The sequence below is a fragment of the Bactrocera dorsalis genome, chromosome 4, assembly GCF_023373825.1.
Source record: "Bactrocera dorsalis isolate Fly_Bdor chromosome 4, ASM2337382v1, whole genome shotgun sequence".
Lineage (NCBI taxonomy): Eukaryota > Metazoa > Arthropoda > Insecta > Diptera > Tephritidae > Bactrocera > Bactrocera dorsalis.
The window spans coordinates 5,355,631-5,592,572 of NC_064306.1; the positions used below are offsets into that span (position 1 = coordinate 5,355,631).

Genomic DNA, 236,942 nt, shown 5'->3' on the forward strand with positions numbered 1-236,942 from the left:
TCGGAGACTAAATTTAAAGAGACTTTTTGAGGAATGACAGCTAACAATCGACAATCCGTCTCACTAAAAACCTTGAACTCTAATCCCTAACTGTATGCTTTATAAGAAGGAGTATACTTTCTTTGGCAATCGTTTCTTGGACCGCGGGTTATTTCAAATTGTTGGGGAATGTTCGCTCTATACATTTCGACTACTTTCTTCATTAGATCAACTCCATTAACAAATGACGAAAAGTATAAAGAATTCAACCTACCGAAATATAGGCAATTAGTGCTGCTACTTTTCAGATTCTTAATACTTATCTATCTGTAAAAAACTTGGAGGATGGAGTAATGCGTCCAAGTTCACGCAAGTAAGGAAAGTTCTCTGAGCGCCGTTCACTTGGGAGATCAGAAAGGATTCTTTTACATTTGACTCAATGAGCTCACGACTTCCGGTCTTAGACCAAGTATCCTCTGTTCCGTTTGCAGGCAGCTAAAGTGGTAAGGCGAATCATCCCCCCCAAGGTTGTGCGCTAGATTTGAGACCCGCCACGTAAGAAATGCCCCTAATGAAAAGGAAACAGAAGCCTCGGATGAGAGACCCACCTTTTCATGACGACCATTGCAAACGTATTAAAAAATACAATTTAAGGGCATGCACCTGGAACATCCTATTCCTTAATTGGGAAAGTGAGGCTGCCTAGCTAGCTGATGTCCTCGTAAGAGTAAAGGTAAAGTAAACCTAACTGTCGTACAAGAAGTCCGATGTACGGGACATGGACTGAGACGAGTGCCATATACTACAGTGGTCATATAAAGGAGCGTAAATTCGGTGTGTGTGGCATTCACCATGGTGGATGAACATCTAGCCACAGTCCGGATCAAAGCAAAGTCCACAAAAAAAATACCAAAAATGTCTTCTATGAGCGCTTGGAGCGCACCTATGAAAACTGCCCCGGCCACGATGCAAAAATCGTGCTTGGTGACTTTAACGCCAGGGTGGGAAAAGAAGGTATCTAACATCCATGCCAAAGTTCATTACCAACTTTTGAAGTGTGTAGTTTATGGAAATATTTTAGCCGATTTAGAGGCTTGAATGTCCTATGCTTCAATCAAGAAGTGTTTTCTTTCTAACGTTTACAGGAATTTGTTCCGTCTTGAAACTGTATCCTTTGATGGAATGACAACTCGGGCTAGAAGCACTCAAAAATCAACCTTGTGTGGGAGAACTTTGCTCACAAGTCATAATTACCGGAAAGCATACAGAAATTTTTCAAAATCGTTAACACAAATTAACAAATTCACCATACAACTTGCTGCGACGCCCTAAAAGCAACAACAACTGCCTCAATTACAAGAATATGAGGAATTATGCTCCTCACATTGACACGCAAATTATTTTGATCTTCATGCCTTCAAGCACAAATACAATTTGTAACAATTTTCCAAACGGATAATATTGTAGCAAACATTTTAATAATCGTTCAAACACACACATATACACGCATACATACATACATATACAGTTATAGGCATACAAATAGATGTAAGCACTTGAGTGGCAGAGTAAAATGAAACCGCAAAACGAAGTTGCGCCAAACAGTCAAGCAAACATATATTAGTGACAAAAAGGCACAGAGAGAGATCGCAAGCGAATAACAGGCAACGACAACAACAACAAGAACTAAACAAATCAAGCAACAATGCGCCAGAGTTTGTTTGAAAAGCAACCAAAGTCGGTAGATGTGGAAGCATACGCACAGGCGCAAACTCCTTTACAAACACACACAAACCCACACAGCCAAGCACATGCGGCCACCGCAAATTGGTGGTGTCTATACAATTTTTACGCAATATGGCGAGCCCTTCAGCCGGAAGTCAAGTGCGGTGCTCACTAATGATGACATAATAGCTTGGCATTTGACGTGCCTGTTTGTTTTTGTTATTATTGTGTGGGTTGTGATTTTGTTGCTGTATGTGGGCATTGTAATTGTTATTGCTTTTTTGTTACACGCCATGTCGTTGCGCGCACTGATGAGACCAACCGCTGTGCTTGGTTGATTTCGCTTGATTTTAAAAGTAGAAAAGTTTAAAAATCATTAAAATCAAGTGCCGCAGGTTAGAAAGAAGAAAAACGAAAATTATATTCGTATTATTTACTGTTTGCGGCAGTTGGCAAATTGTTCACCATCTTTTTTTTTTGTTTGCGTCATTTATAGTGTGCTTTTGTACATACGTTTTATATAGAGTAGAGGCGTGACGGAATTAAAAAAAATTTAAGGTAGCCGAAGTTTGAGGAATAACGGAGTGATTTAAGGTGCGGAGCTCGCAGAAAGAGCCTATACTAACTCTATTATGCCTTCAAGTAGATTTTTTGATCCGAAAATAGTTTGGTATTCACGTGGATTTTTTTGTTGGAGATGTGGACTTTAATATTATCTTATTTCGGTACATTTAGTCGAGCTCTTTTTTATATTCTGAACAAAGTATATTAAGGTTGACATCAAGTTTGTACTTAAATACCAATCCTTGATGATTCATTTTCCTCGGGAGTGTCCAGAAACTCGCCATCAAGCCAAGCTTTTGCTTCAGCTGTGTTTTTCCCTTCAAAAATCAATAATTCTTCTTCTTCTTTACTGGCGTAGACACCGCTTACACGATTATAGCTGAGTCAACAATAGCGTGCCAGTCGTTTCTTCTCTTCGCTACGTGGCGCCAATTGGATATTCCAAGTCCTTCTCCACTTGGTCCTTCCAACGGAGTGGAGGTCTTCCTCTTCCTCTGCTTCTCGCGGCGGGCACTGCGTCGAATACTTTCAGAGCTGGAGTGTTTTCATCCATCCGTACAACATGACCTAGCCAGCGTAGCCGTAAATCTTTCGCAGAACTTTTCTCTCGAAAACTCGCAACGTCGACTCATCGGTTGTTGTCATCGTCCAAGCCAAGCCATATAGCAGGACGGGTATTATGAGCGACTTATAGAGTTTGGCTTTTGTTCGTCGAGAGAGGACTTTATTTTTCAAAGCAATAATTATGGCTAGCAAAAAGTCATATGGATTTAGTTGGGGTAGCGCCTTCTATGTGTCAGGCCGCGGTCTGTTCAATTGACCTGTCATGTGATTAACCAAACGAGCTCTGTCTATTTGTACGCGAACTAGTCCGTCAGGACTTTGTCTTTTAAGATCAGCCAATTTTTTAAAGAGATTCGTTTAACGAAAATATATCTCAATTAAGTGATGTCTTCACGCGCTATATGGTTTACGATACCGTCCTTATGACCCTTAGTGTGGTCGCTTTTGTTTACTTTAGCGGAGTTGTAACCTAGGGGTAATTGTCTGCGCTAATTGTAAGCAAAGGTTTCCGACTTCGCTAAAGGTAAACAAAAGGGTTATTGAACTCTACCATAAAGTGTTGTTGGCTTTTCTAAAGTTAAAAAAGAGGTTCATTGACCCCTACCAAAAGACATTAAGCTGTACCAAATTTCATTGACCTCGGGGTTGTTATCTTTGCTAAATGTAAACATAAGATTGTTGACTTGGCAAATATCGGTCTATTGTCGGCCAAAACGCGTCTAACAACAACTATTTGACGGTTCAAAATGATAAACCATACATTTTTTTTTTGAGTTATATTTACGTATCAACGTTCTCAAGCAAATATGTATACGAAAATCCTTTCTACATTGTTAATATAATATGATAAATTAGCAGGATTATCTTTATCATTAACAACTAATCGCTTTGTTGAAAAAATTCGTATGTGAAACTTAAACAAGCCGCGGATAATTAGAGAGCTTACCAAAAGTCAAGAGTATCGCAAGCAATAGAGGTGAGTAGTGAGTGTCAAAGAGTATGACAACACAGTCACTAAACACACCCAAGACGACAATATGTTAAACACACGCCCTCTTTTGTAGGCAGTGGGTTGAAGGCGCTTGAATGCAGACGCAAACACAAATGCGTGATTATAAACAGCATGGAAATGGCAATGAAGCTGTAAGGCGTTATGTATTTAAAACAACAACAATTGCTATCGATAGCTCATGAATCACAAGCAGAAGCATAACTATTAAGGGTTTAATTTGCACATGCTTGTTATACCCTGAACAGAGATTATTAAGTTTGATGAGCTGAGTTGATTTAGACATGTATGTATGTCTGTATATACGCAAACTATTCTATCATTTTTCGAGATATGGGTTTGAAATTTTGTATACGTTCTTTTCACCCCAAGAATCTCATTTGTCGAAACCGCCGATATCGAACCATTATGGGATATAGCTGTCATACAAACTGAACGCTTAAAACTCCACCTTTCTACGACAATCGGGTATAAGTAACCTGGACCTGGATTTTTATCCAGTCAACGACTGTCAATTCGGCACCATTTCGGGAATGTTCTCTACCGCTGCAACAACAACATCAAGTTCTTGTATGATAACTTTTTTATTTGTAAAGGGTATTGAAACTCGGCGCAACCGAAGTTAACGTTTTTTCTTGTTTTTTGTTGTTATTTTAACAAATACACATTGTACTTTTGTTGTTGTCTTTTTGTTAGTTTATTCCTTTGAACAAGAAGGACTGCCGAAAATCATGAATGAAATCCGTGTGCGCATACATGGAAACCCATTATTACTCGTGTCCTTGTTATTGCTTTTATTTCATATACTTATGCTAATGAAAGAGCACTTGTTGTAACAAATCTCTGCTTTTGTATATTTTACGCTTAATTTAATGCGAATTGATGTACAAATTGATGAAAAGTCACCACCGCAAAGTGAAGTTACCACTGTATTTTTTTTATGCCTTTCCTAGCGTTTACTGTTGTTGTAGAACGCCGGAGGTAATGTAAAAAATACGGCGTTGTGGTTTGGCACACTAAAAATATTTGGCAAATATATTTAATGAGAGGACACTTGCCGCCGCAAGCACATTTATCACTTGCCACTTGTCGCCATCGTACAAATAACTGATATATGCTCATGCACCCTTATGCTACCATGCATTTTTGGCTTTATTAATCAGCTTTATTGTTTGTTTAAGCGCAATTACTGTGCTTTCACACTACAATGCAGTGGGTGTGTTGCAGTGAAAAAAAATTATCAAATGACAACCACTTATTTGTAAACAAAAATGCTGTGTCACTCAGCTGAGCTGAGTTGCAGTTGTTTGTGGTATGTGTGTGAAAGTAGATCACGCCACTAGATAGCGGTAATACTTTGATTACAGCTGTTTGACATTTGTGTTTGCTTTTTTTGTGAATATCGCTTTAATTGCATAACAAGTGCACTCTTAAATTGGCAGATAAGACATTTGAAAGGCAGCAAGGCACAAGAGCATGTGAATCACATGAATATGGGAAAATGTAAGTTTTTTATGTGAAGAAAATGTGCATACATAAGAATAAAATGTATTCAAAAATATATATACTCTTCTGTAGTAGGTTCACTGCACTATTTTAATTACTGTCACTTGTGTATACAATATAACTGGAACTTCACATACATATGTACATATGTATGATGATGTGTACATCTGACATATTTCTTTTTAATTTGCATACAAATTGCAATAAAGTTTTCCGGCCGCTTCTTTATGTTTAATTACTGAAGTGAGCAATGCAACTATGCACTTAAATTTTATTTTATACAGTAATTATAACAAACCGCTCAAGCGATTTTCCTTGTAAATTGCAATTAAGGCTATAAACACATTTCTTGCGTGTTCAAGGCGACTCGCCTGGTGAGCTACACTCCCGATTTTATTTTATTGCTATGAATATTGTTAAGGTAAGAAATGATGTTAATTTCGGTTGCACCAGAGCTATAATTAGCTTAGCAAAATAGTTTTTATAGTTTAAAAGGGTATGAAAAGCTCTTTTTCGTGGTAATATCTTCTAAAATAAAAATGTTTTCCATATAAGAACTTTGCTTTCTTCGATCAGTTTGTATGGTAGCTATGGCTATAGTGGGCCAATATTGGTTTCGACAAATTACCAACTTCTAGGAGAAAAAAGGATGTGTGCAAAATTTCAGTTCGATACCTCAAAAACTATGGTACTTGTTCGCGTATATACTATACACAGACAGACAGACATTTCATAGAGTCTCTCACATTTCCTTCTGTGTTTTACAAACTTCATGGCAAACTTAATATATCCTAGTTCAGAGTAAACAAACTTTCGATTGCAAGCTACCGTTTTACAATATCGAAATAATTATCGAATGACAGATATTTAATGCTCCAAACGAGTAACAAACAATAACAGCGATCTCCAATTATGTTAATGTTATTTAAATTTATTTTTATTTGTATCATCATCTAGATGCCAGAACGCTGCTGGGTAGCGTGCAAACGTTAAAATGTGCAACATATACGCAAGAAAAAAATCTGTTTAAATTCATGCAAAGAAATGTCCTTGTACAACTTTTTCACTTGCTTCAGAAAGCAAGTGCTTGCTAGACGCTTGCCACGCTAAAAATTGTGTGGACAATTATGGCAAAGTTTATGAGCAGCGACGTATGCGTATTTATGCATGCAGAAATGTAAGTCGCTGTGTATTTGAATAAATATCTCATTATAAATTCATATTTTGCAATTATTTTTTTATACGCTGCCGCTACAACTGCCATTTTGTTCACTTATTCGCACACTTCGCTGTTTACATATTTTCTGCAGCTTTTTTTCGATTGTAGGTGAGTGCAAGATTGCTTTCTTTCCACAGGTTTTTATAGCGAGCAAAATTTTTGCATACATTTACGCGCATATTTATATGAATTGGTGTGCGCTAAGTGTGCATACCTTTTCCTTGTATTTTTTATGTTTTTTGCCAATTTAAAAAGCGCAGCAGCAACTGACTAACGAGCAACAACATTCACTTATTTCCTACTTACTGCCGTAAAGGTGGTGCACATTTGTACATATTTACATACATCTTTGTACTTATGTATGTATGCATGTGTATTGTTTATGGTAATGAATCTGGGGGGGATAATTTTGATTGCTGTTTTTGCATGTGGCAACAACTTTGCTGTACCCATTTCTTGAGTGAACTTTTCAAGCTAAAATTGTTGAATTTCTTTGCCATTTATTTATTCATTTTAATTATGCATGCACATGAAAAGATTATCAACTTGTAAACTTATACATATGTATGTACATACATATATGTATGCTGATTATATAATATACATACATACATACATATGTCTTTGCTTTATGAGAGAGTTGATGAAGATTTTGATTGTAGCTGAGGCGCAAACTAATTGACATTATTAGTAAGAAGTTAATGCACTCAGGCTTGATGTTCCCACGACAGACGGGTCTAAAAATTTTTATGTGACCCTGAACCGTCTACAACAAGTATTTATATTTTTGAGACTTTCGGGTTTGTATAAACAGAAAAAAACATGTATAGACATAACCAAAGACAGGTAATTAAATTTTTACCCGATATTTTAGTACAAAAAATACAAAAATATAAATATATTATTTTTTGTAATAATAAACTAAAGCCATAACTAATTTCAAAAATAATTTGAAATTATTTTTCGATATTTCTATATTTTTATAAGCATTTTGATAATAATTATGTCTACTAACTTTTCTGCTTGAGTGTATTACCAGCAAACAGCTGTTCAACCAATGTATTGAACATACCCCGCGCACACAAATGGGCGCTTTTACTACATTAAGCAGACGGATCACCTTAGTAACAAACAAATAGCCGAACAGTCACCTAAATAAGGATATAAATATGGAAAGCAAGGACAATCGATCGAAAGAGTGAGTGTAGTGCAATTACAACTTAGCGCCTATGAAGTCATCAATTCATCAATAAGTTTTCTTAAATTGCAGCAAACGCGGCAACATGAAAAAATATCGGAAGAAACCGCCAACACAACAGAATAATAACACCTCGTCCAGCTCACAGGTGGAAATAGTGCGTGGTGTAGTTGATGTGGCGGACTCCAGTGACGAACGTTTTGTTTCACGACGTGGTTGGGCTACTTCACGTCCACCGGCACAAACCCGTCGCTATTCGCTGGATGATGAAGATAATGATATGAATGAGGCAGAGTCGGCACAAATGCATGCCGGTGATTTCGGTTTAATGTCACAATTGCCCACATCTGTGGGTGGACACTTCCAGTTCTCATCTGAGAAAAACTGGGATACAGCGGAGGGCGAACAACTTTTGGACAGCACTGAGGCTAGTCAGTATTTCACGCTAAATTTGAAATTATTAAATGTTGGTTTGCAAACGATACCATTTTATAAGCGCATGGATTATGCTGCATCAATGTTTACACGCGAACAACTGCAAACGATGGAGAAAGCTGCAGAAGTGGCAGAGAAAAATTATCAAAATGTATTGCATGAACACAAGACGAATCCACGCATAAAAATTAATAGCGGTAGCCGAAAAAGTGGCTCCGGACGTTCACAGAGTAGTGCTAAACAGGCTAATGCCCCACCAAGTGAAACTAATGCTCCGGATGAATTAGATGAGTTGCTGAATTTAGCGACAGCTGCTGTTACAAAAGTAGACATAAGTGGTGGCAGTGGCGCTGGCGCAGAGAATGAAGCGGCGAATATACCGAAAGAAAATGAAAATGTGGCAGCAAACAAAGATGACATACAGGAATGGTTAGACAATGTATTGGAGGAGTAGTTGAAAATAAATACATATGTAGAACTTTTTTTTGCTAAATGTATAACAGAATTCATTCAAATACATACGCTGTTCTTATCAATGGTTATTTTAGTTAAGATTTATAATATACTTACAATAATCACAAATTCAGCATCCGATTATCTATTTTAATTAAAATTAATTGCACGCACTTCCGGCGGGTGTGTAAAACGACACAAATTAGGAACTCGCTTACACTTATCACTTATACACCTATACACATAAACATACTTGTTTTCTTTTTACGAATTTTAGTTTTTTCATCTTTCAACTACAAAAAATGTTAATTCAGATTATTAAACGATTAATTTTGATTTTTTAATCTAAGAAATAGTTTAGCCTTTAAAGTAAATCACAGTTAACTAACGTCAAAATTACCGCCACTACCGCCATTAGCGCTTTAGTTGCCATATCAGTTGCTGCGCAAATCCTCTAATTTTGCTTTGCAGCCTGTTTTTTATAAATTTTTTATTTTTGGTTTTATAAATTTAAATTTTAAATTATCTGTTTTTGCATTAAATGTTTTGTAATCCAAAAATTGCTTGTGCTACACACTAAAACAAATACTGATTATTGAAGCATTTAGATTATAGTCAAAATTTCAGTCTATGTGGCAACGCGACATAACTGTCATTGTTTCGCAGAACGTGTCTTTGTTTTACTTTTTACTTTTCTCGTGCGTTTTTGCATTGACACTAGTTGTGAAATTTTATTTATTACTAATTCAAAGCCGAATTTTACATTATTTAGGAATTGGATATTTGTGAGAAACTATCAGAATCAATATGTCGGCGTTCACGTGCATAAATTGCTGTGTAAAATTTGCCTCGGCGGATATACAGCGAGATCATTACAAAACAGATTGGCATCGGTTTAATCTAAAACGTCGTGTTGCTGAACTTCCAGCAGTTACTGCCGAACAATTCCAAGAACGTGTGCTGCGTATGCGACAAGAAAAAGCTACCGAGGAGGAGGAGAGTCAAATGAGCTTCTACTGCAATGCTTGTCGCAAACAATTTGGCAATCAGAAAGCCCACGATAACCACCTAAACAGCAAAAAACACAAAGAAAATCTATTGCGTTTCGAAAAAGAACATAAAGGCGAAAACACAGAGATAACGAAAAAGAGTGTAGTGCCACAGAAACCACATCCAGCGTTAGTTGCAGCCGCACAAGGCAAAGGAAGATTTGCACTACAGAAACAACAACAGAAAGAAGACGAAGAGGATGAGTATGAAGATATGGATGATGATGAGGATGACGGAGACTATGAGATTGTGGAAGAGGAGGAGGTATTAACTTGAATAATATAATACTTACATACGTTTATTTATTATTTACTATTACTACTTATATATAGACTGGACAAATTGATTCAGATGAATGGGAGAAACTGCCTGAAAATCCACTAAGCGAAAAGGACTGTCTCTTCTGCACACATGTCAGCGAGGATATGGTTGAGAATTTAAAACACATGTCGGTTGCGCACTCATTCTTCATTCCCGACGCAGAATTCTGCACCGATTTAGAGGGACTGCTATACTATTTGGGCGAAAAAGTCGCAAATTACTTTATATGCCTCTGGTGCAATGATCGCGGTAAAACATTCTATACGTTGGATGCGGTACGCAAACACATGTTAGACAAAGGACACTGCCAAATGTTGCACGAGGGTGTAGCATTAGCCGAATATGCCGATTACTACGATTACAGCTCCAGTTATCCAGATCACGTAAGTATACATAAAATTCAAATTATGTATATAAAAATTAATATGCAACATAACACAACAGCAAGAAGGCATGGATGTCGATGAGGAAGTGGTGCCCGATCTGCTTGATGGCGATGAATATCAATTGGTTTTACCTTCTGGCGCTGTCATTGGACATCGTTCACTGCTGCGCTACTACAAACAGCGACTGCGTCCAAGTCGCGAGCTTGTGCCGAAAAAATCGGATCGTCGCCTGCATAAAGTGCTCAGCGAATATCGCGCTTTAGGCTGGAGTAACATGCAACAGCAAGCGGCTGCGCGTAAGGCGCGCGACATACACGTCATGAAGCGCGTACAAGCAAAATGGCAAATGAAACTTGGCTGCAGGGCGAACAAATTCCAAAAGCATTACCGCGCGCAAGTCATGTTCTAAACTTAATGGAAATCAACTTAAAACCAGCTGGTTATGCTTTCAAGTGTTTGTGTGTTAAAACTGTAGTTTGCAGATGAAGTTATTTAGCATAACACAATTCGATTTTCTTTGTTGGAGCTGACAGTTAAGCGCCAATGCTCCGAAGCCATTTGTATATATACTCTTATATGTGGGCAGCATTGTCTTTTACAATAACGTGAAATGTAACTAAACTTAGTAAATAAATTGCGTTGCTGCGTTTGTCGTAAATCTATTTTGAATTGTATTTTCTTTTGCTACGCCTGAAAAGTTTTTGTTAGTTTACCGTTAATGAACGGTATCCACTGCTTCGTAGTGGAAAATAAAACTGCAAAGGAGATTAATATCTTTTTGACTTATCATATATCATATTTGTATATTTCTTATGAAATATATGTATGTATATATCTATATGTGTAATATAGGCATTGTAATTAAATAATTAGTATTTATGTATGTGAAGATTTTTGCGCACGTAAATGTAGGTTGTTTTTTTTTTGTATATATTTTTTTATATTCCTTAAACTTTGCTTGCTGCTGCTATTGTTATGCCACGCGGGCATTTTTCCTAGACGGTCTTAATAAACTAATAATTTATTTATTAATAAATTGCGAGAAAAATAATATTTATATGCATATGCAAGTATGTATGTAAGTGACTACACTAAAATACAAAGTAAGGTAGTGTCGAGTGGCTGAGCAAAAAATATGAAACAACAACAAAATGGTAAAGTAGGACGTACGTGGTTGCATTTACAATTTTACAGCGCAAAAACAAAATAATAATAATAAGAAATACAAATAGTCTAAATAGAATTATAACTATATATTATTTAGTTAATCTGTTTTTTTTTTTGACAACAAATTAAGTTTGACGTTACGAAAAATCGTATACGTGCTGTATTACGTTATATAACCATCGAAGGCAGGCAGGCAACAAAATAACTGTATTATTATAGTTTTAAATTACAACTAGTTAAAGGTAGAGAAATTGGAACGCATTGAACGAAATCAAATTTGTTCCACAATCTGTAAAGAAATTTTTGCTGCCGGCAGTTGTTAGCACAATTCTATACGTGCACCAAAGAACATTTTTTATTTGTATATGTATGTATGTAGAGAAAATTTTAATGGGATACTTTAAAGTATGTTCCAACTTGATTTCTGATTTTGCGCAAAGTTTGTATATGTCAAAATTTGTAAACTCGTTAGATACAACAGTATATGTGTGTTAGATTCCTAATAAATGGCTGTGGACTGTAAAACAACAGTTTCAACGCACTTTTTGTGTGGATTGCATGTATAAACCGTTAAAAATGTGTATGCTATATAGTGGTAATGTTTCAAATACAAAGTTTTTCAAAGTAGCGTGAACCTTTTTTGTGGAACGCATGTGGATCGTAACACAAACTACGCGCAGTTATATTGTAAGCTTTGAAACGCTATTCAAAAATTAATTTTGAAGTTGCAAACTCTTTGAATTCCGTTCAAAAGTAAGTGGAACATAATTTAAATTTCCCTAATTTACGTATATTTGTAGGTTTTTGGCAATGTTCGGGAATTTCAGAAATGCTTGCAAATATCTAATAAAGACCGCATTTTTTTGTGAGTTTTGTATTTAATCCATACCGTATTTTGTTTTACTGTCCACAACTTCCAATTATGTATGCTTTCTAAATTTGCAATGGTAACTACCTTGATTTAACATAAGAAGAGAAAATGCATACCTTTTTCATAGAAATTTTACCAAAACTGCTGGACCATTTGTGCTTCACTCGAAATAACTGTATGCTCACTAATGTTTCTAAGCAATTAACTGTTATAAAATTCGCTGTGCAAAATATGTGTACGCCAATTGTTGTAGGTAAAAATCAAATAGTCTGCAAAACTTGCAAGAGCTTGGGATTTTGTGTGGAACATATGTGGATGCCAATTTTTGTGAGTTTAAAATAGAGATTTGTGCTCATACAATTATTAATACCACGAAACTTCATTTATGTTTAGTGGAACGTATGTGGATTGTATATAAATTTCAATTTTTCGAATATTTTTGCATTTATCCATTTCGATTTGAAATGAAACACCAGTAACCACCAACATTGGCGCAACGAACTGCCTAGTCCACACTTTGTATATGGAACTTGGTCAATTGTTTGCATTTGCGTTCCAGGTAAATGCGTTGTGTGCCCGGTATGATGCTTGTGCAAAATTCGCTATTGTTTAACGCGCTTTTAAAACTAAATACAAATATATTTATAATATTCATATGCTCGTACACATAGTATGTATGCCTATGTACATACATATACATAGTATGTTTGTATGTATCATCATTATCAACTAACTAATGAATTACTACAGGACTCTGCTGAACACAAACGCCTACCATAGGCGACGAGGCATCAGCACCGCTGGCGCCGGAGCCGCTAGTGCCACTAACACCACCACCACTGCTGCCGCCGTCACCGCCAACATTACCGCCGACATTGCTCAAGCCACCACCGGCACTGCCTGACATGCTGGCACTCATAAGGCTGCTGCCGCCCATCAGTCCACCGCTACTACCGCCACCAACACCTATCAAACTGCTGTTGCTGCCGCTGAAGCCACCACCCACGCTGCCGCCACGTCGCTGATGTTGCGTATGTTGTTGCTGTTGCTGCTGCAGGTGGTGGTGCTGTAGCGACATGTCGCCGACGGACATCATATGCTGCACCGGCATTGAGCTGTACATATGAGCTGACGCTTGCGACTGTTGATGCTGCTGTTGTTGCTGTTGTGCTTGTTGCTGCTGCTGCTGCTGTTGAAACAACAGCGATGTGTAGGAGAGCGGTCCGGAGGCGTTGCCAGCCGCGCTAGCTGTTATGACGCTCGAATCGGTCATCATAAGATGGGAGGCAGCCGACGACAGCGGATGTTGCACCAAATCGGCGGGCAGTGAGGTGGGCGCATAGCTGTTGTGTTGCGTGGGCGCTTGTTGTAGCTGTTGTGCGGTAGCGAGGTGTTGCTGTTGTGTTTGTTGGGCGGCATGTGGCGGCTTCTGTGGCGGTGCGATAAAATTGTGATGCGCCGAACGCATGCGAGCACTACTACTGCCGCTGACGCCGCCACCACCACCACCACCACTGTTACTGCTATTCGAGGACGAAGAGGCAGAGGCGGAATTGGACATGGTGCTGATGAAGCGCGTCGGCGGTGGCATCTGCGGTGGATCACAGTCCATGGCATGCGGATAGCTGTTACTGTTGTTGTTATTGTTGTTGCTCGGATTGCAATTACTATTGCTGCTGCTGCTGCCAATGCTATTGTGACTCGATGCCGAGGGCGATAATAGCGCCTGTAGGCCCTGTTGCGCTGCCAGCAGCGCTGCGGCTTGTGTTTGCTGTTGCTGCTGTTGATTCTTATACATCGACTTGGGCATGGAGTACGCAGTGGCGTGTGCAGCATTGCCGCGCAACCCGCTGCGCGCGTGCATCAAACTGTTGGGATGATGCAGACCCGTTAAACTGCTGCTGCCGCTCAAACTGCCGAGGCTGTTCGGTTGCTGCGATTGGCTGCCACTGTTGTTGCTGTTGCTGTGCGCGGACGAATTGGACGCGGCCAAGTTCGAGGATGAGGAGTGCGAGCCGAGATGCAGCAGCATGCCTGTAAAAGAGAGGGAGAGAGAGCGGGACATTTAAAATAGCGGAAAATATGTGCAATCAAGAGAGAAATTTATTGAAGTAAAGGTGACGAGAAATGAGGTTATGTTAACAAGCGTTAAGTAACAGCAAAGAAGTGAATTGGAAGTAATAAAATGTGTATATTTTATAAAAAAAGAATATTGTGAAAATAAATTTTATAACTACTTAAAAATAATTCAATTAAAAAAGTAAAAGTAATTATTAAAACTAATATTATAAAAAATATTTATAAAAATATTATATAAAATTTCTAATAAAAATAATTGTAAAATTAGGATATTTCCCATAAAGAATATGATTCTGTAACTTAAAACTAAAATAATTATATAAAAAAAAAATAAAACTAATTATGTATGTATATAAGAAAAGTAATCATAAAAAAAACAATTTTTCTATATAAATAATTTCTTTTTTCTTTAAAAAATATGTAATTAACTTTTTTAAAGTAATTAAAAATAAAAAGAAAATGAAAATATATTTTTTGAAAATTTGTTTAATTTACTGTTATCAATAGATAATGAACACCTTACATACTCAAATTCCTTCAATGGCTGCATGTGAATGAGAAAAAGCAATTTTATCGTTAAAAATAAATGAATAAAATGCGCACAAAAATTGCGAAATAAACTAACAACAGTTTTTGGTTGATTATATCATAATATTTTTATTAAAGATTTTGCAATTTTTTTTTGTTAATAATTTTTTTTCAACTTATAATGCTTATTCTCGATTTCCACTCCTAGCTGTTGCAAATATTCACTTTGCAATTGCTTTAATTATTATTATTATTTTATGTATACATACTTAAGTTTTTCATTATTATTTATTTTTATTATTTGCATTGTTACTTTTATTAATAATATTATTTTTTTATGAGTTCTTAATGCTGTTGCTGCTGGTTTTTTCCGTTTTATATTGAATTACTTGTTGTTATTGTTGGTAATAAGTATTTGGTATTTTATAATTATGAACTTAAACTCGTCAAGTTTTTTGCATAATTTTTTCTTTATAAATATATGCATTTGTGTGTGTGTGTTTGCTTAAATTACGCTCGCTCGTCCTTTTCTTTACTATAACTATTTGCATTTGCTTTACCGTTATTTTTATTTGTGTTTTCAAAAAAGATACAAACGAATGCTCGTATTTGCTTTTGTGTTCCTTGTTGTTGTTGCTATTCACTTCTGCGGCAGATATTAACTTTATTTATGTTTGTAGTATGTTTGTTTTTAGATCTCGATATTTTTTAAATTTTAATAATTGCGACAAAAAAAACATCGTGAAAAAAAAAAATAAAAATTAAAGTTGCTTTGAAAAAAAAAACAAAAAATAAATAAAAAAATGAAATTTGTTTTAAAAATATATTCTTATTAAAAATATTAATAATGACAAAAAATACTAAAATACACTATTAACAAATTTTAAACTGTCTTAAAAAAATATTAAAATGCGGTAAAAAATCTATTTTATTAAAAATATTACTAATGAAAAAAAATTAAATAAAATTCATAACAAAATAAAATTAAATATTTTTTTGATTAAAAAATTTCTAAAAAATATTAATAATGATAAAAAAAATTAAATAAAATGCCTAACAAAATACAATTAAATATTTTTTTGAATAAAATAATTATAAAAAAACATTAAAATTAATTAAAAACAAAATAACAAAAATTATTCAATTATTCAACATATTTGATTATAGAAAAATTTCTCAAAAATATTAAAATTAATAACAAAATAACAAAATTATTCACATTCGTAAAGCATACAAATTTAAGAGTTTTTAAATCAAATAAGAATATTAGAAATAAATTTTTTCTTAAAATAATATTTAATTCGCGGGAAAAAAAATAAATTTGTATAAAAAATGAAAAAAAATATAATGAAAGAACAAAATATAAATAAATAATTTAAATTTGTCTTAAAAAGTTTTTATTTCTCGTAAATAAATATTCTAATAAATAATAATAATAATATACATTTGACAAAAATTTGTATAAAAAAATTATTAAGTTTCTTTTTGAGTAATATAATTACAAAAAATTTATTTTTTCCTAAACTGATACTTAATTCGTTGGACAAATTAAAAAAAGGTAAGCTTATAATAAAATCTTCAGAATTATTTTTTTAATATACATAAATAAAAAATTAGTAAGCGTATAGCAGACAAAATATTAATATTATATATTTAATATAAAAAACATCTTTTATAATACAAAAAAAAGCATAAAAATAGAAAAAATTTCTTTTTTGATATTAAAAAAAATATTTAAGTAGTACTTCATTATAAGAATTTTTGAAATCTTAATTTAAAAATATTGGTTACTTTTAAAAAGAATCACAAATATTTTACGATTGTATAAACATTTTTAAAAATAAAAAACCAAACAGAAAGTCACAAATAATTTTAAGAACCTATAAACATATTTGATTATAGAAAAATTTCTCAAAAATATAAATTTTTGAATATTTTCAAAATTCTTATTTTGAAAGCAAAAAATATTTTAGAAGTAAATAATTAAAATATACAATATATACTTATATAAATTTGACAACAATATGTATAAAAAATGAAAAAAAATATAATAAAAATTTAAAACATTAAATAAAAAAATTTTAAAAAATATTTTAGAATTAAATTTAAAAAATATAGATAATAAATTTGACAACAATTTGTATAAAAAAATTAAAAGAGACATTAAAAAATTAAAAATAAAAGAGAAAATGTGTGTAAATAAAATTCTGTAAGGAAATTTTGTTTCTTTTAGATTTTTAATCAATATTTTTTTTAGAATTTTTACTTCAACTGTCTTAACTGCCTGTGCATTTGCACACATTTATTTGTTAATTATTGTATTAAATTTTGACTGCCCCATTTGCCACTTAAATTTTTGTAGTTATACATACATACATATGTATGTATGTATGCATATGTATGTATGTGTAAAGCAAATATATTATTTCTTTACTTTTTATGTTTTATTTACTTGCTCTCGTAAACGCGTAAATGCTATATATTTTATTTAATTTTAATATTTTGTTATTACAATTTTATTTTATTTAAATTTTTTGGTATTATAATTTTTTTTTAATTTTTATTACATTTTTGTTTAATTATTATTATTTTTTTTATTACATTTTTGTTTAATTATTATTATATTTTTTTTTAATTATTATATATATATTTTTTTTAATTATTACAATTTTTTCAATTTTTATTACATTTTTGTTAATTATATTTTTTTAATTATTATTACAATTTTTTCAATTTTTATTACATTTTTGTTAATTATATTTTTTTAATTATTATTATTATATTTTTTTCAATTATTATATATTTTTTTAGTTTTTATTCAAATTTTTTTAGCTTCATTCTAATTTTTATTTTTTTTTTTGTTTGCTTTTAAGTATGTAGGTATTCAGTTTTTAACATACTCATCGCCTAAAACTATGTTACTGTAAACTTTTTACATGTGCTGCTGCATGCTTACATTATATTAGTTATGTGGTATGTATGTATGTATGTAGTAGAGCTAGTTTGTTTTAAATGTATGCATTTGGTTTAGTTTTTAGTTTAATTTTATGCTTACTAAAATTAATTGCTATGATTTGTATTTTCTCAATTAATTATAAATAAATTTAAATTACTTTTTTTGCACATATTTATTATGTTTACTTTATATTAAGTTTAGTTGGTATACTATATATATATTTTTCTGCTTTGCTTTTCGCCTTTTGCTGCTAGACTTAAGTATGTACTGTTAATTTTTATAAATTTTGTAGTTCAACGCGGGCATTCGCTTCGTTTGCGGGTTATTTTTTACAGTGTAGCGCTGAAGTAACATTTTCGTTTGCAGTTCAATTTTATTCTTTTTTTATAATTTCAGTTTAATATTATTTTTACTTATTATTTTACAGTTGTGTTTTTATTTTCACTGAATTACCTGTTTAGTAGACATATTTTTTAATCAATTTTTTTATAAATTATTTTTTAATAATTTTTTTTTATAAATATTTTTTTTTTTTAATTTTTTGAATTATTTTTTTTTTGAAATAATTTTTTTTATGAATTATTTTTTTTTTATAAATTGTTTTTTTTTTTTTTAATAATTTCAGCGGCTTTTGCATGAATTAATTTTGTAGTGGTTTTTTTATACTTATTACTTGTTGTTGGTGTTATGGAAAATGCTGCAACTTTGTCATATTTATGTCTGTATGTATTTTAACTAACTTATTTGTTGTTGCTTAACTTGTTTGTGGGTTTCTGTACTCTTTTATGTTTCATTTTCTTTTTACTCATAACTACTATGTATGTATTGTATATGCATGTCTATATGTTATATGTAGCCTAAAAGTGTGTTTAGTGAGTAAATTGTAAATTCTATGGTGGAAAATTCACCTATAAATGCAATTCATTTCGTTATGCCTAATTCATTTCATTACTGTTTCATAAATCAATTGTTTTTATATTCACTCATACATGTCTATTTGCTTGTTTTTGCATTGTAAGTTTTTTATTTTCTTTTAGTTTTCTATTTTCTGTTTTCTTTTTCAAAAATATCAACTTATGCACTTTTTACAGGTTAACGCGTAGAATTTAATTTACATTACTATTGCTGAAAGTACATACATAACGTTTTTGCTTATTGGAAATTTAATTGGAAGTTGGTGGAAAAAAAAAAAAAAATTTCAAAAATTAAAAAAAAAAAAATAAAAAATTAAAAAAAAATTTCAAAATTAAAAAAAAAAAATTAAAAAATTAAAAAAAAATGTCAAAAATTTATATAATAAATTTAAAAAATTTTAAATACAAAAATATTTCAAGTAATTTTAAAAATTAAACCAAGATACATACAGTCTAAAGCCTCAACATTTTGTGTGTTTTTTTTACTCGTTCACAGTTTGTAAACTATTTGCTCAATATTGCAATTTTTGATAGAAAGCCTAAAAGTAGACTAAAATTCCATTTTTTTTTTACAAAAGATCATTGTACGAAAAAGGTAGAATTTAAAAAAAAATATGCGGTTTTGAAGCCGAAAAATCAAAATTTATATCCTAAATTAGCCTAAAAGTAGACTAGAATTAGAGAAAGTCCTTTTTCGACAGGTTTTCAAAATTTATATAACAAATTTAGCCTCAAAGTAGACCTAAATTTCGAAAACGCTTTTTTGGGACAAGTTTTCACTACACGATAAGGCAGAATTTTGTAAAAAAAAAAATTGAAAATGTAAAAATTAAAATTATATTATTGTTGTAAAATTGTCCAACTTAATATTTTAAATACTAAAATTTTTTATTAATTTTATTTCTAATATTTTCGAGCCTACTTTCAGGCTTTCTTTTTTTCCAGTGCTGGGAAAATTCGAGTAGTCTAGCTTTAGAAGCAAAACGAATTAATAAATTTTATTTCAATTTTTAAATTAAATAATTTTTTATTTTTAAAATAAATAAAAATTAAAAAAAAAATTAAAGTAAAAATAAAAAAAATAAAAATAAAAATAATTAATTATATATTAATAATTATTATTTATTTTGATTTTTAAATAAAAAATGTGTAAAAAAATTAAAAATTTTTTTTGTTTTATTTAAAGAAATTATTTTTATTTTCATTTAAAAATCAGTTTACCTAAATTAAATTAATTTATCTACAGAGCTGCAATGTTGGGCAATAAGTGATACATTTTAAATTAAAAAAAAAAATATTATAATAATTATAAAAACAAAATATTTTTAATATGCATTTAAATAGGTAAAGTTAACAGAAAAAATTATATATTTTAACTTACTAAAAACAACGAAAAACATACATATGTACAATTGAAATATAAAAAAATAATTAATATTTATTTGTAAATAATTTAAGTAAAAATTAATATATTAATAAAAATATATACATAAATATATGTATGTATGTATAAAAATATATAAAAAAAAAATAATAAGAAAAAATAATTATTCTCTTTTAACTTTTTGTCAATAGTTTTAGCATTATAATCTTCAAAAATATTAATATTAATCAAAAAAATATTTTTTTCTTTTTTCTAAACAATTGAGCAAATGTCTGAAAATTTCTATGAACTAAATTTATTTATAAAAAAGGAGATCTAGAAAAAAAAAATTACTTATAACTTAAAAAATAGAAAAATAATAGAAATTTTTTTTATTAATATAAATCAAATTATGGTTTTGTTATCAAATTTGCTTATTATTTACTAAAATAATAAAATATTAATTACTAAAATTCATAATAATATATGTAAGTTATATAATATTAATTAAAAAAGTTAAATAATTTTTTTTTTAAATAATTAAAATACTTTGGCAAATAATTATTTTGTAAAATTATTATTTAAAAAATAAAATATGTTCTCTATTATTATTAATATATGAAAACTAATATTTTGAAAAATTAATCAATGAAGAAATATTGTACATAAAAAAAATTACTGAAAAAATTTTTTTCAAAAAATTTATTTAAATATTTTTTTCCTAAAACAAAATTACTTTTACTTAAATGAAACAATATTTACTTTTAAAAAACATATATTTTTTAGAATTTTAACAAAATGCTGCCACAAATTGCCCACACACCGCAGCTTATAATTATTTTGGCTATTTCGTAGTTTTGTATGTGTGTGTACTTAAAATATTTTTGTTACTTTTTAATTTGTATTCTTTGTTTGCTTTTGCTTTGCTTTTAGTACGGAGAACGGAAATGACGGATTTTAAGGTAATTTGTGTTGATTTTGCTTTGTTTAAATTTTATTTAAATAATTTTAGCTTAATTTTTGTTTCCTTATTTTAATTTAATGTTTGAAGGTACTACTCTGTAACCGGTTTTGGAGGAGTATATTTGGAAGTACTGGTTTGTTTTGGTTTGCTTGGTTGGTTGGTTTTTGGTTCTTCATATGGTTCATATATGTTTGTTTGTATGTATGTATGTATGTATGTTTGTGGCTGCTGTGGCTTTTAAGAAGTTGTGAGATTGTTCATATGGGTCTGTGTGTGTTTGTAAATGTGGTTTTACTTTAAAAACAATAAAGAAAAATATGTAATAGTTTTCTGTGGAACGAAGGAAAAATATTTATCAAGATACTTGTAAATACTTTCTTATTATTTATAATATTTCTTAAGCGCAGTTAAAAGCGTCGAAATTTTTGCGGTTGATCAACTTTACGGCCTAAAAGTATGCAGCGCTATTCGTTTTCTCTTTCAGAAACCGTTATAACACTTACTAAAATATATCCTACGAAGTTGTTAAAGCAGGAATAAAATTAAATTTGAACTGAACGCCTAGAAGTATGCAAATATTCGTTTTTTTTTATTCGATTGAGACTTTAAAAAGGATTAACTTCTTCGCCTAGAAGTAGGCAATATTCGTTTTTTTATGCCACTGATTTATACATTAAAAAAGGGGTTTCAACCTAGAAGTATGCAATGTTCTGTTTTTGTATACGACTGATTTAGATTTTAAATTTTTTTAACCTTTTCGCCCAAAAGTATGCAATCGTTTTTTTTTTTTGTTAACCGACAAATTTAGACTTTAAAAAGGCGCAAATTCCGCTTAGAAGTATGGTATAATAAAATTTTTATTATTACCACATTTCAATACACTTTCGAATCTCTGAATAATTTGTACAGCCTAAAAGCACGCAAAAATAGTAGTTTCCAAATGCGCTCATGAATTTAGACAAGGTTTTGTGTTCCAACATTACTTGTATTGCATAGTATTGCGTAAACGTCTAAAAGTATGCAATACAAGTGTATTTAGACGAAAAATAACAACAAAAAGTCGCAATGGAATGCTTAAAAATGCATTGTTCTATTACATATGTAGCTTGTATGACACATAAGCAGCAGTGTGAACAACTGCTAAATACATCCAAAACCACTAAAGCATACCTTTAGGATGTTATAAAAAATTGCATACTTTCAGGCTGACATAGTTAAAATGAAAACATTGCTTTTTATATGCAACAAAATTTCAAAACATACACCGTTGCGTTCCGCCGTTCGCAAGCTACCTCGTACGCCTTTAACTGCGCTACATATTTTTTAGCTGCACGATTAATTGGTTAAACATTGCCATAGAGTGCCTAAAATTGATTTTTTTTACTTTGTTTTTAGCTTGACGAAATTCGTGTTTCTCATGTATTTCAAAGTTTGTGTTAGTAAATTTTATTTTAGCCGAAAGTTTAGTTTTTTTTTTGCATTAGTTTGTCACGACATTGGTTTTTTTTTATTGTTTGCCCACAAAATTATGCAGTATTAATATCAAATATAATACTTCTAAAGTTGCTATGAGTTTTCAAACGCGCCAAAATATTTTTCTTGTTTTTCAGTTTTCAATTTCTGTTTTATAGCCAAAAGCAACTGAGTTTAGTGAGTGAGTTTTGAGTTTTCTTATGCATAGCTGCTTCTGTCATACAAAGTCGATAGTTGCGTAAATTTAGTTTTACAGATTTGTTTTTGTATTATTTCGCAACTTTTCCAAACATATACATATGCCGAAATGTTAAATTTTCATTTTAATTAATTTTAATATTTTTTTGTGTTTTCTATTGCGTTTTTTTTTTCTTGCCAAACATGTATATTCTTATTTATTTATTTTTAGTTTCTTTACCAAAGTACTAAATTATTTTTAAACTCTAATTCTAAATTTTTTTGCTTGAAGTTCTGTCTGCCCTTTTCTTTAGTTTCGTTTCTACCAAATAGTAACTTTTGTCTGTGTTCGTAATAAACGCTATATTTTACATGTGCTGCTTTGCCGTTTTATTACGCATTTATTTCTTTTTGTTTAGCTTCAACTATTTCTAACCTTACAAATTTTTAATTTAATTTCGATTACGACAATGTTGTACCCAACTAATCTCTAAACTTTAACGCTGGTCTATTAGTTTGCATTATTTAGGTATCTGCATTTTTTACACTGTGGCAACGCTGCATTTTGGTTTCTATTTTCGCCACAGTATTTGTAAATACAAATTGTGTTCAAATGAAGAAAGCTCTCATACAATTGTTGTTGTTGTTTTTTCAATAAATTTCAGCTTTTTTTTATTTGTTGGCAGTCAAACGAGCAAATTTTTATTTTCGTATGAAATATTTCGTAGTATGTAGTAGTATATGTATAAATAGTAGTAGGTAGGTTGTTAATTTTTTTCATTATTAGTACGAAGTGATAACTTAAGTACTTAGATGCATGATTTTAATAATGATCACTAAAGTTAACGCTGTTGAAATAATATGGTAGCTCAAAAAAGCTCCAAAGCTCTTTACAGCGGTAAAGCTTACAAGTCCGCTAGTAATTAAAGTAAAGCATTGTCATCAAAAGTTTAATTTTTCACTAGTGACCGTGAGCTTTTCAAAGCTTTTTGCAAACAAACAGAGAACTACTCAAGAAATAAGCCGGAGCTGAAAGCTTAAACTATAAAGCAATTTTGAAACTTGCTAAAAAGCACAAAAAGGTTTATAAGCAGCAATTTTTCTCCAAACTCGATACAAAAATTCGGATTTCACTAAAAAACTTAATTGAATCAAAAAATGTCAACTAAACATTATTCGAAAGCTCTTAGGAAGTGAACAGTTTAGGGTGCAAAAGTGAAATTTTAATAAAGTAAAGAATGCCAACTAAAAATTACTTGTTAGTGACTAGCTTTTGAGTGATTGCACTTAGCTTTTTGAAAGCTTAGTGAAAGTGTTCGATGCCGCTCCATAAGTGTGTTCAAAAAACACAAAGCTTAAGCTCAAAAACTTCAAAATAGCTTTTAAATATAGTTTTGAGCTATTTTTTATATAAGCTTAACTTAAACTTCAATCGTAGTTTTTATAGTTAGTGAGCTTTTTGAAAGCTTACTGAAAGTGTTTGATGCCGCTCTATAAGTGTGGTCAAAAAACACAAAGCTTAAGCTTATAAACTTTAAAAAAGCTCGTAAATATAGTTTTGAGCTCTTTTTCATGTAAGCTTAAACTTGCGAAAGCTTAATTTAATCATATGAAAGCACAAATAACTGAATGTATAGGAAGTTGTCGAAGGTGCAGAGCTTTTTGAGGTTTCAAAACTTGAATATATGTAGATCAAGTGCTTGTTTAAAAGAGTATATTTTAGTATCTAATTCCAAAATTACATTTAAATTCAATAAAAGCTCGTAAAAAAATATATGCCAATAGAGGTCATAAAATTTCAACTTTTTTTGCTCAGGAACACTTTAATTAAAGTGTGAACTATTTTAGAATTTTTTCAATTTTATAAATAAAAATTAAAAACTTTCAGGAAACTATACATATATAAATTCGATAAAAGTTTTTAAAAATATGAGAATATTGAAGCCATTAAAAAATAAAATAGTTTCCGTGAGCAGACTGAAATCTTTAACCCTGATTTGAATTTGAGCTTTTGGCGACTGTAGTAAAACTGTACGAAAGCTTTTGATAAAAGCACCAAAGCTTTAAAGAAATTAATTTTAATTCTACGCCACTTTCTTACAAAAATATGTTGAAAACTAAACCAAAGTTTACAAAAACCGCCAAAGCTTTTAGGCTTCTAACATAATTTTTTAGGCTTCTAACATAATTTTGATAAAAGCACAAAAGCTGTAAAGAATTAATTTTAATTATACGCCACTTTCTTACAAAAATATGTTGAAAACTAAATCAAAGTTTACAAAAACCTCTAAAGCTTTTAGGCTTCTAACATAATTAATGCGAATTCTAACACAGAATTGATTTACAAATGTTATTACAATTTTTTTTTTTTATTTATAGAATGCTAAGCCCATAAGTTTATAAAAAGCTTAAAAGCTTTTAGGAAATTGATATGAATTCTAACATAGAAGTGATTTACAAATGTTATTACGGCAATTTTTTTTGTATTTATTGAATGCTAAGCCCAAAGCTTATAAAAAGCTCAAAAGCTTTTAGGAAATTATTATGAATTCTAACATAGAAGTGATTTACAAATGTGATTACGACAAATTCATTTATAGAAAGTTAAGTCCAAAGTTTACAAAAAGCTTAAAAGCTTTTAAAAAATTAATGTGAAGCGATTTACAAATGTGATTACGGCACTTTCTTCCAAACATATGTTGCAAGCTAAGTCAAAAGTTTACAAAAAGCTTTCTAAAATTTAAATAAGCATTTCTCAAATTTTTTGCTGCACTAAATTTGCTATTTTGAGTTACCATATTATTTTCGACAGTGTAAGCGCCTCAAAATATGCAATATAAAAAGATACAATATAATAAACAAAGAAATTGTTAACGGTTTATTTATGTAGTGTGTTGTTTGATAATTTTGCATATTTTTTTTAACTTTTTCTTTATATGCGTGTACTTTTGTAGAGATCGCTTGGTGTAATATAGGTATGGTTGTATGGATGCAAGTAGTTTTGTTTTGGTTGGCTGTTTGGGTGTTTGCTTGTGTATAAAACTACATTTTTTAGTAAATTTTCTTCTTCAACTCCTTCCCTCGCTTCTTATCAACCAGATTGCGGCTTAATGCTTACATTTGCTTTTTCATCAATTTAAATTTAAGTACTTTTTCACTTAATTAATTTCACTTTCGCATAAATATTATTAAATATATATTTATTTATATATATATATATATGTGTATATATATATTATATGTATGTAAATGTAAGTATGTATGTATAAGTTAATCGTATGTTTTTTTGTTTTTGTTTTTGTATGCAATGAAGTGCTTGTTGCGATGTTATCTACAAAATACCACCAATGCTTGTTATGCACTTGCGTTATGTTGATGATGACAATAATGGTTGGTGACTGATGACGCACCGTTGCGGTTAGATTTAGCACAACAACAATGTTCTTTCTAACGACCGACTAACTGGAATTGTTCGGCTTAACAGCCTCGTCGCTAACTTAATGCCCACTTGACATTGTTTCCCGATTTATCAGCAGACATCTCGTTTGTACACAGCTTCAAGTTGTTGCTGCCGCTGTTGTTGTTGTTCTTGTCGTGTGCTACCATTTGTGTGTGTGTGCTCTCAATCGCAGTGTAACTGTGTGTTTCCTGCATGCAGGCGCTTAAACGTAGTGCTGTGTCTGTCCGGTACCGCCGCCAACGCCACCGCCTCCACCGCCATATGCACCTGACATGGCTGCTGTTGTTGAACCTGAGGAAGCCGTTGAAGATGAAGATGATGCTAAGCTGCCTTGCTCCCGAGGCAATGCCGGTCATCGCCGATCGTCTGCGTAAGCGTCAGTTTCCGTGTGAGTGAGTTAGTAGATGAGAGTTAGTGGATTTCATTTATTTATTCACATAAAATTCATTTGATATTTTTTTTTTATTTATATAAACATTATAAAAATATTTAGGGTTCAGTGTTGCATTTTAAGGTTAGGGTAAAAGAGAAAAATAACGCAAAGTTAGTAAATCATAACTGTAGTTTATTTTTGAAATTTGTTTTCATTACTTTTCATGCAAATGCGTAGTAACTGAAAAACTTTTAATTAAAAAAAAATATTCTAAAAACAAAATTGAAATTTTATGCGAATAGTTAGGACAAAATTTTACTATGACTAGTCTGAAAGCATTATTTCGTGCCCCAAAGTTGTATTTTTAACAAGAAAAGTGGAAAGTTCTAAATTTTTGTGCAAACGAATTTTTTTTAATATTAAAAACTTGTACTATAACTGTCCCAAAAATTTTTTAGTGTCCCAAAAAAATTTTTTGCACAAGTAATAGTAATTCCAGCTTACAAAACACTCTAATTCAAAAAATACGAAGCGATTTTTTAGTTACAAATAATCTAGGCTTGTACTAGGGATGTCCCATAAAATTGGTGTGTCCCAAAATTTAATTTCAACATACAAAAAAACAACAGATTTACAAATACGAAGTCAGTTTTCAAATCGAAATTATCCAAAGCTCTACTAGGGATATCCCAAAAAAAAAAATATTTCAGTGCCCCAAATAAAATTTCAACTTCCAAAAAAAACTCAAGTTTAAAATTGCGAAAAGATTTTTCAGTTACAAATAGTCTAGAGTTTTACTAGGAATGTCCAAAAAAATGTTAAATGTCTCAAATTTTCTTTAGAAATACGCAATTTTATAAAAAGTTGTATTAGGGATGTCCCGATTTTTGAGTTACACATAATATAGAATTACACTAGGGATGTTCCAAAAATTTTTTAGTGTCCCAAAAAAATGTTTGTGTTCCAAAGTAATATTTTATTATAAGAAAAAAAGTGAAATTTAAAGAGAAAATCAGCTGTGCGGCTTATGAAACTCAAAGTGACAAAACTGTGTGTCCCAACACTTTTTCGGTCTACCAAATTTTAATTTCAAGTTACAAAATATTATAAATTTAAAAATATGAAGTCATTTTTCAGACACAAGTAATATTAATTTGTATTAGAGATAACCTAAAAAATTTTAAGAGTCCCAAATAAAATTGTAGCTTACAAAACACTCTAATTTAAAAATGCGGAACGATTTTCCAGTTACAGATAATCTAGAGTTCTACTAGAGATGTCCCAAAAAATTTGAGGGTCTGAAATTAAATTTCAACTTACAAAACACTCTAATTTACGAAATACGAAACGATTTTTCAGTTACAAATAATCTAGATTTGTACTAGGGATGTCCCAAAATAGTTGGTGTGTCCCAAAATTCAACATACAAAATACAACAGATTTACAAATACGAAGTCAGTTTTCAAATCGAAATTATCCAAAGCTCTACTAGGGATATCCCAAAAAAAATATTTCAGTGCTCCAAATTAAATTTCAACTTCCAAAAAAACTCAAATTTAAAATTACGAAACGATTTTTCAGTTACAAATAGTCTAGAGTTCTACTAGGGATGTCCCACAAATTTTAAATGTCTCCAATTTTCTTTAAAAATACGCAAATTATAAAAAGTAGTTTTAGGGATGTCCCAGAAAATTTTAAGAGCCCCAAATTAGATTCCACTTACAAAAAATTTAAAAATTTAAAAATACGAAGCGATTTTTGAGTTACAAATAATATAGAATTACACTAAGGATGTCCAAATAAATTTTAAGTGTCCCAAATTAAATTTCAACTTCCACAAAACTCAAATTTAAAATTACGAAGCGATTTTTGAGTTACAAATAATATAGAATTACACTAGGGATGTCCCAAAAAGTTTTAAGTGTCCCAAATTAAATTTAAACTTCCAAAAAAACTCAAATTTAAATTTACGAAATGAATTTTCAGTTACAAATAGTCCAGAGTTCTACTAGGGATGTCCCAAAAAATTTTAGACGTCCAAAATTAAATTCTAACTTACAAAAAAACTCAAATCTGAAAATACGAAACGAGTTTACAGTTACAAGTAATCTAGCGTTGTATTAGGGCTGTCCCAAAAAAGGTGTGGTGTGTTCCAAAATTTAATTTCAACATACAAAAAGCAACAGATTTTCAAATACAAAACAAATTTCCAGTCGCAAATAATCCACGGTTGGGTTAAGGCTGTCCCAAAACGTTTAGGTATGTCAAAATTCACTTATGTATATGTGCAAAAAAACAAAAATTTTGATTTTTTTTACAAAAAAAATTAACACGCAACATAAATACAATATTACAACAAACAACTAAAACTACATTTAGTGGTTATAGTTTAAAACTAGAACCCCCGCAGCAACGAAAACATGCCAGTGCTGCTGCTTTTTAGCATTGAAAAAAGTTGTATGAGCTCATTTTGTATGCCACTGTGCCCGGAGCCACAGTTTTTTTATTTGTACTTTCGTAAGGTTTACAAAAATTATTATTTTAACTCATAGTTGAATGAATCTTGTAAATATGGTAATAAATTAAACATATGCTCGTTTGTAAATAAGTAAATTATAATAAATAAGTGCATGTCATTAATAATAAATTACAGCTTTAAGTACAAGTACGTATGTATTGTATGTATGAAAAAATGTATAAATAAATATATAGTACGTATGTAAATGAAAAACATACACAACTATTGCAGTTTTGCGCTGGCGACACACGCGTGCGTTAGAGCGGGGAATAATACTTTTCTTAAAAATGTACTGTTACTGTTACTGGCCGTTTAAACCGCTATATTGTTAACAAATTATATGTACACATGTACATTCGTGTGCAAAACTGCATTTCGCTATACGCAAACTTGTGTGCCAAGTGCCTAACTTTAGAAAACTATGGCTAAGAACACAAAATATTTATTTTTTTATTTTTTGTAGCACTTTTTGCTATTTAAATACTTAAAAATAAATGTTCAATAAATAAAATCTACATTTGCAGTTAAATGTATAATCGAAAAACATAAATGATGAACAAAAAAAAAAACATCAACGCAAATCGTCTTCTTCTTTCCACCTTTTTAAACAGTTAAAGGAGTGCTTGTTTATGTATGTATGTATGTTTGTGTGCCTTCATTAGTTTTGTGCGTGTGTAAGTGTTTGCTTATACTTTATGAATATTTGAAGCGTTTAATGGACTCACCATGCGCTTGTGGCTCTGGATGTTGCAACGCAGCGCCCGACACCAACTGTTGCTGCTGGCTCTGTTGTTGCTGTTGCTGTTGTTGTTGATTACCCACTACCATCGCTACAGACGATGATGTTGAACTCACCGACGGTGATGATATTGCTATGCTCGCTGCCGTATTCGTACCCTCATCGGTTGTACGTTTAAAGAAATTATGTTGCAAGGCATAGTACGGTGTTACACGTGTCTTCGGATCGAAATCCAACATTCGCAATATTAAGTCTTTGAATTTCAGATAATCCGCCACCGAATGACCGGGCTCATCGAGACGTCGGCCACCCGGTCCGCCCGTTTCGACGCCAAGTATATCGTGTAGCTTACGTGAACCTGGCGGTTTATATTTACGTCCATTTTGACTCTTCTTCAACATATACGAACCGTCCGCGACTTTATCGAAGAATTTACGCGTCTTATGCGCTTGATCGAGTAAATATTTCGGCGGCATGCCGAGCACCTCGACGATTTTGTTCATTTGATCGCCTTCATTGCAGCCGGAAAAGAGCGGCTCACCGGTATGCATCTCCACTAGTATGCAGCCGAGTGACCACATGTCAATCGCCAAATCGTAGGGTATACCGAGTAGCACTTCCGGCGAACGATAGAAACGTGATTGAATATATTGGTATATCTGTGGAGGGTTAAGTAATAAGAAAGTTAGGTTATGTTCAACAAAAAACTTCAGTAAAAAATAAGTGGATTTGGGTAGTATTGTTTTAGACAAAGATCTATGCAAAATTTCTTAAAGATATGTTGTAAAATGATAAAGTTTTCCTTGCAAGGACTTGATTTTGAACGATCAGTTTGTAAGGCAGCTATATGCTATAGTGTACCGATATCGGCGGTTCCAACAAATGAGATTTTTGGAAAGGAAATAACTTTCGCAAAATTTCAGTTCGACATCTTAAAAACTGACGGACTAGTTCGCGTATATACATACGGACAAGGATACCGGACTATAACGGGATGCCTATGGGTTATAGCTACCCATAGATGTATGAATCACCCAATTTATTACTTAAGAACGAACAACTCTGTCCACAATATAAAAACTTGATCCACAGATGTCGCCTTTTACTTTGGCATCGTTTTCTTTAATGCACGTTTACGTCAATTTAAAGTTTGAATATTGGATACAGCGATGGTAGCGCCATCTATCGGTCAAACATTCCAAAATTAACAATTGATTAAAAATGAAAAAATAATTTAAAAAACATTTTCCAGTGGACCATATTGTAAATCTAAACCATTCTCGAATCTCCTAGAACATACACACAAAATTTCATCAAAATCGGTCCATCCGTTTAGGAGCAGTTCAAATGCAAACACACGGTCAGAAGATTTATATATATAAAGATTTTATGGGATCGCCGCCTTTTACTTCCAACTGTTAGCAACTTCGCTGCAAACTTAACATCAATTTCTCTTTTATAATTATTTACCACTTTTCACTCACACAAATCACTTATTTGCATTGATACTCACTCTTTGTCCCAGCTGACATGAACTGCCAAAGTCTACAATCTTAATTGCTGAACGCTTTGGATTGCAAAGCAATATATTCTCGGGCTTTAGATCACAGTGGATTATATTCAGTTCTGGTGTACTCAAAAAGAGCAGTGCAGTGCAAAGCTGTTGGGCAAATTTACGTGTTAGATTCAGTGAAACACCGCGGAAATTCGTATTCCGTAGTAGATCGTATAAATTGTAGGAGAGCAATTCGAACACTAAACATAAATGATTGCGCCACATAAAATGCCGTTTCAATTTAACTGTAATGGAAAACAAACAAATATAGGTTAAATGAAAATCGAACAGAAAATTATAATATTCCACAAACAACGCACCAATATAGTATTTGTTTTCGGCATCTGCACGATTCATCATCTCCAATAATTTCACTTCGATTTGTGCCTGATTTAGGAACGGTTTCTTATTTTTAATAATTTTTATCGCTACGTGACACTGTTCTTCGTGATCGTAAGCCTTGACCACTTGTCCAAAACTGCCTTTACCTATTTGGTTGAGGAAAATTAGAAAATATATTAGTAAACGTCACATTTGGTAATAGAAAAAAATGGATGACGCACCAATGAGCGAATCAATTTCGTAGCGATCCAAGAATTTTTCACCATTTTTTATTATATAATCGTGATTATCATCATCGTAACCGTCGTTATATAATTTTCGCTCCTTCTTATTAGAGGAGTCATCCTCGCCTTGGGTCTGTTGAGCGCGTCGCTTCTTTTTCGCATAGTAAACCTGCAAATACGCAGAAATAAGGTTAGTTGTTATAGTTCGCATATAATATAAATATAAATTAACATATTTTCTATTGGTAGAATGTTAAAAAAATTAGGAAAAGTGCTGCGCGTATCATATAAACCCTTACAACTTTATTTTGACAATTATCAAATCCCATAGCAAAATAAAAACTAAAATTTACTACGAAAAATTTGAAAAGAAAACCTACGACAAAACAGAAATGTCAAATTTGAGTTTGAAAATGTATGCCTGAAGGCTGTTGGAAATTAAAACAAAAATTTTTATGCTTTAAATAATTTTTTTAAACAATTTTTTAACCCCAATGTAAATTTTGTTTAGATAACTATGCACGAATAAAAAAATAAAGCTTTAATCAAAAGCTCACACAATAATTTTGATATTTAAGACAAATTAATCCTCATCATGTCACTGAGATTAAAGCTTTCGCGCCAGCTTTCATATTTTTCAAACCAAAAACAATTTTAACTTCAGCAAAGTTTTTTTCTATTTTTTTTACGTTTTTTAGAATCGAAAGTTTCCCAAGAAGTCGAGCTTTCATATTTTCCTAATATAAAATCATTTTTAAGTTCATCAAAGCTCTTTTAAATGAGCTTTAACGTTTTTTAGAAACAAAAGTTTCCTAATAGCTTTGACATTTATGATAATAAGTTTGTCATGCAAACTCAGAAGTCGAGCTTTCATCATCTTTTCTAACACAAAATCATTTTTAAGTTCATCAAAGCGCTTTTGTTTGATTTGAAACGATTTTTATAATCTTTAACGTAATGGAAACAGATATTTTTTTAAGTTTCTTCACTTACGGGCAGAAATTATTTCTATTTAGAAAATAGCGCTTTAAGCTTTTTCGAAAAGGCTAGATAAAAGCTTTCTTAAATTCGTGTGACAGTGTGTCCAAATTTAAACTTTCAGTTTCGAATATAGTACTGTGGTATAATGGAGCATAGAGCTTTCACACAAGCTTTTGCCTAAACTTTTTAAAATAAAATTCAAAGTTTCGCTACGAATAGTACCTTGAAACAATATTTAAACCTAAAAATTAAAGAAACCAAGCTTTCATTAAAGCCCGAAAAAACTTTCATAAAATCCTAAAAAGCTTTTGCATTTTTTAACCCTTAACTTTTATTGCCAAAATAAAAACATAAGGAAAACATTGTTACAAATCAAATGAACTAAATTGAACTTTCATAATATTAATGAGCTTTCGCAAAATCACAGAGTTTACATAAAAAAATTTAATACACATACATAGTTCTCTCTCTTAAACTTATAGTTTTAATATGGACGGACAATAGTTTCAAAATTTGAGGCAATTATGACAGTATTAAAAAAATCAAGCTTTCATTGAAACCTAAAAAAGTTTTAATATATTTTAGTTTAACTTTTATTAGCTTTCGTAAAATCAAGAGCTTTTAACAAATATTTGAGATATGTACGTCTCTCATTTTATTCTAAGTGGAGTAAGGACTTTCATAAAATTACTGAGTTTTAGTAAAACCATTGAGCTTTCAAAATATTTTTGAGAAATGTAAGTCTCTCTTTCTATTCTAAGTGAAAGTTAGGTAAGAACTTTCAAAATATTACTGAGCTTTCATAAAACCATTGAGCTTTCAAACAATATTTGAGAATATCTTATAAGCTCGCAGACGTCAAGCGAACACTTAAGGCTACACCTTCATAGAATTAGTTATTTACTAAACACCGCCTAAAAGTATGCAACAGTTACATAACTACTATTAATTTTAAGACTATTGTCGTTGATATGAAAGAAAATGAGATGAATCTCGCTATTAAAATGTGTTTCGGCTATGAAAAGATCATAATTTCACTTTTATAGTGACGCCTAAAGGTATGTTACATTTCAAGAGAATACACCATATTTCAATACTAAAGGTGAATGTATAAAAAAAGAAAGTGGAGGCGTTGGGGTTAATTTTCTGCTTGGCACTGTAAAAAGAGCGCTTACAAGTATGCAACAACTTGTAAGTTTAGCAACGCAAAATTTACTATATTTTTAAGCGCCTAAATGTATGCAATATATGCGAAAAAATAGCATTTGTTTTGGCAATTTATAGGATAGAATTGTCTACGGCTGTTGAGTTCGATAGTTTTATATGTAATAGGTTTTATTTGCACGCCAAAAAGTATGCAATGCTTTGTCGAGCATAAATAGCAATACAAAAATTAAGTTCCATTGGAAAGAAAAAAACTCGCGTTGAAAACATTTTGAATGAAAAAGCAGAGTCTCTAAATAGCAAATTAAAAGAAAGTTAGGAGGAAGGAGGCATAACAAGCAACGAAATAAGAGTAGTGGCAACAAAGAGCAAAAATAATAGAAAATGAGATTGGTGAACACAGAAAGGGCAACTAGGAAAAGAGAAATGTAAACAGTAAACCGGTAAAGCGACAAAGCGACAGGCCGTCAGTCAAAGCTAGCCAAGCACAGGCAGGCAGACAGAAAGTAATTTTCACAGTTAAGGGGCGAACAAAGGCAGGGAAGAAGAGCATATAGCAAAAGTTAATGCAGGCATGGTAGGGGCGCGCGCTTCATACGGGGATAGCAACAGTGATAACCCTAAGCGAACTCACATACAATCATGCTTTGAGCAATATACCTGCACAGTTGAAACGGAATGAAACAGCGAATTGGAAGAATGGCAAAGCGGAAAAGTTGTTGCTAACGCCACAAACATTAGCAGGGAAAGTCAAAACGTCGATAATGGTCAGAAAATGCGCGCGCCTGTTCGTATGTGTGATTGTCGCAGTTTACACATACACACACACACACACACAGAAAACCAAGTAACTGTACGTGTGGCTGTGTAAGCGCACGGATACGCAAGCGCGCGCAGTGTATGTATACTGCGCGTGTATATGTAAGGACATGAGGCGACTATGTCGCTATACATATGATGAATGAACGAGAAGGATATGAGAAGCATGATGCTGCAACATTTTGGAGAGATTTGCAGACATTATAAAATCAACAGCCGAAGTCAAGGCGCTGAGCGACAACGCAGGCAGCGAGACCGAAAGAGCGAGAGCGCGTGCATTTGCTTGCAGCTGAGAGCGCGCGAACTGTTTGGTGTGCGCCTAAAATGCTGCACGGCAAGCCAATATGCACATATGTGTGAAAGTATGTATGTGCGCGGCAGGCAGCAAACCAGCAAGCCAGCCAGCTGCGGCCGCAATACAAACAAGCCGAAACAATGTAGGGAAATTGTAGAAAAATATAGAGAAATAGAAATGAAACGCTTAAAAATGGGTGTATGCCGACGCGTAGAAGCTAGCAGCGCAGTGACTGTTGACGCGCTGCAACGCGCCAGCCGACCAGACAGCACCACTAAATGTGCGCCGCAAAGAGGGTCTATGGCGACAGACATTCAAGCTGGTTGTCGGCTGCCGTGTGCCGCGGTGTGAAGTCGGCTATGGTGGTGTGGTGGTGGTGGTGGTGGTGCTGACAGCCAGCAGCAGCAGCCACTGAAATTGGAGATGTTTGCTGTGCTGTGCACAGTGCAGCGTCGTCCTTCGGCGGTATAGAATTTCCGTAGCGGCACAACAAAAATAAGAGTACAATAAAAAACAAAAAAAAAAAAATGATGGAGGAAACTATTGAAGCAGATGTTGGAGGCTATGTTGAGACGGGTAAAATCAATTGACGTTTGAAATGGCAAACCGAAATAGCCTGTTTTTGGCCAACACTGAGGCGGTGTGTAAATCGGTTAGAGTGAGAAATCGAAAGGGTATGTTAGACTAACGGGATGTAATTACTGGGGATGCATATACAACAGTTGGTATTGCCTGAATACATTTGTACGTATGTATGTATGTATGTATGCGGTATTAACAGATATTTCATATGATTTAAAAGAACAATGAAATTTAAAACAAAAAAATTTAAATACAAAAAAACCATAATTAAGTAAAAACAAAAATTTTTTGTTTAACGTAAAAACTAAATAGGAAATATGAAATAAATTTTTATTAAAATTACAAAAAAAAAATCTAAAAGTACAAAAAAAAATTTAAAATAAAAATATAAATAATTTTTTTTTTAAATTAATATAAAAATATGTTTATAAGTAAAAAAAAAATTTAGCTGCGCATGAAAGAATTATTATTTTTTATTGTTACCAATAAAATAAAACTAATTCAAGCATGTTTGAACATTTTTTAGCTGTTTTAAAAAATTCTATGTTTTCGATGTTTTTGAAATAAAGCACAAATTCAAAGAAAACTGATATTTTAGATCTAAAGGATTAAATGCGACAACTAATAACCTTCGAGACACAGCGATTTTATAGTTTCATAAATTCTATGTTTTTAGATGTATGTCTGTAGATGAAAAATAGGTTGTATAGAGAGAATATGAACTGAAATTTGTTGAAAACTACAAGCTAGTGTTGTTATGTGCTATTAATGTTTATTTACGTATGGTATGAAAATGGAAATTTTTATATTGACGCAATTTATTACAAAAATATGAACTGAAGTGAGCTTATTTAAAGTACAAAGCCCTTTAAAATCACATTTAAATTATTCTATGTTTTCGATGTTTATGAAAATCAAAAGGATACATTTGTTCAAAGCTTCCAACTAGCGTATTACATGTTTTCTATGTTATTTTACAAATTCTACTTTTTTACGCTTCAATTTATTATTAAAATATGTAAAAAATGTTAAAAGTAAGTATATTTATATAAGTGTTTTTATTTACCGTTCAAGCATTTAAAAAGGCACTACTAAAATATTCTATGTTTTCGATGTTTTTGAAATAAAAATATATATTACAAAAAATGTCTATGTTTTTGCAATAATCAATGAATCACACGCAAATATTTATACGGAAACATTTTTTCGTTGGCATACACATTGGTACTGCTACAAAATCAATGCCAGGGCACATGTTAAATGATTTAAAATCAATTTGAGCATCAGATATTTTACTCGATGTCGATGTCGTCAATTCTTATTTGCAACTATTATTGTTGGCTATTTTTACAAACGCAAGCACACACACACATGCACACAAACAAGCACACGTGCGCCGAAAGTAACAAAAACTGGCAAGAAAGATACTTTGCCGACAGTGAGTGTGCGGCGAGGCGGAGGGCTGAGAATGTAGCAGCGCACAGATTCAAGCGCCGAGGAGATCCACAAGAGCTAAGTGCACAAATATACTTGTGTGATGGATGTACATATGTACATACATATGTATGTATGTCTAAACGGCTGACCGCAGTAGTTTAGAATTTCACAGACTCGGCCCGCGCGTTATGTAAAGTCTTCCCTCAACCGCCAGCAACTAACAGGCAACTCAATGACTTTGACTGCGTATGTGTTTGAATGCGCGTGTTTGTGTGTATTTGCGCACGCTGACGCAGGTGGCAACAAAGTTGCAGATGCGAAATTTCGCCGCTATTGTTATTCGTATTGCTGTTTGAGGCAGCTGATGATGAAAAGTCATCACTGACGAGTGCTTGGGTCAAGGGCGGCGGCATACAACTACTAATGGTTTAGGGGTTGTCATTGCTGAAGCGGCTAACTATGTATAAAATATCTACAAATATTGGTATCATTTTTGTTGTAACTGTCAACGGCAGCAACAATTACGGCAATGATAAAAGTTGAAGGAGATGCAACCGCACATAATGCGAAAATAAAAAGAGCAACACAAGAATTGTATGGCCATGTTGTTATACCAAAATGTGTTAATGCTTTTGTTATACAAGTTGTATAACGGTAAAAATAAGTGTAAATTTTAAAATTAAAAGTATGTAAAAGCTTAATAGTATTTTTATGTGCTATTCTGTACAAATGATGAACAGATTAATGTCAGGAAAAAACATAGAAAACGTAGAATACTGAAAATAGTGAAAAGGCTTATAATTCAATGAAAATAATGTAATTAGTGACTTATAGATATGATATTAGCGCCCAAATAAAAACATCGAAAACATAGAATGGACAAAAATGTATAAAATTATGAGTTTCTAAATAAAAAATTGAATGCCTCGTTACGAATGCCTATGCATCGATAAAAAAAATCGAAAACATAGCATGAATTAAAATGTTGTCAAATACGAGTTTCAGTATTAAGAAGCAAAACAAAAATGTAACGATTGTTCGAGGATGCCGACATATCGAAAACATAGAATTTACAAAATCATTTCTAAATATTAGTTTTGGTTTTGAAAAGCAAAAATATTGTAACCGCAGTTTAAGGATGCCGTTTAAACTATTAAAACAACGAAACATAGAATAACTATCTTTCACATATTTTGGAATTCAAAACTAATTTGTGAACGGTTCAAAAAATAGACGCAAATTCTGTATTAGAAAAATGTTTAACATAGCTGACCATATTTTAACACGAGTTACGAAACTATATCACGCTCCATTACTGTTATTATTAATTGCCACAAAAATATCTTGGTACTTACCTCATTTATATGCTTGTAGGTCTTAATTAAATCCACACTTAATTTTCGCAACGGCGCCGTAGCTGGATCACGAAAATGTGATGGAATTCGTGCCTGCATGGCACGCACCTCAGACGATGACGTCGGACTAGATCGCTATAAGAAACAAACGAAGAAATTGATATAATAAAATTTAAAACAATGTGGCAAAGTATTGCATGTAAGCCTCAGAGTAATGATGGCTATCAAAACCAAAATAAAAGAAGTCATGAAAGTAATAATAAATAAGCAATTAGTAAATTGCAAAATAAGAGAAAATTGAAACAATTAAATTGTTAGTTTGAGACTTCGAAAAGCAAAATCGCGTTAAAGAAATTATTTTTGCAAAAAAAAAATTATAAATTTTTAAACATAATTTCATAAATATGATTTTCTTTTTGAGTTTATGTTCACTTACATGATGCATGACATCTCGATGTGTTGCAGGAAGCTCTTCTTCGTCCACAAATCGTCCGTAGAGCGGCGCATGACGTTGACGTCCTGACTCGCCACTTACTGCCGCGCTGGATACATAAACTGCGGATACTGCAAAAGAAAAGAAAATATTTTACATTTTTATTCAAGCAATTTATGAAATATTTTTATAAAGTTTTTCTAGTTGTTTGTAGATGGTAATATATAATTAAACACTGAAATAATATTAGACTTAGTTATTACATTATTTATGGGTAAAAAAGTAATTATTTAAGATTCTAATTATCTGTAAAAATGTCATCCAAATACAAGACTACTTAATTATACAGTATAAAAGCACTTTGATAGTCGCCAATAATATAAAAATAGGATTTATTATTTATGATCGATACATAATCGATTATTTCATTACAGCGTGTTCACACTGCGGTCAATACATTTTTTATAGTTACACATAATTTATTTATAATAACCAATAAATATTTAGTGATATGAGGAGATATAACATTTTAGATTTTTGAGATTCAAGTTTGAAAATTTTTAATAAATATTTAAATATCAAGCCTTTGCTGAGATTATAAAACAAAGTTTCAACAGCTCAAGAAGATGTGAATGACGCAGAGCGTGCCGGACATCCGAGCACGATACGAAGACATTAATGAAGTGAAGAAAATAGTGTCGTGGAATCACCATTAGAGAAAGTAATGCAATCAGAGAAGTTTATTTGAAGCTATAACTCTCCATATAACAGACCTAACCTGATAATATTTCCAGCTTTAAACCAAAAAGCCAAAAGTGCATTGCACCGAAAATATGCAAAATTATTTTTAATGTGTACAAAAATAAGCATTATAATATCGAGCGCACGGAAATAATGATTGTCAAACTGGGGCAAACCGTTATACACAAATATGTATGTATGTACATATATAGGCGCAGGTGCTGCCTACGCCGCAAATAGCGAGACGTCAGATAATTGTGAGCATCACCTAAATACCGGGCGCTGCCAAAAAGCAAAATAGTCGCGTGAGCTCTGACACATACATAAACAAAAGTGCATTTGTGTGTGCATAAATTACAGCGGAAAAAAACTAAACACTTAATAAAGAGGTGATTATAATATACATATGGCAGTGTGTGTAATTTACGGCCGGGGGCGACCTACTAAAGTATTAGCAACATAAAAATATAATTAAGAAAGCGAAAAGAAAAAAAATTAAATATAATAAAAAATAAATAAAATATAAGATATAAAAAAAAAATAAGAAATCTAATAACAAAATTAAAAAATACATATAAACTAAAATAATATATAATTTTTATAATATTTAATAAAAGAAATAAATGAAAAAAAATCAAAAATTAAAAAAATAATAATAATAAAATTAAAAATTATAAAAATAAAAAACTCAAAAAATAATTAAAAAAAATATAAAATTTTTTATATTATTGACTTTATTATGATATCAAAAATTGACCAATAAATAAATTATAGTGCATGTGTATAGGTTGTTTGCCATTAAATAACAAAAATAACCGCAGATCAACTAGCATAATCACACATGATGATGATTTGTACAAATGTATATACATACATATAATCGCACAAGCCGTGCACGAGTCAGCTAGATTATTTAATCTGTAAGAATATTACACAATTTTCACTGAAAATTCGAATATACTTTTGGCACCAACAAACAAACGCACGGCCAAAAAAGGTACCCGCGAGCTTCATATATACATACATATATATTTATATAAAGAGAAGCATTTCTTTGCGCTTAGTTATGCTGTTATCGCATACACATAACTTTCACATATGCACACGGAGACACACACACACATGCATGACGCGTAATTTGCAGCTGAGCATTTATGGCTGCTTTTGCTTTGCTGTGACGGCCACCCACTCAGCTGCGCTGCGAATTGTCAACCGTCAAATTAACCGACTCACTGCTTGTTTGCTTGCGCCGTGCATCCGGGTGGGCGGGTCAGTTAGCGGATTTTGCTTTTATCTAGTTTCTTTCGTCTCACTTTTGGCGCATTTTTAATAGACATTTCGCAATTTTTTGTTGCAAATTTGGCAAAATAATGCGTTGCAGCTGCGCTTATGGCGACTGTGTGGGTAATTGTGTTAAATTTATGTAGCATTTTATATGATTTGTAGCGAAGTTTGCTACCTATAGTGACTTTTTGTGGTTTTTCTGAGAAGCCGTGCATACATACATATACAATATTGCTAAATTGACATGTAAATTTAAATAAATTGAAATTCGTTAGATGACAGAGGAAATGGGTGATTAAGAGATTAGAAATATTTGAATATAAATTTTTTTCATTTTTCCTTAATGCACAACGTACAACTGCAACGATGGCACTTAATGCCATTCTTCATATATTAATCGTGGTCAAAGGCGGCAAATGCATTGCTGCGAAGGTTGCTTCATACGCCGGGAAACTGAACACATAAGGGTACCAAAGAGGTACCCTCCGAAATCTTGCCTCACTACGACTGCATCCCTATTCATCACTCCGACGCGGAAGCTAGTCCTAGCGGCGAAGCTTCACCGCGCACATATCTCAGCGAAATATGTGGATGAAGCAGAGTTGTTGGAGCAGAGGCGTAGCGAGCTTTTTCACGAATGATTCCAAGCTCACAGCGCATGTTGAAGGGGTAGCCTTCTGTCGGGAGCTCTCAATCAACTCTTTTTTCAGACTGCCAAATCAATATAGCGCCTTTCAAGCAGAAGTAGCAGACATTAAGTTAGCAGAAAATGTACTTCTAGGAAATGTAGCTTCTTTTTGTGAGATACTCAGACATCAAAGCTGCTGTATACTGTCTGTGAGCTCCAAGCTAGTCAAGTAGTACATGACCTCACTAGCTGAAGCATCAAGCTACTGTTAATTTAAATGTGGATGGGTGCCTTGCAATAGCAGAAAAACCGACATAAGACGTCCACTGAAATGCAAGCTCTCAGCGTCGCAATGTTAGGTGTCCTAACTGGATGGACAGTCCATTGGAACTCACGCGGTGAGGCTAAAGATTTTGGTGGACGCAACTTGTCAATGCTGCTATGAGGAAGATGAGTCTTAACACTTTCATCTTCACCGACAAGCTGTCGCTAAACTAAGTTGAAGCATTTTGGTTGTCTTATACTTTACGAACCCGGCGAATAAGCCACCTCAATACATTTTTGGCAAGCTCTAGGCGTTTTGATTCATATCTAAGAGTGGGCAGTCTGGGCATCACAACGGAAAAGCGATCTAGTAGTTCAAGTGGATTTTTCATGGCTTCAGCGATATCGGTCTATTAACCTTTTCAAACACGAGTTAATTGATCAATTAACAGGACTTTCTTTGCTTGATGAAAGCGCTAATTGAGTTCGATTTACCAAACAAAATAAAGATCTTCTTATTCTGTATTAATTCTTAATCGAATTCAAATCTGATTGAAACTATGTCCATACTGTAAATTTGCCTGTGATAACTGTGCGGGTTGTTGTCCAGGCCTTAATGTTGGTTGTGTGCATGGATAAAATCGCAATCAGCTGATGAATTTTAATCATAAGAAAAAATACAGGATGAAGAACACAAGCAAATATGTCAGCTGATCGTTGCCCGAACCTTTCGTTAATCGTGTAGCCGGCTGTGCGAAAGGCAAAAACTGAATTCTGGATTATAATCTTAATTAATTCGGCTGTGCAAAAAGTCTATAATCTAATTAAAATTGTATCAAAAAATTTTAATATAAAAATTTATACTGTATTGGAATTTTTGTAACAAAATAATAGTGAAAATTCTTAATTTAATTTTTCTTTTGGTGGAAATGGAATACAGATTGAAAAATTGTTGAAAATATTATAAAAAAATATTTCTATAAAATAATTTATGAAAAATTTAAGAAAAAGTTATGAAAAATATTTGATAAAAAAATTCCATAAAAAATTATATGAAATTTGTAAAAAAAAAAAAAAAATTATGCGAAATTTGTAAAAAAAAAAAAATTATGAAAAATTTAAGAAAAAGTTATGAAAAATATTTGATAAAAATTTAAAAAAATTAAATAAAAATAATCCAATTAAAAAAACTTAATAATACATTTTTGGAAAAACTTTTGTAAAACTTGTGAAAAAAATCAAAAATTTGTGAAAAAGTTATAAAAAAATTCAATAAATAATTATGTAAAATTTGTGAAAAATATTTGATAAAAATATAAATAAAAAACAGAGTTCAATTAAAAAAAAATCAATAAAAAATATGAATAATATTTCAAAAAAAATTCAATTAGTTAAAAAAAAGATATAAAACAAATTTAAAAATTAAAAATTGAAACCAGAGAAAGAAAATATGAAATTGTATTTAAAAAATAAATAAAAGCAAGAAGAAGTAATTAATACATCACAAAAAAATAAAAATTATAAAATTAGACACAAAAAATATTTCAAATGCAAAAATAGAAGATTATGTTAGGTATTAGATATATAATAATTATTTAATGGTTCAAAATTTTAGTAAAAATAAAATAACTGAAAAAAATATTTAAAATTAAATGTGAAATAAGTGCAATAATTAAAAAAAAAAATAATAATAATACAAATATTTAATAATTCAGGTAATTAAAAATAATAATAATAAGCATTATGCATACAAAGAAAGCAGTGAAAGTGAAAATAGTGGAGCATAAAATGAAATTTCGCTGGGTGAAGAAAAATATGAAGCTAACATTGCTGCAATAAACCTACAATTCCTCAACAGTTGTTGGCCATTTGTAACAAAACCATTGCTGACATTTGAATTGTTGTGGTTGTTGCTACCGCGATTATTAAAAACGCGGTGATTGTAGTTGGTGCTAGAGCTGCTGTTGGCTGCGGTGGTGCCATCCAGCATTTCCCAATCGTTATTAAGTCTTGTGGTGTTGGCCAGCGATGGCCAATAACCCAAAGCGGCGGCGGACATGCTAGCGGTGGCGTAAGACGGGCAGATAGACGGAATTTTTTAACTTATTTTTTGTAGAAAACGCGTGAATCGACGGATTTAATAAGGTGGCTAACTTTTTTGTTATTTTTGTATTTTTTTTTTAACAATGTTCGCCTGGATTTCTTTTTAACTTTTTGCGCGAAAACAAATTATTTTTTAAGTCAGCAGCTTTAAAGCATATAATGTGCAGAGTAAGGTGGCACGTTTTGTTTTTGTATTTATTTATTTATTTTAAATGTTTTCTACTTTGTTTATCGCTTTCACTTTTTATAAATATTTACTTCATTTATTTTTTATTATTATTTTTTTTTCAATAAAAACTATGTCAAGTACATTTGTATGAGCGTGTGTATTATTAAAAATAAAATTAAAAAATATTTCTTTTCGTCTAAAAAAAACTAGAGTGGACTTTTTTAAATTTCTTCTGCCTTGGCACTAAGAAACAAACTCAGCGAGCCCCCGACAAGCTACAAAATATTTATTCTTTCGCACTTTTGTCTACCGCGCCGCACAAATTTCCACTGAGCACTGCAATTTTTCACAAGACTCGACAACTTTCAGCGCTGTTCGTCCGTCCGTCTGTTTTCGTTTTCAAAAATAGCAAAATACTTTCTGTACGTATGTGTGTATTTGCTCTTTTTGCATTTCGTTAAAAGAGAAACAAAAATATGTTTGTATGTATTTATATATGTAAATGTGAAAATAAATTTAAAGTGAAGCGAATTGAAAAGAAAATAAGAAATTTAAGAAATACATTTTGTGATGAGTATAAATTAGGAATAAACAAAATATAAAACTAAAAGAAGAAAATATATAATATAAAAAATTAAAAAAATATATAAAAAAATTAAATTAAAAAAAAATTAATTAAAAATAAAATTAGACCTTTTAAAATTAGAAATAAAATAAAAATAATAATAAAAAAAGACTTCCAAATACAAAAAAGGTCATAAAATATATTGAAAAAAAAAAGATTAAAATAAAATGCATATAATAAATATACATAAAAACTTATGTACAAAAAAAATAAAATTAAAAAAAAAAATAAAAATAAAATTAAAAAAAAAAATAAAAATAAAATTAAAAAAATATAAATTTATTTATTAAAAAAAAAATAAAAATAAAATTAAAAAAATATAAATTTATTTATTAAAAAAAAAATAAAAAAAAAATTTTAAAAAAATTAAAAACAATCCAGGGTGATCCAAAAAAAAATATAACTAAAAAAATAAAACTAAAAAAAATAAAAATAAAATTAAAAAAAAATAAAAATAAAATTAAAAAAAAAAATAAAATTTTAAAAAATGACTTGCAAAAAAAGTGTGTAAAATTTAAAAATTCAGTAAAATTACAAATACAAAAATATATATAACGGGTGATCCAAGTAGAGGTACTTTTTTCAATAGCCTTTTGTGATAGATCTCGCCGGTGATGGCGGTGAGCACCGTGAATGGCGACCGCTATCGCGCCATGATAACCGACTATGCGATGCATAGAATTGAAGCTCGTGATCTCAGCGACATTTGGTCTCAACAAGACTTCACCACTTCCCACACATCGCATCAATCAATGGATTTATTGAGAGAACATTTCGGAGAGCAGATAATTTCACGTTTTGGGCCGGTCGATTGGCCACCAAGATCGTGTGATATCACACCGTTAGACTTTTTCTGTGGGAATATGTAAAGTCTAAAGTTTATGCGTACAAACCCGCTTCGCCTGTTACAAGTCGCAATGCTCGAAAGATTCAGAGCAAATTGGACTCAACGGATGGACCACCTGAGACGTAGCCTTGGTCAATATTCGAAAGAGATAATCTTCAAAAAAATAAATGACAAAGTATGTTCTTTCGCATGATAATAAACATTCCTCATTAAATTTGAAGTTTGTGTTTTTTCTTTAAAAAGTAGGGAACCTCGAAATGGATCACACTTGAGTTAGAAAACAAAACCAAAGCGTTATACCAACATTTTTTAGAGCGAAAAACATGTAAACAAAGAAAGAACAGGGTTGCATCACAAGTTCTGTCCGTTGGCTTGGTATCTGGTATAGTTTGCTCGATTCGCTTGAGAGTGAGGCTTGGCGAAACGAAGACAGCTATTAAAAACTTGAGAAACTCTTCAACAAGTCTTACAGGGTAATCTGCATGAAAAAGCCACATAAAAACATACACTGGAAATTTTTAAAATCTTTCAAAAATCCACCACTTTTAAAAAGGCAAGGCATATGTACATATACATATGTATATGTATGTAAGAAAGCAATTGATAAAAGTAAAAACAATATTTGTCAATACATAAATCACAGCAAATGCTAAATTCGCTACAAAGAAATGCTGATCGTGAGCATAAATTAGCGCGATCACTTGTTATCCCTGACTTTTTTCGCATGCTTTCAATGCTTTATTGCTCTTGTTGTTACCGCTGCTGTGTACAGCGCATGTGCGATGTGTGACGAACAACAACGAGTCGATTTGACTGTGAAATTGCAAGTGTGTATTTTTAAAACAGCCAAAATATTCGGCGTCACAAACTTTTCCAATGTTTTTTTCTTGTTTTTTTTTTGTTTTTTTTTTGTTTTTTTTTTGTTTCATTGGAATTCTTGTTTGTGTGTTTGTAGCTCTTGATCTTTGCATGGAATGTGTCGTTATGCATGAGAAATATTTTATACTTAATCGGTGGTTTTGAAGGCACTTTGACAGCGCTAGCGATAAATATACATTTTTTGGTAGAGTACCAGTTTTTAAGTTGCTATAATTCACTCTTTTATATAGTTATTTATATCGTGTGGTTGTTAGGCGTTATGTGTATGTGTGTTTAATATTCAATGACACATGATTCATTAAATATTAATCATAGAAATAAAATTTAACATTTGAAAGCGAGTGAGAATAAATCAAAATATTGCAATTAATTACATGAAGCCTAGAGTGTCAATTTTTTAGTGTTATGCAACTAATTACCCTAAGCACAAAGCATCAAATTTTCGGTCATATTATAATTGAGCGAAATAAAGAAGTCTTGCACTGCAAAATGCAAATTGTTTCGCTTTTTCAGAAATTATAATTTTTGAAATTTTTTAATAAAGATTTCCAGGCTTAAAAAATAGTAATAATACATAATAATAAAATTACATTTTTAATGCATTAATTGCAACCCTGCTGAAATAAACAAAAAATTTTCAATAAAATTAAATTTTATAAAAAATTTTAAGGATTTCAAACTTAAATTTTTTGAATGCAATTATATTAAAAAATCAAATGTCGGTTAGCAGTAGATGAAAAAATACAGTTAAAGACCTCACCTTGCAGATCTGATCATTTCGTTTTGCATATCGCGTTACAAAAAGATCACTTTTCAAATTTTAGCACCGACAAATATGACCTTTCTGGCATTTATAATATATACCGGAATTTAGTACATCCATTTTTCAATACAAATATACGCAAACTTGTATTATTTTTGTAACCCGATTTAAGTTTGTTAAAAATATAAAATAATAAGCGCACACTTAACACTGCACATAATGCTGCGTTCACACAAAGCAATTCATTTGGGAACCAAAAACAAACATCACCACATTTCCAGCCAAAATTTCCCGTTTTAGACGACATTTTTTGGGGTTTCGAATTTTTTTTGTTTAAAAAATCGGTACACTAATTGTTTTTTTTTAGCGAGAAAGACAAAAGCACAAAGCACACACAAATAACAGTTTTTTCAACACTCACACCAATTAACAACTCTGCGTTTTAGAAAATCACAACCGTTAGCGAAAAGAATTTAAATAAAATTAGTAAAATTTTTAGAGTTCTTATGCTCGGTAGCCTTTTATTAATGCATACAAGTCAATTTAGGGTTTTCTTTTCATACAAAACATACAATAAATGAATAAATTACTTCAAAAACAAAAAACAAATTAATAACAAATAAATGAAATTTAGCAAAGCAAATTTGTTTAATTACGTCTGGGTGGAAAATTCGGCAACGGCAGCGCATGTGGCGGTACTGGCAAGTAACGGCGTACGTTATTACGCGGCCGTGGATTGTCGAAATTCGGCATTGGTAGAGCGTCTGGTGGCACTGACAAATATCTGCGAGGTGCGATATCTATAGGAGCGCTGCGCGTGTAACGCGGCAGTAAAGGCGAGGTTTTAGGCACAAAATCTCGATCACTGGTTAATTGAAAAGCCGAACTGCGCAGAGTTAGCGAATTTAGTTGTTCTGTAGCTGTATTTAAGGCGGTGTGATCAGCTGTTGTAGCAGTATCTGCGCTGCATGCCTCAACTGTGGTTGGATCTGCGCTATTATCGGTGTCTTCTGCGGGCGATTGATTGTCGTCGCCTTCAATGGTGGGGGTGGCGGTTTCATTTACCGCGCTCAAGGCAGTTGTCAAAGTGCTCACGCGCATCTCGTGATTTTCACTCAAATTCACTCTTATAGTGGTATTTCTTGCACTCAGCGAGTATGCTGGATCGTTTGGTGAGATTCTAATCGAACCCCGATTGAAATAGGGGTAGCGAAATTGTAGATCCGACATTTTTTAGTTGTGGAAACGCGTGTTGATATTTATAGGTTAACTTATATTGTTTGAAAATATTTATAAGTACTCTTAAAAAACTCTTAAAATAATAACCGCACACGCGTATGAACTGCGAAGGACTGGGAAGAATATGTCACAAGTGACACTTACTTATTTCATGCAGTGCAGGTCGGGTCGTAAGCCTTCATAAATGATCTATATCGCATATATCGCGCAAATCTAGCGCGTATACCTGCAGTTAGTTGCACAGCATAAGTACCCTTTATTAACAACGTTCTACGCGATCTTTTGTTCGGCTTTGTTTTCCTTTCACTTTCCTTCTGAGAAATACACATCCCGGTTTGCGTAAGCCGCGCGCGAAAATGTCACTTGCAATCAAGTGACCTTCGCGAAATTGAGCGATTCCTTTCACAGTAGACACATGGGATTATGGGATATTTTAAATTTTTTGGAATTTGGAGTGAAAGTAAGAGTGAAGATCGCATATAGCATATAGTTCAACATACATATATGTATTAATAAACTACATATATACACACACATATGTATATGCATATAAATTGATGCAAGCGGCACAAAGGTTCAATAATTTGTCGCATGTCTCATTTGTTCCACGAAGTAAATGGAAAAGCAAGAAAAAAGAGGTGTTGTTTTCTCTCAGAGTTTACGGACATTGACATTGATACATACAGACATATTTGTGAATATTACATATGCATATATATTTTCTATATCTTTATATGAGTTCCCTACCATATGCGAATTTTCCTTTTGTTCTCTTTTGTTAATTAAGACAATAGTAGAAAAAATTTCCTATTTTACCCCATTTAAAGGGTCCATTTCGAGATTTCTTACTTTTTAAAAGAAAAAAACACAGAAACTTCAATTTAAAGGGGATTGTTTTTTATCATTCGAAATAACATTCTCTGGCATTTATTTTTTAGGACTATTTATTTCAAATATTGGCCGCGGCTACGTCTCAGATGATCTATCCGTTGAGTCTATTTTTCGATGACTCGTTCAAGCATTTCGTTTGATAATTGGCGAATGACGTGCGTGATGTTTTGCTCCAAGATCTGAATCGAAGCAGGATTTTCCACATAAAGTCGCGATTACGCGGCTACATTCTCGCCGGAATTATTTTTAAAAAAATATAGACCGATAATTCCACCGGCCCACAAATCACACCCAACCGTTAATTTCTAGATGAAATAGCAGCTCTTGAATCTCTTCAGGTTGCCGTCTTGTTACTTGTGTCACCTAACCTAACTCCCTCAACCAAAAGAGTTTATATAGCTTTAATTGCAGAGTAACGGCATATTTGTAACGTCAAAGTATATCTAATCATTTTGTGGATTATGCGAAAAATTTTAATAAAAGTCCATAAAGCAATAGATTGCTGATTTTTATAATTTAAAATGCCTTAGTGACATCAGCTGACTCAAAACAAAAGAACAACAGAGAAGAATGCATAATTATGAGCGCAAGCAATAAAATGCGAGCAAAAAGACATTTACACACACACTTTGGCACCGCTGAGTTTAACGAGCGACATTCATTGAGAACGCATGTGCAAATCGTAAAAAATGCGGCATAACAGCGCTTGCCGGCGGGCGGCAATTTTTATTGACAATTACGAAAGTGAAATAGTGGGAGAGGATCGCAGAGTCAAACGAGCAGTTGGTTTAACGATTTAGGGCAAGAAAAAATGTAATGTTCGGGTTTTGGATGTTTGAAAGTTAATTTTGAAGATGTTTGGCGTTGAAATTATTGAAAAAATATTGAAAAAAAAAAGAATATAAAAAAAAAAAATTAAAAATAAAAAAAAATAAAAAAAATAATAAAATATAAAAATAATAAAACATAATAATTATAAAATATAAAAATAATAAAAATATAAAAAAAAAAAAAAAAATAAAAAATATAAAAAATATAAAATTAAAAAAATATTAAAAAATGTTGAAATAAGAAAATTAAATAAAATTATTTGTAAATAAAAACAATAATTTTGAACGGTTGTAATTTCTTTTTATTTTGTTTGTTTTTAATTTTTTAATTTTTAATTTAATTTTTTTTTATTTTTCTTACATAAATAATTCATACTTTTTCTATTTTTAAAATTTTTTATAATTTTTCTTTTTTTAATATTTATTTTTTTTTTTTTTTAATTTTTTTTAATTTTTATAATTTAATTTTGTAATAATTAAGTATATATTTTTCTTTAAATTTGTTAAATTTTTATTTTTTTTTTCCATTTTGTTAATTTTTCACATGAAATTTCATTAAAATTTTTGATTGTCGCTATTTTTTGTTATTTGCATAGAAATATGTATGTAATCTAATTTTTCATGCAATAGTCTTCACACGGATATTAATCTACGCGTTTTTGCACTAACTGTCTCTGACTCTCTGATGTTTCTTTTACCTGCGCTCATTGCGAGTATTCTCGGCAAAACGCTGGGTTTGATAGCCGGATTTACATATACACCCCTTTAAGCAAACAATAATGCAATAATATGTAGAAAATTCAAACAGAACATTAGCGACTTGGCAGCATCATGGTTATTGTATTTACAAAGGCAGCCAAACGGATAGCGAAAACATAAATCTAAATGGTATCAATATTGTAACCTGACTATATACATATTCACATTTGCATTTAGATATATGTACATAAATGTACATACGAATGTAAATTTTCTAACCAAAAAAAAAAAAACAAAAACAGATTAGCAAAGGTGTAAAGGTATAAACAGAGCGAGACCAGGCGAGGCAAGTTGGCCTAAATGCCCATTGATATTATGTTAATTGCTATGCAAAGTCAAATGCAAGGCAATATTTTTAAATTTTTCATTTTTTATTTTTAATATCTTTAAACCCACTGTATGTGAATTTTGTAAGTAAAAAAAATATTTCAAGTATAACAAAAATAACAACGGAAAATGGAGTTGGTAGCACGAAATAAAAGCAAAATGTTGTTTAATTGCAGCATAGCAACTTAATTAAATTTAATTATATGTTAGCAACATAGTCATACACGTTATTGAGGAATTAGAGCGCAGTGGTGTGGCTTGAAAGCATGTTTAAAGTGAAAAGCATAAAAATGTAGCATAGCCACAGGGGTCAGCGTCGGTAAAATGCAGTTAACTTCGCTGAAGCTGGCTTAAGAAACTTGAAATTTTTAGAGTAGTTGGAAAATAATTTTTTGGAATGAAAAAAAAAAATTTAAAAAAAAAGAAATAAAAAAATAATAAAAAAAAACCAAAAATTAATTTAAAAAAGAAACAAAAACTAAATAAAAAAAAATATAAATTAAATAAAAAGATAAAAATTAAATAAAAAGATAAAAACAAAGAAAAAAATTAATTAAACTAAACATACATGTATTAAATTAAATTATTTAAAAAATATATTAAAAAAATACTAAAAAAAAATAAATAAAAATCAAAAACAATACAAAAAAAATTTGTAAAATTTTAGATAAAAATTCAATTGAAAAAAATATATTTTTGATTCCGAATAAAAATAAAAAACATTATTTTACGACCCATCCTAATATTCAATGGCATGGCCGCACTTGTGCGCCAAAAGCGCGCAACCATCTATCAATACAGCTAAAAATACGAAATATGTACATACGTGTGTAAAATAAGAACAACGGGGTAAATAGAAACCAGAGACTTTTCTTAAGTGTAGTGCAGAACTGTCAAAACGTCAAGTGTCAAGTAAATGTTTGGTGACAATATGGCGACGCGTTGCAATGCTTGCTGAATAAGAAGCAAAAAATAGCTGTACAATTCATTTATTTCTCATCGTGGTAAAACAAAAGTCAATCACGAGTTGTAGTGGAGGCGTGGGATAGAAAGAGTGGCAAAGGGCGGGGGAAGGTCGAATTAAAGAATGGCATATGTATGTATGTATGTAAATACAACATGCTGCATAATTAAATGAGAAAATATTTTTGTACAAAAAAATTAAAGGAATTCGCAAATTAAAAAAATATTGAAAACAAACTTAACTAATAAATAATTAAATATAAAAAACAATTAAAATAAAATAATCTAAAATAATAAACAAAATTAAAAACGAAATAATTGAAAAATAATATATTAAATAAAAAATTCGAATAATCTAAAAAAAAATAAATATAAATAAAAAATATATTTTTAACTACTTAATATGTAAAAATTATTTTAAAACTCTTTATAATAAAAGTTTAACATGTGAAAATTAGTTTTAGAAATACATTTTACTATAACAAAAATTTCTAAAAAAATTTAATAATTAAAAAAGTATAAAAAATTAATTGTATAATTTTAATAATTAAAAAATATGCAGCTATAAAATAGGTAAAAACAATACCATAATTAATAAAATTAAATTAAATAAAAAAAAAATATTATTTCAAATTATTTAAAAAATACCTTTAAAAGTCATACATAATGTACAAATTTCAAAAAAAAAAATTAAAAAAAAACAAAAAAAAAATTAAAAAAAAACAAAAAAAATAAAATTTAAAAAAAAAACAAAAAAAAATAAAATTAAAAAAAAAACAAAAAAATGAATATAAAAACTAAAATAAAATAAAAACCAAGAAAAACTTAATATAAAAAAATGTAATTGCAATAATTAAAACCCATGACGCATAAAAATAAACATTTAAAAAAATAATAATTTGTATGTAATATTTAATTATTTAAAAAAATATGCTCAAAAATTATATATAAATTTAAAAAAATAAACAATTTAAAAATAAAAATCAAAAATTAAAACAAAAAAAATCACAATAATTAAAAAACAAAGTTTATAATTGTAATAATTAAATGCCGCATAAAGAAAAAATTTAAAAAATTTTTAAAATTAAAATTTTTATACAAAAATCATAAAAATTCATTAAAAAAAATAATGTGACAATAATAAACTATTTGAATATAAACAACGTCAAAAATATATTTAAAAAAAATTTAGTATGCTGTAAAAATTATATAAACGGATATTAAAAAGTTTTTACGTAAAAAATGTATTTAAAAGCGTCTCAAGATAAAAACTGCGTTGCCTTTAATTAAAATTAGAAAGTGCGAAAATCGAATAGCTTACGTCAAAAGCCATGTTTTACGCTTTTCGAAACAGAAAAATATTCCCACACTTCGGCACTTTCTATTTTCGGCAACATTTTATTATTTTTCCCCCTAATTTGAGGCTTTTAATTTTTTCCACTTGAGTTCAATAAACCGGCGAATGAATGAATGTGCGCTTTTGCTTTACTTTTATTTTAATGTTTATTCTTTTACTCTTTAGCTATCTGCTTGCCTAATTTTAAACAGCTGTGGCGCGTAAAGCGTTCAACGACAGCCCACCAACCAACCAACAGCCAGGCAGGCAGCGAGCCGTTCCTTACGCAGTCGAAGAACCCTGCCTGCTGCCATGAGCATGCCTTACCATACCCAGCCCAAGCGTTCACTTTCTTTTTTTGTTTTTATTTTTCAGCAGTGATTCTTAATTTTAGTATTGGGGAGCGTGGCGTGTTGCACATTGAACCCTTCGTCGGTCGATCACTCGCCTTGCTGTTACGTGTACGGCGGCTAGGAGCTGGCGTGCGCACTTCCTGCCACCTCTACGTCCATGCGTGTGTGTGTTTCCTCCTTGCACGCTTTCGCCGTTTACTTAAAATTGTTGCATTATCGTTTATTCAACCGTTGCTTTGACATTTTCTGCTTTTGTTTTGCGCATTTCCAACGAAAATAAAATGCTTGCTTATTTTCGTATTTTCATATGACTCGTTCTTATTTTTACTTAAAACAAGACATTCCGTATGCTCTGACGGACTGTGAGTTGTCGTGCTTAATTTGATACCGTTACTTGCTGCTTGCTGATTTTTCCAATTTTTTTTATTTTATTGTTAATTTTTTTTCGACAGCGCTAAACTTAAAATGTTTGTTCATTCCTATCAACGCCACGAATCTGCTGCTAGGAGTAGCCTTTGTTTTCTCACTTCCCCCCACATTTAGCAATGCATACGTGCGAGCATTTTTTGGCTAGCTTTCAGCTGAAAATAGACGAAAAGCTACCAAGCACTTAAGCTTTCATTGAATCTCTGACATGTTTTTCTTCTATTTTTACACTCTGTTTGACCATCTGTCCAATCGCCTTGACTGTTGGCGTCAAGCAACATTGCATGTATGTTTTTACTGATTTTCGATATTGAAAATATAACCCTGATTCTTAAGCGCTTGTCAACGCTCTGTGACTCCCGCTAATCATAGTTAAACCAAAAAAGATGGGGTTTTTTTCTTCTTATGCCACTATGGTATTGTTATAACCGTTATACACACACACGTATCTCCACACCAAGGTCATCAAATAGCTTTAAAGTCATTCGGTAGCGCTGAAAGTCCACAAAGACATATCTGGTGTTTTTGCTTAGTCTTAAGTGAGTCAATTGACAAATTTTGCTGAGGTGTGGGCGTGAGTTGGATACTATGTCTAATGAGCTAATTAATTGGCGTGCGATTTTTTATACGAAAATTCTATTTTTATAAAAAAAAATCAGCAGCATGACGACACGCTATCTTTTAATAGCGCGCAAGTTTGCGAAAATTCGAAAATTGGTAATACTAACTAATGACTCAACGTTGTCGTCATGGATGAGAATTTGTAAGCATTTCAGCTAACCTATTTCTGGGTTAGCAACAAAGCTTGACTCATGGCCAAGCGATCGAACTACACTATACTCGTATAGAGATGGTCCTTGGAAATCCGTAGTGCCCCTCCATATTATGCCTTTTCTGTCGAGTAAAAATAATGGTATCATTGAGTATATTCCCCGATATGTTTTAGTGAACATCCCCAGCGATTTTGACATCCTGTTCGAAGATGTACCTAAATAATATCATCCATGTATGAGCATTGTGGTGCGAAACTCGGATAGATTTTAGCAGTTAGGATCTAGTTTAAAGTAGTTCCTGATCCACTGAGACTTACATAAACAAGTTTAGTTATTGATATACAAATCAATTCAATTAAATTTAGTTGCTGTCTAAATCAGCTGGTTGTGAATCATGGTGGTAAATCAGAATCGCACAAGGAGATTTCTAGTTGATTAGCTTCAAATCTCCTGGATGGAGATTAGCAAATATCATTTCTGTATGGCGAAATCTTGCTAAATCGAATATATTAGTAAGATAGTCTACTTAACAGCCTAAAAAATAAAATGTCGGCCGGAACATGGTTTTTTATGTCCTAAAAACCTTCCATAGTATCAAGTTTAAAAACATAAACTTTTTAGTTATATTCTTCATATAAGTTGGTGTAAAATTCCGACGAGCGTCGATAGTTTGAAGCTTCGAAATCCTTATGAAAGTTGTTTGCTTCCGTCTTGGTCGTCTCATTTGAGTGAAATTTCAGTTTTCAATATCGTATCACAAGCAGTATCTCTCGGTCAAACTAAAGGCACTGCAGTCCACATTATATTCCTTAGTTCTACTATTTTCATATGGGGCATGTAGATGTGGTGAGTTTATCTGTTTCCTCATATACTGACCGTTTTTCGAAGTGGATCGTAGCATACTGCTAAGTAGAAAGAGTTTTGTTATACGATGGTTGGCTGGAAAGGGAGGTGATCATCATAGTTATTTGGTAACTTCATTTATGCGGGTAAATCCTTAAAAATAGTTTTATAGATCCATAATCGTGCACTACGGACAAACAGTATCGGTACGCTAACTCTGTTGCGAATAAATTTTGGAATTTTTGAGACCCTTGGTTTCATCAGGAGCTTATACATATGTAGATATATACGTATTCGAGGGCGTGGACACGCAGCACAGTCATTCAACATATGTTCTCTCGGGGACCATATTTTTTTCGAAATTCGAAACACTGACCGACGGTAAAAAGCGTTTATACGCAATGACCTAAAAAAAGGAACACCTGTGGATTTCCATGCAACTATTACTGTCATTAAAAGCTGATCTGTTTGAGAAAAAAAAACCACAATTATATACACGTTTCAGGTGGTCGGAGCACGATATATTATATGTATATATTTACTTACTTATATGGAAGGACACACACACAGCATAAATGTATTTATGGGAAGCTTGTGGGCGCCGCCATAACTGAAGCATTATGAATCACCCCCAAAAAAAAAACATTTAACAAAAATCAAATTAGTACAAAAAAGCCAAGGTTTTGCCCGATGCGAGATAATTAGCTGAGGTGAATGTATTTGGAAAAAGGTCAAAACGGCTTGTTGGGAAACTCAGAAGTTGAATGCAAAAACAGTAGTTAAAACTCGAAAGCAAAACTAATAAGCAAAACAAAAAAACAAAAACTTCTTTTTTTTTAATTAAAGGAAAACATCAACCACTTTTGGTGTGTACTTTTGTGCGACGCAGAAAATGATTTTTAAAATTTCACAGGTAGGTAAATCAAATAACAACAACCAGCTTCATTGTCAGCAGGGTTCGGTGCCGTAGGTGGCCACACCACCAAAAGCTATAAAAGAAAACTGTATGTACAGCCTTTTTGTGAGTCAGAGTCGAAAAAAGCCAAGCTGTACGAGGGGGAAACCCCACAAACGTGCGGTTATATTTACAGACACTGTTAGTTGTTGTTGGAAACAATAAAAAAGAGACACAAATTGAACTGCTTATGACGAGTGAAGTAGAAAATTTGTTTCGCACGCTACGGCTGTAATATTGTCTATACAGATGTGTTTATATATATGTACATACATAAATATGTATTAAGTGAGAATGACGTGAGACCAAAAAACTTCAGAGTTTTTAGAGTTCTTTTTTATGGATATTAAGAGTCAAAGTTTCAATGCAAAACAAATACAAAGCTTTAACTAGTAAATTTTACATAGCGCTAACAATCTAACAGTCGTGAGCTTTAATCCCGACGGCAGAAATATCGAGAATTTCTGATCCCCGAAATGCTTTGGAGAAGATTTCTTCTAATTCGAGGGTGTTTGAGACTTCTTAAGCAGAGGTCCTATGTCGATTATCTGAATTCAAAGCTTTATAAACAACACTCAAACTCTTATAGTTGTTTACAGGGTGTTTCAACTTGTCGAAAATTTGGAAGCCGACAATAAATATATTTTCAAAATAACGCATAATACAGAAGCAAGGAAGGAAGGATACAATACAAGATAGTGAAACTGAAATCAGTTGCTTGGCTGAAGAAACTAATTTTTTATATTTTTACCTATAACTTTTCAATTCTATTTAAGTAAAGAGTGCTGCCAGATTTTCAAATACATTTATATAAACCGGTGCTTATATTTCTTACTTGAATAAACCACTGTTTCTGTATTTATATAACTTTTCATTTATATGTATTTAAGGCAACAGTGTTGCCATATTTTTAAATAAATATTTATACAAAAATTAGACTGGAATGTTTAACATTAGCTTAAATTCAGCTTGAATAAACTATTGTTTCTTTATTTATAACTTTTCATTTATATTTAAGCAAACAGTGTTGCCAGATTTTTAAATAAATATTTAAAAAAGTTGATATAGACTAGAATGTTTAATATTAGCTTGAGTAACCTACTGTATCCTTATATATAAATTTTCATTTATATTTAAGCAAACAGTGTTGCCATATTTTTAAATAAATATTTATACAAAAATTAGACTGGAATATTTAATATTAGCTTAAATTCAGCTTTTATAACTTTTCATTTGTATTTAGGGCAACAGCGTTGCCATATTTTTAAATAAATATTTAAAAAAATTGATATAAACTTGAATTTTTAATATTAGCCTAAATTTATCTTGAATACACTACTGTTCCCTTATTTATAACTTTTCAATTATATTTAAGCAAAACAGTGTTGCCAGATTTTTAAATAAATATTTAAAAAATATATTATATAGACTTGAATCTTTAAATTGGCTTAAACTTTAAAATTCTAAATATGTATATAATTTTACTCACATTTCTGCTTGGTTTTATCCATTGCGGCACCGCTGGTATCCTCTATTCTGTACATAGATGTAAATTTCTTTATAACAGCTGCTTAACGAAGAAATTCTATAAATTCACACGGACACACATAAAACAATGCGCACGCAGGGAGTGATAGCGAGAGACAGAGAGTTGTAGCGAGAAAGTGGGATATTTGGGGTGTAATGTGTTTCGACAACTACAAAAATACTAACGTTGACACTTTGTTGTAGAGAAAAAATTATATATATTTTTACTTTTCACTTTAACGAGCTACAACGCACACTGTTGATTAGCAAGCTAACACTTTATACTGACCTTTTACCCAAATATATTTTATTTTTATTTTATTTTGAATACAAATATTTTTAGTATATAGAAATTTTAAGATTTCTGGCTTGCACGACGCTTAAATCTTATTTTAAATAAATTTCCACTGTTGTTTTATTTTGTTATTTTTTAACGGCGTATTCTCTCTATTGAGTTTTGCACACATTTTTCGTTGTTTCACAAGCACACCACCGCGCTGTGGTGCGAAAACGATGTTTGCTTGCGCTGCCGTAAAGTACTTGGACGCGCTTTGACATTCAAAAATAACGGTGACATTTTTACACGCTGCTCGCTCTCTTATTAATTTTTATTTATTTTGCAATTCTATTTATTTGAAATGTTAACATCCAAACATCGAATATTTTAGACTTATATTTTTACATTTATGTAGACACACTTCTTTTATTGCTGCTTAGAAAAATAGATTTTCAAACACTTCCCAAAACACGCCTTTGAACACTTTAGTTTGCATTACTTTTTATTATTTGTATTTTTTACTTGCTTTCTTTTTAACTTTACTTAAGTTATTGATTTATTTTTTAGTACTTTTTGTCAATTTTTTTTTTAAATATTTTCGAGATTTTTACTTGACGTTGTAATTTGTTACAACTAGTGGAGATTTTGTAGAGTATGACAACAACAATGCATGAAATTTGGATACTCAAGCGCCCAGAGCCATTTAAACTTGAAACTGGCTGAAAAGAGAAAACGGAAATTCAAAAATTAGTACAAAACATAATTTTTGTTATATAACTGTACTTATTTAAATAATAAATTAGACAAAAATGAAGAAAAATAAAATATTATTACATTATTTATTATTGTTATTTAAATAAATATATTATTTTTATTATATATTCATAATAATAATATTGACAAAACCAAAATTTTTTTTTAATATTGCATAAATCTATCTGAAATGATGCTCGAATCTTTAGCAAAAGCTTGGTTCCGCAATTAAACCCACTGTCTGCTGCGTATAACAGCATACGTTTAGGCGAAGGTACCTTTCATTAACCTAGCAGCATTTTATACTTCTCAAACACTTTATAAAAAGCGTCGACATGAACCGTTAGATCATAAATACAAGAAAAACAACGCTATACGCCATTCTCCCAACGATTTGGTTCTAAGTAACCGGCACAGGTTTAGATGTATTATGTTCCATGTATTGAAGCCCACTGTAGTTATAATCTCTCAAGATGTGTCAGTCTTTACTGCGTACCCGAAAGCAGCTGGGATTCATACTTACAGTCTTACTAGCAATATTTCTAGGTATAATAGTTAGAGGTATTTTTATAGAAGTCGATTCTGGGTATTTATAATGGATCAATACCATCATACCCTTACACAACTTCGTTTTGGATACTGTAGCAGGTTACATTCCTATTTATCCATAAAAGACCTCGTCATATCAAACATTTGTTTAAAATGCAACGAGTCCAAACATGACTTTAATCTCTTTGCATGCCCAGCTAACACTACACATCTGACACCCCGTTCCTTATGATCCCAACCCGTCGAACCAGCACGTTTCCAGGGCCTACCGATGGATGACCTCAAAGGCAACTTATCGGAGCCTTAGCACCCTAACGGGGACAAGATAACCGTTACATAAACAATATATCAGTCGTTTCTGCGTAACTCGAAGCAGCCGGCTGAGGTCTTAGTCTTCCCAGCAACATGTTGCAATACGACATATAGGAATCATTGGTACAAAAACTGTTGAAACCAACTGATTTTATAAAAGAACAAGAGCTATCATACGTTTCTACATAACCGGAATAAGCTTGAATTTATAACCGATCAAAAGCTCACGGTTTTCTAAGCAATATTTTGCAACACGTCATCAAGTCTCTCAACGCAGCAACATTCCGCAAATTTAAACTCTTTAAAGCAAGACTAATATAATATTTGAAGATAACTATTGCCTTATCAGAGAGTTTGTGAGTTTTGAAATGTTCTAACCAACCGAAGATGCACTGAAACTTTTCAAGATGCTGCATGCACCTTCGAGCTGTCAAAAGACGGCATTTTCGCTCCGTTGAGGCCTTATTTAAACTCTACACTGATATTTGTTTTTTAGAGATGCAACTTTTTTCGCTGTATTTTCAATTTATGAAATACACACCTTCCTCGACTTTCATTATTTAGAACTAAAGACGCTGTCGTCTCCAGTTCCGCGTTCCCAACCAGCTGCATAAACATTTACGGAGCAACAACTAGCTTCAAAGTAGATTTCCGGTTGATATCAAGCAAACTATTGGAACAAAAGCAAGCCGTGACGTTATTTGCTGACAAAATTGTTGCCACACAGATTTATTGCACGTATAGACAAACAAATACATGTAATTTAGAAACCAGACTAACGCGCTCCATCAGATTGTGGTATAAGCAAAGGAGAGCATGAGATTACTGAAACTGATAGAAGCAACAGAGATGCGATAAGAAAACAAATAGGAGAAAGTTATAAGCAAAGTACACGCAATCGCAGAACACCTACAAGCATGTAGCACAGGCAGCGCAACACCATTAAGATTGCAGTTTCGCAAGCGGCGCGAGTTTATTGCCTGCTTTATCTCATGTAAGCCCCCACACATGTGAAGCGCTGATGCCAGACGGCAGCTAAAATACATAAATCAAATCAAATTATGGTTAGCGTGTAAGCAAAGCGAACAGCTGCAACGCGCACGCGCGACAATCAACTTACCACCAACGAACGTATGCGCGAGCAAACGAACAACTGTCGTGCTATAAAAATAAAACATATGTACATCCATATGTAGTTATGCGCGCATGTTTGGCGTATGAACGCCAAAAGTGATCTTCACTTGGCGGCCTACGCCATCGCGCACACGCGCAACCAAGCATCGCCAACAAAAAAATAAATGTCTATACAAATAAGAACAAATGCGTACGTGAGTCAAACGCCTAATGGTTTCAACAACATGCGCGGCAACAGCAACAGCAGCAGCAGCAAGTCTTGCGCTTATGATGTGTCTCCACCACTTTCGGTGTTATTATTGTTATGACAAGTTTTTTTTATTATTGTCGCTGCTGCTGTTGTTGTTGGTGTTGCTTTTAATAAACTGTTGGCGCAATCAGAGAGTTGAGAGATATTCAGTTGTTTGCTGGAAATGCTCGATTTGTTTAGATTACCTATACGGAGAGGGAGGCGCGTAAAGGGAGCAGGTTTTTATTTTTATAATTTTTTTTTTTTAATTTTCAGTCATGTTGTTGTTGTTAGTGTTATGCTAAAGCAACAGGAAAGAGGTTAATGATCGCTGAAGACGTTCGTCAAGTTCGTATATGAGACGCAACAAATGCGAGTTGTCAGCTCATCGGTAGTTTTAAATGCGAATATGGAAATGAAAACAGAAACAAGAGTCATAAGAAGAAACGTATAAAAATACACAGAAAAATATTAGACTGCAAGACGTGCAATAAAAGATCAATAAAATCGAAGCATATAAAAAAATACAATACCGTTCTTAACAATGGGGGTACTCGAGAATATCTTTATACATATATAAAAATCTTCTGACCGTGTGTTTGCATTTGAACTGCTCCTAAACGGATGGACCGATTTTGATGAAATTTTGTGTGTATGTTCAAGGATATTCGAGAATGGTTTAGATTTACAATTTGGTCCACTGGAAAATGTTTTTTAAATTATTTTTTCATTTTTAATCAATTGGTTATTTTGGAATGTTTGATCGATAGATGGCGCTACCATCGCAGTATCCAATATTCAAACCTTAAATTGGCGTAAACGTGCATTAAACAAAACGATGCCAAAGCAGAAGGCGACATCTGATGATCAAGTTTTTATATTGAGGACAGAATTCGTTCTTAAGTAATAAATTGGGTGATTCAATACATCTATGGGTAGCTATAACATTTTTTTCATACCTGCTAACTATTGGAAGGGGTATCTTGACAGGCAATTTAAAATTGCAAAAGGTCTGGCATAACAAATTTGAGATATACAGAAATTGGATCTCGATAAAATGAAAGCTCGCCATCAACAAACTGATTGGACCTTATCAGGCTGACCAGATATTCACCATGCGCCAAATGTTGGAAAATACCCATGGAAAGACGATCGATACACACCACCTCTTCGTCGATTTCAAAGCTGCTTTTGACAGCAGGAAACAGCTCCGTCACGATCGGGATACCAATCGTTCGATACCAAAACGAGGTTTCAGACAAGTCGACTCTCTTTAGTGCGACTTCTTCAATCTACTGCTTTAGAAAATAGTTCGACCTGCAGCACTGAATAGAGAAGGTACATACAACATCTTGGGTGTACAGCTGCTGGCGTACGCGGATTAGATCCATATAATTGACCATAATAACCGCGGCGTTAGTTATGCTTTCTCCAAATTGAATAAGGAAGAGAAGGAAATGGGTTTGGATAAGATGATATATCTCCTGTCATCAAACAAACAGTCGTAGCACTCCCGACTTGTTTCCCACGTCATTGTTGACAGTCATAACAGCGAAGTCGTAGATAATTTAATCTAACTGGTTCTGCTGCCCCTGTCTACTTGGCTTTTCGACTAATACTTTACATGTTTCTGGCTTTTCACAGCACAAATTTTATTGTTTTAATTTTTTCCACCAGATCATCACTTGAAAAAATTAAAAATTTTCTGAAAGTAAATTTATCTATTTTTATTTAATTTCTCAAGCAGTCCGACCCAGCGTTTCGCACCGTTCGTTGCAGTGCGTTCGGTTCATTCGCCATACACTTTTTCATTGCTTCGCGTGCTTTTCATGCCATACCATTCTGTGCTGCGTGCTGTCGTTTGCCTTTACTTTGGTTATTTATATTGGCTTTAGCTACACAATACGACCTGTACTTTTCGGTTCGTTTCTAATGCCGTTTCGTGGAATAATTCCCTACTTGCCGTTTTTTACTTGTTTTATTTTTAGGTGCTTATCTTTGTTGTTGCCGCGCAGCCTTTTTATTTTTATCTAGCGAATATTTGCGTTTCAATTTTAGGGTTTGGAATAAAAGGCAATATAAAGCATTTGGGTGACGCAAAGGCTTGCGGATTTCGAAATTCAGAAAAAATCGAAAAACCGAACTCTGCTAATATATTGCTCGAGATTTCAATGTGAAACTCGATAGTTGCTAAGCGCCGATGACTTTTAACAAGCTTTTATGCGTTAATCAGCTTTCAAATTCGAGCTAAAGATAAAGTCAACAGTTTTTAAGAATACCATCATGGAATTCTCAAAATGTATACAACGCAGAAGATTGGTCGTTTACAGAATCCGTTGGGACGGCCATCTTTGACATGGAAGCTATCCTTAGCTAAACCGAAATTCAACAGTTTGTAAGAAAACCAAATAAAAATTAGACGTTGACAGCATCCGTTGAGACGGAGGAGGCGGAGAAAGCGGACTCCGCCGCAAGGTTTGATCTAGCGAATCTTAGTAGCTGTTTTTTGAAGCTGGATATTTGACTAAATACAAGTACAGCTTATTCGCTGTTGCCAAATCTTCCGCAGAACCTTTCTCTCGAAAACTCGTAAAGCTAACTCATCACATGTTGCCATCGTCCATGTCATTTTGAACGCGAAATGAATTACCACAGATAGTACGAAACAGGACGCATTATACCTAAGAGCCAACACGTTTTAGGGGAAAACCTGACTTCAGCTTTGCAAAAAATACTAAATAAAACAACGGATATTAACAAAATATACAGCATTCAATTACAAGGAAGTGGCAAACAACGTGCAGGAAACGTGTATATAACACCGCTGACTAACTGTGGAACCACAACGATGACAAAAGTACTGAAGATGCGGCGCAATAAGTTTAATGCAGTAACGTCGAAGGAAAGAAAAGGCCAAAACAAAACAGACTACATACTTATACCAACACAAGCCGGCAATATGGCGGTACAAACAAGCACATAAGAGTACGAGCAACAACAGAAATCGTGGCTGGTAGGCTCAAATGCACATAAACCAGTTTTTTGGCCGGCTGGCTTGCTGACAAACAGCAGACTCTGACAGGCGAACAAACTGGTTGCTGCCCGGCCGGCTGGCTGGATTAAGCGCCTGAATCGTTAGCTGCAGCACAACAGCAACAACAAGAACCACTGTGATATCGGTTGATTTTGTGGCAGCATAGCGTGTTATGGTGTGGCAAGATACGGTATGCTTGCAAATAATCGGCCGATACCATACAATGGCAACAGCGCCATTTCCTACCTCATTTATTTGTTTGTCCGGCATTGCCACTTCATTATCGGTTTGGCCACTGCACAACACAAACAACATTTGTTTGCACTGTTTTTAGTATTTACCGTCAGGCAGTGTACCGCGTTGCCGGTACGGGCCGGGCTGGGCCGTTTCATCCAGGCGTCCGGTACACGCTCAAATGTACGGTCTGCTGGTGTTTTCTTTTCATATTTGTGTGTATTATTGCTTGAAAAGGCGGTTGGTGTCGACGAAGCCACTGAATGAAGTTCAGCATTTTTATTATGAAGTCGGTTTGGGGAAATAACATTTGTTTTTTTTTTCATTGGGAACTTTTTCGGCTATTGCTTTGCTGACCACCTTGTCACCTTTCTGATCAAACGCATAAGAAAGTCATATGAATTACAGCATGCAGCTGTTTCTTAACGTCGTACATAAGGCTGTGTACACACGCTGCATGATATTCAATTAATTTATTTTATTTCATTTCAACATTCCTGCTCCCATACATACATATTTATATGTATATTTGATCCACTTTTTCGCTTAATCATCCGCACTGCCGGCACAGCAATTGAAATAACCAATAAACTTGCAGCTGCTTGCTTGGCAACGCATGCATTGCAACGGCGCTGAGTGTAAGCTTACAGAAACTTAACTTTGAGCGCAACCAAATCAACTCTGGCTTTGCGTGTTTGTTACTATTTATTGTTAATATTGTTGTACCATTTGTCTGGTTGTTGACTTCCTTTGCCGTCTCGTCACGCTTTGTTTTGATCTCCCCTTTACATTTGCCACCATTTTATTACGGCTGTCTCCCTTCGAATTGCAGCCGGTGTTGCGCCTGCGTCCATGTCTGCGGTTTCTTTGCCTCATCCTGCCTATGACAGTTTAATTTGAAGACGCTGTGACTGTGCGACTGAACCCCAGATATTTATATACATCTACATACTACAGTAATAGTTGTTGTGGAAACCACTGTCGACGACTTGGTTGTTCAGGTGCATTCGTAGCAGTATCCTATACCGCTGCTTCTGGCTATTTTTAGAATATTTTGTATGCTTATGCAGCTCTTCAATTGCTTGCCTGCCGCAAAGCAGCAACGCTTTTGTTTTTGTTTTTGCCTTTAGCGCGTACAGTTGCACATTTCTACCATGTGTTTGCAGTTGGCAGTAAAACGCTTGCGCAGCTCGTCGTGCGACGCTGGCAGACAATCAATATGTATGTATATGTGCGGGGCGCAATTCGAGGGTGACAACGCTGAGTATGAACTCAGCATCTGCACTTCATTATTAAAAAGCTATAAATCAATGTGTGCCGTGAAACAACTGCAGCCGGCAGTTATATCAATAACATCAAAGAGAGTTCAATGCACTTTTGTATTACCATAAAAAGTAAATGGTGTCTTCGAAGAGCTTGAAGAAATGAGCAAGACTGAGGTTGAAATAGTGTTTCGCGTGGAAGTCCTAGCGTTCCCTTCGTTTTTCGAAACGCCTTATCTATGGTTTACGATAACTTCACCCGAAAATTTTGTAGTGTGTTTGATGACATTAACAGAGAATCTTCTGCTATGCGCTTTTCCCTAAAAGCTAAACTCTTTATTTGAACTTGTACTGTCAACAATTGAATCGTCTGAAATACGAAAATCGGACAGTTTTAGAGAGAGAGGAATCTTGTTGCAACAGTACAACGTCAGATCGCACACATTGATAGTGACTCGCCAGAGCTTTGGAAGATTAGTTTGGAGGTTCTTTTGATCACTGTTATTGTAGGGTCCTGGCATCATGGGATTCTTCTTCTTCTTTACTGGCGTAGACACCGCTTACACGATTATAGCCGAGTCAACAACAGCGCGCCAGTCGTTTCTTCTCTTCGCTACATGGCGCCAATTGGATATTCCAAGCGAAGCCAGGTCCTTCTCCACTTGGTCCTTCCAACGGAGTGGAGGTCTTCCTCTTCCTCTGCTTCCCGCGGCGGGTACTGCGTCGAATACTTTCAGAGCTGGAGTGTTTTCATCCATCCGGACAACATGACCTAGCCAGCGTAGCCGCTGTCTTTTAATTCGCTGAACTATGTCAATGTCGTCGTATATCTCGTACAGCTCATCGTTCCATCGAATGCTATATTCGCCGTGGCCAATGCGCAAAGGACCATAAATTCTTCGCAGAACGTTTCTCTCGAAAACTCGTAACGTCGACTCATCGGTTGTTGTCATCGTCCAAGCCTCTGCACCATATAGCAGGACGGGAATTATGAGCGACTTATAGAGTTTGGCTTTTGTTCGTCAAGAGAGGACTTTACTTTTCAATTGCCTGCTCAGTCCGAAGTAGCACCTGTTGACAAGAGTAATCCTGCGTTGGATTTCCAGGCTGACATTGTTGGTGTTGTTGGCATCATGGGATTACTACTACTTAGATTGATAGTTACTCGAAAGCTTAGTTTGGAGGTTCTTATGTTCACACTATACAGTCGGCTACTGGCACCAAATGATTACTACTCGTACCCGTCTGTGGCTAATGGTTTTAGGTGTAAAATTCGCTAGAGACGCTTGTGAAAATCTACTGTTCGTTATTTAAGTAGTTTCGGATAGTCACGGTCATTTGAATACTGCTGTCAGTCTGTTCTCTTGAGGCCTTGGAAACTCAATGATTTTCAAAATATTAAAAAAAAAAATATTGTACGCACATTATTTAGTTGAGAAAACTTATAAGCACAGCTTGAGAGCACCGAGTTCAGCAATGTTTAATTACAGCGCCAAGTTAAGGTCGTCATGTCGTCATAACAGAAACGTTATGAAAATAGCTGCTTAAATAAGTATATATAAAATTATTGCGCATAAAAGTGTTGATAAACATGAAAAGGCTTTTTACTTTTTAATGTGTTAGTAAGAAATATTTTTTGGCAGGCAAGAAGAAATTGCCCGGCAGGAAAAAACTAGTCGGACATACATACATACATATGTATGTATGAGCACAATCGCGCTTTTGCCGGCCAATGCTATTTCCAAGTGAGCCGCTACCTACGTTACATACAAGAAATCTATATAGAATCGCCACCAAACATCGCCACCGAGCGCACACCAAATGCCTCCACCCACAAACCAACTTGACGTATGAGTTTTTAGCGCACAGCAACAGCGCGTTAAAACGTTTTATAAAACTATGCGGCAACAGTGCTGCACATGTCGAAGACATAGACAATACGTCGGTCGGCTGATTGAGCCAACCTACAGACAGATAGACACAGAAGCCGACACACAAACGGTTAGTCAGACGGCAAGTTGGCGTGACGAACGCATTGGCGTCTAGCGCCGTGTACGGTCAAACGACTGGAAGCGGCAAACGAACACTTTATAGATATGTATGTATGTGAACATGTAGTCAACGTGCGTGTGTGAGTCGGATGTACGGTGTGCTGTTTGTACGTTTATATTGGCGCATGCATAAAAGCCGACTATGTATGTATATACTCTAGTCGGCCCCGGCCACTCGTTCGTCATCATAGCGCAGTTGCTTGGCGCTGTCGTCGTCGTCATGTGTGACCTAAATTTTATTAACTTTGCTGCTCTTGCTGCCACCGCCGCCAACATTCGCTACCCACACACACACACACACATTAAGATTGCTTGCTATTCGGCGGACTTTTTCTTTCCATTTCAATTATTTGCTGTCGCTCTTTGTATTGTTACTTTTGCTCGCTGGCATTTGCCTGAATTCTTGTGATTTTATTTATGCATATATATTTTTTTTTGTTTTTTTGTTTTTCTTTTTGCTGTTGATTTAGTTTAATTTTATTTTCTTGATTATATTATCGCGGCGTTAGTGAAATGAAAATGAATTATGTAGCGCATATGCGGCGACTTATTAGACGCAAATGTGAAATGCTATCTAAGCAAATATCGAGATGTCTGTGAGCGAAAAGAAATTGTCGGAATATGTGCACAGCAGCTTTATAATGCCAAGCGCAAAGTAAGCGCACCAGACAGTTGCTAGCTTAAGATCTAGCGGTATACTTTGTTTTTGTTTTATTTATTGCGAAAAATAATCGCATAAATCAAAGCTCAGCGTTCATTGGGGAGAGTTCGTGCGAAGGTACAAAGTCGAGATATTGCATAATTCGAACTCTAGAATTGTTTGTTACTGATGAAAATGGCGATTTGATTTTGCTATAAAAAATGCACGATTATTTTACTCTCAAACTCCAATACACCCTATGCTTGTTAACTTCTTTCAATAAATAAAATTACTTGGCATTTTCAGACTACATATGAGACATTCATACCCGTTCACACGGTGCACGAATTGCTTATCCCCCTCACTTTCTTATCTTTTCCATTCCTTTTTACCCTTTTATTAAGTTCTGTCCAAATTATTGCAATGATATGAAACTGAAAACGCTTATCATCGCGTTGGCGTTATGACGTCAGAAAACGTCGCATTTCACATGCGCTTATCTTTATTGCGCGCTTTTTGGCAATTTTTTTAATAAATGCGGTTCCACGTTTTCGAATTTAGCAGATAGGAATTTTGATAGAAGTTTGTGCTTTCAGCATTTGACAAGTGACCTTTTCACCTTGACGCGGGCGGTGCAAAAATTTTGCGAACTGAAGTTTTTAGTTTCTCTCACATTTGGTGATTTGATGACGCTTTGAAATAGGAACGAGAGCGACAGTATCTATCGTATTGCTGGTATTTAAAGTTTTCAGATCCATAAAATCTATGTTTAAGTTAACTGCAAAAAGCTCTCTGCAGCGGTTCCAAACCATACATCGCGCATCGGCGATATTTGAAGACGACTTAAGCTTCATCTGACATATTGACAGCGACCGATTTTTTGGGAAATTTTTGTATACATACATATGTTTTCAAACGACAATTTTCCAAAGAAAATTTCGAAATTGGTTTTTGAACAACAGGTTGTAATGTTATTGCTTTTATCTATCAAAATAGCTGTTGTAATTAAAGTCTGAAGTGGGCTCAAGTGCATGGCGCCAGCAACCATTAAGGTGAATTTGAATGTAAATAAATAAAAACAGTTACGGTTGAACCTGTCAGGCACAAGTTTGCAATCGACACAAGGAATGAAGTGATATTTCTTATCACAATGACGGAAACTGCTTATTTAATAAAAACTCAAAATCATAAAATACATACATACATATGTATGTACAAATATTGTTGCTTAGAGGCGCACACACGACAGTAGGTCAATTGTATTTGACGGCAATATTAATTGCAGGTAAATAAATTAAAGAGCGTACAACGAAACGTCAGAACACTAAAGTTAACACACTCATTAACGCTGCGCGTGCGAGCGTATCAAGCGACAATTGCATAGAATGAGTTACTAAAAAATTTAGAAATAAAAATTCCACAATGACTTGACAGAAAAAACACATTTGCATGCATTGAAGAAAAAAACAAAAAAAAAAAATTGACATAAAAAAAGAGCGAAAAGACGAAGGCGCTTGGTTATTCAACCTTGATGGCGCAGTTCGTTAGCCACCAAGGCCACACCGTGCCCGCACCAAACGATTATGTACGATTTTGCATCTAACTGCAAATGGAGCAGAATGTCTACGCGGCCGCGTCTGGCTTTTGATTAATTTAAGACCCTAAACAAGTATAAAAGAAAAGTAATATGGACAAAGTATAACAACAAATGCGCGATAAAAACAAAAAAACAAAGTATGTGGTAGCATTTCAATATGGAAAAAATACAAAATACGACGTTACGTTGTAAACAACCACAAAAACAATATCAGTAACCAAAACAATAACAAAACCTGCAAAAACAAAGAGCGAATTGAAGAAGCGTCGTCGGTACTCATAATAATAAATAACAACTGTAATAAACAAATGAAAAAATCTAATAACAACAATAAAAGGAAAACAACAACGACATAGGCCATAAAAATAATCGAGAATCGGCAATGAAGGTGAAGAGACTCGAGCTCAAATGACGAATAATAAACGACGCCGTCAGAAAGCACACCACAACAGAGACAGAAAATGCATTAGAACGTTAACTCATAGCCGGAAAATACAATAAAAGGCGTACTCAGAAGAAAGTACAAAAATGCGCATATGCAGCTAACTGTGTTAGTGGCGGTTCACACACGAAGAGTGTTGTTGCTGCAACACGTAGTTTGTTGGCAAAGGGGCGACGAGGTAAGACGAAGAACAGAAAGTATAGATTTCAATGAAGAAAATGAAAACAGATTTAATTTTTTTGTAAAAGAAAATGTGGCTTATTTGAATTTTTTACATAAATTTTAAGATTAAGAGAAATAGTTAAGCAAACGTTGCAGGTCTTTTTATTATTTTTTTCCATAGGACTTCTGCAAATCGAGATAACTTTAAAAACTCAACCACGCTTCCCTTCAACTTTGCAATCTTTGATTATTTTTTCTTTCCTTTTTGTTTTATCCGATACGAGTTGTGGTGCGAGAATTTGCCGCTAATGACCAAGAAAATTTTCCGTATATGAACTCAGATACAAAAGGTGAACAAAAAACAGAAAAACAATAATTCAATCGCAACAGCGCGGTAAGAGTAATATACTTATGTAGAATGAAAACAAATATTAAAATATGAATAAGAAATTAGTAGAAACGGGCTTTGTCTATCGGGCCATAATGTACAGATTTATGTATGTATGTGGGTATTCTGGTTACTGAATGTTTATTGCTGAAAAGCATTTTAAAACAAATTAGTAGAAATTTTCCCATTGAATTTCCAAGAACCCATTATTACAACGAGCTAGCTCGTGTGTGAACTATTGATTGGATACATTCGAAAAGTTGAATGTATGAACACCCACTTAAATTAGCAAACATTAGTCAAACCGATAATTGCCAAAATCGATAGTTTTGGCGCTTTTCTGCTCAATTGCCCATTTATTTATATGAAAATATGCAAAATTTCAAAATGATATTACGGGCAGTAATAATACAATTTATAAATGTGTTAGTATTATGTCAAAATCATAATACGGGAAATAATAAAACTTATGCAAGATTCGGACAATGATGCGTATGCAAAACAAATTGTCTCACACTGAAAGATAAACCTGGATGTCTGCAGATACATAAATAAAACAAATATAAGGACAAATTTTAAAGCGATGAAGTGGCGGCTCTGGCCCAAGTGTGGAAACAGCACATACAATAAAAAAAAATTAAATAAAGCAAGGTAAATAAAGTGACGGCAAAATACAAAGCTGCTCATCAAGCCGCGGCAACAGTGAGCAAAGGTAGACAACAAAGAAAACAGCGCTGTCAGTGGCGCAGATGACGATCAGCGGCGAATGGCGGTAAAAACAATGCAAACTAATAAAATTAACGGCAACAAACGGGATATATGTATGTACATATGTGATATGTGAATATTATATCAATAGGTGTATAGGGGGGAAAAATAGAAAGCGCATGGGCATGTAAACGTGTGGGCTTCGGCGTTTGGTAAAGAATGTATAATTCTAGACGCGGTGTGCACTCTGTAAATATAGAGAGAGAAACAGAAAAGTTGCGAGTGTGTTTAACAACAAACTGCAAAGGAATTTACGATTGAAATTTGACGCATAAAATTGTAAAAACAAAAACAGAAAAAATAATAATAAAAAATAATAATTTAAGAAATGCACACTTAAGGAATGTCCAGGCATTTTTTATTACGCATTTCTTAATAACTGCTATCGCATGCAGTGCGCGAGCTTTAAACGTGATGACCTTTTTCGCTGCTGACTCATTACTTTTGTACTGAAATTTCTGTGGAAAAACAAAAAGGCTGACAAAAGGCAAAAGGCTGATATAAAAAGAAAAGAAAACAACAAACAATTTGCAATGACAGCGGCAAAGTGGCAGTTACAAGGCAATCAACGATTGGATGCAGTAAATGGCACGCTTTGATTTATTACACAGAAAAAATTTAAATATTGTATACTTACATATATTACGCGCGTGCAAAATGAGAAAGGCGAAAACAAGACGAAACAAAAACAAAAACAAAATAAACAACACAAAAACAACGAACAAATGTGCAAAACAGGCAGTAATTAATTGCAATGTGCGCATTTCACGACACAGTCGTACAACAACCGCAACAACAACGCCAACTAAATGCAATGCTCCAATTGTGCTGACAAGTTATGCACAGAATTATGCACACACGCGCACGCATACAGTCATACGGGCCAGCCGAGAGAGCCAGCGGTGAAGTGAAACGGAAGTACGGCACAACGATCGCAGCATGACGCGCGAGAAAGCGAAAAATTCCAGCCAATCAACGGGCACGACGCCGGAAGTTACAAGTGGCGAGCGCAACAGTGTGAACTATACAAGGAGAAGGATGTTGACACAAGCAGAGCGCCAACAATAAAACCAACACAATTGCACAGGCGGTTGACAAGCGTGAGGACAACAACAAATATTACAAAAACAAAAATAAAAACATAAAAAATAATTTGCGCAATAAAATTGAACAGAATAAGTGCAGAGATTATGAGCAGCACGCGTCTAAAATGAATACATGTAAAAGAGAGCGCAAGGAGAACAAGAGCGCGAAAATTTAATTTCCAGAGGCATTGACATCACAGTAAAAAAAAAAGCTTGCAAGAATACAGGAAAAATTCGTAAATGTCATTGCAAATAATAAAATTAAAAAAAATATATAAATTTCGCAAACATTGCACTATGCAAACACGCCGAACTTAAACAGAACAAAACCTGCCGCTATTAGCGTGTATTTTGAAATATGAGTATAACCGGGTACAAAGCAGCGCCAAAAATCAAGAAACCTTAGACAGCTGGAATGCTGATCGACGGCGGGCGAAGTTCAACGGAAATGCGTCAAGTGCTTTTACACATGCATTCATTTAATCACAGGGTGGCAGTGGCATCGAAAGAGAGACAGAGAGCACACAGTAAACAGTAATTACATATGGTATATAACTAAGTGACGATTCACACAAGTACACTTTTGTGGCCGCAATTTGTAGCTTGTAGGTTTGCGAGCCACGAGGCTGAAGAGTAACAAGCGGATTTTGCTAGGGCCACACATATTCGTGAAAGTGTACTGCTACTTAATTTAGCTTCAAAGCTTCTGTTTGCACGCGTTTTCAAAAGTTTGTTTACAATATTTTCGGAGATTTGCATTCGGTCATCTATTTTTTGTGCGTAATGTGTAAGTTTTGAAATATTTTTGAAAATGTTGAATATATTTGAATATATGTTGAATATATTTGAATATAAAGCCCGACTTAAATGACGCGATAAAATGGCATGTTCACAATCGAAAGCGATGATGCCGATAATGAACAACAAAAAAGCCGAGTATGAATTCAGACTTAGCGTGTATCTAATAAGAAAATACAAATTTACAAGTGCGCGCAAAAGTGCATTCGCAGTGCGGTTTTCCGCGAAAACTATTGCGCCTTTGCAATTATTTATTTACATGACTATGTACATACAACCAAGCGCCACATGACAATGCAGTTATTAATAGAAATTTCGCATTTTATTTACCGGATACGTGACGTCAACGGGAGTTAGTGAAAGCATCAGGCAAATAGAGCATCTGCCTTGGCAAGCCTTAATATTCTATAGTTTAAATGGAATGCATTTTTGTGATGCTCTTCTCCTTCTTTAGCATTACAGCTGTTTTTATAATGCTTAGCATTACTTTTATTAGTATACATAAATACATAAGTAAAAACTGACGAAAGTAGAAAGTGAGTACACTTCTGCGAATTTAATCGCTTGACTAACATTTTATTTAATGCGAAAAACGATTACTCAGTTTGACACCTCTGATTTAGTGTGAATTCGTTTCAAGTGGCAATTTTCATTCGAAAATGGCAATATTTTATAGAACAAGCAATAAACCCTCTAATGTGCAATAACTGCCTCACGATCAAGCAAAGCGCCTAAATCATTTCGAGTGTCTGTAAATGTTTGGATCATGAAACAAGCAAATAAATTATCGGCGGCATCAAATAGACATCATTTTCCTAGCAACCTGTTACATATTAAAAGTAATGTATAGGTGGCAACACCGCATGGTTACAAAACAATTAAATATTAGAAATTATGTTTAGCATTTTTCATAGGACTCTCCAATAAGCTTAACATTTTATATAGTAAACAAGAAAATCGTTAAATATTCAATAGTAAAACGAACAGACGCCGACGGTGGAAGCTGAGGAAGATCCTCACTGCGTTGGAAAGGTACCAAACTGAAAACTCGGCTCTAACCGCGTACACCAATTACCACGACAGCCGGTTCTACGCACCGGAATTGACCCGCATTTGATCCGACCAAGGGCTGTGATACTGATATCATCGACCTCAACACCCGCGACCCAAATGGGTCTGGCAGTGAACGGGGGCAAGAGGAAATATCTCCTGTCATCAAACAAACAGTCGTCGCACTTACGACTTGGCTCTCACGTCACTGTTGACAGTCATAACTTTGAAGTTGTAGATAATTTCGTCTATTTAGAAACCAGCATTAACACCACCAACAATGTCAGCCGGGAAATCCAACGTAGGATTACTCTTGCCAACAGGAGCTACGTCAGACTGAGTAGGCAATTGAAAAGTAAAGTCCTCTCTCGACGAACAAAAGCCAAACTCTATAAGTCGCTCATAATTCCCGTCCTGCTGTATGGTGCAGAGGCTTGGACGATGACAACAACCGATGAGTCCACGTTACGAGTTTTCAAGAGAAAGGTTCTGCGAAAGATTTATGGTCCTTTGCGCATTGGCCACGGCGAATATCGCATTTGATGGAACGATGAGCTGTACAAGGTATACGACGACATTGACATAGTTCAGCGAATTAAAAAACAGCGGCTACGCTGACTAGGTCATGTTTTCGGGATGGATTAAGACACTCCAGCTCTGAAAGTATTCGACGAAGTACCCGCCAAGGGAAGTAGGGGAAGAGGAAGACCTCCACTCGGTTGGATGGACCTGGCTTCGATTGGAATGTCCAATTGGCGCCACGTAGCGAAGAGAAGAAACGACGCCAGTAAAGAAGAAGAAGAAGGGCTGTGTTTTCGGCGATCTAACCCCGTTCGGATCGGCGAGTTTTAATTTAATGAATAACCGCCTACACCGCTTACCAATAAAAAAGTAGAAGTATTTATTCTGGCACAGGGTGGTACAATATTCGCACACTTTGTCAAACCTGTTTGTAAATGCAAATATTGTACGGAAAACTCAAAAATTTTCCACGTACTACAGCGCACCCATTGGGATCCATCTACTAATAATAAGCGCTCAATAAAAATGGCACCGTTAACTGCTTTGAAGACCTTGTACTTGAAATAAAACGGTATTGAGTACCACTTTTAACGGCAATAGGCCGTTATGGCCAATGTTAGCAGACCGCAAAGTGGATCGCTGTCAACAAGAGCAACGTGCAGTCGTTATAATTTTTATTAAGCGATAAAAGGTGAACTATTAAAACGTATAACTACAATCACCGCTGTGACAAACGGCTTCAGCTTCACAACTGGCGTAATTTGTTGGTAACCATGCGATTGCATACAAAATTAGCCGCATTAGAAAAATGACGAGAGCGGACCGTTAAAAGCACAAGGAATTCAATGAATGTATAGTGCTGCCACATATTCGTCTATTTGTTGACTGTCTTTGGTAAGAGTGACTCGGCGGGAAAATGGTGAAAGAAGTTAACAGCGCAGAAGACAGTGAACAACGCTGCGACGCTGTTAGCCGTTCATTTCATTGTTAAATAACTTGGCACGTTTTGGAGATTTAAACGTTTGAAGGAATGCAGACATACATACATCATACATATCTACGTAGACACAATTGGCGACCGAGCAACGGTATTAATGAATGAATGTTGAAAAAAATGGAGAAGAATGTTGATTGCTTGCGGCTCACACAATGGTGATAAATTGACTGGTGGGATGGCGGGAGAAAGTCAACGCGTAGAAAGCGGTAAACAAGCTGATGAAGTGGATGAAAATATAAGATAGGGAATAAAAAAGTAAAAAAAAACATGAAATTTAGAAAAATTAGGGCAAACTATAAAAGGTGCTCTTGTTTGGGAGTAGATATTTAATTAACAGATCATGTGGAAATAATGGAGAAAACGTTGGAACTACGCAGTACGGATGGTCTCGTAGCTTATGCTGTTGTTGAAGCCGTTATCTCAAACAGCCTATTTTGGTGGCAAAGCGCTAGTCTACTAACGGGAGGGCCAGAAAACGCGCTGTTTCAAGGTGATCGGACCATGGGGAAGGGTGTGTTAAGTGAGTTGGATTTCTGGCGCAAACAAAAAGGTAATCATGTGCTGATATGTAGAGATCGATTCTGCGTAAATGGAAGTTTAACTTGCTACAGTATCTAGAACGAAATTGCGTGAGTGTTACTCCAGATTAGCGAGACAACTCAAGCTCTTCTTATGCTATTGGTGGTGGGAAATTAAGCACCAAGGACATCATTCAATGGCAGGGTGTCATAAATGTTAATAATTCCACTGTGAATGGCGTTAAGTATACATCTAAAGTTTGACGAGTCCGTTGTCTGATCGGTAAGGTGTTCAACATCGTCAACGCAGTATAAGAATGTTTTTTTGATGCTCCTAAAAAGCGGCTTCGTCCCGAGCAGCATCGTTGATGTAGTAGTTTACCTTCGAACATAAGTCATTTATTATATGTATTTCCCGACGTGAATATTGTTAAACAATAAGCGTATGAGCTGAGGGAAATTCCCTCTGGTAGTTAGGGAACTTTCGATATGCAGATATTGAGAAGTAGCGATGAAAGGACATCCCTCTGCGAAAGTGGAACGCTTTCTTTAATTCTTCTTAAATTTAAATTTTGATAATACGGATGAACTGGAAGACGCGTCAATTATTCGATGTATTTTAGTAGCGTTGTATGATTAACTGTGTTAAAAGTTTTTGATAGATTTAACGCTAAAGGATCGTATTCTCACAGGATGACACCGCGAGGTATTTGAACAGTTATAACACTTAACGGAAACCATGTTGGTGATCTGCCTGGTTAAGTTGGTAAGTGAAAGTTAAGGGTAACCTGTAGCTCGCGTAGTTTTATCGATTTAATGACACTAGGAGATACGAATGATCTTGTATTCGAAGCGCTTTCGGGAAACGAATAATCGCCGATTGTTATTCCTTCTAAGTTCTAACTATCTGACCTGTGGGGAAATTTTAATAAGTCATATACTATATTCCGCGTGATCCCTTTCCAAATTGCGCAAAAAAAATAATAAAAAAAAAAAAAAAAAAAACAAATATATATGTATAATACTACATTATACAAAAAGTCCGAAACCGAACGTCAAGTACAACGACCCACCAAAAGTGAATGCTTTTGCAAAAAAAAACAAAATAAAAAAAAGCAAAAAAATAAGAAGTTAAAAATAACTCAAAAGCGTAAAGATCGCAAATTAGCAACGCAAAAACGCGGCGAAAGCGTACAACAAAATGCGCGTGTGGTGAATATTAACACACACACAAAGTAAAATAAAAACAAAGCAAACAACTATTGCAAATCTCGAAATTAAGCAAAGTATAAGCCATAAAATATATGAATTTCGCATATAAAGCCAAAATGCTGATAAAATCTCAGCGAAGATCAAAGTTAGCGCACTGAATAGCACAAGCAAGCGATCAACTGTTTTTAACAACGAAATTGCGCCGATGCGCTGTTGTCAAATCCACATTATTTCATAAAGTTTTGGTTTTAACGAGCATAAAGTGATATTCCGCCGCCGATATTTTCGCACGCCATTGACATTAACGGAAGTGTGCGCACAAGAAGAGCAAAACTGCGCTCAAGTAACGCATCCGCTCGGCGCTTGCAATAGATTCGTTGTGAACGAATGTAATGCAAATGTATAGAAAAATAAATAATAATAATAATAATAACATAAATAATTACTGATAAAAAGCGGTATTGTGTCTTTTGTTGTTGTCACTATAGAAATCACTTTTTCAATTCTAAAGTAGAGTATAATGCAGTTAGGCGCAAAATTTTTTATTGACTTGATTATTTCCGCTTATTTGTTTTTTGCTTTCTATTTGACAAGTTCGACACTACGTTGTTTCGGCAGGTTTGGAACCAAGGAAAATACTGTAGCTTATTGCATGCGAGATATATTCATTATATTTGGATCAAGTGAGCTCCGAACAGGGACTTACGGTTATCTAATATCTGTTTGTGTGGTCAGGTTCAGATAAGTTGTGATCGAGGTCATCCGAAGGTAAACCCAGGAAACGTGATGTTTCGACTGGGTCGAACAATAGGGAGGGGGGATGTTAGAATTCTAGGGTCAGCTGAACATGCAAAATGTAGTTAGAGTCATGCGTGGACTCGCTGCATGCTGGGCATGCATTTGTACGCTACGGTATTTACTGAGATGTGGGGAACTTAAGTAGGAATTTAGCCTGTTCTTCTTCTTCTTAATTGGCGTAGACACCGCTTACGTGATTATAGCCGAAGTTTTCATTGGGTGTTTTTTTTACGTGGCGGGTCTCTAACTTAGCGCACAACCCTATGTAGGGGATGTTTGGCCTTCTCACTTTAGTTCGCCTTAAAACGGATGTTCTTAGGCTACCCAGAGGATACTTGGCCAAAGACCGGAAGTCGTGAGCTGCTTGAGCCATATGTAAAAGAATCGTTTCTGGACACTCCCAAGTGAATGGCGATCAAAGAACTTTCCTCACTTGCGTGAACTTCTACACATGACACCCTCCTCCTTTAGCCTGTTACAGTATCCAGAACGAAGGGCAAAAATCACTCAGTATTTTGTTGGGTAACACAACGTCTGCGATGGTCTGCTCCTTCAACGTCCACTGTTCTCCTCTGAAGCCCAAATGCTAAGCGCGGGAATTATGTAGATTGGTTGACGGGTTATCGGTAGAGCTCTCAACAATAATTTTGATATAGCTTTCTATTAGTATATTCGAAATTTTTACTATCTGCTATCTTCGGTCTTTACTTTTCATTGGTAGTGTTTTTTACGTGGCGGGTTCCAAACGCAGCACTCAACCCTGTGGAGGGTATTTTTCGCCTTCTCATTTTAACTCGCCTTCAAAGGGATGTTTTCTGGCTACCCAGAGTATACATGGCATAGGACCGGAAGTTTGCGAGCTGCTTCATTATATGTAAAAGAATCGTTTCTGGCCACTCCCAAGTGAAGTTGGCCACGGCGAATATCGCATTCGATGGAACGATGAGCTGTATAAGATATACGACGCCATTGACATAGTCCAGCTCTGAAAGTATTCGACGCAATCCCCGGGCCGGGGGAAGCAGAGGAAGAGGAAGACATCCACTCCGTTGGAAAGACAAGGTGGAATCTCCAGTTGGCACAACTTGGCGAAAGAAGAAACGACTTGCGCGCTGTTGTTAACTCGGCTATAATCGCAAACGCGGTGTCTACGCCAGTACAAAGGAAGACTATCTTCGGTTAACATAAAGTCTGAAGCCGGATCAAATTAAACAAAACTTCGATGTTTCTTTCCACCTGTCTGCTTTAAAAGTAAGCAAGGCATCTGCTTGATTATCCTGCGTATTATTTGATAAGTAATATACCCATTTTTTTATGTTTTGTGCAGCACGCTGTATGTCACCGAGAAACTTCAACGCCAACAATCAGGCAGCAGCTTACTTCTAAATTCACGCCAAACTCCATAGTTAAAGTAAAAATACAAATGCAACACTGCGTAAAACAATCACACAAATAATACCAATTCACACACACATACGCGCAAGGCAGTAAGTAAAAAACGCAGACAGCAACCACCATTATAATTAGCAGACGATTGCGGCAGCACAAAAAATACTAATAAGAAGCAGCAGCGCGGTAGAAACAACAAAGGCCAACCAAGTGAACAGCAAATAAAACTAACAATAATAACGCCGCCACCAGCACCGCGCTATGCGTTTGTGCGACACAGCAACAACGCCAAAACTCGAATTCAGCTCTACCGCTTTATATTGTTATTTTTTCGATGTTTTCATACAACTACGCATACAGCAAGTAGGCAGCGCGTCACTGAATTTTTTCCCTCTTCACATAAAATTTTCCTATTTGCTTTTGTTGGCATTGCTGTTGCTACAGCTCCCACTGTCGTTGCTGTTTAATTTTTTTTGTTTCTGTCTCTACTGTTATTGTGCTTTAATACTGCTCATGGCCATTCGCTCTTTGTACTCCCATTTATGCTCTTTCATACTCATATCTTATGACGTCGGCAATGCGAGAATGCGCAGCAAAAGCAGCGGCGGTGGCGGAGGCGTCAGTATTTCTTCTGCTCTGCTCAACGCGTCTGCACAATTTTTCTCCAAATTTCCTTTTTAATCACTTCTATTTCATCCCACTTTTCGTCTACTTTTTATGCTAATAGCTTATATTACCCTTCTTTCTTATTGCTACACTTTTCGTTTCTCTTTTATGCAATGCTTCTTCATCGTTTTTATGATGTTTGCTGGTTCTTGCTTCTACTTTTCCTACCTTTCTGTCTGCTTTACATGGCTCAGGTTGAGACAGCGACGGCGACGTCGACAGCAGCAGCGTTCTGCTACAGTCACAGTCGCTACACCCAGAAAAACTAATTTCTGGCGAGTTTAGCAATATTTTGCAATATCCTATTTCTAATTTTCACTATTAACTGTATTTTAGAATCTGTAGTTGAACACAATACAATATTTATTAGATTATTTAGCGCACCTTTTGTTTTCCCGGCCACAGGGCATTTGTTTCGTTGTTGCCGACTCGCTGTTGGCTGGGTATTGGCCCGCGTCACTGGCGTCGTTCATTCATCGGTACAGCGATTTTGTATCGTTCAAAGCTGGCGTTGAAATATCCATATCCAATTGGCGCTTGGCGCTCAAAAACTTAGTGGCCACAAACACTGTTTTTGAAATATTTCAAATTTATCTTATATGAAAATTACACCGTCGTCGTCAAATTCAAAAAGTACTGAGTTACACAAATATAGAATGATCAAAATGTATGATCAAAACGGAAAAACAGTTCGTCCGCCAGTCCAATTTTATATAGGCGGCGGCGACAATGACGACAAAGACGACGCACCAACGGCTACCGCACACACACACGCGCACAAACACAGACACTGGGCGCGGGCGGTGCTTTGCGGGACGACGACGACGAACACCGCACTTGCAAATGGCCACACAAAATATTTTTTCTTTTCACCAACAATATCTGCAAAATTACACGCGCGTCTCACTCACATACAATAACCATACTTGCGTTGGTTTATTCCGCATTTTTTTAAATAATTTTCAACACATAAAACCACAATTCTTTTTTAGCTTGGGCTAGTGAAAATTTTTTGTATTGAAATTCACACACAACACACACAAAAGAAAGAAGATTCTCCTTTGCTTGCTGCTGCCTTTTTCTTCTTCCACACAGCTCTGCTTCTTCCTTTGCTACTTCTACCAAAGAACGACGACGACAATGGTTAAAAAGCAACGCGGCGAACGAGTGAGCGAACGAAACCATAGATAAATTGATCAGAATCTCTTTTCTTGCTCTCTCGCTTGTCAGCTGGCAGGGCACCCTGATCTGTTTTTTGAGTTGGCAACAAAACACAATCAGGGTGGCGCCAATCAGCAGTTAGTCAAAAAGGCGGGATGCCAGAAGAGCAGCGCTATAATTACTTGACGAAATTAATGTGAAATGAAATTTCATTGAACTGTGCGAACATATTTTGGCAAAATAAATGTTTATGTAAATTAATTAACGATTTTGCATTTTAGCATTTATATATGTATGCATTTTCAAAGTGTTTAATTTAGTGTTTTGTATAATTTATTATATACCCAATCTAATATTTTCAGCAGTGGCATCATTGGCAAATGTTATAAAAAATGCGAGTTTTGACAGCTCTCTCTCGAACCAAAGAGTCTCGTATCAAGTTATCTATGAACGAAACGAACTGATTCCGCTTTTGCTGTTTGGCAATAGGACAATGGATAAGAAAATCCAAATGGCAGAGTTGCTTATAGGGTGTACATTGTTTGGTTGAATAGCAGCTTATTGCACATATCTGGCAAGCGTGCTTAATATATACAAAATTTATGCTCTTTTTTAAATTAAATTTTTAGAAAATAAAATTCTTTTAAAGCGCTTTCGTCAAAGTCCTCTCATTGCTAATAATTTCATTTAGAAAATGTGTTTCAAAAATGAACCAACAGCAACCCTATAAGAATACGTTCCAATTTGAACACGAGCTAATATGCATTCGGCTATACTATATGTTACTGCTTAGAAGTACAAATGAGAAAAAGAGATGTCGGTATATACAAGGAATTGCAGAATGATGTCGCGATTAAAGGGTGTTTCACTTGAAACTTTGCTACTATACATATCATAGAGAAGGTTCATGGCGTTGCCAGTTTTGATATTTCATCCTTCGAAAGGGTACTATTTTGGATGAGCGTGTTTCACCACCGTAAATTATTAGCGTGTTTCCCCATAGTTTACATCAGGGGGACGAAAATTACAGAATTAAACATTTTGAGTGTTAAATGATAAGGACTATGCTTATTTCAATTATTCGTATATTTGCAATTCGCAAACGAATAATTTATAGATGTCTTCTATATATTTTATATCAAAGCCCACAAGCATGTACTTCCAAATTGAACTATTTCATCATGAATTCCTTGAAATCTTTTGAAATGTATAATATAGTCATGTTTATGTTGATATCTAAATATTTAATTAATGTAGATTTGATAAGATAAATATAGATAACGTAAACGTTCTGTGGGATAACCAGGGCTTTGCAGGAGAAACGAAGGTAAATTTGTATTAATTTTTTTATAACAAAGTTTGTAAAATTTTTTATAATAAAATTTAAAAAGTAATGCTTTATGTAAAACATTTGTCGAAAAAGTAGATATAGTTGGTAATAACATTTAATATGTAAATGAAAGTTGGCAATGCGACCGACCATAGCCCCTCTTTGACAAACACTATCATGCAATTCTATCAAAAACACAAAACAAAGTGGATTGCATATTAATATATCCATCTTTAAGCACTGTTATAAAAGCAAAAAATAGATAAAATTACTTTTAAACGGGTATACACGATTTGAAATAGTTTCAAATCAACACCAACATTATCAGAAGTTATTGTTGTAAAGGAATAAAGAACTTATAAAGTCGTTCGTCTATTGGTAAGAACAAATTACCGGCTATCAAAGTATACAAAATAACGAAAAACTTCTATAAAGTCAACTGGGGGCCTGAAGATTAAAGTCTACCATAGTTATTTGCTACTAGAGGCGAACAAAAAACCCAATAGCGATAATAAAAAAACGTATAGAAGCATTGTAGAGGGTTTTCTTAACAGACATGACGCCCTTCGATGATTTCGCATATCTGATCAATCATGTATTGTTGGGCGATGAACCGGTAAGTGCTTTCAAATTTGCATATAAAAATTCACATTAAAACAATCGAGTTTTAAAATTTTAATTTGTGGGTATTTACTTCAATAGACGATCGAGGATTTCATACTGCTGGTGGGCACGCTGGTGGCATTTATAGCGTTTATACTCTGGTGTTGTTTTCCCATACAACCGAAGGTAAGTGTTCTAATGAAATTTTTCAAGATGTTGTGCTTTGAAGTGAGTAGCAAACTGAAAAAGGTTCATGATCCAGAACGTGTAAATTTCAGAAGCGTAAGCTGGTATTTTTGTTTTGGCTTGACTGCTAATGTGGTAAAAGAGTTTTATTAAATATTCCCAAATATTTTACCTGCTTTCGAGCTATAATTATGTTTTTGCTAATTTTCTTTTGTAGGATGGTACTAATCATCGACAATTCTCTTGCAAATCCCTACAAAACTCACTTGAGTCTGCACAGGTGCATAGCAGTTACAGCAAATTGGCGTATAATGAATACACAATGAAAAGTGGCGGACATGTCTATCATTGTTGTACTTAATTAGGTAGCAGCGATGCGTTCTACGTGCGTGCGTTATAATTGAAGAATTAAAAAAAGTAATACATTTCAATTTATGCGAAGCGAAAAATTATAAAAAAAGACGCGCTAAAGTATTTAGCATAGTAAAACAAAATGAATTTCATGGAAAGAGTGAGCCAACTACCCAAAATGCAGGTAATAAAAAGTAAAATCGAATAAGCAAGAATCAAGTGCTAAAGGACTTCTATAAAAGCATATTTATTATATAGATATTTTTAATTAATTAAAAAAAAGTAAAACAGTCAAAGTCAAATATATTGCCTATATACATTTAAATTTATTTATTTATTTAGTAATAGTTGTAGCGTGAAATAATAAGAATAATATGTTAAGTTCAAATTTAGATGAAAACAAGGCTGCGCCTCGCTAAAGCGACGTTCGTAATGTAAAATGAACATTAAATGACAAAGCATATATAATTTAATTTTTGTACATGCAATTTCACTGCAATTGGAAACGCGTGTAAATAAAATAATTTCATTGTAATAAATGCATTGATTAAAGAATGACACACACAAACATACATACATTACATATATACTACATTTAATACATACATATATACACGATACCAAATAAAACAAATAACGTTGAAAAAAACAATATGTTTAAGAGTAAGTAATTATTTGCTGAGGGTGCTTTTCCGATCTTTTCTTGTTAAATATATTATTCTTATTATTTGTTTATATATTAACTTTTTAAGCGATAACAAAAAAAAATGAATTTAGTTACAAATTTTATGATCTTAATAATCAAACCCAATGTGTCATAACCTCAATATTTTTAAATTTTCGAAGCAATTGGTATTAGTTCCACTGTCTAATGTTTTAAGCCAAAATAACAAATTTTTAAATAAATGACAAATTCAACTATTATTTTGTACGTTTATTTTATGAATAATAAACGAACACAATGTGGCATAACCTCACAATTTTTAAAGTTTCTAGAAAATTTGAATTTTTTACACTGTAAATAAATGCACCTTACTGCTTGTTTAGTTTATTTTTTGTTTGTATTGACTTGCCTTTTAAATTATTGCCTTTTTGTTAATACATTTTTATTAAAATATTTTTAGGTTAAGAATTGGCATAGATAATTTTTTGAAAGAAAATTTTAATTCAATTAAAGTTATATAAAGGAATATTGCGAGTTTTAGTTAATTTTTTGATTTTTATAAAGTCTAAAATAGTGATCTTGGCCATTGAAGAGCATATATTTTTGTTTAAGCGCATTTTAAATTTTATTTAATTTTTTTAATTAATTAATAAAATATTTAATTTAATTAATAAAATATTTATATTATAAAAACATAAAAGTTCTTTCGAGTCATTTTGTAAGACCCACAAACTAGTATTTAATCATTACATAATTCAAAATAAACATAAATATATAAACAAATACATAATTGTATATATTTTTTCCTAGTGCTAAAAACATTTACTCCATAAATTAAAAAAAAAAACAAATCTTTACAATAATTATACCTGCTAAAGAAAGAAAAAACGCCAACTAAGAATAAAAGTACGAATTAAAAGAAAATAAAGAGATTTTTTACTTTAGTGGAAATAGTGAAAGACTACTATATTAAAAATACATATGTATATATTAGTATTTTATTTTATTTTACTCATTTTTTATTATTACTTTGCACTTATTTTTAGTTCAAACAAAATTATATAACAAATACTTTTTATTTTTACTTTATTTTTAGTTAAAAAAAAAATGTTTTCAAAATATTTTACAAATACTTTATTTGCATATAAACTTTTTATTCTTAATTATTATTCTTATTATTAAATTTTCTATATTTTTTGTTGTCTAAAATAATAAAAGTCTTTGTGTAATTGTTTAAAAATTATTTATTTTCTGTTTCTATTACATCACTTGCTTACATGCTAATTCGTTGTTTGTATGTTTTACATTTTTAGTATGAATGTTTGTCGTCTCTTGTGTGTGCAGTTGGTGAAAGCAGTTTCAAGATTTATATACATAGGTTGTTGCGGCGAAAGTTATTGTTTGTTAGCGCTTAGGCAAATTCAAATCCGGATTCAAATTTAGAAAAATTACGAGGTAAGATGAAGTTAAATAATTTTGGTCGTCTAAAAAACTCAATTAAATATGAAAAAGTTACTGAGCATACTTAGCACTATATATCGCCTAAGCTGATACGTCTGTCGTATTATTTTATATTATTCAAAATCCTGCAGTTAAAATTTTAATTACATGCACAATATCTTCAACTTTATACTCAATAGTATTACAAACATCTAATAATAATAAATAAGCTAATATATATTATTACTCAGTTGAGTATATATTCATTAAGTACAAGTTTACATAGCCTTTCTATTGCGAAACGGTTTTATATAGTGTCCGTACGCACAATTTTCCAGCCGCCTATTTCTACTTCTGGCACTAATTAATTGGCTATAGCACAATTTTCGGCTAATTTGTAATACAAAAAAAATATCTACATACATATTATACAATAATATGAACTAAAATCGGTGTAAGCAAATGCTTTATATACTAAATTTACAACTTAAAAATTACATAACCTAAAAATTCAACAGCTAAAATTTGGCTTCGCATTGTGTAATTAAATAGATTTGGTGTTTTTATACATCGTACTTATAGTACTAAACAGTCTTAATTAGCTCACGTAAAAAAATGTTGTTTTTTTTACAAAAATATAAAAGAAAATACTAGAAATAGGTTCACAACACACTACTCCATCCATTTTTACAATTTTCGATTTTGCTCACTAGCATTGTTTTGGGAAGAACACATTCATCTCAATCAAAATTTGCAGGACAATGAATACTAAGTAGACGCCGATCAAGGCTATGCCTGCGCGTTTCGTCAGCCGATAACCGCTAAAACTCAATACGAGGAAGAGCGATAAGGTGCAGAGTAGCAGAATGATAATGTTGAATTCAATACCTTGCGCGGCAATCTGAATCATAGCGCTGCCATCTGTTTTGCCATAATTCATGCAATTTTTAATAAACCATGGCACACCCAGCGAGAGTAGGATGGCAAGTGAGTTGGCGCCCAGCGAATTGGAGACGCCAATGCCGTTTTCACCTAAAAAAGAGAGAGAGAGAGCAAGAGTGATATAGTAAATATAATATTATTTGTTTGATTGGAAAAGTGAGTGATAAGTTGTAAAGTAAATAAAAGAAGAGAGAGAGAGAGAGAGTGTGTTAAACTAGTCAACAGTGAGTTTTTTGAGTTTTTAAAAAGTCTAAAAATAGAGTGGGAAGACATAAGCTGAAAGAGAACAAAAAAGCAGTGAGAGAGTGAGTGTTACTTTTTAAAAAAAGTGAATATAGTACGAAAAGCGTTAGTTGCCATATGTTCGCTAATGTGACGTCAGAAAATTATATGTGTATAAAAAATTTAACACGTAAGACAGAGACAGAGAGATGCTCTATTTACCATTGCGCAATGAAATACAGCTGGAAACCGCCTCGGGCATAGTTGAACCGGCCGCCAAGAAGGTGAGTCCCATAATTATTTCAGGTACATTTACCGCAACACCTGTAATAGGACAAAACAAAATTATATATTTATGTTTTTTTATGTATTTTTTTTTAATTATACTATATTATATAAAAAATGTTTAAGCTTGTATTAATTTCTAGTCGGAATTGTGTTTTTTGTCGATTTTTCTTCGTGATCATATGCTCAGTGTACATCACATCAGACAATTTTTATAAGCCAGCAAGATCGCGTGATCGCTCAGCGTATGATATTTTTCAAGTCACATCAATAAAAATTAACTTAGTATAGACGCAAACCTCCTTACAGTAAATTGATTAAGCAAAGACGCAAACGTTTGACATTTAGAACTAGCTCGGACACAAACTTCCGCCTAGAGAGTTTAGCTCAGATGCAAACTTTTCACAGTTAATGGGTAATTGTACTCAATATCATCATATAATGATCATTCCAAATACATTGTGTGATCTAGTTTGTAAATCCCAGAGTTTGCTAATTATAAAACAATCAAACGGCTGATTAATGTTTAATTAGGAAATGTAAATTTTTTATTTGATGGATTTGTTGTCAGTTAGATTGACTTTGAGATAAATAAATTCCGCACTTGAGCAACCCTTATTAACTATAAGTTTAATTAACATAAAATTACGAAAGTCACTGCGAAAAATTATCTCTTGATTAATTTATACGCAATTTTAATTAATTACTTTGCACAGCCGCATTAATTTGATTTACATTATTATCATACATATAATAAAAATGGGTATAAAATAATTTTTACTCACCAAATGCGGTCAACATCCACACAATCATATAAGCATTGAGACCAATCGCAATGATGCACATCACAAATGACAGTGGATAGAGGCGACGATGATGGGCGGGATTGGGTATAACAAATGTGAGTGTAAATTTAATGGGAAATATGAAAGCCCACCAGAATTTTCTAAATGCCGTCTCACCATGTGGCAGTGAGAAGAGTTTTTGCGGCTGCGGTTGCGGTGGCACGTCATCGCTTTCGTCGCTAGTATCTGCAGAAAAAAAATTAGTTAAAATTTTATGCATTCTAATTTTATTAATTCTAAAAATGATTAAAAATATCATAACTTTTTCATGAAAATATTGATTTCGATATTTTATATATTTTTATAATTTTTTTTATGAACTTACAACTTTTTGAATGCGTCAAATTCACTGTCGATGAGGTATTATCGGGTAAATTTATCACAAATAGCCCATCACCGCCCAGATGATCCTTTTTAAGCGGCAGTCGCGCCTTAGCGCTATTCTCTGGTGGCTCGGTAAAATCTGTAGAAGAAGAAAATTAAATATTAAAAATAAAAAAATATTGTTAAATAATAGTTAAAATATAATAAAAAAAATATACAAATACTGGAGAAATAACTAAAATTATTAAAAATAATAATAATTAAATATTTGAAAAAAAATTGCAAAAATTAAAAAAAAAAATTAATTAAAAAAAAATTAAATTAAAAAAAAAAAATATTTAAAAAAAGTATTAAACAATAAATAATATTTTAAATAAGTAAATGGTTATGAAAAATATAGAGTATTAATAATGGCATAAAATATAAATAAAATTTATCAAATATTTGCAAAAAAAGTTATTATAAATAAATACATGAAAATATATAAAAATTACTACTTTTAACAAAAATATAATAATAAATACAAATATAAATATTAAAGTACTAATAATTGCATAAAATATAATTTAATATGTATTTATTTAACTAGTAGAGTCCACAATTATCGATTAATTATCGTCATTAGATTTTAAATTTTTTAATGCATAATATTATTTTGAAAATCAGTTTTCATTAAAATATTTTTCTCATTTTTAATATATTTTTCTTCTGTTCAACCCATATATTCCAATTTTTTTTTTCAAAATATTTTTTTTTTAATATTTTTTTTTTCAAAATATTTTTTTTTTTTCAAAATATTTTTTTTTAAAAATATTTTTTTTTCAAAATATTTTTCTGAATTTTTTTCCATTTTATTCAAATTGTTATTATTTTTTTTTTTTAATTATTATATCCTTCAAAAAAAAACGTTTTTTTTTTTAATTTTTTTAATTTTTTTTTGTGTTTTAAATTTTTCTTATTTTATTTTATTTTCTTTATTCCAGTTTTTTGTTCTCATGTTTACTCACCATATCGCTTCGATATGCAGCAATTCATCTTATCCTCTACGAAAACACGTATGGCTGGCATAAATTTGTTGTTGTTAAACGTGAGCAAATAATAGAAAATGAGGAAACCCATCATGATGCATGACTCGGTGAAGCTGACATAGCCGCCCCAGGCAAGTATAATGAGTACAATTGTATTAAAACTATATATGACACAATCACGCGCTATAGGCCACCAATCCAGCTGGACGGGCTGTGGAAGAGATTAAATTAAATATAACTGGTTGCGTATACGCCACGTTTGCTACTACTGTCTTACCTTTTTTACGACCAACGCCCCCAACGCCGCCACGCCCAATGTATTGAACATCAGCGAACCGATAATGGTGCCCAAACCCATATCCGAATCCGTTATAAGCGTACTTATCGTATTCGTAAAGAATTCGGGCATTGAGGTGGCGGTGGCCATAAAAGTCGCCGCAGCGACATCTTTGGATAAATTCAAATCTTCACATATACATTCGACGGTGGGCAGGAAATAGTCGTTGCAAATAATAGCGAGCAATATGAAGAAATAGACGGCGGCAAAGACATGCAACACGACCCAGCCTTGACGTAATTGCTCCACTGTGCGGTGAAAAAGAGAGGTGAGGAGTGTTAAGTGTGGTAAGTGATTTTTGAATGTTTTTTTATTAAAATTTATTATCATAAAATTAATTTTGTTGCGAAAAGTTTATCAAAAAGGCTATATTTTTTTTTAAATAAAAATTTCATTCCTATATATAAATTTTTATCAAAAACTAAAAACTTTATAAATTTTTTTTACATAAAACTTTTACGTTTTAAGTATTTTTCTATAATTCCTACTTCCCATTATTCTATAAGTATTTTCGTTAAAAAACAACGCTAACAAAACAGCTCAACAAATCGTAAATATTTTATAATCGGTCAATTTTCGGTCTCCTATAATCTCAGAAATCGCCTCCTTCAGTTTGCTACCACCTTCTAATTAGCGGGTTTTTCCCTACTTTTTAATTGGATGCCACTGAGTTAGGCACTTACAATGTTGATAATAAAATAATTAAAAATAATTTTACTGCAAATTTACTGATGTCGGCCGATTAAAAAAAACTGACGAACCCTGCGGCGTACTTATAATTTCAATACGTCTTAATATCGATAAGCGTAGTGAAAATGTTATAAAAACAATAATTATTTGTATTAAAGTTTTTAATGAGATAAGCTATTTATTATACATAGCTCACACGTTGATATTGAAATACATAATACTGAGCTACACGAAAGAATCTGCTGGGCTTTTTTCACCGAAGCATTTAACATTAACTTTCTTCAACTCAAAGCTTTTAAAAGCTGATAATTTAGAATATTTTTGTTTGTTATTGAATTTTGCATTGTGTAATCCGGCTTTCATGCTTTGTAAGCTGATGTAAAACACGAGCTTTTCAAGATTTTTCTAAAAATTTCAACTTAATTACAATTTACTGAATTTTTTTCAAAAGTTTTTAAACTGCTGCACAGCAAATACATTCAGTATGTGCTGTCGATTTCAAAAGCTCAAATCAAAACTTTTAAAAGTTTAAGGTTTTGAGCTTTTCAAACTTCTAGACATCTACTTTAAAACTTTTACTGAACTTTGCACTGAGTTTTTTTTAAATTTGCTCCATAAGCATGCATTCTTTATTGCATATTAGGAAAGTTTGGAGCTTTCACGTTCACTAAGCAGATGCGGAACTAGAGCTTTTTCAACGTTTTTCTAAAAATTAAGCTTTAATTATGAATTGTTGAAAAGCTTTAAAGCTTCTAGAGCGCAAATATGTATATTCATATCGTGCTTCTCTGAATTGAAAAGTTCATAACTTTCTTTTAACCTCATTCTGAATAAGAAAAATTGAGCTTTGAAGCTTCAAAAGCTAAACTGGCTAAGTGTTTTCGTTAAGAGTTTTCAAAAATATCGAAATATTATTTAAATAAAAAGCTCTTGCGAGCTTTTTTTTTTATAAAAAAACAGCAGCTACTTTTTAAATAACTATCCGTTTATATTTGAAATTTATATCAATGGAGCTTCCAGCGCTTTAAACTAAGCTTTGCATATGATAGAGATTTTTCAAACTTAATTACAAATTATTGAAAAGTTCAGTGTGCATTTCAGAATTCTAAAGTTCAACATTTATTTTGATCTAAAGCTGACTTATAAAAATTGAGCTTTTAAGCTTTGAAGGCTTAACTAGTTATGGTTTTACGTTTATACGCTTTTAAAAATATCCATATATTATTTCAGCAAAATTTTAACTGTTTTTTATTTAAAAGTAGCAAAAAGCTTTTGAGCTTTTTTTTATACAATTCTGTGAATTATTTACAACTTTCTACGCTTTTAACAGCTAGTAAAAAAATAGTAGCTAACTTTTAAATAATTTTGTATTTATATTGCCGCACTAGCAATTTAGATTAACTGAGCTTTCAGAGCTTTTAAGCTGTTTGCCGATATTTTTTCTACTCATAAGCTTTACGCAAAGCTTTAAAGCTGTTTGCCGATACTTTTTCTACTTGTAAGCTTTACGCAAAGCTTTAAAACTGTTTGCCGGTATTTTTTCTACTTGTAAGCTTTACACAAAGCTTTAAAGCTGTTTGCCGATATTTTTGTAATTGCAAGCTTTATGAATGTACGCTCTCCGCACACATTTTTAGACTTGTTTTCTTTAGACTTTTATTATATTGTTGTTTTTGTCATCATTTATATACATACATACCCGTGAAAAATTCAGGAAACTCATCTAACGGTGTACCGGTAGTATCCTCTTCGCATAGCTGTGTATCACGTGCCAATGGCTGATGTAGTACATATTCAATATATTCTAAAGTTTGCTCCAGAAACGTTTCATTATATTCTGAAAGAGATGGGTATGAAATATGTTTAAAAAATATTTGAAAAAAATTAGAAAAAATCTAGATTTTTGTATAAAAATTTTGTATGTTAGTTTTTTCAAATTTTTTAAATTTATTTTTTTTTTTGGCGTATTGGCTTTATTTATTTATTATTTTATTTTTTTATTTTTATTATTTTTGTGTGAAAAAAATTCAATTTTTTAATTATTTTTTTGTGTGAAAAAATGTAAATTTTTTAATATTTTTTATGGGCGTATCAGTATTTTTATTTTTTGTTTTTGTTTTATAAATTTTATTGATATGTTGTACTAAACTTTTAGTACTTTGTCTTTAAAAAATATTTTTGCTTAAGTTTTTTTTTAATATTTTACTAATTTTTTACATGCCTTTCAGCTTTATTTATTTTCTTTTATAATTTATTAATATTGTAAATATATTATTTTAATGTTTTAGTGTTCTGCCTTTAAATATTTTTTTTGCTCCAGAAAATTTAATTTTTTTTATCAAGTTTTTCTGTGTTATATCTTACAGCTTTACTTTTTTTTTCTTTAAATTTTTGTTTTATTTAATTTGTATTACTTTTTTATTTAAAATTTTTCCATTTTTAATTTATAAGTACAAAAAAATATTTATCTACTTGTCTCCATTACTTTAGTCATAATTTTCTAGTTCGCTAAGTTCGCTAAATCTCATAAATTTTATATAGCCGTAACTATAATACTATAATTTATTTCTATGCGCTGTCAGCTAGTTTTATTAAACATTCAGAAGAAATATAATTTCGCGGAAAATTCACACACTAACACCTGTTAAACGCGAAAAGTGAGTTTGAGTGAGAGTAGAGCGTGATCATACGTATGCTTAAATAATCTGACACACTATTCACGTGTTATAAGAAGAAATGTATTTATTCTAATATCTCAATTGGCTCATTAACTTTCAGTACATATGGCAATATGCAAATCTTTACGAGCTTAATTATCGCCATTAACATGGTACACACTATAGAAGTTGTAAAAAAAAATTGCTTATCTATTCCACAAAAAAATCTCTTACGTGCAGGTGTAATTAATATTCGGCAGAGCAAAATTTTAGTAGTTTTATTTTCAAGCATGCTAATTTTAGGACACAGATTGGGTAAATAAATTTCAATTTAGTGGAAAAATGCAGCAAGTGCTGTATATACAGGCAACTTGTGTTACTACTCCAAAGCATGAACTACAGCTGACTATTTTTATTGCTTGGAAATGCAAAATATTTAAGGGATGCTTTAAAAGCAACAATTTTCTGGTAAAAATTTGTTATAGATTCAAGTAAGGTGTTATATGACCTTATAAAAAAACTGACTCGAAACCGGATAGTCCCTTAGGCTAAGTTCTCGAAATTTGAAGACGATTTTTTATGCTCGATTTTGATATGCTCGAAGGAATAATATTTTTGATAATAATTAAAATTTTTTAATCGCTTAATCGATCGTTTTTGTGATTTTTGGATTTGAAATGATTTTAAGTAGAATAAACTTAAGTCTTAGATCCGTTTTCTCTATGTCTGCTTAGCAGCCATCTTTCGGTTAAGTTCTGGTTAACTTACCCAAGACTAACAATTTTGGTATTTTTTTTTACCGGAACTTAACTGACAGATTGTTGCTAAGCAGACATTGAGAAAACGGTATTTAAAAAAGTATCTTAATACAACAGCACAAATGTCAAACTACTCAATCACTTTGAGTTAAGTTGTGAGTTATTCAACATAATAAGTTTTTAGTGCAAAATTGAGCAACTTGTAACAAATAAAACGGATTTGTGTTCATTATCCAAACCCGAAAATACAACTAACGGTAAATCACTGAGTGTGAAAACATGGCACTCAATAAATGATTGAGTGGATTTGATTTTTTATCATAAATAACGGTTTTATGGTTTATAAAAATTATTTGTGAATAAATAAAACGGTTTTGTGTTCATTATCCAAAACCGAAAATACAACTAACGGTAAATGACTGAGTGAAAAAACATTGCACTCAATAAATGATTGAGTAGATTTGATTTTTTAGCATAAATAACAATTTTATGGTTTATAAAAATTATTTGTGAATGAATAAAACGTATTTGTGTTCATAACCCGAAACCTAAAATACAACTAACGGTAAATGACTGAGTTAAAAAACATTGCACTCAATAAATGATTGAGTAGATTTGATTTTTTAGCATAAATAACAATTTTAAGGTTATTTTTGAAGGTGTCAGGATTTGAAAAGTTATAAGTGGCAACGCTTGAACACAGGAAAATAATACTACAAATATAAAAACAACAAAAACAAAAGCTACAGTTCAAATATCTACGTAATACGGAACACAAATTGCTCATTGAACAACGAGTGCCTACAACAATAATTCTAACAAATAAAAGTTACTAGCGACGACAACAAAAAGTGTCAATAAATTATTATTATTATTAATGCGCGCATATATTTATTATTTACTTATCAGCGTGATTACTATACATTACATTGAACAACAAGTGCTAAATTACAGCAACAAAAACAAAAAATAATCATTAACTAACAGCAATGCTAGTTAGTATTGTTTATTTACACTGTGAAGCTTGATGAGCGCTGTGCGGCAATGACTGATGAGTGTACCGCATGTAACTATAAAGTGCTGTGGGTGAGTGCAGAGTGACAGGAGCAACAAGAGTAACGGTTTTTGAGCGAAATGATTTATGAACACGCTGCTGGTAGTGTTGCTGAGCGCCTGCTGTTTAGCAGAGTGTGCGCATTGCCTGTCATAAATAAGGTATGGGTGTCGCTTAAAACAGCTGTTTGGCGTGAGTGGGGTCGCACTAACTGTGCTGTTGACGCGTAACTGTATACAACGTGCAAATGACTGTATGTAGCGCAGTTGTTTGTAGCTGTATTTAATAATTCATGATAATTTTATAATAAAGTCTCTTCGCTCAATGCCATTTATGCGCCTTACACATACATAGTTAGTATATATATTTGTTTATCAATATGTATGTATTATTAAAAATAAAATTATTATTCTAATATCATTATTAATTTGCCTTTTGGCGTGCGTTCTTGCCAACACCTTAAGTGTTGTTGACAAAAAACGAAAAAATACTGCAAAATAATAATTTAAATAGCTCTTAGCAGCTCAGTCACGCCGATTTGATAGACCGTTAATAGCAATGATAACAAATAGAAAACACCAGCGATTTAATTTTAGTTTTAAAATTGAATAATAGGCGCACGTATTACATAATAGATTGTGGTTAGTTTAAATAGCACAGAAGTAGTACAGTAATGTGTATAATTTTGGCGGTAAATAATGAAGCAAGGTTGCAAAATTTAACGTTTTGACAAAAATTTAATTATATGAAAATGAAAAATAAATAAAATTAATAATAAATTAAATAAAAATTAAAAAATTAAATAAAAATTAAAAAAAAAATTAAATTATATGAAAATGAAAAATAAATAAAATTTAAAAATTATATAAAAATTAAAAAAAAAAATTAAATAAAAATTAAAAAAAAAAATTATTTATTAAAAAAAATTTAAATAAAAAAACACATAAAATCTTAAATCTGAAACATAAAAATGTTAAAAAACCAGTGAGAAAAATATATCAGTTGTCGACCATTCATTATTAATACATTTTTTCCGCATTACTATACAACATAGTTATGAAGCCGCAAAACAATCATTCTTATTCATTGCTGAGCATATTTTTTGCTATGTGATTCATCATGTTTTTGCTTAACCAACTGTAGTCAATATAAATCACCAAACCAATTTAAGCATTCTTATCAGTAAATGAACGAAAAAAGAAAAATTAATTTACGAATAAGCAAATATGTATATAAATATATCTAACATTTGGACGCATGCATGTAATTGATGAACAGATTCGTACACGCGCCACTCAAACGCAATTCAAATCAGCAGCAAATATAACTTTTAATTTATTTATTGTTTTTTTTTTGAAAGCGCGTGCACCTGTCTTTAGCTAATTTGTCCAAGCGCGTATTTCATTGCTGCCAAAAGTAATGCATTTTCGCAATTAATCATGCAAGCGCCGTTATCAGTCAACAATAATTTATTCTGTACTTATTTATCACAATTCTGTTTTTCAATTTATTATCTGTCAATAATTTTGGTTTTATTTGTTATTGCCTGCTTTAGTAATCCTTCTCAAAAGTTATGCTAACTTGTTTAGAGAAACTAGAGATTTATTGCGCTTATATAAATCTAGTTATGAGTACTTTGCAGTGTTTTCGCTCATTTTAAGACCCTGTCATTGTTTGTGCTTGAAAATCACATCAAGTGATGGATTTGCTGCATGTGAACAGCGGCACAAGTTCATTATAAATCTTTGATACTTAACTCAATTTATAATTATGTCATAAGTGTTATCGATATCTTGCATTTTTGAAATATCGAGCATTAATATTTGTGTTTAATTTTTAATTACTTGTAGTCATAAGTTTTATATTTACAATGATTGTCTGCTGATAAGCAAATCAGTTTAGACAGGAAATTTCTAGTATGGCAATCAAGAATTTCCGCTCAACAATTTTTCAAAAACATGTTAATTATTGTAAGATTATTTTATGAAAGATAAGTCGGTTTGGCGGTTTACTTATAAAATTAATTTTTTTAATTTATTTAATTAATTAATTTTATTAATTTTGAAATTATTTATTTTTTTAATCTTATGTACATATGTATATACAATTTTTTTTATTAAAATTAATTTTTTTTAAATACAATTTATTTAATTAATTAATTTTATTAATTTTGAAATTATATGTTTTTTAGATTTTATGTATAATTTTTTTTTTAATAAAATTAATTTTTTTTAATATAATTTATTTATTTTTTATTTATTAATAATTTTTGACAAATTTAAATTAATTTTTTTTAAATATAATTTATTTATTTTTTATTTATTAATAATTTTTGACAAATTTAAATTTAGTATTTTTGTAAATTTAAGTTTAACTTATATTTTGCAAGTTAAAACTTTAAGTTTTAGTTTTTGCAAATTTATTATATAATATATTAAATTTTTTGCAAATTTAATTTTAACTTTTTACAAATTTCAATTTATTTTTTTTAGAATCTCACATATTTGCATAAAAATTCAAACTTTGGTTTGTTTTCAATTTTATGTAAATTTTTTTAATTAAATTTTTTTTATAAATTTATGAATAATTTTTGGCAAATTTAAATTAAATTTTTTTTGCAAATTTAAGTTTAAATTTTACAAGTTTTAATTTTATTTTTTTTATTTGGAAATATTTACATATGTATGTGTAAATTAAAATTTTTTTAATTAGTTAATTTTTTTAATTTAAATTAAATTTTCTTTTCTAATTTTTGTATAATTTGTTTCAAATTAAATTTAGTTTTTATTAAATTAAAATTTCATTTTTTTAATTTAAATTTAATTTTATTTTCTAATTATATAATTTTTTTCAAATTAAAATTAATTTTGTTTTAAATTAAAATTTAATTTTTTCAATTTGTTATTTTTTTAATTTAAATTTAATTTTCTTTTCTAATTTATATATAATTTTTTTCAAATTAAAGTTAATTTTGTTTTAAATTAAAATTTAATTTTTTTAATTTAAATTAAATTTTCTTTTCTAATTTTTGTATAATTTGTTTCAAATTAAATTTAGTTTTGTTATTTTATTTTATTTTTTTTTTTTGGAAATACATATAAATTAAAATTTTTTTAATTAGTTATTTTTTTTAATTTAAATTTAATTTTATTTTCTAATTATATAATTTTTTTCAAATTAAAATTAATTTTGTTTAAATTATAATAAAATATAATTTTTTTTCGAAAATTTATATTTAATTTTTAAATTACATTTTTTTATCTCATAATCTCGCTTGTTTCTATAAACTTTCTAAGGCAATTCTCATAGCTGACAGGGCGTATGCGTAATTTTTTGCTGTCACAACTCAGCTGATTGGCATTCGCTGCTAGTGTTTAGTCACAAATCTTTTTGTAAGCACTTTTTCCGCAATTTAACTAATTCAATATAAAACAACACATTTAAAATTATAGAATTCTTTACTTTTAAAATTTATACAATTTTCTAAACTATCCACAAAACTCTTCCCCAATAGCCTTAACAGTCATAACATAAAATTTCCTACACGCATAAATGTTTAAGAATAAGGCTCATTAAACTTTGCTACCAGCTGGCATTTGACAATTAGCCCGTCAATAAATTAAGTTCAATAATTAAAGCAAACTTTGCTGCATAACGTCAAATTGGCCGCTTTCATTGGTAAAGTATGCATTATTGATAGGTAAAATAATCGATTGTGCGAATTGCAATGTGTCAATGACAACTGCTAAAGTTTTTGTATTGTATTTGTTTAGAAAATTGTTGTAATTATAGTGAAATTCAATTGAATTTGCGCCTCTAGAAGTATTTTAGACCCGTGGTAATTGCACGTGAATATTTCATTAGCAGTCTGTTAAGGGTTGTCATACATTGTGTATTTGCTTTTAGTCAACTAGCAGATGAATAAGCAAATCATTTGAAATCATGTGAAAGTGTTTAATGCGCTTATTAGCAATAAAAATTTTTCTCGTTATGTTTACGCAACAAAAAATTGTTTGTATAAAATTGGTATTAATAATTGATAGACTTTGTTTGGGTCACTATATGAACCCACAATTAGTTGCTAGCTAAGTGCTCAGCATATCCGTTTTAAGCTTTTTGCGATGCAATGCTTTGATTTTTTTCATATCATTAACTAAAAGTATGAACACCTTATAAGTGGAAATGCGTTGCATGAACCCAAAAAAAATCGATTTTCGATAATATTGTTAGTTTGAAACATTTGGTGTTTCGCATTTTTAATTTATTTTAAGAATTATGGCTAGAACAGGGTTTATTAAGTTTGTAAGTAAGGTTGAACCACTATAGCATATAGCTTCTATACACATTCTCCGATAGAACTCAAGTCCTTGTATGAGAAAGTCTTTTATATCACAGGATATCTTTACAAAATTTGGAATGGAATATTATCCAAGGCAATAATGGTGATCAGATCGGTTCACTATAGCATATAAGTAGCTGCCGTATAAACTGACTGATCAAAATCAAGATACAGATATTTTTTAAACCCTTTTATGCCTTTTTTAGGTATTATAGCTGCGGTGTAGCCGAAGAAAAAATTTTTCTTGTCTATCACATTTATTTATTCATTATTATTTTGTCAATAAATTTCGTCAGCTGCTAACAAATATTGGGAGTCATCGTCTGCTATGCTAAAAATCAGTATTAGAACACTATCTTTATTAATAATTGCAATCAAACAGTAAATATGTATGTATTTTCACAAGTCTGATTTCTCAATTATCAAGTTATAAATACTTAAGCAGTGCGTCTAATTTAAACTGTAGCCGTAAACAAACTTTTATTTGTTTTTCCATTTCCTAATTATCAGCGCATAAGTACGTTTTCAGCTAAACTAATATGAGCTGACGTCTATTTTTGTAAATAGCTGTCATCTGTCAAAAATAGTTGCTAGACGTCAACGCTTTCTTTGCATACTTCTGATGCCTACCCGTTTCTGCTGTGTACCGTTCTTTATTTGCGGTTTTTTTGCACATACTTTTTTCCTCGGCTTACTATTTTCTTGTTTGCCAAATTTATGACCCAAGTGCTCAATGTTTATTTAATTCGTTTATGTTTGTAAACGAAACCCTTTTTGACTGCGAATATTTAGATAAGTACCGCTACTTTGTAGCAGATTGAGCGAAAGTGTCAGACAGTCAGTCAGTAGGGCAATTAATTAGTCAGAGCGCTGCAAATACTGATTTCGTTTATCAGAAATATCAGCAGTGAGCACAACTATCAGTCAAGCAGCCAAATAGCTCTCTTACTCATTGAGTTAATTCTAAAGCTATTAACTCATTCGTGTGTATTTCCGCCAAACCAATAAAAGTGCCGCTGTAAATGCTTAGGAACACGGAAAATGGCATATAAATAGAGATAAAAAAGCGAATAGGCAAATACAGCGTTGCTATAACTGCAATATTACAACAAAAACAACGTACACAATAAAAACCACAACACATGGAAATTATCACAAAATTTATCGTGACTCCAACTTTATTAATTATGCATTCATATTTGCTAATATGTGCATGTGTATGTAAATTTGTGTTTTTGTGTGCTCTGTTTGTTTGCTTTTTAATTTTCTTATCACACATTTGACATGTTCTAAGCGTGATTTTTAGCGGTATATTAACCTTGTGTTCTATTGTTAGTTGCTTTTATTTTCCTTCTCGTTATGATTATTGATGCCAATGTGACTTTTTGCTATTTAAAAGTTCATAAAGGAAAAGAAAAAGAGTTGCAGAAATCAGATTTTAGTCTGCATTGCATAAATGTCTTTAAAATGCAATGAAGTTTTTATGCATATGAAAATTCTAGCTTAGTAAAAGCTCAGAGCTTCATACAAAGCTCAAAAATTACTAAAGCTTTCATAGTTATTGAAATTCTAGCTTAACGAAAGCTCTATTTGGTTGCAAAAAAAAAAATTACATTGATTACAAACAAGCTTAATCCAGAAATGCATATAAATCCTTACAGCTTTCATGCATATGGTTATAGCTTAGTGAAAGCTTCGTAGCTTTCTTTATTGCGAAAAAAAAAAAAACTTTTTAATACGTATTATAAACAAACCTGTTTCAAAAATGCGTTGAACTTACTAAAATTTGCATGGATACGAGTATTCTAACTCAGTGAAAGCTTGGGAGCTTTCTTTTATTGTGAAAAAGATTAATCAGTACATTTGTACATGCATACGTATGTTCAAAAATGCATTAAACCCTCGGACGCCTTCATGTTTACGAGAGTCTAGCTAGGCTAAAGCCTCTGAGCTTTCTTTTTTTGCGAAAACAAGTTAACCAGTTTTAAATAGGCACAAATATGTTACAATAATGCATTAAACCCAATGAAAGCTTTCAAGCAGATGAAAGCTTTCGCTTAGTGAAAGCCTCAGAGCTTAATTTTTTTCAAAACTGCGAAAAAAACTTAATCAGTATTAAGTAGGTACAAATATGCTACAAATGATGAAAGCTTTCGCTTAGTGAAAGCCTCAGAGCTTAATTTTTTTCAAAGCGGGATGTGAAATAACATAATCGGTGAGATTTATTACCAAAAAAAAACCATCAAAAATTGTTGGTGTGCGTAAATTTATCGGGTCAAAAAAGTTTTTTGCTACCAAATTAAACATATAAATAATAATAAAATTGTTTTTTTATCATAAAATTTGTATTTTGTAACTTAAATATTTAAATTCATCTAAAAATAGATGAATATACAACTTCTACGTCTAAATTGTTTATTAAAAAAATCTTTTTTAAAAAGATATTAAGTCGACGCTCTTAGTCTTATCAAAATTAGATTTGTCAAAATAAAAAACTAATTTTCTGAAGATAATTTTGTCATATTTGTACATTAAAAATGATAAAAATTATTATATAACACTTTGGAAATTTTTGAAATGTGATTTTCGTGCACTTTTATTCATCTCGCTTTAATTATGAGTTTGCATTTACAACGAAAATTATGAAAAAACCTTCGCTACTCACTCGTCAAACCGGTCGTGTACAATACATACATACATATTTATGTTACTGAGTTAAGCCCTTTTCTTGATGGTGCAGCAGCAGAGCTTAGATATTGCACATAAATAGCTACTGAGTGCAACGAGTGAGAGAGTGAGTGGTTATATGAGGTGTCACAGTGATGTGTGGGAAAATAGCAATCGATTAAAAATAGTTGTGAGTTTAACTATGCAGTACAATTTATGGAAGCTTAAAGGTGGTTTTAAAGAAGAAATTATTCAATTTGAATAAAAAATAATGAAAATAATAAGGTTGAAGTTAAAAAAAAATTAATTTATTTTTTTTTTTAATTTTAACTTTAATTTTAAAATAAGAATTTCAATATTAAGTTTAAGATTTAAATTTTAATAGTTAGTTATGATAATAATTTTAAGATGAGGAAATACATATAACAACACTATCAACAGGTACTTCGGCTGAGTATTAAAATTATTTTAATTTTTTTTATGTTATTATGTCATTATTTTATTTTTTAAGGTTAAAAACTGTGTTACTTTTTGTAGTAAATAAGATAAACAACTTTTTTGTTGAGTTTAAAATTTGCGTGCAGACACCTTATAATACTTTAACGTACATGCGAACTAGTAGTAAATCAAACGAATCCTATAGAATAACGTAAAATTAAAGCTTTGATGTAAACAAACAAATCAATAAGAAAATTGTTACAAATGAATGAAATTTTGATTGATTCTGTGCTAATTTTGTTTTGAGAATATTATTTGTAGTAAAAATTTGATTAATTCTGTGTTAATTTTATTTAGAGAATATGAATTGTAGGGGATAAAAAATTAAAATGTACAATTTTTTGCACTTATATACTTTAAGCATCACAGTTATTGCAAATATCAATACTGCTACTTTTTCGCACCCGCCTGCAACCAGTTTGCATATCGCTCCAGTAGTTCCTCACGCCAGCAAAAAGCATTTAGTTGATTGACCCAGCAAAAGTGAACAAAATTCGTAAAGAATTGCCCTTCCTTGCTTGGCAACAACAACACAAGCGATTTGTTTACATGCGCTAGCAATGAGTAGCCAAACAATTCAACAAGCGCGCTGGCTGATGCGTTGACTTTGAAATTTTTTACATTCTTGTCATAGTGCCAAAGCCACTAACTACAACTGATTTGCACAAACAATGGATTTCTTCAGTTATTAACGCCTGACTAATATAATTATTTATTTACAATACATGTCAATATAGTTTTTTCATCACAGAAGTACAGCCAAAATGGCTGTTGGCCGCTATTGAGGCCAAGCTTACTAAATACAATTCCCATTTGTGGGCACAGAATATGTTTGTTTGTTTGTTTGTATACATGGCGGTGGCCTAAGCTGCTGCCATAATTCTCATGCGCATATAAATAACATTTAATTGTTTAAATGTGTGCGTGTTAATGTTTTTGTTTACAATTTCAAGAAATATTCAAATGATATTTGCAAAATTCACAGCTTGGACATTAAAAAAAAATGCAACAATAATAACTATTGAATTGTCTGCAGCCATACATATAAATACTTATATTCTTACAACTTAAAGTAATTTTCAATGTAATCATTACACTTTGGTTTATTTTTATTTTTAATTACCCTTTGTTTGCGCGCTGCGCCCTAACTTTTACCAGCGCGCTTCACCCACTATATGTATGTGCGGTAGACGCTTGTCAATTATTTTTAAGCGTTTAATAAACAATTGGTTTTATTTAAATATTTTTTTAAAGCGCAATTAAACGTGTTTTACACGCATGGCATTCGAAAAGTGTGCTGCGAAAAAAGAGAAATTATGTATTACTCATTTTCTTGCACAGCAGACAGGCTTTTACCTGCGCTGCTTTGCTTATTTGTTGTTATTTTTGATTTTTGCTGTCTGCAGGGCTTAATTGCTGCTTCTCGAAGCATGGCATAAGTGTGGCACACATTTCTTAAGTGGCCAAAACGAGTTTTCACAACACAATTTAATGTTTGGATTATTAAAGGCAATTTTTTTGGTTTTTGTTTTGATTATTAAAGCATTTTTTGCTTTTCTTCTCAATTTCATTTTCTTTTATTCTATTATTTTTTATTTTTTGTTTTATTTTTGCTTTTATTTTTATTTTTGTTTTTATTTTTATTTTTTATTATTAATTTTGCTGTGCTTTCTTCGTGTGCCTGTGTGCTGCCTGCGAAAATTACCCACAATTCTTGCGCTCATTTAAATAATTATTTTCTGACAGTTATGCTTATTTATTTTATTATAATTTTCGCGCGGATTTTTGCGCTAAGAATTAAGCGCAGCATTTGCAAATTTAGATTACAAGCTTATTGCACAAATTGCTACAGCGAATTCGTAAAAATATTGTGTACGGTGGGTTTGAAATATCGATAATTTTTGCAGGAGGAAAATATTCGTTTCAAAAGAAAGCTTGCTTGCCATGAATAATTTAGAGAAATTTGCAAATTTTTAAATGAAAAATTGTTGTAAATGTGGTAATATATGTTTGTATGGTATTTTAGAGTGCTTCAAAAAAAATTTGGTCAGTTAGATTAGCGAGTTTATTATTTTATTTTATATATCGATAATTTTTGTAGGAGTAAAATATTCGTTTAAGCGTTAAAGTATTCTTATCGGAAATAACTTTTAAACTTATAAATAATAAAATATTGAAATTGCGTTATTATTATATGTACATATTTGTAATATCATTTTTTTAACGCATTCCGCTTAAAAATTTATATTTGTTTTAACCAAAATATTCACCAAAACACCATGTTTGCTCTCCAATCTATGATTTTCTGTACAGGAAGACTAGTTACAGCAATTTAAAAATTACAAAATTTTCAAAAAAATCTGCAAATTTTCAAAATGTTTGCAAATTTAAAAAATAATACAAAATTTCTTCTACAATTCTAATTTCAAAAGTTTTACAAATTTCAAAATTTTATATAATTAACAAAATTTTTCTAAATTTCAAACATTTTGACATGACATTATACAAAATTTCTTCAAATTTCAAATTAAATAAAAGCTTTCAAAATCTCCAAACCTTAAAAAATGTCTCCAAGTTTTGAAATTTCTCCAAACTTCATAAATTCTGATAAAAACAAAAAAATCACAAAATGTCTCCAAATTTCAAAAAATTACAAAATTTCTCCAAATTTCAAAATTTAATAATTTCTGATATAAACAAAGAAAACTTAAAATGCCTCCAAATTTAAAATTTCTAATAATTTCAAAAGTCTTCATAAATTCTGATAAAAACAAAAAGTTCTCAAAATTTCTCCAAATTTCAAAATTTAATAATTTCTGATATAAACAAAGAAAACTTAAAATGCCTCCAAATTTAAAATTTCTAATAATTTACGAAAAGTCTCCAAATTTCAAAAAGTTCAAAATTTTTTCAAATTTTAAAATGTTATAATTTTCGACAATAAAATGATTTATAGATGACGACAGAGCGCCACATTTGACATTCAAACACTTAAAAGTTTTAAAAAATCAATATTATGCTATAGATATTCTGTTGAAAATGTAAATGAGTGCCGCATGATGGATGTACAAAGTTATGCGAACTAACATGTAATTTTTTATATCATAAATGATACTATTGTTTTAATGTCGCAGGTTTAAATTTTAATCAAAGTTTTTTTAACGATTTACATTTTTTCATTACAATAACGCTCTTTTAAAAAATGTATAGATCTACATATGTATGTATGTACATACATACATATATACATATGTATAGTATTTCACAATTATTGCCTCTTGAATAAAATAAATTTTAATAACACTAAATTGCAACAAAATATCCTTTAATTAATGTTATTGGAATTGTTAAACTAAAATAAAAATATATCGATAATACTTTTGTTTACATTTATTGCAGCCATTTACATGCAGACACCATATAACACCGTATCATACACGACGTGCGTGCGAACTCGTGGTAAATGAAAACAATAACATCGAATAACGTAAATTTAAAGCGTTGGTGTAAACAAACAAGGAAATAATAAGCTGTTTAAAAATAAGTGAATTTTGTTTAATTTTGAGCTAATGTTGTGTTGTGAATATGATTTAAGTGTTAAAAAAAGCTAAGAATACTCGTAGTGTAATAAAATCAGTGAAAATTTGTGAAAATTGTGCAATAAAATCATAGTGAAAATTTATGAAACACGTGTGCGAAAGTAGCTTGGCTTAAATATTCTACGGTAACTGCGGTATTTCAGTGCGCAAACGACTTACATACATACTTTGTGGACCTATTGAATGAAATTGAAATGCTAAAATAGTAAAAGAGCGGTTAATTCGTATTGGGGCAGCCTAATTTAGAGCGCATATTATTTTGTGCAACATAACCTTAATGCAGTTAACTAGCAGTTGGGTTAGCGCACTTTATACACATTATTGTTACATTTGTGATAATAAACTAGGATTGTGGGCAGTGCTTAAAGTTTGCTCGAAACTTTTTACAAAAAGACTGAGGTTTACTTTTTTTGCTGATTATGTGAGTATTGCTTTTAAATCTTCTTTTTTATATGCTTTTTTATACATAAATATTTTATTTGTTTAATTTTTTTTATTTATTTCACATTTTTTTTATACATAAATATTTTATTTGTTTAATTTTTTTTATTTATTTCACATTTTTTTATTTTTTTTATTAAAATTATATAAATTTTAGCATATTTTTATCTATAGTAGTTTTTGTTTTTCTATTGTACTTTAAAATCTTGCCTATTTTTCAAGCAAATTTTTATTTTTTTGAATGCATATTTTTGTCATTTCATACAAATATTCACCACACCATTTTCCAATTACTTATTCATTTATTTATTACTATTTTTTACCTTTCGCCATTTGTAATAGAAAGAGCGACTTCAATTATATCATAATATTAAATTACTGCCAAGTAATTTGAGTAGCTTTAATTAGTTCACTTTTTTCGCAAGACTTTTGCACAATTTTTTCACTCTGCGGTAACGTATTTTGTGGCTTTATTGATAAAGAAAAAAAAATTATTTAAAAATACATTTTAATTGTATTTATTGCGTTTTTGTCACTTTTTTCGCATTTATTGTTTACACACTTTGCGGTTAACCGTGGCGTATACTTCTTCTATTCACTGCTCTGGCGGTGTCAATAACGCGCGGCGCAACACAAAAGCCACCTTTGTCAATTTACACCGGCTAATGAGCGACTATCGTATACTTTAGGCGGTATTTGTAGTGCGCGTAGTTGTTGGCGGTTAAGCGTTTCACAAGCCAATAAGAGTGTTGTCTAGTTTTATCGACGTTTATAAGCAGTAAATGTTGCGGCGCTGCCAATACCAACATACATACTGTGTATGCGAGGGCATTGGAGCGCCAATATAGTGGGTAAAACAGAGAAATAATAAATAAATTTCATATGAGCAGCATAACAGAGAACCGGTACCATGGCAACAGCTATGTAATTATGCGGTAGCGCAACAACAACAATACTGTAGCGCAAAAAAAAAAATTGTAGTGACTTTGTAAAACGTTGTAAGGAAATGCCCCTTAGCCGCTGTTGCATGCGCGCTCATACAAACGCGCTCTCAGCACGCCACGTGCTCTCCACTCTTTGTATACTGAGAAGTCCAAACTTGTTGCTCAGCTTAGTGGCGTTTTTTTGGTATTTTCCAAGTTTCGCTTTATTTTCTGGCTAAAAAGACAGACCTTTTAAATGCTACCGCCACACCGCCGCGTTGCGTCGCGTCCTCTACTATGGTGTGAACTTGCCTACCAGCTGTGCAATTAAGCAGCGTCGCACGGTTTTCATGCTTAAACGCTTTGATTTACTTATTGTGATCGATCTTAGTGTCATTAGCGCGCATTTAATAGCGGCTTAATTTCGTTTTTTATTAGTTTTGTTTTTGTAAGAAATATAAATAATATACAACAGCTTTGTAAACTTTAAATTGTTTACTTTGCGCTTTTTATTTCAATTTTTTTTTAACTTAAATTTTTTTTTTATTTTTTGTCTGTATTTCTCTGTATAACTAGCGCTCAGTTTTGAGATTAGGCGTTATTTCTAGTTGTTGGATTTCCCGCTCAAGTTAAGCTGCTTAAATTTGCGCTACATTCGGCACTCGCGGTTAACCACAAAAATTACTTTTGAGTGCCAAAACAAGCAAAGAGGCGTCACTCTGAAATAGGTTTATCGTTGTTTTAGCTGAGCTTTAGGGCCCACTAAATTAGCTCAACTTTCTCAGAAAACCCATTAAACATCATTTATCTTACTCTTTGTAGCTTCGAGCAGATAACTGTCATTATAGATACGTTTTTTTTAATGCTCTGAGTCCATTTCTTGTTTGAAAAGGTTTTATGATCGAAATTAATAAGGAAAAGGTATGGTGCGCCTATATGTATGCTTTGAAAAACAACTTGCTTTAGTATTTCTGTATAATCTTACAACAAAGATTATAGAATACACGTCACTTTTGCAAAACCATATTTTTTTAAACCATTTGAGAAGTGTAATATGCCTTGCTGTTCGAAAGAAATTACGGAAAAGTTTAGTTCGCCTGAAAGTATGTTTTAAATAACAAATTACTTTTCTATATTTGTGTAATCCAAAGCTAAACATTATAAGAGCTGGGTCGGTTTTGCAAAATTATATTTTTTATAAACTATTTGAGAAACGTGGTTAATCAGCGCCGCGAACGAAATAATGAAAAAGTGTAGTTTGCATGGAAATGTGCTTTAAATACAAAGTTTTTTCATATTTCTGTTAAATTTCACAGCAAAAATTTAAAACGATGTTATAATTGCAAATTTATATTTTAAAGAGATTGTGTATGTATTGCCGATTGAAAGAAATAACAAGAAAATGATGCGCGCTTAAAAGTATGCTTTAAATGACATAGTATTTTGATATTTCTGTATATAATCATAAATTTTTATTTTTATAAACCATTTGAGAAGTTTAGTTAATCAGCTGATGGAAGAAATAGTAAAAAAATATTTTATAAACCATTTGAGAAGTGTAGTTAATCAGCAGATCGAAAAAAATTTTTAAATATTGCTTCTTTCGCCTAAGTGTATACTTTACAGACGTAACTAACAAAATTTAGCATCAAAATGGCTGCCTAAACTAAAGTTTTGACTAAGTAATACTATTACTACTACACTATAGAACTTAAAAACAATATCTTAAATAAATATCTATTTTATAAAATAATATGCTTTTATAAAATCTCCAACTTAATCAATGTTAATGCAAAAAATCTCTACCGAATCAACCGTAGCGCTACCAGCTGCCCTAACTACCGTTGCTTGACTCAAATTGAGCTACTGTTCTCTCAGCATTTCTCAACACAGTGCTCCCAACTTTTAATGCGATCTTCGCACTCCTCCACTAAGCCTTAGGTAAGTAAATCTCAGCAATTGAACTTTGCTTGCAAGCATGCAATTAATGTTTGTTTTGTGTCTGACGCGTCGCGCTGTTTTAATGAGTTAAATAATGCTAAAAATGTACTTTACATTTTCTAATTACATCACAACAACAACGCCACTTTTTTAGAAAGAATTTACTAAGCCAACAACTGCTAATAAAGCATATCTTTGTTTTGTTGTTATGTGCTATTCTTGCTATTGTTGTTGCCGTCATTGAGCCGTTTTTTGTTATGTACAATTCAATTGCGCCGGCGTGTTGGGAAAATACGCGCATTTTTGTCAGTCATAGTTAGCGTTAAATGGTCAATATGTGTGTTATGAGGTGAGCAAAAGTGATTTAAAAGAAAAAATAAATAAAAAGTAATAAATATTTTTTTTCAGAATTAGAAGAAAAAATAAATAAAAAGTGGTAAATATTTTTTTTCAGAATTAGACGAAAAAATAAATATAAAATAATAAATAATAATAAATATATAATAATAATTTTTTTTTTCTTCTAAATCTCTTCACTTTTGCTCACTTTTATGCACATATTCGTCTTAAAAGACAGAGACAATCGAAATATCAAAATAATTTTTTTTTTTTAGAAATGTTATTAGCCAGGTCTTATTTTACTATTTTATGATATTTATTTATTATTTATTGCAATTAAACTTTTTTTATATTATTTAATTAAATTTATTTTATATTGTTTTTGATTTTTGTTTTTTTTTTTTTAACTTTTTTTAGTTTTTTCCTTTATTTTATATAATTTAAACAATTTATTTTATGTAATGTTTTTTTAAAATATTTTTTCTATTTTTTTTTTACTTTATATATGTTGTTTTTTATTTATTTTTTGCTTTAATTTGAAAAAGAAAATGTATTTAAATTTATTCAATATTTTTTTTTATATATTTTTTCTTGTCTTTTAATATTTTTTATATTTTTAAAGTTATTTGTATTTAATATAATTTTTTACCTAGTTTTTGCTTTACTTTATATAATATTTAAAAAAAAATTTCGTTTTACTTTAGTTTTGGCTTCCTTTAAAAATTTTATATATAAATTTACTTAATATTTTTTTTTAATTTTTTTTATTTTTATTTTATAATTTAAGCAATTTATCTAATTTAATTTTCATTTATAATATTTTTTTCCAATTTTTTTTACTTTAGATATATCTTTTTTTTTACTTTTTTTGCTTTAATTTAAAAAATTTGTATTTAAATTTATTTAATATATATATTTTTTTAATATTTTTTTTTTATTTTATTTTTTTAATTTTTATTTTTTTATTTTTTTTTTTAATATTTTTTTTTTTAATATTTTTTTTTTTTTGTTTTTTTTTTTTTATAATTTAAACAATTTATTTCACATTATTTTTATTTAAAATAATTTTTTTTTACCCATTTTTGATTTTTACTTAATTTTTGCTTTAAATTAAAAATATTCTCTTTACTCCTTAAATACACACCTCTTTGCCATGAAATAGCATTTTTTTTAACATATCTCTCCATTCCAAATATTTGCGTATCAATAACTCCCGCTGTGAATTACGCCCGCATTGACGTGTTGCGCGTGCGCGATGCGCAGTCGGCAATTGCAAGCATTTTCCGCTGCACTTTTTATTGCAATTAAATGGGCGTCTGCTGGTTTGGCATTGTTTGCCTCTTCAACTATCGTAGCTTAGCTTGTTATAAACAAACTTCTATCGCTCTTGCTGTTGTTGGTGTTGTGTTTGTGCTCTCTCGCAGTTAGCAACTGCAAACAAGTTTGTTGAACTTGCTTGGCGTTGTGCCAATTCAGGTTGACTGGGAAATTCTGGCCAACTGCCAACGCATATGACAACAATAACATTTACAACAACAGTAGCTAGAATAATACGCCATCTCACTGTAGTGCTGTGTGTGTGTGATTGTTGCTGTTGTTTGTTGTGTTTAATAAATCACGCTAGACTTTGAACACACCGTTTTTGCGTGTCATTTCAATTTTATTTCTTATTTCACGAATTTCACTTTTTGCTTAATTTCATGTTATTGCTGTTGTTGTTGGAGCTTACTTAACCCGATTTTTGCCTGATTTTGATTTTAGTCAGAATTTTATGGCTTTTGAACAGTGCACGTCCAATTTTATTTTTGCTTTTTTGCAATTTCAACGTAATTTTGTACAAGATTTTTGCGACGAATTCGAGTCCAAAGGTTAGTTGCGTTGAAACTAGTTCAAGTTCGTTAAAAAATGGTGTTAAGAAATTTTGTGAACTGTTGTCATTCGAAAAGATTCTTCGAAAACAAATACAGAAGAAGATAATCATATTAATTATCAGAGAATTCTTACTTCAACCAAGGATTGGCTGAGCTCAGGCCATCAAGGGCTTGGCGAACTGTTGTTGGCCTAAATTCTTAGATTAGTTGTGAGTACGCACTAAGCAGCTCCTTGACCATATCAGCGGTAGGACAAGAGGATTTGGCTTAAAAGAACTGAAACATCCTATGAATCTCCGGTGACGAGGTGAATAGATACCGCCTTGCATGAAACAGCCACAACACCTGAAGGCTGCCTTGAGGGAATACCTATCCATGAGTAGGAATCAAGAGCGCGACGCGGGACGCTACAACGAAAACCGTTATATAAATATCCGTCATTTCAGTAAGCTAAGATAACACTCTGCATAAATGGCTGGCAGGTGTTCAAGTACATTATAAGCACGTCACCAATAAAATGGCCGTACAGGATCAGTTAATAGAACTTCTGATTAGCGGCTGGTCAACTCTGAACACAACACCCCATGTGGACTTGTATCAACTCTTCCGTGACCTACCCCATGTATGGACAACCGCGAGTTCTTTGACCGTACTACGTGCGGCTATAGCTGCTTGAAGCGGAGATTCAATCGATAACTCGTTAAAAGAAACGGCATCGGTAGCCGAACCTTGACCAAACACCGCAGTAGAAGTCCTTTGTCTGCCTGTGTATACGCAAGATAGTTTCTAAATTTTCAAGATATCGCTCTGAAATTTGGTACATGTCCTTTTCTCCTCAAAAATCTGCTCATTTGTTGGAACCGCCGATATCGGACCACTATATCATATAGCTGCCATACAAACTGAAGGTTCAAAATCAAGTCCTTATATGGAAAACTTTCTTATTTTACCAGATATCTTCAGGAAATTTCACATAGATCGATGTCGGAGGTAACGGTATAATCTTCGGAAAAATATTTCGGATCGGACCACTATAGCATATAGCTGCCATACAAACTGAAGGTTCAAAATCAAGTCCTTATATGGAAAACTTTTTTCTTGGACGAGATATCTTCACGAAATTTCGCATAAATCATTGTCAAAGGTAACGGTGCAATCTCCGAGAAAATATTTCAGATCGGAATACTATAGTATATAGCCGCCTTTCGAACTGCGCCACCTAAGTCAAGTTATGAAAACATTTTTAATTCTAAATGGTATTCTAGCTTTGATGCTACCAAAATTAACGTTTTTTCTTTTCTTTTTATTTTGTGGAAAAAATCCCTAGAAACCGAAACTATTATTTTTTTATGATTGATAATCATTTTAGTAATTTTGCGTATCTACTTTGAAATTGCCGCACATGCGCCTTAATAAAACGTAATTTCTGTTTACAACAGCTGCCGTTTAACGCTATTTTGAGTTGTACTTTTTGTAAATAAAATCATAAAAATAATTACAATGTTTAAATTGTAATTTACTGTGGCGCAGCCGCCGATTTCTATTTCTATTTATATAAGAAAAGTCATTTAAACTTCCCCTATCAGACGTTTTGTGGGGTTTTCATTGTTGCAAGGAATGTGCTAATTAAAACAAAAACAAAAAACGCCTGCAAAAATCAGAAACCGTTTAATACTACAGGAATCACATTTAACACCTGCCTGCCTGCCTTTAAATCACTCGCACACGTTATCATAGGCAATTAATGTGTTTCAATTTGTTTTATTTGTTTTTTATGCATTTATTTTCCACCGCAGCGACTTAAACGCCGCGCCATAGGCGGTTAATTGATTTGCCAGTCACGTTTTTGAAGCAATGCAGGCGACATATGCATGTGACTGTGTTTGTGCGTGTGTGTCCACTGGCAAGCACATGTGAGTAGGTTAGGGCGAGAATCCCCTTTTTCCAAAATAGGGGGTGTGCTGGGATTTTTTCATGCTTTTTCTTACATCTTCTGAGCGCGAAGGTATGGCTTTGCATAATTTTATATATGTATATAAATATGTATACTATAAATTACCGTTGTCATAAACTGATTATTTCGAATTATTTGATTTACTCAAATTCAGAGAATTTCTCAGCAGAAAATTATGCACTTAAGGCTTATAACTGAGAAATAATTGCTTATCAACCACAAATCGAAATTGATGAGCCGCTGAAACCCACAAGAAAATACATAAAATTTACAATTATTCGCAGAATAGTAAGCGTAAGTGATTAAAGGGGAAATATTAATTTCTTAAGGTGCACACCGCTACACACTTATGCTAATGAAATCCGGTTAAGATGAAACTATTTTTTTTTTGAATTTCAAATATTTCTTATAAATACTTTGTTAAACAAACTATTTTTTAAAAAAAAATTAAAAAAAAATTAAAAAAATTTAAAAAAAATTAAAAAAAAATTAAAAAAATTAAAAAAAATTTTTAATTAGAAAAAATTTTAAAAACTAAAAAAATTTTAAAAATTAAAAAAAAGAAATATCAAAATTCCCCCAAAAAATGTTTTGTTAAATATTAAAAATTTATAAAAAAATTAATTATTGATTTGAATTTCGACTCTTGTGTTAATAAAATTATTTTGTAAAAAAACATTTTTAAATATTTCGTATAAATACTTTGCTAAGGAATTTTTTTTGAAACAATGTAAAAATAAAAATTACGAAAAATTTAAATTTCCAAAAAAAAATATTTTTTTAATATTTTTTTTATTTTTTTTTAATATTAAAAATTTATACAAACGAAATTTTAATTAAAAAAGTTATTTAGAATTTGAAATTTGTTTTAAATTTTGTATTTCCAAGCAAATTTCGTCTTTGAAATCGTTGGAAAAGGTTCACGGTGATCCAACACAAGCTTAAGAGTGGTGCAAAACCTTCAAAGACGGTCGAGAGATACTAGTTGAAGACATGCCTCGTTGACCGAGGTCGAAGACCGATGAAAATATTAGAATGGTGAAAGATATGATGCTTGAAAATCGTCAGACAAGTGTTAGAGAGATGACAAGAGAGCTCGATATCTTTCGCGAGTCCGTTCGAATGATTTTGGTGGATATTTTGGGTATGAAACGCGTTTTCGCTCGACTCGTCGCGATAAAGCTGTTTTTTTTTTTTTCAAAAGGAGTACCGTAAACAGGTCTCTTGATGCTTGCTCGTGCGAACTCCGATCACATATTCATGGAGATGCCGCTGAGACATGGGTTTATGAATTTGACATGCAAGCAAGTCAACAATCTTCGGAATGAAAAAGAAAAAACGACCTGAAACCAAAAAAAAAAACCACGACAAAGCGGCTAGAAAATCAAGGTGATGCTCATGGTTTTTTCGAAATGCTTGGTTTGGTGCATCATGAATTGATTCCGGAGAGACAGATGGTCAACAGGGAGCTCTATTAAGGAATGTGCATGAGAACATCCACCGAAAACGGCCGGAATTGTGAAAGAACAATTCATGGTGATAATGCACCATCGCAGCGAGTCACGATTGTGACCGATTTGAAAGCCAAAAACGCAAAGAATACCATCGATCAACCAACATATTCACCAGATTTGGCTGCGTGTGGTTTTTTCTTGTTCACCAAACTAAAACTGCCGCTCCGTGAAACCCGTTTTCAGTCAACGAAGAGATGAAACAAAATTCGCTGAACTTCAGCTCCTTCTTTTGCCATTCCAAAAGGTGCTTATGAAAAGTATTTCGAGCACTAGAAAAAAGTTTAATATATCTGTTGAGGATTACTTTGAAGGCACCAAAATAAATATTGCTGAATAATTAAATATTTTGCATTTTATTTACAATTTCCGGCTACTTTTTGGTCACAATATATAATATCTCAACACCCATCACGTAGCACTGCTACTTTGACGTCACAAAGAATTCTTCTCGAAATTAATTTTCAGCAATCTTACTTTTTTACATCTCTAAGTGTGGTAAATTAGCCACGCTCGAAGAACATGACGCAAAAGCGTCGCGTTTATCGTTTGAAAACAATATTTTAGATTTCGAGAAATTAATAAATTCTTAATTAAATGCGCTCAAGCGCCTATTTTCAAATGTTTAGTATTGAACATATGATACACAGTCAATGACAGCAGACCGATAGCGGTTATCAATAAACTGATTGCAGGCACGATATAGCATGTATTTTTTTTTTTACTGATTTCTTAGTGTAATCATTTGATAATAATATTATTCTTTCAAAATCGCCAACAGCGTGTAAACCACACGGCGCGAGTGGAAATCCCACTTTTCCGTTGCACTCTTTCATAAGAAAAAATGTACTGTTTATACTTTGTATTAACTTGAATTATGAAATAATCGGAATTAAATTAAAAATATTTCACAACCCAGCCAAGCAATTATTTATGCAATTGTAAGTGTGGTTGTCGCTGTGTAATGTAGTATATGCTTCAGTGGCATCACAGATCATAGCTGCTGTGGGCAGGGCTGCATATCCACACGTTAATAAAATGTACGTTATTCACACTGAATTACAGCAACAATGTAAATATATTGCATTAAAAGGCTATAGCAAATTTGCATTTAATATTAATAACAATTATTTAGTTCAGTATCGGCAATAATTAATTTTTTTATTTTCAGTTTTTGCAAAATATTTTGCTGTGCAATTAAATTACTTTGTACTTATATAGTGAAATATGCCTCTATATAATAACGAATGTTCGGAAAACGTAGTAAGAGGAAATATTTTATTTTTTTTTTGAATTTTGAATTTTTAATTTTTAATTTTTTTTTTTTGAATTTTCAACTAATTTTTTTTTAAATTTTATTTAAAATTTTATGTACTTACTAAAATATAGCTAAAATTAATACAATTTAAAATTAGTAACTACAAAAACAAATAAAAATTACGAAAAAATATTAATTTAGATAATTATAGTAATAATTAAAAACAAAAAATAAAAAAGTGAAGATTATTAGAATTATTAAAAAAACTACCAGTTAAAAAAAAGATAAAACTGTTTCAAGTATATTTTACGTCAACCTTGTATGAGCATTAAATTAATAACATAAAAATAATAGAATTATAAAAAAAAAAAAATAAAAAATATGGCTAAAATTATTCGAATTATATAAAAGCTTCAAAAAATTAAATAAATTATGCCTAATTTTATTAGAATTATAAAAAACAACAAACTTTAATTTAAAACACAAATTAATTTAAATGAAAATATAAATAATTAATTTTTCCAAATGTCAAATGTACACAAATTAAAAAATAGACGGTTCTATATTGATTCAAAATATTTTTTTTTTTTAATTTTTAAATGTTTTTTAATAAAAAACTTTTTTTTAAGTTTTTAATTATACATTTTTAATATTGGTAAAATAAATTAATTGAAATGAAAAGATTAAAAATGGCTAAATTATATTAAATATACACAAATTAGAAAATAGACCGTTTTGTATTAATTCAAAATATTTATTTTTATTAATTCTTAATTTTTAATATTTATTTTTTTCTAATTTGAATAAAAAAAACTTTTCTTACATTTTTTTTTTAAGAAATGTTTAATATTTAAGAAATTTTTTGATTTTCTTTGATTAAAAACAAGTTGTAATATTTTTCTATTTCAATTATGCACTAACTTCAGTTTAGATTATTATATTTTGAGTTTTTTTTTGGCTAAGTTATGTTAGTCTGGTAGGTTTTAGATTTGAACTTGTTTTAATGTATTAAAATTTTTTTTTCAATTTTTTTTTTCAATTTTTTTTTTTTAATTTTTCCATTTTTTATATTCAATCCCTTTCTGCATTATTGTCTTTAACCTAGTCATAATCGTTTGCTATCAATTCTAGTATACTATTCTGCGCACTTACTAGTTATTCATTTAAGTGGCAATTAAAAGCGATTAACGCTGCTAAGAATGATGTGTACATATGTGGGTTTGTATAATTATAAAGCTATTTCCAAACACTTGATAAAATAACGAGCTGAAAATTGTTTGCTATAATAAATAGTTTTATATAATACTCACAAATACACAGAATTATACATCCATGTACAAGTATGCTTTTTTGAAGTGCAAATATCAATTATTTTAATTTTTATGTTTTTTGATTTCATTTTCGTTTCTTTTTTTAATATTATTTTATTTAATTTTTTAATGTTATTCTTTTTCAATATCATTTTTTTATTTTTTTTTTATGTTATTTTTCTAACATTTTTATTATTATTTTATTCTTTTTTATTTATTTATTTTTATTTATTTATTTTTATTTTTTTTTTATATTTTTTTTTTATTTATTTTTTTGGCACTATTAAGATTATTTACATTTATTATTGTTTAAATTTGAAGTTCTTTCACTACATACATTCTCAAATATTCAACCGAAAACCTTCAAACTTTTGCACCCACTCAATGTTACTCATACGCCTAGTGGCTTTGCCCACCAAATAATTCAAAATTCAATGCATGCACATACACGTCGTCACAGCATATGTTAGTTATGTTATAATAACAGAGCACCAAAATTGTTTGTTTACAAATTGTTACTCATACGTACCGTTGCACTGTATCTGCTCAATTCCAGTGGCCAGCACGAGCAATGCGCTTAACAGCAAATGTAATTCCTTTGCCATTGCTGTTGTATGAACTTTTCGTTGAACACTTTTTTAAGCACTGTTATTTCGAAATATTTGTTTATTTGGCAAATAATTGTTTGGAAATTTATATTTTTTATTTGCTCCACCAAATTAAACCGCAATTTAGCTGAAAAGTAGAATTGCATATTTTTGATTATTTAATAATGTGATATATAATTGTTTTGTGGAAAAAAATATATTTTCAATAAAATTAAGTTTAAAATATGAAATTGGTAAAAACAATTATTAATAATAATAAATTTAGTGAATTGGTGATTATTAATTTAAACAAAAATTTCTATTTATTTTGAAATTAATTTAAAAAATATTTGTTTAGTTATTTTTAAGGGTATTAATTCATTTATTACGGTATTTTTTATAAAAAAAAAAAGATTTTTTTCTGTTTTTATTTTAAATTTTAAAATATTAGTCTCATATTTAAATATATTTTAATGAAAAATAACTAATTTTATTATTTGTTTTTCTTTGGGGCATTCATGTACATAAATTATTTAGAAATAAATGTTTTTTTAATTTTTTAGCCCATAGTTTACATTTTTTAAAAGTTTTTGCTGTTTTTATTATAGAATTTTTATATAAAAAATAATTAATTTTTTTGTAAATTTATAATATTTTTTTTTATGTATACTTAAACAATTTTATGTTTATTAAGTTTTGTAAATTTTTAATTTTTTTGTGGAGTTCAGTTTTTATTCTTTTGGAGTTCAGATTTTTGTTTTATATTTTACGAAATCTTATTTGTTTATTTATATTTTTTTTTGAGTTCAGACTTTTTGTTGTTTTTTTTTAATATTTTTTTTTTCGCTTTTATCAATATTTTTTCAATTATTTCCTTTCTGCAGTTCAAAATTTTTGTTATTTTTATGATTTTTTTCGATATATAGACCTCTTGTAATTACCTTCACTATTCCCACCACTTCACGCAAATATTTTTATATTTTTTAATATGCCACCTTAAATGTTTCAAACCGCGCACACGAGATAGCCGTTAGTACAAAACCGACATTTTCGAAAATAGTTAAATATATACTTTCTTTTCGATTCCACTTTTAAATCGCGGCGCCAGCAAGCAACGCGCCAGTGCTTGACTTTCGCCAAATCAAAAACACTTTTCCAACGTTGATTACTTGCTTTCCTTGCTTTACTCTTTTTCGAAAACGTGTTTATTCTACTTGCGCGCTGTTTAGCCCGTTAAATGTGGTATGATTTCGTTTTGACGGTACTTAGGCACGCATATGGGGCGCAACTCATCCGCACGGCTGGAATTATGGCGTTCAACTAATTAAATGTATGCGCGGCGTTGCCGTCTTTAAAAGACGTTTTGTCAAACAAATATTCAGCAATTTCAAGTACTGATTGTTTTCACTGCATTTTATTATGGTTGTTATTATTGTTGCTGTTGTTGTTGGTTGTTTTTTAATTCAATTTTATACTCAATGCTTTGCATGTGTTTGTGTGTGGGTCTTGCAAAAATTTATCTCTAGCATTGTCCGATTGAAGTGCGCTGCTTAATGTTGATAATGTAGCTAACTGCTTGTTGTTGTTGTTGTGGGTGTATGTGTATTTGTTGTAATTTTATTTGCTCTCATAAACACTTCACTAAAAGGGCTATGGCGGTATTGAAGTTGTTGCTATCATTACCGCTGTAGCGATCGTAAATTCTGTGAGATATTCATACACTTATGCATGTGTGTATGTATATATGAATGCTTAGTTTATTACGTAGATAGTAATGAGTATGACTATGTCACTTTTGAGTAAAATCGCGCTGTTTAAGTTCGCTCAATCATTACAGCTAATAAACTTTGACTAACGAAATGATTTAAACTCATTTTAAATATTTTATCAAAATCTGATACTAAACGCACTCCGTCAATAAAAAATAAAAAAAATAGTTATTTTTTGATATTGACTGACTCAGAGAGTTAAATGAGTGACATTTTGAGTATTGTGTTTTGAGGTTAGGTGAGGTTAGGGAGTAAGGCTAGATAATATTTTCTAATATATCAAAGACTGAGATACTAATACTTGTTGGCAATTTTTATGTTATTGGATATAAAATGAGTTCTATCTTGATTTTGATCGATCGTTTTGCATTATAAAAAAGTTTTCCATACAAGAACTTGATTTGGATTGGTCAGTTTGTATGGCAGCTATATATTATATTGGTCCGATTGGAACAATTCGTTGATATATTGTGGTGTTGTCTTTGAAAAATAATCTATGTCAAATTTCGTGGAAATATCTCGTTAAATAAAAAAGTTTTTCATACAAGGTCTGCATTTTGTTTGGTCAGTTTGTATGGCAGCTATATGCCATAATGGTCCGATCAGAAAAATTTATTCAGAGCTTATAGCTTTGCCTTGAAAAATAATCTATGTCAAATTTCGTACAGATATTTCGTCAAATAAAAAGTTTTTCATATAAGACTGAAGTTTGATCGAAAATTTTGTATAGTAGCTATAGAGCTAGCTAAGAGGATCTGATTTTGGCGATTCCAGAATATTAACAACTTGTTGGAGTCTGCAAAATTTCGTATTAAAACCTCAAAAACTGCGAGATTAGTTCGCTTGTATAGAAAAATTATAGCATTAGTACCACGACAAACCTTTTCTCGGAAATTTTGTCTAAAGAAGCCTTACTTTAACTACTAAGTAGAAGGCGGTCTCGTTCTGCCTACAGGAGGGTGATATACGTATGTATTCCGAAAGCTCTTTTTGGCTCTTTTGTAGGGTATTCGCAGAAATCGAATCGTAGGCTCTTCAATGTGTAATATAGCAAACTCTTCAGGGTGACTCTCGTTCAATGGAGACCCGACGAAATTCTCAGTACAAGGTCTGCGATGACATTCAATATCCTTCAAGCTAATAAACTGAATCTAGGTTAAATCTGGAAAAAATTAAATATTTATTACACAAGACCCTTAAAGCATTTCCTGTGAGCCGACAAGAGCTCTCCGTAAGTTTTTAATAAGACCGGAAGCCTGTCGTCTTTCTAATAGTTCAAAAATTTTGTGTAAGATTTCAATTTTCTTTGGTGGCTCCCTAAACTAGTTAAGCAGCTCCTCTCCTAACTATAGACGCACATCTCTAATTTTTAGGTTATGTTCAAAACTTTACGAAAAACATCTTACACGCTCAAATCTCGAGAAATCATGAAGTAAACCAATATCCTGTTATTTAAAAAATGCAAATGACAATAAAAGTCATTATACTTTTCGTTGAAATATAGTAAACCATTATCTCTAAACACGGGAAATGCTTAATGAAGTGTGCAAAGTATTAGTTACGAAACTTAGAATATCTATTTGGCTGCGGTATTAAAATTTTGTCATTAGCAAAATTTTCATTCATAAAATAAATACATAAACCAGAAAAAAAAACAGTTATATGAAGTTTTTTTTATAAGTTTCACGTGTCGTGCGTCAAAACTTTTTTGAGCAGATTTAACGGTTTTTTGTTTTATAAAATTAAAATTAACAAATTTAATGAGTATTTTCATACCTTCCGCTAAGCCCAGTAGATAATTGCATAAAAAAATCAAATCAGAGTTGAAAGAGTCGGTATACGCGTACATTTAGAAGGTAAAATCTATTTGAATAACAGCGGCAATTTTGAAAGTCGACAAATGAAGGCCTACTTAAAGTCCAATCGGACACTTGACCGCCTTTGTCACTGAGGACGCCCGTGAAAGGTTAAATATTGCGCGATTTATTTTTTCGGCTTGTATCCACGAAGTCAATCTCACACTGACGTATTAAAAGGTTGGAAGCTCGATTTCAAATTAATAAGCTTGCCTTATTCACACTCCTGTGTTAAAATATTATTATTACAACGTTTAGTAGTTATTTGCAAAAGCAATTCGCACTTTATTATCTTCGAATAGCTGTAAATTGATTGATTAGATTTGTCACAGTTGTTAAAAACGCTTGACTGAACGCTAAGTAGGCGTGAGAATGCGAAAAATCAATAAACTGGCAACTAAAAAATATAAGTCGGCAATCTAAAAAAAATGCGGGAAGCAAACGAAATTTACAAAGTTACTATCTAAACACTTCTAAAATGTTGTAATCTATAAAAAAGTAAAAACTAATTAATCTCTGCTCTTAACACACTTCATATTCCAATGGCATTTCGAGTGACGGAACGTCTTGTTGATTTTGCTGATTCATTTCCTTTTAAAATGTACTCAAATTTTATTATAGCATAGTCTTATAAGATTGGAAGCAGTTCACAAGAGGCTCCAAACTAAGTTCTTCGAGGGCGGTACTGGTCCTTGGTTATCGGCATGTAGTTGTAAGGCCTCGGAAATAAACCGTAAAGAGACCTTGTGATCGTCGAAGAATACCGTTCTTCTTTATCTGATCTAAAATGTGGGAAAGAATATATTTTCCGTGCACCTACGTTTTTGATGGTCAATACTGCTCCTCGTTATTCTGGTATATTCTTCTAAGGATTCGAACCTGAACCTATTTTTCGCGCACCTACATTCTTCGTGATTGATACTGCTCCTAGGTAATCTGGTATCTTCTTCTAAAGAAATCGAATCAAATAGTAGAGAGACCTTGTGATTGTCGAAATATAGAGTTTTTCTTTGCTTGATCTGAGATGAATTGACCAAACCTGCAACCTATTTGCCGTGAGACTTCGAGGGCGGTACTGGTATTCATTAATCTGATATCCAGTTGTAATGAACTCAAGGCAAATACTAGAGAGACCACGTGATCGTAAAAGAAAGTTTTTCTTTGATTCGCCTAAGATTTACGCCCGAATACTGGATTTTTATATTACCGAGAATGGACCGTTAGTTTGAATATGTATGCTGTATATCGGCAAGTGATTCCACTAGAAGTTTTGAGATTTTATTATAGTCAGTTGTGACCGTAGTACGAGTAGTTAGATTATGCTCATATTTCAATACTTCGCCTCATAGGTAGGCATGGAGATTGGCGAAATTTGGAGAATTAAGTGATAAAAAGTGACTAGACGCCAGGTGTTGGCGCAGGCATTAAAACTGCCAGTAACCGAACTGCGATACATAAAAGGGGGTAGTATGATTACCGTCTTAACTTTACATATCTGAAGTCCTCGACTCAGTCCTCTTGAACAAAATACTCAAGTGGCGCCGTTATGCCAGCAACTATTTCGAACTTAAGTACGTAGTGCTTTCCCAACGGAGTGGATCAATCGGCTACTCAGTAAGAAGTAGCACCTGTTGGCAAGAGTTATTCTGCGTTGGATTTCGTGGCTGACGTTGTTGTTTGTGTTTATGCTTGTTCCAAGATAGACGAAATTACCTACGACTCAATGTCTAATCCATTATATAGTCTTGTTAAAGTCTGGTGCTGAAACTCATTTTTCAAATCGTCTTTTATAATCAGAAGGAACCGCAACAACAAATCACGCCGAATCGGTTTCCCGGTCTCAATCTCCATTCCTTTACAATCTGAAGTACTATTATTTGATAAAGTGAATATGTGACCTTCACCTTGCTTTGTTCGAATTCCAAGCGGGGGTGTAAAATAGCGCCGATTATCGAAACAATAAAATATTCCAGTTCTAACTGGTTTGTTGCACTTGATTCGATGTTGTGGAATTTTAAAAAGTAATAAGTGCAATAAACTAGAGTAAAAGTATAGCAATTGAGCGTTATTGCATTTTCATTGCCTAACAACAAACCAATAATCGTCTAAAAGGAAAAGGAGAGAGTGACATACCAGACGATGATAACGCGAAGAAATAAGCAAATATCATAGTTATAATCGAGATAAGGTTAGAAAGAAAAGTGCCATATTAAAAATAAAAAATATTTGCTATGCTTTTGATAACAGTTCCGATCTCACTTCGGATAGTAACAATCAAGGGAACGATCCACACGCTTGTGGAGAGCAGCCTTAAATAAAACCAGCTCTTTTACTGCTGCTAATTATTATCATTTATTGTTGGCTGAATATTAATAAAAATAATTGTACAAAATCTAAAGTTCATGCAATAATATGGCTCGATCGTGCAACTTGACCGTCACCCTCACTTGTTTGCACTCAGTGCTCACACACAGGTAGATTAACCGGAAAGAATACATTGAGTTCGATGAGTGCCGCACAAACAATGAAACAGACATATAAAACGGCGCATATTAAGCCCACTTTACGATCCAATTTAAAACGATTTAAGAGTAATGTTAGAAAGAGACAAACAACAGACGCAAGTAGAAAGCTGACTGAATATGTAAGTCCATTCGAATTGGGCGCAACCCACATTTCATCCGGGTGATTGGGTAGGAAATATGCCTTGATAAACCAAGGCACGCTGAGGCAGAGTAAAATGTCGAAGGTATTCGAACCAATTGCATTACTGATGCCCATAGCGCCAAGTCCCTGTTTGGTGACAATAATGCTGGAGACAGCTTCCGGTACACTCATGCCGGCGGAGAGTATTGTGAGACCCATAACAGAGTCGGGTATGTTGAGCGTATCACCTGTAAAGAAAGTAAAGAAAGAGCGAGAGATTTGTTTAGTGTGAGGAGCTTCAATGCAGGGATGATTTTGGGTGAGAGAGAGAGAGAGTAAGGATTCTACTAAAAACAATAAAAGACATTAATTCCGGTTGTATCTATGTTATAATATACTGGTCTGGTCTAAGCAAACTTTTTGGAGATTGTGACTTTGTTTCGGGCACTGATCCATATCATATCTCGTCTAATAAAAGAGTTTTCCATACAAAGGCTTGATTCTGATCGTTCAGTTGGTCTGACAGCTACAATGTACATGCTATAGCGGGCCGATATCGATGGTTCCGACAAAAATTTGGGGAAAAAAGGACTTATGCAGTATTTAAGATCGATATCTTAAACACTGAGGGGGTAATTCGTGTATATACAGACCTACAGACTCTTCTACGATTCCTTCTGCGTCTTACAGAAATTGTGGCAAGCCCAATATAATCAATTTTGGGTAGAATTAACATTTAAAACAGATACTGGATCAAACTGGTTAAAAAAAGCGAGGCAATGAAATCTCACGACAAAAAATGCGAAGAAAAAAGAGATAATCAAATTATACCAATGAAAATGGGGTGGAAAGTAAATTAATAGACTTTTCGCAAAACAATTAATTGAACAATTAATCGGCTTTGCTAGATTAAAGCGCTAATAGCACTCGATTTACCATACAAAGTAAAAATCTTATTATACTCCATTAATTCTTAATCGAATTGAGATTGAGTTGAAACTGTAATGCAATTCTTTGGGTTATTGTCCACACTGTAAATTAACTGTGCGGGTTGTTGTCCACACTGTAAATTTGGTTGTGTGCATAGATAAAATAGCAAACAGCCGACGGATTTTAATCGTTAGAACAAAGGCAAAAGGAAAAATGAAAGCATGTATGATAACTGATCGTTAACCGCGCCGATATTTAATCGAGTAGTCGGCTGATCGAAATGCAAAAACTGGTTTCTCATTATAATCTTAATATATAAAATTAGTTTAACTGTTTCGGCAATTTATGAGTCGATTTGGTACGCAATTTATGATGTTTTAAACATTTTATTGTTTCCGTTGCTAAAAATACATTAAATTTTTGATTAATCACAAGTACTTAATTGAGTTGCCAACAGCAAACATAAATAAAACTAGAAGTAGGCTGTTTATCGCGGTGTTTTAGACAAATGTCGGTATTATTTTAAGCTTATCATACTCGTAGTATTGGAACTACAAATTTAGAAAGTAGAACAACTACTAAATATAAAAGTAATTTCGTTTTCAACTCACCTATTACGGTTATCGCATAGGCCACCACGTATGAGATTACAGCAATCCATATAATCGATGCAGCAAATGTTAAATATTTAGCTTGCGGATGTCTGCGACTATCGGGTACCGTTATGTACAACAAAAATGTGATGGGCCAACGGAGCAAGAAGCACAGCCACGAAGCATCACCGCGTTGCCAAGGTAGATCAGCGAAATCTGTTGCGTTATAGTCTACAATGAAGAAAGAGATAGTTAGATAATGAGTAAGAGATAGTTAGATAATGTGTGAGAGATTTCACAGAATTTGTAAGCCACTCACCAGTTTCATTAACAAAGTTTGGTTCGGAATCCAACGTCCAACTGCAACTGTCATTTTGTGTCACTGACGTGCGACAACTTTCGATATCCTCCAAACTAGGATAGAGTTGCGTAGATGAATCGGGTATATAAAATGTTGCCAGATTATTGCTTGAAGCACAGTTATTAATGCTATTAAAAGACGTTCCTAATGTATAATTGGTAATGCCGTTGAATGTTTGCTGACGTCTAATAAGTGGCGTTAGCTCACTAACTTCACGATAGGAAAACACCAAACGCAGTTTACGGCGATAATGAGAGATCAGACGACGTGCTGAGCGTGCGAAATTATCGTTGTAGTACATCACTGAGCGAAAAAGAGAGAGTTAGAACAACATAAATTTTAGATTGACTTAGTAAGCGGAAGAGTTAAGGCGCTACGTCGGTGGTTTAATAGGTTCAATGGTGTAAAGAGCTCATGGAACTTCATGTGTTGTCACAACGATTATAACACAAATCGAAGTTCACTGAAATTTAGTGCTCTTTCTCCTTTTAAATTCAGGAGCTCACAGCTTGAAAAATCGTCTGCTTGCGCTTATAAAAGTTCTAACTTATAATCCTGCACTCAACACTTACCTGCCATATAGATGAAGTACACCAAGAAGAGCATCAACGATTCATACCACATCACTTTGCCGTCCCAGAGTGTGCAGATCAGCGCGATCACAGCTAGGCAATACATCAAACAATCGCGACTCACCGGCCACCAGTCCAAACGCACGCATTGGCCCACAAAGAGACCACAACACGCCGGTACAGCCAGTAAATTAAATACAGACGAGCCCACAATTGTGCCAATGCCGATGTCACCCTTTGTCACGAATGTACCAACGCAATTCATAAAGAGTTCCGGACTTGAAGTGGCGACTGCCATAAAAGTGGCGCCGACCACATCGGCGCGCATCTGTAGCGCTGTTACGAGTAAAAGGAAGCACACAATTTAATTTAACGTTTCCTTTAGTATAGCAACTTTAACTCACCTTGACATATCAACTCGATGGCGGGCAAAAAGTAATCATCACAGATTACCGCCAACAGCCAAAAGCAATAGAGCGCCAATAAAATATGCACCGTAATCCAGCCGTGTTGGCGTTCTGTGCGCGTCAGTCCGTCTGTGGGAAATTCCAAGATCGCCGGCGCAGTGCAATTCTCTCTCACCGTGACTGCGCTGTCCGTGTTCCACAATGAAATCGCGCGGGAAGCGTTATACGTGGGGGTTACACTTACTTCCTCTGTTGTTGTTGGCTTACGCTCATCAAGTTTGTTTTGCTTTAACTGATATCTATTGTTGTAATGTACTTCTGTTATGCTCACGTCTTCTTGTGAATGCTCCAAGTCAATAGCGCTGGTACTCACGAGACTGAGTAGTTGTCTAGTTGATTGGGATTGTTTGGGAGGCACTGTTGGTGTGGCTATTTTAATATAGATGCCTGTTAGTATGTGTTCAAAAGTGGTGTGGGTGTTCTTTGAGCTTAGTTTAAGCTCTTCAAACACTTTGAAATTTGTTTGGATGAAGCTTGAAAGCTCGTTGAAATTCTATTTGGACTTTTCCAGCATTTGAATCATTTTGAGTTTAACGGATATATGCGTTATACAGTTAAATGCATTTGTGTGCGATTTAAAGCCTATACTCTACAGATATTTCATATTTTTTTGGTGTTGCATATTCGATATTAAAATTGTAAATACTTAAGCAGCGTGGCTTTTGCTGATTGCACTTAGTTTCTGGATTCAATGAATTAACAGGTTATAATTCTGACAGAAATGTTTTTGGTTACTTCATTAACTATTTGACAGCTTCATACATTCGATCTAACTGTCTTAACATCTGTCAAAATCAAAATCAGCTGTTTTTGAAGGAATATATGTCAGTGTCTCGAGCTAAAACTTAACAAATTCGGTATTACTTTTGTCTGTTTTAAGGGTATACGCAAGGTGGCCGCTCAAAGCCGAGCCGAGCGTAAATGTGCATGTTGCTTAAATGAGAAAATGCGGTTGCCTCGACTCTAAGTGTCTACTCTGTGCGCACCCTAAGGGTGTCAAAAGTAGCTGTTTACCTACATATGTATATACAGATCTTTTGTCTGTTGTAAGGGTGTCAAAATCAGCTGTTTACCTATGCAATACAGATCTTTTGTCTGCTGTAAGGCTGTCAAAATCAGCTGTTTACTTATGTGTATCGATAAATTTTGAACCAGAAAAGGCGTTTAGATGGTTTACATCATGAAAATTTTAAACAAAGATGATACATCTTGCGATTAACTTATGCTTGTAATAAGTTGTCAAAATCAGCTGTTTATGAAAAACAAATGTAAATATCTATCTATAAATGATTTTTGTACACAGTTTTCAAAGGTTTTATGTTTGTAGTAAGGCTGTGAGTATTTTATATGCAAATCTATTATTCATGAGATTCCGTTATTTTTTCATATCACACACGAAAAAAATTTGGAAATAGTCCTCGTCAAGAATACCCAGGAGATCAATGAATTATTAAATTGACATATTGACAGAAATATTTGGCAGAAAATTGGATACTTCTTTGAAACCGAAAGTTTCGCGAAAGTTAATTAACTAATTTTTGATATTCGAATATTGTATTAAATTCGATAATTTTTCTATATTAAATTCGATAAATCTTCTCTATTAAATTCGATAACTTTTGTATACTTCATTTGATAACTCTATTATATTAAATTCGATAACTCTCGTTTACACCTAAATACATAATTTTCAACTCACCTTTCTCCTCGCGTCCACGCCAGCCACCATCAAACCATAGAAAATTGGTGTAAAATAATAAAATTACACCAACATAAATACAACAACGTAATTGTAGGCACAATTTAGAACGGTTTCGTATATTTTGGGATTTCACATATGAATTCTTTACGAAAGTTCGACTTTCACTTGTTTCCGTTAAATTTTCGTCCATCATTCGCAGTGAGAATAACTGTGCAAAATGCCGTTTCACGTATGCGTGAGTGTAGGAAACTTAAAAATTTATTTTTTACTTTGAAACACAGGTGGAAAAAGCTTGAAATTATTATTCTTTGGTGCTTTTTATGTTCTAAAATTTTTTTTTTTTTAATTTTTGTGTTTAATAATAATTTTTTTTTTATTTTTGTTTTTGAATTTTTTCGATTTTTATTTTCGAAATTATATGTTTTTAGTGTTTGGAAATATTTTTTTAATTATTTACACTTTTTTTGTTTACAAATTAAATATTTTTTATTTTTGTGTTTGAATTTTATTTTTAGAAATAATTTTTTTTTTGTTTTGTTTTCTTCGTTTATTTTCGAACTATTTTCACAATTTTTTTATTTATTATAAATGAAATCACTAATTTTCGTTGCACTCACTGCACTTTAGTTGCTGTTGTTGGTATTTTCTTTGACTACGTGTACGCCTCGCCGTTTATCGGCCGTCTAAAGTGCATCTTAGGGATACGCGCGGCATTTATAGTAATGCCGTGCTGCAGCATAAGCTGAATTTAGGCATTAATATGTGTGTGTATGTATGTATATGTGTGGATGAGTTGTTTACGAGCGAAACAATGCATTTGGTGATAAGCATAATTTTGGGTTAAAAACATAAGTATGTAATTATGATACATGCATGTATGTATGTATGTAGGTTTGTACTTATTTACGTGTTTTTAGGCATATATGACATATGTATGTACTTAAGTTGTTATATACATAGTATACATATGTGTGTGGAAAATTTTGTGCATTCCACTTGCACGTGTCAATATTTTATTTTAATAGCGAGATCAGAGCGATAGTGGTTCTAGGTACATTTTTATGATTTGCAGGTAGTTTGTAAGAAGAAATTATCGTTAGAAATGATAAATATGTGAAATTATGACCTTGAATAATTATTAGCGTAATTTATTTATCGACGCTTGCGCTCTAACGACGGCCCATAACAAAAAATGTTCGGTTCCACTGAAACTCGTTAAGTTTTTTCAACTCTTTGCAAACTTTTCTATAAAGGGGAACAATGGAAATGTTCAGTTTTAGTTTCTTTTATTATTTCAGCTTCTTTAGTTTGATTCCTCTAATATCTACTCTCCTTCAACCGTTAAAATTCAAAAGTATTTCGCTGAATCTTGCATACACGATCCACAAGAGCTCCCCATGTTAGTTTTTCAATCTATAATATTGTTGAACATCCGGACCTAAATTTCTTAGACTAACATTATTTTTTTTGTAAAGCATTTTGGCAGCTTTAAAACTTTTCTGTTATGAAACATGAAAATCAAAAGCTTCGCTAAGCTTTCGTGAAAGCACCAAAACAGCTTTCATACGTAAAATGCTCAGTTGTTGCAAAAGCTTTAACAATAACTTTGCCCGGCAAAACCTACTATTATGAATAAAAAATAGTAAGACTTTGTTAATAATTTTGTAATATTTAATTTTTTCATAAAAGTCTATGTATGCCATTCCCCTTAAAGTAATCCTCCTTGTCCCCAACATACTTACTTGTGCGTTTTTCCTATTCTCGAAAGAGCTGTTAACGTCAATTTCCGAAATAGCCTTCAAAGCGCGTAGCAATTCACGTTTAATGGCTTCAATTGATTCAAAACGGGTTCCCCGAAGCGGTTCTTTTGAGTTCACTGAATCGCCAGAAGTCGCGTGAAGCTAAATCAGTCGAACACGGTGGCTGCGGCGCGATATTAGTTGAAAATTTGGCAAAAAATTCACGAAGAATCAATGCAGTATGCGACGCTGCATCACCGTGGTGCAAAAAACCTAGAGTTTTGGCGCATAATTCCAGCCTCTTTTTAGGAATAGCTTCGCGCAAAGGACACATAACAATCAAATGGTATACCTTGTTGCCACTTGGCCGGTCGGGTGGAATTCGGTACACTACACCTCGATAAGCGAAGAACACTGTCAAAGTAACTTTTTGATCTGGTTTGATGTGGTTTTTAACGCCTTCGGCTCATATTCGGCCGATTGATCGTCTGTTGCCGAGTCGTAAGCATAGATCCAAGACTCTTCGCCTGTAATAATACTTTTCATGACATCCTGTAGTCGGAACACCACTTGCATCGCAGCCGTTAACGCGGCGTTGTTTTCGAAAAAAATTTAGTGATTTTGGAAACAATCGTGCTTTCGCTTTTCTTAGGCCTAACTGATCTTTCAAAATGGTTTTCACTGATCCTTTCGATATTCCAACGATGACAGTAAGGCTTCTAACGATTAATCGTCAACTCTCAAGCACCAATTCCTTTATCTTATGTCTTATTGACGTGTTGATCTGCAGTTGATGTTGATAGCCATCGTAGGCTGGTTCGTCGTCAACGCGTTCTCGACACTCTTTGAATAATTTTTACCAATCAAAAACACTTGCTCACCATAAACATTTCTTGCCGAAGGTCATTTTTTAACATTCTGTACGTTTCGGCACCAGAAATTTGATCGCGCGCACAAAATTTAATGGAAGTTCTTTGTTGAATAATTGCACACATCGTAAAAATCCCCTAATGCACTTCAGTAAGACAAGCGTATACTAATCACTAATGATAATTTTGATATGACATTTGGCACAGTTATCATTGACAGTCATACTAAACTAGAAACAAAAATATTTCAATGAATCGGTCTTAGCGCGAAATTTAAAATAAAAAGTCTTACTATTTTTTGCCCACAGTAGGATAAACGTAGGTGGACTCAACGGGGGTTTCGCGAAATTGTATGTCAATTGGTGAAAATTAAAAATTTTCGATTTCGATAACTTTTTACCTAAAAGTGGTACGTATAAAAACATATGGGAATCATAATGCGGATTACAGAACAATAAAAAAAATGTATGAAAAGGCTTCAATCGCGCTAATGAAAAAATTCCATTATTAACCACTTCAATCTAGCTTCAAAGATAGTTAAGTAATTATTTTAAATAAGAAAAATAATAATATAAAAAAAATATATATTTTTTATTTTTTTTATTAACAGATTTATGGTACAGGTGTTTGTTTTTCGTGTAGACTATCACTTCTCTTGACTGCTCGAAAATATTTTGATAAAGACTCTCAAAGTAATCTATAATTAAATCTAACATGGTGTCAAATATTTTCGTGGACAGTCTTGCTTAGAGTGCGCCGCGCTTAAAATATCGTTTAGATGTTTCAATTTTATATATTCGTGTTTACGAAGTGTCTTCTAGGTTCACAAGTCTAACATTTTTAGCTGACATAGTTCGTATATTGCTTATAGCTTTAGTTTTGTTTATTTGGGATTAATTATATTCAAATAATATCGATAACTATTTTTTTAAGATATTAGCTAACCGTAGTCCACTTCACTTCCCCAGCAATAACAAACTTGGCCTACCCTCCTTTGAAATTCTAATTAAAAACACTCGAGTAAAGCATACATGTAATCAAAGCACTAATTTAATTTTGTGAATTTTTTTATTAGTTAGTATACGCACTTGCGTACGACATCGGCGCTGCGAATTTAAATTACAGTAATAAAAATCGGATTTTTATGCTGTCGATGGCACTTAGCAATGTTATTATTAGTATTGATTACTTGGTTCAGATAATTGAGCAGTTTATTTGGTATTTATACCGCTATATATGACGGTGTTAATTTGTCAAAAATTATCGATAACAGTAACACTTTACATGTCCATCAAAAAGTAGAAACAAAGACTCGGACATGATGTCATAATTGACGCAGTGTACTTTGTTGATAATCAGTGATGTATTTTCTATATATTATTATTATTTTATTGTTTTAATTTGACAGTGAAGATTTCAAAATATCGATAACACTGAAAGCATAGTAAATGTAAACAGATATATAAATTAAGTAGTCAAAATTAAAGAAATGTTATTTATGACAAGCAGTTTTCACTATCTGATAATTTTGTGCACATGAGATCATGATCCACCGTTAATTTACACTCAAGAGAACATTCCAGCGTCAGAAAAAACTTTCGCAGAAACTTTTGAGTTAGCCACGGCTAACGATTTCCTATGCTCTATAGAAGCCTTATATGTAAATAATATATATATATATATATGTGTCAGAAAAAACAAACAAATTTCAAATTTAATGGTAGTGTTTATTATCATTGGAAAGAGCATTTTTTTACATTTATTTTTAGAAGATTATCTATGTCAAATCTGCGATGACTCTTTCGAGCGGACTTTAGACTTGTCACTACTTTTGTTTACAATAAGTATGTGTACAGACATTGCAATATATATTGTCGGCAAAAATAATTAATAGCAAAAGTCGCTGGTTAGGTCGCTGCCGAAATAAAGTCTGAAATTTTAGGAATGGTTCTTATCTAACTGTGGTAGCTAGATTTTTGTTTAGAGGCATATCTAGAGAACAAAAAAAATAATATCGGATAGTGAATTAAGTTTAATTTAAATTTTTATTTAATATTTAAAATTACAAACCTTAACGACTAACGGTCTAGAAACTGCACTCATTATTATTATAGTTATTTTTTATATTTATATATAAAAATTTTATATAATGCACTGCATAATAAACATTTATGGTTCACATACATATATGAACATACATGACAACAAAGAAACAGAAGAAATTTTGAAATAATTTTTTTAGACGCTAAAAATTTTTTTACGGAAATTTGATAAGTGTGGAACATAAAACGTGAAAAAGGAAGTATTTAAAAAAGGTAAAATAAATTAAAAATAGTAATAAATAAAAAAATTTTAATAAAAATAGCAAATGTTTGTAATAGAAATGATAGAGAATTCAAAAACTTTCAATTTGTACAAAATTGTGTTAAAACACAAAGTCCTGTAAATCAAAATTAAAAAATTAAAAAAAAAAATAAGAAATTAAAAAAAAAAACAATTTAATAAAAAATAAAAAAATTGTAAATTTCACAAAAAAAAAAAATTAAATAAAAAAGGAAAATTAATGATTTGATGACCTTTAAATAAAATTTAATGAAAAAATTAAAAACGCGTTAAAGTGTTTAATTAAAAAAATTAAAAATTAAAATTAACGAAAAATTAACAAAACTAGAAAAATTAAGATTTTTGCTAAATTAACGAAAAAAATTATGAAATTATAATAATTAATAAAATGAAAACTATAAAAATATTAAAAATTATTTTTTCTAAAATACCAAAAATGTAAAAAAAACTAATAATTTGATCGCTTTAGTTAAAAATTAAATGAAAAAATTAAAAATTATAATTAAATGAAAAAATAAAAAATTATACATAAAGCTTTTTAATGAAAAAAATTAAATTTTCAATTAATTAATATTAATTAAGGTGAAGTAAATTAAAAAAAAAATATTTTGAAAATTCTTATAAAAGATAAAATTTCTGTTAAGTGTCTTAAAAAAATATGTAATTAAAAAAAATTAGCAACTTAAAATTTTGAATTGGAAAATATAACTTCTGTATAAATATTTAAAACTTTTAGAAAAAAAAAAGAAATAAATAAAAAATTAAATTCAAATAGAATTTAACTAAAAAAGCAATTAAAAACAAATAAATAAAAAAATTATTTTAATTAAAATGTCAAAAAGTACTTTTCTCAAATAAACTATAGGTATCATATTTCATAAAGCATTGAATTAAAAAAATAATTTAAAAAAACATTAAATATATAATAAATGAAAAAATAATAATTTTAATTATAATATAAAAAAATATTCAAATAAACTATATACTTCTATATACATATGTCACTTTATATAAAGCATTAAATTAAAAAATAAAAAATTAATTAATTAATAAAAAAATTAAAAAAAATTAATTAAAAATTAAAAAAAATTGAAAAAAGAAAAAAATTTAAATAAAATAAAAATAAAAAAAACATTAATTATAAATAAAATGAAAAAAATAATAATTTTAATTATAATTAAAAAAAAACTATTTTTTTCAAATAAAGTAATATTTGCGTCTATGTACATATGTCACTTTGCATAAAGCATTAAATTAAAAAATAAAAAATTAATTAATTAAAAAAATGAAAAAAAAATTTGAAAAAAATTAAATTAAAAAAAATTTGAAAAAAATGAAATTAAAAAAATAATTTTGAAAAAAGAAAAAAATTAAATAAAATAATTAATTTTTTAAACAAAAAAAATATTTTTCAGAAATAATCTAAATGCGTCTACATAGTATGTTGCTTTACTGTTCTTCTGGTGCATTTCAAATATTATGCATAAAACTTATAAAATACACAGCTTATTTTTACATAATTAAGCATTAGGATTTTTATTCATATGTTATATATAAAACTATAATTTTTTGCAAGTTTTTCACGTGTTTTATATGTGAACGCCAATTTGTTATTTTTTTTTTAAATAGAGAAAGCGATTATAAGAAGGATTTCCTCGATTTTATTTACATTAAATTATTGAATACATTTCCCGCAAAAAACCAACGCGCTGAAGAAGACGCGCCACACAAGCGCAAAATAAAATCTTATTAAAAAATAAAAGAGAAGTAAATACAACTTAAACTTATAATACCCTTGTACAACAATAAAATGAAGAAAAATATTTTGCAAGTTGCAGAGTTACACAAACAACTCCACACGCGCAACTACCAAATATGACGCTGACGTATTGTTGTTGTTGTAATCTTCGTTCAACACCCCTTTTCACGCATATTTCTTTTCACAACTTTTTTTCGCATATTAAAATTTGTACGTATGTATATAAAAGGCGCGCACACGCCGCCGCTTCTTCTTCCACTTCACGCTGCCTGCCGCCCACTCCTTTGCGCTCAACACTTTTCCACGCTTCACGAACGTCCACAGGTTGGCAAGTTGACCCGAAAGAATACATTCAATTCTATCAGCGATGCGAATATCATGAAAACCAAATACATAACCAAACAGGCCATGCCCACTTTTCGATCCAATTTGAATTTGTTGAATGAGAATGTGATGTAGAGCAAAAATAGTGTGGAGAGTAACGTTATAGCGGAATACTCGAGACCGGCCGAATTGATGCCGACATAATTTTGTCCCTGCTGTATGGGAAAGAAGACGGCTTTGATGAGCCACGGTACGCCCAAGCACAGTAGTATATCGAATGTATTCGAGCCGATCGAATTACAGATGCCCATTGAACCGTGACCTAGAAGGGGTGAAAAGTAGTACAAAATGTAATTTGAGACTAGTTATTGAGTTAAAAAGATGGGTATGAAGAAGTAAATACTTTCTTGCCGGTTCAAGGTAGCCAAAAAAGCTTGAATCATTTTGGAAACCTTCCTTATCTTCCTTTCATATTAAGCAAATACACTACAAAATTATTTTTCTTAGAAATAATTCGGTCGTGAACCGTGCAATTTTTCAAAATCCGGACCTGAGTCCACATTTTTCAAGACCGTGTGAGTGCTCTATCTCTTTATCGCGCTCGGAAACTCTGCACGTACCTCTCTTAGCCACAATAACACTGGAAACCGCTTCTGGCACACTTGTGCCCGCTGCCAGAAATGTAATGCCCATCACTGAGTCCGGAATTTTCAGCGTGTCACCTTTAGAAAATATAGAGAAAGATTACTGTATGTTCAAGCACGCGAATCTATCGACTTTACTCACCTATAATCGTAATCATCCAGGCGACCACGTACGACAACGAACCAATCCACACGATGCACATAATAAAAGTCAGTGGGAATATTTTATTGTTCTTGGTCTTCTTGCAATCCGGTATCGCTATGCGAAAGAGCAAGTGTATGGGCCAAATAATGATCCAAGTGAACTGTGCGAAACAGCTCTTCTCCTTCGGGTAATGCAGCAATGAATAGTGCTCTTCCTCCACCTCCTCGTCGCTCGCTGTAGATGCGGCGGCTGCCACTGAGGCGGGCACGGCTATGGAAATGGCGCCAGTTGGTTGCAATTCCACTGCGCCTTTCTCAGTGGCAAGGCTGCTGGATATGAATTTGGCTTCGGTTGGCGGTTGTGGTGTAGCTGCTGTCGCTGTTGTTGTTGTATTTGAGTTAGAATTGGTGTTGGAATTTGCGGCGGCAGCTTGCGTGGGAGGCGGTGACGCCGTTGGCTGCAGCTTTGGCGGCTCATTATTAACACCGCCATTTAGTTGTATTGTGGAGAGTTTGTGGCAGATGCGATTTTCCACAAGATCTAGAAGATTATGCTCATATGAGTATTTTTGTTGCTTTAGTAGCTCTACTGACGTTTGGTTAGTGGAAAATATGTTAATATCGGTTATTGCATGCTAATCTAAGATTTTTTAAAGACATTTTGAAGATATTATTTCTAGAGCTTACAAGGTCTTCATGCTTTCTCTGGTAATCGTTAAAAGCTCATTAGATTAGAACAAAGCGGACAAGGCCAAATTATCGGTTTCCGTTAGTTACGTACATTTATCTTTTCAGTTCAATAGACGACAGTCAAAGCTAGGCTAAATCCGACAAAAATATTGCATAAATTATGTAAAACCTCTTTAGTATTATTAATCTACAGTTGTACGAGCAGAAAACGGGGGAAGACTGTGTTTTCAGAGAGTTTGTGAGTCTATCTTGGTAGTTTCAACTTCGAAGCTCTCCTTCTTCTTTATTGGCGTAGGCACCGCTTACGCGGTTATAGCCGAGTTATGGAGGATGGAGTCATGTTTAGAAGTTCACACAAGTGAGAAAAGTTCTCTGAGCGCCATTCACTTGGGAGTGACCAGAAACGATTCTCTTATCTTACCAAGTATTCTCTGGTGAAAAGTAAAAAACATCCCCGAATGAGAGACTTCGAAGCTCATGGTAAAACAAAGTACTGAAATTCTTATATATTGAGCCTTGAAATACTGGGGTTTGGATCGTGTATTTATAGTTTGCCTTCCTATTCAAATGTCCATAAAATGGATAAATGGATTTTTGGTTATATCTGTCTAATCGAATCTTTGCTTGTCATCCACTTGTATTTGGGTATTTGAGGTGTTTTTATTGGCGTCTTACAGTTCTTACTTGGCATGTAATGTGTGGATACCCTTTTCCTTAGATTAGGTTAGGTTAATCTGGTAGGCCAATAAGCCACCCGTTTTGTTCCTTTGTGATACGAGATCAATTTTAATTGCTAGGTCCATGAGGGGTAGTCATCCTTTAGAATGCCTGTGCTTGACGCGAATTTTAACAGATTCTGCGGCCTTACTATCGGCACCTACTCCAGTGTATCATACGGTGGGGACCTTAGATGCTTACAGTCTCAAAAATTTTCTCGGCTGCTTCATCAACCGTTTTGGCGGTGATTTAAAGTTAATCCCAAGACATTCAGATCGACGTCTCGTTTCGAGTAGACTCTCACTTCTAAAGCATTCGCCAAAACTATTTTAGGAGTGTGGTTCAAACCTCAAAACTCCATGTTTTGACGTAACAAGTCGGCTACAAAACTAGATAATGGCCGCTATGCAGTAAGTGATTTTGAACACAGGGTTGCATTCTGCTTAGTAATATTTTAAAACCGAACGGCGAATATTTATATATGGGGGATCGTTTTGCCAACCCAGAGCGAACAAGTTCCTCAGCAACATACTGTTCAGATCGGACTAATATATTATAGCGATACTATCCGCAAGAAAATCCAAGCAGGCCTGGTCTGCGCACTTGATGACACTGTAGCCTCTAAGTGTTTCTGAGGAGCTAAACTCCGGACCGCGCCGATGCAGTGACTTGCTGCTGCTGCACTGTTCAGCTCTGCTGCCTGTTTTGGTATTTTGGGCAAGGTACCCGTCTCTTCATTTTGTGAACGAGACCCTTTTTGGGAACCACATTGCCCACTGGTTTCAAAGAGGAGGTTCTGATTATTTGTTTTATGTCAGACCTTAGCATACAGCTGTCATTCAAATTGACTCATCAATAACAAAATAAAGATCTTTTTACACCCTTTTGTACTATAAAAATTGGACCTGTGCAGGATATTATATCTTCGGTGGAGCCGAAGTCAACCATTTTTCTAGTTTTGTTATATATGTAAGTAATCTTTTAAGTATAATTAGTGTATTTATGTACATATGTGTTAGTATATTATGTATTTCGTATATAATATGTATTCTGTTCATCAACCTGGTTCCTTCTCATTGCTGTTTTTCGTTTGTATGCTGCAATTGGAGGAGCGACTGCGTGAGCGAGCCTGCTTTACGCCACCTGAATGCGTGTATGTGTGTGTTTTTGTTTGTGCCGGAGTAGTATGAAAGTGTAAAAATGTATAAATTGTCGATTAAATCAATTGTCATCTATCCGTTTTGAGTATTTTCTAGCTATGTAGGCAATATTTTGTATAAAGACAGCTATCTTCATATGTTTTTGTTGCAACTGTTATAAAAAAAATTTATCGCCAAAAATCAGCACACGTACCTTTTGCACACTTCTGAAATGTTTTATCAAAATACATCACTGCCAAATAAACGGCATAGAGTGAGACTAATATCAGCGCCTCGTACCACTCAACGCGTTCGTCGTGCATAACGCAAATCAATATGGCGACTGTGACGCCATAAGCTATGCTATCGCGCGTCAAGGGCCACCAATCGAGTGGGATGGTCTAAACGAATTCAGGAGTAGATATTGAAAATGAATATACATTATTAAAAAGGTTATATGAAAGCTGATAAATGGATGTTAGCTACTCACCATGCCCGCGCCAATCCCACAGCACGCTGCAACCGCTAGAATATTGAATACCGCCGAACCGACAATGGTGCCCACGCCAATGTCACCCTCTGTGATGAATGTACCTATCACATTGACGAAGAGCTCGGGCGCTGAGGTGGCCGCAGCCATGAAGGTGGCGCCAGCCACATCATTTGACATATTTAACGCTGTGGAGAGATTGCAAAAAGGCAAATAAATAAACACCAAAAAATACATACAGGAAAAATTGATATTAAAATTAAAAAAAAGGAAAAATTAAATGACAAAAAAAGTAAAAAAAAAAAATAAAAAATTAAAAAAAAAATAAAAATAATTTATTAAAATAAAAATCATTGAAAAAAAATTATTAAAAATAAAAAAATTACAAAAATTAAAAGAAAATTAACAGTAAATTAATTCAATTAATAAAATAAAATATATTATATTGAAAGTATAATATTAAAAATTAAAAAAAAAAAATTAAATTTGAATTAAAAAAAAATTAAACAATATTTCCAGTTTAGTTCACCCCACTCACCTGCGCATATTTTTTCGACTGCAGGCACAAAGTACTCATCACATACTACCGCTAATGCTAGAAATAAATATAAACTGGCTATCACATGAAGTACAACAGCACCCGACTGTCTTTGCGCCTCGGTGAATAGATCCTTTGGGAAGTCGTCGATGGCGGGTTGTGTACAATTTATGTCTAAATGAAAATAAATTTAAAGAAAAATTAATACAATTTGAGTAAAAATAATCATTTAAAAAGTATATTTGTATGCAGCCCGGTACTAATGAAATAACTTCATATCAATAAATTATAACTTGTATTAAATAATTTTTGTGTTTTTAAACAATTTTGTTTAAAGAAATATTTTTGGAATGAATAAACTTTTTTTGGTAGATATTAAAAAAAATCGAAGAAATTTAAATAGAATTTTATGAAATTTAAAAAAAATATTCTGAAAAATTTTAAAATTTTTTGATTTAAAAAACTTCGAAAAAAAGTTTATAAACAGCGAAAATTAAAAAAAAAATTGTATGTAAAAAATACGAAAAAAATTTTTTAAAAAAATATTCCGAAAAAAATTTTAAAAATTTTGAACACTGCAAAAATTAATAAAAGATTTAATTTTAAAAACAAAAACTTATTTGCTGTGTATTTAAAAAAAAAAAACATTCGCAAAAATTTTAAAATTTTTGATTTAGAAAACTCCAAAAAAAGTTTATGAAAAAACTGCGAAAATTTTAAATATAAAAATTTTTTGTAAACAGACTGCGTAAAATTTTTAAAAATAAAAACATATTTGCTTTATATTAAAAAAAAAATATTTCGTAAAAATTTAAAATTTAGAAAACTACGCAAAAATTTAAAAAATTAATTTTAATTAAAAAAAAACTTAAATATTTGCTGTATATTTCAAAAAAGAAAATTCCGACAAAGTTTTTTGATTTAGAAAAAAATTAAATATTTTAAATTTTTTTTTTTAATTTTAAAATTTTTTTTTATTATTTTATTATTTTTTTTTATTCATTTTTTTCGATGAAAAGAAAAATTGATAGTGAAATTTAAAAATATATTTTTTTTTAATTTATTTCAATACTTTAAAAAAAAATTATATTAAAAAAATATATTTTTAATTTTTTTATAATAAATTTTAACTAGCAAAATATATTTTTTTTTAGCTGTAAGAATACTTTTTGGTTTTTTTTAAATAAAAATATGAATGCAGTGAAATCTCAAATAAGCGGACACTGTCAGGACTCGCCTTTCTGACCGGTTAATGGAGTTCGCCGCTTAATAGATTTAAACATCTAAAATGTTAAGACCGACCAATGTTCACGGTTATAGAGATGTCCGCTTAATAGAGCGTTCTTTTAATACAGCTTTATTTTTTATAATATATAGTTTAAAACTTTATAAAAATTATATTTTCAACAAATATATACATATGTATGTTGTATTTTTTTAGTATATATATTTTTATTATTTTTATTTAATGTACAATAAATCCTTTTAAGAATATTTTTTTATTTTTTTTTGTTTTTGAATAAATACTTAAATTTTTTTAACTTAAAATATGTCTGTTATATTATCATACTATATATTTAAATTAACGAAGTAATTTTTCTTTTTTTTTTTTATTTAATATTTAGAAAAGTTATATTGGGTTGTCAAAAAAGTCTTGCGGCATTTTTGAATTTTTTTTATTTATTTATTTATTTATTTTTTTATTTATTTTTTTTTTTAATTTTTTTATATTTTTTTTTATTTTTTTTAATTTTTTTTTTTTTTTATATTATCGACCAAAAAATTTTTTTTTAATTTTTAAATTCACGTTTTCTTACAATGCATAAAATGCTATCTGCCATAATATTGTTTGGTGACAATAATATCGATTATTGCACTACAATAACAACCGCTAACCATAACAACGCTGCAATTATTATAAATAAATAAATAGTATGTGACAAATGCGGGCGCTGACATTAAAATGTTAACATTGCTCTACATATCGCATATGCTCACATAAATACGGTAAAAGATGTCGATAACGGTTATATATAGTAGCGCCATTTTCACATATTTTCATCAACTTAACAGTGATTTCAAAAAACTTCTACACTGAAAAAAGTAAACAAATGCCATATGTTTTCATGCGCTCTGGTCGTCAGCACTCACATATACAGTGTGTTGCTTAAATACTATAAATATAATGAATAAATGTATACATATATACATATACCACTTGTTTATATTTCCAAGCATATATTCATTTTCCTAGCTTTAAGTGAGCATCTTATAGCATTTCCTCTGCTAATTGCTCGTGTCGTCATTTTGCCACTATTTTTTATTACTATCTATAAAGCCACTTGCTTTTATTATTTTGCTGTTGTTGTTGTTGGTTTGTGCTTGTTTATGCTTTAAGTTAATTTTCAATTTGTTTCGCATCTTTTATAATTTTTCCACTTGTTTTGTTTTGCCCCTGCCGCAACGTTTTAATTGTGTTGATCGTTTGCCGCTTGCGTAGCCGAGCTTAGCTTAGCGCGCGTTTGTGTATGTGCGTGTATGATAATTAGATATTCTACATCAATTTATTTATAACAATTTCAAAACTGTCGAAGTGCTAATATAGTAAAGGTTAATTGGTTCGGGTCTGGGAATGACTAAATTTTCATCAAAGAAATTGTAAAAAAATATTTTTTTTTTTATTGTTTATGAAATTTGAGTGAAAAAGTGTTGAATCCCTAAGCGAAAACAACTAAGTTAAAGGGTTTTTTTATTAAATTTTCGTTACATGCCCCGTAAATAAAGAATCTGTTTGAATTGGGTTGAGTTGCTCTCATAAATAAAACACGTATAGAGAGTTAAAAAAAAAGAGAATCCGTCATTCTTGACAAGCTCGTCAGCTCCCTCGTAAATATTTCTAAGACTATGGCGAAAGATGAGAATGTTATCTAGTGAATCCTTTTGCTTAATAACGATTTGTAAATCTTTATCTACCACAGTTTTTGTCATATGGTCAACTGTTCTAGTGTTCCAGTAGTCCAAGCAATGTCATTATACTAAGAATATCTCGAACAAAACTTTGGTCAGTTTGGTTCCTAAATTCAAGTATAATTGTGGTTATAGAGTTCTAGTATCCTAGTAGGCCAAGAAATTTCATTATTCTAGTCCCAGTCCCTATACTCACTCACATAGATCTCCAACAATTCTTTAGTCGGTTTGGATTCTAAATACAACTGTTACTTATTGTGGTCGTATTAGCTACAGACATTCCATTATAAGGTCAGGTATCCTCCAACCTGGCCCCGAACTAACCGGTTTTACCTGTTGAACACTGCGTAAGCTTGGGTTTGCATCGAATTTAACTATTGTAAGATAGCAACTACCGAACTAAAGCTTGAATTACCCCGCTCAATCCGTCAAACACCGACGAAACTTCATATCATTCTCCGCATATTACCCTAGACCCTATACCACTTCCGCAATAGCTTCATCTTATTTTCTAATTGTCTCCTAATGTGTTCCTTCAAGCATAAATCCTTCCCTCTTGAAAGGTAATTTTCTTGAGTCTAACTCCGCATATTACCCTAGACCCTATACCACTTCCGCAATAGCTTCATCTTATTTTCTAATTGTCTCCTAATGTGTTCCTTCAAGCATAAATCCTTCCCTCTTGAAAGGTAATTTTCTTGAGTCTAACTATATACTACATATGATCTTTGTGTGACATCAGGAAAATATGATTCATTAGTTTAATAAGCTGAGTCGAGTATCCTGCTTACCTCACTAAGGCTCATGTTAACTCTCGAAACTTGTGGAACTCTAACAGTTTAGTCTAGAGTTAGAACAAGCTTGTCGGAAACGTTCGTTTCTTGGGTTTATAGCCCAAACTACAGTGCTAAACTTTGAAAAGATTTTGGTGGTCAATAGACTGGCCCAAAAGGTGAAATTATCTGCTCAACGAAGTGTTCCCTCCATAAATCCATTGATTGAGGCGATGTGTGGGAATTGGCGCCGTCTTATTGAAACCAAATGTCCCGGAGATCACGAGCATCAATTTCAGGCAACAAATAGTCGGTTATCATGACGCGATAACGATCGCCATTGACGGTTACATTTTCCCCGGCATCATTTTTTAAGAAATATGTACCGATGATTCCACCGGTTCACAAACCACATCAAACCGTTTTTATTTCTGGATGAAATGGCAGCTCTTGAATTTCTTCAGGTTGCTCTTTGTTCCAACTGTGGCAATTGTGCTTGTTTACATGCCCATTGAGCCAGAAATGGGCAAAAATGAGCTTCATCGCTGAACAAAATTTGGCTCGAAATCGTCGGTTCATCTTGGAACTTTTCAAGAGCCAATGAGCGTAGCGGTATCGCTTGGTAAAGTCGAGTGACTTCAGCTAAAAGCTGTATATTGTACAGCAATTTAAGATCTCAACATAAAATATGCCAAGTCGTTCCATATCTCAGTCCCAGTTGCTGCGAACGGCGTCGAATCGACTTTCCACGGTCTTCGTGTATGCTCTCAGCTACGGCTGCTATATTTTTTTCGTGCTGGTCGTGGTCCATTCGGTCGAATATTATCCAATAACGAATGCTGGGTCTCAAGACGGGTGATGGTGTTGCGAATAGTACGCGCAGTAGGCCGATTATGTTGCGGTAAAGATGAGTACTTTTAGAAATAAGCAGGGGAAACAACTTTTTTCTATGCAGGGGTTTCAGACAAGTGAATAAAGAAATTTATTTGAAATTCCCGAGCTAAAATCGGAATGTAATGAGTCTTTTAGAACTCTCCAAGTCATTTCCTTATCTGTCGCGTTTCCTTGTATTGCAGGAATGAACTCGAATTTAATTTGGCATTATTTGTTATATTTATAAATTTAGATTAACCACCCATTGGGTGTTAGTCACGCATTCCACCCACGCCTCTACGGCGGGTCACCTATGCGCTTAGACATCCCCTACCGCTTACCGTACACGGGTTAGACGTATAATTACTTTTTATTGATTTGACTGCTTTGTTGACTGAAAGCAATGAACTATAAATACGCAACGAATTTATAAATATTTCAAAAGCGTTGTATTTGCATACAAACAACTGGCAACGCGCAGCGGAAATGTCTAATACAGCTTGAGGGACGTCAGAAGCGTACATTACTTGTATGCAAATGTCACTTGTCAACGTTTGAACTGCGCTACATTTCACTGTCATTTGAATTTTTTAATTATTTAATAATTTTTATTGCGGCGCGCTTAAGCATCACTTTGCGGCAAGCCACATTGACGCTAATGAGTTGTGTGCTATTTGCATTTCGTTCGACATTTAATGGGCGCTAGCTATAAGGTAGTGGCACACATACAAGTACACTAATTTACATGTGTAGCGGTAATTGCGCTCATTAGTTGTGTGCGGCAGCAAAACGTTTGCGCCAAAAGCGTTGTTGGAGGCGGCCGCGGCCTGTTTAATTTACATATAAAATGTTTTAAGTATTTTTCGGCATATTGTGTGACGATTACGGTGTCTAAAAAGGGGCGGCGCAGGCATTTACTGCTAATCACATCACTAAATTACTAAATTAGTAGTAAAATTTCGTCAGCGCGTCGGCCAAACAATGCAAAAGCGTACACATTTATATATTTGTTGTTGTTTTTTTTATTCCAAAGCTTCATACATATATAACATACAACGGCTTTCATTGTTTTCATTTCCACGGCCGCATTGTTGCCGATTTGTTTTATGTTTCCTCAATGCAATTAATTTGTTTTTTTTTCGTACTTCACTCGTAACTGGCGCTTACTAGCCGCGCTTTTGGTATTTATCATTAAATTTGCTTTTAAATGTCATTTCTTAGCTGTTCACACATTTAAAATTGAGTGAAAACGCTACTGACTTTCGTCGAATTTGAGCTTGCTGATTGATTTGCTTCCGCATTCATAAATTGTTGGTGAGATTTTTCTAACTAACTGTTATTCTATGGCATGATACTTCCATTTGACAAGTGTATAATCACTTGTGACATTTATAATTATCAATTAATGTGGGATTCTCGCATATTTTAGGTAAATCATACAGTGTGATTTGCATTTGACAGCTGTAAAATCACACGTGACATTTGCATATGTGGAAATAAAAAGCAATATAATTGAGTAGTATTTCGAACGTTGTGATTTTATCTAGTATCAGTTAGTTATTGTATACCGTTATGTCGTCGAAAATATTCAGTTTCTATAAATACTAAATTTATGCCGATACTCAATACCCTGTGATTTTCACTCGTCAGTTGTAAAATCATAAGTGAAGATTGCGAAAATGAGTCAACAGGGTGCGCCCAGACATCGCTCGTAACTGGATCCTTCATCACGACAACGCGCCGTGCCACACCGCCCTCAGCGTGTCCCAGTATTTGGCCTCTAAAGGGATCGCCGTGTTGCAACAGCCGCCTTATTCGCCCGACATGTCATCCTGTGACTTTTTTTGTTTCCTAAAACAAAATCGGTGGTCAAAGGAACCCATTTTGAGTCGATTACGGACATCCAGGCGGCCGTGACGAGGGTACTCGCGGACATCCCAGTCGAAGCGTTCCAGAAATGTTACGAAACATGGAAAACGCGCTGGAATCGCTGTATAGCTGCCCAAGGGGACTACTTTGAAGGGGATGGCAGAGTTGTAGAATAATTTTCAAATATACAGTTTTTTTGGAATCAGTCTTATTACTTAATTGTCATACCTTGTATAGCTTGTGATTTTCACTTGACAAATATGAAATCATCTTTCATCAGATAAGAGGATTTTTGTACCTTCTGTATAATTAACAAAAACTTGGATTAGTTTATAGTTTCTAACCTAAAAGGTTTAGGCACTACGGCTTGACTAGAGACATATTAGAGAAGAATTATATTATGTTAACACGGCTTCTTCACAAATTGAAAGAAACTTCTAATTAAATATCATCAAAGACACACAAAAACCGTGAAACCGACCTCGGACTGGCTTATGGAACGACTTGGTGCATTTCACGTCGAGATATTAATTTGAAAGCGTACAAAATTCAGCTTGTGTAAGAACTGAAGCCACTCGACCTTGCCAAGCAACATCGCTTCGCTCTATGGACTCTTGAGAAGTTCCATGAAAACCCGACGTTTTCGAGCCAAATTTTGTTCAGGAAATATGCCATTTATGACGAAAAAACACGGTTTGGTGTGGTTTGTGGGTCGGTGGAATCATCGGTGTCATGTTACCAGCCGAAATGTTCCAACGAGTCATCGAAAATTGGACTCAACGGATGGACCATCTGAGACATAGCCGTGGTGAACATTTGAAAAAGATAATCTTCAAGAAATAATTGCCAAAGCTTGCTTTCGAATGGTAAAAAACATTCCCCATTAAATTTGAAATTTCTGTATTTTTTCTAAAAAAAAGAATAGAACCGAAAATAGCGACAAAAGAGTCCCCGTCTGAACGCCATCTATGCAGCTGATTTTTGGATTTTTCTTATAGTGTATCCTTCTTTTTTATCAAAATGGCACATCAAGTCCTAATTGAAGGGCTGCACTCCTACTTAGCTATCCTTCTTTCGGTAAAGTTTAACAACTCTAAACTGGCAGCTGGTTGCTAACCAGATATTGAGCAAACCATTTGTCAACATGTTGCCAATAAAGTTCTGGTTAGGCGCTTAACCATATATTGACAACACGACCATCTTCCAACGCTAGCTTCTAATATAATTATTTTCTATTTATTATTATTATTAATTTGCTTTTGAGAAAAAAAAACGTTTTCTTTTTGAAATTCATCTATGATGCCTTTATTTTCAGCTGACAACTTTTCACTTTTAGCGTTTCTTTTATTTTTAGCTTGCGAGCAATAAATTGAGATCAATTAATTTATGAAATTTAGTCGTAAAGTCAAATGAATAGTTGACGGCGGCATGACACGAAATCAAAGCGCTCAAGCAATTATTTAATTGAAGATGCTTTTAATGTGTGCAATATTTAATGACAATTTTAATTTATTTACGAGCCCAATGGATTAAAATACAGTGTGGCTAATTGAATGCACGTATCTAGTGTATAGAAATGGATACTAAAAATAAAGAAAATTTTAGTTTTTGTGCGATGACTCGGAAAAACGAAGGAATACCGTTATCAATTTGTAAATATATCGCTATTTTAATAATTTTTATTAGTCCAATTCATAAGGATATCATTTTTAACGAGGGCTTGGAAAAATGTGTTGTCGACTATGTATCTACATGAACTAGTCTCTCAGTTTTTGAGGTATCGCGAAAATATTTCGCACTTATGTATATTTTCTTACTTTCCATCTCAAAAACTGCTAATTTGTTGGAACCACTGATATTGGACCGCCATACAAACTGAACGTTCAAATTTAAGTGCTTGTATGGAAAACTTTTTTATTTGAAAAGATATTTTCATGAAACTTGGTAAAGCTTATTTTTGTAGACAACCTTATAATCTCCGAACGATTTGTTTAAATCGGATCACTATAGCATATAGCTGCCATACAAACTGAACGCTGAAAATCAAATTCTTGCATGGAAACTTTATTATTTATGAATGGTATTAAAGCTTCCGTGCAACCGAAGTCAACTTTTGTTTGCTGTTTTTTATGAAATTTAAGACAAACCAGCCACCGGTTCAAAATTTGAGGCAAAAGCGTGACATTTTCTATTCGAAAATACTCCTATGCTCTCGTCTCCACAGCGGGATCTATGGTTATGTTGTATATGCAGTTTACTATAAGCTAGCTCTAAAGCTACAAGACTCTGCTTGAATGCCGCTTAACTAGCATTTATACTAGAAGTGTATTAAACCACACACACACACATATATATGTGTGTGCATTGCTGTAATATGTATGAAAATAAAGTCATGAAAAGAAAACGATATCAATCACGCTAAATTAAGTTCACTTTAATTTAATCAGTCGCTTATGAATGCACATCTGTAGCTATAGACATATGTATATGTATGTGAAAGTACTGTTATATATGTATATGTTAATACTCTCTACACTTTTTTTCATTTCAGTTATTTACTCCGGCACATAATCAACAAAGCTTGAGTTAAGCAATAAGCAGCAAGTGCGAAGGCAGCGACACTTTATTAAGACGCAAGTAAGTAAGCGCACAAATAAATATTTATATATTAAAGCTATGAGCATATATATAATACATAAGTAAGCAATTTTACGCTTAAAATTCGCCGCGTACACGCTTATGCTCTCCTACATGTTTTCTCTCACATTTTTCGCTGCTCCAACTGCTCTTTTTCGCTCTTTTTCAAGCATCCTTTTAGGCGCACGAGCGTCTGTAAAATATGTAATTCACGAGTGCTGCTCAGCTGTTAAGCGCTCAGGGCTTTCAAATGTTCAATTTCAACTGATCTCTTGTTATACTGAGCGTAGATTTCCTTTATGCATTACGCTCAGCTTGCGGCGCGCATATTTCACCGCTGGTTGCTTGCATTGCGACCTGTAACCGTCCTTTAGCTCCATGTTTCTTGATATTAATGTTAATATATATTTATTTTAAGTTTGCTCAGCTATATACTTATTTGTATGTTCACAAGTATTTGTCCGTTTATCATTTACTTTTGTGCATTATCTTTGCTTAGCAAGCATTCTCCGTGTTCAGCTAATGTGGCCTGCCATCATTTGGCATCGCTTTAATTTCATTTCTAAATTGTTCGCCTTTTGTGTGACAATTTACGTTGATTCGATCGTTGTGTATACAAATACAGAATATAGAATAGAAAGCCAAAAAAGCAACTAAAATTATTTGAAAAATGTATATATGTTTCTAACATTATCAAAGCTGTGCTCTCGGAGCCGTACAGTTTGAGATAAATCTCGAAAAAATAGCAAAGGATTCGCTTGAATGTTCTTAACTACCAAGTGAAGCTTGGGTCTACAGAAAATACAAGCAAATATATTTTTGACTTACTTAAACTTGAATATAAAAACCGTTAGACTGTTAGACTAAGAGGCTTCCAAGCTTTTTCGAATATACTCGATATTCATTAAAGAGAATAATATACTTTAGAATCATAAAAGGTTTAATTATGGTTGTGATCAAATTTCTAAAACAGTAGATCTAGTCAAGACACCCAGAAACTCGCATATTCCAGTAGCTCTAAAACTTTTGAAACTGAGATCCGCCGAGTCCCTGAACCCAGAAATGTTTAGTGTTATTATTTTGTATTAAAATTCATTCCGAACGTAGCTCTAAAACTTCTAGCCTGAGATTAAACGAGTTGGTATATTAGAGACTTTTTGAAAAGTTGTATTATTTTTAGAATATTGGTGTTTCATAAGTAGATAGCTGATATTAGAAGCGGTTCTAAGAACATTATTCGTGATCGGCTGAGCAGTTTAGTGCAAATTATGGTCATCTCATTGTGATGCATGCGTTCAGCGTTCAGCTTTCATAGACGAGTTCGATTTGAAATCTTAAAGAACGTTTAAGGGGTGAGTAGGGTTAAGAAGTAGCTGAAATCTGGCGAGTCGGATGCTTGATAAAAATTCTGAAACTATGGTACCTAGCTAAGCAGAACAGGTACCAATTGTGGTATTTTAGAAAATATTCCTTATCTCAAAGACTTACAAAAATCGAATATTTACGAGGATAAAATACTCTCGCTAGATTAGTCCATGATTGGTAGTCATTTCAGTAACCATTTTATGTATACTTTGTGCGAGTTTGAGAAATCTCAGGCTCTAGGCGTAGACTAGATCAGATACAAACCACAAAATGTCTTTACTGCTTTCATTTTCCTACAAATTTTTATCCTAGACAACAACCAATTTCTTAAAAACAAAAGGTGTTACAAGTCTCTGAGCTAAATAGCGCGGTCTTTAAAAGTTTGTTGGATGATCTTCTTTAGTAATTTATGGTCAAAAGATTCAATTTCTATTTTTATTATTTTTCGTTCCACTTTTAATTATCTTTAGTTCATAATATATAAAGTCTAGTAGAATGAAATCACTCACTTTGCCGATAGATGGCTTAAGTAATGTAATTTCGTAACAAAAAAGTACCAGACAGTTCTGTGTTGGCTCGTGACTCAGCATTGTTTGAGCACGCGTCAAAGATGATCACAAGCAAAGAGAATACGCCATGTTTTAAAATTTTTCTACGATAAAGGCGAAAACGCAAGCCCAGCAGCTTAAAATGTAAATAGTGCTAATGGTTTTGGTACTGCAATGGCCAATTTTTCGTTTCGTCTAGCCCATTCACGTAATTTTGATGTCAAATATACTCCAATAGGCCAATTGTCGATAAAGTAAGGGAAATCATTGAGGCCGATCTCATGAACCCAGGTCTAAATAAACGGAATGGTTGTGGATTTTTATAAGACCAAGGACTGCCAACTTGGCACCAGTCTTTGAAATTTCTTCAGAAATATTTTCTGCTGCTACAACAATGATCATCTAGGTTTTGCTATGTGTTTAGTACGATTGGCAGGGAATCAGCTACTTTGAACTCTACCCCTGCAGTCATACTCCTAATTCGGACCTGTACTGTTCACAATTTGAACCAACTGAGCAAAGCAATAGCTCAGAAGTGTTCAGCTTTATTTAGCATCAGATCACCCCCATCTAATAGATGGGGCCTGCCACCAAGTAATTTCTACTTAATTATTACTTTAGGGGCGATTGGCTCTATGAGTGTGGCATTATGGAAATAATTTTAAAATGGCTAAACTATATCTTCATTGCTATGGAAAAAGAATAGTTTCCTTTTACTAGACTTTATATTACTCTTTTTTACAGTTTTAAATGATTAAGCTCTTTTTGATTATTCAATTTTGTTAGTGAATAACCTGCATATTATGTATTATTTTTTAATTATTTATTTTATTTTTCTTATTTTTTATTTTTAATTATTTTTCTTTATTTTATTATTTTTTTTTATTAATTTTTTTTAAATTAATTTTTTTTTTATTTTTTTCAATAATTTTTTTATTATATAAAATATTATTTAATTTAAAGATTTTGTATTTTTAAATGCATTTTCATGTTATTTTCGGTTTTGCCTTTCAATATTTTATTTTTTATTGATTTCTATTTTGTAAAATATTCGCTTGTAATTCGTGTTTCGTATTTCTCTTCTACTCGCCATTCACTACATTTTTCCATTCCGGTTCCGCTTCATTGCTTCGACTGCTTTTTTGTTCTACGACTCAGTTTGTATTGAGTTTTTGTTACGCATACGCCACGTTGTACATATACTTTTTCGTTAGTTTCGTTTCATTTTCATATAAGCCACGGCTGAAACTGAATTGAGCTAGACACAATTGCTTATGGATTTAGTTGAAAAGGGGTTGGGTTTTCGTATTTTTTATTTACTCTAATTTTCCATGTTTGCTTGTGTGTGTGCGTTTAGTTCTTCATTTGTAAGCATTATTTTGTTAATTTTTATTATTTTCCCTACGTTTCTTTTGCATTGCATTCGTAAATAGGTTTTTTTTGTGATTTTATTTTATAATATTTTTCTACTTTTTTTTAAAGATATTTTTAAAGTTCATTAGCATAATTTTTTTCAATGCGTAATCAGGATCCTAACCTCACTTAATAAAGTTTTTATTTAATTATAGTAATAATTTTACTTCAACTTTTTACTAAATATTATTGAACTATTACAGTGAAGTTTCCAAGATTTCAATAATTAAAGGAATTGTTAAATTGTGTAAAAATTTTTTTATATTTTCGGTTTGAGATTAATTGAGATTAAGCTATCCAAAAGCCATAAATTTTATAATTTGAGTGATTTCGAAACCACATTGTTGACTGTTTATTTATGTCACTCACGCAATATGCATTTTTGAAGTTTGTGGATGATAGAGAGAGAGGTAGACTGTGAGAATATCCTGCATATTCCTTTTAACTAAAAATAAATAACAAATTATTCTCAATATTCCTATTAACTAAAATTTCCTACCAACTATCAGCTTATCAGCTGTTAAATAAAAAATTTTATAGTTTGAGAGATTTCGAAACCACAGCGTTGACAGTTTCTTTATAACTCTCAAGAGAAATGCATTTTTGAAATTTACAGATGACTATCTGATATAATGAGAGAGAATATCCTGAATATTCCTACCAACTAAAAAAGCCAAATATTGGCGAGTAGTTTTCTGAACTGTTAAATGTCTTTCCAAAGTTATAAAGAATTGTTCGCTCATCTTATACTGAAACTAAATTCTCTATCTCTGCAATCTATAATATTCTTTTGGAATAACGGTAATATGCAGTTCTGTGAAACAATATAGTTGCGGTGAATATCTTATTAGGTTGAACTCTTATAGATTTAGTATGGAACTTCCACTTGGGTGGATTGTGGTCTGCGATCTTTTAACGATGAAAATTTTGATTTTTCTGGCATTGTTTTCATGAAATTACTTCTTAAAAAGCACCCTTGATCATGAACTGTAGAACGTAATGTATTAACAGTTCTATAGCAAAACGTGGGGTATAAAAAAGTGACGCAAAAACATTGAGATATTACTTATTGCAAGAAACGTTCAAAGAAAAGTTATGACATAGGGGATATGCCGCTAAATATTCCCTTCGTTCATAATAAATAATGTCTTTAACACACAGAAAACAGAAAAATTAGACGTGCTGTATAAGTTGTATCAGCATAAAGAAAAAGAGATGGAGAGACATTCCAATTTTTTTGTTCTACCGGAATGAAGAACCAGGATTATAAAATACCGGAAGCACCCAATTCAGGACAAAAAAAAACTATAAAATAGTGAGCATTGTTGGGAAGTCAATAGTATAGTATAAAATCTATATCAGTGTTGTTTCAGATAGTCTTAGCAAGAAACAAAAAAAAATTTGCGCGGGACTGAAGTTATAATACCCTTCACAGGTACATTTCGTATAATACAATATATAACTACACCCTTATTCTCTATATTCAATTTGATCGCTCAGTTTGTACGACAGCTATATGCTATAGTGGTGCAATATCGGCAATTCCAACAAATTAGTAGCTTCTTGAAGAGAAAAGTACATATGAGAAATTTCAGAGCGATTTCTCAAAAATTGAGGGACTACTTGTAGTTCGCAAATATACAAACGGACCAACATAAAGGACAGATATATTAGTTAGGCGGACATGACTAAGTCGACTCAGCTCGAGCATTTAAATATTCGGGGATTTATACAGCTTTTCCGTGGTAATATAGAGAGTCTGGTGTGAAATCCTTCTGGGAGCTTCAGATATAAGTTTGAAAAGTTTGATAGAAGGGGAAAGGGAGGCGCGGAGAACATCGCGTCGTGATTTTTTCCGAAAATATTCGAAAATTTATAAAGCTCTTTAGAGCTAATATAGAGATCAATGAAGGTTTGTAAAGGTCAAATCTGGTGTGGAATGCTTTTAGGAACTTCATATATAAGTTTCAAAAGTTTGGACAAGAAAGGAGCGTAGAACACGGAATCGTGAATTTTTCTGAAAATATTCGGGAAGAACTGGATTCCTTAATAGACAAGACCGATTTCTTAACAGAAGCCTACACCACACATATGAGTATCTTATGTAAAGGGTGAATATTTCATATTGATTTTACAAAAAAAACAAACACTTTTTCTTTTTTAAATAAAATGCTTTTCCAAAAATTCCCACAAGAAAGTCTTGAATATAGAAAATATTATATAAGCCTCGCGATATGCGTATATCGTTTTGATTACAGGACTACTAAGTCAGCGAATATGCTTATAAGGTTAGATAACACTACACAGTAAATCCTTATGTACCGGTTGTGCTGCTGAGGCCCCAGTGATCTTCCATGTTGCTGTTAAAACTTTCTCTACTCCTTGACAGCCGCAAAGCGTTAACTCTGCACTTATAACCGACGCTGACACTGCGTTGACTTGAGTGCGCGTGTACTCAGCGATTTTTTTGTCAGCTTTTGAGGCGAAAACGCAAATTCGAAAATACGCTCTTTTCACACAATTTCAACTCATACGCGCGTTTTCACATAAATTTCCTATTAACAGAACTTCAGCATGTGATTAGAGATTTGAAAATTTGATAAGTATTCTTCAGTATTTTCGCATAACTTTTTTTCTGTTTTTTTCTACTTTCTATCACTGACTGACAAAACGGTTTTTTTGCGTTGCACACTCGCGCACTAGTCGACAGATAATCCAGCCACCGCAAACGAAGTGCTCGCACTGCCCGCAAACGTTTACTAATTCACGCGCTGTACCAACGCCATGCGCGTCTTGGTCGTTATCGTCGCCACCGTCGTCACCCGGATCGAGTGTACGCCACTCGCTACTAAACGCGACCGGATACCGTTTAAGCTCGTATTACAGCTTTCGGCAAATCTTCTGAGACTAACTAACGGCAGCTACACAGCTTAAGCAACCGTGCAACACAAGTATATACTACATTTGTACATACATATGTATCTATACATATATGTATGCACATATGACTGCCGTCAATGATAAACGTTTGCGCCTTTCCGTCTTCGTTTGCGCCGCTCACGTTGTCGGCTTTTTGTTCGTCGTCGTGCACCGCCTTAAGCGACGTCTTTACCGTCGTAATGTAGCGCGTTGCCGAGTACCAATCATTCGATTTTCAACATCCTATTGTGACCGTAAATTGTTTTTGTTGCTGTTGCGACTGTTGTTGTTGTTGTAATCATTTAATTTTCGGTGCTTAGTCAAAGGAATTATTACTAAGTGACTTGAAAATTTTGCCGCGCGTACTAAACGTAAGCCGCCATTGCCAGTGTCGTCGACTAGCATACTGAACGGCGGGTCAACGTGATGCACCGTGCCGAGTGCCAGCGACTACGACTCCGTCTCAGCAAAAATACAGCGCCGACGCAAGCGTAATCCATGACAATTGACAGTGATGGCAACAATTGCCGCTGCCGTACGTGTGTGTAGGCCTGTGTGGTTGTGTATTTAACGCGCTGCGGCAGGTCGCATGAAAAGCGTGGCAAACGGAAAGCGCTATTTGTTGACGCGTTGCGCTTGTGTGCAGCATGTAAGCTTCAGCAGTTGATTGTCGTTGTGTGTTTGCGTGTGCAATTCTGTGTATTGTGTGGCTGCCACCGGCGGCTGCTCAATCAGCTAGTTCGCCGCGTCGCGTTTGACTGACGCGCAATCAGTAACGCCAAAGTTTACGGGTCGCGGCAAGGTATGGCTTGATTGCGCACCCACCCACCCAGCGCGGCAATATGCCTATTTACAAATATAACAAACAGCGCTTCATTTTTAGTTGATCTTTTTTGTCCAAATGTAGGTTTTTCTAATGCGCGTACGTCTGACGCGATTTTTAGACATGCATATACATATTTTTATGTATATATGTATATCTAAATATGTATATACAGGTATATATAACTGTGTGTATATACTGTACTGTGTGTACTTACATATGTGTGTATAGGCGGCGCGCGACCCAGCTGAAATGCAGGTGAATTTCATTCGCTTGATTTGCTCGTGTATTAATGAACTGAGAAAATCATTAAAATTAATAAAAAAAAAGTATTTTCCAAAAGAATGTATGAAAAATGTTTGATAAAAAAACTTAAATAATTTGAATTAAAAAAAACATAATTTTATTTTAGTTTTTTAATAAAATATAATATAAATAAAATATAAAAAACTAAAATAAAATTATGTTTTTTTTTAAATAATAAAGTCAAAAAATAAAATAATAATAATAAAAATAAATAAATAAAAATAAAATAATCATACAGGTGATTAATTTTTGAGGTTAGTTTTTTCTGATTTTTACAACTTTTAAAATTTAAATAGAAAAATTTGTAAAAATAATAATAAACGAATTTCAAAAATATAAAAAAAATTAATAAAAATGACAATTAAAAAATAAAAATAAATAATAGTAAAGAATTAAAAAAAAAAGAAAAAAAATTTTGTACAAATATAAAGAAAAATATAAAAAATAATGATAAAACAAAATTTGGAAAATATATAAAAAATAATAAAAGTAAGATTTAAAAAATTTAAAAATAAATAACAGTAAATAATTAAAAAAAAATAAGTAAAAAACTGTTTTAACAAAATAAAAAAATAATAATAAAGCAAAATTAAAAAATTTATAAAAATTAATAAAAATAAGAATTAAAAAATTAAATAGAAGTAAAAGAAATTTAAAAAATTTGATAAAATTAAGTAGCTAATTCAAAAAAATTAAAAAGTAAAAAATATAATAAAAGAAAAATAAAATTTTAAAATAGTAAATAAGATTTTTTAAAATAAAATAAAGAATTATATGTTATATACATAATTAAAATAAAAATAAAAAAATAAGCAATAAAATAAAATACTGAATAAAAATAAATTTAAGAATAAAAAATTTAAATTGAAAAATAAAAAAATAGGCAATAAAATAAAATAATGGGTAAAATAAAATTGTGAATAAAAAAAAATTTAAGTGAAAAAAATAAAAAATAAGCAATAAAATAAAATACTGAATAAAAATAAATTTAAGAATAAAAATTTTAAATTGAAAAATAAAATAATGGATAAAATCAAATTGGGAATAAAAAAATTATAATAAAAAAATTTAAATTAAAAAAATTAAAAATAAAAAAATGAAGCAATAAAATAAAATAAATTTGAAAAAAAAAATTAAATTAAATAAAAAAATAATGAATAAAATAAAATTGAGAAAATGAAAATAATTAAAAATAAAAATATAAAATATTAAAATTAAGCAATAAAATAAAAGAATGAGTAAAATAAATATGAGAATAAAACAGCGTTTTTTTTAATTTTTGAAATTTTTTTTTTTTATTTTTTTATTTATTTTTATTTTATTTTTATTTTATTTTTTATTTTTTCATTTTTTTTTTATATTTTTTTTTATTTTTTTTATTTTTTATTATTTTTTTTTATTTTTTTAATTTTTTTATTTTTTTATTTTTTTTTTGTTTACAACTTTTAATTGTTCATTATTTTTATCTGCTGTAAACAAGATAATTTTTGACTCCCTTTGCATATATTTGCTTATTTTATGTAGACCAAGAGCCTTGAGAGGCTTCACCAGCGTTTAATTAAAAAATTAAAAAAAGAAAGATAAAAGTAAAATAGTTGATTTTTGTTTGCGGTTAGTTTTTAACAATTCGTTTTTCTTCGTGCTTGTTTTTGTTGCTTACAACTTCCAATTTATTTGTCCATTACTTTTGTCAGCGTAAACACAGTCATTTGAGCTAATATTTGTATATTTTTTGTAAGCCAAGAGGCTTGGCCACCGCTTAATTTTGGTCGCTACGCGTTATGCACACGCGCGCATTCAGCCATTTTGATTGCCAAACTTTTGTTTTACATGTATGTTTATTGCGTTCTGTTTTTTTGCGCTGCATTGTCTGGTAACAGTGCGTATGAGTAACAACTGTAAGTACAGTATATGTGCCTTAAATTATGTACACTAGAAAGGTGTATTGCAATTTTGAGTGCTCTTTGAATATTTCACTGAGTGGTTGAGCAGTATTTTCAGTTCAGAAACACAGCACCGTGAAATTTGTTTTTTGTTATTATAGATTTTTTTTCGATTGTAAAATTAACAGCGCCAGAAGTTATTGTTTAAGAGCTCACATTTGGCTAGTATATTTAAAAAATATATTTTTTTTTGGCTTATATTACGCTGAAAGCAAAAAATAAGTTTGATTTTGAACTAAACATTTTCAAAAACAAACCCTGCTTTAGGGCTCTGGACTGGCAGACCAAAATAAGATACACATTTTTCTCTTTAATTTCACTTTTCTTTCTTCTTGAGTGCTCTTAATTGGCCGAAGTACTTAAAACACTTATGTGTATTTCTCTTTATTTCCATTATTACCTCTTCTTAAGGGCTCTAGCCTGGCTAACTCACTTAAAATACACTCATTTTCCACTTTTCTATCTTCTTGAGGGCTCTAGAAGCTAGACTAGTCTAACTCCTTACACCAAATCACTTTTTCTCTGCCCTTTTTTCTCTCTCTCTTTCTTTTTCTTTCTCTATCTCAATTTCTCTCACCCTTTCCTTTTCTTCCTATTTCTCTCTCTCTCTACTTACTTTCCGTTCGTGTGAACTCTTATTTTGCTGTCAAATTGCAAAAAAACTACAGTTATGTCTATTGTTGCCACACTGCTTCAATTGATGACAAACGAAAGTCTTAATTGAATTTGAGAAAGGAGAGAAAAGTCAGCTATAATCACTACTACAAAAATAAACAGAGTTTTAAAGTCGTAAGGGTCTAAAAATTCCTACATATAGGCGTCATTTAGCACATTTTACACACGCAGAGTCGCATTGACATAATGTAAATAACTGTACAGGCATCGCCGTTGGTTTCAACTACTTACAAACACAAACAGAAATCACTGCAGTACCAAATGAGATAATCTTCTGAAGGAAAAAAACCAAAAGAGATGAATCTGTAGAATTTGTAAACTGAGCGCCCAAGCGACAGGCACCCGACTGTGCGAATGCCTTGCTAGCAAATATTCAAACACGAGTTTACAAGCAATAATTTAAAAATTGTCTTTCTTGCTCCCTTACCGCTGACGTTATTAAGTGACAATAACTATTAAGGAGAGTGGTGGTCATAAAAGCAACGGTTCATGATTGCTGAATATCCAAATACAAACGCACACGTAGATTAAACTTTATATTATTATTTTATTCAAAAGACTACAATGTGTTTTTTGTTAGCTTTCAATAATTTAATGCTCATACAAAGGAGACGGATAAAAGTTAGACTGAAAGCAGTGAGCAAAAGTAAAGCATAAACAGTTAAATCAGCTGTCAGCTGTATATACATTTATATTATTTATATAGGAAGTTCGGAGACAGTCTTATTTAACACGTATGCCCAGTTATTTATGAGAAATTGTGCGTGGTATTGCTGGAATGTCTTTAAAAGTTAGAGAACGTCGGGTTGCATGTACTGAAAACGAGTCTTTGGAAGTTTTTTTCATGAAGTTTGTATTCTCTCAAACCCTCTTCTCTTTATTATGTAATGCGAATGTATTTCTGATACATGCGATTGAATCCAAAAGCTAGTTCGGAAGAGATCTTGACTATTTTGCGAGCTCGCTCAAGTTTTCTCTCATTTAGGAGAAGCCATCATAAACGAGTAATAGAATACGCCTTTTTCGACTCCATGAATAACGTGAAACAAGCCTCTGAAGCAGACGTATTAGAAAAATGCTCAAAACACTTCTTTAGTCGCCGGATATCGCTGAGCATATCTAACCTAAAAGGTCCGTCAATTTAGAATTCACTTGAACCTCCCTGCATAACGTCTCTGTATGGAGATCTTGTATTGGAAACACTTCTTTAGTCAATTAATCTCTCTGATCACATCTAACCTAAAAGTTCCTTCAATTTAGAAACTACTTGAGCCTCTCTGAGTAACGTCAAACAAGCCGCTGATACAGATAATGTATTGGAAATGTTGTCCAAATATTTCTTTAATCGTTGGATCTCGCTGAGCATATCTAACCTAAGAGCTCCGTCAATTTATATTTTACTTTAACCTCCCTGTATAACGTCAAACAAGCCTCTGATGCAGATTTTATGCTCGAAATATTGTCAAAACAAAAGTTCCGTCAAATAAAGACCAAAAATCAGTCATTAAAACGATTAATCGACAAATGTAAAAATATTGATGGTACAAGTTAGTCTTTACGATCAGCTCCCGTACGACTGTGAGATTCTTCTGGTCTATAGTAGTAGAAGAGATCTGCTAAACTGCTTGCCCTGAGTTAAGTTCATCTTGCCGCAATCGTAGGACCTCTTACTGGACACTGTCCAATAGGCATTCATCCCGTAAGGTTAAAAATCAAGTTGGACGCTAGTTTTAAAGGTAGTATGGAGAAGAGGGAGTTGGAAATCTAGGCACTTTCTCCTCTATTCTTTTTTCTTTGCAAGGCTGAGGTTGAAACACCGCGGTAATCTTACCTTTGGCGAACCATAAGACATAGCCGAAACTGACGAACCGTCTCAACGAGTTTGTGATAGGCTCAAAGCGCTTTGTCGATCTGTAAGGATTTTTTGAACTTAGTTCTTAGGAGTTTATAGCTACCACAGCGGACCGGCGTTGTAAGCTGTTAAGTATAAGTAAGATTCCCCTTAGGATCGACGTCCTAACATAACCTACTCCAATCTTTACAGTAATTGTTTTGAAGGAAAATGTGTGCCGTTGGGCTGATGGAGGTATTCTTGTCACTATTAACGAGGAAGTTCTCTTTTGTTTACTTGATGGTATATACATACTTGTAGTCTGTAGTTCAGTTCACAGCAGCTATTTAAAGGGAAGCAGATCACTGGCAAAGGATCACAGGAATTTCACTTGACACTTTATGTAACCTGATGCCCTCCGTAGTGGTTGTCAGTTGGAAAAGTGAAGAGTCGGTTAGGGAAAACCAAGGTTACAGTTTAATCGCTCCTACTTCCAAACGCTGTCAAAACCCTTTATGAAGAAGAAAGAGTTTCGAGCGCATTTCTGGTGAGAATAGGTGCTCAAAATAAATCGGGTGAACTCTTTGAAGAACGCTTTTATTCTGGAACGCTCGATTGGAGATATGTGGAGTACAAAGAAGCGCAGAGACTTAACTAATTGTCCACAGTAAATGCTGTAAAGCCGCGATCACTATCGAATTTTTCATAGGCTCACATTCAGTTGCTGCGTTCTAACCAACATTCTTGCAAAGCTGGGACTACAGTTTGGTAGAGGGGATGAATGCGAATAACTACAATCCTCTTGTGTAGCAAAGTGTCGGTTGTGATCTTATTTAGGCTCGCAGCCTAATTTTCAAGTACAAAGTTGCGCCTAAACTTATCGCAGATTTTGCATCAGGAGAAGAGAGTTAGAATATCGGCGAGTATATGATTCCAGAATTATGTTAACTAATACTGACTTGTGGAAATTCAAAAATTTTTATGCAATTGAAAAATTACTTGATTATTTTGTTGGCGTTGCCAAGCTTTAAATTGTGACGTGTGCTCTCTCAAACCGTTAATGGAACCCACAGCAATACACTAAAATTAGACATCTCAAATGAATGCAAAGATCAAATTTAAGTTAAACGTACACAAGCAAGTAAATATATATTATATACAATAAGTATATATGTATATACTATGTATGAGTATACATAGTATGAGCGGCAAACTGAACTTTCGGTAGAATTGTTAGTCGCTTTGCACTGAAAAATGCCGAAGGTAAGCTGCAGAGTTAAAAATACTTGTATGTATGTATATGCCGATACATATATACATATATTTATATAGTGTAGTTATATGTATATAAAATATCTCGGTGTATTCTTTGGTATTAATTTAGACGGTGATATCGCACCCATTCAAAGTAATTTATGCATACGCTCATACATATTCTATATATATATACATACATATATATATATACATACATATATGTACTTTAGTATATTGAAACCTATACACATATATGTACATATCTCCATGCCAGTCTACTAAAATATCTAAGTGGGTGCTCTAGCACCGATCACTTCATGAAATAATCAAGCAAAGTTAGTGAGCAAACGCTCATCGTAGTAGATCAGCCAAGCATCAGAGTGAGGCACACTTAATCAACGACGTGTGTTGCAAGTTATTCAAACTTTATACCTACCTACCATACATACATAAGTTTTTGTATATATATTTACATCAGCGTTAGTATTTTTTGCGCTCCCTCCAACTATACTGAAATTTAACTACATTCATTGAGAAAAATCGATGTTTCATATAGAGAGCCTTAAAATTTTTACCCTTCCTGTCACTCTCCGATTTTTCGACGCTGCATAAAGAGTTGAATATTTTTGAGGACCTAAACTTGGATCATGGAGGCATTCGTATACTGCTTATTGTTGAGTTTACACCAGCGGGCCAGTCCTTTTTCCTACTCCGTTTGGAGATTCCAAGTATAGCGAGGTCCTTCTCCACCCGGTCTTTCCAACGGAGTGGAGATCTTCAGCCAAGTTGCGAATGCGAGGACTGTTTGTTTGATGACAGGAGTTGTTTCGTCTTGCCTTTGAGCTTTTGGTATTGCTCAAGGTCAGTTTTCATAACCGTTTTAGTGGCATAAAGGCATCTCCTTTTCGTGCTGTCAGGAAACCTTTGAAATCAACGAAGAGTTGATATGTGTCGATCCTCTTTTCACGGTCTTTTCCAAGATTTGCCTCATGGTGAATCTCTGGTCAGTTGTTGATTTAACAGACCTGCAGCTACACTGATAAGGTCCAATCAGTTCAACCTTTCACACAATACACTGGATAGAATCTTATATGTGGTGTTGAGGCGGCTTATCCCGCGGTAGTTGGCGCAGATTGTGGGGTCTTCCTTTTTGTGAATTGGGCAGAGCACCTCGGGTCAATGCTAGAACCTCGGAGAACAGTGGATACGTGTGTTGAGTCTATCACAACATGATCGATCTGGTTGGTGGCCAGATAGCTTGATGAATTTTCCTATGCTGGAATCTAGTACTACAGATAACCATATTTCGGGGCCCGGGATCAGCATTGGGGATGTTTCATCATGGAGGCTGACATCTTAGCGGGGGTGACACACTCATAGAAGACTTCTTTGGTCACATCGTCTTTCTCTTTCGTCGGGGCATGGGGGCAAATCAGCGATATGTTGTAGAACTTCGCTTTGATGCGGATTGTGGCTAGACGTTCATCCACTCGGCGACAAAATCTCTCTCCCACCACGAATCCAACACCGAATTTGTGCTCCTTCATATGGCCACAGCAGTAAATGGCACAAAGACGTACGCGTCTCAGTGCTTGTCCCGTCCATCGCACTTTTTGAATGGCGCTGATGTCAGCCTGGCTGTTCTGTCCTTTTCTTTGGTAGTGTTTTTTACCTGGCGGGACCAACGTCTGCATCGCTTCAAATCATGAGGACCCAAGATGTTTTAGCGGTTATATAATTCCTGGGAAAAGGTTTTAGATAAGTGGGATTCTTTGAGTGAACAGGTGGTTTCTGTCAGACGGGGACTCGACTGTTCTGAGAACTGGTTTCCGATAGGACCTCGGTAATAGTAGGAACTTATCAAGATTTTTTTTACTAGTTACTGTGGTCACATCAAATATTTTGGAAATATTCTTACATAAAGCAAAGAGCTTTCAGACCTTTATTGCCTATCTTAGAGATCTTATACTGCCCCTAACCCATATCATTTCCATTCTTAAAATAATTCTTTCCATCATTGTAAGTGATATTGATATTGAAACACAGGATCCTAGCACTAAAGGGGGCAGTTTACCCCCCTCAACCGAAGTTTTCAGCTTCAATTAAGAAAGATCAACAACTATAGCTTCTGTCATGAACTGTCAGCTGACTTGCCACCGCCTTCCACAAACTATTAGCTGACTCAGTGTTTGCAACAACAACCAACGACACGACATTCGACTCCACTTCTCTTAACGACATATTTTTTATAACTTAATCAAGATACAATTAAGGTATTATACTCGTACTAGCAATGCTAAGTGTGGTATACATATGTCAGCCTAAGAATTGATGCATGTTTGTATGTCTGTATGCATAGCATATTGTTTATTTCTTTTGATAGAACAAATTATATTGTCGGCGCGGATGTGTTGCAACATCAGTAGGAAAAGAAAATAAGTAAAGTGAATACATACTTAACACAATAGCAACAACAAATTGTTTGTGCGTGACCCGCTATTGCGGAATGCGTCAATGGCTTTGAGTGCAAGCGTACGCGCGTCGCCCCAGCAATTGATGTGGAGGTGTAACATGCAATTATGCTTACTAGTACACACACACACACAAATATATGTGGTTTTTTATGCCACAGGGTATAACAAGTTAAGAAATACACCTGTGAAAGGTATTACAGCTTCGCCAGCCGAAGTTAACGTTTCCCCTTGCATTATTAAAAACTTTCAACATTTTTAATATTTTTTACTTTTATTTTCATTTAACTAAATATCCCACATTTATACATTTGTTTAAAAATTTAAATAAGTTACAAAGTTAGCTGTACTCATTTATTATTACCTAAAAATTAATCAATCCTTTCCATGTACATTCTCCGCTTTCTACAAGCGTCATTAAATTTTCGTTCGCTTTTGCGTTTCATATTCCTTTTTTTTTTAAAAACATGCACAAGAACATTAAATTAACTTTAACTTAAACAATTAAATTTGCTTAAAAAGCAACATTAGAAAATATCAAAAAGCAAGCAGTTAGTCTCTCTTGAATATTATTTTTCTGCCATGGCGTCTAACTAATTTACCGACTACTTACAAGTAATTTTTCAAATTTAACGAAAAACTATGTTCCTTTTAAAGCGACATTTACGCAACTTGTTATGCATACAAAAAAAATTTGATTTTTTTTAATAAAAACAAATTTTGTGTTTTTAATATTGCAGCCGCTTACGTCTTTATATTTTTTGGAGACTAAGTTGCGCTTTAAATTGTTACAATTTATGCTCGCGCCACTTACTCCACACTTCGCATCTTCTTCTACTTGCTCAGTTCGGCATTTTCATGCCCTGTTGAAACTCTAGCGTCTGTTGTTGTTTTTTCACTTCATCCTGCATTTCCAGAGCCATTTTCTTATATTTCTCCGCCTCCTTTTCATTCTTATCAATGCCATCGCCACGCGCATACATCTGACTCAGATTTGCGCATGCGTACATATTACGTAGTTCACAAGCTTTGTAGGCAAATTCGAATGCCTTTTTCATATCCTTTTGTAAAATGTACTCACTGTCTTTCGGTGGGACTTTTTTGATATCCGTAGTGCTAACTTGTGTAGACGCTTCCGGTTTCTTTTGCACGCCGGAAATATGCATGCCAGAGAGGTAGAAGCAGGCGGTGGCATTATTCATGTCGCAGCTCTTCGACAAGTATTCGATGCCCTGTAAATGTGGAAATAAGTAAGAAATTTATAATGCGAAAAAACAAAATAAATCTCGGATTTTTGTTACATGCTAATTGTCATTTGTTTTTTTTTTGTCTGAAAACGTTAAAAGATTACATTTTTGTATTGCTTTTGTTTCAAATCGTATGTGTGTAAGGCACATGCACACTCTTAGTACTAAGCGATAACTCAAAAGTGTTATGTCACTGGCATGTCACATACTTGTAAACATATGAACACAAATATATAATATTACTTTAAAACGCATTAACAAACTAAACAATTAGCATACCTACTAACTAATACCGTTTCTTTTTACCTTGGGCACATTACGGTCGATTTCTTTGTGCATGGAACGCGACACCAATAGCAATCCTGTATGCAAACATGCATCGGGATCGTTGAGTTCACACCCTTTCTCATAGTATGTGTACGCACTACGCGGATCACCCTTGCTCCCGCTTTTGCCTTTACCCAAGAAGCTGTAATTACCGAATTTGAAACAGGACTTCGCATAACCGTAATCGTCACATGTAGATTTGTATACTTTCGCCGCCTTTTCAAAGTCCTTCTTTATGCCCTCCAAATAATCGCCCAAGAGATGACAAACTATAATGTATAAGTTAAGTTGTGTTAAAAGTGTGTACGTGCTTTTTGTGAAATTGATAATTGTAACAAATATACAAAGCAAACGCTTGCGAAACAGGCGCTAATACAATGGGGAGGTTAGGTACCCCCGCCACCCTCGTAGACTTGAGTGATTGCATATGCGGCTGTTGTCTCTTGCTTTGCATGCAATTAGCAATTTACCCTCTGGTTTCTTCTCAGAATAACAGCCAAAACGATATTCGACGCCCAATTTATCCAAGTACTCCTTAACATCGGATTCTTTCTTTAAATCGTAAGCCATTGTTTATAGCTTTTTCTTAGATATTTAACACTTTTAATTTTAGCGACGTCTGGAGAAATGGAAATTTGCCGTAATAAAGTAAAATTTGCCGAAATCTAGTGAATTGTCAAAATCACTTGTAGAGCAAGATTGCCAAAACCGCTTGTTTTTGCGATTTATTAGAAAAGTTTGGAAAAATTTGTTTTTGGGAAAAATTATATTCAATAAGTTAGTTAATCTAGAAATGTATATATCACTTTTTATTTGAATAATATTTAAAATTTTTTTAATCGAAGTAATTAAGTTCAACATTTTTTATCTCTTTATTAGCAACAAAGTAACCCTGAGTATTTCACAACTAGATGTCGCTCTTGTGCAAGCAAACTGACAGTTAACGGAAATTAAATTTGTGGTGTCATACAATTAGACATTTTTTACATTCTCTAAACAATTAAATATATTTTATTAATTTTGAATATAATTTGCATCCAAAGCATGATAAAACTGGTTAAGGTGGCTTAAAGTGTGTAAGTGTGTAAATAAGAAGCAGAAATTGTGAAGTAATTAGAAAAAGTGATTCAAGTGCAATAGCAAAGCGCCTAGCAGGCATAAGCGCCACGCTGTGCTGCTTTATGTGTTAAAACTATCAACAGGAGCATAAACAAAATCTTCTTTCTAATATTTACGCTTCTGTAGAGTAAAGTGCATTAAATATTAAATATTATTAAGTATTCATCATGAATACTCGAAAGTGTTACATCTTAATTATAGTGTGCATGCACGAACGAATAGTTTGTGAAGGTGTGGAGAGCTTCGAGTTCATATTACGTTAGCTTCAAAACAGCAATAATTATATTAACGATGTATGAAGTAAATACATACGAATATCTCCGTTGGTGCGAAGCAGAAATCTCTAAGTTACCCAGTTACTACCATGACGGCAGCATCTGAAACGGTGAGTTTTATCTTTACTTTTGCCTAAACCAGCATTAATATATTTTTAGGAGTGCCTGCGAACTCCTTTGATATATTGTGTTAGCACGTCCAATTAAATCTTAATTTCCAAAAAGCATTTAAATAGGGCAGCAAAAGTTGTTAGTTTATTGGGTTTCCATTTTTTTAATCCTTACATGAACATTTTCATTATTCAGCAATATTTTCAACATATATTTGTCTGTCAGTTTACTAGCACTTTATCTACTACAAACATGCGATTATGCGCCTAAATAAGTACTTTGTAATATTATTGTTTAATAAATTTGTATTGAGTGCTTTAATACATATTAAAATGCGCTTATACATAATTATTGTACGCTTAACAACACATTTGAGTGTGTTTCCTTTAATATACCAATATTCAAAAGTTTTTAAGTAGGAAATTAAAGCTCAGAGGAAGGGTGGGTTGGGTAATAGAAGTGTGGGATTGGTTGGTAGCGGAAATGTGAAATAAAGTTGAAGTAGAAAATAATTGAAAAAGGGACAAAAGCGGATTTAAAGTATTCAAAGCAAAACTGTTAAGACCTACTGCTAGAGGAAACCTACGTTGATTATGTTTTCAAAATTATATACAGAACTTTTTTGAATTTTTTTTGTTCTTGCTACTCTCTAAAAATTATTGAAAATTAATGATATTATGACGAACGGTGGATAGGGTGATAAAACATCAGAATTGGGTGGCGGAAGAAATATAATAGAAATTTATATTGGAAAAAATATAAAACAGAAAATATTGAATCTTTTAAAATTGTCAAACCAAAACGATTAAGGACCTGCTACTACAGGAAATTATATATAATTTTAAATTAAAAATTTAATTTCTTGGATAACAAATTTCTGTTTTGGGATTAAAATTTTAAATTGAAATTTTAATTTAATTTAAAATTTTAATTTAATTTATATTTTATAATTGGTTTAATTTTTAATTAATAATTAAATAATTTTTCAAAAGTTTTCAAAAATTTTTTAAAATTAAAATTTCAATTTAAAATTTTAATTCAATTTATATTTTATAATTGGTTTTATTTTTAATTAATAATTAAATAATTTTTCAAAAGTTTTCAAAAATTTTTTAGTCCAAGAAAACAATGGAAAAAATTAAAAATTTAAAAAAATTAAATTTAATTAAAAATTAAATTTCTTGGATTAATAATTAAAAAATCTGTCGAGAATAAAAAATAAAAAAAAAATTAAAATCTACTCCAAAGTTTTTGAAGATTTTCTTTAATTTTTTTTTGTTTTTTTTTTGTTTTTTGGAATTTTTGAAACTTCGCAACCCTGCTCTTAACAATAAACCCAAATAGATTTTTTCGTTTGTGTTTTAATTTTTTTAGCTTTTCTTTATTGTATGTAGCTTTCTCACTTATACTCGAATACAGTTATTTGTTTTTATTTTTATTTCATTGAATTTCAACAACTCAAAAAGTAATAATGCCGTTTCACAAGATACTTGTTTTTATATTTTGCATACATATAGCGCATATGTACGTTATACACGTCATAATATATTTATATATATGTATGTATGTATGTATATATGTATATAATTAATGCGTCACTCTTTATGCAGGTGAAATTTTTGGGAATCGCTGTTACCATGTACTTATTTAATTAAAACAATTTATTTACTTTAAAGTAATTTAATATCATACTCTTTAGCTGGAGCTGTTGCTCGAAATTTTTGTTGTTGTTTTTTTTTTTTTTTTAAGTTTTTGTTGTTAAAATAAATCCACATTTGGCTTACAATATTAAACTTTTCTACTTAAGTTAAAATAAGTTTTCAAATGGGGATCGTCTTAGCTGATGTTGTCGCTAGCTGTTTCTGCTCGTTAAGTTTTCATTTAGTGTTTGTGGCGCTTGCGCGCGCAATACGCTTAAATGTAATAATAATTAAGTTAAAATTAGAAGCGTTTCAAGTTGTTTGCGGTGTAGTGTTTTTGTTGTTTTTGTTTTCTTTACTGTCTTCTCCTTTGTGGGTAAAATTGTTGCCGTCGTTGTTATCGGTGCATAACAATGAATTTTTGTTTGTATTCAACTAAACGCATTTGCTTCATCATTTACTAATTTCGCTGTTGGCTAATTTATTTTTATTATTTTTAGTTTTTTTTTTGTTTTCAAATAAAACTATTTCGCAATTTAGGTATAGTTTTTTGGTTATTATTACTGCAACTCCGCCTCTTGTCTCCTACCCTACATCAAATCGGCGCCGCCGTTATTGAACACGTTTCATTTGCATTTTCGTTTACTTTTGCACCATTTTCATCAACATATCGGTCGACAAGGATTTTGGTCTCTCGATGGGCAGACCCAAGGCACGATCCCAGATCAATGAAGCCAAGACACCGAGCGCACGCGAAACACCGAACAATACGGTGTAGTAGTTCATTTCCTTCATGCCGTAGTATTGCAGCAATACACCGGAGTGAGCATCTACATTGGGCCATGGGTTCTTGACCTTGCCGGTTTCGGTTAGGATTGGTGGCACGATCTTGTAGATCTTCGACACCAGTTGGAAGAGATCATCGTTGGGCAGGTGTTTGAGCGCGAACTCACGTTGGCAGGTGTAGCGTGGATCGGTCTTACGGAGCACAGCATGACCATAACCAGGCACAACCTGTCCCGACTTCAAGGTCTTCCAGACGTACTCCTTCAATGCCTCCTCGGATGGGTTGGCACCCAATTCCTTTTGCAATTTGCGCAGCCACACCAACACTTCCTGATTGGCCAAACCGTGCAATGGACCAGCCAAGCCGTTCATGCCGGCGGCGAACGATAGGTAGGGATCGCTCAAAGCGGAGCCAACCAAGTGCACAGTGTGTGCGGAAACATTGCCACCCTCGTGATCACTGTGGATGGTCAGGTAGAGACGCATCAATTCGGTGAATTTGGGATTGTCATAGCCCAACATCTTGACGAAGTTGGCGGACCAATCCTGACTGGAATCGATCGATTTGGAGCCTTTGCCGCCACGATAGGTATTGCAGTAGATGGTTGCAGCAACGACGGGCAATTTGGCGATCAAGTCCATGCTGTCCTCGTACACGTATTCCCAGTACTTGGTCTTGTGTACACCCTTTACAGCAACAAAAAGCATATAATTTGCATTAGTTAAAATAAAGGGTGAAATAGTTTCCTAGAAAAGTGTAAAGTCTCCAAAACTTCTCTACTTACCTCTGAGTAGGCCTTAGCGAATTTGCTGTCGTGATTCAGTGCGGTGACGGCGCATGCGAATTGCGACATTGGATGCAAAGTGGTGGGCATGTTATTCAACATGGTGACTACATGTTGTGGCAGTGCAGCGCGTTCGGCCCATTCCTTCGACAATTGCTTGACTTGTCCCTTGGTTGGCACATCGCCAGTAAGCAAGAGCCAGAAGAGACCTTCGGGCAGTGGCTCTTCACCGCCTTCGGCCTTGGGCAAGACCTTTTGGCATTCGGGAATGGAAAGACCACGGAAACGGATACCCTCATCGGCGTCCAACACGGAGGTTTCGCAAACGAGACCCTTAATGCCACGCATACCACCATACATCTGTAAAGGAGAGAGAGAGGGAGAGATTAGGGAAGGTTAAGCTTCGATTTTATTTTTGAGATTTTTTTTTAAGAGAAAATTTTGCACACGTCTTTTTCTTTCAAAGAATCTGCTCATGTTTTGGACCGGTCTATATCGGACCACTATAGCATATAGCTGCCATACAAACTGGCCGATAAAATACATGTGCTTGTATGAAAAAAAAGAGTTTTTTTTTATGAGATATCTTCATAAATTTAAACAAGGATTATTGTCCAAGAATTTCCAGATAGTGCCTGAATATACGTTGAGCTCCAAGCCCCAAGGAAGTTCCGGGAAACGAAACAGCTGATGAGATTGCCATCAGTCTGGCTACCACACAAGATCATGTGCAAGAGCACCTTCGGAAAACTTGCTTGCTTTTTAATAAAACAGTGTCAAAAAGACTGCCGAGCGGTTGTTGGGCTCTTGACAGGTCACAACCTACTGGCTTCATATGCGAATCGGCTGGGCATAAGTGTTGACGATAAATGCAAACAGTGCAGAGAAGTTGACATGACAGAGACACGTAAATACCTCTCATGCCTGTGTCCAGCACTATCTAGAACTCATCTTAAGTATGTAGGAGCTTCGGAGTTCAAGGGACTAGACGAAGTATCAAACGTAGATACGAAGTTGTTCTTAAAATTCGGACATCCTCTATGGCAAATACTTCACCACAAACTAAACTGAACCTTCATCTGGCTTTACAAGGACCAGTAGGTCTATGTATGGCGAGAAAGCCAGCCAATATAACCTCGCCTAACCTATTGTCCATGGTAGCGATACAATCTCCGAAGAAATTGTTCAGATCGGACCACTATAGCATACAGCTGTCATCCAAACTGAACGATGAAAGACTAGAATCTTTTGTATTTGTGAAGGATATTATAGCTTCGGTGCAAAATTCTCTTTGAATTTTGACCCTTTGACCTACGCGAAGGCTGCCAGCAGCACAAATATTATTGCTAAGTGCAATCGATATGTAAAAATAGACCATATATGTACTTACTCAAGTACATACATATGTATATAATATAAGAGCTTACATTCGCTTGAGTAGACCACACCCACGCCGCTTTTCTATATAACAATAACAAATAGCATTGCGTGACGAATTGGCGTAACTTTTTCTCGAGTGATTGCATTCTTTGCTGCTTTTTTTTTATTAAAGCAGCTAGCATTTTATTTATAGTATTGTGTTTTTTAAATATATTTTTCTATGTACTATATATGTGTATATATACGTATGATATATTTGTATGTACATATGTATATGCCGGTGGAAATGGCCAAATGCCAGCAATTATCTAAGAGATAATTTTGTAGTTGCAGCGGCATTTTTTCAATCTATTTTCTTGTTCTACATGCAACTGCTGTTTTTTCGATTACATAATCGTCATTTGTACTAAGTCAGAGGAGTATACAAATATATGCAGACTTTCGCTTATACATACATACATATGTATATACTTTGAAGGTACGCTCATATCTCCGAAACAATTTTCCGGATTAAAATTTGCAAAGAATAATTCTATATATAGTATATGGGAAAAAATTGATTTTTGGAAATTTACCTGCATATAAATATAACCTTATATCCTGTATATAACCTGTATATAACCTTTATTTAACCTGTATTTAACCTGTATATAACTTTAATAGCTACCTAATTTAAGACAAAAATCTTACTTTTCATATCAAAAAACAAACCAAGCCTGTTTAAGAAGTTAAATTTATTTAAGTAATTTCTTTTGATATAAAATAAGAGTTTACTTATTCAAAAAAAAAATAAATAAATATGGCTACATATTTATGACTGTATAATTGTTATCGCTCTACCAGCAAAAGTTAGCTATCAAATTTATGACTTTTTTATATTTACTATAAATATTTATAGTCTAGAGAATTTATAAAGCAATATTGCTACTGTAAAAAAAAATATTGCCATTTAGAGGTTTAGTTGACGCTATCAGCAATTTGATATAGCGTTTGATAATAGCGTTTTAAAAAAACTAATAGAACATTTTGATACGGAAAATTCCATACAGAAATAAAAATTCCAAAGCAATTCAAAACTATTTTAGTAAACAAAAAAAATCTCATAACGAAAAAATTTAAATTTTATTTATTTTTATTAAACAAAAAATAAAAAATTATCGACTTTAGAACAGTGTTGCCAAAAAAATATTTAACCTCTAAAATGTTGCAAAAAAAAAAAGCTTTAAACCGTTAATTTTATGTAAATTTTTAACAGAGTTGCAACATACGGAATATTTTTTGTATATTTAGGTTGGAAAACTCGATTATTCTTAACATAATTAGTAATATTTTAATAAAAAATTATCAGAGTAACTTTTCTTCTGCCTTTTCCGCAATTTTTGTATACAAGTTTAGTTGCTAACCTCCAAATGTTATAACCTTAAAATTTTTTAACCTCAAAAATCATATGAAACATATTTGGATGTAAAAATAATAATATTTTGTTTAAAAACGGCCTGAGTATCTTTTCTCTTTCCTTTTTCTAATTTTTTTTTATACAAGTTCCTAACCTCAAAACTTTATAACCTGAAAAATATTTACACCTGCCTTGCAAAATATATTTGCATGGAAAGTTTATTGCTAATACATTATTATTTAATGCCAAGTCATCGTATTTAAATAACTATTCAAGTGAATTTAGCAATTATAGGCATTGTTTAAAACTAATTTCACACCACAGCGCCGCTTCCGGCGCTTAGCACCAACCTTCTAAAACAGTCGTTATGAATAAACGAAATATGCTAAAATGTTCATAAAAAACTTAATACTTACAACTTACTTATAAAAACAAAAAAAAAAAAAATAGTTTAAACTTTAACTCGCGCGCTTTAAGCGTACTAAGTTCGCTGTTTTTCTAAAATTTTATAATGTGGCGCTATTCGTTGCGAAACTAGTCGTATGTTCTCTTTGAAATTAAATGCTAATTTTTGTAATCACTTTTTTAGCATTCACAATCTATTAATATATTTTTTCTCCCCCAATAATTTTTTTGTACCCTCCATAAATTTTCATTGTACCCTCCATAGAGTTTTTTTGTACCCCAATAATTATTAAGTACTCACGTAATTTTTTTGTTAACATTTTTTTTGTACCCTCCATAAATTTTCATTGTACCCTCCATTAATTTTTTGGTACAAAAGCTCCCCCTACGATTTTTTTGTAACCCCTTTAATTTTTATGTAACGCTCCTAATTTTTTTTTGCACCCCCAAAAATTTTTTTTACCCTCCATAAATATTTTTTTGTAAACCACCTCTCCCCCATTAATTTTTTTTGTAACCCCCGTAAATTTTTTTGTAACTCTCAATAATTTTTGGTACCCCCCATTAATTTTTTTGTACCCCCCAATCATTTTTTTGTCACCCCTCTTAAATTTTTTTTAAACCCCACAATTTTTTGTTACCCCCACAATTTTTTTTGTACCCTCAAAAATTTTTTCTTTTGCACCGCCAACTTACCATATCGATGGTGGTTTCACCCATTTTGGTGGCACCATATTGCTTCCTGAAATTCTTTACACGCTCCTGTTCGGCTGGAATTTTGGCAGCGAGCACATCACGCAAGCTCGAGTCGGCGGAGATGAAACGCACCAAAAGGCCATTCAATTTCTATAAATACAATGAAAGTAAACAATTAATAATTTGCGCAAAAAATACAATTTAAATAAGTTCAATATGCATATATGCAAGGAAAAATGCTTTCTAACGGCACAATTTGCAACGCAAAATGCAAATATTTCATAATGAAATCGTCATTTCATAATCTAGCAATCGCCGATCGTACTTACGTACACAGCGCGCGCCTTTAATCAAACGATTTGCTATACTTCCATTTCAAGGGTCAAACCACCAAGCGAATTGCGTGCGCCAAGCCATTGCACATTATCACTTCGTTGCTTGGCGGCCGAAGCGCGGCTTGACAAACGCAACAATGTGTGCTATCGCGCTGCATTGTTGCATAATATGTCATTGTCATTGAATTGTACCCAACAGTTTCGCTCAAACGTTGCGAAATTTCCCCACATGTGAATGCCTGTCTTACCGTCCGTCTAGCACCTCAGTCGTGCAAATGAGCGTGAAATGTCTGGCAGTCGTAAATCTTTGCAAGTGATAAGCCGCTTGCTGCGAATCCTAAATACTCTAGCCTGCTCTGTGATAATATGAAATATAGTATACAAATACAGCGTGGACTTGTGGCGGCGCTAGATGGGCTGATACGCATACTGCGCTATATACATACAAACAAGCTATTTGTGGAATATTTTCCACTTTTTATAGTGTGACTCTCCATACATTTTTATAAAAATTCAATGTCAATGCAGAGCTACATACAGGCATACAACATTCGCTGATAGCTAGAATTTGAAAAAGAAGTGATTTAAACGTGCTGCTTTCGGCGTGCCACTACATTTAGGTATGAACATGTGTAAATAGGTTTATAAGCATTCACAAAGGTCTAGTAGGTCTTCAGCACACTATCAAAATACTTTTTTTTTTGTTCCTTGAGCAGCCGTCTTCTTTATTCAATATATAGATATGCGCTCATAACGGTATTTTCGATTACAAATAAAAATTGCAATTTAAACTGTATTTTTTTTAATCCCAAAAGTTCCAATTGAAGAAGGTTGAATTTAAAATTAAAATGTTTCAATTATTTTTATTATTTTTTTTTAAATTATAATTTGTTAATCGGAATTTAAAATTGAAACTTTAAAAGTAAAATTTTTTTTTTAATAAAAAACCGCATTTTTTAATTGCTAGAATTATGCACGTTTGAGTGTAACGACGGCCTTACAAATTTTGAATTTATCGAAAATCGATAACTATCATCCGGTGACTTATGCAAAATAAATGCTTTGTTTACATTTTAAGTGCTCTTCTATAATAAAATATACATAAAAAATTACATGAAAAAAATGTTCAAGTTCAGTGAAACAGTTATTTGTGCAATATAATAAAACTATGATTAATTGTCTTGCCAAAGTACACAAAGCAGGTTATTGCAAGGCACAAATGATTAGTTTGGGTAATAAAAGTGTTGAGTAAATGTCTGGGTGATCCCCAAAACAAGTTTTTTATATTACATACATACATACATACATATGTAAATGTAAATATTGCAAAATTAGCAAGAAGAAGTAATTTGCGGTTTTGTGTGTTACACAGTTGTTAAGCTGTAATTGAATGTTTCGAAATCAAAGGTTTGCGTCCAGCAACCATTTAAGATTCAGAGCGACATTTTCAGCATTTCCACAACCACTTTATATTTTATTTTTACTAAACTCATAGACGACTACAAACGTTCACATTCCGCCTTTCTGCTGATAATGCAATCGGTACAATTTCATTTAATATGCAAAAATATTAAAACGAATAATGTAAGAAATGCCAAGCGGTGCAAGGGTCGATAACTCAAAATAAATAGGAAAATAAGAGCGCGTGCTTAGTGTCGGTTCACATTCGAAGATTTTGGTTGTCGCCACACGTAACTTGTAGTTAGAGGGGCATTGAAAAAAACGAAGGGAGCAGAGTTGCACGTGCTTTAGCTATGCATAATAGAAAATATATGCTTTGGAAAGGAAACGCTAATAAGAAATATTTTTGTGTACCTTGTGAAAGAAGTGTATACAAATTTGAGAATAGCATATGAAAAAGAGCGCAGAAAATTAATGTGCAACAAAAGTTCCACGTGTAAACTCAGATTTAGGCAAGCTTTGGCGGTAACGCTCGTTTGTGTAGCGTAGCTCAGTGCGCAAAGGAATATATGTATATACATACAAGTATATAAATATAATTTAGAGCGCTAGCTAAGGCTTTCGAGCCGTCCAGCTGTGATGATGACAACACAGCGTTGCCTGGATCGCGGAATCTATCAACGAGCAACCAATTTGTGCGCTGATGACAGCGCCTTAATTTAAATATGCCACGCGTAAAGTTGCATAAACAAGCATGTGCGCGCTAAATGGGTTTGTTGTCACCCGAGTGCGGCAGTGGGTCAATGAATTCGATTAACTGTTGAACTTGTTGCGCCCATATCGACCCTGGCCGTGAGTGCAATGGAAATTTCGCGTTTTGTTTTTGCAAACATTTTCCACTTGTGTCTTTTTTATTAAGCGTTAATAACAGATATGCGTTTGAAAACTGGTTTTGGCGACGTGCGGTTTGAGGCATGCGTGCCGCGTAAAAAATTAAAAATAATAAAAATAATTCATTGCATGTAACGATCAACATCATAGCTGCTGATCACGCTATCCATGTCAGTGCTCACAACGCTAACGACTTTGCCGATTTTTAGCAACAAATTTTACGTGAAATGTTTTGATGTTTCAGCAATAAATAAACCAGTTTGCCTTAAGCTTCAAAATGCAATAGGAAAATAAGCGTGTAGCAATAATTGTCTATAAACTTCGTACCTGTTTACTTACTAAATTAATGAATGTTAAATACATGAACTTGAACTTCTGCGGCAGCGGCAGCGGCTTGCGAGTGCAGCGGATATAGCCGATAATTAGTACTAGGTTTATTGCTAGCACACTAATACGCATGTCGTTTGAGAAAGAGATAACATGCTAGAACTTTAGTTTTTACAACCGTTAGCGTTGATCGTGTGCTGAACAGATAGGCGCCTTGAAATGCTATGTTTTTTTGATAAAGTTGCGCTTCTATTTGCTGTTTATTTATGGCGTCATTGTTTAGCGCAGCCTGCACCAGGCGTTCAATTTTTTTTGTTTGGAATGCATTTGGTATTAAAATTATTGACAAATTGCACATGTGTTTTTAATTAAAGCTGATATGCGCTTATATGAAGTGCCGCAATGAACGGAATTACATACTTAATTTTTTTGTAATCATTAACGCCGCTACTTTGCAGTGTAAATGTAACGCGTTATGTAATACTTATGTGGCATCACCTGATTGCAAGGTTTGCAAGTGTCCGTTAATCGATAATTAACTGTCGATATATTAAGTTGGCTACGGAGTTTGTAAGACTCGGAATAAAACGGGAACTAGTAACTCAGCTTTTGAGGTGTAATTCTGAAATTTCGCACACGTATTTTTCTTTATAAGAAATGGTTTCTTTGTCGGAACCGTAGATGTCGGACCACCTTAGCATATATGTAGCTGTCATACGCACTAAAAGCTCAAAATCGAGTTTTTGTATGGAACGATTTTATTTTATTTTTTATTTGATGAGCTATCTTTAAAACTGAATGATCGAAATCAAGTGCTTGTATGGAAAACTTTTTTATTTGACAAGGTAACCTCACGAAATTTGGCATGAATTATTGTCCAAGACAAAGTTACAATCTCCGAAGAAATTGTTTAGTGCGGATCTGTTTTCCTAAAACATATGTGATCTGCTTGGGTTTCACAGCACATCACACAAAGTTCATGAACATTCCTCAGTAATACCCAAGGTTAACACATGTTCATGTATAATCACGTTTTTCTTGTATTTTTTCAAATTCTTCATATTTGAATTTGGTACAAAGTACCAGTGTATCACTTGTTTAAATCAGCTGATCACACGACATCAAAATGACTACGAGATTAATTGATATTTCTGAACGCGTGTTGGCTGCTGTCAATTGATAGCAAGCGCTAACACTAGCAGTGACAAGCCAACGACGCTAAAAATAATACAAATTTCGAGAAAGCAGGGAGAAAAAAAAACAACTAAATTTTGATTGGCATAAAACGTTAGCGGCTGCATGCTATACGCTGTGCACTGCAAGTGAATGAGAGCTGCGCTGGAAGAAGAATAAAAATATGTGCATAAATTTGCATAAATACAAACTAATAAAAAAAACTTAAGATCTTCCAACGCTGACAGCTGCAATCAAAACTTTCATTAAAATATAAATTATTTGTTTAAAAAAAGCAATTTTCGCGCATTTCCGCAAACATTTGGCATGCGCATAAATCTTCATCAATAAAAAACGCAAATCAAGGCAAGTGTTAAGAGCAACTGTAAGGTGAAAGGCCCAAATGACAGCGTATGCTGCAGCTTGCACTTCAGCTTCAGCTGCTGTTTTTCAGCACAAACAAATGTTGTAGCTATTATATAATACTTTTGCACGTACTTTGCTTCACTGGCCAGCACTTGTGACGTGCTGTCTAATAGTAATTGCCGCTTACGAGGCATTAAAGCGTAAAATATTATATGATATGTGCCAGGAAAGCTTAGCTGTAGCAAAAAACTACGAACACGGCATTTTTCGCTTGTGCGCTGGTGTGCGGCGAGCGCGTTTGTCGGCGCTCAGGTGACAAAGTTTAATATGTTACTTTTTGTTTTGCTAAATAAGTGCGGCGTAAACAAAATCGATAATAATGAATATGTTATTGGTAGTTGTATTAATCTTATGCCGTATTTACACCAAGTTTTGAATTATATAATTCATGGTTAAACCTTTGTTGCCACTGGTGATAGGTTACCAAAATATTTAAAAACTATAATTTATGTGGGTACCGTTACAACAACAACAACATGTGGGTGTTTTTTATTGAAAGCAGTTTTTACTTTACTTTAGTTTTACTTTTTTTTTATTTTTTTATTTTTTTATTTATTTATTTATTTTTTTTTTCTTATTTATTTATTTATTTATTTATTTATTTTTTTTTTATTTTATTTTTTTTTTTTATTTTATTTTTTTTTATTTATTTATTTATTTTTTTTTATTTATTTATTTATTTTTTTTTTATTTACTGATCTTTTATGTACTCTATACATATATAGTATGTACTTATGTCAATTTGTAATTTTTCAAAAAATTACAATTATTTACTTCATATATAGCTTGATAGATAATGTGGTTACCCTTTGTGGTTTTGCTTTTTTCTAATAGCGCGCAGTTGAAGCGTGTAATTGACAAAACCAAAAACAAGCTTTGTGACAAAAGCGTTACATATTAATTATTTATTTATAAGCAAAAAACATATATAAATAACTCAATCATAGAAGAAGAAGAAGATGAAGATTAAACATCGTATTATCTCCCATTTCTAATTGTAAATTGTACATAAACAGTTAAATAAAAATAACAACGTGTCAAATACGCAGCTTACGCGCACTGACAACCAAACAGCTGTTTGACAGGCTACTGGTTGTCATAGCTTAAGCGTAAATTGTCAAAATTCGCTGCGGGTTATAAACTGTGCGCAATTGCTACCAAGTGATCAATTCTTTAAATACACCACTGATTAAAGTATCATAAACCAATTTGAGCTAATCAATTTCATGTGGATTATAAGTTGCTGGCAATATACTCTTACAATATACATATGTAGGTATATTTATGTGCTATATATAATGAGACCTTGAAAATGTGCGAATAAAAACTGTCAACGCGAACTGATAAGCTTAAAAGCACAGAAAAAAATTCTTAATTGTGTGGCAAAAATAATTAATCAAATTGAAATTCAGAGTAATCTTATCGGTTAATGTTGTATCTGATAGCAGGCGGAAAAATTAATACAAATGAGTATATATGTAAATATGTGTATATACATATATACATATGTATAAGAATATATAGCTGGTCATGTATTATAGGGGTAAAAACTGGAGTTTTCGCACAAATACAATAAAACGCTGTTTAACGCTTGTAGATCATTCTCATTATCAACATCATGTGATTTTGGGACGACACTACTTTTGCGTACTTTTTTATTCTAATATCATTGTGATAAACGCAAACACAAGTGCTAACTGATAAACCAGTTGAACGTGGCATACATAGAGCCATTTTTGAAGGTGGGTCTAGCTTATTAGACACGTTTATTGTGGGCGGTGTATACACATTCACACATAAGTTTTTTGCATACCTGCCTCTTTCTGCTTTATTAATGTTTTTTTATCATAGGTGAAAATTGAATTATATTTGCTAATAAATTTTGATACACTCGTATCTTTATACCCCCTGCAGGAGCGTTATTTTATATAATTTGCTTGTTTCGGTTCATACGCGATGACTTTTATTGTCGCAACTCGCAGTTTGTGGGCAAGGGAGCGAAGAGATAGAACAAATGCAGCAAATTTCTCTGAGCGCTACTTCGTAATAGTTCGTTACACTATACTTCAGCACTCTTTTTCAAAAAACAAGAAAAAAAAAGAAATGTTGTAACGATCAAAACAAATTTCTCACGTTTGAACCTAGACTTATTAGCTGAATGCTTTCAAACACAAGCAAATAATAGCGCATTTCTTGCAAACTAAAGTGCTTTGCACACTAAATTAAAAGAATTTATGTCTTGGCTCTTGCACTTTTATAGAAATTAGCATTTCGTGTCTAGAGAATTTAAATATTTGTAAACAATGAATTATCGATTATTTACTCATGCATCGATATATGGAATGCAATTACTGGTTCGCAATTAGCAGAAGTTATGATAGTAACACAAAATGGTTGTTCGTTTGACTGCGAACTGTTGCATAAAATTTTAATTTCCTTTATAAGCTTTCAAAAGTAGAAGGCAATACTAGTTGTGCAATTATCAGGCATATAAAATACGTATTTATTTGCTTGAGTTCTTAACACAACGGAGTCGTAAAAATTAATGTAAGTATCTTGCATACAATTTATACATAAAACTATAGATTAAATTATGTATGCGTCTCAGCGCAAATAATTTTCTGCTGCATTATAGAAGCTTTGTAAATAAAATGTAGAAATAAAGTGCGTTGCCAACTCAGTTTTACTGATGCTACAATTTATATTTATACTAGGGTGAGCCAAAAACTAAACTAACGAATTTATGTATTTAAATCAACCTATAACAAAAATAGCATTGCCAGGCAGGAATTATAACTTACGAGTACATTGCAAAAGCAAGTCGAAGTTAAAGGGCATTTTGAATATCTACACGTGACTAATAAAGCACTGTCTTTAATAATAAAAAAAATATCGTAAAAGTAAACAAACAATTCATTATCAAATCAGCATGTCAACAAATATTCATAAGCATGTAAAATTACTGCAATAACTTGTTATAAACTTAAGCGCCAACTAAGTACCTAAGCACCTGCCTTAAGTCGCCTTGATTGAATGTGTTAGCTGAGTCAAACCAGCTGACCAACTGTCAAACATAAACAATTACAAATCCACCTTAAACACACTTGAAGGCTAGCAAATTGGTAGCGGAATAACGGTTTTTACTGCACATTGACGTCACTGAAAAGTTGACTGCACATTACGCTGCACGCGCTAAAATATTTTATCTTATCGTAGAGCATAGAGTTCAAAATTGAACAAATACGGCTGAGTGTGCTGTTAATTTTGTTTTTCGCACACTATGCAGTTATTGCCTTTTATGCGCTCAATAGCAGCGCCATTGCACAGCTGCTAAGCGCGAAGTGTGCGACAGATGTGCTCGAGTGTGAGATGCTTATTTTGTTTTATGACTGCAAGTTGTTTTTTGCGGTACTTAACGACTTAAAAAATGTATTCCGTCAAATTGGCGGCAACTTAGTAAATTTTGAGTTAAGTTAATGCATAAATGCAGTTGCCTGCGCTGCATGCATGCAACTGTATATTATATGCACGAGCCTGTATATGCTTGTTTATTGTCTGTCTTCATTAACGGCATACAAGTAAAGTAAATTAGTTAATATGGCATGCGTGACTATATAATTGTCATGTGAGCGCTGGTCAGTCAGGTAAAATGAATTAAACAGAAAAAAATGCAAAAAAAAATATATGTATTTTAATTAAATAAAATAAAAATATAGAAGAAATATAAAAAAAAAATTAAAAAAATAAAAAAAATAAAAAAAAATTAAAAAATAAAAAAAATATAAAAAAATAAAAATAAAATAAAAAAAATTTTAAAAATTTAAAAAAAGTAAAGGAAATATAAAAATAATTAAAAAAAAGTTAAATTTAATATCAAAGTATAAATACTCAAATCTTAATTTTTTATAAAAGTAAAAATATTTTAATTAATTTTTTTTTTATTGGAATATTTATACTTTTATATTTTAATTTTTTTTATTATTTATATTTTTCTACTATAAACATAATAATCAAAATAAAAAAAAAAATTAAATTTAAAATTATTAAATATTTGTTATTATAAAAAATAAATCCATTAAATTAAAATTTATTAATAAACATATGTATTACCCTAAAGACACAAAATGCAAATGCGAATACAAAAACAAAAAAGTAAATCAATTTGATAGTCAAATATTTTAAATTTCTCCCAGATTACATAACAAAAAAAAAATAATCATCAAGTATTTAGAAATTCCTTTCAAACCTCGCGCTCTTTCCTTCACTCTCTTTCTCCTCACTTAAAACTTATAAACACCGCATCACATGATGAAAGCTGGCAGCGCTGTTCTATCCATATAAATTTTTCACCCTTTAATGCGTCAGCGAAATTAATAACAACACGATCGATTTATAGCTTGCAAAATATTCCATGCGTTGCAAAAAAAACACAAGTAAAGAAATTGAAAATTAACAGACGGAAAATTTTTTGCACTTCCTAAATCCATACGTCATGTTTACGTAACAGACGCAGCGACTGTGCTAAATATTTCAGTAATATGTTGGTGTTGCTATTTTTCATATAAGTGAGTTTTGCGAAAAATCAATAAATAACTGAAATGCTGCGAGAGAGCCAAGCAAATTTTAAGAGGGATGATTTTAAAAGCGCTCATTCTTGTGTGTATCGTATAACTAACTTGCCGGCAAATGCAATTTCAAATTTGGACGACATGATTTTTGCTCTCTTTGATAATTATTCGAATATTTGTACAAAAATTGCAAAGTTTGCAAAAATTGCAAAGTGTGCAAAAATTGCAAAATTTCTAATTTTATTATTCAAATTTGTATTTACAATGTCTTTTGCAAATTTATTTGCATTTTTGCATTTGACTGACTCAACAAATTTATTTGCATTTTTGCACAGTGTCCTTTTATAGTAGCTTTTAATAATTTTTTTAACAATATTTATAGTTAATTAAAATTAAGTTTGCATTTTTAATATACAAACCCGAATTTAAATTTTTTTAATTAATTCAATTGCAAAATCATCGTTTTTTACACACAATTCACATTGCAATCATTGTTTTAACTTTCAAATTTTTCAAATTATCATTTTTGCAGCAATTATTAAAATTTAAAATTAATTTTTGATTTATTATTTTTTATTTCCTTAAAATTTTGCATCAACGAAAAAAATTATATTTAAAAATTCAGCGTCATCTTTTGAAATAACAGTTGAATGAAGCTCACATACAAATTTTTCCTAAATCTCGTGTATATATAACCGGTTTTATCAGTCGTACAAAAGCATATTGCATATATTAAAAAATATTTTATAATAAATGACATTATAATTACAAATCCGCTAAGTAAAAAGCAATAAATAAATGACAGGAGTGTGACTTAAAGTTGCAAATCAGTTAAGTATTGGTTAAATATGAGCAAAATGCTGACGTAGTCATTCCTTTCTACATTTCCGGCTGCTTGCTACATGCAGCAGTGCCAGCACTTAAGGTAATGACTTTTTACAAATAAAAATGTAGAAAAATAAAACATTACGCTTTACCGACTAGACGCGCCAGTTGATTTTAATCTGCACTTTTTTGCTGTCACTTTAATAGAATAATTGACATTGCGCGTTTTAACTCGTAAATCATTTAATTCAAAAGAGTTGGTTGTGCAAATTAACGGTATGCAGTTGTGAGTATGTAAATAAGTACATATGTGTGTAAATATTTTTTTGAATTAAATTAACTGGTAACAAATATTTGTTTCAGCTTGCGATTTTACTTTATTTACAATATCCAAAATCGATAACATCGATAACATGAGCTCTTTAATTTTATTGACTATGTGAATGGAGTTAAGAAATGCAATTATTTAGTAATTTTATCCGAAATTATTATACTTATTATTTTTATTATAATTATTAATTAATAATTAAAAAGTACATTTTTAATAATTTTTTTTTTAATTTCATTACTTAAAAAAAATTAATTTAAATTAAACATTTCTGCAAAAAATTAAATTTTTTGAATAAAATTATGAAATTAAAATATTTTATTTAAAAAATATTAAAAAAAAAATGTTTTTAAAAAATTAATATTTAAAAATAAAAAAATTAATTTTTAATTTAAAAATGTTATTAATTAAAAAAATTTATTTTTCATTTAAAAATGAAAAAAATAATTTAAATTTTATTAAAAAAATTATTTAAAAATTTAAAATAATTATAAATTTTTTTTACTAAAAAAAGTTTTTTTTTACATTTCAATTTTATTTGCCGCACTCGCAGATTTGAAATATTTGCATAACAATCAAAAGGCAAATGAAATTATTTCTTTTTATGAAATAAATAAAAGCAACACACATGTTCTTGCATTTACGCATTTGGCAGTTGCCCAAATTTGTTGCTGATATTTATTTTAATTTTAGTTATATTTTAAGCAGATAATGACAAATGTATTTGTGTAATTTTTCTTTCTCAAGACGTCATATTATGCCTGCGCATTTCAAGGTTACACTTTTAATGTTTTATTGAACTCAATAATATAAAATTTACATTTTTCAGTGGTTTGGGAAATTTGCAAACAAATATATACCATACATGTATATATGTATAAAATAAAAAAAAATTACGATATATTTAAGCAAAAAAATTTTTTACTCAAAAAATGTAAATAAATATTGCCGCGGCAAGCAATAAATTTTCGAAGGTTAAAAATATTTTTTTACTGGAGCCACAAACACACTTTTTACAAGTGCGCGCCGTTTTTTATCGCAATTCGTATTGTCAGTTTCGTCAAGCGCAACGCCACGTATTTACACAAGTGTAATTGCATTTGTATTTAAAAATTTCGAAAGTTATTTATTTTTACCTTAATAAAAGTCAGTGCAAATGCGCGACTAATTATCGACTTGTAGCGCGGTGAAATGTGAGTTCATATGCGCGGCTTTGAAGTGATAAATATTGAAATAAGTTGTAGAAAAGCAAAGGCATTCGAAAATTTTGCAAATATGCTGGAAATTAACCGAAAATGAGGAAAATATTTTGCTTTTCACGATATGGACAGTATACGTGAAGCAATTTTTTCAACGCATAGCAATATTCTTCAAGCAATTTATTTATTTTTTTATTAAATGCAGAATAAAATATAACAAAAAAATTATTTTTGTTGCAAAAATCCTTTTTTGGATACTTATTTATTGATTATTAGTATTTTTTTTCTTTTTATTGTTGTATTACAAACGTCAACGCTATCAATACAAAAGTCATAAAATAATATTGCTATAATTTCATGGCGTATAACAAGTATACGCCCACAAAGGAGTGGGAAAGGTCACGCAGCGTACAAAAATAGCATGCTGAAAGCCAAAAAACCAAAAGAAAAATTCGCAAAAAAACGAACGCGTAGCCGAAGAAAGCTAAATAAGAGCATTGTGCTCACACTTGCGTCTGGTGCATGAAATATTGTATATTTGAGGTGCGTTCCAAAGGACGAGCCTCCAGCATGCCACGCAATTATTGGGTGTTATACGTAGGAGTAGTAGAAAATTGGATAAAGCACGTGTTATAGAGTTTAACGACTTGTGTGCTGTGGGATTTCGCTGCGTGGCGGTGACCGATGATAAAATGTAGATGACAATGAACTTGTAGTTGTAAGAAAATATAAGTAAATAAAAGTGTGAATAAAACTAACACATTTTAGTCAAGGATTGCGAACAAGTAGTAAAAAAGAAAACAAAGCGTTAAATTTTTCAATAAATTTCATAAAAATACGTTGCTTATTTGGAATTAAATTGATTGAATGAAACATGTATTCAATTAAATTTAAAAAAATGCAAAGGCTATAAACTTTTGTATTAAGCAATTGCAGCTCTATACAGAGTATAAACCGATGTTAATGCCAATTATCGAAAAGCGATAAAAAATATTAAAATATTTCCGAAGCAAAATTTGCATATGACACGCGGCTATGGGGGTTCTTTCAATATTTTTTTCGATTTTATAGATAATATTGCATCAAAAGCAAACGTCATTTACACTCAAAGAACTGAAGGCAGCTATAAGTTATAGCTATAGGTAGCAGCTATAGGTAGATAAGAATACAAGATACATATACGCAGTCAAAACAAAACAAATAATACTATACTTCTAATTAGCAACAAATATAAATGTTAACAGCCAAGCACATACGAACGTACATTTCTTTGAAAATTAGCACTCGTATTAGAATTGCGCACGAGCCATTTTATAGGCAACTGCGAGTGCTTAGGGAAAAAATCGCACTCAGTACGACGGCGGTTACGTAACAAACGCCAAAGCACAAAATTTTCTATGTGCATACATACATACTTATATGTACATACATATGTATGTATATGTACGTACGCACAACTTTGTAATACACCTACATATGTACAGTATAATAATAATACAATATAATCTTATCACTTCATTGTACACATAAATCGACTGCTATGACTTGAAAGTTTTTACGCAGGCAGAAACGACAATACGCGGCGTAAAGTTAAATTAGTAGATTGCGAAGTATTAACGTAAAAGTGGGTGGCGTGGCAACTGCCAAGCAATAACTTCTCAATTATTTTCATAATTTAATAACCCAGCTAATATTTGGTCAAAAAGTTTAAAATTAAATTTCTAATTAAATTTAATTTATTCTGCACCTTTATTAAATTTTTGACTCAAAATACCTAAACAATTATTTTGCCTAATTAAAGTGGTCTAAATTTTTAGCGATAACAAACATTTCTGCTGTACGCTGCCATAAAAATAATAGTTTTATAAAAAACATAAAATTTTTCCATCAGCAATTGTCTTTGCATAATAGAATACTGCTTTCGCACAAGCAGCATTATGTAATGTCAAGAAAATTTCTTGCTTGCTTTATGCGCAGGCATTGCGTCGCTGCCCACGACCAGCGCAACGTTAGCGCGCCACAGCCAGACAGCCAACAGTGACGAGCGCGCTCGGGTTTTGGCTTTTTGTTTGCTTTTTATATATGTACGTTTATTATTTTATAAATTTTTTTGTGCGCTACTCAATCACGAGTTCTCGCAATAGTATCGGTTTTTCACTAATGCCAGCGAAGCACTTGCCATTTGTTATTGTTGTGTGCTGTAAATAATATTTTCCCACGAGTTTTTTTTTGTTTTTCATTATTGGTTTGTAATGTTTTTGTTGCACTTGTAAACAAGCGAGAGAATTCAAGTAGATACTCTCAAAAGCGGAAGTCTAGCCAACAACGCGCCGACAATGAAATGTTTGTTGTAAATGTGCTGGGAGAGCGCAAATGAGCGCCAGTGGGAGTGCGTACGAGTGGCGTAGCGTTTCTTTGCGATTTGCAGTTATTAAAGTTTTTTGTGAAATTTCAGTTAGTAAAAGCTAGAATTAATTAATTAAAATGCGAAAAGCTGAAATAAAGTAACTATAATAAATAAAATTAATTAAAATAAATTAATGAAGTGACAAAGCGCATAGAATTGATGCAAGTAGTGTGCCAGTGTAACGCGTAAGTAACGGGCGTAAGTGATTCGATTAGAGCGCGCTGCTTCCGATTACAGCAATGGCAGCAGCGACTGCGACCGCGGCTGCGGCAGCGATTTTATGCACGTATTTACGTGGGAAAATATCGCTTAAGACAGAGAAGCACCGCAAGCTGCGTGATTTTTTTTTTGCACAAAAACAGAATTAAGAATTATGAAAGATTTTTGCTTTTGTGCTAAATTTCGCAAAAGCAAAAGTATGCCAATAGAAATATATGTATTTGGTTCAACAACAACAATGTGACTGTATTGATTGTAAGTTCTTGACAGGCAGAAATTGTGTTCTTACATTTGCGCTGCTGGCGCTGACGGCAACGTTGGTGCTTTGTGGTATATGGTGGGGTTGAAATTGAATGATTCGGCATAAATATTATTCAATAAAAAAAGAAAGAAAGTTTATTAAATTTTATATAAAGAAATTAAGGTAAAAATATGCAATAACTTAAGAAATTAATAAAAAGAAAAAGAATAAAGAAAATATAGGTAAATTCAAAAATGAAAAAAAGCTAAATCATAATATTATTATAAATTATTAAATATAAATATAAATAAAAATTATTAAATAAAAATAGTAAAAAAATTAGTAATATTAAAAATTATATATTAATTAAAACATTATGAAGAAAATTAAAAACTGAATTAAATGATTTAAATAAAATATAGTAAACAAAAAATAAATAGATAATAGTAAATACATATTAAAAAGTGCATAAAAAATATTGAATTAAACGTACTCATAAAAACAAAACATAAATAGTAAAAGGAAACTGTAAACCGCTTCGCGATTTGTCTTGTGACTCAAGACACCGTATTATTTTGTTATTTTTGAGTGCTACAGTTATTTATGTTATTATTTGACCTTGTCCTCTAATACTACTAAATTCATTTTAATTTTTTTTTGTTTTTTCTGATTTTTTTGTTTGTTTCCTTATTTTTTCCGTCCAAAAATAAAATTTGAAATCAATTTTTTCGGGTTTTCGTTAATTTTAATCGTTCAAAATTATAATTCTCTAATTATACTCCATTTATTTTGTTTTTTTTTTTTTTAATTTTTGCTCTTTTTCCCAAGTTTTACCATAAAAATATACAAAAATGTTCGAGAACGAAAGACTATGTACATATGTATATATGTATCTGTGTATGTATGTATGTGTGTCAGCATTATGCTTAGCGCTGATAGCCCGCACTATAGCGCGCTGCCAGCACTGCCTTCAGCCTTACGTCATGTGGCCATGCTCATCAGCGCTAAAATTCGCTTATTAATCTTACAAATCATACATTATTTCCAATTTTAAATTAAATAAAAATATATTGTAATTCCGCTGCCATTTATGTAAAGTGGTTTTTCTAGCCGCTAGTGCAGTTTGTCTGTCTGTCTGTCCGTCTCGCAGTCTGCTGCTGCTGCTTCAGCAATGAAAATTTTCCTTACAACGTGTTATGCAAATTTCGCTGCTTGCCGCGTGTACTAATTTTCACTACATTCACTACTTTTCAAATTACATACAATTCTTTAATGCTTTTTTCTATTTTGTAACTTTTCTAACACAGGTAAGCGCAGCATTACAAAGGCCAGCAGTCACGTACACACGCATAGTCTATACAAATAATAGTTTTTGCCTCCATGTGCTCTTTGCTAGTGACTAGAGATTTTGCTTTAACGCTGGCGTCGACGTTGACTGCTGCCGCTGCGCTTTGGACTTCACTTTTATTTGTTTTTTTTTTCTATTTTTCTACATTAACTAACTTTTAATTTTATTTTAATGAATCTTTACACAAGTTCAAGCATTTTTCCTTCACACATATTTAATTGTGATTGTAGTGTTATTTTTATGTATTTATTACTCACCTGCGCCTCGGGCAGCTTACGCGTTGAAATACGATAAATCGACATTTTCCACGTTCAATTAAAATGTGTCAGCAGCGGCGTGTAAATCTTAACTCTTTTGTCAAAAGGAAAAAGTAAAACAGAAAATCAGTAAAAATCCTTGCAAACGACTAACAACAAAAAAAAAATTGCTACTGTGAAATTTTGTTTGCTAAAATTTTTAATTTTCTTTATTAATGCTTGCTTGCTAATCGCTAAAATTTATTTAAAAAGTAAAAGAAGATTATGCCGCACACGCGCTTATATTCACAAAATTTCCAAATTTTTATTTATTTTTATTTTTTAACACAATGCTTACAAACTGTGTGCGCTCTCGCTAAAGCAGTATGTATGTATTATGTATATTTTGTATGTATGTAGGAAAGCGGATTTTGCACTGCCACTCAACCGCACACAGCACAAGCACAGCAATCGCACTTGATGAGTTTACCAAAAGGACTGACTGACTGATTGACTAACTAAACTTACTGCCTAGTGTTGGAACTGTTGGACCGGAGCGACCACACGGTTCGACCAAACGTCAACTGACTAGGAAAAAGAACAAACTGCTGGCTGTGGCTTCAGCTATTTTCGCTGATACCGCTCGCTAAGCTGGCTAATGTCATGCAAATGTGCCGTATGTGGGCGTGCAGGGGTGTGCGAGTGACAGGGAATCGATTGCTTTTAATGACAAATAGCGCTAGTGTTGCCACTTTGTTGACGCTGTTGAAAGGCATTAATGTGGCAACATGTGCGCGTTGGAGGAATTTCCGATTAGTTTTGTTGTCGGCAAGGCAGTGTAGTTAGCGTCACTGCTTTGCCAACTGTTATGTTGTTTATTATTATTAATTATTAATAATGAAATATTGCATTTTTTTAATATTGTGCAACAGATCTACGTCTTATTTTCATCAATTTTAACCAAAGTTGCTAAATGCAAAACAAAAAATTTATTAATTAATGTCTATAAGTTCGTTTAGCTTGCCAAATTACAGCTGGGCTAAGCACTCTGGCTGATAAAAGCGTGTTGCGGCAAATTTTTGCATACTTTCAGGCTGCTGTACTTATATCTTGACCGATTTTCTTCACACAGAGTGTGTTAAGTGATAAAACATAAAAAAAACTTTTTCAATAACAAAAACAATAAAATGATTAATTAATATTAATATTACAAATATTGTTAAAAGAATTTAAATTTTCCAATTTTTAATTATGTTGCAGAATCGAATTTTCTAGTTTTACAAATAATTAAAATTATTAATAACATTAAATTTACCACAATACCTAACAAACACTAAAATAAATTCCAAAAAATACAGAAAATTAAAAAAAGAAACAAAAATAGATTTAATAAAATAAATAAACATAAATAGAAAAAATCAAAAAAAAAAAATATAAATAAGCAGTTTAAAATATTTTTTTCAATATCAAAATTAAATTTTGCAAAATAGCTATAAAATTAAAAAAAAAAAATTCAAAAAAATATATAAACAGAAAATATAAAAAATAAAAAATTAGGAATAAAATATGAAAAAAAAACTAATCTAAAAACGGTTTTCAATATTAAAATTAAATTTACCAAAATAGCTAAAAAATGTAAAATAAAAAAATTAAGAAATATAAAAAAACGCAAAAATAAATTTAAATATTATACAAAATATAAAAAATGAGAAATAAAATATAAAAAATTAAAGGAACAAGTCTAATTAAAAAACTACTTTTAATAAAAGAAATAATTCATTAAAAAAACTTTAATTAATATTTAAAATACTTTAAAGAATTCCGAGTTCAATTAAAAATTAAATTTATTGTAATATTACATTTACTAAAATAAATAAAAAATAATTTAAAAAAACACGCAAAATATAAAATAAAAAAACATCAATAAAAAATAAACCAAAATATAAATATAGATAGAAGATAAAAAAAATCAAGAAATAAAATATAAAAAATTAGAGAATAAAATATAAAAAAACTTGTTTTTAATAACAGAAATAATTGACAGAAATAATTAACTGTTTTTAAAAACAAGTTTTTTAATTAAACTTGTTATTTTAATTTTTTAATTAATATTAAGAATATTTTAAAGGATCAAAGTTTCCTAGTTTTATTAAAAATTAAAATTATTAATAATATTAAATTTATTAAAATAGATAAAAAAATAACTTAAAAAGAAATCCACAAATTTATAAAATTAAAAAAAAAAATAAATAAAAAAGCAACTAAAAAAATTAAAATAAATAGACATAAATAGAAAATATCAAATTTTAAGAATAAAATATAAAAAATTAAAAGAACATGTTTAATTTAAAAACTTATTTACTTACTTTTAATAACATAAATTATAAAAAAAATTTAATTAATATTAAAAATATTTTGGAGAGCCGAAATTCCTATTTTTATTTAAAATTATTAATAATATTAAATTTACTAAAATAGATAAAAAACAAAAAAAAAAAATAAAAAAAAATAGATAAAATATAGTTTAAAAAGAAATCCACAAATTTATAAAATTAAAAAAAAAAAAAAAATAAAAAAATACAAAAATAAAAAAAATAAAAAATTAAAGAATAAAATATAAAAAATTTAAAAGAGCAAAATTAATTAAAAATACTTGTTAAAGAAAATAAAAAAATTAATTATAAAAAAAAATAAATAAAATAACTATAAAAAGAAAATATAGAACAAAAAATAAAAGAATCGAAAGAAGAAGTTTGATCAAAAAACTTGTTTCCAATGTCAAAAATAATTAAAAAAGTTAATTAAAAAAAATTTTTGACTCTTAAAAGAATTTACTTTTTTTAAAACCCAATTATTTTATTTTATTTTTTTTTAATTTTTTCTTTTTTTATTTAATTTTTTATTTTTTTTTATTTAATTTTTTATTTTTTTTCTTTTTGAAACGACGACTGCTTAATAATTATAAATATGAATTTTTTAATTACAGACTCACGCCTTTTACAGTATACCACAATCTAGCAATCTACCCGTTTGTTGTTGCACTGGACAGCGAACGCAAAAAGTCTGTTGTATGATCACTGCACTGCAATTGGAGTTTGGAGCTTTAAGCTCATGATATTAATAGAAATCGTTTGAGCACTTACGCCGTCATTGAGCTTTTTGTTGTCCAGTTAAGTTAGGTAAGTGTTGGTAGTTCTACCGTTAAATTGTCTCTATTACGACTTCATTACTAAATATTTGCAGCATAACGAGCACACCGTTATTTTGGAGCTAAAATTCCGCATAATAACTAGTCTTCAATCAATGTACAGAAAATCATCATATCGATTAGCAGGTCCATATTCTTCGAAAGTGCCGATAATTACTGTTAGAAGACAACTTTTTCGAGGCCAAAGTCTTTTGTGAGGTGGTCTGTATCAGACTTGTTGAGGTAAGCTCATATAAATTTATTTTAATATAAATTTTTTTTTAATATATCACACTATTTGGAGTGATATTTCAACAATTTAAGTCGGTGGATTATTTCATATATGTACTTATTTTTTCGAAAAATATCTTTCTCTCTGTATTTTATATTGAATTGCGCTCCAGCTTTGAAAATCCTCTGAAGTCGTGATATTGTTGTATATCCTTTCCTTTTCCTTATTATTGATCTTAAGAAGATCTTCTTTTAAGAAAGGCTCTACTGCTATCAGTGATCAAGCTATAGTAACGCCAGCCTGCGATGTGGTTGGGCTAAGCCTTACCCACAATCAGGCCTTATTAGCTGGGACAACAACATTTGATATTGATTGCGGATATCTGTGATTCTCAGACGATTTTTCTTTCTTTGTACTCTTGTGGTGTGAAATTTTCAGTCTACTTCGGTCAGCCAACATTAATGTCCATAACAAAACGAATATACAAAATCCTCATTACCTTTGTATGACCGGTACTCTTTGGATACTCATAACAATTTACCTTGTCCGTCTTGTTTCCACAGCTGCCTTCGTGAATTTGCATTAAAATGGCAAATTCTAAGTTAATTACAATCGAATCCGCTCCCTTTGGGGCAGAAAACAGCTTCAGTAGAAACTAGAAAAGCGAGCTTATCTAAAACGGCCAAATAAATCTCCCAAATTGGCAGCTGCACGGGCAGCTGTAGGTGAAGATTTGCTATAACTGTCCGGCAGCTGACCGTACAGCCTCCTTGAATCAGTGACATCCGCAAGCAACCTAATCTAGACCAGTTTTCTAAGCATACAATTTTAATTGCACGTCTCAAATGTCCAGCGAACTTGTCAAGATCTCACAAAAGCTGAGAATTAGTGGATATTTTATACTTCCCAGCCTTCGCAAACTGACCAGTTTCACAAGTATCGCTTGTACAAGCAGCGCGGTCACTCCGCTTTGTCTCTTAGTGGACAGTCCGCATCGCCGACTCGGCATAGATACAATGGTATCTATTATCCTTTGTCGAAAAGCAACTATGCTAATACCGTTATGCTGTCTTACTTGTTCGGCAAACATCTTAGCCTGTATCACGTTAACATAACAGTACAATTGTGGTCGAAACTAGTTCTCCCCTATGAACTATGTATGTTCAACGCAGAGTGACCGATGGCCTTCGTTGACGTGGCTGTGAAATGGAGCGGCAGCCAGGAAAATTGCCTGCACCCCTTTTTCATTGTTTGATTCATAGCTGAAGTCTTTGTTTGACAGTTTTTCGGCTTTTGTTTTGTTTCGGATGATAGAAAAATGGTGTGGGGCATCCTATTATCCGCAATTTTCGGAATTTTGTTTTAGAGAAGCTTGGACACGTTCGTTCTATTGTTAAAAGCTACTTAGTCGGACAGGCTTTCTTGAGAACCATGTGAATGACAATGTCCAGTGAAATTTTTGAAGGTCATGTGATTTTCCGCTTCCAGTATGCTTTTGAAGGCCATGCAACTAGTTCGACCGCATTTTTGTGTAGGGGTTTCTGCTAGATCGCTGGAAGCTGTGATCAGCATTGACACTATTGTCTTCTTTTTAATAAGCTGCCTAAAATGTGATTAGCATTTTAACGGAAATGTCTTAGCATATGGTTTCAATGTATTTTCTGGTTTTCTTTTCGAAAAGATAGCATCTTGTTGTATCCTCAGAAGGGTTAAAATATTTTATTTCAACCAGCCAGAAGTCTGTGATACTTTAATCTACGGGATGTACAGATTATTTCTTAAATTATCTTGTTGTTGTGTTGTTCGTGTGAGCTTTTTCATTCATGACTCAGAAAGTTTGATGTGAACTCTTCAAATGCGTTATTCCGGATGTCTCAAAGTCAGTCCGCAGACGACCGAACTTAAGATATTAGGCCAATTATGCTTCCGAGTAAGACTCAACTGAGTACCTTTTAGGAACTCCGTGGACTTTCTGAAAAATCTAAACCTTTTCCACACTAGTTTCCTGGTTCCTTTTAAATTGAAACATTGGGAGTTTCAATCGGCTGAAGTGTGAAAAAGTATGATTAAATTACAAAGCGCTGTGGTATTTCTACTTGAGCGGAAATAGACCAATTCACTTTCGTTTATATCGATCTGATCTCGCTTGCTTGATCTTAGAGCTAGAATAAATAAATGTCTAGTGTTATTGAAATTTCATACTACTTTTTAAGAGCTTTAAAATTCATAAGCTCAGCCTCTCCGTATATTGAGGATTACTAACTTTCTTCTTTTTCTTTTGTTAGTAACTTTTGGCTTTGAAAAATGATTAAGATTTAGAATTTTAATGTTTAAGTAACTTTCCTTTTCTTTCTTCCACGATTGTTGAGTATCTTCATGATTCGAGAAGAGAAGCTTACTGCAGGTAATAGACTGTGAGAAAGCTGCAGTTAGTGATTAGTAACTAATATTGATCATAAGATTTCATTTGCGTTCTATTAACGATCGAATCAGATGACAGAGCGATCAAATGTCAACGCTTCGCTAGCTTAGAACATTGCTTAAGAATCAGTGTAGTGTATTTGGTATTTTTTGTGAAACCGTATGGAAGAATTATCGAAAGTAATGAGCGCTAAGGGAGTATAAGCTTTTGGTTTATAAAACACTCTTGTCAAATTGTTTCCTTATGAGAGTTATTGGTGGCCGATTCAGAGCATTTGATGAAGTAGAATTTTTAAGTTTTTTTTGTAATAAAATAGCTTAGTGTGCTTTCTAACGAGAGCTTAGTTTAGTAGAGAAGAAAGTCAAGTTCGTTTATCCCATATACTGTTATACTTGAAAACTTTGAATTTATGAGCTTCGCCTACATCGTAATGGATTAATATATCAAGGAACTGTCACTCATTTTATATAGTAGAGTAGTTCGCTAAGTGATCACAATCTAGACCCAATATGATCAGCAAGATCAACTTGATCACTCCAAAAAAATTATTTTAGCACAAAATATTAAATGATGAATGAATGTACTGCCCCAAAGTTCAACCTTACGTCATTGTAATGGAATGTACTTGTAAGCAAATACACACACGAATGCACAAACTGACAGACGAGAAAGTCAAATTATTCAATGAACTGCGAGAATATGAATGGCATAAACGGACGAGAATTACATGACTCTCAAGATAAGCGCTTACAAGTAAAAATTAACAACGAAAAAAAAACAAAAATAAAAATAAAAAATACCAAAAAACAGATAAGGAAAAAGAGAAGGAAAAGTGTTTGTAAATTTCGTAAGAGTGTTGCGAACAAATTTTAAGCGATAAAGTGTGAGAACTGCGGCGCGAGAGTGTAGCCGCCAGAAGATTAGAAGGGCTCCAACAATTTCCTATGTGTCATCAAAGGCAAACAGAACGATGAGTGGCGATATGAAGACGATAAAAAGGAAAATAGAATACGATTAAAATTATAGAAATGGAAAATTACTTTACGAGCGCGAAGAGATAGCACAAAAGTGAAAAGCGAATGGAGTTGTGTGCGCTCAATTCGTGTGTGTGTGTGTGTGTGTATGAGCCAGTAGATTGCAGCGGAATTCGAAGAATGTTGAAAATATGATAAAGCGTAGGAAGTAGAGCCCAAAGCGCATATGCACATTACTACATATGTATGTATGTATGTACTTATTTTTATTACATAATTCTTTTTGGTACACATTTAGAAAGGGTTGCGATTAAAAAATATCTTTCGTACTTTTTTTTATAATTTTTTAATATTTTTTTTTTGTATTTATATATATACCCCGTAAAGGGTATATTAAGTATGCCACCAAGTTTGTGAAACCCAAAAAGAAGCGTCGGAGATTCTTTAAGGTATATAAAGGGTGATACATTTCATAGTTCCCTACTTTTTTTTTAATGAAAAAACACAGAAACTTCGAATTTAATGGGGAATGTTTATTATCATTCGAAAGAACTTTCTTTGGCATTCATTTTTTTAATTGCTTCTGTTCCAAATGTTTGCCGCGGCTACGTCTCAGATGGTCCATCCATTGAGTCCAATTTTCGATGACTCGTTCTAGCATTTCCACAGGTAACTGGCAAATGACACGCATGATGTTGAGCTCCAAGCCCTGAATCGAAGCGGGATTGTTCGCATAGACTTTAGATTTTACATATCCTCACAGGAAAAAGTCTAGAAACGATATCACATGATCTTGGTGGCCAATCGAACGGAGCAACACGTAAAATTATCTGCTCGGTTACGTTCTCACCGGTATGATTTTTGAAGAAATATGATTCCACCGCCCCATAAACCACACCAAACCGTTGTTTTTCCTGGATGAAGTTACAGCCGCTGACTCTCTTCAGGTTGCTCTTCGTCCAAATAGGTAACCATTGAGCCAGAAAACGTCGCTCGAAAACGTCGGATCTTCATGGAACTTTTCAAGAACCCATAGAGCGATGCGGCTTGGGAAGGTCGAACGACTTTAGTTCTGAACAAAATTTGGCTCGAAAACGTCGAAATTGGTAATTAGATAATTCCTCAGCGCTTTTCCGCAAGCGCGCACAATATACCCTTGCCCCCACATTCGAAAATTAAATTGAAGCAAAAAATACACTCGTCCATCCATACACCACAAAAGGCAGCAATTAGCGCATAGCAGTAAAGTCGAAAAATTAGAAACAATATCGGCGAAAACGGAACACGGCAGCGTAAAAAAAAAAATGCCAGCATACGAAATCATACATAGTGTTGTTGCTTGACAAAAACTGCAAAAAAATCATATCTAAGCAGCAAAAATAAAAAAAATTAAAACAACAACAAACAATGTACGCAAAGTTTTGCTGTTTAGGCGGCGGATGAAGTTGGCAGCGGCGAGTGAAGAACGGTGACGACCGCCGATCGACAGCGGCGCGCTAGCGGTCGCAGCGACAGCGGCAAGCAAGCAACACGCGCAGCGCACACAAACACATAAACGTGGTTATACATACATATGTACAAATGTATGTATATCCGTGTGTGTTTGTACATATCTATTTTTTAAAATATATACATATAAATATGTAAGCAGGCACTTGAGGCGCGAGCAAAGTATCGCACAGATACGCCGAGGAGATTTAGGAAAAAAACGTTTGGCGAAAATTAACGAATTTGGAAGTAGCATAAAGAAGTAGCGAAGAAAAAGAATGGCGGCAGCTGAACAAAGGCGGCGAAGCTAATAAAAAATTAGTAAATACATATACATATGCATACGTATGTATATGTGTGTGCCTGCAAGGCAGCGTGGCACAGCGCGCATTTACAGGCACTAAAAGCATTTCCGAATGCGAAATTATGAATGAATGAAAGTTTGCGGATTACAACGCTGCTTAGCCGCTTTGCTATTGATCAATTTTTTTTTTGATCTTTTACAATTGAATGTAATTTACTTATTGGCAGACATTTTTATACAATCTACAAATTTTATAAAATATTTGTTTTTTAATTTGTAAAAATTTATATTAAAATTACAAAAAAAAATTTGAAATTTTTATAAAAATTTTAGTATTAGAAATTTTAAAGTTTTTATATAAAATTAAAAAGTCGAACTTCTAAAAATTTTATTACAAAATTTCATTTGGAACTTTTAAAATTTTTATAATAAAAAATTGTTTTTAAAATTTTAAGAATTTCAAAATTAGTACGAGAAAAATTAATGTTACTTTTTTTCTAACATTACCATAAAAAATTTAGTTTTTGAAATTTGTTTTTTTTTTTGATAGCTTAATATTATTTATTTATTGACGGATTTTTTTTTATTTTTTGAGTTTTTAAAAATTTCTAACTTTGTTATAAAAATATAGTTTTTTGAAATTTTACAATTTTGAAACTTTTTTAAAAAATAAATTTTTGAAAATTTTTTGAAAAATTTTTGAAAAAAAAATTTGAAAATTTTATAACAAAAATTAATTTCCGAATTTTTAAATCTTGAAAACTTTTACAAAAAGTTTTTTTTACTGAATTTTTATTTTTTGAGTTTTAAATATTTCTAAAATATTTAAATAAAAAGAATTAGTTTTTGAAATTGAAAATTTATGCGAAAAATGTTATATTTAAAAAATTTACTTATGAAAAAAATTTATGAAAAAAATAATTTTTAAACATTAAAATTTTTATAAAAAATTGAATATTAGAGATCTAAAAATTTGTATTAAAAAAATTAGTATTAAAGCTTTTAAAATTCTGGTCAAAAGATTTTCAATTGTTAATTTTTAAAAATTCTAAAATTGTATTTTTAAGTTTTTAAAACTTCTATATAGTAAATTCATATTTTTTTGTTTTCAAATATTTTTACAAAAAAGTTTATTTTCTGAATTTTTATTTCTTGAGTTTTAAATATTTCTAACATAATTATAAAAAGAATGGTTTTTGAAATTGAAAATTCGTATAAAAATTATTAAAAATAGTTTCAAAGCTTTTAAAGTTTTTATAAAATATCTTAAATTATTAATTTTTAAAAATTTAAAAATTTTTATTTTTTAAGTTTTTAAAACTTTTATAAAAATATAAATTTTTTGAGTTTCAAATATTTTTGTAAAAAAGTTTATTTTTTGAATTTTTATTTTTTGAATTTTAAAATTCTCTAACATTATTATAAAAAAAAATTAGTTTTTGAAATTGAAAATTTATGCGAAAAATGTTATATTTAAAAAATTTATTTTGATAAAAAGATCTTAAAATATTAATTTTTAAAAATTCTAAAATTTTTAAGTTTTTAAAACTTGTATAAAACTTTACTTTTGAGTCCCAAAATTTTTTATAAAAAGTTTATTTTCTGAATTTTTATTTTTTGAAATTGAGTTTTACAATTTTCGAATTTCAATTTCTGAATTTTAAACCTTAAAACTTCTTTAAAAAAAATTCAATTATCTTGATTTTTTTTTGAATTTTTAGAATTTTTATAAAAAATTTATTTTCTGAATTTTTTATTTTTTGAGTTTTAAAATTTTCTAACTTTATGATAAAATAATTTAGTTTTCGAAATATAATTTTTTTTTTTACAATTTTGATATTATATATGTATATAAAAAAATAAATTTTTTATTTTTAATTTTTATTTTAATTTTAAGTTTTTAATTTTTTCAATTTAATTTTTTTCCTATTAATTTTGGTTTTTAATTATAATTTGGATTTTTCAAAAATTTTAATTTTTTTTTTTGCGCAAAATGTGAGACGCCATGTGCTTTTTCGCCAGCTCTACTTAATAAAACAACCTTCAAACGTGTGCACACAGCGCGCTGCGAAATAAATTTTGCTACATGCATACATACATATCTACATGCATAAATATTATTTGCAAAAATTACCATGTGTGCTCATAGGTACACTTGAGTTGAACACACACATACACACAAATACATTTTGCTATGCTTTTTACTAAACGCAGCGTATATTTTTCTTCTTTTTTTGCTAATTTCTGTTGTATATATAAATTTTTATTTTCTTTTTCTTTGTTCTTTTATTTGCGTTATTTCTTTTACCATTTTTTGTTGCCAAGCGTGTTGTGTCGCTCTGTACGCGTTGGCAAAAACGCTTACGCGATCTCGCCTATGCTTACATATACATATATTTATATATATATAGTATATATATTTCATGCAAAAGATTTTTTATAAGCATTTTATTATATGTGTTTTATTCTAATTTTTTCTCGTGCTTTTTTTTGCTTTTGCATTTGCAAAATTAAAGCTTAGTCAGCAGCATTAGAGTGAGCGCTACCATACGCGGCGCTCAAATGTGCTGAGCAAGAGCGTTTGCTCTATAGAAATTTCGCTTAAATTCACTGACTAGTGAGTAGGCGTAGCAAGAGCGCCACACTTGCTTTGGCGGCGCAGCAAAATTCTGCACACTCTCTCATGCGCCATTAGCTAAAAAATGTAAAATTTCCGCACTTTACTCACCCACATTCAGCGGCGCGCTCTGCGCATAATGTAGCAGCAGCGCAGAGTCACGCGCATCTATTAGACGGCGCTGCTCTTAGTAGCGCTCCACTGATTTGGCGCTGCTCCCATTTAATGCTCCTCCGATTTAATGCTTCTCTGAGTTAGCGCTCCTCCGTTTTAACACTCTTGTGATTTGACGCTTCTCTTACTTAACTCTCTCTTACTTCACTTCTTAGTAAGCCAATCTCTTATATTTCATTGTTCTTCTATAGCGCTTACTACTCCTTGCGTTCAGCGCTTTTGTTCCCCCCTACTATATTACTGCACTCGCCCCAACATATTTCCCCAGCTTTCGTACCCCAACAGTCCCAATTTCAGCGCTCCACAAAGCTCTCATACATTCCACTTTCCATTATACAACTCCCACACCCATTCGGTGGCGCTCTTACTCGTTGCTCATTTCTCTTTTTCCATGAGTAACATTCTCTTTACAAGTTCAATTAGTCGTTTTCCAAACCTTTAAGTCAGTCAGTTCATTTCTTTGTGTAGCATTTCATTCTTAAACTCTTTGTTCGAAATTCCTCTGCGCATAGAAGAGCTTACTCTATCAAAACACATTCTCTGCTCTAGTTAGCTAATTTCTAATTGAGTATGCGTCATCTACCGCTCACTCTACAATCAAGTGTTCCATAAAATTCCACAACATTTTCTGTTAGCAACCAAATTTTTCGCATGGCTTTCCCCACACAATCAAGCTGCCAAGACACTTTTTATTGTTTCTTTTCTACTTCGCTTGCTCGTAAAAAGATTTCCCCAACTGAGGCGCCATAATCTCTGGAATTTTTTGTGCTCTTCAAAATCCATAAGCGCAAAGCTATACAATTTTAAGCGCTCTTTATATGTACATATGTATATACCATTTTTTAAAGACTTCAGTCTACAAACTCATGAATTGTGTGTTCTTTAGTAGCTTCAAATGTTACAAGCTCTAGACTTTAGCTAAGTGAAAAGCTCTTTTAGTAATTTACTTAAATTTTTCTCAGGCTACGCTTTCTTCATATTCACATTCATTCTACATAGCTGCAATTATAAATCATTTGCTTTCCTCGCCTCGAGAGATCATTAACACTTTGATGAAGTTCAAAATCGCATCGCCCATATTTTAAAAGCTTGCCAGCGCTTAGGCCATTAAACGCATAATTTTAATGCTTCGGCGCTGCCAGTTCACCAACACAGCAATAAATACAAAAAGCAACATACAGTAATACGCACACACATACTTCATTTATGTCTATATATGCATCTGTATGTAGCTTTAAAAGCTCGCCCTAACCGCCTTCGTTTGCCAGCCATTTCAGCAGCGGCGCAGCGCATCGCCCCATCAACTGTCCCACTCGGCGATTTGTGCAAAAGCTGCCACATACTGTCTAGTGTACTCTGTAAAAGCTTTCTTTGCAGCACAAACATACATATATATGAGTGCTCTCTTGGTGCCAGCCAACACTTGTGCACGCCTTGACACTCCACCGCCATTTTGCAGCTTTTTTTCAGCGTGATCGCCAAGAAAGCTCAGGTCATACATACAAGCCAATCAACAAAATGGTGAGCGCGGAGCTTTCGGCAATAAAAAAGTGTTCATGTGATGTGTTTTGTTGTGCTTTTGCGCTCATTTTTCCACACACACAGATACAGTATGACGCTCTCTCTCCCTCTTTTTCTTTGTTTACACTTACAGATAACTCACCCACACTTTGATGTACAAGCTTTCGTCTGGAAAACTATTTCGTTGTATGCGTGCTCTAGGAGGCCCACGCGCTCATCTGCTCTCGGATTGTCGTGCTCACCCATACTTCTAACCACGTGTGTGTTAGTGCACTTTCTGCCGCCCACAAGCGCAGTCAATTTCTTGCGCTTGTGTTAGTGCAAGTTCGCTAAGTGTTTATTTGCATTGGTGTGTGTGCTCTTGCCGCTCAAGTTAAGCTCTCAGCCGGCATTCTCATTTCGGCCATTCATTCATGCTAATTTTTATTTGCGTGTGTGTGTGTGGTTATCCGCTCCATTCAAATTTTCTATGACTAATTCGCTTTGTCCATTTTTCCTTGTGTTTGTTGTTGTTGTTCGAAATAGTTGCCGCTTTGGTTTTGCATAGCTGCGCGCACATTGGCTATCTTCTTCCCACCAGCTATGGTGGCGATTTTGCAAAAACAAAAATTCGTCAAATGCCGCCATTATGAATACGCAATACAAGCAAATGAATTTGTAAACACAATAGAAAATTTGCAATGAATGCAAAATTTTGCAATTATTTAAAATTTTTAAAGATTAAAATTTTTTAAATTATATATTATTTTTTATTAATTATTTTTTTGTTTTATTAATTTATTAACATTTTTTTTATGAATTTGTATTGTTTTTTAGAAAATATTTCATTTCTTTTTCTCATAAAAAATTTTTAAATTTTATTTATAAAAAATTATTAAAGAAATTGTAAAAAATAAATATATATAAAATATGATCTAAAAAAAATTGAGAAAAATTCTTTTCCAATTTTTGTAATTATAAAAATTTTTTCTAATTCTTTTTTAAATTTTTTTTAAATATATTTTTTTTTAATATTTTTTTAATATCTTTTTTTAATAATAAAAATTATTTTTCTAAATTTTTTTTAAATATATATATTTTTTAAAATTTTTTTTTTTAATTTTTTTTTTAATTTTTTTTTTTAATTTTTTTTATATATTTTTTTAATTTTTTTATATATTTTATAATTTTTTTTTAATTTTTTTTTTTAATTTTTGGTTTTTAATTTTTTTTTAATTTATTTTTAATTTTTTTTTTAAATTTTTTTTTAAAATTTTTTTTTTTAATATTTGTTTTAATTAAAATTGTTTAACGTTAGAGCAAGTTTTTTTTTAACATTTTTTTCAAAGAACTTTTTCTCAATTTTTAAATTATTATTTAAATTTTTTTTAATTGTTATTTTTTATTATTTACTAAGAAAATGTTTAGATTTTTTTTAAGATTTTTGTTTCAGATTTAAATTTGTTATTTTTTAACAATTTTTTTTTAAATTTTAAAAAATTACAATTACTTCTTTCATATTTTTGTAATATATTTTTCAATTTCAAAATTTTGTTAAAATTACTGGTTAAAAGATTTTTTCTCAAAATTTTTCAATAAATATATAAAGGGTCTACCAAAAAGAACCACTCAAATCAAAATAATCAAATTTGCTCAAAATTTGTTCCGTTTTAGTTATGTATGTATGTACATACATACTCGTATGTATATAATTTTATGCCACTTATGATTTAAACAAAATATCGGCCAATGTCCACCACGGTTCGTTTGCACAACTCCACCCTTTTGTGCTAAGTTTTGTTGATCCAGTGCAGCATTTCTTCTGGAATTTCGGCTATAAGGCGCTGAATGTTGTCTTCGAGCTGCTCCAGCGTTGCTGGTTGATTGGCGTAAACCTTTGATTTAACATTACCGCAGAGAAAATAATCTAGACGCCTTAAATCGCCTGATCCTGGTGACCATTTGACTTGGTCATGTCTCGAAATTAATAGTTGATTTTTAGTTAGAAAAGAAAGTCATTATAAGTAGTAACGGGGTTTCCAATAGGGACGCTACAAAAGTAGACTGATAGGGATAGTAAATCGACGCCATATTTTTTCCCCGCTCTGCTGACATTTCTCTATAGTAAGGTTTGCCATTTCATAATGGAAAGATATAGGATCCAACAATGAATCGAAATTATTAAAATTTACTACCGAAATTCGGAACTTTAAGAGCGCTGTGGAGGTGGAAAAATTTTAATCTATGTACAGGCACAATACATAATGACCTCGTGCCAGTGAGACAAAGAAGAGCACGTTGTGTCGAGAATATTGCTGCCACTAGTGGATCAATTGAGGAAGACCCAAATCAGTCTCTCACACGTCATTCTCAAGCGTTGGGCATCTGTGTGACGTTGTTGTGGTGAATTTTGCGAAATATCTTGGCCTACATCCTTGCAAGATCAAAGATTCACCAGAATCATCGTATGTTCGTGAATTGTGCTTAACAACATCTTCAAAATGATCCGGATTTTTATCGAAAAATCATCTTTAGTGATGAGGCTCATTGCTGGCTGAATGGTAACGGTAAAATTACGGTTTGGTGCGTTTTATTGGCCGGCGGCGTCATTGGGTTGTACTTCCTGCGTGTTGGTAAAGACCGGCACGTTATTGTGAATGGGAACCGCTACCGCTCAATGATAAACGAATATTTTTGACTTGAATTGCATGATATGGACTTGGACAATATGTGGTTTCAACAGGATGGCGCCACAAATCACGCAGCGAATGTCACAATCGATTTATTGAAAACCAAGTTTGGTGAACGTGTTATCTCACGAAATGGCCCAGTCAATTGGCCGCCTCGGTCATGCGATTTGACGCCGTTAGACTATTTTCTGTGGGGCTACGTCAAGTCTATGGTCTATGCCAACAAGCCAGCGATGATTGATGAACTTCGTACGAATATCGAACGTGAAATTGCAACAGTATCGGCCGATTTATGCTTGAAATTTATAAATCTTCTACAAGCGTGCTTATGGTGGCACTGCATAAGGCATCAAATTCACTTTCATGCAGGAACAAAGAATTTCATTGATATTCTTATTGTAAACCCGTTAACTTGCGCGAATTCGGATATTTTACATTAAACCTATTATGGGACGGTGCCGCGCCCACTTTTTCAAAAGTTTTAGCTCACAGGTGGCCCTTGCTACTGCCATCTTCTGCCAATACTCTAAGTCAAGAAGTTGAACGACCGTTAGTTTTAAATGAATATCATACTACTAATATTAAATCATAAAGCCATATTTAATTCCTTTTATTATTTATCTGTCTTAACCAAATAATAACATAATTTTTTTACTTTTACAAAACAAAAACATTTAAAAAATTTATTAATAATTCATTAAAAAATTTTTCAGCTGCTGAAGAGTTGTTGTATTATGAATTAATTAAAGGGAACTGGAAGTAAGCTGTCCTAGAGCTGTTTTGGCCATCATAATGCTCTTATTTTCTCCAGCACTGTATGTATGCACGTTTCATGGCGACGAATGAGCTTCTCCGTCAAACCGTGGCAATTGAAGTTCCGCGAAAGTCTCGGTATTTTCGGAACAGTTAACGGAAATACTAAGGCTAAAACTGGCTGAAAAAAACCGAAGATAGCAACCAAGTAAATGAAATAAGTCAAAAGTGTACACAAAAGTAAAATAAAATAAAAAATTTATAAAATTGCGAAAATTTGCAAACACAAATATAAATTTGTGAGGAATGAAAAAAAAAAATAATTAAAAAAAAAATAATTTTTAAAATAAAATTAATAATAAAAAATAATTTTTAAAATATTTTTTTTTTTAATTATTTTTTTTTTTCATTCCTCACAAATTTAATATTAATTAATTTTTAAAATATTTTTTTTTTAAGTTTTTTTGCATAAATTTTTTTAAAAACACACATTTGTATGTAAAAACAATAAATTTGAAAAAAAATGTAAACAAAAATATAAATTTTTAAGGAATGAAAAAATTAAAATATTTTAAATATTTTTAAGGATATTTTTTACATAAAAAAACGAATATGTATACAAAAATTAATAAATTTGAAAAAAAAATGTAAACACAAAAATAAATTTGCAATAATGTAAATTTTGTAATTATTTTTAATATTGTCTAAATTTCTTTTCCATAAAAAAATGTTTATATATAGTACAACCAAATTTAATTTTTTTTTTAAATTAGCTTAGTATTTTAGCAATGTATATAATTTATTACATACATACATATTAAACACAAATACAAAAAAAAATATTTAAAGAAATGTAAATTTTATGTGAACGAAAACGCTTTAAAAAAAATCAAACTCGATTTTGATTTTTTTTTTAATTTTTTGTCAAAAAACTATTTCTCTATAGAAAATAAACATTATTAAAATATACTACTATATTTGTTATATGCATACATACAGGTATATGTAATTATAAAAAAATATTAAGATATATAGTATAATGTGTATTTATTATAAAGTTTATTATAATTATTTGTATGTAAATAGCAAGGCAATAAACAAAAATGAAGTAAAAAATTTAATAAAAAATATATTATATATAAAACAACTGTTTTTATTATTATTAAGCTGAAAATTTAAAGGTAAGCAATTTTTTCGAAAATATAGGCAGCACTACAACTGTTTTAATAGAAAAAAGTCTTATTATATAACCTCATTTACTTCAAAAATACACAACTTACAAATTAAACAACTTTTTCGCTGCTTTCTTGAATTAAATTCAAGCTTTTGCAGAATTTTAATCTCATTAGTATTTCAGTAGCTGCGTCAAATCATAACCTTTCATAAGACACCTCAAACGTGCAAATCGGTGCTGTAACAACGAAGTTATAAGCATTTAAAGTTGGAACCCTTACCCCCAACCCACTTTTGTCAGAGAATTTCCAGCGACGCTTTAAAGTTGCGATTTTGCAAAATTAACGCACTCTCGTTAGTACCTATCCGTTTATATCATTATCTTAATTATTCTTATCACTTTTCTGCATAGAATTGCGCTCCATTTTTTCTTTCTAAAATAACATGTTTTAACATTAAAGTTTAGCAAACCAAACTGCTTCCAAAATCATCCTCATGACTTAAGCTTTCATTTGACACCTCATTCATGAAAATCGGTCCAGTATTAGCGTAGTTATAAGCGATAAACCAGCTGCCTCCAACGTACTCACACGTACGCACTCACACATGCGTGCAAGCGAATTTGCCAGCACGCGAAATTTGCCTGTTTCTGGCTACCAGGCACCAGGCCAACAGAACCGTGCAGTAGGTAGCGGCGGAATGGTTTTTCGCTTATAACTTTGTTATTTATGAACCGATCTTAAAGATTGAGGTGTCAAACGAAAGCTTAACGCTTGGCGCACCTGCTGGGTTGGGTTTAATAAATATAGGTTTAGAATTACTATATGAAATTTGCGTTGCAAAAAAATTTTCGCCGGTTTTTTAAGAAAAAGTGCATAATTCTACTAAAAAGTGTTTATAATAAATAGAGCAGAGTACCTCAAATGTGTATGAAGCCATTCCAAAGAAAAAATTTTAAGAAAATTCAACCGAATTCAAAAAATCCAAAGAAACTTACAGTAGTTTGCAACGAAATGTTTTTTCGCTTATATCTTTGTTAATACTGGTGCGATTTGAAAGAATGAGGTGTCATATGAAAGCTTAACACTTGGCACATCTGTTGGTTGTGTTATAAATAGAATTTATGCACTTTTTTTTAAAAAAACCGGCGAGTTTTTTTGTTACCTAAATATCTCAAAGAAATCTTCGATGCCTGTCAAGGTAGGATAATCCATCAGCTGCGCCAAGCGATAAGCTTTCATATGACACCTCATTCTTTAAGATCGGTCCATTAATAACGAAGTTATAAGCGAAAACCTATTCCGTTGCAACCTACTGCACGTTTCTTCGAATTTATTGAATTCGGTTGAATTTTCTTAAAATTTTTTCTTTGGAATGGCTTCATACACATTTAAGGTAGTCTGCTTTATTCATTATAAAAACTTTTTAGTAGAATTTATGCACTTTTTCTTAAAAAACCGGCGAAAAATTTTTTGCAACGCAATTTTCATATAGTAATTCCACACGTATGTTAATTAAACCCGACCCAGCAGGTGCGCCAAGCGTTAAGCTTTCGTTTGACACCTCATTCTTTAAGATCGGTCCATAAACAACAAAGTTATAAGCGAAAAACCATTCGGCCGCTACCTACTGCACGGTTCTGTTGGCCTGGTGCCTGGTAGCCAGAAACAGGCAAATTTCGCGTGCTGGCAAATTCGCTTGCACGCATGTGTGTGTGCGTATGTGTGAGTACGTTGGAAGCAGCTGGTTTATCGCTTATAACTTCGCTAATACTGGACCGATTTCCATGAATGAGGTGTCAAATGAAAGCTTAAGTCATGAGGATGATTTTGGAAGCAGTTTGGTTTACTGAACTTTAATGTTTAAATATGTAATTTTAAAAAGAAAAAAATGGAGCGTAATGCTATGCAGAAAAGTGGTAACAATAATGAAGATAATGGTATGAAAAGATAGGTACTAATGAGAGTGCGTTAATTTTGCAAAAGCGCAACTTAAAAGCGTCGCTGGAAATTCTCTGACAAAAGTGGGCTGGGGGTGGGGTTTCTAACCTTAAATGCTTATAACTTCGTTGTTACTGCACCGATTTTCATGAATGAGGTGTCATATGAAAGCTTAAAGCTTGATGCATTTAATGGACAATAATATATAACTTATTTTTAAAATGATCTAAGTGATATTTATGAAATGAAAAATTAAGAGGTTTTGCTATAACAAAATGCATAAAATGCAGTTGAAGATGTGTGTGAATGTGTAAGAAAGTGGTCCTGATTTTGGGAAGAGATCTGCAGCGTGGAATATTCGTTATAAGAACCGTGCGAGTATGGTTTATTAATACAAATTTTTATTTCGGGTTTTTGTGGAAAAAATATGTAGAACGTTATACTTACTTATGGAAAAACTATGTTTATTAGCTCCTTCTGATTATTAAAAAAGAAACAATTTGTTTATGTGTTATAATACAACTTGTTTTATTTTTATTTCTTTATATATTTTTTTATTGAATAAAGTTTTTATTTTTTTCATCAGATAAAAAGTTTTTTATCCGAAATATGTTTTAATATTAAAAGTTTTATTGTATAAAATATTAGTTTAAATATAATACAACTTTTAGAACCATACATACATATGTGTAGATATATTTTGTTGATTTTTGAAATTAATTTACACTAATACCTTTTAATTAATTTTATATTATTTTAGCTCTACATAGTACAATTTGAAATTTCTGAAATACTTGGAAATGAAAAAAATCATTTTACTAAATATTTAAAGAATTTTTTCTTATATTTAAATATTTTTTATAAATATAAATATATTATATAAAAAATAATAATATTGATCTCAAAGATCTGTATTATTTCCTTTGTTAATAATATTTTTGTTTAATTTCCGCTACGTATTGTGTGGTGGCAACTCCTCCATTTCCTTAGAGACTAATTTTATTGCAAAAAATACCTTAATTGACTCTTAAACTGAGGTAAATAATTGACAGTTTGAGAGCTATAATTTCTATAAATATTTTAAAATAAATATTTGTATATTTGTCAAGAAAAAGTTATAGTATAGATTTGCAAAAAATGTAGCGTTAAATCCATTATTTTTCCCCTAGAGGTTATTCGAAAAGACACTATTGTTCGGCTCTTGAAAAAGCATACCCCAAGTGAAAAAAAGTGCTGAGCGAGAGCACCTAGGCGAATTCGATAAAAGCTGGTTTAAAGTACGAGGCTCTGATATATTACTTTTAGTATGTAATTAGGACAGCATAGCTCCAATGACTGCTGTTTTGTTGCCATGAGTTTCCGGGTGCGCGCTGTTTTTGCTGAAAAGAAAATAAAATAGTATGAAAATATGCGGTTTAAGTAAAAATAACAAAATAAAATAGAAAATTTAACAAAAATTAAAAAAAAAAATTTGAAAAATAAAACAAAACTTTAAGCGAGTTTTTTTCGGTGAGGGAAATTTCTTTGAAGCGCGGATAGACATTGAATCTCGAGCTGATATGAAAGGGGGAACGATATCGACTATATTTCGTGAATAATGTTAACTCGTGCTACAACTACGCCTAGTTCCCATGCAACACTTATTAAAATTGTATTTTATTCTATAATTTTCAAACAAGAGCATCAACATCAACTCAGGATCAACACGTCAGTAAAATAAAGGAAGTGGTGCTTGAGAATCGTCGATTAACAGTCAGAGATCTCACTGGCATCGCTGGAATACCGGAAAGATCAGTGAAAAACATTTTGAAAGATAATTTTGGCCTAAGAAAAGTGAAAGCACGACTGGTTTCACAATCACTCAATATTGGTGGTCGAAAGAGTCTTTTCGTATTTCTAATAAACTTCAACTTATTTTTTTTATACTTATAATAATAAATAAATAAACACTTTTTGCCATTTTTCCGCTAGAGACATAACTCCATCAGTGTAAATCGACATTTCAAAATTTAAAGAACGAAATTTCGAAATTAATTTTATTAATTAATTTTTAATTAAAAAAATGTATTTATTTCGAAATTAATTTTATTAATTAATTTTAATTTTTAATTAAAAAAATATATTTATTAAACATTAATTAAACATTTAATAATAATTAAAAATTAATTAAGCTTTTTTAAAATTAATTTTAATGTTTAATTAAATTTAATTTTTAATTAAAAATAATTTATTTATTAAAAATTAATTAAAAAAATTAATCTAATTTATTTAATTTTTATTAAATAAATTTTTTTAAATTAAAAATTAAAATTAATGAAAAAAATAAGTAATTATTATAATTTTTAATTAATAAATTGTTATTAAAATTTTGTAAAAATTTAGTTCAATTTACTTAATTGCTAATAAACATTTTTTTATTTAATTTAATTAAAGATTATTAATTAACTTTTAATAAATAATTCTTTTTTAATTAAAAATTAAAATTAATTAAAAAAATAATTAATTAATTTTTAATTAATAAATTATTTTTAAAATTTAGTTAATTAATTAAACATTTTTAATAAATAATTCTTTTTTAATTAAAAATTAAAATTAATTAAAAAAATAATTAATTAATTTTTAATTAATAAATTATATTTAAAATTTAGTAAACATTTTGTTAAATTTATTTAATTGTTAATAAATAATTTTTTTAAATTAAATTTAATTAATCTAATTAAAGTCGAAATTCAAAAATTGTTAAAATATCTGTTTGTTTTAATTGAAAATTTTATTCTGGATGCAAAAAATTTTTCAATTTGAAAATACGCAAATCTGGAATAAAATTAAATAATTGCAATAAAAATTTAAAAATACCAAACATGAATAAAATATATTAAAAGTGGAAGAAAATCGAACATAAGGAAATTAATAATATCACGGAAATAAAAAAAAGAATAACGGTGCAACACTAACTATAAGTTACAACACATTAACCTCAATCGACACAATCGCCGGCCGCCGCCGTACTTACGCTTTTCACAGCTGTTGCAACAACACCAATAAAACAATGCCACACACCGCAAAAACGCAAGCGATGGCGAGAGAAAAAATCGCTTATTATTTAATATTTAATACAAACAACCGCCGGCATAAAACAACAATAACCACAACAACATAACTCCAACACAAAAATGCATGCGCATACTTACATATACATGCATGTATGTGAATGTGTGCGTGAGCATATAAAATGTCAAACTGTCAATAACTGCCAGAAGGCAAAATTATTGGAATTAACAGCGGCGCATGCGCGTGTGCTAAAATACCGGCTGAGGCTGCTGGCGGCTTTGTTGTTGTGGATGCGAATGCAAACGACAAGCGTAATCAATTTGCGGTAATTAATTTGTGACAAAAAGAGCATGAGAAGGCTGTAAGAAGAAAATTGATTGTTCAAAAATTAAAGAAAAAAAATAAAACAAAATTTAATTATTTCGAAAAATAAAAAAAAAATCGAAAAGAAACAAAAATTAAAATTAAAAATTTTTAAATAAAAAATAAAAATTTTTAAATAAAAAAGAAAATTTTTTAAATAAAAAATTAAAATTTTTAAATAAAAAATAAATTCGGAAAAAATCAACAAAAAGTTTAAAAAAAAAACCACAAAAAAAATGTCACAAAAACAGCATTAAACTTCCAACAAAAAAATGATGTAAAAGTGCTACAAAAACATGTTACCTTCCACAAAAAATTCGGAAAAAAAATAATTTGCTGAAAAAGTGCCACAAAAACGAGTGTAAAGTACGCTAAATTAATACCGAATTGGTGCAGCGCCAACTTTTGTTGTTGTTCTTTTATACTATGTATTTTATTTTATTTCATTTTCTACTTTGCCGTTTTTTGTTGTGCTTGTTGCTGCTGATGGTGTGTGGCACGAGCGACGACCACTTAATGCATGCCAACGCCAACGGCCGAGTTGCTGATTTTTATTGCTTCGTTTTTGTTGTTGTAGGCTTTTCGTGAATTGCATGCACCTGTTTTTGTGTCGGCAACGGACAGCAGCCACACATGCACACCTACCTACATATGTATATGTGCGTGTGCGCTGACAGACAGCAGCTACGCAGGCTGTAATGCAGCTTCTTAAGGATATCGACTTTATTGCATCGAGCTATTGCACATACATACATACATAAACATGCATACATACAAGAATAAACATTCATACATTCATACATAAACATGCATACATACACATAGTCTTTTAGGAATCTGTCTGCATACATATCGGTTGGCTATCATGCCACTTGGCTATCGGCGGCACGCGTCAAGGATACATTTGCGATTTCACTTCGTATGCGGCGCGTGTGAGATAACATGTGCGTAGTTGAGCGCTACAGGTGGGATAATAGGTTGTTTACGCTTTTGAGGAATACTCAAGAGATCGCACACAAAGTAGTTCTACCGATGGTTGGCTGCAGAGAGGATACACGAATCAGCTGGTTGGGTCAAAAGCTCTGGAAAGAAGAAAGAAAGGCAATGGGATATTCTAATGTATTCCTAAAAACATATAACACCACCCAACACCTTTTTCATTTCCTTCATTCTCTTTCGTTATATCGAATCATTGAACTCTCAGTTCGTACGAACTCTATTTCGAAGTAATGAAACCAGAAAGTCTACTACCTGAGCTAACATTCTTGTTCATCTTTTTTATTGACGTAGACATCTCTTAAACGGTTATAGCCGAGTTTACAACAGCGAACCAGTAGTTCTTCCTTTTCGCAGTTTGTCGCCAATTGGAGATTCGAAGAGTAGCCAGGTCCTATTCCGCCTGGATTTCCAACGGAGCGGAGGTTTTCCTCTCTCTGCTTCCCCCAGCAGGTTGTGCGTCGAATACTCTCTGAGCTGGAGTGTTTTTACCAATTCGGACGATATGACCCAGCCCGCGTAGCCGCTGTCTCTTAATTCGCTGAACTATGTCAATGTCCTCGTTTATCTCATACAGTTCCATCGAATGCGATATTCGCCGTTGCCAATGCGTAAAGGACTTTCAATCTTCCGCAGTACCTTTCTCTCGAAAACGTATAACGCGGACTCATTAAATTTTGTCATCGTCTACGTCTCTGCACCTTATAGCAGGATGGGTATAATGAGTGACTTATAGACTTTGGTATTTGTTCGTCGAGAGAGGACTTTACTTCTCAATTCCCTCGTCAGTCCGAAGAAGCACTTGTTGGCCAGCCTTGGTTCCACAAAACGTACGGCATCCATTTTAGCTTTCGTTCTTTATGCAAAACGTCTAGAGTGTTGAGTTTTAGGATCACACCTGAAATAGAAGTCTTAAGATCATATCAGCGAAAAATCATGCTTAATAATATATGCTTAAAAGAACCCTACGTTGAGGACTCCAAAGGTACAGCATGATAAGCCAATGAAAAACTCATGTGCGTCGATTAAAATTACCAGTTTGATAATTAATTGATAAAGCCTCGGAGTGTCTATCGACCCAACCAGTCCTATTTGACATGCTAACTAACCCATCCTTCGGAGAACCTTACGTTTGTACTGTACCAGTGGTACAGTATGATAAGCTAATGAAAAACCAGTCTGATTATTAGTAGATGAAAGTCTCGGAGTCTCTATTGATCCATCCAGTACTCTTTGATTTCGACTGCCTGAGATCAGTGATCTCAAGGCCGAATCGAAGCCTACGTTTGCAAGTTCAGTGATGTAAGCGATAAGCTCATGAAAGGTCTCTACATATAGAATTTAAACCGTTGTTTAAACGCAAAAGTGTTACAACTATTTGATTAAAACCTCGGAGTCTTTGTCTATACTTCAAATAGACTTTAATTTCTTTGACCTGAAGGCAGAGTTCGCATTGAAACGATTTCGAACATGTTTTTTCAGCGGTCTGTGAGACTTCTTTGAACTTTCTCACAGATTCGTCTTGTCTGGCTGTCACTTGGATCTACTCAACGTCCATATCTGTTTAGTACTATAATTATCAGTGCGAAGCAGCAGTTTCTTCACATTTTCTGATGAGTTGCGATCTTTTCGTAGCATGTCCTGCATGACAGGCAAGTCCAACTGCACAATTTCATGTCAGCCCCTGCTCTTAACGCAGTAACGATATCGATATTAACCACAACCTTGTTTATCATTCGCTGTGTTTGTTTAATTTTACGCTTTGGTCCTGGCCGCAGGCTGAAATGTGTAAGTGCATACGTATCTGTGGCAACAACGGCAGTGATAACGGTATGCGTAGCAAAACTGCTGCCACAAAGGCGAAAATAAAAACGCAATACCAATAAGAAAAAGGCATAAAGGTAAACGCAACGCAAACGAAGGTGAATTTCAGCAAACGAAGGATCCAAAGGCGGTAAGCTGGAAACAAATCGGCCAAGCAAGCAAGTCAGCCAGCAAGCGGCACAGGACTAATGTGCGCAGGTGCAGTTGGATTGGCAGACGCCAAATGGCTGGCCGGTTGGCTGCCGCGAAGTCAAGAGGAATGTTGCACGACAGGAGCGCCGCACATTTGAATGTTATTTCGTTTTTATCGCTGTTTGTGTTATTGTTGTTGTACCACTTTTTCATTATTATTATATCATTAAAATTTTCTGTAAGTATTTGAAGTGGCACACAACGCATGTGCTGGCGAATGGAAAAATTTCGTGTTTTTCGTTTATGACCTTTATAATGGCAGCCGTGTGGCGTTTCAATCGCGCATGCGCAACTTACAGCTAATGAACTCGACGCTTTGCTTATGGCTGACTTGCTGCCTGGTGCTGTCTTAGGGTCCTTTGCTGCTTTTGATTGCTGCAGCACTTTCGGGTCGGTCGGTCGGTCATACCCTTGATCTAACAATCAAAAAATGCACATTTCGCCAGCGCTTGATGCGCTCGTCCGCAAGAGGCAACAAAAATGATCGTGTAAAAGAAAGCGCTATACGCTTGTCGTGCAGCGTCTGATTGCGTCAGCGATTGTGTGTTGCATCTGCTAATTAATTTCCATTCGGCAACTTTTTTCGCATGTGCAAATATTTAAGTATAGGTATCGCTGCACGTAGCGCTGAGACGCCTAGGTGACCGGCTTTATATGCGCGCGCGTGTGTTTGTGCGGCGTTTGCTTTGACAAAGCGCTTGGCACATGCAACGGCAGCGCACAACGGTTCACGCCCACCTCATTTGTTGGCCACGCCCAGTTTTGAAAGGTTTTGTTTTAATCTTTGTAATTGTTGTTGTTTTTTTGAATGTCTTATATGCCTGTCACATTGCTGCACATTTCCATGCAGCTTACGTGCGCCTGATTACTTTCTTAACTTCCATCTTATTTACATAATTGCCTTCGTACCTTTGCTTATCATGCTTTTTAATATATGCAGCTACTTTGTGCCACGCCCTCTTGCATGACGCAACCAAATGACAACTGTTGAATGTCGCTGCTCGATTATAACTTCGATTTTGAGCTCATTAAATTAGGTTAAGTTGAATGATTGATATTAGAAATGAGTGCGGTTCAAGGTTCAGTGGTTCCCATATTTATATAAATTCTCACAGAACCGCTGTTGATATCATTGACCTTAATAATCACGCCGATTTCCAGACTGGAGCAAGCGAAGAAAATTGGTCTGATAGTGATCGAGGACAAGACGAATTATCTTCTGTCATCAAACCAACAGCCGTCGAACTCCCGATTTGGCGCCCATGTCACTGTTGGCAGTCATAACTTCGAGTTCGTAGATAAATTCGTCTATCTTGGAACCAGCATTAACACCAACAACAATGTTAGCCTCAAAATCCAACGCAGAGTAACTCTTCGAATTAAGTATTCGGACTAAGCAGGCAATTGAGAAGTAAAGTTCCCTCTCGACGAACAAAGACCAAACTCTATAAGTCACACATTTTTCCTGTTCTACTCTGTGGTGCAAAGTCATGGACGACATCTGATGAGTCGACGTTACGAATTTTCGAAAGAAAGGTTCTGTGGCAGATTTATGGTCCTTTGCGCATTGACAACAGCAAATACCGCATTCGATGGAACAATGAGCTGAAGAGATATACGACGATATTGACATAGTTCAGCGAATTAAAAGACAGTGGCTACGTTGGCTAGGTCATGTGATCCGAATGGATGTAAGCACTGCAGCTCTAAAAGTATTCGACGCAGTACCCGTCGGGGGAAGCAGAGGACCATCACTCCGTTGGAAAGATCTTGTGGTGAAGGACCTGGCCTGAAAACGTCCTTCAATAATTCTTTCATGATTTCTTTCCATAATATAGAAATCATATCTTTCCATAATGGAGATCAATGTTCAATTGTGAATAGGAGTGCTAGGCGAAGCACCCGTCTGCCGAATTCGAATTGACTTTTGGTTGATTTCTTCAATAATCCTCCAATGATCACTTTTCACACCTTCTCATCTTCCAAGTCAACCTTGCTTAGGGATTGAGAGCAGTATTTTATTTTGAATAGTATTGCTGGTTGAACCGACCGCTTGCCGAATTCGAATTGGTTGTTGATGATCCTGAGTTCCAAGATTACTTTGCCGAAAATCGCATCTCGAAACTTAAAAAAGATTATATTATGAGTTAGTTAGTCTTCGACGGAGAGCTGCCGCTTTTTTCAGATTACACCGAAATAACGTCTGTGTTCACAAACTCCAATAAACAAGCGCTAAAGTGCTCTGAAGACAACCCGTTCTACCAGTAGTGGTTAAATGAACAACTCTTCTATCGAATTTGCTGATTTATACGCGGAGCTCATCGTGTGCATCAAGCAACTATTCTGCCGGAATCTGTTGTCTTTATTTCCCATCAAGATTGGTCAACAACCGCCTACAAAGATCCTGCGACTGATCGGTTTTGAAAGTTTTCACAGAAGTGGCTGCTCGAACTACATGTCTGCGAATTCGAATTGGTTTCGGATAATCTTGAGTTCCATTAAACAATGTTGGTAGTACGGGTTGTGTTCAGAGCACATTCGCTGTTTAAATGGACAACTGTTCTGTCGAATATGCTGGTTTATCCTCAGAGCTCATCGAGTTCATCAAGCGAGTGATTGGTTATTATAGTACTTTTAATAGTTAATCAACCAACCCTTCTGCCGGGGTCCATTGTGTTTATGTCCCATCAAGGTAGATCAACATTCTGCTATTAAGATCCTGCGACTGATCGGATTCGACAGTTTTCTCACAAATGTTGCCTTACCTTGGACTTAACAGAGATCTAGCTTAAAACTGAGGTTTTAGATAACTCATCGCCACGTAATTTCAAAATCCTTTAAGCACCAAGAATCAAGAGCAGCGTAAATTTGTAGACTTTCAAAGCCTGTAAGGACTTTTTTCAATAGTGAGCTGGAGGAATAGTAAGGTAGAAACTAATACAAGCTTTCGAAATTCGGTATCTTTATAGACAGATTTGTGGGAATTCATAATTCATGAAATTATTCGGCACTTTCAAGATCTTAAAACTAAAGTCAGGGGTTTGTTCAGAGCAAAATGATCCAAAGAAATTTAGAGTTTGGTATATTTATAACCATTACTTTCCTGGAAGCTTCGTTTTTTGAAGCTTACTTCGCCTTTGTTAATCTAACCGTCGTTTAAATCTCGCCTAACCGACTACATATCTCCTACCTCGCTGTCAATTTGAGATACCAGAGCCCACCAACGACGTTATCACTTAAATGTATAGACATTTACAATAGAATTACCGGAGTTCTGTTGATTTTCTATATACATTAATATTTTTATTTGTGCTTAAAGTCTTTAAAATATATTCAAACAACTCACTAGTAGCCATTATGCCCGCCGATTAAGTGCAAGGTTTGTGGGCTCACCGCAAAACTCTGTGTGGCCCAGATAGCTAGTTGAGTGCACGCTTTGATCTTTTAATCGCCTAGTAAACTAGCAATTGTAATTTACTCTAATTGACAATAAAGTTTAAAATTTTTAATCAATAATTTGTGTAATTAACAGCGTTAAAGGCATGAATTAAGCAATTGTTAAGGCATCCACAAGCAACCCCCCGACAAAAGTGTTTTGCCAACTATTCAGAGCAATTAGGAAATAGTATTTAAAATACTCAAATTTATACGCATTTTACGCTCGCCACTACACAGTGCGCTCTGCTAGTCGACGTAGTGAGACAGGCTTATGCAATTGTGCATTTTGGAGCTGCAATATTAGTGTGCTGGGTTTTGTTGGTTCGAATTGGAGGTGATACAAGTCAGTTGCGCAGTCGTTGAGTGCCGAAAAACTAAGAGGGGAACGATTGCCTGACAAAAGTCAATGATCGCACGCGCTTGCGCAAAACAAAATAACACATTTCGGGAGTATTTGGCCGTGAAGTACAGTGGAAACTTGTAGGCGACTAACAAAGTACGAAAAGTGTGCTAGTGGTTTATCACCAGTTCGCAGACAAATGCTTTTGGTGTAGTCTTGGTATTGTATCACTCACATTGATACTCTGTGATACTTTGAAGACCAAAATTGTTTGACTTGACAGGCTGTTTTAGTAAAAGTCAAGGAGGTTGGTGATCTCCAAACAAGAACTTCGCATTTTTTTAGATCTTTTTAGACAACACTGATTCATAGCCGCCGATTTGAGCACTTATATACACAGAAGTCAAATTAGTTACGATAAAACTGATATAATTTAGATTACTTGGTTTTGGATTATACGTCGAGAGTATAAATTTGTCGATCATAGTGTATTTTTCAACAGAACGAATCGTTACGCCTCTGTATCTAAGTTTATTCGAGACCGTACCTGTCATTTAATGTAATATTCTATGTTTTCAGAACCGAATGCTAGAGATATTTGCTAAGGCAGCTTCGAGCCAAATAAGCTCTTGTGCCTAGCAGTTATATGTGAAGAAGCTTCGAGCAGCTTATATTTCAGAACAATGAGCGTTACGTCCATATAGCCTTACAAGCACCCGAATAAACTCTTATGTATGGAAGTTATATGTGTTTATGGTTGTCTGGGGGACAACTGAGCCGAAACTATAGTATTCCGTAAATAGAATAAAAGTAGAAAGGAAACTTGGACTTTCTGGTATTGATACCCGAATATACTTAACAGAAAGTCCTTTCTGGTATTGATACCCGAATATACCTAACAGAAAGTTCTTTCTGGTATTGATACCCGAATATACTTAACAGAAAGTCCTTTCTGGTATTGATACCCGAATATACCTAACAGAAATTCCAGAAATTTTTGACTGGAGGGGAACACTATAAAATCCAAATCTTACAAGTATAACAACTAGCGAGCTCTCCAGGAAATATATCAGCTATCTGTGACAAAGTGCGAATTATTGAGTAGGAGAAATGGAAAAGATTTCTTAAGAATTTCTCTACAACTCGAAGTCTTCTCAAGTTCTATAAGAACAGGCTTTCAAGAACTTTAACGGTTGATTAAACAGGTACATTACCTAACTTAAAAAATGAGCTTAAGCATGCTACGCCAAGGCAATTTCAGTACGAAAGTAGGCTCGTATACCGAAACACCGCAATTTTCGGGTCGGAAAGACAAGCTGATATTGTAAGTGAGACCTTAGATGATGAAAATGGACAATTAAATGTACATACAAACCTTAAACTATTGACTATTGAAGCGAAATTTTGAGGTTGTGGTCCACTGGCTCCACACGCATCCCTACTGGGTTCAACAGAACCGAAAAGGCGCACATCTGTGTCTGCATATCCAGACACATTGTGATTGTACTCTCGTTTGTAGGCATGTACATATAATGAAGTTTTGACACGCACAGCCTTTATACGAGCGCGCTACAATCGGCTGTCTGCCGAAGGGATAATCAACAATAAAGCGGTAGGATCAACAGATCGCGTAGGATCAGTGACTTGTGCCAAAACAGTGCAGAACACGCAAAGGAAATTTGAACGAAAATTACATACACGAGCATAGTTACACATACATACATACATACAAGCATATACAGTTAGCAAAGCATTAATATTGCTTTTATAAAGCAAGTTATCGAATGAAGATCGAGCGCATAGGGTTTTGGGTAGGTGAAAAAGGACATGTGTAGCGTTGATGTGGCCGAGCTAAGACGAATCAAAAATATTAACGAACTTAAGTGAAGAGAAACAACACAAAAGAAGAAAGTGTGGAAAGGCGGCGCACAGGCAGGCAATTATGAGTAGCGAGCGGAGTGATGGCTTATGTTGGAGGTGTACTCATAAAGGACTGTAAGGATTTCTTGCCAATTTTTCCTTTGCTTTTGTTAATCTTCAAGGCTCAGCGCAACAGTATTTTCGTTTACATATAATTTTTATAGTTTCGGACGCGCTGCTGTTGGCGTGTGCCTAAAATATTTGCGATTTTTTGAGGTCGCAGACTTTCATGCGCTACGCACATAAATGTGTTTAATTTTGCGTTTCTTTCATTATGCCTTCATTGGAGCGCCTGCAATGTCATTTTTGCAAGGCGAAATTTTGCACCTGTCCTCAATTTTTTATTGCCGTATTTTTGTATTGTAATTGTTATTGTTGTTTTCTCGTTTTGCTGAAAAATTTATAATTTCGGCTGGCAATATAAGTATGCGGCTGCGCACGGCTTAACGCTGCATGCCGCAGCATATGTGTCGCGGATCAGCAGATCCGCAAGGATTCAATGGAAAAGCGATCAAGCAAATATTGTTTGGCATATTGTGAGGATACAGTTAAAAATGCGCATACGAAGACACGCATGCCAAAATTTACGACTGTGTGCGCACATTTGTTACGTGTACATTTTTGACTGTTGTGGGTACATATTTTTTGTTGTTTCTTAGGTTGGTGTGGGACGCGCTGCCGAGGAATCAATTTTAAACTAAGCAAATAGAGCTGGCTTGAGGTCATGTCTTTAGAACTAACTAAGCTGGAGACACAATTCTCCTAAGCTGCCACAGCACATTTAGCTCTTTTAAAGGTTGTTTTAACAGTGGATCCCTGTCTTGGAGCACAAGCAACACATGGCGCATCACAAAGTTACTTTGGGGGAGTTTTGTTAGTGGACTGACCAACTTCTAGGCAAAAAGAAGCTTACCAATATTGTAGGGTTGATCCTAACGCTCAAGATCGCAACTTTAAAGAATGAGCGAAGTGGGTTCGGTGGATAGCAGGGCATGCGCAAACTATGATGAGATGCTGAAGCATGCGAATGCCTTTTTTATAGCCGGATAAGAAGCCACATATTCCACAGCTCCCAACACTCCAGCTTAAGAGTCAACGGACGGACAGTTGGGGTGGAAAAGAATCCGATTTTTGTACCAAATCCACTGAGTTGCTGGATAAGACTTAAATTGGTTACCACTTGGGTGCGCAATGGACCTAATGTTGGCTTAAGTGCGTTCGCCTGCAGTTCGGCGCTTATGGCTTCCCTTTTCAACTAACCAATCAACCTTTGTTTTTGAGTGTTAAATTTCCTACAGTCCAACGAACTTGGCTCTCATGGACTTTTAGCCGAATTTGTTGTTGGTAAAACGAAAATGATTTAACCCAAGAAGTAGCATGGAAAATAAGTAGTTTAATTATTTGAAGTATATTCGAAATATATTCTTTTCTGAAGTAATGAGCGGATCTTCATCGATTCGACTCGAGTTTTGACTCAGTAAAACAATGTAAAAGTAGTTTTGACCAAATTAATGAAGCGGGTGATAAGGCTGAATATATTTTCTGAATATGGACGTGCGAAGAACTGGAAACTTCGAATTAAATATGGATTTTCTCGACTACTGCTGACGTTTCCCATCATCTTTACTACTTTAAAGGCACACATCTACTTAAATAGCAAGGTCAAGTGCCAGAATAAACTGAAAAAGGAATATATAAAAGGATATTCCATAATCTGACGTCAATCCTTCGTGGATTTTGCCTAAACCATTTAGTCATTTAGTTGAAAAACTGAGAATTGATCGACCTCTACCTTTCCAAGCGACATCGCTACGGTCTATGGGCTCTTGAAAAGTTCCAAGAAGATCAGAACTTTTCGAGCCAACTTTTGTACGGTGATGAGGCCCTTTTTTGGCTCAAAAGATATGTGTTTAGCTGAAATTCTTATTAACCCTAGTGAGTCAACAGCTATGGTAGATAGTAAAATTGCCGCATTTGGGACGAAGAACAAAATGATGTCGGTGAGAACATAACTGTTTATTGTGCTATCATAGCCAACTATTTGATGCCTGAAATTGAACCTTGTGAGCTCAACAAGACGGTGTCACTTTTATTTATTGAGAGAACACTTCGGTGAGCAGTTAATTTCACGATTGGCCACCAAGATCGTGTGATATCACAACGTTAGACTTTTTCCTGGAGCAAAACGTCACGCGTGTCATGCGCCAGTTACCAGTCGAAATGCTAAATGAGTCAACGAAAATTGGACTCAACGGATGGCCTATCTGACACGTAACCCGCGGTCAACTTTTGGAAGCGATAATTTGGAAAACATAAATGCCAAAGTATACGATTACTCACTAAGTTTGAAGTTTCTGTGTTTCATCTTAAAAAAAAAGTAGGGACCTCGAAATGGTTCTGCGTTTAGCTTTGGTTAACGTTTTTTCTTGTTTTCGATAGTTTTGTGTACATTTTGGATATTTTACTGCTCTGAAAATATAACTTGAAGTTGGATTTCAAAATCAACAACTTCAATGCCAACATAACCGTCAAATGTGAACACTTTTTCAAAAATAAAAAAAAAAAACTGCAAAAAATTGTCGGTCAGAAAACACGAAAATCATTCAACCAAAAATTTTGCACACATCCCGAAATGCATCTTTTTGTGCGCGAAATTGTTACCCTCACCTACAACTTTTAATCCTTGGCGCATGCGCCCCTTAGCTTAGCGATTTTTTAGACACACACACACATATGTACTGCTTTTGCAAGTCGGTTAAGCCGTTTTTTTCTGCACATACATACATAGATACACACATAGATACACATTTAAGCACATACATGCAAATATAAGCACTTACATACAAGCATTTTACGACGCCGAAAACATGCATCCTTGCATTCATGCACACAAATGCCATTATTAGCCGAATTTTATTATCCGCTCGTAAATGAGCTTTTGTTGCATTATATATATTTTTCATATGCCCTCTTATAAGTATTAAACGCCCCACACGTAAGCTTAATAAAATTATGCCAAAATATTGCATTTACATTTGCATTTTTTGCCGCGCTTGCTATTGCCGAAAGTAATTAAAAAGTGTAGCTGCAAATTTTTAATTTATTACAATTTATTACGAATTGTTGTTTTTGTACGCGCAAGTCTCATTTCAATTTTCGCACAAAAAACCGAAAACAGCACACTTAATTTCGGGTTTAATGTCCGCATTTCGGATACCTTTATGGCAGTTGAAATTTTTATTAGCGCGCTTGCCTGTTTTTGTGTTGGTGGTCTGCTGTCTCTTGCACAGACAGCTGCAATCTTCTTCAAATTGTCCTTATGATATATTTGCGCGCACACCTTTCATTTTCGAAAGGTGGCAATGTGTCTTAGAGTCGTTTTTTCCGTCTTTTCTTGACTTAATTCACAATCATTTAATTGGAAGAGAATTGTTTACACTGGATTACACTTATGATTTGGACGCCGGTGGGTTTAAGGGGCTTAAGCTAATTAGCGAAATTTAAAAAAATGAAAAAGGATACAATTTAATTTTCCCGAGGAGTTATTAAGGATTAATATATGAAATGTTAGAACATTTAACGGCAAAACAGAAGCTGGCGGAGGACGGCACATGCTTTGTGGATGATGATAACATAGGGAAGACTAAGACTTCTTGGTAAAAAAAAAAGTGCACAAGAAGCGCTAATTTCGACCGCGTTATAAAAAATCCTCTGATCTGGTTGAGAACTAGAAAACATGGTATACATACTACGGCGGGCAAAAAGTAGTAAGAGAGTAAGTAGAGTTCCAATTTCATTCGCCGAAATATATTTTCTCTGGCTTGGTTCGACTGTCAGTGACATCTGCGCCAAATTTCACAACAAAATAATCATTAGTCCATAAGTAGAAGTACATAAAGTGTATTCAGCGATTTTTACGTTGAGTGAAATTAATCAACAAAGAAGTTCCATTAAATTTGGTCTACGGAATCAACGCCGAAACGTTCAGAATGTTGGAAAAGGCATCCGTTGATACCTCTTTGTCGCGATCAAGTGCTTTCTTATTCCTCTGCATGCAGTCGTCTTTTTGATTGGTTGCTTTGATTGGTTTTCAAAGAGCGTCTAGAACGCGTTGATGGCGAACCAAGTCCAGGACGACCATCAACATCAACTGCTGATCAACACGTCATTAAAATAAAGGAACTGGTGCTTGAGAATCGACAACTAGCAGTCAGAGATCTTACTGACACTGTTGGAATATCGGAAGGATTAGTGAAAATCATTTTGCAAAATCATTTGGGTCTAAGAAAAGTAAAAGCACGATTGCTTCCAAAATCAGTAAATTTTTCGAAAAACAGCGTCTCATTAACGTCTAAGAAACAATGCTTTTCGACTACCAGGTTGTCATAAAACGTATTATTACTGGCGCTGAGTCTTGAATCTATGCCTATGACCCGAAAACAGACGATCAATCGACCGAATATCGTGGCATTTCAGGGACATTTTAAGGTAATTTCTAAGAACATTGCCAGCAAGTATTATTAATTTATAGATACAAAACTTAAGACACTGTTCCGTTTGCCCAGCAGCTAAACATTACACTAAAAATGCTTTCGAACCATTAAATAAAGATTGGATACCAAGAGAAGCTCGAAATATATACGGGTGCCAAACGAATTAACGCAAAAAAAACCTCATGAAAAAACTATGTGAATCGCTGCCAAACCACTGCTGAATTGCAACAAAATCGACCCATTTCTGAAACGGTGATGGAAAGTGGGTCCCTTACAATAATGTCAAGCGAAAACCTGGCACAACCTGTTTAATGTTCTTTTCTGTCTATGGCGAGCAATTTTGCTGGTGAGAAATTCGTCTCATGGTAAGCTCTTGAAAATCAAATATCTCAGTTTTTCCACTATTGACAAAGGTTACTATGGCATATGCTTTCATAATAAGCGTCGTTATGAAAATACCTTAAATAAATTTCTGAAAATTTCGATGTGAAAGATGGTCGACCTGTCGTGGTAAAAGTCGACTAAATTATGGAAAAGATTGACCAAGATTATCACATAAGCTGACTACGGAACTTAACATTCATCATCTAACGAGCTTGAACCATTTAAAAAAGGCTGGCTACAAAAAGCAGCTCGATATTTGAGTACCACATGCATTGACTGTGAAAAATTTAATGGACCGAATTAACATCTGCGATTCTTTGCTGAAACAAAATGAAATCGCACCATTACTGAAGCGAATGGTAACTGGAGACAAAAAGTGGATCAAATACGACAATAATGTGCGAAAAAGATTATGGTCCAAGCGTGGTGAAGCTCAACAAATGATCGTAAAGCCAGGATTGACGATTCGAAAGGTTATGCTAAGTGTGTGCTGGGATTGAAAAGGAATCAACCACTATGAGCAGCTCCAGCCTGGTCGAACGATTGACTGTACATTTTACTGTCAACAATTGATGAGATTGAAGCAAGCAATCGAAAAAGCGGCCAGAACTGATTAAGAGGCTTCGTCGTCATTCATTTTTGATGACTCGGCAAAAACTGGGAGAGCTTATGTTGGGAAGTTTTGATGCATCCACCATTTAGCCCTGCTGACCTTGCACCATCGGACTACCATTTGTTTCGGCCAATGCAGAAATCTCTTAATGGAGTAAAGTCGGCTTCAAGAGAAGCCTGTGAAAATTACTTGTCGCAGAAACCAGAAAAGTTTTACACTGATGGAAAAATGTCTCTAGCGGAAAAATGGCAAAGAGGGGTCGACCAAAATGGTACATATAAAAAAATAAGTTCAAGTTTTTAGAAATACGAAAACACTTGGAAACACGAAACCGTTACATATAAATTTTTTTTTTCATGTAATGAGAAAGTAGTGGCGTAGTTAGTTTGACATAACTCAGGAAATATGAAACTCATGCAAGGAACTCTTGATCCTTTAAATATTCTTTTGGGTTACCTTAGCATAATAATTGAGAATGTATAATATTCAAAGTATACATTGTACATACATATGTACATATGTACTTATGTATACTGTCATGCAACTTTTTTTCGGACTGCCAGCAGAGGAAATCAAAAACATATTTCAAGGATGTGAAAAGGATGCAAATTTTAACAGTTGCGTAATGAAATGTGCGCAAATTTTGGCAAAAAATTTTAAATTGAATGTCAACTGAAATTAATTTTACCGCCTGCTGCGAACGTAACATATGTATTTGTGGGCATAAAGGCGCTTATGTGCCGCTTCTTGGTCAACCGGAGCAAGGCGGTGAGCTTTAAAAAGTGAAAAAAAGGAAAATAGCTGCGCTTTCAACAACAAACTGCCAATAACAACAACATGCGCACAAAAATTAACCACCCTAAACCGCTTAGACGCTGCTAGCGTAGCTGACTAGACGCTAAACTGCGCTACGCAACGCGCTTTACGCATTTCAACGCGTCTATTTTTGTATTGAATTCACGCTACTATTTATTTGCACAAACTTTTACTATGCCATAAGCGGTGTAGCGAAGTGCCAGTTGCTAACGGCAGCGAAATCCGCGTAATGGCTTAACCATGCCACAATGTAAACATGCAAACATCCACCATCAGCATAGGCGTTGACGTGACAGAGTATGCGTGTGCACGCACCCTGTTCTGGGCCTATCCGGCAGCCGTATATGTACGCACTACGCACTGTACAACCACCACTGCTACAGTGGTGGCACATGTAACGCATCACACACATACATACATACATATGTATATGGGGATCGGCCTAAACGCATATCCTTGCTGACTTCCTTCCTTATTTCATTTTCGTACACACACACACACATATAAACGCAGCTACAACCTGGCTTTCTGCAACTGCGCGCATCCACCCTATGCTATGCTGTATGCAGCCTTTCGAGCAGTTTGAATTTTTTCTTTGCATTTGTATGCGTGTGCCCTGTATTTGACAATGGGACAGTGTGGTGTGGCGTGGTGGCCAGGGGTTTGGCCATGAAAATAGATGCTGTGCGTATATTTTAGATTTATTGCTGTTCGCCCACTTTGTTGTGGTTGTTGTTGCTACTGTTGCTGCTGTTGCTATTTCTGGTGGTGCTGCATGATTTTTTGATTTCGCTCAATGCATTCACTTCTTTTGCACTTCAATTACATTTTTACTTTTGCTATTTTCTAGTTTTGCTGTGCGTTCTGCTGCTCGCGTGCTGTGCGCCTGTTCGTCTGTTCTGCGTATCGGATATTAGAAATGTGCGTGCAGTTTGTGCGTATGGCTAGATGCGTATAACATATACGTTTATATGTGTTTGTGTGCGCTCAGTTGCTGGCAGTCATCGACAACTGCGTGTGGGACAGCAGTTTATGTACGCACTTTTTGACTGCTGAGTTATTACCTATGAAATAGGGGTTGCCATTTCTCCCCCTTTCGGTTGGCAGTGCGCACAGAGATCAGGGTGTTGACATTGAAAAAATATTAGTGAAATCTTAGAAGCTTAGAAAAATTGCGAACATATGTACATGCATACATATATACAAATTGCACTATGTGGAAAAAAATGCAAAAACAAAATATTGTGTATTATTTTTGGAATTTTCATTTAAACTTAAAAAAAAAATTTTAAAAAAATTTTAATTTTCAAAAAAAAATTAAAAAAAAAAATTTCAAAAAAGAATCAAAAAAAAATTCTAAAAATAATTTAAAAAAAAAAAAAATTTCTTAAAAAAATGCAAAAAAAATTAAACTAGCGTACCTTTATTTTGAAACTTTAGTCTATCATCTTTAAAATATTTTTTTCAAATCCGAAAAATTTCAAGAGTTCATATCATAGAACCTTTAAAAAATTTTCAAAAAAAAAATTTTCAAAAAAAATTAAAATAAAAGTTTTCAAAAAAAATTTCTAAAAAAAATGCAAAAAAAAATTAAACTAGCGTACCTTTATTTTGAAACATTTAGTCTATCATCTTTAAAATATTTTTTTTCAAATCCGAAGAAATAGTTGCAAAACAATATAAAGAAGGAACTCGCTTTCTAATACAACTTTTTCTTGGTTGCATCTGGCCACCAATTTTCTACTTCTTTTAGCACTATGACAGTTCTTTGTCTCTGGAGTATTCTACTGAGGATCAACTTCGACTAAAACAAAGAACTCCTCTCTACAACAGTCTACCTACAAATCCGAAAAATTACGCATCATACGACTTTAAAGCGCTTTTCGAACAATTATCGAATTTTCTGAAAATCTTTGCTTTTCTAAACGAAAATCTCAAATTTTAGAAACAGTTTACTTTTTTATCATATCTTAGAACCAACATTAACACCAACAACACATTAGCCTTGGAATTCGACGCAGAATATCTGTTGCCAACATGTGCTACCACGGACTGGGTAGGCAATCGAGAAGTAAAGTTCTCGCACAAATACCAAACTCCACATGCCAGTCATCATTCCCGTCCTGTCATATAGTGCGGAAGCATGAACGATGAGAACATCTGTTGGGTCGACGTTAGGAGTTTTCGAGAAAAAGGTTCTACTGAAGATTTAGGGTTCTTCTGGCACTAGTAACGGCGAAAACCGCAGTCGATGGAACGATGAGCTGTACGAAATATACGACGATACTGACATCGTTCAGCGAATTAAGAGACAGCGGCTATGCATCATGTGGTCCGAATGGATAAAAACACTCCAGTTCTGAGAGTATTCGACCCAATTCCCGCCGGGGAAAGCAGAGGAAGGTGAAAACCTCAGAAAGACCTCAGACGGCCCAGCTGGAGAAGGACCTGACTACATGGGACTACTTGAAACCTTTCAAAGGCGTATGTTTTTAAGTACAATAATAATATTGACGACGTTCTCCGAGCTAAATGGCTTGCAGATTGCATTTTTTATAAATTCTTACTTAGAGAAGAATCTTCTTATCAGCAGTCGATCTCAAGGTATGGATAGTTTGGCTGGAAGTGAAGAATTTATACGTTTCGCTTCCGGAAATCTCAAAGATGTGGTAGAAAGTGGAAGTCGGATTCTAATAAAGTATTTTTTGAAAAACTGTAGCCATTTAGAGCACACAACCTTTTGTGAAATTGGGGCGGTACCCAGGCACACAGGGTTTTTGCTGGACAACTTAATGTCAGCGTTGACCTTCAAAAACTATTATGGTTCAGTTTGATGTTGGTTGGAAATTTTGGTGAGGGATCTGTACGCTTCGCTTTCAGAAATCTCAATCATTTGGTAGTGTAGGTTCGAAAGGAATATGGTTATTTTATATGGGTGTATATTTCAAGCTGAGGCCTTTGCTATTGTGAAAAACGCGGAGCAGGCCTCTAATACAACTGCAGACAATTCCAGACTCAACATCTACGTAGATGGCCTAGCAGCAATCAATATAGTAAACTCATATCGCATATCGCACAGAAGTGTCTTGGACGCAGGACAGCAGTGGAAAGTGTTGCCAGAAGCAGACTTCACTCCTACTGGTTGCCAGGCCACAAAAGCTTCGAGGGCAGTAAAATAGTTGACGAGATTGCCAAGAATGGTGTACGGCTAATACCGAAAATGTGATCCACATTGGGAAACTCATGATCTGAACTGACGCATGGTAATAAAAAACAAAACCCGATGGAACGAGCTACCTGCGTGCAAAACTGCAAAAGTCCTGTGCAAAACGGTAGATTGGAAGTACACAAAATTCCTATTGGCACTCGATAGAAAAGACTGTAGGATCATGATGGAAACATACAGGAAAAGTCTAGATCAACATACCAAGGAAATAATGGGGCATCTTTTGTGTAGTTGTCCCGCATTGGCAAGATTACGCTTTAAGCAACTGGGATTCCCGCGGTAGCATACACTGGAGGAGGTATCAATAGTGAGCACGCAGAGTCTGTTAAAATCCACGTCAAGCGCAAGCAATCTAAAGGATGATTACTCCTCATGGATATAGAAACTGAACCCCATCTGGTATCGCAAAGGACCAAAAATGGTATAAGTTTTAGTGAGGAGTGAGCTTGATGTTTTAAGAAAATGAAGTTATCTCAAAAGTTAACATAATAATAGAGTAAACTAAGTATAGTGGGAGCTGGGCCCTATAGAGAACACTGAAGCTCGGAGCTGATAGTAGTGAATTGCTATAAAACAAATCTGCAAAAAATTGTTGCACAGGATCCAGCCTCTAAGAGAACTCTGCGCTCGGGAGGAATTATGTTCGATCTCCTTCCTTCTCTCTTTCACTGAGTAAAGGTTCTCAGAATGTCAAACCGTTCGTTATAAAAGTATACGTACTAACCCTAACCCTGTCAAACCGTTCGTTATAAAAGTATACGTACTAACACTACTTCTATTGTACTCGTAAAGAAGAAATTCTTAGAAATGACATTGACTGAAGGTAGACTGAATCGGGATTCACAAGCTACTCGGTTTCTATACTATGCTGAGTAGTTCAGAGTTGTATGGAGTTGTGAGTATAAACATTTTTACAAATATACAGCGGTACTTACTGGATTTCCGCGCTGTCGCTCTAACTAATCCATTAGTTGGTGTAAATATGATAATTACTGAAAGAGAAAAAGAAATAAGGAAACGAAGATTAGACGGACGAAACATAATTAAATGTAATGAAACTACAAACATCAAAATGTCAAAAAATGGGTGCAATGCCGCCAACGAAGTAAAGTATAGGCTAGCATGGAAACTAGAAAAAGGAAAGTGGCGAAAAAAGAAGACAAAAATTAAAAAAGTAAAAAAACAAAGAAAATTTAGAAAAAGAAGTAATAGTAAAGAATTTGCCGTTTTCTATGTAACAAATAGTTTCCAATACGAATGCTTTGTGAGTGAATTGGAAATTAGGCGAATGCTTGCCGCTATATGACGCTGCAAACACAAAGAAACCAATGTTCATATGTAAGCACGTGCGTGTGTGCGTATGTGAATGCATTAACCACACGCACACATATACACATTCATATTTCACTATGTACAGTTAAGAAACTGCTTGAGTGCATGCGCTGCGATTCAAAGTGTATAATACATACGTACATACTATATACAAGTGTATATGTACACATGTATATGTATGTATTTGGACATCTGTATGTATGCATATGCGCCGATGTATGCATGGCACTCTCTCACTCCCTTTATTGACGCTCCCACTCTCGAAATGTAGAGCACACCCACTCTCATTCACGCGCAGTTTGCTTTTCCTTTACATGCGCACATGTGTGTGTATGTAAATTTGTCTGTATATGTAGCGCCTACTTGTAAAAATACAATTTGTGTATGTATCTAGGCTTTTTCTTTGTATTTGTAGCATTTCCAGTCAAATTTTCCAAAGCGAATTTTCCGCTGTCGAACAGCAACCTACACTGTAGTGGCTGTCTGTAAAGGCACTGCAAGCGGACAGCAAATGTTAAAGCGTTCGGCCAAAAAGCTGAAAGGCACAGTGGTGCGTTAGGCTACAACAATTGGTTAAAAATATTTACTTTTTGGGCAGAGTATGGATTGTTTTTAGAATCAAAAAGTTTTGGGCTGTGAGAACATTGACATTTAGTCATATGTACCTCATATCATAAAGAATTGCGTAGAATTGGGCCAAAATTTTGTTTTACTATTTTTTTATAATAAAACGTTGCTTTGGTTCATTATGTGTCAGAAAAATTATTTTATTTTTGAAAATAAGAAATTTTGCTAAAAAACTTAAAATAAAAAAAATTTTACTCTTCAAACAAAAGTAGTTGCTTATATTTATTTTTTTTTTTAGTTTTTAATTCTATTTTTTGTTATTTTGTCACATTTTACGTAAACATTTTTTAAATGAAAAAAAAAAAAAATTTCCACTGTGCGCAAAATTATTATATAATTTTTACCAAAAAATAAATATTTTTGTTCCACTGTTCGTCAAAAATTTGTTTTAATTTCTACAAAAAAAAAGGCTTGTTCCACTGTACGTCAAAATAATTATATAATTTTTCGCAATGAAAATATTTTGCTTCCACTGTACGTCAGAATGATTATATAATTTTTCCTAAAAAAAATATTTTTCTTCCATGGTACGTTAAAATAATTATATAATTTTTTACAAAAAAATATTTTTGTATGTCAAAATTTTTTTTATATTTTTTCCAAAAAAAAATATTTTTGTCCCACTGTACGTAAAAGATTTATTTAAATTTTCCCAAATAAACAACTTTTTGTTTCACTGTAGGTCAGATTAATAATATAATTTTTACCAAACAATAAATATTTTTATTCCACTGTATGTCAAAATAATTATATAATTTTTTACAAAAAAAAATGTTGTGCCGCTGTAGGTCAAACAATTTATTTAATTTTTCCCAAAAGAAAAATATTTTTGTGCCACTGTGCGTCAAAAAATTTATTTAGTTTCTTCAATAAAAAATTGCTAAAAATATTTTGTACGAATATAAATCGACATAGTACTTCACAGAATGCATGTAAGCTATGTTAATAATGTGTATTTACATACATACATACATACATATTAACATAATTGCCGTTTGTATGTTTGTAAATATGTACAGTTCGGAAAATTGGCTGTTGAAGACGACACACACAGCTAATGCCTTCTCCAATTCGCTTACCGGCCGTCGTCGACTGCGCTCGCAAGCAACAGAAGAAGCAAACGTATTAACAGAAC

The 236,942-nt window shown here is 32.6% G+C and overlaps 9 protein-coding genes and 2 long non-coding RNA genes across 20 annotated transcripts; 5 read left to right on the plus strand and 6 right to left on the minus strand.

Annotated features, from left to right (window-relative positions):
- The first annotated feature begins 7,621 nt into the window (after positions 1 to 7,621).
- Positions 7,622 to 8,741, plus strand: LOC105232089 (uncharacterized). The gene is made up of 2 exons (XM_011213691.4): positions 7,622 to 7,764; positions 7,837 to 8,741. The coding sequence occupies exons 1-2, from the start codon at positions 7,736 to 7,738 to the stop codon at positions 8,651 to 8,653; spliced, it is 846 nt and encodes a 281-aa protein (XP_011211993.2). The 5' UTR covers positions 7,622 to 7,735; the 3' UTR covers positions 8,654 to 8,741.
- Positions 8,742 to 9,313: 572 nt separating this feature from the next.
- Positions 9,314 to 11,071, plus strand: LOC105232090 (zinc finger protein 622). The gene is made up of 3 exons (XM_011213692.4): positions 9,314 to 9,966; positions 10,035 to 10,406; positions 10,468 to 11,071. Exons 1-3 carry the CDS (start codon positions 9,460 to 9,462, stop codon positions 10,816 to 10,818), a joined length of 1,230 nt encoding a protein of 409 aa, XP_011211994.2. The 5' UTR covers positions 9,314 to 9,459; the 3' UTR covers positions 10,819 to 11,071.
- Positions 11,072 to 11,176: 105 nt separating this feature from the next.
- LOC105232092 (serine/threonine-protein kinase minibrain) lies at positions 11,177 to 82,762 on the minus strand. Of its 4 annotated transcripts, XM_029552798.2 has the most exons (10): positions 81,955 to 82,762; positions 58,993 to 59,699; positions 58,666 to 58,712; positions 39,182 to 39,309; positions 38,746 to 38,880; positions 32,110 to 32,281; positions 31,867 to 32,034; positions 31,505 to 31,791; positions 29,978 to 30,650; positions 11,177 to 14,481 (listed from the first exon to the last, which is right to left on the minus strand). In XM_029552798.2, exons 3-10 carry the CDS (start codon positions 58,685 to 58,687, stop codon positions 13,181 to 13,183), a joined length of 2,886 nt encoding a protein of 961 aa, XP_029408658.2. In that variant the 5' UTR covers positions 58,688 to 58,712; positions 58,993 to 59,699; positions 81,955 to 82,762; the 3' UTR covers positions 11,177 to 13,180. The 4 variants fall into 4 exon arrangements, with proteins under 4 accessions (XP_029408658.2, XP_011211997.2, XP_011211995.2 ...); XM_011213695.4 differs by having other exon boundaries at positions 58,666 to 59,699; XM_011213693.4 differs by lacking the exons at positions 58,666 to 58,712; positions 58,993 to 59,699; positions 81,955 to 82,762 and adding an exon at positions 48,138 to 48,845.
- A 1,473-nt stretch (positions 82,763 to 84,235) lies between these two features.
- LOC105232093 (uncharacterized) lies at positions 84,236 to 85,289 on the plus strand. Of its 2 annotated transcripts, XM_049454451.1 has the most exons (4): positions 84,236 to 84,439; positions 84,497 to 84,677; positions 84,764 to 84,850; positions 85,068 to 85,289. In XM_049454451.1, the coding sequence occupies exons 2-4, from the start codon at positions 84,618 to 84,620 to the stop codon at positions 85,209 to 85,211; spliced, it is 291 nt and encodes a 96-aa protein (XP_049310408.1). In that variant the 5' UTR covers positions 84,236 to 84,439; positions 84,497 to 84,617; the 3' UTR covers positions 85,212 to 85,289. The 2 variants fall into 2 exon arrangements, with proteins under 2 accessions (XP_049310408.1, XP_011211998.1); XM_011213696.4 differs by having other exon boundaries at positions 84,236 to 84,677.
- A 1,796-nt stretch (positions 85,290 to 87,085) lies between these two features.
- Positions 87,086 to 121,022, minus strand: LOC105232096 (sodium/potassium/calcium exchanger 4). 4 transcript variants are annotated; one of them, XM_011213700.4, is made up of 9 exons: positions 120,627 to 121,022; positions 119,628 to 119,833; positions 93,678 to 93,815; positions 91,229 to 91,536; positions 90,931 to 91,162; positions 89,925 to 90,062; positions 89,540 to 89,785; positions 88,692 to 88,793; positions 87,086 to 88,337 (listed from the first exon to the last, which is right to left on the minus strand). In XM_011213700.4, the coding sequence occupies exons 2-9, from the start codon at positions 119,701 to 119,703 to the stop codon at positions 88,015 to 88,017; spliced, it is 1,563 nt and encodes a 520-aa protein (XP_011212002.2). In that variant the 5' UTR covers positions 119,704 to 119,833; positions 120,627 to 121,022; the 3' UTR covers positions 87,086 to 88,014. The 4 variants fall into 4 exon arrangements, with proteins under 4 accessions (XP_011212002.2, XP_011212004.2, XP_049310404.1 ...); XM_011213702.4 differs by lacking the exons at positions 119,628 to 119,833; positions 120,627 to 121,022 and adding exons at positions 108,315 to 108,459; positions 108,554 to 108,908; XM_049454447.1 differs by lacking the exons at positions 119,628 to 119,833; positions 120,627 to 121,022 and adding an exon at positions 112,339 to 114,075.
- LOC125778107 (uncharacterized) lies at positions 106,759 to 169,912 on the plus strand. Its single transcript, XR_007422493.1, has 3 exons — positions 106,759 to 107,971; positions 151,011 to 151,096; positions 169,101 to 169,912. It is a non-coding gene; the product is annotated as an uncharacterized LOC125778107 (long non-coding RNA).
- Positions 125,624 to 131,268, minus strand: LOC105232095 (sodium/potassium/calcium exchanger 4). Its single transcript, XM_011213699.2, has 6 exons — positions 130,579 to 131,268; positions 128,817 to 129,248; positions 128,413 to 128,748; positions 127,799 to 128,143; positions 127,498 to 127,710; positions 125,624 to 126,204 (listed from the first exon to the last, which is right to left on the minus strand). The coding sequence occupies exons 1-6, from the start codon at positions 130,772 to 130,774 to the stop codon at positions 125,768 to 125,770; spliced, it is 1,959 nt and encodes a 652-aa protein (XP_011212001.2). The 5' UTR covers positions 130,775 to 131,268; the 3' UTR covers positions 125,624 to 125,767.
- LOC105232094 (sodium/potassium/calcium exchanger 3) lies at positions 137,039 to 157,787 on the minus strand. Of its 2 annotated transcripts, XM_049454445.1 has the most exons (8): positions 156,745 to 157,781; positions 141,978 to 142,151; positions 141,440 to 141,627; positions 141,164 to 141,350; positions 140,873 to 140,953; positions 138,402 to 138,944; positions 138,236 to 138,337; positions 137,039 to 137,937 (listed from the first exon to the last, which is right to left on the minus strand). In XM_049454445.1, the coding sequence occupies exons 1-8, from the start codon at positions 156,776 to 156,778 to the stop codon at positions 137,600 to 137,602; spliced, it is 1,647 nt and encodes a 548-aa protein (XP_049310402.1). In that variant the 5' UTR covers positions 156,779 to 157,781; the 3' UTR covers positions 137,039 to 137,599. The 2 variants fall into 2 exon arrangements, with proteins under 2 accessions (XP_049310402.1, XP_049310403.1); XM_049454446.1 differs by lacking the exon at positions 140,873 to 140,953 and having other exon boundaries at positions 156,745 to 157,787.
- On the minus strand, positions 166,819 to 168,896 carry LOC105232097 (cytochrome c oxidase assembly factor 7 homolog). Its single transcript, XM_011213703.4, has 3 exons — positions 168,692 to 168,896; positions 168,201 to 168,490; positions 166,819 to 167,879 (listed from the first exon to the last, which is right to left on the minus strand). The coding sequence occupies exons 1-3, from the start codon at positions 168,789 to 168,791 to the stop codon at positions 167,490 to 167,492; spliced, it is 780 nt and encodes a 259-aa protein (XP_011212005.2). The 5' UTR covers positions 168,792 to 168,896; the 3' UTR covers positions 166,819 to 167,489.
- A 1,532-nt stretch (positions 169,913 to 171,444) lies between the features above and the next one.
- LOC105232100 (probable citrate synthase, mitochondrial) lies at positions 171,445 to 193,440 on the minus strand. 2 transcript variants are annotated; one of them, XM_011213706.3, is made up of 5 exons: positions 193,097 to 193,440; positions 192,760 to 192,853; positions 176,815 to 176,964; positions 172,938 to 173,297; positions 171,445 to 172,839 (listed from the first exon to the last, which is right to left on the minus strand). In XM_011213706.3, exons 2-5 carry the CDS (start codon positions 192,802 to 192,804, stop codon positions 172,009 to 172,011), a joined length of 1,386 nt encoding a protein of 461 aa, XP_011212008.1. In that variant the 5' UTR covers positions 192,805 to 192,853; positions 193,097 to 193,440; the 3' UTR covers positions 171,445 to 172,008. The 2 variants fall into 2 exon arrangements, with proteins under 2 accessions (XP_011212008.1, XP_049310405.1); XM_049454448.1 differs by having other exon boundaries at positions 193,267 to 193,423.
- A 2,289-nt stretch (positions 193,441 to 195,729) lies between these two features.
- Positions 195,730 to 209,369, plus strand: LOC105232099 (uncharacterized). The gene is made up of 3 exons (XR_007422492.1): positions 195,730 to 195,917; positions 195,982 to 196,168; positions 209,040 to 209,369. It is a non-coding gene; the product is annotated as an uncharacterized LOC105232099 (long non-coding RNA).
- The last annotated feature ends 27,573 nt before the right edge of the window (positions 209,370 to 236,942 follow it).

What these genes read in the sequence shown, in the direction of transcription:
- LOC105232089 (XM_011213691.4), top strand. Translation starts at nt 7,736, where the DNA reads ATGGAAAGCAAGGACAATCGATCGAAAGA. An exon ending in AAGGACAATCGATCGAAAGA is followed by an intron (nt 7,765 to 7,836) that starts GTGAGTGTAGTG and finishes CTTAAATTGCAG; the next exon opens with CAAACGCGGCAACATGAAAA.
- LOC105232090 (XM_011213692.4), top strand. Translation starts at nt 9,460, where the DNA reads ATGTCGGCGTTCACGTGCATAAATTGCTGTGTAAAATTTGCCTCGGCG. An exon ending in AGATTGTGGAAGAGGAGGAG is followed by an intron (nt 9,967 to 10,034) that starts GTATTAACTTGA and finishes ACTTATATATAG; the next exon opens with ACTGGACAAATTGATTCAGA. An exon ending in GCTCCAGTTATCCAGATCAC is followed by an intron (nt 10,407 to 10,467) that starts GTAAGTATACAT and finishes ATAACACAACAG; the next exon opens with CAAGAAGGCATGGATGTCGA.
- LOC105232092 (XM_011213693.4), bottom strand. Translation starts at nt 48,711, where the DNA reads ATGTCGGATCTACAATTTCGCTACCCCTATTTCAATCGGGGTTCGATT. An exon ending in CCTACAAGCATATAAATGAG is followed by an intron (nt 32,282 to 38,745) that starts GTAAGTACCAAG and finishes GCGTATTTGCAG; the next exon opens with GTTTACTATGCGAAAAAGAA. An exon ending in TCCAGAGCCACAAGCGCATG is followed by an intron (nt 14,482 to 29,977) that starts GTGAGTCCATTA and finishes TCTCTTTTACAG; the next exon opens with GCATGCTGCTGCATCTCGGC.
- LOC105232093 (XM_011213696.4), top strand. Translation starts at nt 84,618, where the DNA reads ATGACGCCCTTCGATGATTTCGCATATCTGATCAATCATGTATTGTTG. An exon ending in TATTGTTGGGCGATGAACCG is followed by an intron (nt 84,678 to 84,763) that starts GTAAGTGCTTTC and finishes TTACTTCAATAG; the next exon opens with ACGATCGAGGATTTCATACT. An exon ending in GTTTTCCCATACAACCGAAG is followed by an intron (nt 84,851 to 85,067) that starts GTAAGTGTTCTA and finishes TTTCTTTTGTAG; the next exon opens with GATGGTACTAATCATCGACA.
- LOC105232096 (XM_011213700.4), bottom strand. Translation starts at nt 119,703, where the DNA reads ATGGCAAAGGAATTACATTTGCTGTTAAGCGCATTGCTCGTGCTGGCC. An exon ending in GTTTCCTGAATTTTTCACGG is followed by an intron (nt 91,537 to 93,677) that starts GTATGTATGTAT and finishes TTCACCGCACAG; the next exon opens with TGGAGCAATTACGTCAAGGC. An exon ending in CTGCATATCGAAGCGATATG is followed by an intron (nt 90,063 to 90,930) that starts GTGAGTAAACAT and finishes CTTCTTCTACAG; the next exon opens with ATTTTACCGAGCCACCAGAG.
- LOC105232095 (XM_011213699.2), bottom strand. Translation starts at nt 130,774, where the DNA reads ATGATGGACGAAAATTTAACGGAAACAAGTGAAAGTCGAACTTTCGTA. An exon ending in GCGTGGACGCGAGGAGAAAG is followed by an intron (nt 129,249 to 130,578) that starts GTGAGTTGAAAA and finishes ATATTAAAATAG; the next exon opens with CCACACCAACAGTGCCTCCC. An exon ending in CATCGAGTTGATATGTCAAG is followed by an intron (nt 128,749 to 128,816) that starts GTGAGTTAAAGT and finishes TACTCGTAACAG; the next exon opens with CGCTACAGATGCGCGCCGAT.
- LOC105232094 (XM_049454445.1), bottom strand. Translation starts at nt 156,778, where the DNA reads ATGGAAGATCACTGGGGCCTCAGCAGCACAACCG. An exon ending in CAGCAATGAGAAGGAACCAG is followed by an intron (nt 138,945 to 140,872) that starts GTTGATGAACAG and finishes ATAATCTTCTAG; the next exon opens with ATCTTGTGGAAAATCGCATC. An exon ending in TGTTATTGTGGCTAAGAGAG is followed by an intron (nt 137,938 to 138,235) that starts GTACGTGCAGAG and finishes CACCCCTTCTAG; the next exon opens with GTCACGGTTCAATGGGCATC.
- LOC105232097 (XM_011213703.4), bottom strand. Translation starts at nt 168,791, where the DNA reads ATGGCTTACGATTTAAAGAAAGAATCCGATGTTAAGGAGTACTTGGAT. An exon ending in TTCTGAGAAGAAACCAGAGG is followed by an intron (nt 168,491 to 168,691) that starts GTAAATTGCTAA and finishes TATACATTATAG; the next exon opens with TTTGTCATCTCTTGGGCGAT. An exon ending in TCGACCGTAATGTGCCCAAG is followed by an intron (nt 167,880 to 168,200) that starts GTAAAAAGAAAC and finishes CCACATTTACAG; the next exon opens with GGCATCGAATACTTGTCGAA.
- LOC105232100 (XM_011213706.3), bottom strand. Translation starts at nt 192,804, where the DNA reads ATGTCGATTTATCGTATTTCAACGCGTAAGCTGCCCGAGGCGCAG. An exon ending in GTAAGCTGCCCGAGGCGCAG is followed by an intron (nt 176,965 to 192,759) that starts GTGAGTAATAAA and finishes TTGTATTTATAG; the next exon opens with AAATTGAATGGCCTTTTGGT. An exon ending in TCGCTAAGGCCTACTCAGAG is followed by an intron (nt 172,840 to 172,937) that starts GTAAGTAGAGAA and finishes GTTGCTGTAAAG; the next exon opens with GGTGTACACAAGACCAAGTA.